Here is a 288358-nt window from a genome sequence, read left to right on the forward strand (position 1 = left end):
TACAGAGATGCCTTTGCAACCTAATAAAAATAGTATAATTTTATTTGATGGTCTTTATAAAAAATGACAAGCTTTTTCCAGCATACTTTAAAAAATATATATTTCAGTAAATTTAGGTGAAACATACTTCTAAGATGCCATGTACTAAGATGCCATGAATATCCCAACATTATGATGTCATATAATTGAGAGAGCCACAATTGGAAATGCCAGTAGGAATTCTGTAGAAGAGGAGCAGTAGCAGAAAGCTGGTCTGCTTTTTTCACTTTCATTTTAGTTCTGTGTTAAACACTGGCAAAGAGCCAGACGGTAATCTTTTCCCATCTCTGTTACTAACCTCAAGGAAGGGAGTAAAAGTGACTTTGTGACTTACCCAAAGCAGTTCCTTGTCACAAACTGATTCATTTTGATTTGCTGAACAATAAAACCAATAAACTTTTAGGGAAAACAACTTGCAACTTACGTTTTAGTTTCGGATGTCATATTGATTCAGTGGACAAATGTTAAAGTCCACTTTTGGGCGCGTTTAGCAGGGTGTTTGTCGGCATTAGCAGCGGCGAGAAACATCCGCAATTCAACGGCAATGTGCCTTTTGTTGGGCCTTGGGGAGTTTCTTTCCACTGAGGGATTTCCTGCTGGTGAGCTGATCTTGTCAGCAGGAATGGTTCCTTGCAGAGCGTCATTAGGCTAATTTAAATACCCAGATCTGGATCTCGCCCAGTGAAGGTGTGATCTAGATCGCGCCGGGTGACCCACGATGGGCGCACCACGGAGCCTGATTTGGGGCTCTTGTGCAATTTACCCGTTGCGCCCAGATCTGCGTCTGGCACAATAAAGTCGCTGAATGGCACTCATTAAGTCAAGGACTCATCTGCTCTCTCAAGTAAAAGATCTCATATCACTATTTAGAAGAGGAATAGGCAGAAGGTACAGAAGTCTGAAGACCCGCACATCCAGATATAAGAACAACTTCTTCCCCACAGCTACTAGACTCCTCAACGACTCTACCTCGGACTGATCTGTTCCCTGTAAGAACACTATTCAGGATGCCCTATGCTGCTCTTGCTCATGTATTTGCTTTGTTTGGCCCTTGTTCCTCACTGTAACCAATCACTATTTGTCAATGTACTCTGTCAATTATTCTTTTTGTCGACTGTGTACATTCCCTCGGCCACAGAAAAATGCTTTTCACTGTACTTCGGTGCATGTGACAATAAATCGATCAATCAATCAACAGGGGAGTTATCAGTGCTGTCCTGGTTGATATTTATCCCTCAGCCCCACAGAAACACTGGTCATTAACACATTGCTGTACGTGGGGGCTTTCTGTGTGCAACAGTGACTGTACTTCAAAAAATAAGTCTATCATTGTCTCTAAAGCACTTTGGGATGTTGTGTGGTTGTGAAAGACAAGTTTTTTTCCCACCCAAACTACTCGTGGTTAAACTAATTGGCACACCAACCCAATGTACCATCAGTCTTATTAACCATACTATGGAAAATAGAGCTGGTGTGATATGAATGCAGTCTTTCTTTTTTAAAGGCACCCTGCATGGTCCTGAACATCTTCCCGTGGTGTGTCTACCTATATCCCATCTAATTTCCCAGTGCTCAAGTTTCTGAGCTTATAAAGAGGCTGAATATACTTAAACAATTTGTGTTCTTGTCTAGTGCATTTGAATATTTTCTCTAAAGTCAATCACAGTTGCTCCCCAGTAGATGGAGGTATTTAACTTAACATCTGTGCATGGAGGCTCTTGTTCCAGTTTGAGTTGCCGTCAATTTACTGTCTATGTTTAATCTCTGTTAAGTGCTTTCAGCAATCTTTGCACACAGCATGATGTAGCTGCGGCAGATCTTTCTGGCATCAAAAAAAGGGGCGTATTGCAAATACCGAAATGGCAGGATATAAGGAAGTTGCAGTTTGATCCGTAGGCATGGGCAGAGACAAATAATCGATGGGCATACTTTGAGATGAAGCTGATTACACTAAGCCACTGCTGGTTGGTTTAATGACAAATTAAATACCGGAAAAGACAAAATGCAAACACACTCTATGAACAGAAGATTCTAGAAGACACATATTTCATGCAGCAGCCATAAAATAAAGGGTGTTCTGACATTGTATTTGTGCTGTGATTTGCTGGAACCACTTATTTCTGGGTGAACACTCAAAGAAGCCAATGTTGTGAATGGTTATAAAATTAGAAAATGTTGGATCAACTCAGCATTTGTGGAGAGAAGCAGAGCTAATGTTTCGGGACTAAATGACCCTTCTACAGAACGGTGAATGGTTGTCCCATTGCGCAAATAATCGGTCTCTGCAATTTGGGATGTGGTGAAAAGTTTATTTTTCAGGATGGTGAAGACCCAAGTGGGTTCATTGAAAATTGCTAACACTGATATTGTCAATGAAATTAAAGAAATAGCATTCATGCTGAATAATTACCTTGCTGCAGGAGGTACAGTAGAAGAAGAGGTCACCATCCCCAAGGAAACTAACATTGAACAGAGGCAGGGATTGACAAAAATCAACAGTAATGAAGAAAATAATGGGACTGAAGAGTGACACATCCCCAGGATTAGACAGTTTCCATCCAAGGATCTAAGGACTTCAAAGGATGTAGGTGCAGATATCGCAGATGACTGTGATTCACAAACTGTTCCTTTAGATTGGAAAATGGAGCATGTCACTTCACTATTTCAATAAAGGTGACAAAAGGAAAGCTAGAGAATTATAGACCAATGAGCCTAATATCTGTTAAGTCAATAGTTAAGGATAGGATGTCTTAATACTTTGAAAATTCTTGGTTGATCAGAGAGAACCAGCATGGATTTTTAAGGAGCGAGCATGATTGAATTCTTTAAGGCATGACTACAGTAGTAGCCAGGTTATATGAACTTCCAAAAGCATTTGGTAAAATTCCTCGTAAGAGACTGGTAGTTGAAGAGTGGAATTAAATGTAAATGATTGACCTGTTTAGGAAATTAGCTGAAGACAGAGTATAGGATAATGAATTGGCACTAATTGTCAGTACACGATTAATGGTGCCCCATAAGGATCTGTATTAGCAGAGTAGTGGGGCCTTAACTATTTATTAAAGACTTTGATGATGGAACTGAAAGCTGAACATCCAAACTTGCTGATGATATATTAATGTGTGGCAGGCATTCTCAACAATGTATTTATATATTTAAAAAAATGTTTTAAGGGGCAATTTAGCGTTGCCAATCCACCTACCCTGCTCATCTTTGGGTTGTGGGGTTGAGACCCACGCAGACACGGGGAGAATGTGAAAACGCCACACGGACAGTGACCAGGGGCCGGGATCAAAACCGGGTCCTCGGCGCTGAGAGGCAGCAGTGCCAACCACTACGCCACCGTGCTGCCCAATTCTCAGCAATGTAGTTAGAGATGTAAAATTACAAGGAATTGCTGATTGTTTATGCAAATGGGCAAAACAGTGGCAAATAGATTTCAGTGTAAGCAAATATGAGCTCATTCACTTTGAACCTAAAAAAGGACCAGTTCAGAGTTCTTTCAAAATGGGTTCAGCTAGAAACAATGCAAGTCTAAAGAGACTTTGGGTTCCAGGTACATAAATCTATAAAGTGAACATGTGCAGAATATAATCAAAAATGGAATAATCATAGAATTTACAGTGCTGAAGGAGGCCATTCGGCCCATCAAGTCTGCACCGGCTCTTGGAAAGAGCACCCTACCCAAGCCCACACCCCCACCCTATCCCCATAACCCAGTAGCCCCACCCAACACTAAGGGCAATTTTGGACACTAAGGGCAATTTATCATGGCCAATCCACCTAACCTGCACATCTTTGGACTGTGGGAGGAAACCGGAGCACCCGGAGGAAACCCACGCACACACGGGGAGGATGTGCAGACTCCGCACAGACAGTGACCCAAGCCGGAATCGAACCTGGGACCCTGGAGCTGTGAAGCCATTGTGCTATCCACAATGCTACCGTGCTGCCCTGTCTTTATATCTAGAGATTCAAGAACAAGGGAGTAAAATAAATGTTTCAGCCATACAAGCCCTGGTTAAACTTGCAATACTGTGAGCAGTTCTGGGCGCCACACCTTAGGAAGGATTCCTTGGCCAAGGGGAGAGTATAGAGTAGGTTTATAATAATGACACCTGGACTCCCAAAAAGGTTAAATTATGGAGAAACGATTAACTATGCTAGGATTGTATTTCTTGAAATTTAGGAGGTTAAAGGGTGATCTGATTAAAATTTCAATTGTTAAGGTGAACAGATAAGGTGGGTTGAGAGAAGCCACTATTTATGATGCCCTACGCTGCTCTCCAATCACTATTTGTTGATGTACAATTTGTCAATATACTCTGTCGATTATTCTTTTGTCTACTATGTATGTACTGTGTGCGTTCCCTTGGCAGCAGAAAAATACTTTTCACTGTACTTCGGTACATGTAACAATAAATATCAATTAATCAATCAATCATTTCAGCTAGTTGGTCAGTCTCGGTCCAGCTGACAGTGTCTAAAAATTAGAGTCAGACTTTCCTCGAGTGAAACTAGGAAACACCTCCATGCAAAAGGATCGTAGAAGTTCTGACTCTAGATCAATCGTTAACTGATTTTGTTTTCTTAACCAAAGGTATTAAGGCAATGGGGAAAATACATATGCTGTTGGTTGCAGATCAGACATGTCAAACTGAATTGTGGTTTGAGGAGCTAAGTGGTCTACTCCTTTTGCTGTGTCAGGTAAACTGTTTCTTCAATCCCTCTGCAAATCTACCCCTCCAGATTGAAAGCATCCCTTCCAATGACTCAGGTCTGTGGAGGCTGCAGGTTGCTGCAGAGATGCTTAGGAGTGAAAGTGAACACGTGCAATATAAAAATCTATTTTGATAATTACTCATGTACAGACAAATATTTAAAAACTATAGAGAATATAAAAAGATCCAATGTACTATATTAATAACAATAATAATTGCTCGTCTGTTGCCTCACGGCACCGAGCCCCATGTTCGATCCCGGCTCCAGGTCACTGCCCGTGTGGAGGTTGCACATTCTCCCTGTGTTTGCGTGGGTTTCACCGCCACAACTCAAAAATGTGCACGGTAGCTGGATTGGCCACGCTAAATTGCTCCTTAATTGGAAAAACATGAATGGGTACTCTAAATTTATTTAAACAAAATATGTATTAGTATCACACGTAGGCTTACATTAACACTGCAATGAAGATACTGTGAAAAGCCCCTAGTCTCCACACTCCAGCGCCTGTTCAGGTACACTGAGGGAGAATTCAGAATGTCCAATTTACCGAAATGCACGTTTTTTCAGACGTGTGGGAGGAAACAGAGCAGCCGGAGGAAACCCATGCAGACAAAGGGAGAAAATGCAGACTCCACACAGACAAAGTTAAAATTGTCCATGGCACTGTTAAGCAGCAGTGCTAACCACTGTGCCATGATGCTGCCCAATTACTGCCCAAAGCATCCTTGCTAAATTAGGCAGGTGGCAGTCATTCATTTGCCATATGTTCAGAAACCAAACCTCACGTTTCAGTGGTTCAGCACTGTGTGTACAGAAATCCTATTGCTGTTCCCACTGGGTCAGCACTGTGTGTACAGAAATCCTATTGCTGTTCCCAATGGTTCAGCACTGTGTGTACAGAAATCCTATTGCTGTTCCCAATGGTTCAGCACTGTGTGTACAGAAATCATATTGCTGTTCCCAATGGTTCAGCACTGTGTGTACAGAAATCCTATTGCTGTTCCCACTGGGTCAGCACAGTGTGTACAGAAATCCTATTGCTATTCCCAATGGTTCAGCACTGTGTGTACAGAAATCCTATTGCTGTTCCCAATGGTTCAGCACTGTGTGTACAGAAATCCTATTGCTGTTCCCAATGGTTCAGCACTGTGTGTACAGAAATCATATTGCTGTTCCCAATGGTTCAGCACTGTGTGTACAGAAATCCTATTGCTGTTCCCAATGGTTCAGCGCTGTGTGTACAGAAATCCTATTGCTGTTCCCAATGGTTCAGCACTGTGTGTACAGAAATCCTATTGCTGTTCCCAATGGTTCAGCGCTGTGTGTACAGAAATCCTATTGCTGTTCCCAATGGTTCAGCGCTGTGTGTACAGAAATCCTATTGCTGTTCCCACTGGGTCAGCACTGTGTGTACAGAAATCCTATTGCTGTTCCCAATGGTTCAGCACTGTGTGTACAGAAATCCTATTGCTGTTCCCAATGGTTCAGCACTGTGTGTACAGAAATCATATTGCTGTTCCCAATGGTTCAGCACTGTGTGTACAGAAATCCTATTGCTGTTCCCAATGGGTCAGCACTGTGTGTACAGAAATCCTATTGCTGTTCCCAATGGTTCAGCACTGTGTGTACAGAAATCCTATTGCTGTTCCCAATGGTTCAGCACTGTGTGTACAGAAATCCTATTGCTGTTCCCAATGGTTCAGCAATGTGTGTACAGAAATCCTGTTGCTGTTCCCACTGGGTCAGCGCTGTGTGTACAGAAATCCTGTTGCTGTTCTCAATGGTTCAGCGCTGTGTGTACAGAAATCCTATTGCTGTTCCCAATGGGTCAGCACTGTGTACAGAAATCCTATTGCTGTTCCCAATGGTTCAGCGCTGTGTGTACAGAAATCCTATTGCTGTTCTCAATGGTTCAGCACTGTGTGTACAGAAATCCTATTGCTGTTCCCAATGGGTCAGCACTGTGTGTACAGAAATCCTATTGCTGTTCTCACTGGGTCAGCGCTGTGTGTACAGAAATCCTATTGCTGTTCCCACTGGGTCAGCACTGTGTGTACAGAAATCCTATTGCTGTTCCCAATGGTTCAGCACTGTGTGTACAGAAATCCTATTGCTGTTCCCAATGGTTCAGCACTGTGTGTACAGAAATCCTATTGCTGTTCCCAATGGGTCAGCGCTGTGTGTACAGAAATCCTATTGCTGTTCCCAATGGTTCAGCACTGTGTGTACAGAAATCCTATTGCTGTTCCCACTGGGTCAACGCTGTGTGTACAGAAATCCTATTGCTGTTCCCAATGGTTCAGCACAGTTAGTACAGAAATCCTATTGCTGTTCTCAATGGTTCAGCACTGTGTGTACAGAAATCCTATTGCTGTTCTCAATGGGTCAGCACTGTGTGTACAGAAATCCTATTGCTGTTCCCAATGGTTCAGCACTGTGTGTACAGAAATCCTATTGCTGTTCCCAATGGTTCAGCACTGTGTGTACAGAAATCCTATTGCTGTTCCCAATGGTTCAGCAATGTGTGTACAGAAATCCTGTTGCTGTTCCCACTGGGTCAGCACTGTGTGTACAGAAATCCTATTGCTGTTCCCAATGGTTCAGCAATGTGTGTACAGAAATCCTGTTGCTGTTCCCACTGGGTCAGCACTGTGTGTACAGAAATCCTATTGCTGTTCTCAATGGTTCAGCGCTGTGTGTACAGAAATCCTATTGCTGTTCCCACTGGGTCAGCACTGTGTGTACAGAAATCCTATTGCTGTTCCCAATGGGTCAGCACTGTGTGTACAGAAATCCTATTGCTGTTCCCACTGGGTCAGCACTGTGTGTACAGAAATCCTATTGCTGTTCCCAATGGGTCAGCACTGTGTGTACAGAAATCCTATTGCTGTTCTCACTGGGTCAGCGCTGTGTGTACAGAAATCCTATTGCTGTTCCCACTGGGTCAGCACTGTGTGTACAGAAATCCTATTGCTGTTCCCAATGGTTCAGCACTGTGTGTACAGAAATCCTATTGCTGTTCCCAATGGTTCAGCACTGTGTGTACAGAAATCCTATTGCTGTTCCCAATGGTTCAGCGCTGTGTGTACAGAAATCCTATTGCTGTTCCCAATGGTTCAGCACTGTGTGTACAGAAATCCTATTGCTGTTCCCACTGGGTCAACGCTGTGTGTACAGAAATCCTATTGCTGTTCCCAATGGTTCAGCACAGTTAGTACAGAAATCCTATTGCTGTTCTCAATGGTTCAGCACTGTGTGTACAGAAATCCTATTGCTGTTCTCAATGGGTCAGCACAGTGTGTACAGAAATCCTATTGCTGTTCCCAATGGTTCAGCGCTGTGTGTACAGAAATCCTATTGCTGTTCTCAATGGGTCAGCACTGTGTGTACAGAAATCCTATTGCTGTTCCCAATGGTTCAGCGCTGTGTGTACAGAAATCCTATTGCTGTTCCCAATGGGTCAGCACTGTGTGTACAGAAATCCTATTGCTGTTCCCACTGGGTCAGCACTGTGTGTACAGAAATCCTATTGCTGTTCCCAATGGTTCAGCACTGTGTGTACAGAAATCCTATTGCTGTTCCCAATGGTTCAGCGCTGTGTGTACAGAAATCCTATTGCTGTTCTCAATGGGTCAGCACAGTGTGTACAGAAATCCTATTGCTGTTCCCAATGGTTCAGCACTGTGTGTACAGAAATCCTATTGCTATTCCCAATGGTTCAGCACTGTGTGTACAGAAATCCTATTGCTGTTCCCAATGGGTCAGCACTGTGTGTACAGAAATCCTATTGCTGTTGCCAATGGTTCAGCACTGTGTGTACAGAAATCCTATTGCTGTTCTCAATGGTTCAGCACTGTGTGTACAGAAATCCTATTGCTGTTCTCAATGGGTCAGCACTGTGTGTACAGAAATCCTATTGCTGTTCCCACTGGGTCAGCACTGTGTGTACAGAAATCCTATTGCTGTTCTCAATGGTTCAGCACTGTGTGTACAGAAATCCTATTGCTGTTCCCAATGGTTCAGCACAGTTAGTATAGAAATCCTATTGCTGTTCTTAATGGGTCAGCACTGTGTGTACAGAAATCCTATTGCTGTTCTCAATGGGTCAGCACTGTGTGTACAGAAATCCTATTGCTGTTCCCAATGGTTCAGCACTGTGTGTACAGAAATCCTATTGCTGTTCCCAATGGTTCAGCACTGTGTGTACAGAAATCCTATTGCTGTTCTCAATGGGTCAGCACTGTGTGTACAGAAATCCTATTGCTGTTCCCAATGGTTCAGCACTGTGTGTACAGAAATCCTATTGCTGTTCCCAATGGGTCAGCACTGTGTGTACAGAAATCCTATTGCTGTTCCCAATGGTTCAGCACTGTGTGTACAGAAATCCTATTGCTGTTCCCAATGGTTCAGCACTGTGTGTACAGAAATCCTATTGCTGTTCCCAATGGTTCAGCGCTGTGTGTACAGAAATCCTATTGCTGTTCTCAATGGGTCAGCACAGTGTGTACAGAAATCCTATTGCTGTTCCCAATGGTTCAGCGCTGTGTGTACAGAAATCCTATTGCTGTTCCCAATGGTTCAGCACTGTGTGTACAGAAATCCTATTGCTGTTCCCAATGGTTCAGCACAGTTAGTATAGAAATCCTATTGCTGTTCCCAATGATTCAGCACAGTTAGTATAGAAATCCTATTGCTGTTCCCAATGGTTCAGCATTGTGTGTACAGAAATCCTATTGCTGTTCTCAATGATTCAGCACAGTTAGTATAGAAATCCTATTGCTGTTCCCAATGGTTCAGCAATGTGTGTACAGAAATCCTATTGCTGTTCTCAATGGTTCAGCACTGTGTGTACAGAAATCCTATTGCTGTTCCCAATGGTTCAGCACTGTGTGTACAGAAATCCTATTGCTGTTCCCAATGGTTCAGCGCTGTGTGTACAGAAATCCTATTGCTGTTCTCAATGGTTCAGCACTGTGTGTACAGAAATCCTATTGCTGTTCCCAATGGTTCAGCACTGTGTGTACAGAAATCCTATTGCTGTTCCCAATGGTTCAGCACAGTTAGTACAAAATCCTATTGCTGTTCACAATAGTTCACAGTAGTTCAGCACTGTGTGTACAGAAATCCTATTGCTGTTCTCACTGGGTCAGCACTGTGTGTACAGAAATCCTATTGCTGTTCTCACTGGGTCAGCACTGTGTGTACAGAAATCCTATTGCTGTTCCCAATGGTTCAGCACTGTGTGTACAGAAATCCTATTGCTGTTCCCAATAGTTCAGCACTGTGTGTACAGAAATCCTATTGCTGTTCCCAATGGTTCAGCGCTGTGTGTACAGAAATCCTATTGCTGTTCCCAATGGTTCAGCACAGTTAGTATAGAAATCCTATTGCTGTTCCCAATGGTTCAGCACAGTTAGTACAAAATCCTATTGCTGTTCACAATAGTTCACAGTAGTTCAGCAATGTGTGTACAGAAATCCTATTGCTGTTCCCACTGGGTCAGCGCTGTGTGTACAGAAATCCTATTGCTGTTCTCAATGGTTCAGCACAGTTAGTATAGAAATCCTATTGCTGTTCCCACTGGGTCAGCACTGTGTGTACAGAAATCCTATTGCTGTTCCCAATGGTTCAGCACAGTTAGTATAGAAATCCTATTGCTGTTCCCAATGGTTCAGCACTGTGTGTACAGAAATCCTATTGCTGTTCCCAATGGTTCAGCACTGTGTGTACAGAAATCCTATTGCTGTTCCCAATGGTTCAGCACTGTGTGTACAGAAATCCTATTGCTGTTCCCAATGATTCAGCACTGTGTGTACAGAAATCCTATTGCTGTTCTCAATGGTTCAGCACTGTGTGTACAGGAATCCTATTGCTGTTCCCAATGGTTCAGCGCTGTGTGTACAGAAATCCTATTGCTGTTCCCAATGGGTCAGCACTGTGTGTACAGAAATCCTATTGCTGTTCCCAATGGTTCAGCCCTGTGTGTACAGAAATCCTATTGCTGTTCCCAATGGTTCAGCACAGTTAGTATAGAAATCCTATTGCTGTTCCCAATGGTTCAGCACAGTTAGTATAGAAATCCTATTGCTGTTCCCAATGGTTCAGCACAGTTAGTACAAAATCCTATTGCTGTTCACAATAGTTCACAATAGTTCAGCACTGTGTGTACAGAAATCCTATTGCTGTTCTCAATGGTCTATCACTGTGTGTACAGAAATCCTGTTGCTGTTCTCAATGGTTCAACACTGTTAATACAGAAATCCTATTGCTGTTCTTAATGGTTCAGCACTGTGTGTACAGAAATCCTATTGCTGTTCCCAATGGTTCAGCACAGTTAGTACAGAAATCCTATTGCTGTTCTCAATGGTTCAGCACAGTTAGTACAGAAATCCTATTGCTGTTCTCAATGGCTCAGCACTGTGTGTACAGAAATCCTATTGCTGTTCCCAATGGTTCAGCACAGTTAGTACAGAAATTCTATTGCTGTTCTCAATGGTCTATCACTGTGTGTACAGAAATCCTGTTGCTGTTCTCAATGGTTCAACACTGTTAATACAGAAATCCTATTGCTGTTCACAATGGGTCAGCACTGTGTGTACAGAAATCCTATTGCTGTTCTCAATGGCTCAGCACTGTGTGTACAGAAATCCTGTTGCTGTTCCCAATGGTTCAGCACAGTTAGTACAGAAATCCTGTTGCTGTTCCCAATGGTTCAGCAGTTTTAGTCCTATTGAGCTTTTCAGTATTTAGCACTATTTGTTCAGCAATCTTGCTGCTGTTGTCCGTTTTTCAGTCCTGTTAATATAAAAATACTACCACTGTTCTCAAAAGTTCAGTCCTCAGTACGGAAACCCCACTTCCATTGTTAACTGTTCAGCAATGTATAAAGAAATCTTACTGCAGTTCCAAATGGTTCACTGTGTCCCGGTGATGATACTTGTGCCTGGGTGATATTAATCTGTAATGACACCAGCTAACCAAAACATATACTGAATGATTTAGAAAAAAAGATTTTCCCAAAAACATATACTAAACGGTTTTTAAAAAGTTTTTCAAGACAAGAAAAGACATTGCCCAATGGTGGCTGCCACAAGTCACCTGTCATTTGGTATCGCCAGTGGCCAGTTTCTGCAATGTTCCAATGTGGAATAAATGCAGGCGTGCATCCTTCTTTGGACTTTTGCGACAGAGGGTGTCAAGAACCACATCAAAAAGAATCTCCTGAAATGTCCTTGGTTTTGATTTGATGTTTCTATAAGAACACCTCTACCACTCCAGCAGAGCCAAAACATCCACGTGGATGAAGCTTTTGCAGGTTATACTATAGGTAGTTACTTTCCAGCCAAATTAATGTTTAATGCTGAAAGATAAAGAAATGGAGAGTCATTGTTAATAATCCCTTGGCTGCAGCACTGTGGCTGTGGCAGAGAATTTTTCTAAGTTTCTTTTGAATCCAGGAGTTCAGCTGAATCAAGGGCCGGGATTCTGCCCTACCCGGCGGGTAGGGGTTCCCGGCGTGATGGAGTGACGTGAACCACTCCGGCATCGGGCCGACCCAAAAGTCTCCGCACCTTTAGGGGCCAAGCCCGCGCCGGACTGGTTGGCGCTCCGCCGGCTGGCGTGAACGGCCTTTGGCACCTCGCCAGCCGGGGCCGAAGGGACTTCGCCGGCCAGCGGAAGTCTGTAATTGCGCCGGAACGTCAGTGGCTGCTGACGTCATCCCCGCGCACGCGCAGGGGAGGGGGGTCACTTCCGCCTCCGCCATGGTGAAGACTATGGCGAAGGCGGAAGGAAAAGAGTGCCCCCACGGCATAGGCCCGCCTGCCGATCGGTAGGCCCCGATCGCGGGACAGGCCACCGTTGGGGCACCCCCCGGGGCCAGATCACCCCACTCCCCCCCCCCCCCCAGGACGCCGGAGCACGCCCGCACTGCCTGCTCCCTCCAGTAAGGTAGTTGGCTTGATCCACGCCGGCGGGAGAGGCTTGACAGCACTGGGAGATCGCGGGCCGGAGAATCGCTGGGTGGGGGGCCCGCTGACCCCCGCAGAGCGATTCCCGCCCCCGCCGAATCTCCGGTGCCGGAGAATTCGGGACACGGCGGGGGCGGGATTGACGCCGGCCCCCGGCGATTCTCCGACCCAGCGGGGATCAGAGAATCCCGCCCAAAGATATCTCTACCATTCCAGTAGAGACAAAAAGTTGACGCAGCCAATAGCTATGTGGTGTAGCCACCTAAGATGGACACTGGGCTACAAAATGGAGAACTGCTAAGGCTGCAGGGAAAAACCAGTCTTAGCAAGGACAAGCAGTATGAAGAAGACTAATTAGCATTCTGCACGTACAGAAACCAGTTTGTGGCCAGGTGCAGAGTCCCAGCCAAAGGTGTAAATGGCAACAAGATCTACATAGTAATGAGGTGATCCAGATCCAGACCCCACACAATAGAAACATTTAAGTATGAATGGATACTTTTGAGTAGACGCCCAGACAGAACGGCACCACTGTATCCAACACAAAGAACCATAGGTACCGCCCCACCCATCGAGAAGCGACCCTCAGATTGGGGAGGTTTGGAAGATATCGATTGGGGAAAGGCCCAATCAATACATGGCAGGTCACAGGACCGCCCCGAAGGGGCACGGACTTTGGGGGACCTATAAAAGTAGACCCCGCACATGGTTCGGTCTGTTTTTGGCTCCGGCTCTCTGCTGTTTTCATCGCTTTGCTGATACATCGCATCCTGACTCCAGTTCCATCACCAGCCGTTGAGCCATCAGCCATCGAACTGTAAGTGCCACTACGACGATCGCTACGGGATCCAGACTTTGCTAGACCCTGACAACTTTAAGTACCTGAGAGTTGCAGACCAAGAACGGGACGAAGACCTTGCTCCCTGACCTTGCCTGTTCCTGTCTAGATAAGTATTTTAGTTGTTTAGTATTAGAAGTAAGTTAGTCTCTTTCGCGTATGCATGTGTATTTATTATATTTGTCATAATAAATATCAATCGTTTGGACTTACTAATCGGTGTACAGATTTATTACTTTGAACCTGACCTTGATATACTTGTGAGGTGTCTAAATACGGCACCTGGCGACTCCTGAGCATAATTACATACACAGAGCCATAGCAGTGTTAAGCACACGGCCTTTAAACGGAGGCGTGTTAATACACTCCAGTAAAACGCACAACAGTGGATGCAAATTTTACAAGTTATATGGTTACTATCTTAGCCAAGATGGAACATGAATCCTTCAGAAGTTAATAGCTGGGACACTGTAGGTCATGAAACAATAGCCATAATTGGTTCTGACAGCAGATAAACAAACTCTTTCTGAAATCATTATGGGGAGAGAGAGGTTGATTGACTGAAGTAACCATTTTGCAATCTATTTAACACAAACTGCTTAAGACAGAAGCAGTAGGCTGGAAAAGCTGCCAATGAAGCAGTTGGAGCTCCTTCTCTGCTCTTGAAACTTTAAGACCTTGGGCGGGATTCTCCAATCCTGCGGCAGAGTGTCCACGCCGTTGTAAACGCCATTGTGTTTTACGACTGCGTGAACTGGCCGCTCCCATGTCTAATTCTGACCCCTACAGGAGGCCAGCACGGCGCTGGAGCGGTTCGCTCCCGGTGCGAACTGTGCGCCGTGGGAACCGCGCATGCGCAGTTATGCTGGCACCAACGAAGACATGCGCTGTGGTGCCAGCGCCAATGCACGCATGTGCAGTGGCCTCCTTCAACATGCCGGCCCCGCGCAACATGGCTCAGGCCTAGAGGGGCCGTCGCGTAGGAAAGGAGGCCCCCCAGCCACAGAGGCTGGCCCGCCGATCGGTGGGCCCCGATCGTGGGCCAGGTCACATCAGAGGACCGCCCTGGGGTCAGACCACCCCTCCCTGGTCAACAGGCCACCACCCGACATTTACACACTGAGGTCCTGCCGGCCCAATGCAGGTTAGAACGGCGCCGGCGTGACTCGGCTCTTTTCCTACAGCCGCTCGGCCCATCTGGACCAGAGAATCGGTGGGCCGGCTGCGTAGAGAGGCCTGCGACCGGTGCCGCGCCTACCGTGCCGGTGCCAACGGCGGCAATTCTCCACACTGTGGAGATTCGCGTGCGTCAGGGCAGCGTGGCCCCTTTGCGGGGATTCTCCGGCTCTTAGCTTTTACTGTAACAAAATCCAACACACGGACAGTGAATTTTCCATTGAAAGGAACCGTCTTCATTGACTTCTGGAAGAGAGAATAACAAATTTAAAATAAATTGTCCCCAGCAATTGCAGTTACATGAGCTTCAGCTAAACTCCTGGAATCTGAAGAAACTTGGAAAATATCTGTGCCACAGCCCACCCAGGGACTCCCCATTTCTTTATCTTTCAGCATTGAACATTCATTTGGTATGTCCCCAGGATGCACCAAAAGTAGAGGCAGCCAGCTGCTTACCTCGTCCCATGGCCTTCAATGCCCCTGGCGGGCGCACTTTGGGGGTTCTGGGGCCGGAGGGCCCCGGTGCACTTGTCGGCGGCACATGTACAGCCATGCCGCCATGTCCCATATGCTGACTGTGAGATACGGCCTCACCAGAGGGGTAGCACTCAGGGGAGCTGTTGGCCATCTTTGCCAATCCATGACACGGTCCGGGCTGGCACCCAGCATCCCGTCCTCCCGATCGGTGCCCATAGGACCCCGGGGTTCACCTTAGGACAGAGGGGCAGTTGGTTTGAGCCCTGGCTGCCCCTGCATCATTTGGCCGACACCAACTGCACGATGACTTGGACACCTTGACTAATGGTACCGACGTTGTGCACCGGGCTCTCCACTGCAGTTGCCACCCTAGCAGTGTTGGACTTGATGCCACGCATTGCTGGCGCCATCTCCTGCGCCTGTAGCCTCTGGAACTCCTCCAAGCGGCTATGGACCTGCTGGAGTGTCGCTGACATCTCCCTCTGAATGCCTGACCACTCCCTAACGTCTCCGTCAGCCCTGGGTAACCCTGTTCCAGAGGATCAGCATCTGACTGGGACCCAGCTGGGTCCGAGGATCCAGCAGCCCTCTGACTGCTGTCTTGCCTGGCTTCCTGCCTCCACCAGATGTACATCAGCGGCTGTGTGGTGCTCACCAAATTGTGCCCCAGAAGCCTGACCGCTAGCATTTCACACTGAGATGTGTGCATCTGCGTTGGTGGAGTGTGGGGATGATAGCTGTGACGCCTCGATGGAGCTCTCTCCGAAGTGGCCTCCTGGGAGGCAGGAGAAGGAGTCATCCGGGATGGGACAGTTCCGTCGACTGGAGGACATGCTGGAGAATGGACATGTGGCCAGTGAGAGGGATGGATCAGTCAGCAAGGTAATAACAAGTCACATTTGACAGGTCTTCTGAGTGGGGCCCGGTGATTCCCCACCTTGGTAGCACCTTCAAGGCGACAAGTCAATGAGGCCCGTAGGATAACTTTAGCTAAATAGGGCAGGATTATGGTCCATTGGATCTGTTTAATTTTAATATCTTATCGTATTACACTAATTTTGTAGGCATATAAATACACCAGCTTTAGCCGCAATGTTTTTGCGGTGATTCCTTGTTATTTTCTTTTGATTCAGATATTTATTATCACGTTAAATTGGAGGTTTATATGGACATAACAGCTACAACAATATTCTGAAGTGATAGTCAAAAAGACCGTTTGTGATATGATTAAAGATGTAGTAATTCCTCTTAAATATAGGAAAGAGGATTCACAGAAAGTAGGCTGTCTGAAAAAGGTCAAAAGTGTTTGTATATGGGAATCAGGAGGCCCCTGCGGACTGAGAGAGATACACCCCAGCGTAACGATAGTTTTCCAGTGCTCAGACTACTGGTGGCTTCCCATTGGCCAACAAGCTGTTAGAATAAGACCCCCAACCCCAAATCGCTGGTGTCTGTCTGCCAGGCTCTGGCCAGCTCAACCAAACTTACCTTATCTTCAAGGGTGCCTCGTCAGGGAGGCGCCCTCTCCTTCCTCTTGTGGTCCCAGAAATGAGCACCACCAGTGGTTGCGCTGCTGAGGTTCCTGAGTTGTCCGCCTTTCATTCTGAGTTCACAGTTACAAAGTGAGTGCCATAGAAATCTTTGGAGGGGAAGTCAATTTATTGATCCTAAATGAAGAAATCGTCTGTAATTCTGACTGTCACTTGCAGCTCAATTCATTATTTGATTCTCGGTCTAATTCTAAGCTACAGGGCCCATGGGGGTCGGTGTGTTAACAGTGAGTCACAAATATACTTAGTAATGAAATTTATTATCAAATAAATGTAAGGATGTCAGTATGATTATAACGTGCTTTATTTAGTGTGCACCTAATGGTTCACAAATAGGAAATCTATAATAGATGAATTTGTTTGTCCCCGCAGATAATAAGAGAACAATTTTCAGTAATAGTTCAGTCAATTAATTGTCTGCCCTTAACTGTCACCCTTTTCACACAGAGAGAGAGAGATAATTGGCCTCACCTACTGCCGAAACCATAATTTACAACTGATCAAGAGTGACCTACGTTTGTCTGCACAATAACGGTTGCATGGCGCATTAACCTCCTTTCTTCCTCAGTATACGGATTGACAGATAGCTTCCTAAATGAATGTGCAGGTCTGAGGCACTGTGATTAGGTGGCAATCAACAATCAGAGATGCTAAACTGCACGACGCCACAAGGGGTGAAGGTACAATTGGAGAGGAGATCTATTCAAGGTCTTTCACACAAAATTCAGTTGTGCTGGTTGCCTGCCTGACTGCTTAGCTGGGAAAACGGTGTGCAGTAGGGAGGGAACTTAATCAGGGAAAAATGAAAAGGAAAACTAGCATTAATATTCAGGTGAATAGGTCAGTACAGCCCTGAGGACATTCCATCCATCACAAAGTTATATGATAATGAGGTTGAGAAGTTTAACTCAAAATAGACTGATTTTAGCTGCTCAAATATTCAAGATGGATGAAATCATACAACAGGAAGCACAGAAGGAGGCAATTTGGCCCATTCGAAGAGCAGTCCAGTTAATCCCACTTAATTCCTCATATCCCTGCAATTTTGATTCCTTCAAGTCTCGATCCAGTTACGTTTCCAAGGCTACTATTGAATCCATTACCACCACCTTATAAGTTAACGTGTTCCAAATCATTCTGTGGCATGGTTTGGTACAGAAGGAGATGGGTTTGGAGCTATGTAAGAAGTCTTACAACACCAGGTTAAAGTCCAACAGGTTTGTTTCAAACATGAGCTTTCGGAGCACAGCTTCTTCCTCAGGTGAATGGAGAGGTTGTTCCAGAAACATTTATAGAGACAAAGTCAGAGATATCAGACGCACGCATGCAGTTCCGCACGCATGAGTGCGGCCTCAGCCGGGATCTTGGATTCATGTCGCATTACATTCATCCCCCACTATCTGGCCTGGGCTTTCAAAATCCTACCAACTGTCCTGGCTTGAGACATTTCACACCCTCTTTAACCTGGGGTTACCTCTATCTCTGGGTCTATAATGATTTGATTACCCGCTAATGCTCGCATTCTAAGCATTGTCTGGTATCTCTGACTTTGTCTATATAAATGTTTCTGGAAGCTGGAGGAGCTAGTTAAGGGGATCGGGCAGATGCAGTCAGGGAAGGCACCGGGGCCGGATGGGTTCCCGGTGGAATTTTATAAAAAGTTTGTGGACCTAGTGGGCCCCTTGCTGGTGCGGACACTCAATGAAGCGTGGGAAGGGGGGACTTTGCCCCCGACGATGTCGTGGGCACTGATCTTGTTAATTTTAAAGAGGGACAAGGACCCCCAGCAGTGTGGTTCATATAGGCCCATATCTCTCCTCAACGTGGATGCTAAGGTGCTGGCAAAAATCCTGGCCACCAGGATAGAGGACTGTGTGCCAGGGGTTGTGCACGAGGACCAGACAGGTTTCGTGAAGGGAAGGCAGCTGAACATGAATGTGCGGAGATTGTTGAATATCATTATGATGCCGGCGATTGAGGGGGAGGCAGAGATAGTGGTGGCACTGGATGCGGAGAAGGCCTTCGATAGAGTGGAGTGGGGGTACCTATGGGAGGTGTTGGGGAGGTTTGGATTTGGTGATGGGTTCAAAAGATGGGTAAGGCTGCTATATGAGGCCCCGATGGCGTGCGTGGCCACGGGTAGGAGGTGGTCGGAGTACTTCCGGCTTTACCGAGGGACCAGGCAGGGTTGCCCCCTGTCCCCCTTGTTGCTTGCACTGGCAATCGAGCCGCTGGCGATGGCGTTGAGGGATTCAGAGAGGTAGAGAGGCTTGGTGCGAGGTGGAGAGGAACATAGGGTGTCGTTGTATGCCGATGACCTATTACTGTATGTGGCGGACCCGGTGGGAGGGATGCCGGGAGTGATGGAGTTGCTAGCTGAGTTTGGGACCTTTTCAGGTTATAAATTAAATTTAGGCAAGAGCGAGGTGTTTGTGGTGCACCCTGGAGACCAGGAGGAAGGAATTGGTAGGCTCCCGCTTAGGCGGGCAGGGGAGAGCTTTAGGTACCTGGGGGTGCAGGTGGCCAGGGACGGGGGACTCTTCACAAGCATAACTTCACCAGACTTGTAGATCAGATGGAGGAGGAGTTCAAGAGGTGGGACATGCTGCCATTATCATTGGCGGGGAGGGTGCAGTCCGTCAAAATGACGGTGCTTCCGAGGTTCTTGTTCCTCTTTCAGTGCCTGCCCATCTTTATCCCCAGGGCCTTCTTTAGGAGAGTGACTAGCAGTATTTTGAGCTTTGTGTGGGCGCATGGGATTCCGAGAGTGAAGAGGGTGTTCCTGGAGCAAGGGAGGGATAGAGGCGGGCTGGCGCTGCCCAACCTTCTGGGGTATTATTGGGCAGCCAATGTGTCAATGGTGCATAAATGGGTGATGGAGGGGGGAGGGGCGGCGTGGGAAAGAATAGAGATGGTGTCATGTAGAGGTACGAGCCTGGGTACCATGGTAACGGCACTGTTGCCGCTCTTCCCTAAGAGGTTTACCACGAGCCCGGTGGTGGCGGCGACCCTAAGAATTTGGGGACAGTGGAGACGGCATCGGGGGGAAACAGGGGGCTCGATGGAGGCTCCACTGGGTGGCAACCATCGGTTCATCCCGGGGAACAAGGATGGGGGATTTAGGGGGTGGCAAAGGGCGGGCATCAGCAAATTGAGGGACCTGTTTATTGGCGGGAGGTTTGCGGGCCTGGGGGAACTGGAAGATAAATTTGGCCTTCCCCAAGGGAACATGTTCAGATACCTGCAGGTAAAGGCGTTTGCTAGGCGACAGGTAGAGGGATTCCCTCTGCTGCCGTCGCGGGGGACGATGGACAGAGTGCTTTCGGGGGTGTGGGTCGGAGAGGGGAAGGTGTCTGACATCTATAAGGTAATGCAGGAGGTGGAGGAGTCGTCAGTGGAGGAGCTGAAGACTAAATGGGAGGAGGAACTTGGGGAGCAGATAGAGCAATCGAGTCTAACCGACCTTCTGAAAGAGAACCCTACCGAGGCCCCCTCCCTCACCCTATCACAGTAACCCCATCTAACCTGCACATTTTTGGACACTATGAAGTCTCTGCTGGAGACTGGCTTTGAAGTGTCATCGTTTGTCCTGTTGGGACCTGATTCTTGTCCGCTTCAAATGTTGAGATTGCTTAATGACTGGAGCTTTCCCATTTGGATCTGTCCGGGTTTTTGTTTCCTATGTGTTGGGGTCCAGTTTACAGGTTCTGAGATTGGCATTCAGAAGGTCTTTATTGGACAGCCTGTGGCTACTCAGCTGGCTGCAGAATACTACCTTTGGTACGCAGGGATCCCCCAAGCAAATCACATGGCTGACCCATTAAACCTGAGCATTACTGATCGCTACTAGGTATGTGGCAGCTTGCAAGCAAATCAATGTTGGGGTTTTATCCTGCCACTTTATGTTGCAGATTGAACAGCAAGGGTGGAATACATCGAGTTGATATATGTGATGCCAGGCAGTTGTCCATGCCTTATAGAGCCGTAGAGAAGTGAAGTGAGAACCACTGCCTGGTAGAATTTGATCTTTCTTTTGAGACAAACTTCATGCTCTCTCCAAAGACTGTGGGAAAACCTGCCAAATGCTAAACTTGCTTAAACAGGCGATTTCATCATTGAATGTTATGTCGCTGAAGAGGATACTCGCAGCTCTGCAGACGTCCTGAGGCCAATAGCATGGTGTACCAGGTGGGCGATATTTACCTAGGTTTTCGTAGCTAGGTCAAACATGGACATCTTCCAAATTATCAGGTCGATACCAGCATTACAGTTGTAACAGAATAGTTTATCTCGGAAAGCAATTAGTTTTGGGATGTTGTTAGAATTGGCGAGTGTTACCAGAAGTAGTGGCTTAACCAGAAGCTTGAATGACTTGTGAAACAAACATGAATGAATATTTGAAAAAGAAGCATTTTAAATGGAATCAGAATGGGACTATGCCACTCCCTCTTTCACAGTCAGTTTAGGTGCAATGAGCTGAACAGCCTTTTCGTGTGTTGTGAAATCCTACAAAGCTTTCTGTTCCTACAATTCCACAAACCCTCTCCATGGCTTCTAATATCCTTCTTAAAGTAGGACATCCAAACTGCGGCCTAACAAATGATTTATACAGGCTCAGCATTAACGGTTACTAATTTGAAATTAAATTGGATTCATCTATCTTTTTTTTAAGTGACTGCAGTGAAGAGCTAAGGTTAATCATTCAAAATAACACCAATGCTGATAGAAGTAGGGCAGAAAACAAAACAGAAGCAGTGGTGAGTGTGATTGAATTTTGGCCTTAAAAACCTGGAGATTGTGGGCTGGAGCCTTGAAATTGGGCTCTTCAACTATTAAGGTAAGAACCATTAACACTTTCTCATAAAATTCCCTTGTTTAGTATTTTAACAATAGTTAGCCTGTATAATTTATAAGTGCTGAACCTTATTTAAAGAAAGGAATGTCATATAAACTCATTACAGGGCCTTAAACTAACACTTGAAGAGTCTAATTTCAAAGTGTGAGAGAGCAGGGAGTTCCAGATAGTTGACACCTTGGGGGAAAAAATGAATAAAATAAGTGTTTGAGCAGAGTCATGATTTCAATACATTGGGAGGATATATAGGGCAACAGAAAGGCACACAAGACAGTGTTTTAGGAGATTAGTAAGAAAACATAGGAATGCTAAAGTGAACATCAGCTACAATGGTTTTGATAGTATAATCAACAAAGAACTAATGTGGTGGAAGCTGGAGGCTGGAATTCTCATAGCATTTACAGTGCACAAGGAGGCCATTCGGCCCATCAAGTCTCCGCCGACCCTTGGAAAGAGCACCCCATTTAAGCCCCCACCTACACCCTATCCCCGTAACCCAGTAACCCCACCTCAACCTTTGGACACTAAGGGGTAATTGATCATGGCCAATCCATCTAACCTGCACATCTTTGGACTGTGAGAGGAAGCCTGAGCATATGGAGGAAACCCACGCAGACACGGGGAGAACGTGCAAACTCCACACAGTCACCCGAGGCCGGAACTGAACCCGGGTCCCTGGAGCTGTGAGGTAGTAGTGCTAACCACTATGCTACCCTGCCGCCCGAGAAAATGGTCAAACACCACATGACATGTTATCTCTACCTGTATTCTGTGCAATAGTGTGAGAATGGTGTTTAGAAGTGTGAAAGACCCAAAGCGCACTCCATGTATGAATGATAACAGCCTTTACACAAGTAGAAGAGCATCTGTAACCTGCCAACATTGGCCTTTCCATGAAGATGACTCTACAATTTAAGCAGAACTGATATTCTGCACACGACTGGCTAAACGTCAAAAATGTATTTATTTTTGCGAATTATTTTCTGTTTTCACTGGGATGAATTATTGATCCATGGAGAAATAAGATAAATGACGTTGCCATAGAGAAAGAACAGAAAAGCTCAATCAAGGTCTGCAAGAACACCACTTTTCTTCACTTTCACACTGAAACACTTTGAATGCAGGTGCAGCATGGTCAGATACAGAGTTGTATTTCCTCCATGTTGATATAATGCATTGGACAATATTAAATATTTTTATTGACCATGATAAATGAATTTTTAAAAATAGGATGGATTTCAGTGTATTTAAGAAATCTTCTAGATGCAGTGAAGTGGAATAAATGTTGGGAACTTGTGAAATCGGGATTTCCTGGGGAGTTACTTATGGACTAATTAGAGTAATTGCCTCAATTTATTCTGCCTAAGGGGCACCTGCAGAAACCTGATGCAGTGACCTGCCACAGGGCCTCTGCACTTTGGAGAGTGGGAATCAAGAAGCAGACGCGAAACTTTTTGCAGGCAAAATTTTTTTAACCAACCCTTTCTCACCACCACCGCATCCTCCCCCCCCCCCCCCCACCACCTCCACCCACTCCCATCAATCCCAGTCGGAGCAGCCAGGAGGAACACACTGGCCCCAATGCTCACTTTCCCTATCCCCATTACAATACATTAGAACATAGAACACATAGTGTTCGGCCCATCGAGTCTGTACCGACCCATTTAAGCCCTCACTTCCACCCTATCCCCGTAACCCAATAACCCCTCCTAACCTTTTTTAGACACTAAGGGCAATTTAGCATGGCCAATCCACCTAACCTACACGTCTTTGGACTGTGATTAGATGGCTGGATGTGGATGAAGATGCCAAGTCCACAATCTTTAATAGTCAGGATACTTAAAAACGGAAAATTATGCTTTGCTTGGGCAGAGGAATGATTAGTCAAGCACACATTGTTGCTGATATTTTATTTTAAGGAACAAACACAGAAAAAACTGAAGTTGCATTGGGACAAATAAAAAAGCTTGAGTGACCAACTGTATAACTTGAGTCCGAACCACTTCAATCTCATTCTTGCATACAGCAAATAAAACATTTTTTTCCTGAAGTATCTTCAAACACAGACTTGGGCACCTTCTAACGGGGCTCAATATGTAAGAACATTGAAACTTCAAGCTCCTGCATTTACACCTGTGGCCTCTCACAATGCTGCACTTCCCATCCCAATGTGGAGAATTTTCAAGCAGAGGGCAGATGCTGAGCAAGAGAGGTAGCCAATGAAAAACCTGAGGTTCCCATTCTGGAGCAAACCACCTGCTGTCTTGGCTAAAGTTGGCCCATAGCCTCCAAAAGCTAAGAAACGGGGGTGCGTTAGCGGGGAAGCAGGGGCGGTGGGCGGGCAGGGAGGTAGGACAATTAATTGGTAAAGTATTTAATCTGGTTTCCAAACAATGCAACAAAAAGTGATGCAACGTTTAATGATCATTCATTTTCAACAAAAACTTGCAGAAGAATTTGAACCTTATTTAAGTAAATAATATACTTCAACTTGAAATGAAAATGAAAATCGCTTATTGTCACGAGTAGGCTTCAATGAAGTTACTGTGAAAAGCCCCTAGTCGCCACATTCCGGCGCCTGTCCGGGGAGGCTGGTACGGGAATCAAACCGTGCTGCTGGCCTGCTTGGTCTGCTTTAAAAGCCAGCGATTTAGCCCAGTGAGCTAAACCAGCCCCTTGCAATCTAATGTTAACAATGTTCTCCTAATAGATCACGTATATGTGCAATATCTTAGAATATCATTCCAAAAATAATATTTGTTGTGAGCATTAATTTTTTGGCTATTTAACCTAAGCTTAATTGAAACCAAAATCCTGGCTAATTATTTTAGTTCTAACCGTGCCCGTAGTCAATGTCATTTTTTAAAGTAGAAAGTAGAAGCTTGCACAGCAAAACCATTATATAACTAAAGGCTCTTAAGTATATAGCGCAATGGGAAAGTGATTGCTTTAACAGCAATGGTATTTTAGAGCCAACATGGTGACCACATCAGTGACCTCAGCACAGTGCCTGTGATAGCGCCAGCAAGCATTCCCAGTGCAATTTGTCCTCCGGTGTTGCAACATGGATTCTCATGGACCCATACATGGGTCATCCCCGGCCCTGAGAATGAAGCAAAACGCATTATTAATACAAAGTTATCACATTCATGAGTACCTAATCAGCCATCCTAGAATTTTGTGAGCTGAAAAGCTAGATTTTCCCATGGTGGAAAAATCCACTTTTCTGGTGACATTTGGGTAGGAGGAGGGAGGCTCGAAGGCTGCACTCACTTTGCACACAATCATTTTATAATGGCTTGAAAAGCAGCGTTGGAAGGGCTTGTCTCAAACCAGTGGACATCTCATTTGAATATTGCTTTGGGCGCACCTCTTCTGCCTGTCCGTTCCTGCTGTTCAGCTCTGCTGGATGTCCAACGTAAACCAAGTCCAATTGAAATGGTAGGAAGTGATGGAAAGTGATGTAAACCAAAAGTTTTGCCGTATTGAGGAACATCTGAACCATTTTATTGTGTTTTTTTCCTGCCGGCACTTAAGTTCTCTGAATTTGTGCTGAATGTAATTTTCCCCCAGCACACATTACTGACGCCAATGGCTTTCCCAATGGGAATTCTTTCATCCGACATGTTTAAAAGAGAAGGACTTAAAGAGAGGTACCAGGTAGCCCAGACTGAATGCCAAATACTTTGTGTCCACTTCCAGGTAACAGCACACCTGCATCTGTAAATGGGGGTGAATTTACCTTACTGTTAACAGATGGTTAGGCCAGGTGAAGGCTTCTTGTCTCAAAGGGAGATTTGGCACCACTAAGATATATGAATGACTGACTGACCATAACATTGGTTGCTTCTTGAGAAGTACTTCAATTGCTTTCAATGGCATGCATGAAGAGGTATACCAAGGTATCAGCCTGGACAACCAGACTATACCCTCCACTCTGCCACTAACCATTTCTGCAGCCCTGGCACACCAAACTGGAAATGTCAATGAGAAACTTGTCTTCTCTGGGCCTGGGTGAACAGAGAGGTAGATTGAAAGTTGTGCCATTTGCTGCAAGGGTACTTGCATGAGGTTGACACGCACAATGGCATATTGCTAAGCTATCACTTAAAATATGGCTTCCATGCACTAAGTGGAATATAGCACCAATTAGCATCATGGTAGATAATACCACAAGGTTATGTGTACCTGTTTCAGTGGTTAGCACTGTTGCTTCACGGCACCAGGGACTCGGGTTTGATTCCCGGCTTGGGTCACTGTCTTCATATCATAGAATTTACAGTGCAGAAGGAGGCCATTTGGCCCATCGAGTCTGCACCGGCTCTTGGAAAGAGCACCCTACCCAAGGTCAACACCTCCACCCTATCACCATAACCCAGTAACCCCACCCAACACTAAGGGCAATTTTGGACACTAAGGGCAATTTATCATGGCCAATCCACCTAACCTGCATATCTTTGGACTGTGGGAGGAAACCGGAGCACCCGGAGGAAACCCACGCACACACGGGGAGGAAGTGCAGACTCCGCACAGACAGTGACCCAAGCCGGAATCAAACCTGGGACCCTGGAGCTGTGAAGCAATTGTGCTATCCACAATGCTACCGTGCTGCCCTTGTCTGTGCTGTTTGTGTAGAGTCTTTTTAAAAAATAAATTTAGAGTAGCAATTATTTGCTTTTCCCAATTAAGAGGCAATTTAGTGTGGCCAATCCACCTAACCTACACATCTTTGGGTTGTGGGGGTGAAACCCATGCAGACACAGGGACAATGTGCAAACTCCACAGAGACAGTACCCGGGGCCGGGATCGAACCTGGGTCCTCAGCTCCATGAGGCAGCAGTGTTAACCACTGCTGCCCCGTCTGTGTATATACACGTTCTCCCCATGTCTGCGTGGGTTTCCTCCGGGTGCTCCGGTTCCCTCCCATAAGTCCCGAAAGACATGTTTGTTAGGTGAACTGGACATTCTGAATTCTCCCTCGGTATACGCGAACAGGTGCCAGAGTTTGGCGACTAGGGCATTTTCACAGTAACTTCATTGCAGTGTTAATGTAAGCCTACTTATTAATAAAGATTATTTATTATTTATAAAAAAAATTAGCTGGATGAACATCTTACTATGAAAGATATTGAAATTCAGCAAAGATCTAGATCAGGGGTGGGCAAACTTTTCCGTGCAAGGGCCACATTCAGAAATTCACAATTTTAAAGGGCCGCATAGTATATTAAGTAAAATAATTACTTCACCAGGTTATGATTCTGGGCGCCTCATATAGAACATAGAACAGTACAGCACAGAACAGGCCCTTCGGCCCTCGACGTTGTGCCGAGCAATGATCACCCTACTCAAGTCAACGTATCCACCCCATACCAGTAAGTAACCCAACAGCCCCCCCATTAACCTTAAAAAAAATAATAAAATTTTGACTTGGTGGGCCGCATAAAGACCTTTGGCGGGCCGCATGCGGCCCGCGGGCCGTGGTTTACCCACCCCTGATCTAGATGGTCAAAGAACTAGAACTATAAAAAATGAACTAATTTACTGATGGTCTTGTAACCTAAAGGAATTGTGATACTTTAAATGTCATACCTGAATATGGAAGCCCGCAGTTCCTTGGGGTGACATAGATAGTGTTAAATGCATTTGGGGCAACAGTCTGGTAATGATCATCAGCAGGATCGTACTGTGTTACCTTTAAAACAAACAATAAATGAAACATTAGAGGGCGTTATAATAAGAGGGGAGTCCCATCTGCAACAACCATAGGTTCAAACCAGCACTGACTGACGCCACCTTCAAAAGGTGGAGGCAGGACGGGGGGACACTGACAGTCAGGGACCTATACACGGACGACAGGATCGCAACACTGGACGAACTGACAGAGAATTTTCGGCTAGCTGGGGGGAACGAGCTACGGTACCTGCAGCTCAAAAACTTCCTACGAAAGGAGACAAGGACGTACCCACAACCGCCATGACAGACACTACTGGAAGACCTACTGGACGCAAGTATCCTAGAGAAAGGGAACTGTAGTGACATGTATGACCGACTGGTAGAAAGGGACGACACCGTACTGGACGCAACAAGAAGGAAATGGGAGGACGACTTGGGGATGGAGATAGGGTGGGGACTCTGGAGCGAAGCACTGCATAGGGTCAACTCCACCTCCACGTGCGCAAGGCTCAGCCTGACACAACTAAAAGTGGTACATAGAGCCCACTTAACGAGAAACCGTATGAGTAGGTTCTTCCCGGAGGTGGAGGACAGATGTGAACGGTGCCAAAGAGGCCCGGCCAACCACGCCCACATGTTCTGGTCTTGCCCCAGACTTGTGGAGTACTGGACAGCCTTCTTCGAGGCTATGTCCAAAGTGGTGGGGGTGAAGGTGGAGCCATGTCCGATAGTGGCGGTCTTCGGGGTTTCAGAACAGCCAGATCTATTCCTAGGGAGGAGGGCGGACGCCCTTGCCTTTGCCTCCCTGATCGCCCGCCGTAGAATCCTGTTTGGCTGGCGGTCAGCAGCACCACCCAGAGCTGCAGACTGGTTGTCCGACCTCTCGGATTCTCTCCAAATGGAGAAAATCAAATTCGCCATCCGAGGGTCGGACGACGGCTTCCACAGAACGTGGGAGCCATTCATGCAACTGTTCCGGGACCTGTTTGTGGCCAACGTACAAGAGGAAGAATAGTCGGGGGAAGGTAGCCGGGGGGGGGGGGGGGGGGGGGGGGGGGGGGGGGCTACGGGCTCGTTACAGGGGTTTGATGGCTGGCTAAGGCCCAGAACCAAACTGGGTAAATGCCAATAAACATGTTGGGGAATGTAAAATATGTGTGCCGGCAAAAGGGGGGAGACCACAGTTGTTGCTGCGAAGATGCTCACCTGTAAATATATATGTTAATTTTTGCGTGTTCTTTTTTTTCTCTCTCTCTCTAACAATTTGTAATTTGTTCAATATAAAACATGAAAACTGAATAAAAAACATTTATAAAAAAAAATAATAAGAGGGGAGCAAGAGGAATTTTATCTTCAGTGGCCATATGCAGTTATCTGATTAAGGATCAGGAATGTGTTTCTGTAGATAATTGAGCAGCAGGTCACTGTATTTGTTGACTCACTGAGCTTGAAGCTAACGTTTACAATACTATATAAGTTAGCAGTTTTGAATGTAAGTACCAGAATTGTTGTTGACATCTAATGATGGCACATGATGACCAGCTGCAATGCATTATGGTTTTTTTCTGGCTTTCTTACCAACTTCTATATTTTGCGTTACCCCTATTGTTGAATTTTTAAGATCCGCATGGCCTTCAGAATATCTTCTTTGGCCACAATACTTTGTTACATGTCAGTAATGTACCCAATATAGCAAACAGAGAGCTATTGACAGGATGTTTCACTGGAATAACCACATTTATAACAGCAGGGTAGAATGTGAATATTCTGCATCGAGTTGCTCGCATCCTGGCTGCATCTTGAGCTGCGAGATGGTATATTACTGGGTTCAGTAATATGGATGGTTACGAGTTGCTGTAGTTCCAGAAGGTCTGATAGTGTGATCTTGAAGAAACCACAAGTCTTCAACTTAAAGCAAACTCATTTATTAAGTAATGATCAATTATATTTGAGTTTGACAATCTACAGAACTATCACTAGTAATCAAGTAATTAAATATTAATGTATTAACTGATTCAAAACTACATGTGCTAACTATCCTGTGATCTATCATTCGTACACTACTGCTGCCAAGTCACTCCTGGGTTGAAAGAGACCAAGATCCTCTGGGAGCTGATACTTATAGTGGGATATAGTGGTGCCCTCTAGTGGTAGTGTTACAGCTAGATGTTATAATTAACCCTTTAATTGTATACATATCATTACACAAGGTTCAGATGGAGTGTGAAGGAATACTCACCATTTTTCTGGATGTGTCCAGCTGCAACAATACTTAAGAAGTTCAATATTACCTGGGACAAATGGTCACCCTTGTCACTGAACTAGATATTAACTCCCTCCATACCACTGGCATACTGTGATGCTGCAAGTTTGATCTAAATAATACATCCACTGCAGGGACTCATCAAGACTACTTCAACAATACCTTCTTGGCTTCCAACATTCAATACTGAGAATAATAAAAACAGCAATATCGTGAGCACTTTATTGTCTCCCAGTCACATATCATCTTGCACATGTTTTGCCATTCCTTTATTATTGTGGGTCACAATCCTCAAATGTCCTACTTAAAGTGAGCATCATCAGCGTCACAAGGACAGTAGCGGTTCAGGAAGGCAAAACATCATCTTTTCAAAGAAATCAGGGATGGCCAACAAATGCATGGCATGGCACCTCCCGAGCTTGCTGCCTCACAGTGCCAGGGACCCGGGTTCGATTCCGGCCTTGGGTGACTGTGTGGAGTTTGTACGTTCTCCCCGTGTCTGTGTGGGTTTCCTCTGGGTGCCGCGATTTCCTCCCACAGTCCAAAGATGTGCAGGTTACGTGGATTGGCCATGCTAAATTGCCCCTTAGTGTCTACAGTTTGGGTGCGGTGTTGGTCGTTCTGGGTGAGTGTGCTTAACACTCAATTTGGCTCTGTTTCTTTACTTAGCTCTGGAGTCGCCAGGTATCGTTAAGATACCGCCACAAGTTCAAGGTGAAGTTCAAAGCAATAAGTTCAAACCATACACCAATTAGTAAGTTCAAACAACTGAGTTTATTATAATACAATTATAATAACTACCCATGCTCACGCTAAAAGGATTAAGCTATTCCTACCGCTAAATAAACTAATACTTATCTCAAAGGAACTGTCGGGTCAGGGAACAAGGCCTCTTGCTCTGCTCTGGTCTGCAGACTTCAGGTTGGTATAAGTTAAAAGGGGTCAGGAGTGTCTATCTCTGGTAGCGATCGTTGTGAGACACTTACTTGCTGGCGGCTGCTGTCCGAACCCTCTCCTCTCTCTCGTTCAAGGTCTTCTTGGCAAAAGCTGGTCGAGGTGCTGGTCCACAGGGGAGGGCTGGTCAAGGAGAGAGGAGGGCTGGACAAGGAGACTGAACCATGTGTGGGACCTGGCTTTTATAGGTCCCAGGGATCCGCGCCCCTTTGGGCGGACTCCCTTACCTGCTTGGAATCGATTGGGTCTCTTCCCAATCGATATGTTTGAATCCCCCCAATACTGAGGCTGTTCCTTAGCTACTGGGCGGGCTCTCAGGCTCTTTGTTTTCAAACCCTGTTGGTGCCTGAGTGTCTGGTATCCTTTACAATGTTGCAGTTGCTTCCCCATTTGTGTCCATTGTATCTGGAATTGTTCATTAACATGTTAATTATCCCGGTGATTGCCTCATTAGTATGCGGAATGTTCGTTTCGGTGCTGTCTGCTTTCTTAGCAGACAGAATCCACACCTGCTAGGTGCAGCCTGCTGGGGCTGCAACATTGTCCATTTTATCCTATATGCTTTGCGTTCCTCCATTTTGTATTCAGGGAAATGGCCAACTTCGGTGGCTACAGCGGTCACAGGGATGGGGCAGGAGAGTAGGACTGGGTAGGGTGTTTTTCTAGAGCGTTGGTGCAACTTGATGGGCCGAATGGCCTCCTTCTGCACTGCAGGTATTCTATTCTATACAAAAAACAGAAAATCTTTCTTTGAAGACTGATTAGCTTTCACATCTTTGCAATTCCTCACAGCTTTGCAAACATACAGAGCACCATGATGTTGTTTTACATTTTTAACTATTGGTAAATTAAGGTCAAGCAAATACACAGCAACAACCTAATTGTCATGGTTGAGGAATTCTGATTGTACTGGTGTGAGGAGGTCTTTACGTAAGATATGTTAAAAATGCAATTACTAAAGTTGGCACGATGGCACAGTGGTTAGCACTGCTGCCTCACAGCGCTGAGGACCCGGGTTCGATCCTGGCCCCGGGTCACTGTCCGTGTGGAGTTTGCACATTCTCCCTGTGTTTGCGTGGGTTTCACCCCCACAACCCAAAGATGTGCAGGGTAGATGAATTGGCCACGCTAAATTTCCCTTTAATTGGGAAAAAAAAACAATTGGGCGTTCTAAATTTATTTTTAAAAATGCAATTACTAGTTAAATTCAAAGGACAGAAGGTGTTGGAGATTTGGATTATAATTGACGTGGAATGTCGGAACAGTGTGGCGGAGGCAATGAAGGATAGTTAAATACTCCATAATTGCTTTAATTTCTGCTAAGCCACCTTTTATTCATTTGAACTCAACAGAGCTCATTGCCTGTTGATTATTTTGCTGGGCAAAGGGTAGTCATTTTGACTAAAAGCTCACACTGTAAAGAGGCTGATGGAAGCAAAAGAAATAACTTGCATTTTAATAGCGCACTTCATGGAAAACTTAAGGCACCTTCCAGTTAATGAAGAAAAGGCAATAGAGAGAGAATGTCTTGTACTGAGCTGGAAATCAAAATATATTTAATGTCTCACATTCTGTGTAACTGTTGGCTCCAAGATCATTTTGAAAGAAAGAAGCAGGACAGCCCATCAGGAGAGATTAAATTGTGAGTTAATTATTTTCTCTGCATAATGGAATAAAGTGAAGCTGGGTGGAATAAATCAGTTTAGATTGCAGCCGACGCTCAGTAAATTCACTCGCCTTGTGGAAAATAAAGCAACTAAATCATTCAAACCTCGGCCGGAATTCTCTGTTTGGGAGACTAGGGGCTGGATTCTCCGTTGGGAGGACCCTCCGATTCGCCGGCAGCGCACTCACGGCCGCAGATTTCCCGAAGGCATGGGGTGCCCAGAATTGGAAACCCTATTAGCCAGCTGCCAGGAGGGAGAATCCCGCTACTAGCGGGGGCATATCACACCCGCAGGACGAAGAATCCCGCTGCTTGCAGGGGCATATCACACCCGCAGGACGAGGAATCCCGCTGCTTGCAGGGGGTGCACAACACCCGCAGGGTAGAGAATGCCGCCCAAATTGTTACTGCCGGGGCTGAATTGCATGCACTTCGTGTATCCGTTGGGGGTGCTCTTCAGGAAGCGAGTCATGACATGCAAATGGGCCAACACTCTACCCACGAGAATCTAGAGCATTTCCCTATCCCGCTGCCGTCTGATCCGCTGGGGCCGGTATTGACGCTGGAGTGCCTGACAAGCTGGAGCTGATTATTAGAACTCCACTCCCCACACACTGTCATTCCAGCCAGGAAGATGGCCGTGAGAAGGCTCGCGCCATGATTCACAGAGTCAGAGCTCGATCAAATATTGGACGCGGTGGAGGAGAGGAGGGACACCCTCTTCCCTGGGTCACCAGGAGACTCAAGCCCTCCATAGTCAACAGGGCCTAGGAGGAGGTGACAGAGGCGGTGAGTGCTGCCAGCCTGACCAGGAGGACTGGAACCCAGTGTCGCAAAAAGATGAACAACCTCCTTAGGGCAGGTCAGGTGAGTCACCTCCTCCATGCCCCTGGCATCACTCCTGTCCCTCACTCCTCACATCACCGCTCACTCCTCTAGAAGCCTAACAAAACCCACCTGCCTGCATCCCCCTTGCATCCCACACTCGACCAAACCCCAACACCTGTATTGTCATCTTTGGCCAGGTGCCTTGTACACACATGCCTCCATGCATATCACCAGGTCCTTTATGTGTCCCCATAGGACAAGGGGGCCCATTATTGAAGAGAGGGCAGAAAACCAGCAGGGGTATTCCAGACTTGTGAGTGCAGACCCCCCCGCAGAGCAGAGGGCGATGAAGCCGATGAGGTAGAAGAGGGGCAGCCGCGGAAGCAGAGGTTGGCATGCAACAATCAAGTGAGCTCCCAATGCAAAATGATGTGCCTGTAGCAAGTGAATCACCCCTCTCCCACAGACCACTCCCTCCCAAGACCTCACCATATCTCTTGTCTTGTAGGGCCGTCTGGGGTTGCTGCCCCTCAGCCACAACCCCAGCACACCTGGAGCACCAGCCCAGGGAAGACACCAACTTCTTGTCACTGCTGTCGTCTGCGGCCTCCACCATCGCAGAGACTATCACCTCGGTGGGACATTTTAGTGAAGAGGCTCATGGGTCACCTTCCGGTATGCTCATCACACATGCTGCAACACATCAAGTAGAGGTAGGGTCTCCTGAGGGAATGGGTGGTCGCTCAGAGGGATGTCTGATCCCAGGAAACAGCTGTAGTCCGGACAGATATAGTGCATCTGGAAAGTATGATCCCACCACCAGTAGCGATGCAGACACGGTGACTTTCCAGTTCCTGCAGGTGCAGCTGGAGGCGTCCAACTGCCATCAAGCGCTGGAGATTTGGCCAACGATGCGTGGTACCCAGACCACAGTGTCCACAGTGGAAGCCTTGGGGAAGAAGTCAGAGCCATGGGCCAAGACGTCTGAGGCCTAGAGAAATCTGTGTGATTGGCTGAGGTGCAGGACCGTGGTGCCCAGTCACCGGGCCCACATGGATATTGCTGCGGCGCTCCACAGCTTGGCTAAGGCACAAATAGTCATGTCTGAGGGCATCGAGAGAATTGGCCGGGTGCTGAGTGACAGAGACCCGGCAAAGCCTCAGAGGGACATGACCGAGGCAGTGAGGAAAATGTCTCACCCACTGAGGGACGTCTCCCAGTCCCAGACCATGGCTCAGGCGAGAGCGGACCTCCAGGACTGGCAGAACCAGGTGACATTGGAGCTTCCGGAGCTCACTCCAGCCTCACCTCTATCCCATGGAGTAGCCTGGAGGCCATTGGGCACCCCGAGGGAGGAGGGAGAAAGGGGCCCATGCTGGTTCCTCCCACAGGGTTAGATATAGGGCATTGTGGAATGATCCTTGTAAAATTAAAACATATTGAATGCCTATGGTAGTGAAGGGTACCACTGAACTCAAGAAGGTACCTGGGGCTGATGGGAATTTCTAACAATAATGGCCTGGATTCTCTCAGGACAGAGAAACTAATATTCCCAAAATTGCACAGTATTGGATTAGGCGCGAAAAGCACAATGAAAGCTTCTGGCTTCACAGATACATTTTCTGCTGTGATTTAACGGCACTCTGCGCAATTTCAAAGTGATGATGAGGATCACACAGCCAGCTGGAGGGGCGGGGCCTGTACACACATGCAAACTCAAAATTAAATTTATCCATGCAGACTGGGAACACCCCCACGAAGATCGGGACCCCCAGCAGACAAGGGCAACACCCCCCAAACCCCACACACAGAAGGGGAACACCTTCCCACCATGCAAACATCAGGTCACACCCCCACCACGCAAACACCAGGTCACACCCCCCACCACGCAAACACCAGGTCACACCCCCCACCACGCAAACACCAGGTCACACCCCCCACCACGCAAACACCAGGTCACACCCCCCCACCACGCAAACATTGGGTCAACCACCTCAAACACAAACATCAGGTCACACCCCCCACCACGCAAACACCAGGTCACACCCCCCACCACGCAAACACCAGGTCACACCCCCCCACCACGCAAACATTGGCTCAACCACCTCAAACACGATCATCGGGTCACACCCCCACCAAGCAAACATCGGGTCACACATCCACCACACAAACATCGGGTCACCCCTCCCACCACACAAACATCGGGTCACCCCCCCACCACACAAACATCGGGTCACCCCCCCCACCACATAAACATCGGTCCCTCCCACCACACAAACATCGAGTCACCCCCCCACCACACAAACATCGAGTCACCCCCCCCCACCACATAAACATCGGGTCACCCCCCCACCACACAAACATCAGGTCACCCCCCCCCCACCACATAAACATCGGGTCACCCCCCCACCACACAAACATCAGGTCACACCCCCACCACACAAACATCGAGTCACCCCCCCCACCACATAAACATCGGGTCACCCCCCCACCACACAAACATCAGGTCACACCCCCACCACACAAACATCGAGTCACCCCCCCCACCACATAAACATCAGGTCACACCCCCACCACACAAACATCGAGTCACCCCCCCCCCCACCACATAAACATCGGTCCCTCCCACCACACAAACATCGGGTCACCCCCCCCCCACCACACAAACATCGAGTCACCCCCCCCCACCACATAAACATCGGTCCCTCCCACCACACAAACATCGAGTCACCCCCCCACCACACAAACATCGAGTCACCCCCCCCCCACCACACAAACATCGAGTCACCCCCCACCACACAAACATCGGTCCCCCCCACCATGCAAACATCCAGTCACACCCCCACCACACAAACATCGGGTCACCCCCCCACCACACAAACATCGGGTCACCCCCCCCCCCACCACACAAACATCGGGTCACACCCCCACCACACAAACATCGAGTCACCCCCCCACCACATAAACATCGGTCCCCCCCACCATGCAAACATCCAGTCACCCCCCCCCACCACATAAACATCGGGTCACCCCCCCACCACACAAACATCGGGTCACCCCCCCACCCACAAACATCGGGTCACCCCCCCACCACACAAACATCGGGCCACACCCCCACCACACAAACATCGGGCCACACCCCCACCACACAAACATCGAGTCACCCCCCCACCACACAAACATCGGGCCACACCCCCACTCCGCAAACATCGGGTCACCCCCCCACCACACAAACATTGGGTCAGCCCCCCCCCACCACACAAACATCGAGTCACCCCCCCCACCACACAAACATCGAGTCACACCCCCCACCACACAACAATCGGGTCACACCCCCACCACACAAACATCGGGTCACACCCCCACTCCGCAAACATCGGGTCACACACCCCCACCACACAAACATCGAGTCACCCCCCCACCACACAAACATCGGGTCACCCCCCCACCCACAAACATCGGGTCACCCCCCCACCACACAAACATCGGGCCACACCCCCACTCCGCAAACATCGGGTCACCCCCCCACCACACAAACATCGAGTCACCCCCCCACCACACAAACATCGAGTCACACCCCCCACCACACAAACATCGGGTCACACCCCCACCACACAAACATCGAGTCAGCCCCCCACTCCGCAAACATCGGGTCACACCCCCACCACACAAACATCGGGTCAGCCCCCCCCCCCACCACACAAACATCGAGTCACCCCCCCACCACACAAACATCGAGTCACCCCCCCACCACACAAACATCGGGTCACCCCCCACCACACAAACATCGAGTCACACCCCCCACCACACAAACATCGGGTCACACCCCCACCACACAAACATCGGGTCAGCCCCCCCCCCCCCCACCACACAAACATCGAGTCACCCCCCCACCACACAAACATCGGGTCACCCCCCCCACCACACAAACATTGGGTCACACCCCCACCATGCAAAAATCAGGTCACACCCCCACCACACAAACATCGGGTCACCCCCCCCCCACCGCAGAAACATCGGGTCACACCCCCACCACACAAACATCGAGTCACCCCCCCACCACATAAACATCGGTCCCCCCCACCATGCAAACATCCAGTCACACCCCCACCACACAAACATCCAGTCACACCCCCACTCCGCAAACATTGGGTCAACCACCTAAAACTCAAACATCGGGTCACATCACCCCCCAACCACACAAACATCGGGTCACCCCCCCACAACACAAACATCGGGTCACCCCCCCACCACACAAACATCGGGTCACCCCCCCACCACACAAACATCGGGTCACATCACCCCCCCACCACACAAACATCGAGTCACCCCCCCACCACACAAACATCGGGTCACCCCCCCACCACACAAACATCGGGCCACACCCCCACTCCGCAAACATCGGGTCACCCCCCCACCACACAAACATCGAGTCACCCCCCCACCACACAAACATCGAGTCACACCCCCCACCACACAAACATCGGGTCACACCCCCACCACACAAACATCGAGTCAGCCCCCCACTCCGCAAACATCGGGTCACACCCCCACCACACAAACATCGGGTCAGCCCCCCCCCCCACCACACAAACATCGAGTCACCCCCCCACCACACAAACATCGAGTCACCCCCCCACCACACAAACATCGGGTCACCCCCCACCACACAAACATCGAGTCACACCCCCCACCACACAAACATCGGGTCACACCCCCACCACACAAACATCGGGTCAGCCCCCCCCCCCCCACCACACAAACATCGAGTCACCCCCCCACCACACAAACATCGGGTCACCCCCCCACCACACAAACATTGGGTCACACCCCCACCATGCAAAAATCAGGTCACACCCCCACCACACAAACATCGGGTCACCCCCCCCCACCGCAGAAACATCGGGTCACACCCCCACCACACAAACATCGAGTCACCCCCCCACCACATAAACATCGGTCCCCCCCACCATGCAAACATCCAGTCACACCCCCACCACACAAACATCCAGTCACACCCCCACTCCGCAAACATTGGGTCAACCACCTAAAACTCAAACATCGGGTCACATCACCCCCCAACCACACAAACATCGGGTCACCCCCCCACAACACAAACATCGGGTCACCCCCCCACCACACAAACATCGGGTCACCCCCCCACCACACAAACATCGGGTCACATCACCCCCCCACCACACAAACATCGAGTCACCCCCCCACCACACAAACATCGAGTCACACCCCCCACCACACAAACATCGGGTCACACCCCCACCACACAAACATCGAGTCAGCCCCCCACTCCGCAAACATCGGGTCACACCCCCACCACACAAACATCGGGTCACCCCCCCCCCCCACCACACAAACATCGAGTCACCCCCCCACCACACAAACATCGAGTCACCCCCCCACCACACAAACATCGGGTCACCCCCCACCACACAAACATCGAGTCACACCCCCCACCACACAAACATCGGGTCACACCCCCACCACACAAACATCGGGTCAGCCCCCCCCCCCCCACCACACAAACATCGAGTCACCCCCCCACCACACAAACATCGGGTCACCCCCCCACCACACAAACATTGGGTCACACCCCCACCATGCAAAAATCAGGTCACACCCCCACCACACAAACATCGGGTCACCCCCCCCCCACCGCAGAAACATCGGGTCACACCCCCACAACACAAACATCGAGTCACCCCCCCACCACATAAACATCGGTCCCCCCCACCATGCAAACATCCAGTCACACCCCCACCACACAAACATCCAGTCACACCCCCACTCCGCAAACATTGGGTCAACCACCTAAAACTCAAACATCGGGTCACATCACCCCCCAACCACACAAACATCGGGTCACCCCCCCACAACACAAACATCGGGTCACCCCCCCACCACACAAACATCGGGTCACCCCCCCACCACACAAACATCGGGTCACATCACCCCCCCACCACACAAACATCGGGTCACCCCCCCACAACACAAACATCGGGTCACCCCCCCACCACACAAACATTGGGTCACACCCCCCACCACACAAACATCGGGTCACCCCCCCGCCACACAAACATCGGGTCACCCCCCCACAACACAAACATCGGGTCACCCCCCCACTCCGCAAACATTGAGCCACACCCCCACTCCGCAAACATCGGGTCACCCCCCTCCCCGACCACACAAACATCGGGTCACCCCCCCGCCATGCAAACATCGGGTCACCCCCCCCCCCCCCACCACACAAACATCGGGTCACCCCCCCGCCATGCAAACATCGGGTCACCCCCCCCCCCCCACCACACAAATATCGGGTCACCCCCCCCCCGCCATGCAAACATCGGGTCACCCCCCCCCCCCACCACACAAACATCGGGTCACACCCCCCACCACACAAACATCGGGTCACCCCCCCGCCCCGCAAACATCGGGTCACCCCCCCCCCCACTATGCAAACATCGGGTCACACCCCCACCACACAAACATCGGGTCACACCCCCACCACACAAACATCGGGTCAGCCCCCACCACACAAACATCGGGTCACACCCCCCCCCCCCACCACACAAACATTGGGCCACACCCCCCACCATGCAAACATCGGGTCACCCCCCCACCATGCAAACATCGGGTCACCCCCCCCCCCCACCACACAAACATCGGGTCAGCCCCCCACCATGCAAACATTGGGCCACACCTCCCACTACACAAACATTGAGTCACCCCCGCACCACACAAACATCTGGTCACACCCCCACCACACAAACATTGGGCCACACCCCCCACCACACAAACATCGGGTCACACCCCCACCACACAAACATTGGGCCACACCCCCCACCACACAAACATCGGGTCAGCCCCCCACCACACAAAGATCGGGTCACACCCCCCACTCCGCAAACATTGGGTCACACACCCCACCATGCAAACATCGGGTCACACCCCCCCACTCCGCAAATATTGGGCCACCCTCCCCACCACACAAACATCGGGTCACACCCCCCACTCCGCAAATATTGGGCCACCCTCCCCACCACACAAACATCGGGTCACACCCCCTACTCTGCAAGGCTGCTAGGTTACAGCATATATTTAATCTTCCATCTTAATCCCATGCACATGTCCAATATTCGTTTTTCTTTTTGTAAAATTATTTTAAAAAAACTAAATGATAAAAGCTGCTTGTTACTCCCTGGTTTGCTGACCATGAGAACCCTTCAATATGATTGACTGCTTAGCCTGTTTGATGATATAATTGTTGTTGGATGCCAGAGATCCCCTGTGGTTTGTGCCAGAATGAAATCAACATTTGAAAGGATGAGTTTGGAAAAGTTTTGTGTGTTTGAGGTCAGCAGCGAACATTATTATCTCACCACTAACCGCAAAACTCAGGTCAATTATATTTATTAACTGTAAATTCTTGCATGGAAAAACATACTCCAAATATTGATACTCAACCATTAGTAATGTTAGCCTTTATATAACTAGTTACTCTCTTCTTCATGGAGTCTTGTCGACAGCAGAAGCAAATTTGTCTGATCTGTATCTGATTGATTGATTTGACCAGACTTCCATACTTAAATGCAGCTCATTCAATCAAATCAATTTGAAAGCAATTGCTGGTTATACCCATAACTGCATTTTTGCTTCATTATAGATTGGTTACTTGGTTCCTGTTATCTGGTCTGAGATCAAACCACAGTGCAATGCAATATTTGGACAAGACGTTCCTGTGGGCTTCAAGGCCCTGGCATTCGGACTAAATGGAGGTCCAGAGCCAGCACTTGACAGGAGCCAGATTCAGGTTAGGTATCTGCCAGAGGAGGCCCCCTCACTGGCTGCTTCTGAGATCATCGTACAAATAAATTGATGGGCGGGCTTCAGATGGCTGCTGGCCCAAGCACAACAGAGGCCAGACAGACTCACAAAGACAGACGGGATGCGGCTGAGGCAGCTAGTAGGATGTGACAGTGTCTCAAAATGGGAGTGCATTACATTTTTAAAAGGGTCAAGTAGGCAGGCCCTCTCTTTAGGGGGTGGCGCCTCTAGTTCCGATGGCCCACTAGACTACCGCAGGTTGGCTGCCTTCACCAAGCAGGCGGGGCCGCTACAAGTGAGAGTCCTAAAAGTCCCCTAATTAGTGTCTTCTATATCATCGGATTGGATGTCTGCTCCCTAGCAGCAGGCAGCCAATCCTCATGCTGGCCTACCCCCAGGAAGCTTCCCTGCGTAGCAGCAATGCACCGAGTGTTACCCAACACGGCCCTCTGCTACTTTGCCAGGCCCCTCCAACTCCACTCCTGCAATCGCACACCAGGAGAATTCTGCCCATTTTATCAGGTTAGGCTGAGGACATGATTCTTCTGTTTCTTTTGCGGCTGTTTCTTTCAAACTCCCTAGTTGTGTGATTAAAGCCAGGTAAAGATGCTTCAATTTTGTCACCTGTGCCACCTGATACATGAGCATGAAGCAGCGGTATGATCAATACTGTGTAAAGTCTGGGCTCGACCAGATAAAGCAGATTGTCTGTGTGCAAAACCACTTGAGGAAAAATGTAAAAATTGCAAGCAGCTGCTTCACACATATGTCTGCAGTTTTCTAACATTTAATTTGTTTTACATGTTTTTGTACTGAATTTCTAGACAAGGAAATTTAAATCAGCGTCGGCATTAATATTGACTAATTCCCTCTGGGATGGATTGTACTTTTGTTGATGAGATTCACATCTTTACATAATCAGACACAACCAATAGCTAGTTCATATGGCTCCAAATAAAGATGCACCACCCACAGTAGAAAACAATTACCACAAAGTTTATCTTGCAATCAGAGCTAGTATGAATTTACATACAGATGAATTAGGAGTAGATCCTTAGGCCCCTCGAGCCATTCAATAAGATAGTGGCAGATTCGCTATCTGGTAGCTTAAATCAGCACAGACTGGACCTGGACCATTTTGAGGTAGCCTTCAAAACCCCTTGTTCCAAGGAAACCCATCCCCCATGACCAGGACTTCCAGAATATTCTGTGCTTTCAATAATTTCACTTTGAAAAGATATTTCAGCAGGCAACTCAACAGCAGAGTAGCAGAATGCAAATGTCAATGAGGAATGAACAAGAATACAGAGATAAGGTTTGCCACTTGCATTGATTTCCAAGTTCTTTACAGGCCATGTCACATTGGCCAAGGAGCTCTGCTTTGTCCCATACTCACTCAATTGTCAAATACCAAACCATTGTCTTATACTGGGATCTTAAATAGGAATCAATGACAATTGAATATTCAACACAATATTCAAGTTGACTGCCAGACATTAATTTCCTTGATTCCTTTGTTTGTGAGTTTTGGTAGCTTCCATTGGCCAAGTGCTCCACTTTCTAAGCACCAGTATGGTACAGCTCATCCCATACCTTTTCCTGAATGATTGAGGGGTAGAATGTTTGAATGTTTCCTGATACCCCTCTGGAAATTTCAGTGGAAAATCAGCAGAAATCCTGCAGCCTTGGTGTAAAGAGCAGTCACCTTTTTGAAAAATGGCTGATTGATATTTCCTATATTGCAAATACCGTCTCCCATTCCAGGCAGAGCAGATGTTTTGGGAGGTGGGGGATGGCCATAGCTCCCTTATGTTGTGTGTGTTCTATCTCTGAGAAAGTCTTCAAATCAGGTAGAGATAGCCCCTCAAAAAAGTTGTCATGTAATCCACGGTTAACCATTAATTAGTCAATAAACAGGAACTTCTCTGCTTACAGGAGGCCCTTCCTGAAAAAAACTGAGATGTGAGGCACATAGCAATTACATGGGGGTAGAATGAGATACCAAGGATACAAATGATGAGGTTGGAGTTGGAGGGAAGCTGAGAACTGATCAATGCAAAAGGAGATGAAATGAAGAGCAAATGAAGATGAAAAGTGAAGAACAGAATGAAAGATGCGATGTTAATGTGAAGAAGCCAGTGGCCAATTTAGAGCCATTGAATTAAGAGCAAACATTTCAGAAACGTACAGCAGGGCTAATCTTGCAATGTTTATTGTGACTTTGGGTGATCTCGTGTCTAAAAAGACAGATGACAGCCTGTACTTCCTGGTCAGGGGAGATAAAGATCTGCTCCATAAGAAAGGAAAACTGAAACTTCTGCAGATCAACCTAATTCTGCAGTAAGACTACAGTCTTGCTATACTGTGTTTAACTTTGGGCGAAAATCGAAAAAAACATGGGGCTGGATTCTCCGTCGGCGGGATCCTCCATTTCGCCAGCAGCGCGCTCATGCCCACGGATTTCCCGACGGCGTCGGGGGGCCCACAATGGGAAACCCCCTTGGCCGGCTGCCGGGACGGAGAATCCTGCTGCTGGTGGGGGTGCGCCGGCTGCCGGGACGGAGAATCCTGCTGCTGGTGGGGGTGTGCCGCACCCGAAAACGGGTGCAGCGGGACGGAGAATCCCGCCCCATGAATGAAAAATGAAATGAAAATCGCTTATTGTCACAAATAGGCTTCAAATGAAGTTACTGTGAAAAGCCCCTAGTCGCCACATTCCAGCACCTGTTCGGGGAGGCTGATACGGGCATTTGTTCAAACATTAACATATAGAAGGATAGTGTTTGTGTTACAGGACAAATAATCTAAATAATTTAATAATAGATTTAATAGCAGAGTTCTGCGCACCAGTCTGGTACTGCTCATCCCATATCAGTCTGGTAAAAACCTAGATCAACACAACAATGTGTACCATCTCGGGCACCCTCTAGTCAACTCAACTACCCTGGCTCCAAGTCCTGAGCAACATCCCGCCGCCTGACAAAAGGAGAGAGATTGCAACTCACGGCAGAGGCAGCATGGCAGCGGGAATGGAAACAACACCCGACCATTAAAAATCACTTCTTCATCACAGATCTCACAGCCCGCACACCCGGCTTCAACCTACCATGCCAACACTGGCATTTCTTAGTGGTCAAGGCCTACGTACAGCAAATTGGCACACATGAGCCTTGCAGGGAACCAGTAGTGTAGCTGCATTGCAGCCTAACCAATGAAGAATATCACTGCAGACTGCCCTCTGACAGAATTCAGCAGAGAACTCAGAGACTGCGGAAGCTGTTGTCTGGCTTGGTGATTACTGCACTTGATAGAAAAAATAGAGCCAACCATTTTCAGCTGCTTCATCAATAATCTTCCCTCCATTAAAAGGTCAAAAGTGGGAATGTTCACTGACGATTACTCAATGTTCAGATCCATTCACGACCTCAGATACTGAAGAAGTTTGTGTCCGTATAAAGCAAGACCTGGACAATACCCAGGTTTGGGCTGATGAATGGCAAGTAATATTCATGCCACATAAGTGCCAGGCAGTGGCACTAATCAGAGAAAACCAAACCATCTCCTCATGGGCAGCACGGTGGCCTAGTGGTTAGCACAACCGCCTCACGGCGCTGAGGTCTCAGGTTCGATCCCGGCTCTGGGTTACTGTCCGTGTGGAGTTTGCACATTCTCCCCGTGTCTGCGTGGGTTTCGCCCCCACAACCCAAAAATGTGCAGAGTAGGTGGATTGGCCATGCTAAATTGCCCCTTAATTGGAAAAAATAATTGGGTAATCTAAATTTATAAAAAAAAACCATCTCCTCATGACATTCAATTTCATTGCCGTTTTTGAATACCCCAATATAAACATCTTGGGGGTTACCATTGACTAGAATGCATCTAGGCTAGTCCTATAAATGTTGTGGCTACAAAAGTAGGTCAGAGACTGGGAAATCTGCGGCAAGTAACTCATCTACTCCACAAAGCCTGTCCACCATTTGCAAGGTTCAAGTCAGGAGTGTGATGGAATACTATCCACTTGCATGGATGAGTGAAGCTCCACCAACACACAAGCATGACACCATGCAGGGCGGAGCAGCCTACTTGAATGGCACCTCATCCACTACCTTAAACATTCATCACCTCCACCACTGAAGCACAGTGGCAGAAGTGTGTAACATCTACACAATGCATTGCAGCAACTCATGAAGGCTCCTTTAACATCTTCCAAACCTACATCCTTTACCATCTAGAAGGTCAAGGGCAGCAGATGTGTGGGAACACCACCACTTGCAAGTTCCCCAACAAGTCAAATCCCATCCTCACTTGGCTACATCACCATTCTTTCACTGCCACTGAGTCAAAAACCCTGAATTCCCACCCTAACAGCACTGTAGATGTACACCACAGGACTGCAGCAATTCAAGGAGGTAGCTTATCACCACCTTGTAAAGAGAAAGTAGGGATGAGCTTCTGGACTAACTAGTGAAGCTCACATCCCATGAAAGTATAAATTTAAAAAAATTATATAATGTGACCCCAAAAGCATGCCATTGTGGCCTATAATGTGTTTCCAATCCCACCAGCATCACATGGTTGACTCCAATTACTGAAGTATAGGGGAGAGCTGGCTATGGATAATCGGGTAAATAGATTCAAAGTTGCGGTAGTAAGTAAACAATAAGAAACAATTGAATGCAATAATTCAAAATGTTCATATCTTCCATTGAAAAACAAAAACTCAACAGGAAAGAGTCTTGGCTGAGAGCCCGGGCACCAATTAGGAAAACATTGCTTGATTGGCTGCTTTCTCTCTTTGATACATTTCTCAATTACTCATTGTTTATTTACACAAGATAAAGACGTGCCAAGTGCTTACAGTTTCTGCTATCGATATTTTTTCTGACGTTCAGAAGAACGAGAGGTGATGTCATTGTAAACATAAGATTCTGAGGGCGTTTGTTAGGGTAATTCTGAGAGATTGATTCTGCTGGTCAGGGAATCTAAAACGTGGAGAAACAGTCTCAGGAGAAGGGGCTGATCATTTGAGACTAATATGAGGGGAAATTATTCACTCAAAGGGTTGCGATTATTTGGAATTCTCTGTCCCATAGGTTTGTGGATGCACCATCGTAAAATACATTTAAGGCTGGGATAGATAGATTTTGATCTCTCAAGGAATCAAGTGATATGGGGAGCAGGTAGGGAAATTGAGCTTTAAAAAAATGTTTTTCCAATTAAGGGGCAATTTAGCATGGCCAATCCACCTACCCTGAACATCACGGGTTGTGGGGGGTGAGACCCACGCAGACACGGGGAGGATATGCAAACTCCACATGGACAGTGATCCGGGGCCGGGGTCGAACCCGGGTCCTCGGCGCTGTTAGGAAGCAGTGCTAACCACTGCGCCACCGTGCCGCCTAGTGGGAAATGTAGCTGAAGCCCAAGATCAGCCATGATTGTATTGAATAACACAACAGACTCGATGGGCCATATGATCCACTGCTGCTCCTATTTCCAGTGTCCTTGTGATTCTTTACATCTCCCCAACACTGTGAAAACCCAGCATAAAAACAGATTGTGAGAGCTTTTACAAATACATGAAAAGGAAGAGAGTAGCTAAAGTAAACATTTGTCCCTTTGAAGCAGAGATGGAGAAACTATCTTTGGGAATAAAGAAATGACAGAGACATTTGTTTCTGTCTTCACAGTGGAAGGCACAAGTTGGATGCTAGAATTACAGGGTCATTTATGAGCTAAAAGACTGAGGAAATTAAGGTAATTAATATCAGCAGAGAAAAGGAATTGGAGAAACCTGAGGGACTAAAATCCTACAAATGACTAGAACCTGATGGCCTACCTCCTAGGATGCTAAAAGAGATGTCTGCAGAGATAGTGAATGCTTCTGGTTATGATTTTCAAAAGAGCCTTTGATTCTAGAATGGTCTCAGCAAATTGGAAGTTCTCAAATGTAACCGCACTGTTCAAGAAAGGAGGGAGACACAAAACAGGAAACTATAGGCCGGTAGTTTGACATTAGTTGTTCGGAAAGGGTCGGAATCTATTATTAAGGAAGTCTTAACAAGGCACTTTGTATGATCGAAGTCAATGCGATTTTATAAAGGGGAAATCATGTCTGACACATTTATTGGATTTTTTTGAGGATGTAACGAGTGGGGTAGATAAAGGAGAACCAGTAGATGTATAACACTTGGATTTTCAAAAGGCATTCGATAAGGTGCCACACAAAAAGATAACACATACTGTATTCAAGGAGCTGAGGATAACTTGTTAAAATTATTAGAGGATTGGTTAATGGACAGGAGGCAAAGAGTAGGGACAAATGAGACATTTTAAAATTGGTGGACTGTGACTAGTGGAATGCTGCAAGGATCAGTGCTGGGCTGTTAAATACTTTGATGAATTAATGTATCCAGGTTTGCTGATGATAGGAATGTAACCTGTGAGGGGCACAAAGAGGCTGTTTAGAGATAAAGATAGGTTAAGTGAGTAGGCAGCAAGGTGGCAGATGGAGAATAATGTGGGAAATGTGAAATTTTTCAATCTGTTCATAAGAATGGAAAATGCAGGATTTTTTTAAACAGGAGGGTGATCATGGCTCGGCACAACATTGAGGGCCGAAGGGCCTGTTCTGTGCTGTACTGTTCTATGTTCTATGTTCCTAGGTGTAAAACTTGCAAATGTTGATATACAGATGAACTTGGGTGCACTTACACAAGGAGCACAAAACGTTAGCTTGCAGATACAGCAAGCAACTAGGGAGGCAAATGGTACGTTGAAAGAAGTTTTGCTGCACTTGCACAGAGCTTTGGTGAGACCACACCTGGAATACTTTGTGCTGTTTTGTTCTCCACATTTAAAGAAGGATATATTTGCATTAAAAGCAGTGTAGCAAAGGAATGAGAGGTTTCTCTTAGGTTGTCAGGCAAAGTAAATTGAGTCTGTAGAATGAGAGGTGGTGTCATTGAAGCATACAAGATTCTGAAGGGGGTTGACAGGGTAGTTTCTGTGAGGTTGTTTGCTGGGGAATATAAACCACGGAGCCACGTGCTGTCTCAGAACTAAAATGAGGAGAATTTCTTCATTCAAAGGGCTGTGAAATTTTGGAACTCTCCACGCAACAAGGTCATGGATGCTCTCTCATTAAATATATTTAAAGCCGAGACAGACATTTCTTTGGTCTCTCAGGGAATCAAGGGACATGGAAAGTGGGCAGGGAATTTGGAGCCGAAGTTCGGCCATGATTGTATTGAATGGCGGAGCAGGTTCGACAGGCCAGTTGTTCGACTCCTGCTCCAGTTCCAACCCTCATATGCTCTTAGCTTCTCAATGAAGTGGGTTAGCAGGCCACTCACTTCAAGGGCACCATCATTCCAGGACAATGAGGGATTGACAATAAATGTTGCTCTTGCCGGTGACAGGAACAGCCCGGGAAAGAATTTTTGAAGGAAAATTATTTAAAATCAAACTGATTTATTCCAATTTAATTTGTAATTTCAATGCAAATGTACTCTAAAGGAGCTTAGTGTTTCAGGCCGGGCTGCAACTGCAAACATATAGCAAAGCGCGCACGCAGTAAGAACAGAATAGAGAGCAGGCCTGCCAAAGGCCTCTTGTCACCATAGCAATAGCTGCCTGCTGTTTTTGGGCAAGCTGCCAGTATAATGCACAGTGAGATTGCTGCTAAAATGAATTTTACAAGCAGTACTGATATTATTCCAAATTGGGAATTTTCAGGGATAAACAATTGATCCCTACGCAGGATATAAAACCCTGGCATGCTTCATTCAGGTGTTAAGCAGCAGTGACAAGATTTGTGACAAGAGACACCCACACATAGTTGCTATTTAAAAAGCTGAACCTTCGTGGAAAGCCTCTTTGAAAAGCTTTGTTTTCCGCATGCTCAGTTACAATGAAGGTGTTTGCACCAAAACACCTCACTGGGTCTCAATAACGCAATTGCACTGCTTATGCATGAACCCACTACTCTCCCTGCTCAATGTTCCTTTAAAGGAGACTTCACAAAGTGCTGCAGAATGAACCTATAAGTAAATGCCATTTTGAAATTGTGGACCTTTATTTCAAACACAATTTTAATTTAAAGGCATGCACTTTTTTCTTAATTCACTATAAGAAAATTTGATTTATTTTTACTCAGTAAAGCCTCTCTTGTTCTTGGGCAGCCCGCAGGATCGAGGATGAGTTGTTTCCATGCCTGTTCTGACATGGCTGATAAGTCCAACGCGCTATGTGTAGGCTCTGCCACATGGGTGGGGGGGTGATGGGGTGGTGCTTGAAGAGTCGGGTGAATTAGTTGTTTGGAGGTTTGTGTGCTCTCTCTGACACCTCAACTTCACCTCTGCATGTTCCCAACCAAGTCTCGCAATGTGTTTGATACCTTCCCGAGTAAACCTTCTTCATTCTGGTCGGTCACAGGCCAGGGAGTCCCATGTGTCGGTGGGTATGTTTGACCTCTTAAGAGATGCTTTTCAGGATGACCCTAAAGCAGTCTTCCAAGTCTTTCTTGGAATCTCCTGCTCTGACCAAGTTCTGATTTGGAGCAGTTACTTTTGAAGTTTTGTGTCTGACATATGACCAACTCGGACCACCTTTCTGGCCACCAAGGATTTGGAGGATCTTGCAACGGCATCGCTGTTTGTGCGTCTCCAATGTTGTTTGGTGGCTGCAGGCTGTCCAAGTCTCTGAGAAGCACACTAGCTTCCACTGCTGGCAGGGGTGCGGGGTATGTAAAATACCTCACCCCTGACCCAATCTCCAGAATATTTGGTGAGGTGGGGGGGGTCGTAGTTTTGAATAAGGCGCCCACTAGCCATCTGCCCTTGCGCCTATTGAGGCACTTAGGTTGCCAATTGTTGCCCACTTAAGGCCTTCAACCCGCCTTCATTGCCATAATAAACTGGGCAGTGGAAAGCTGTCTTTTCCATTGGTGAAAAAGCGTGAAGGAGGGATACATCCTTTGGGAGCTGCCCTGAGCACGTTGGAGCCACACCCTCTGTAAGACCATACACCTCCTTTGTGCCTCCCAACCCGGCCCACAAGCCTCCCCCCACCTCCCTCACCCTCCACCCCCAAGCCCTCCCTGCCCTAATTCCCTGGGACGCACCTGGGTCTATGACCACCGTCAACCTTAGGTGATCTCAAATGGCATTGTACGCAGGAAGAATGTGGGCTTTTGTCAAAGAAATAGAGGCCAAGGCATATTTGGACTAGTACATGCAGACTTAATTCAAAGTCATTTATTCAGATCCTCGTCCCCAGGGGTGGGCACTTTGAGGAAAACCTCTGTTCAATCCACAAGCATTGCTCAAAACTTCTGACATTTAAATTCTCTGCTCACTTCCACTCCGACCTCAGCTCCCTACAGTGATCCAACGATGTTCAATGTAAACTTGAGGAACAACAGCTCGGGCGCGATTCTCCGCTCCCCACGCCGGGTGGGAGAATCGCGGCAGGGCCGGGCGACTCACGACACGCCCCCCCCTGGCACCCCCGCGATTCTCCCACCCCCCGCTCAGAAGAATCGGCGCTCACCGTTTTTCACGGCGACCGGCAATTCTCCGACCCGGATGGGCCGAGCAGCCTGCCGTTTGCGACGGCGGCAACCACACCTGGTTGCTGCCGTCATGAACATGGCGCCAGGTTTGAAGCTTGTGGGGGGCGGAGAGGGGAGTGAGCACCACGGCAGTGCTCGGGAGGGGACTGGCCCGCGATCGGTGCCCACCGATCGCCGGGCCGGCGTCTCAAAGGGACGCACTCTTTCCCCTTCGCCGCCCCGCAAGATCAAGCCACCACGTGTTGCGAGGCAGCGGAGGGGAAGACGGCAACCGCGCATGCGCGGGTTTGAGGCGTCAGCCATCGTGACGTCAGCCGCGCATGCGCGGGTTGGAGCTGGCCAACCTGCGCATGCACGGCCGACGTCACTTAGGCGCGCCAGCCGCGTCATTCTCGGCGGTCGAGGGTTACGGTGGGTCACTCCTATCCCCCCGGGTGGGGTTGAATAAGGTGAGAGGAGCGGCCTCCGAGGCTGTCGTGAAACTTGGCCGAGTTCACGACGGCCTTCCCGATTTTTCGCGGGAGCGGAGAATTCCTCCCGGTTTTGATTCGGCTCTTTACAGCGTTCCAGACTCAACACTGAGTTCAATATTTCAGATCATAACCACTTTTCGATTTTTACTGTGTTTTTTTGTTGTTTTTGGACAGCAGCTGGAGATAATTAAGTTTTCCCCATTTTCCCTCATCGACACCCATCTTTTTATTTCTTTAGCTGCCCCATTACTATCTGCCTTGCACCCTCAAGACTTAAGTCATTTAGTCTTTCCTGTCTTCCTCCCAATCTCCTATTACTCCCCCGTTCCTCATTATCCACCTCTATGCTTGCTTAAAACCTGTTTAACAAAATTATAGATAGTAATTTCCACCCAGCAATACATTTATTTTAATTGCTGTTACAGCTAAATCTGTTCAAAACAATTTTGTGTTTCATGTTCTTATTCACTCGAGTTTTTACACATTATCATTAGATAATTATTTATATGAATCACAAGCTCTAGAGCAATCAGCATTAGGCTGTGATCATTTCTGTTTGTGAATGATAATGGAAGCAGGTTTACTGCTCCGGCAGTGCTTATTACTCTGGGTTTAATGAGATTGGCTACTGAAATACTTATACAATTATTACATGAACTGTCAGCTTTCAGGTATTTGAATGGCAAGTTCATGTCAGATAATCTTTGAATTATGTACAACATGGGAAAAAAATCAATAAAATAATCATCAATATTGAAGCTGCGAGAAATGAACAATTCATATCATTTTTTTATTACCTTCAGGATTCATAGTACAGCAAAAGCACAGACTTATAAATTATTCATTGCAATGTTTTAATTAGAGGCCTTGCCAGAGTCAAAAAGGATGGGTAAGTTACAACGTAACATGCTTCTTGTACAGAACGTGACTTGTTACACTTAGAACCATATCTAATTGAATTAACTCAGGGGTGGGCAAACTTTTCCGTGCAAGGGCCACATTCAGAAATTCACAATTTTAAAAGGCCGCATAGTATATTAAGTAAAATAATTAATATTTTAAATAGCCAAAATAAAAGGTTTTTAAAGAAAAAAAAAGCAATTAATTTTTATTAATTAATATTTTAAAGTAGAAACTTCACATGAAACACATGTTGTGCCGAGCAATGATCACCCTACTCAAGTCAACGTATCCACCCTATACCAGTAACCCAACAGCCCCCCCCCCCCAATAACCTTAAAATTTAAAAAAAAAATAAAAATTTTGTTTTGAAACAAATTTTTTTTTTTTTTAATGACTTGATCTCGGTGGGCCGCATAAAGACCTTTGGCGGGCCGCATACGGCCCGCGTGCCGTAGTTTGCCCACCCCTGAATTAACTCTTTAGTCCGAAATAATTTTTTTTAAGGCTTACCAGGAGCACAAGTTACTGAAAATAAGCACTCTTCGTTATATCCAGTCAATGTTGAATGGCTGTTAGATTTAGATTTTATCTAAAATCCCAGTGCTTTGGTGACATTTAGGTCCATTTGTATTTTTACAAATGCCAACTGAAGTCCGATGTCCACAGTAGTTCTATTAAAATCTAAAATTATTTAATCTCAAACTCAAGAATATTTGAGAACTTCAGTTCAAGCAGGTCCTGTCTTTTTTAGAAATAAAAACAGAAAATGCTGGAAACACTAAACAGCAGGTCAGGTGGCATCTTCAGAGAGAGAGAGAAACAAAGAATGCCATTCAGCGAGTGCGTTACGCCCGGCACGGATTGGGGTGTGCCAGGTGAATAGTGGGAGAGGCTCAAACGGAGATCTGCGCCGGACGTGAACCATTTTTCAATTCACCGAGCCCGCTCCCGATGGAGAGTTCCGGATCCCGCCCAAAAATGGCGAGAATATCATTAATCCTCATCAGCATTCATTAACGAGATTGAAGTTGAATTCAGCGGCCTTCCGGGAATTACCTGACACCCCAGCTGGAAGTCACATGGGCGTCGTTTAGTATCCCTTTTCAAAAATGTGAAGCTGGTGCTTTGGCTACTGAGGGTAGTCAGGAAGTGAGTAGCCACTTCCGTTTTCTGGCATGTCATTCCAGGGCATCGGATCTGCTGCCCAAGGGGGGGGGGTAGGGTGGGTTAGTTCAGGAGGCTTAAGCATTCCAGGTTAGGGGTCACCTTAGGGCTGGGGTGGGGGGAGGGGCTTTGTGTCTGTGAGGCCTTCAAGCCTTCTTTAAATATTGTGGAGACCCATAACCGGGGTAACCACAGCTACAGCCTGTCTGTCCAACCAAACTCTCCCAGGACAGAGCCCTGCAGCAGCTTCTCTCCTGAAAGTCAATTCACCCCCTTTGATAGTGGGCAGCCTCTAGCTTCACAGCTGAAGGATATTACAAATGAGGAATTAGTCACTCGGCGGGGGGGGGGGGGGGGGGTAAGCTGCATTCCCTTTGGGCAGGGTGGTGTCCTGGCATTGCTGGTGCCACCTGGGTGCCCTGGAAGTGTCAACCTGGCACCCATGCCAGCTGGCAGTGCCACTTGGGCACCTTGACTGTGCCAGGCTGGCACCAAGGTGGCCATTCCAAAGTGCCACACTGGTGTTGCCAAGCTGGCATTTTGTGCGTGCCTGTGACAGGGCTGGGGGTGCCCTGTGTGGGTGTTGGGGCGGCAGTGGGCTGGGGACCCTGCCATAGTGCGTTCTGGCTGGAGGGGTGGTGGTCCTTGGAGATTTGGATGCCACAATCTCTCGCGACACTGGGGAGTTCCAGCGAGCGCTGCTCCCCCGTGTACAAAACGGGGCTGTGTGCGACTTCAGCTGCGCGTTCCCGACTGAGGCCCCTAATACAACGCGAGTCACGTTATATGGCCATGTGTTTCTGGCCGCTGCGAGTGCGGAGAAACACGCTCGCTATGGGGCATTGTTCCCAATTAGTTGAATCACGCCCTTGATCCTTTCTTGGGAGACTTCCATTCATTTATTGGGAGAATTCCACCCTATGTCAAGCACTCCATCCTCCCAAGCACTTGTAACTCTGAACAATGGAAAATGAAGGTAGTTCTCGGGAGGCAGCATTCAGTACACAAGGGAGAAGGAACACACAGATTTGGTCAAAGAGGAGCAGGGAAGATCAGACAAAGATATTCTCAAACATACATCTATTGGGACTGATGCTAAATCAAATATGCCTTCAGAAGCAGTAGGCCTTTCTTGTATGAATTAAATCTACTACAAACAGCCTACTGCAACAGATAGAAAATTCACAGCAGTGTATCTTGTCATTCCCAGCAGTCATGTGTGAAGAGATTTCAGACGTGCAGAATACCATGGAAAGAGTATCATCCTTCTACAGGGGTTCCAAAAGCAATAAGTGAATGGGAGTTTCCTTAAATGTTGACAATTGCTACTGCATTAAAAGGTACAGCTAACAAAGCTGGTAGTATGGGGACGCCTTTGGCACCTTTATGAGTTATTTTGCTCTTAGCAACAAAAAGCTCACATCCTTTTTAAAAATAAATGGTTCATGCTATGTGGACATCACTGACAATGCCAGCATTTATTGTCCATCCTTGAGAAGGTGGTAGTGAGCCCAATTCTTGAACTGCAGCAGCCTGGTGTCGGCACACCACAGTGCTGCTAGCGAGGAGGTTTGCTGGAGGAAATGTTCCCATGCACATGTGCTCATTTGATTCTCTCTCCCTGGACTGGCATGAACGTTACCTCCTACTTATCTGCCCAAGCCTGAATGTTAGCCAGGTCTTACTGGATATGGGCATGGATAATTTCATTATGTTACTGATGCACCATCAATTGGACACGAGACGAAGATGTGATCCAAACAAAAGGCTTTAATGCACAAGATGCGTACCCGGCAGCAGATGTACAGAAGAATGGCCTACTGCCGGGGAACACGGGTTCTTATATCCCGCCTTGTAGGTGGAGCTACCTACCTCTCAGCCAATCGGCTGAGAGGCACATGACTTACCCGGGCCAATGGGCAGCGAGTCCTCTGCACCAACAGCAGCTCTCAACTAAGGTACCGTAATACCCCTAGTCATACTACCACAGTTACTAAACCAGTAGATGTTGAGCTCTCATGAATAGGTCCACTCCGGTTCAAACACACGACTGCCAATTAATGTACATTATCTTTCCAATTGGTCCAGTAATCTTTTATTACCTCAGTGAAGATGTGGATCCAGCCTCTAATACAACGGTTTGAGATCTACCATAGCTTATTTGCATTTTTAAATTCAACACTGATTCAAAAATAATAGGTGTCATGTCTTTAACTGAAAAAAAATGAATCCATCTGTACTTGTTCACAAATAATGAGGTCCAGCTCTTCAAGTTTGAACTAAGCTTGTAACAAATGTTTAAGTTCAGCTCCGAGAATTATTTTTATTCCACCTGGCTTTTGAATGGATCGCGGAAAAAAAAAGCCATAAAGAACAAAAAAACATTTTTAAAAAATTAATTTTACAGGATTTGAGTATCTTTGGCTAGGCCAGCATTTATTGCCAATACCTAGTTGCCCTTCAGAAGGTGGTGATGAGTTGCTTTCTTGAACCACGGCAATCCCTGAAGTATGGGTACATTGTAAGAAGTCTTACAGCACCAGGTTAAAGTCCAACAGGTTTGACTTGTACTAACAAACCTGTTGGACTTTAACCTGATGTTGTAAGACTTCTTACTGTGCCCACCCCAATCCAACACCGGCATCTCCACATTATAGGTATATCTACAGTGCTGTTAGGGAGGGAATTCCAGGACTTTGACCCAGCAACAGTGAAGGAACGTGATATATTTCCAAGTCAGGATGGTGAGTGACTTGGAGGGAAGTCTCCAGGTGGTCGGGCTCCCAGGTATCTGCTGCCCTTCTCCTTCTAGATGGTAGTGGTAGTGGATTTGGAAGGTGCTGCCAAAGGAACCTTGTACATCTTGTCAATGATACACATGGCTGCTATTGTGTATCCGTGGTGGAGAGATTGAATATTTGTGGAAGGGCTAGCACTCAAGCGAGCTGCTTTTCCCTAGATGGTGTCGAGCTTCTTGAGTGTAGTTGGAGCTGCACTCATCAAGGCAAGTGGAAGTTATTCTATTGCACTCCTGACTTGTGCCTTGTAGATGGTAGAAAGGTTTGGGGAGTCAGGACGTGAGTTACAGGCCGCATATTTCCTAGCCTTTGACCTGCTCTGGTAACCACAGTATTTATATGGATAGTCCAGTTCAATTTCTGGTGTGGCCAACTAAAATGGCCGCCTGCAAAGGGTAATTGGAATTGTGGTCAAGTTGGGACACAGACAGTACACAGCTCTGTGTATTGGGCAAAGGAAAACCAGACCTAACTGAAACTTACACCTGTTAAAGGTCAATCACCAATTTCCCCAGGACAATAGACTCAAATTAAGGAATAGCAACGGTAGCAGACTCACCGATGCCACGTCCCCTTATTTGGAAAGGCATACGTACTTGGGACAATGGTAACTAGGGCCTGCCCAGCCATCGAGGTACCCACTCCTAATTGGCCAGAATCGATTAGGGTGATCGAGACCCTATCGATCCATTGGATCCTGAGTTAGCACTGCTCAAAAGGGCGTGAAAGAGGAGAAGGATAAGAGGCCCTGCACACTTGGGATCGGTCTCACCAACTGCAGCATAACGACCAGCCAAGTTCAACACCTGCGATCGCGACCTGAGAGAGACGGACCGCAGCCGAGACGAACCTGACGATTTACTGCCAACACACGTGGGGATTCAGATAAGGCCTTATCCACCCGCACAGAGCCGGTGACCCAGAAGTTAAGGAAAGGTCATCTTAGTTGATAGGTGTAGTTGAATGCATAGCCGCGTATATCAATGCTCATCGAGATAAGTCTTGCATTTAATAATAAACTGTCTTTTGAACTAACATACTGATTGTGTGGTTATTTGGTCAATACAAGAAACACATTCGCAGCTTGTCGTTTGTCAATAGAAGTAGCAACACTGGTCAATGATAACTCCCAGAATGTTGATAGTGGGGGATTCAATGCTGATAAAGCCATTGAGTGTCCAGGGCAATAGTTAGATCCTCTCTTGGAGGAGATGGTCATTGCCTAGCACTTGTGTGGCACAAATATTACTTGCCACTTGCCAGCGCAAGTCTGGATATTGTCAGGTCTTTCTGCATTTGGGCATGAACTGCTTCAGTATCTGAGGAATCATGAATGGTGCTGAACACTGTACCGTCATCTGTGTACTTCCCCACTTCTGAGGTAATTGATGAAGAGGCTGAGGATGGTTGGGCCTAAGACACTACCCTGCTGAACTCCGGCTGTGATATCTGGAGTTGAAATTTTTTTTTTAAATTTAAAGGACCCAATTAATTTTTTCCAAATAAGGGGTAATTTAGCGTGGCCAATCCACTGAGCCTGCACATCTTTGGGTTGAGGGGGTGAAACCCACTCAAACACGGGGAGAATGTGCAAATACCACACGGACAGTGACCCAGAGCCGGGATCGAACTTGGGACCTCGGTGCCGTGAGGCAGCAGTGCTAGTCACAGCATCACCGTGTTGCCCTATCCTGGAGCTGAGATGATTGACCTCCAACCAGCACAACCATCTTCCTGTGTGACAGATATGACTCCAACCAGTGTAGAATTTTCTTTATTACAGCAGCTTTGTCTTCAAGCTAGGGGTGGGGGCACATGTGCATTCTTGACAATGTGAACCGTTACAGAGAGAAGAGTTCATGTGGAGATGACAACCTCATTTGCACAGCAACTACAATGAGAGATCGAGTAGGGTAAGCGAAGGAAACATTTTTTGGAAGTTGTATGTCTGCAGGTCACATCTTAATTTAATTTCTTGTAGGCAGGTTTATATTAATTTTGAGAGGATCATCACCATTTATTCCAGCCTGTCCTAATTTTCTGAGAAACATGGTTAGTGCACTGAGCTGCCACATTATCCTTGATAAATTCAAGTGCCCTGAACTTTCAGCTAATGCTCCTCTGCTATTGGAAGGACAACAGAATAGATCCTGCCTGCTCTCACAAAGGAGCCCAGAGCTCAACCCAAATTATGATAGGATCATTTGTATGCTCGGGTCTGGCAATCTACAGCTATCAGAATGCCTAGATCAGCAATAGCGTCTTTGCCTCTATATAAGAGATTGTGGGTTCAGAGACTTGAACACACATATCAGAACACACTGAGCCAGAATCACTGGGGTCAAAACCCACTCCAGGACTTGATGGCCAAGGAAGGTGCATTCATAATGCAGCCAAACAGATTGAGCATTAACATGTAAACCCTTGCAACATACGCCAACGGCAGGCAGTAAAAGTGAGTAAGATTCCTGGTCAGCCCTGTGGTGGAATTAAATTGGAGCCTCTACCGTCACTATCCGTAGGTCCAGGCTACAAAATGTACGCAAAGGTTTATGTTGCCACAGTAAGTCAGATTCATTTGGCGGGGGCGGGTGAAGGGGACATTGTGGGTCAGACCTACCATCAGCAGTGAACTCGTGAAGAAGAATCTAGGTTGGCATTCTAGTGCAGTAATGAGTGAGTGCTGCATTGTCTGAAGTTCTAGTGCATGAGTTGTTAAACTCATGCCCTGTTCACCCTTTCAGGCGGAGTAAACAATCCCATGGCACTGCTTGTAGATGAATAAGGGAGCCCGAGGTCATAGGTCAATATTTATCTCCCAACCAACATCACCACAACGGATTTTCTAGTCACTCATTTGGTTTGGTAACCTTGGTTTACTGCAGCAACAATCACCCACCCTGAACAAAAGGACCTTGTGGGTTGCAAAGGGGATGTCCTGAGTGAAGGAAGGAGTAATTAAATGTAAATCTTTCCATTAGTGGAATTCAGCCAGACAAGCCCACAGTAAATTTGAAACAGTGTCGTGCTGTTCCAATAACAGGAATTCGGATCGCTAATTTCAACTACTTTTCCCTTTCCCCAGTTTGAGGTATTTTAATGCCCTCAGTTAGATCCACACCAGCTCTCAGAGGTAAACAGCTTGAACTTTTGGGATTGCATGTGGATTGCTTCAGATATGCCCCTTGACATAGAGCGAGCAGCTGGAAGTATCAGTCAGGTGGCTAGGATTTCCCAATTTGAAACAATGTAGCTGTATTAATCAAGCTTCACCAACTTACCACTCTGGTCAACCTGCCATCTCCTACTTTCCATAAACCTCAGGTCGTCCAAAACTCTGCTATCTGCGTCCCAACCTGAGGTCATCCAAAACTCTGCTATCTGCGCCCCAACCTGAGGTCATCCAAAACTCTGCTATCTGCGTCCCAACCTGAGGTCATCCAAAACTCTGCTATCTGCGTCCCAACCTGAGGTCATCCAAAACTCTGCTATCTGCGTCCCAACCTGAGGTCATCCAAAACTCTGCTATCTGCGTCCCAACCTGAGGTCATCCAAAACTCTGCTATCTGCGTCCCAACCCACGCCAAATCCCGTTCACCCATCACCGCCCCTGTACTCTCTGACATACACTGATTTCTGATTACATAAATAAATTCTCAATTAAAATATTCCCATCCCATGGCCGCATCCGCCTTTACCTCTGTAACTTGTAGCTCAACAATTCAGATATCTGTGCTCCTGATCTGCGTCTTGAACATTCCTAATTTTAACCACTCACCACTGGGTAACTGTGACTTCAGATGCCTGGGCCCTAGGCTCTGGAATTAGCTCTCTAAATTTCTTTGCCTCTTTATTTCTCTCTCCTCCTTTAAGACTCTGTGACGTCTACCTTTTCATACCAAGCTTTTGGTCATCTGCCATCATATGTCTCGATGAGACTTTATGCCAAATCTTGTTTGATAACGGTATTGTGAAATGCCTTCAAACGTTTCACTATGTTGAAGGCACCAGGTTGTTAGTCAATATATCATGAAATTTTTTTTAAGCAAAATATATTTTAAATCTTAAAACATTCCCTTATTGTGTTGGTTCATCACAGACATTGGGTGCGATTTAACAAAAAAGTCCCGTTTTGGGTGTTTCTCAGAGCCTGCAGTGCCACGAATGACCCTGCTATTAAATGGGACTTTTGGGTTTTTTGTTGGCCTCGAATCGAAACGCCCCAGAAGGCCGTGCTTAACTCACTTCCTGTGCTGACGAGTTCAGCTCGTAAGTGCAGGAAGAGATTGGGGCACCCCCCCAATCTTTGAACCCCCTCAGCTATGCCACCGCAGCCGCCGGACCCCACCACCTCTTACTAGGTCTCGAGCACCCCTCACCCAACCTCTTAAGAGCAGGCCACCCCCCAGGTTCGATCTCTGGCATGGGCAACCTGGCACCTGGGCACTGCCAGCCTAGCACCGTAGCAGTGCCCCTGTCAGCCTGGCAGTGTCATCTGGGCACCCTGGTAGTGCCAGGCCAGGGTGGCACAGTCAGAGTGGCACTGCCAAGATGTCAGTCTGGCAGTGCCAAATGCCCGGGCAGCAACGGGAGTGTCAGCGTGCAACCCTGCCCAGAGCCTGACCACCTGGGGGCCTCCGATGGCTTGGGAGAACCCCCCAGGTTCCGTTACGCTTTGTCCATGTTTGTGTGTACCAGTGGTCAACGACACCTGGTCGAGGCCTCCCTGGGTAGGCCGTTAGTTCCTGGACGCTTGATATTTAAATGAGCCATTGTGTTCATTTAAATATGTTAATCTGGATCTCGCCTCGGGTGAGATCCAGATCGAGAAGTCTAACGAGATCGCGTTAGATCTCGTGAGGCATTCCGAGAGTCGTAAATCTCACTTTAACAGCCTCGTCTCCGAGTCGGACACGACGAGGCTGTTCGATCGCGCCCCTTGTGTTTCATGATACACAAATTAACTTGAGGGGAAACCCGGGGAAAAAATATTTTACAAATTGGGTAAAATTTGCACTGGATCTTCTCACTGCACTCAACGGGAACGACTAACCCATCAAATTCAAATTCTTTGATCCATAAATCTGTCACACCTTATCCTACCATTTAATTCCCTCTGTAAGCCCTGTCTCCAGTTCCCTGCAAATCCTTCTTATCTTTTGAACATGATTAAAATCATTCCCCCAAATCCTGTTTTCCTTCCGCAGCTCAGCTTCTATTTCCTTATTTGTGATGTGCCTTTGAATGGTATTAACATTACTGGTGACCTATAAACATATGTTGTGTAATGTGGTTTCTCAAAACGGAAGGCAGGGAACTGGTGTATTTTGTAATCGAGATACTGGGCTGGATTCTCCGGGCCCCCCAGCCGTTTGTTTCTCAGGGACGAGGCCGCTCGCTGGCAGCGGGATTCTCTATTCCCACCGCTTGTCAGTGGGATTTCCATTAGGTGAAGGAACAAAGCCCAGAGTGAAAAAAAAAGGTTATGAAAAGGATAGAAGGTTTGAGGTAAGGAAGGAGGACGTAATTCAGCAATGCCAAGCTAAAATTTTAAAATGCAGTGTATCCGTAAGCATAGAATATAGATCAAAGACCATTGAAAAATAAATATGCTTACTCACAGCCGTACATCTTATTTTTTAATTGGAAAACCCCAAGAAGCTGCTCACTTAAACCCCTTTTTATGAGAACAGAACACCAGAAGGCACATTAAATATTCCTAAAAGCAGCTCTTATCCAATATATAGCAGCTCCTTTTCAGACATGTCAGCCATTCCTTGCTTCACGTATCCTGATGGACGGGCACATTACAATTATTGTTCATTTCGTCATTATTCCTGTTTTAATTTGATTCCCTTCTGATAAACTAGAAAGCATGTCCATAAAAAACAGTGAAAATGTGCAATAGCTTCTGGTTATCACATTCTGTTATTTATTAGCTGTGATTTAGGACATTATCGCTTCTAATTTATCACTGTCATTAAAGTTTAGCCGTGCATATATTTCAGTTGACTGAAGATGGGAGTCTAGCTTTATTACAAAATACAGGAAGCAGATAAGACCCTTGAAAGACGTTTACAATGTGATTTATATGAGGTGTTAATTAATTACAAGCCTCTTCAAATTATGGAAACAGTTTTAATATGTTATGTGTGACAACTAATTTATAGCTCTAGTTAGATTACAAACCTTAGATCGTAATCTGCTAAATTATTTTCGAAAACTAAATGCACTCATCAATATCATAAAAGCACAGTTCCTGTTCATTTCCACTGTTAGGTGATATGAAAGTGTTGAACAAGGTCTTTATGGAAGGCTGTTTCAACAACATGCATTTTACATCAGAACCGTAAGGATTTAGCATTTTCACATTTATGGAATGGAATTCTCCATTGGCCGACGTTGAAATCGGGAACGGTAACCGGGCGGTGAATAGCTCCCGGCACCAAAACCATGGCAGATGCCAGTTTGACGCCGAAAGCCAATGCTCCGCCCCCTCCAACACGCATACCGTCCATGGTTGAAACCCCGTTCGCATCTCATTAGTGGGGCTACCCACGATGCTCCGCCTCCGATGGGCCGCGTTTCCGATGGCGCGATCCATGTGCGGTCTCAACAGTCGTGAACCTGGTGTGGTGGCTGCGGAGAGAGAGGGCATGCGAACAGTGTCCAGCACCGCCATACTTCACCGACAGCCGTACCGCTGGCCAGGGGTCTTCTAAACAGGGCTGGTGTTAGTGGGGGGGTAGCCAGGAGATGGGTTGTGGAGTCGGAGTGGACAGGTCATGCCAAACCATTACCGCAGCCGGCAGGGCAGCCATGCGGCTGCGCATGCCCCTGACAGCCCACTAGAAACCAGTGCCCTGGGTCATATAGGTGACCCCCCGGGGAGCCCCTGGTGCCCACTGGCAACAGCCGACCCATCAGCTGTATGGGCTGTCCAGCACATCCATTGCCAGCCTTTCGGCCACGATCAGTGTGTGTGTGTGTGTGTGTGTGTGTGTGTGTGTGTGGGGGGGGGGGGGGGGGGGGGGTGTACAGTCTGAGTGCAGCTTGTCTGCCCTGCAGCTGTCCATCACAGAACCAGCGATTCCCGCACCATTTTTCGTGTGTTCTGCTGGTGTTTCACACGGCACCAGTGCTAGCCCCTCACCGGTGGCAGAATCGGTGCCGGTGTGGCGCCAATTGTTCTGACGGGGAACTCCACAGATCCTCCTGGCAGGTTTCTTGGCAGGAATGAAGAATCCAGCCCACGAAATGCATGACTGTGACTGACATTCCCACCATGTTACTATATCCTCCAGCACGTGAAGCACTTCACATGTTACAGAGCCACAGCTTGGGATGTACAGTTGGTCGTATTAGTAAATAAATGCTTAAATCTGACATTCCGCTGTTCAGTATTTTAACAGCAGCGTGCTACCTTTTAAAGTTTTAACATTTAAACAAGTAGCTCTCCCATGGCATCACTCACAGAGTGAAAAGTTTATATTATTCCAAAATGGGAGGGTGGCACATGTGAAGATCAAGCAGTCCTAAAAGAATGTTTCAAAATCTGGTTACAGCAACTATAAAGATTTGTAACATATTTAGATCAATTTTATTAGTTCCCTATTTTTCTCTTATTGGTAGATGTTTTTAGTTGATTGTGCTTTGGCGGTACGGTAGCACAGTGGTTAGCACCAGGGACCTGGGTTTGCTTCCCGGCTTGGGTCACTGTCTGTGCAGAATCTGCACGTTCTCCCTGTGTCTGTGTGGGTTTCCTCCCGCAAGTCCTGAAAGACATGCTTGTCAGGTGAATTGGACATTATGGGCGGAATTCCCCGTTGCCCTCTGGCAAAATCGGGCGGAGAATGGGCTCCGTACCGAAATCAGGGCCAGCGGGGTTTTACGCCGGTCAGCCATGCTCCGACCCCCCTGGAATGGTGTCATTGTGATGCATGCTGCGCGCTATTACAATGCCGCTGGCGCCTCGTCGGCCGGCCAAATCATGATGCTCCATCCCCAATGGGCCGAGTTTGCGACAGCGCGGACCATGTGGGGGTCACACAAATCATGAACCTGCCCTGGTGGCTGCAAACTGTGTCCAGTGCCGCTACACTCAGCCGGGGTCTGCGCCGTTGGCCGGGGGCTTCTGCGAGGCCAAGGGGGACTAATGGGGGTATCCAGGGGGAGGTTACGGATGGTGGGTTGGGTCCACACATGGCTGGCACCATGTTGTATGGTGTGACTGCTACAGGTTGTCAGCCGTGTGCGTTGCGCGGCCCACGACCTGCCCGTTTTCGGCAGAGGAGGCGGGAGTTTCAGTCGCCGCCGGTACTAGCCCCTCACCGGTACCAGAATCGTTGAGGGGTGCACGCCGATTTTTTTTGCATGTAAACCTCCCACAGATTCTCCGTTCGAGCCTTCACTTAGCCACAGAAACGGAGAATCCAACCCTCTGAATTCTCCCTCTGTGTACCCGAACAGGCGCTGGAATATGGCGATTAGGGGATTTTCACAATAACTTCATCGCACTGTTAATGTAAGCCTACTTGTGACAATAATAAAGATTATTATTATACTTGACTTGTTGCTTTCATTTCTGCCCAGTAGTTCCTTAGTGGCATGTTTCTAACCACTTTCTTCCCTTTTGTTTTTTTACAGTTCTTACTTCCTCAGTTGTCGTTTATCGTGGTTTGTAAATCCAAAACTTGAGTAAATCAGTTGGAAGAATGCACGACGTATAACATCAAAAATGTAAGATAGGAAGTATGATAGAGCAAAGCCCACACTGGAAACAAGACGACAAATAAAACACTTGCGCACAACCAAGATTTCTTCTGAATGACTCATGCACTTCCATCATACTGGGTGGAAATCTCCCAAAATATGACTAAGTGTCATTTTGGGTGGGTTTTGCGCGGTGATTCCCGCCCTGCCCAGTCCGTGACCACCTGGGGGCTCAAATGCCCCCCCGCCCGGGCTGGTCATCATACCTGGTCTCCGTTTTTAGAGACCAGTACTAATTCGCTCCAGCATGAGGCCTGGCCGGTAAATACCGGGAAATAGGAAACTGCGACATCAAACCTGCTGCAAATATTAAAATGAGCCGAATTGATTCATTTAAATATGATTATCCAGCGAGAGTGTGATCCAGATCAAGTCGCTCATAATGGGATGTGTGCATCGCACGTGGCTTGCCACAAAGTGTGTTTTTGGCATCTCCTGCTATGCACCCGATGTCACGGGATCACCTCCGGATGCAACACATTGGGAAAATTATACCCACTGTGTTCTCCATGTAAATGTACCAACACCCCATTTATTGTATTTACCCACCATTGAGTGCTCCCACCTATGTCTACAAGACATGAGGATCTACAAAGCAACTCACCTGTTTTAGTCTGTTTTACTCACCCAATTTTAAGACCCGCTAATCCCCACATTCCTGGGGAAGAGTGGCAGGCAGGGGCACTGTAAAATTGGGTGTGTGCCAGTCTGCCTGCCCGCCCCGAATCCTGTTGAAATTTTACCAGCGGCAGGGGAGGTGGCGGGAGGTGTCTTGGTTGCAGAGAGCAGAGTTACAATAGATGAATACCAAGTTGTGGAAAGGGGCCAGGTATAGTAGGCTAGAAAATGAAATGAAATAAAATAAAATGAAAATCGCCTATTGTCACAAGTAGGCGTCAAATGAAGTTACTATGAAAAGCCCCGCGTCGCCACATTCCGGCGCCTGTTCAGGGAGGCTGGTACGGGAATTGAACTGTGCTGCTGGCCTGCTTTGGTCTGCTTTAAAAGCCAGCTCTTTAGCCCTGTGCTAAACCAGCAGAGTGTAAGGGTTGGAGGCGATTACAGAAGTAGGATGAGACAAGACGTCAAAGGGATTTGTAAATGATGAAAGTCTTTGTGGTCAATGTATTGGGGAGGCAGTCAAGGACAGCAGCAGTAGATTACTAGTTGGTGCAGTTTTGGATAAGTTGGGGTTTACAAATGTGGAAAGAGGAAGCTTTTTGTTATTCTTTCATGGGATGTGGACATTAGTGGCATTGTTGCCATCCCTATGTAATTGAGAAGAACCTCTGAGCTACTGCAATCCACCTGGTATCTGTAGCAGTTTGGTACAACTGAGCGGTTTATACACCATCTCGGGGGCAACCACGTTATAGTGGGTCTGGAGTCACATGGAAACCAGACTGAGTGGAGGTAGCTTTATTTCCCTGCGAGGAACCAGTTGGGTGCTTACAACAATAGATGATAGTCTCATGTTCAGTTACTGAGCCTAGCTTTCAATTTCACATTTATCCAGCGGCCATGATGGTATTTGAGCTGTTTCTCCATTGCAGTCGCCTGGGCCTCTAGATTACTGGTGTGGTGATGATACCAAGATTACACCATCCCCCCAGCCACCCCACCACAGGGCTCAGTGAAGCTGGACTTCCACTATGTGACATTAGTGACTAAACTGTACCACCAGGCCACCCAAGGCACAGGCATTTACACAGTTCTTTCTTTGAATGTTTTAGCCTTGCATGCAATCTAGTCTAAACCTTTCCTTACACCCTGACAAAGAGAAGTTACCTCCTGGGCGGGATTCTCCGGTCGTCGACGCCAAAATCACGTTCGCCGATCGGCTGGGGAATACCCATTTCCGATGAAATCGGGGGAGGCGCCGCATTCGTGATGCTCCGCCCCCTCCAATGCGTGTACTCTAGGAGTACGGCGCACGCCATCGACGGCCTCAGGGCGTTCCCTGAGGCATAACCCCCGATGCTCCGTCCCCGACGGCGTCGGTCGCGTGTGGTCTCATTCGCCGGGAACTCGGCGTGGCTTCTGCAGACTCAGTCCAGTGCTGCCTCAGTCAGGGCAGGCCCAATCCGCGGGCAGGGGGGACTTTGGCAGGGGCTGGGGCACTGTTGAGGGGGGGGGGGCGGTCTGGGGCTTGCAAGTCGGCCAAAGGGGGGCCACTATTTTCCAGGCCGTGTCCGCACACGCCAGCGCCATGTTGCGGCGACAGACCCGGCAATTCTCCGGGCCGTATCGGCACCTAGAGCCGGGTACTCTACGTTGCTCGGCAACTGGCCCCCAGCAAAATGGAGGATCGGTGGCCGTTTTGCGCTGAATTCTCAGTCGTAAAACACCACCGTTCCCACGCCAACGTCAGGACATAGCCTCAAAACCGGAGAATCCAGCCCCCTGTATGTATGATCATATCTATATCACTTTGGAGTTTAATGCAATTGTCTATTTCCAGAAGCCATAAATGCCCTAGAACATGAAAATTCATCTTCAAGATCGTTTGCAAATAGATTTCTATTCATTGATTCAGTCCATTGCTGGTTATTTTCTGATTCAAACATTTTTGTTTTTTTTTAAATTTAAATGCACGTATTTCCCCTGCAGTCTGATTCCAACTGATCCTTTGATCCAAATTAAGGATATAAAATCAGAACATTTAATTCAGCCTAATACAATCATGTATGCATGCAGAAACTCCAATGTGTTACAGGTGCTTTAATTGCGGCCGTTATGCAAGTTTAATCTGAAAATTGGCCCAGTTAAAGAAATTTACGGCAACATTTAAAAGTCATTATGAAAGTATTAATCATTTGATATGAAAATAGAGCTGCAGAATGGAAAAAATTATTTATAAATACGACTGACATTTGTATCAGGCCTTTCCTGAAGATCTTCTAAACCAATGAAGGATTTTGAAATTGTAGCCCTGGTGTAGTATAGGAAACAGTTGCCATTCGCAAACTGCAAGGTTCCACAAATGGCAATTTAATCATTTTAGCAATCTTGGTTGAGATGTAAATATTAGTCAGAACATTGGGGAAAAATGTCCTGGCTCTTCTTCAAATGGTGACATGGGAATATTTAAATCCACTTGAAACATCTCATCCAAAAGGTGGCATCTTCGACAGTGCCACACACCTTCAATATTGCACTGCGTGTGAGCCAGAATTATGGTGCTCAAGTTTACGGATGTAGGTGTAACATTCAACTCGCACTATTTTCCGAACCTGCTGAGAAAATAAATCACATTTTGATACTGACCACATACGACTATTTGGAACAATCATTTGTAAGATAGTTCAGGCAGAATGTCAGAAATTTTATCATCCAATTACTGACATGCATGAGGGAGTACTTTGTGTGATTTAATGCCACTCCACAGAATTAGTTAAATGTTTAACACGGCAGGAAATGATTAAAAGAAAACTAAAAGACTAATTTAGGTGCATATTCAAGGCCAAACTCAATTAGTTTAAGTAGTTCTTCACATTCAGGTCTTTTAACAGATCTACGACAATGGCACTAAGTTTCAAATGCTCTGGATTTTAATAACACTGATAAAATAAAGGTAGTGTTACACGGTGCTACAATGCCACTTGAAATTCTCAGCAGTCTCTCCGCTGTTTCAGGGCACAGGAGGATAGCAGCAAAGAGAAGGCTATTGGCCACAACCCACAGGCCTAGTTTGATCACACGATAAGTGCATTTGGAGATTAATGGCCACCAGGGAGATAATTCCTGCGAGATGTGAAAATCGAGGCCGCAGATCTGGGGATATCTTCAGTAAGCTACATTGCTCTGTCAGTGGTTCTATGGGTATCAAAATACATCATTCTTATTTTAGCTACTAGATCTTTTAACACACTATGAGGAAGACAACAGCAATACTGGTTCGAGGAACTATATCATTCACCTTGCAGTAACTTATTGATCCATTCATTCAGATAGCTTCCGTATTCCAATAAATTATAAAGAAACATCTGGTCAAAACTGTATCCCAATACTGACTTCCTGGGCTGCATTTCCCACTATCAGCTGATTTGCCAAAAGGTTCCCAACCTCTGGATTGTTTTGGAGCATGTTGGTTGTTGGAGGGCGGGGGGCCGAGGAAGAGGGAGGGCGAGAGGCAACCCACGTGCAAGTGGCGGGTAACCACCTATTAAGGCCACATTGCTCATGTTGACTGTAATTTTCCAATTCCCACTGAGGCAGCCGTGGCCTGTTTTAATTTAACCTTTTAAAAAAATCTTCACAAAAGACATTACAATTTTGAAATCTCTCTCTCTCTCTTTCTCCTCACATCGCAGCTCCCATCTCTGATTATGGGGCTGCCAATCTCTCAAGGCTGGACGGTCTCCTATAGGTCCTCCAGCCTCAGGAGCCCATCCGCTGTCCTTAATGGACGGCAAGCATCCTCCCTGGCCACTAATTGTCCAGTTTATTAAAAATTATGTCGGACTTGAGTTGTGGGGGTGGGGAGAAAGAGGAGTAGAGTGCTGACAGTGATCAGAGGCCTTTCTTTGTCACACCTTATGGGTGAAGTTGGCAGCCATCTTGGGTGGGCCTTGGCGGAGCTTAGAGTAAAGACGGGATAATTAATTAACAAGGGGGTCCGTTTTCTAGCGGGAAGGCTTGTGGCAGATCAGGGAGGTAGGTATGTGATAGTCACTGGGATTTTGGAAGGTACGTTAGTGGTGCTGGTGAATGTATAAGCCCTGAGTTGGGATGATGTAACATTTATGATGAAATTGTTGGCTGCAATACCAGATTGGACACACATCAGTTGATTCTGGGAGAAGATTTAAATTGTGTTTTGAACCCGAAACTTGACCGATCTAGGCCAAAATCATTGGCCCCCCAGGGGGTGCCAAAGGTGTGTTGCCATTAATGGAGGAGACAAGGTGGGGACACTGGGGGTAAGGAATTTTTATTTTCTTCCCAATACATAATGTATATTCTAGGATATTTCTTTTTCCTGATGGGTAGGTCACGTCTTCCTGGGGTGAGGAGAGATGGGTATTCCGCTACAGTCATCTCAGACCATGCTCCACATTCAGTGGATTTGGTATTCGAGGTAGGTTTAGCTCAGTGCCCAGCATGGAGGCTGAATGTGGGTTATTTGCAGACATTGGGTTCTGTGGATGGATATCGAGGGCTACAGGCGAGTACATCTAGTTTAATGGGAACAAGTTGGTCTCGCCTTCCATTCTATGGGAGGCCCTGGAAGTAGTAATTAGAGGGGAGACCATGTTGCAGAAAGCACATATGGATAGGGAGGCTAAAGAGGAACTCCAAAAGTTGGTGAATGACATTTTGGAAGTGGACCGCAGATATTCGAATGACCCAACCCAGTGCCACATGCCAGTGAGGCTAGAAATAGGAGGATAGTGCAGCTAAACACGTGGCTAAACTGGTAGTGTAGGAGGGAGGGTTTCAGAAGCCTGGACCATTGGGATCTCTTACAGGCTGATCAGACCTGTACAAGAAGGACGGGTTGCATCTAAACTGGAGGGGCACCAGTATCCTGGCTGGGAGAGTCACTCGGGAGGATTTAAATAGCATGGCAGGGGTGGGAACCAGAGCATTAGCTTAGAAAATGTAATAACTGAAAGGGAAATAGAGAACAAAAATAAGAGAAAAACATCACCCTCAGGCAGAGCAATAAAAGGTGACAAGTGTGAAAAGGAAGGTGGTCAATGCAGGACTGAGGACATTGTCCTAAATGCGCGCAGTATACGGAACATTTGCGCACATTGAAATTGGCCAGTCGATATTGTGTGGGATCACAGAGATGTGGCTGCAAGGGATCAGGGCTGGGATCTAAATACAAGGATGTGTGTCCTATCGAAAGGACAGGCAGATGGGCAAAGGGAGCAGGGTTGCATTGTTAGTAAGGAATGAAGTTAAATCGATACCAAGAAGGCATAGAATCTCTGTGGGTAGAGTTGAGGAATCGCAAAGGTAAAAAGACCCTGTGGGAGTTATGTACAGGCCCCCCTAGCAGTAATCAGGATTGGGGCAGAAAATAAATCAGGAGATAGAAAAGGCATGTAAAAAAGGCAATATTACAATAATCTTGGGGTTTTCATTATGCAGGTGGACTGGAAAAAATCAGCTTGGTAGTGGAAGCCAAGAAAAAGAATTTGTGGAATGTCTTAGAGAGGTTTTTTTTGGAGCAGGCTTGTGACAGAGCCTACGAGGGAACAGGCAATCTGGATTTGATTGATGTGTATGAGGACAGACTTGAATAGGGAACTTAAGGTGAAGGAACTCTTAGGGATAGAATTTTACCCTGCAGTTTCAGAGGGAGAAGCTGGAATCAGATCTAACGATATTACAATTAAATAAGGATACCTACAAAGACATGAGGGAGGAGCTGGCCAGAGTTGATTGGACCAAGGAGCCTAGCAGGGAAGACAGTAGAGCAGCAAATGGCAGGAGTTTTGGGGGATTATTCGGAAGGCACAGCAGAAAATCATCCCAAGAGGTATACATGCTAAGGGGAGGACAAGGCACCCATGGCTGACGTGGGAAGTCAAGGACAGGATGCAGTAGTCCCCCGTTATACCGCGCTCCGCAATAACGCGGTTCGCGATATACCGCGGGGGGGCTTATGGACCCCAACTGTACAGTTGTGTCAATTCAGCGGCCGGCTGATTATTTCAGTGAGAGCAGCTTCCCTCTGGATCAAAGTGAGCCGGCCGCTGAAATTGACACTGCCGGCTGCTCTCTCCCTCCAATCAGAAACATTAAAACTTAAAAGTTGGATTGGAGGGAGGAGAGCAGCCGGCAGTGTCAATTTCAGCGGCCGGCTCACTTTGATCCGGAGAGGGAAGCTGCTCTCTCACTGAAACAATCAGCCGGCCGCTGAAATTGACACTGCCGAGGGGGGGGCGGGTGTGGGGGGGTGAAGGGGGGGGCGGGTGTTGGGGGGGAGAAGAGGGGGGGGCGGGTGTTGGGGGGGAGAAGAGGGGGGGCGGGTGTTGGGGGGGGGAGAAGGGGGGGGAGAAGAGGGGGGCGGGGGGGTGTGGGGGGGAGAAGAGGGGGGGGGGTGTTGGGGGGAGAAGAGGGGGGCGGGTGTTGGGGGGGGAGAGAGAGGGGGGGGGGTGTTGGGGGGAAGAAGAGGGGGGGGGGTGTTGGGGGGGGAAGAGGGGGGGGTGTTGGGGGGGGGAGAAGAGGGGGGGCGGTTGTTGGGGGGGAGAAGAGGGGGGCGGGGTGTTGGGGGGGAGAAGAGGGGGCGGGTGTTGGGGGGGAGAGGAGGGGGGCGGGTGTTGGGGGGGAGAGGAGGGGGGCGGGTGTTGGGGGGGAGAGGAGGGGGGGGGGTGTGGGGGAGACCCCCTGTGGGTGTGGGGGAGACCCCTTGGGGGTGGGGGGAGAGAGGGTGGACTGCGGGTGTTGGGGGAGAGAGAGGGGCCCTGCGGGTGTTGGGGGAGAGAGGGGGCCCTGGGGTGGGGGGAGAGAGGGGGGGCCTGCGGGTGTTGGGGGGGGAGAGGGGGGGGCGGGGTTGGGGGGGTGGGGAGAGGAGGGGGGGCGGGTATTGGGGGGGGAGAGGAGGGGGGGGTGTGGGGGAGACCCCCTGGGGTGTGGGGGAGAGAGGGGGCCTGGGGTGTTGGGGAGAGAGGGGGGCCCTGCGGGTGTGCGGGGGAGAGGAGGGGGGGGTGTGGGGGGGGAGAGGAGGGGGCGGGTGTTGGGGGGGAGGAGGAGGGGGCCGGTTGTTGTTGGGGGGGAAGGAGGGGGGCGGGTGTTGGGGGGGAAGCGGAGGGGGGCGGTGTGGGGGAGGACCCCCCTGTGGGTGTGGGGGAGACCCCCCTGGGGTGTGGGGGGAGAGAGGGGGGCCTGCGGGTGTTGCGGGAAGAGAGGGGGGCCCCTGCGGGTGTTGGGGGGGGAGAGAGGTGGGGGGCGGGGTGTTGGGGGGGTGTGTGCGGGGTGTGGGGGAGACCCCCCTGTGGGTGTGGGGGAGACCCCCCTGGAGGTGTGGGGGTAGAGAGGGTGGACCTGCGGGTGTTGGGGGACGAGAGGGGGGGCCCTGCGGGTGTTGGGGGAAGGGGGAGGAGAGGGGGCGAGCCAGAGGGTGTGGGGAGGGGGCGAGCCGGAGGGTGTGGGGGGACAGGGGGCGAGCTGGACGCTTGTGGGGAGAGCAGGAGGGTGTTTGGGGAGAGGGGGAGAGGGAGCGAGCCGGAAGGTGTGGGGGGAGAGGGGCGAGCTAGACGCTGTGGGGGAGAGCAGGAGGGTGTTGGGGGTGGTTGAGGGGGGCGAGTCGGAGGGTGTGGGGGGAGAGGGGTCTAGTTGGAGGATGTGGGGGGAGAGGGGGCGAGCAGAGGGTGTGGGGGGGAGAGGAGGCGAGTCGGAGGGTGTGGGGGGGAGAGGGGGTCTAGTTGGAGGATGTGGGGGAGAGGGGGCAAGCCAGAGGAAAAAAAAAGAAATTGACACTGCCGGCTGCTCTCTCCCTCCAATCAGAAACATTAAAACTTAAAAGTTGAATTGGAGGGAGAGAGCAGCCGGCAGTGTCAATTCCAGCGGCCGGCTGATTGTTTCACTGAGAGCAGCTTCCCTCTCCGGATCAAAGTGAGCCGGCCGCTGAAATTTTAATTGGATCCACGATGGGGGTTTTAAATTTATTTAAAAATCTATGCTAGCGCTTCCCATTGGAGTCTACGGGGGTCTGACCTCTCCCCCCCGCCCCCCCCCCCCCCCCCCCCCCCCCCGTAGACTCTCAATGGGAAGCGCTAGCATAGATTTTTAAATAATTTAAAACCCCCATCATGGATATCCGCGGCTCGGATACAACGCGGGTAGCTGTCTTGGACCCCAACACCCGCGTTATAAAGGGGTTATAAGCAAAAGAAAAGCATACAAAGTGGCGAGGATTATTGGGGAAGCCAGTGGATTGGGAAGCCTTAAAAGTGAGCAGAGGCCAACTAAAAAATCAATAAGGGGGGAGAAGATGAAATATGAGTACAAGCTAGCTAGTAATATAAAAGAAGATAGGAAGAGGTTTTTTCAATATATAAAAGGTAAGAGAGAGGCAAAAATAGACATTGGACAACTGGAAAATGAGGCAGGAGAAGTAATAATAGGAAACATAGAAATAGCACACGAACTGAATAGTTACTTTGCATCAGTCTTCATGGTGGAAGACACCAGTGGGATGCTAGAGCTCCAGGAGAACCAGGGGGCAGAGGTGAGTGTAGTGGCCATCAAAGTTTTGGGGAAACTGATGGACTACACTCCAGGGATCTAAAAGGGGTAGCTGAGGAGATTGTGGAGGCATTGGTGGTGATCTTTCAGGAATCACTGGAGGCACAGACGGTCCCAGAGGACTGGAAAGTAGCTAATGTAACACCGCTGTTTAAGAAGGGAGGCAGGCAGAAGATGGGAAATTATAGGCCGGCTAGTCTGACTTCAGTCATTGGTAAGATTTTAGAATCCATTATTAAAGATGAGCTTGTGGAGCACTTGGAAGTGATGGTAAAATAGGACTGAGTCAGCACGGCTTTATCAAGGGGAGGTCATGTCTGACAAATCTGTTACAGTGCTTTGATAAGGTAACAAGGAAGTTAGACAAAGGAGAACCAGTGGATGGGATTTCCAGAAGGCCTTTGACAAAGTGCCGCATAGGAGACTGTTAAATACGTTAAGAGTCCATGATGCTAAGGATAAGATCCTGGCACGGATAGAGGATTGGCTGACTGGCAGAAGGCAGAGAGTGGAGATAAAGGGGTGGCAGCTGGTGACTAGTGGTGTGCCTCAAGGGCCTGTGCTGGGACCACAACATTTCACAATATACATTAATGATTTGGAAGAAAGAACTGAAGGCACTGTTGCTGTTTGCAGATGATACAGAGAATCTGTAGAGGGACAGCTAGCATTGAGGAAGCAGGCGGGCTGCAGAAGGACTTGGACAGGCTAGGAGAGTGGGCAAAGAAGTGGCAGATGGAATACAATGTGGAAAAGTGTGAGGTCATGCACTTTGGAAGGAGGAATGCAGGCAGAGACTGATTTCTAAATGGGGAAATGCTTAGGAAATCAGAAGCACAAAGGAATTTGGGAGTCCGTGTTCAAGATTCTCTTAATGTTAACGTGCAGGTTCAGTTGGCAGTTAGGAAGGCAAATTCTGGGTCTGTACTCGTTGGAATTTAGGAGGATGAGGATAAGATTCAGGACAAGTTACAGGATTCTGCGAGGCCTGGATAAAGTGGATGTGGAGAGGATGTTTCCACTTATAGGAAGAACTAGAATCAGAGGACACAATCTCAGACTAAAGGGACGATCCTTTAAAACAGAGATGAGGAGGAATTTCTTCAGCCAGAGGGTGGTGAATCTGTGGAACGCTTTGCCGCAGAATGCTGTGGAGGCCAAATCACTGAGTGTCTTTAAGACAGAGATAGATAGGTTCTTGATTATAAGAGGATCAGGGCTTTTGGGGAGAAGGCAGGAGAATGGGGATGAGAAAAATATCAGCCATGATTGAATGGCGGAGCAGACTTGATGGGCCGAGTGGCTTAATTCTGCTCCTATGTCTTATGGTCTAACCGCAGAGCCCTTGGTGAGCAGGAAAAAGGTACAAATGCAGTTTGATCTGTTACCTGCAGACTAAGTGGTGCGTCAAAGTGTTACTTATGAATATGGGGAGAAGGTCAGTTGTCTCTTGGCATGCCAGCTAAGGTGGCAGGAGGCCTCCCAGAAGATTATCCAGGTAAGAGACACAAGTGTCCTGCTCTGGACAATCCAGGTAACAGAACTGCTCTGGACAAAGTTAATGGAGCGCTTGAAACTTTTTCTAACAACTTTTATAGTTCGGAGCCGCGGAGTTGGGTGGGTGGAAGGTCAGGTATGTCGGAGTTTTTGGAGGGCTTAGAGTGTCTCAGACGTTGGGTTGTAGTGATCTGAGGGACTGAAGTAAAGTGCTATTTCCTGCAGACAGGAGGAAGAGTCCAGCCCCTCAAACCAAACAGACAGAGATGGAAGTGGACTGAAGAGGTGAGCAGCAGGACGTAAGGCCCCTCGAATGTGGGGACAGTACCCAAGAGGTTCAGTGATTTCATGAATACAGAAAAGGTGACATTTTCGGGTGTCAAACCCCACATGACTTCCCGGGATTCTCCTGTACTGCACATCCTCGCTAGCTCCACTCTTTCCTCTCTCTCCAGGCAGCTCTTCACAACCCCATAATCACACTCACCTCACCTTATTAATATTTCACAACCCAGCCCTCAGTCTGGTTCACAAACCGGTGTCATTCCCTCCTCTTCACACAATCTGTTTTACATAGAATTTACAGTGCAGAAGGAGGCCATTCGGCTCATCGAGTCTGCACCGGCTCTTGGAAAGAGCATCCTACCCAAGGTCAACACCTCCACCCTATCCCATAACCCAGTAACCCCACCCAACACTAAGGGCAATTTTGGACACTAAGGGCAATTTTAGCATGGCCAATCCACCTAACCTGCACATTTTTGGACTGTGGGAGGAAACCGGAGTACCTGGAGGAAACCCACGCACACACCGGGAGGATGTGCAGACTCCGCACAGACAGTGACCCAAGCCGGAATCGAACCTGGGACCCTGGAGCTGTGAAGCGATTGTGCTATCCACAATGCTACCGTGCTGCCCTTGTTTCTCATGCTCCTAACTCTCTACCCTCTCTTCTTGCTGAAGAGTAGGCCCAATAACCAGGAGAATAGAGAATTGGGGCTGGCCCTTCAGTAAGAACTGTCTTGTTGGCCTTTGGCAATGCATGCCCACCTGCTCCACTGGGAAGGAGGTCTTCTTGCAGGAAGCTACAGATGTCAGCAGTATCACCGTAAAAGCCCCAAATGTGTCTGAGCACTGGTGCCTCACGTGGCTCACATGGAGAGTTGGGGGGGATGCTCACGTGGGGATGAAATGGTCTCAGGGAGGGTGGGGGGGGGGGGGGGGGGGGGTCAATTCACCTGTGCTGCCTGGTGTAGATTATTGACCTTTTGCGACACTGAAAGCCAGTTCTCCAAGTCACATTGCCCGAGCTGACGGGCGCTGCCACTTCGTCCCAGGCGGTACTGGCTGCCTTGCGGCTCACCTTCCGGGACCCTCTGGGGAACAGGATCTCTCTCCTGGCCCCGACTGCACCTACCTTTCCAGTGAGATTTTAAAATCAAACCTCATCCGCTTCACCAGGTAGATTATAATTGATCCTACCTAACTATTTGAAGAAAAGCATGGGCTTTCTCCTGTTCCTCAGGCCCAAATTCATCCTCAACCATTAACAAAAATAGTAATTTATCTCTTATGTGACTTGCCTGTTTGCAATTGGCTGCTATTTATGCTTAAATTTAATATTTTTAATATTGAAATACTTTGCAACATAAAGGCAAGGTTTTCTATCAACACTTCCTAAATAAATCCATCATGAGGTTATTTGGAGATTAAGGGAACTTTCTCTGTCAAAACACTTCACAAGACCCATGAGACTTAATGAGACTTAAAGGTAATTCTTCATTCTTTTACTTCTCAAAGGGATGTGGGAGGGCTTTGCTGGCTGTGCCAGCATTCATACCCCATCCCTAAATTGACCTAATAATGCTCTCGATTAGCAGCTGCTCGTAAATCCTTGGCACCTCCGTTTAGAAAGAGGCCATTTTACCGAGGTTAGTAGAAACTTACAGGAAAGGACTGACTTGCACTTTTATAAAAAATACTTTATTTCAAGATTGTAATGTATTGCTGCTTTGTAAGTTTCAGAATTAAACCAATCAGGTTCAAATGCTGCATGCATATAGTTTGCATGTATGACACTTTCAAATGTGTCCAGAATAACACTGAGTTGTAATTGATATGGCAGATGTGAGGCAGATGGCCAAAAGTCAGATTTACAAGGCAGCAGATGGATCAAGATGCAGAGGAGACCACTGCCTCAAGCATGTTCATATTCGCAAATGGCATGAATCCTTAACCTATAAAGCAGGAAAAGTGTGGACTTGCAAAATATTATTTACTGTGTCCCTAAATCCAAATTTTAACCCACACATCTCAATATGTGGGTAATATTTTTGGTTGCTGTAACAAGTCATGAACTGATGTGGTAGGGTTTGCGCCTCTGAAACCATCATCTGATTTCATAAACCAATCTCCGTTATGTGATTCAATAGGTAGAAGTTGAACTTTTGGACATCGGGATGGATGTGTGCAGTGGTGGTTCAGGTGTGGGAGGGGGGGTTTCAGCTCTGAAAAATTGCAATGAGTACGGTAACCCAATTTCATCCGACTTACTTCTGGACCGTCGACGTATGTTGTTAATGCCATTCAGAATGACACATCGCTTCCATGATCATGTGTCCATTCTCCGCAGGTTTCTCCAGCTGACAGAGACGGCCCACTGGGGTGGCCCCCTTCACTGTCTCCCACGAGACCATCTCGGAGGAGAGCTCTGAGTGATGGTCACAGCTGTCACCCTCACCCTCCCCCAGTCACAGAGACACACACCTCAGTGGGTATCACTAGTGGTCAGGCTTCTGGCTCACATTCTGGGTGAGCACCACACAGGTTGTCTGATGCAACATCAGGTGGAGGCATTAACACCCAGCTGAGACAGCAGTCGGAGGTCTGCAGGATCCAGGACCCACTGGGTCCAGCCTGATGCTGAGCCTATGGACCAGGCTATCCCGGAGCTGATGGAGACGTTAGGGGAGCAGCCGGGACATTCAGAAGGAGATGTCAGCGACACTATAGCCGATTAGAGGAGTCCCAGAGGTATGGGCGCAGGAGATGTCAACGGCAATGCGTGACACCAAGGCCAACACTGCTAGGGTGGCGACCGCAATGGAGAGCTTGGTGCCAGATGTTGGCACCTTTCATGAAAGGTGTCCCAGGTGTGACTTTGTCGGTGACGGCCATGGCTGAGGGCCTCGGCGGAATGTTCGGCTCGCTGGGGTATGTTACCCAGTACCAGGCTGACCTTGATGAAGTTCTGAGGGACATGCCCCGCTCTCAGATTGGAATGGCTGAGGTGCTGCGGAGCTTGTCCCAGTTGCAGGTGGGCATTGGCGAGGTGCTGCAGAGCATGGACCAATCACTGAGGAGCATCGCCGAGGGCATCGACACGACGGTCAGACATTGGGGAGCCACCAGGGTTGGCACTGCTGAATGACGAAGGAGCAGCCGGGGCTCAAACCAGCTGCCCATCCATCCCGAGGTGGAGGGGCAGGAGAGGGCACTGGTTACAAAGCCTGACCCGTCCCATTGTGGCCACCTGCTCCCCCGGGTTCCACCCCTCTGATGAGGCCTCGTCTTGCAGTCAGCACACAGACAGGGCGGCATGGCTGCACCGGGGCCCTCCAGCTCCAGAGGATGCCACAGGTCATGGTAAGCAGCTGGCTGCCTCTGCCTCTGGTGCGCATCCTGGGGACACACCTAGACATAGCGGTAGAGCAAAGAAGGCCAAGCACATCGAGGTTCACTGAGTGCACTGGGGGACCAGACCATGTCCTATGTGAAATGGGCCAGTATGAGGGCCTCCCTGGCCATCCGGGCCTGCTGGATTTTCGCTGCTGTCGCCCTGTCCTGCGGCCTCTGACTGGTCCCCCGTTTCCATCTCATCTTCCTCCTCCTCGGAGTTGGCCACATGTTCCTCATCCCCCACCTCCAGAACATCACCCTGCTGCGTGCCAGGTTGTGGAGGACGCAGCAGACCACCACAAAGCAGGTGACACTCCGGGGAGTGTATTGCAGGGCATCACCGAAGTGGTCGAGGAATTGGAGCCACATTTTCAGCACTCCGATGCACCGCTCAATGACAGACCGGGTGGCCACATGGGCCTCGCTGTACCGGGTCTCCACTTCAGTCTCCGGCCTCCGTACTGGCGTCATTAGCCAGGTCCTCAGCAGGTACCCCTTATCCCCCAAGATACAGCCGGACATCCTGGGTCGGTCCCCAAAGAGGATGTGGATGTCCGAGTGCCCAAGGATGTAGCTGTCGTGCATACTCCCTGGGAAGCGTGAACACACGTGCCTGATATTCATGTGGTGGTCACACACTGTATGTTCACGGAGTGGAACCCCTTCCTGTTAATCCCCGCTGGCCAGGTGCGTGCGAGGTGTTATGGGAGAGGTGTTTTCAGAACCCCAAAATGTATCATGGAGTTCAACCAACCCCCACCTTTAATAGATTGTTGCTTTTGAAGCACACGGCTTGTTCCCCAGGTGTAGTATTACAATTATTGGACATGCGGTTTTTAAAACATAACAATGTTTATTCCATGAACTCAAATTAACCTTTTAAATAAACATTAACACCCCTTACTTCAAAGATAGCATGGTGGTTAGCATCAATGCTTCACAGCTCCAGGGTCCCAGGTTCGATTCCCGGCTGGGTCACTGTCTGTGTGGAGTCTGCACATCCTCCCCGTGTGTGCGTGGGTTTCCTCCGGGTGCTCCGGTTCCTCCCACAGTCCAAGATGTGCGGGTTAGGTGGATTGGCCATGCTAAATTGCCCGTAGTGTAAGGTTAATGGGGGGATTGTTGGTATACGGGTTACGTGGGTTTAAGTAGGGTGATCATTGCTCGGCACAACATCGAGGGCCAAAGGGCCTGTTCTGTGCTGTACTGTTCTATCTATCTATCTATCTATCTATCTATCTAACACTACCCAATCCTGCAAACTGTTCCTTTACACATCCAAAAGACTTAACAAATGCTTCAAACAGAAACACATTAGATTTATATTCAATACTGAGACCTTTTTACAATTCCGATTTCACCAAAGGATTAAGAGATAGCCCTTCATGGTAGAGATCACCAGCAATGCAGCTCACAGACACACCCAAGCTTTCTTCAAACTGAAACTAAAACTCACAAAAAGCAGAAGTGAGCTCAGCTCCCCCCTGTGACATCACGTCAGTAATATGATCAGCTCCATTTCTTAAAGGTACATTTCTTAAATATCCAATTCTTAAAGGCACTCTCACATGACACCTCCCCCCAAGAAAAAAATTAAACCATCACTTCAAGACGGTTTTCATTTTTCACTTTTGCACCATCCACTAAGAAATGCACACAGTAAATACATTTCCGTTTAAAAAAACAACACACGCAAACAGGCACAATAATATAGTCCATTTTCTCCCCGTTTTTCTTCCTCCAACCGAAAACCTTCTCAATTGACAGTCTCTTTGAACAAGAAAGTCTCTACACGATCCATCCATTCCTCTACTTCTCGGCATTTCTCTTTAGAATCAGATACTTTAGTTCAATCTGACCACAGAGCCCCTTGCAATTCTCCAATACAGGAGCATTGGTGATCACAGCTTTCAGGCAGTCAAATGCCTGTTGAAAGTCCCCTGTCAATTGAAATTTTTTATGTTTCTTCAGCAATTCCATCAGTGGAGCAACCACACTACAAATCTTTTGCACAAAGGTTCGATCAAATTGATTCATGCTAAGAGATCGCATTATTTCCCTTCGTCTTGAGAGTATCGGAAACTCCTCAAGGAAAGTGATTTGGGCTTCTCCAAATTCACTTTCGGCTAGGTTAATCACCAACATGCCGCCTGAAGTCGATCGAAGAACTCCATACGATGTTTAAAATGTTCTTTCCACGTCTGGAAGTTGGAAATAAAAGCAGATTGTCCCACTTTCTCAATGCAATCCTTCAAATGTGGGATAGGGTAAGAGTCCGTTCTTGTAACTGCATTCACCTTTCGATAGTCCATACACAACCGTTGGGTACCGTCTGGTTTAGGTACCATCACTATGGGTGAGCTCCATTGGCTGGAACCCACTTCAATTGTGCTATTTTTAAGTATACTCTCAATCTCTCTGTTAACCTGTGCCAATTTTAAACGATTAAGTCTATATGGATGTTGTTTAATCGGAACAGCATTTCCAACATCTACATCATGTATAGCCATTTTAGTACTTCCCAATTTATCGCTACAAACTTGCCCATGTGATATCAATAACTCTTTCAGGTCAGTTTGTTTTTCCTCTGAAAGGTAACTTAACAATTCATCCCAATTTTGAAGAACATCCTCATTTTCCAATTTAATTTGAGGTATGTCAAATTCACAGTCATCTGGATTTGGTTCGTCACTTTGAGTTAGAATCATGAAAACCTCCTTTTTCTCTCCTTCCCTTTCAAAGTACCTTTTAAGCATATTCACATGACACACTCGGTGAGTCTTCCTTCTATCTGGTGTTTTTACCACATAATTCACCTCACTTAATTTCCTTTCAATCTGATATGGTCCACAAAACCTTGCTTTTAAAGGCTCCCTTACCACTGGTAACCACACTAAAACTTTATCTCCACTTGCAAAACTACGAACTGTGGATTTCTTGTCCGCGACCCGTTTCATCACATTTTGTGCAACATTCAAATGTTGTCTAGCCAATTCACCTGCTCTATTTAATCATTCCCTAAAATTTGACATGTAATCCAATAGTGTAATTTCCGATTTCTCACCCACCAATTTTTCTTTGATCAATTAAAGTGGTCCTCTTACCTCATGACCAAAAATTAGTTCGAAAGGACTAAATTCGGTTGACTCATTAGGTGCATCCCGAATTGCAAACAGGACGAATGGAATTCCTTTATCCCAATCCTCTGGATAATCTTGACAATAAGCCCTCAACATTGTCTTTAATGTCTGATGCTACCTTTCTAACGCTCCCTGCGATTCTGGATGGTACGCAGTTGATTTAAATTGTTTTATTCCTAAGCTATCCTTAACTTCTTTGAATAACTTTGAGGTAAAATTTGATCCTTGATCTGATTGAATTTCTGTGGGTAGTCCATATCTAGTAAAGAATTTAAGTAACTCCTCCACAACCTTTTTAGCTGTAATATTACGTACTGGAATGGCCTCTGGAAACCTAGTAGATACATCCATGATAGTCAAAAGATATTGATTCCCACTTTTGGTTTTAGGAAGCGGTCCTACACAATCAATTAGGACCTTCATAAAAGGTTCCGCAAATGCTGGAATGGGTATTAAGGGCACTGGTTTTATCACCGCTTGAAGTTTCCCTATCACTTGACATGTGTGACATGATTGACAAAATTTAACTACATCTTTATGTAGTCCAGGCCAATAAAAATGTTTCTGGATTTTAGATTGAGTTTTCCTTATTCCCAAATGACCTCCCACTGGTACTTCATGTGCAACTTGCAACACCTCCTTTCTATACCCTACCGGCAATACTACTTGATGAACTTCTGCCCACTTTTCATCCGTCTGCATATGTACAGGTCTCCATTTTCTCATCAAGACATCACTTTTACGGTAATAACACTCTGGTATACTCTCATATTCCTCTTCCATATATGCTTTCTGATACATCCGTTTTATTTCTATATCTTTCGGTTGTAACTCCGCCAATTTTACTGAACTAATATTATCCGCCTCATCCTCCACCTGTTCTTGTTCTTTTTCAACCATAGAACATAGAACATAGAACAGTACAGCACAGAACAGGCCCTTCGGCCCTCAATGTTGTGCCGAGCCATGATCACCCTACTCAAACCCACGTATCCACCCTATACCCGTAACCCAACAACCCCCCCTTAACCTTATTTAGCATGGCCAATCCACCTAACCCGCACATCTTTGGACTGTGGGAGGAAACCGGAGCACCCGGAGGAAACCCACGCACACAGGGGGAGGACGTGCAGACTCCACACAGACAGTGACCCAGCCGGGAATCGAACCTGGGACCCTGGAGCTGTGAAGCATTTATGCTAACCACCATGCTACCCTGCTGCCATCTGATCAAAAATCGTTTCTGATAATTGCCCTTCAACTTCATCTTCACTCGTTGATTTCTCCTCTTGTCTTAACCTGTGACTTTGAGACCTTGTTATTATAAATCCAGAAAAATCCCAGGATATTTGTCCTTCTACACTTCAGTTGTCTGATTTTCCACTGGCTTATCAACCACAGTAGGCATCACTCCCACCTGCGATCCAGCTATATCATTACCCAAGATAAACTGTATTCCTGGACAATATAGTTTATCTATTCCTCCTACTACCACTTCACCACTCTTCACTGGACTGTCCAACCTTACCTTATATAATGGAACGCCACATATCACCACCTTTTCTGGCAACATTCTTCCCAAACGACATAATTTCTCATCTCTTACCATTAAAGATTGACTAGCCCCTGTATCTCTTAAAATTGTGACTTCTTTACCTGCTCCTCTTGATACACATGAGTAAATTCTTTAAAGACATCTGGCACCTTCTTAACAATTACCTCTTGAACAGGCTGTACAATCTTTTGCACCTCCTTTGCTTCCCTTGGGCTTTCCTGTGCCACTCTAACAAATCCCACTGTCACATCCTGTTTTACCACATCAGCCTTTCCAGTGCTTTTCTTCAACCGCCAACACTGTGACTTTATATGGCCTAGTTTATTACAGTGAAAACATTTGAAACTTTTAATTTCTTTTCCACCCTCCTGGATTTCTTTTTTAATCTGAGGTACACTCTCTTTATTGTCTCCCATCAGATCACCTTTATCTTTACCACTTGAGTATTTCTCATGTCCCCAGTTTCTATCCCTCACCAGCTGAAACTGATGTTGGAGACCGATCTTTGATTTATGAATGAATTCATAATCATCTGCCATTTCTGCTGCTAATCCCGCAGTTTTAACCCTCTGTTCTTCCAAATGAGTTCTCACTACATCAGGAATTGAATTTTTTAACTCTTCCAAAATTATAATTTCTCTGAGAGCTTCATACGTTTGGTCTATTTTCAAAGCCCTTATCCACCTATCAAAATTACTCTGTTTGAGCCTTTCAAACTCCATGTATGTTTGACCAAATTATTTCCTTAAATTTCTAAACCTTTGTCTGTAAGCTTCAGGCACTAGCTCATATACACTTAAGATGGATTTCTTCACCTCCTCATACGTTCCAGATACCTCCTCCGGTAGTGATGCAAACACTTCACAAGCTCTACCTACCAGCTTTGTTTGAATCAGTAACACCCAGATGTCCTGTGGCCATTTCATTTGTTTCGCTACCTTCTCAAATGAAATGAAAAAGGCTTCCACTTCCTTCTCGTCAAACCTTGGCAAAGCTTGGCCATATTTAAATAGATCCCCGCCACGCCTTCGACTTTGACGCACTTTCACACTATCCTCATCACTATCATCCAACTGTACGTTTCCTTTTACATCTGCCAATTTTAACCGACTGTCTTGTTTCATGGCCATTTTCTGAAGTTCAAACTCTCTCTCTTTATCTTTTTCCCTGATCTGTATCTCCCTTTCTCTTTCTCTTTGTCCCTCTATGGCTATTCTTTCTTTTCTCCTTTCTTCTCTCTCCTTTTCTTTTTCCTCTCTCTCTCTTTCGTATTCAAGCCGTTTTAATTCTTTCTCATGTTCCATTTGTTTAATTTGCAACTGAATTTTTGCCATTTCCAATGAGTCAAACTGTATCTCAGGCAACTTTAAATGCTTAGCCACCGCCATAATTACCTCATCTTTTCGCATTTTGTCAGGTAATGTTAACTGCAATGTTTTTGCCAAATCTAACAGTCTGCTTTTAGTCTCTGTCCATAAGGTACTGCGTGTGACTGTCTCCACCCACAAAAACTTCAGAGCCTCTGAAAGAGCCATTGTCCACAACCCCCATAAACTAAAATACCACACCGGAAAAGCAACAATCCTTCACTGTCTTTAAGTTCACAAAAGCCAATCCTATAGATAGACTTCTATCCTGGACGAGCCCCCAATTGTTATGGGAGAGGTGTTTTCAGAACCCCAAAATGTATCATGGAGTTCAACCAACCCCCACCTTTAATGGATTGTTGCTTTCGAAGCACACGGCTTGTTCGCCAGGTGTAGTATTACAATTATGGACACGTGGTTTTTAAAATAAAACAATGTTTATTCCATGAACTCAAATTAACCTTTTAAATAAACATTGGATCTCTTAACACCCCTTACTTCAAAGATAACCCCGAAAATAATACAACACTACCCAATCCTGCAAACTGTTCCGTTACACATCCAAAAGACTTAACAAATCCTTCAAACAGAAGCATATTAGCTTTATATTCAATACTTAGACCTTTTTACAATTCCGATTTCACCAAAAGATTAAGAGATAGCCCTTCATGGCAGAGATCACCAGCAATGCAGCTCACAGACACACCCAAGCTTTCTTCAAACTGAAACTAAAACTCACAAAAAGCAGAAGTGAGCTCAGCTCCACCCTGTGACATCACTTCAGTAATATGATCAGCTCCATTTCTTAAAGGTACATTTCTTAAACATCCAATTCTTAAAGGTACTCTCATATGACAGAGGCGACATGCATGCAGTCTATCAGCCCCTGGACCTGGGGCATCCTGGCAATGGTGGTGGATCATGCTGCTTGGGCATCTTGTTGGGCTTGATCCATGTCAAAGTTAATGTCGTTTTCCGCTCGAACAAACGGATGCACCTATGGACTGTGGCCTGCGAAATGTCACACAGGTCCCCGCTCGAGTCCTGGAATGATCCCGAGGCGTAAAGGTTCAGGGCTGCTGTGACTTTTACGACCACAGAGAGAGGGTCTCCTCCTTCTCCAAGTGGTGCCAAGTCCGCGAGGAGACGGCACAGGTGCCGCACCGTCACCTTGTTGAGGCAGAGCATCCTGCGGCAAATGCTGTCCATCATCTGCTCAAATGACCAGCGACTCCTGTACATCCTAGGTTGCCGTGGGCCTTCCCGTCTGGGTCTCGCCCTGGCCTGATAGGCGGCCGAGTCCTCGGAGTGTGGGGCAGGGTCCACACAAGGGCTGACACCTCAAGCCTCTGCAGATGCTGCCATCGTCTCCGGCGTCTGGCTGCTCAGCCTACCAGCAGCTCCACGAGCACCTGTTCCCGGGGTCCAAAATACCTTTCATACATTCAATCTCTGTAAGGAATTGGGAGGGAGTCAGACTGGCAAACAACGGTGGCCCCCACCCCGGGCCCCTCCATTTCCTCCATTGATCTCTCCCCCATCCTTCCCCTCCCCCACACCTGGAACGCCCTGCCCACGCATTCCCGGCCGCAGCAGGCCCCCCACCTCAACAGACCCAGACCCTGTACCCCTGACACCCGCACATAACGTTACCTGGACCGGGTGTTGGTCCCCTCCCCGTTGAACTCACGCACCCTCTGAACGTGGACATGCCCCCGGAGCTGTGTCCCATCCCCTGGGTGTTCGGATCCCGGCTGCTGCATCCGTGGTGTGGCCTCCAGCAGTGTACCCGGAATGGGTACACACAATCCAGGAGTTGGCATGGTGGAGCCGTGAGTGATTGCCACCCCCACCCCCACCCCCACAGTGGGCCCCACCCCTCCCATTGAGGGCCACTCCAGGTGAGGGTGACCCCCACCGAGGGTGCCCCCACAACCCGTGCTGAGCACTAAGACCAGTGCCCCCGGGTTCTTTGCCTGTGAGCAAAGATGGCTACTAAACTCCTCGGTGCCCGCAGAAGCCCTTCCCCCAGGTTCACGTTTTTAAAAGGGAGTGCTAATCGGCGCCAGCGTGACCACTTGCTGGGGAGGCCACTGAATGACGAGAGGTCGTCGGATATGGGGTGGCTCCTGTTAATTGCATTGGAATAAGGCTTAATTGGTGATTATTGGCTTCTCGCCACACTATGGCGAGATCCCGATTTCGCATACGGGGGCGGGCAGGTTACATCGCGGCTCTTATGTTTGGCTTCTCCCGCTATTCACTGGCCTCGTTCCGCCCTTGCACGAGCACAACGAGGCCAGAGATCGCACCAAAATGTCATTTTGGGTGGGTTTGACGGGGGGTTTCTTGCTGGCTTTTTGGTAAGATCCACACCACTATTCAACCACACTTCAGTCATTTTTCTGGGTCTTGGGGAGTTTCTCCCTGGTAAAAAAAATTTTCAACACTGGGGAGCTGAACCCGCCACCGAAACCGACTCCTCAGAGATCGGGCAGCAATTTTGGAAGGGTGCCTTGACCTCTCTAAGTGAGCTTGAGGTTCCCCCATCCATGGACTATGCCACCCCCTCCCTCCCCCTCACCCTCCCCCCCCCCCCCCCCCACACCCCCCCAAGTGAGGACACCCTGTTATGAGGTCACTGAGAGCCCCTCCTTTTCAGACTTTCCCATTCTCCTTGCGGCCAACCCCCCTTTTCAGGACCTCCGCTTTAACTACCCCAACTTTTATGAGGCCCCTTCATAGCCATCCTTCACCCCTCCCATCCTTCATACCCCCCCTTCATCACCCCTTTCATCGGCATGCCCCCTTCAGGCCCAGACCCTTGGCAGTGCCACTTTGGTACTTGGGCACCCTGGCACTGCCACCTGCGCACCCTGGAAGTCTCCCTACCAAAGTACCAGGCTGGCAGTGCCAAAGTGCCCAGGTGCCAGAGTGAGAGCTAGGGCCCACCCTGCCCTGTCCCCAATCGCCCAGGGGTCTCCAATGGCCTGCGAAACCCCCAGGTGCAGTTAGGCCTGGTCCATGTTTGTGTGGACCAATACTAAATGGTGCCCGGCTGAGGCCTTGCTGGGGAGGCCGTTAGTTCTGGGGTGCTGAGAGGATCCAGCTCAGACATATTTAAATATGTATATCTGGATCTTACCCAGTGCGGGCAAGATCTCGATCACGATGTGTTACAAGATTTGGTTTCTGCCAGTATAACTACCAAGTGGTGTTCACACCGGTGGGACTCTCCGTTTCGCCACTGGTCAATGGGGATTCCCATTGTGGGGCAGTCCCACACCGTCGGGAAACCCCCAGGATGCCGGCTAAACGGAGAATTCCAACGGCGGAGAATTCAGCCCATGGTTCTTGATAAAATCAGAAAAAAAAAACAGCGGGTATTTCTCTTGTGATAAAAAATTCAACAAGCCTGACCTTTTTCATTCAAAAAACCATACTGACAAAGGTAGTGCGAGTCTTTCGTTACTCGGTTACTGCGCACCATGTCTAGTTGAAAAAGCTGCATGCCTTTAAACTGGGAATGGTGCACAACACAGGGGAATCCAAGGAGAGTGAAATAAACACAGTGGGAAGAATGATGAGGTAATTTTTCCATCAGCATGGGAATGAAAGACAGGCATTTTTGGGAACAAGTGATTTTTTTTATAAAGTTGATTCTGAGTGGTCAAATGGAAAATCTATGGGAACACAATACATTTATTTTCCAGCCACTAATGACAGAAAATGCCAGTGGTAAATAACGAGGAGGAAAAGCCTTAGATTACAGGACCATACAGATGGGCTGGTCAAATGGGCAGAACAATGGCAAATGGAGTTAAACCCTGAAAAATCCGAGGTGACACGTTTTGGGAGGACTGACAAGGCAAGGGAATGCGCAATGAATGGGAGGACACTCAGAAGTACAGAGGACCAGGGGGGACCTTGGGATTATGTCCATAGCTCCCTGAAGGTAGCAGGAGAGGTATTTAAAATAGTTAAGAAGCCATATGGGATACTTGCCTTTATTGGCCGAGGCATAAAATATAAGAGTAGATAGGTTATGATGGAGTTGTGTAAACATTCGTTCAGCCGGTGTTCTTCAAACTTTTTTCCTGGCGACCCATTTTTACAAAATGGCCGCCACTTGCGACCCCACGCCACGTTCACAATAGATTCCCCATAGTTGCTTCTTCAAACATCACATTCATTGTTCTGTATTATCACTTCTGTATTATTAAATGTAAAATAATGTAAATACAAATATATTTTCTATTTTTTGTTCTTATTTGAAGATTTAAATAACTTGTAATAAAAATCTCTACACAGGTCAGTGTGCGAGTCTTTTGATCGCAGAATCCTGAGGTGTTTGAAGGGGAAATGAGGAAATTCTTGGAAACGCCTGGATTTTGGACTGATGGGGAAGGAAGGAGACTCACCATTGATCGCGAAGTCAGTCTCACTGAGAGAGCGACTGATCTCAGAAAGTGAGCGGAAAGTGCTCCCCATTTAATCAAACCGCTTGTGCACACACAACACAACTTTAAACATAGATATGATTGACAAGGTTAGGAGTAACTGAAACTCAACAGACATCACCAAGATTAATTGTCACACAACAGACCAATTGAAAGGTGGGGAGATCCCCACAGGCCACACAAGAATTATCTGTGAAATCCTGTTTATGGCAGTGCTCCAGCTACTGACTGGGGTACTTGTGAAAACATATTCCAGTCAGCAGTCAGTTGGTTTTGGGCGGGAGATGCAGGCCTGGAAAAAAGAGCGTGAAGCACTGCGGAAACTAACTCTGTGCAGGAGGAGTATTTGCAGGAAATAAATTTAAAGATAATTTTTTTTTCTTTTAAACTCTTCGGTTGTAGGTGCAGGTGCTGACTAACCTGATGACCATCTGCTGCAGAAACAGGAGTGGCTGCTGGAGGCTGTGTCGGTGGCGGTAAATATATTGGTGACCCAGGGAGGCAGAAAGTCCAAGGCACCAGCCTCTACATCAGCCTCATGTGGCCACACACTGTACTGCAGCCAGGATTCACCCAGGGGGAAAATGGGAGACAAGGGCCGGGATTCACCAATCCTGCGGCCAAGCTCTGACGCCGGCGTGAAAAGTGGCGCAAGCCACTCCGGCAGCAACGGGCTTCACCTGGCAGCTATCCACACTTCCTAGGGGGCTAGTACGGTACCGGAGTGGTCTCCTCAGCTCCGGCGCCCGAAAGCTGGCGTGCCACGGCCGGCGTGAGTCTGCGCATGCGCGCCATGGCCAGCGTGAGTTTGCACATGCGCAGCACGGCCAGGGCGAGTTCGCACAGGCACGCTACAGCCAGCGCAGGTTTGCGCTTGCACGTGGGTTCCCGTCTCCCCACCGGCCCCCGGACAATGTGGTGGAGCTCTATAAGGGCCTGGCGCGGAGGAGCATAGGCCCCCACGGAACTAGCCCACCTGCCGATTGGTAGGCCCCAATCGCAGGCTAGGCCACCATGGAGGCAGACCCCCGGGATCGGACAGCCCCCCCCCTCCAGCAGAGCGGCCCCTGCAGACAGAACTCCGAGGTCCCGCCGGGTGGGACCATACATAACCACGGGCCACGGGGGCCTGAAAATCGGCGCCGGAGAATCGGCGCGCTGGCGTCGGGGTCGGAGAATCCCAGTCTAGGTCAGACGATCCCCGGGATCATTTTTGCAGACCTTTTGGTGACCCATTTCACATCATCCTGTGACCCACCCATGGGTCGCGACCCCCACTTTGAAAACACTGCGTTCGGCCACAACTAGAATATTGTGTGCAGTTCTGGGCGCCACACTATAGGAAGGAGGTGATTGCACTGGAGAGGGTGCAGAGCAGAATCACCAGGATGTTGCCTTGGCTGGGGCTTTTCAGTTATCAAGAGAGGCTGGTTAGGCTGGGGTTGTTTTCCTTAGAGCAGAGACCAGATCGAGGTGTACCAAATTATGAGAGATGTAGATCAGTAGGAACTTTTCCCCTTAGTACAGGGGTCAATAACCAAGCGGTGTAGATTTATGGTAGGGGCAGGAGATATAGAGGGGACTTGAGGAGAAACCTTTTCACCCTGAGGGTGGTGAGAACCTGGAACTCACTGCCTGAAAGGCTGGTAGAGGGCAGAACCCTCACGACCTTTAAGAAGCATTAAAATGAGCACTTGAAGTGCCATAGCATACAAGGCTACGGACCAAGTGCTTGACATTGGGATTAGAATAGATAGGTGCTTGATGGCTGGAGGGGACACATTGGGCCGAATGGCCTCTTTTTGTGCTATAAAGCACTATCACTATCTCTAAAATGGGGCAGAAACTAGAGACTTCCTAAAGATTCTCCAAATAGTCGCAAGGCCTTGCACCCAGGATCCCTTTATATTGCATGATCTGAGGTGCCCAGGCAGCAAGACAAGAGAGACTGAAAGGTGAAGTGCTGCCTTTCCATTGTACCATCCAAACAGTTCTTTGGTCTTAGAGAACAGCAGTCAGAAGGCCCCAAAGGCCAGTCCGGCAACTAACCTCGCAAGTCCACAGCTAGGCTATTTCTGGTTGGCACTGCGTTAGGCCGCAAGATCCTGCCAGTCCATGAAAATTCAGATTCTCTGAAGAATGGACAGTGTGACCCAAACTCAGCTATGCTTTGTCTTTCTGATTCTTTTGACATAGGGCAGAGGGCCTGAAAATTCTAATTACATTCAGAGAGGTGGGTGTTTATAATATAGTGTTAATTTTCCAGACAAAGGAAATTTATTCTGCTATGTCCAGACTTCCCAGTTAACGTAATGCAATTAAATCATTTACTGCCCAATCTATTAACATTTTCATAGAATCCTTACAGTGCAGAAGGAGGCCTTATGTCCCATTGAGTTTGCACCGAGATTTCAAAAACGCACTCTGCCTAGGCACCCCCCCCCCCTCCCCCCCACCACTACCACCACCACCACCACCACCCTATCCCTGTAATTCCGCATATTGATCATGACCAATTCACCTAACCTGCACATCTTTGGACACTAAAGGGCAATTTAGCATGGCCAATCTACCTGCCATAATCTCACTGTGGACCATGGGGAAACCATTGTCGATCTCCCTGTGGGACGCGTGGAGTACAAGGCCCCCAGGTAGGGGTGGAGGCCACCCAGCTGGAGCTCATTAAAGACCTGAACAAAACAGCCGGCCCAAGCAGGACCCTGAGTTGTTGGTTGACCCAAGGACTGGATTGGCAGAGAATTATTGCCATGGGCAGAGTATTGTACATAGTTCAAAAATCCTTGTTCCACTACCCCTGGCATCCTCAAGTTACTAAACTACCTAACCTGTACATCTTAATAATAATCATCTTTATTGTCACAAGTAGGCTCACATTGCAATGAAGTTACTGTGAAAATCCTCTAGTCGCCACATTCCGGCGCCTGTTTGGATAAACTGAGGGAGAATTCAGAATGTCCAAATTACCTAACAGCATGTCTTTCGGGACTACTGGGAGGAAACCGGTGCACCCGGAGGAAACCCACGCACACACGGGGAGAAGTACAGATTCTGCAGGCAGTGACCCAGCCAGGAATCAAACCTGGGACCCTGGTGCTGTGAAGCCACTGTGCTACCGTGCTGCCCACAAATCTTTGGACTCTGGGACAAAACCGAAGCACTCCGGAGGAAGCCCACGCAGACACAGGAAGAACGTGCAAACTCAACACAGTCACCCAAGGTCAGAATTGAACCTGGGTCACTGGAACTGTGAGGCAGCAGTGCTAACCACTGTGCCACCGTGCCAGACACCCCAAGTAATCTTACAGCGAGAAAGCATCTAAAATTGATGTGCTGGTGACTGATAGTATAACAACATATTTAAACATAGACCAAACTCATAATTAATTCTTCGTACAGCAGGTGTCCAAACATGTTTTTGTGTCCTGGGTACACTAGAGGGGAAAAGATGCACTAGTGTTCTCTGACATAATTTAGACTCTGATCTTCACAATCCTAAAAACTAGAATTAGTCATGGGGCTGGATTCTCCCAAAATGGGACTCTGTCCCCACGCTGGTGTTTTACTCTGAAGATTCCTGGGAAAATGTGGAGTTGATTCAATGCCCTGCAGGGGGCTAGCACGGACCCAGAGTGAATCTCGCAGCTTTAGCTGTGGATACGTCCCCCGTGCTTCCGGTTTTGAGTCCACGCATGCGCACGGCAGCGGCTACCAGCAGACTCAGACAGGGTAGGCAGACAAAGAAATTGGAGCCCCCCGATCGGCTGCATGCCCGAAGATCTGACGCTGGCGATCTGTCCCCCGGCCGCCTTTAAGGCCCCCCCCCCCCGGTGTCCGATTCCCCCACTCCCCATCAGGCTGGCCGCGGAGTGAGTCCACAGCTGCCACACTAGCATCCCAACTGGCGATAGCAGGTTAGTTCTACGCCTTCGGGAACTCGGCCAGTCGGGAGCGGAGGATCGCTGGGCTGGCCTCTGGCAATGGTCCCCCAGCCACGCGGAGTATTCCGCGATCACGCCGATTCTCCGCTCCAGCACCGGCCTGATATCGGCGTGAAATTGGATTCTCCGCGTTCGGCGCGTGGCTGCGGAGAATCCAGCCCATGGCTTTTCAAATTTCTGGGGCTGGATTCTCCGTCGGCAGGATTCTCTGTTACGCCGGCAGCGCATCCACACCCGGGGATTTCCTGATTGCGTAGGAGTGCCCACAAAGGGAAGCCCCATTGGCCGACTGGCGGGACGGAGGATCCCGATGCCGGCAGGAGGGCTCCGCACCAGAAAATGGGTGAATCCCGCCGAATTTTCAGTCTAGAAAGTGCTGAAGCCGCATCCTTTCTTATCCTTAATTCATTACCTGAATAATAATTTTTATTATTGTCACAAGTAGGCTTACACTAACACTGCAATTAAGTTACTGTGAAAAGTCCCTAGTCGCCACTTTCCGGCCCCCGTCCAGGTACACTGAAGGAGAATTCAGAATGCCCAATTCACCTAACAGCACGTCTTTCGGAACCTGTGGGTGGAAACCGGAGCAACAGGAGGAAACCCACACAGACACGGGGAAACGTGCAGACTCCATACAGACAGTGACCCAAGTTGGGAATCAAATCTGAGATCCTGGCACTGTCAAGCAACAGTGCTAACCACTGTGCTATGAATAGCTTTATCTGGGCAAGCTTTTATAGCTCCTATTGCTGTTAAACAATAGTTAGATATGGAAAAAAAAACAGTGCAACACCCCGGATTCCAAGGTGGGAAATGTTATATTCTAAGCTATTGTATCATGGAGAAGCATTGAGTAAATAGGAAAAATCAGGAGGCCAGGTGACTGCTCTGCTCTTGTGAAAATCGGGGCATCCAGTTTTAGTTTAATAGTGGCATATCTCTTACCAGAGATGTTACAAGGTGCCAAAGGGGAACAATAGGGAAAAAAGCAATTCTATTAATGATAATTCCAGCATTAAAATGTTATCACCTAGGCTACTTCTTATAGTAATTCCAAAGCTGTTAAGCTTCATGCAGTTTTTCATTAAAGGTGCTGTGTAAATCTTCGGTTTTCAGGTTTACATTAATTAATATTAAATTCCTCATTCCATGTTTGCATTGAGGAAATCAAACATAGAGTCACTGATTGTTTGGTGCAGGCTTTCTCACTTTTATTGCAAGGTGATTTTTATTTAATGGGACTTCCTCACTAAGATAAAGTTATTAGTGATGGGCGGCACAGTGGTACAGTGGTTAGCACTGCTGCCTCACAGCTTCAGGGACCCGGGTTCAATTTCGATCTTGGGTGACTGTCTATGTGGAGTTTGCACGTTCTCCCTGTATATGCATGGGTTTCCTCCCGGTGCTCCGGTTTCCTCCCACAGTCCAAAGACGTGCAGGTTAGGTGGATTGGCCATTGTAAATTGCCCTCAGTGTCCAGGGATAGGGCAGGGAAGTGTATCTGGGTAAAGGGCTCTTTCAGAGGGTCGGTGCAGACTTGATGAGCCCAATGGACTCCTTCTGCACTGGAGGGATTTTATGACTCTTCTAGAGTAAAAGTTTAAAAAAAAATCTTTTTCTTGGTATTTTCAAAAATTCTATACATACATTGCTGTTCGTGTTCATTTACTGTACAATACAGAAAGGTTTCTCCTTTTCTTTACTTGAATTTTTCTATATACAGTCTGCCGCCATCTGACTCAGCGTGCAGTCCTCCCCGCCCCCCCCCCCCCCCGCCCCCCCCCCCCACCCCCAGCCCCCTCCTGTCCATCTCCTCTTGTGCCCTCCCTGATCAGTCCCTTCTTCTCCCCTCCCCACCCATTCTTTATTCCCTCCATCGGCTTCGGCCCTGTGTCTCCTGTGGCTTGGGGGATGTATGTATGTATTCAATTGCTCAGCCGTTTCATTGTCCCTTATTATAAATTCCCCTGTTTCTGTCCGTCGGGGGCCTATATTTGTCTTTATCAATCTCTTTCTCTTCACGTACTATAGAAACTCTTAGTGTCAGTCTTGATTTCCCTGCAAACTTCCTTTCGTACTGTATTGTCCCCTTCTTAATCAATACCTTGCTCCTTCTTTGCTGAATTCTAAACTGCTCCCAATCTTCAGGCTTATTATTTTTCTTAGCCAATCTGTATGCTTCTTTCGTGGATTGGATACCATTTCTAATTTCCTTTGCAAGCCATGGATTGACCCTCTTACCCATTTTGCTTTTGTGCCAGACAGGATTGAACAGTTGCTGCAGTTCCCCCATGCGTTCCTTGAATGTTTGCCATTGCCTATCCACTGTCATCCCTTTAAATAACTCTCCCCAATCTATCAAGGCCAACTCACGGCTCATATCTTCATCATTTCCTTTATTGAGATTCAGCATCCGAGTCTCCAAATCAACTACTTCACTCTCCACTCCATCATGATAAAAAATTCTATCATGTTATGGTCGCTCATCTCCAAGGGGTCTCTCACAGCCAGTTTGGCAATGATTCCCTTCTCATTACACAGTACCCAATCTAGGATTGCCTGCTCTCTGGTTGGTTTCTCCACATATTGGTCAAGAAAACCGTCACGTATACGCTGGAATTCAAATTAAAATCTCCCATGATCCCCGATATTCCCTTATTACATGCATCTCTAATTTCTTGTTGAATGTCATTCCCAACATCAGCATTACAGTTTGGGGGTCTATATATGACACCCACTAATGTTTATTGCCCCTTGGTATTTCTCAACTCTACCACTGGGCTGATGTGATGTATATTTTGTATATTGTGTATGTATATTTTGCCGAGGGGGATGGGAGTGCTACTGTGGCCAAGGCCCGGGGGGTTGTACCCTTGCAGGAGGCCTTCTCCATCCACACCCACTCTGAGTTGGGTTCATGTACGCATCCCCTCAGTCTCTCCGCCGTTGCTGCCCAATGGTAGTACTGCAGGTTTGGTAATGCCAAGTCACCTTTGATTGTCCTCCTTTGCAGCATTGGTTTGGGAACTCGCGGATTCTTACACCCCACCCCCCACCCAAGCGCCATGATTAAGCTGTCTGCAATTTGGAAGAAGGCCTTGGGGTTGAAGATCGGTATGGATCTATACAGGAAGAGGAACCTTGGCAGCATGTTCATTTTGATCGTCTGCACTCTCCCTGTCAGGGAGAGTGGGAGTGCGCCCCATCTCTGTAGGTCCTTTTTCACTTCCTTCACCAGACCTGTCAGGTTCCACTTGTGGATCTCTGTCCAGTCTTTGGTATTTGGATCCCCAGGTATCGGAATCTATTTTGAGCTATTTTAAACGGAAGTCCCTCCAGCTCTGTCCCCCCCCCCCCCCCCCCCCCCCCCATTTGGGTTCACTGGGAATGCCTCGCTTTTGTCCAGGTTGAGTTTATAACCCGAGAAGGTTCCGAACTCTTTCAGGAACTGCATGATTGCCTTCAGTCCTTCCTGTGGCTTCGAGGTCTACCGCATAGAGTGAGACTCTGCTCGCTGTCTCCTCTCTGGATGCCCCTCCAGATTTTCACGTTCCACAGGGCTATCGGCAGGGGTTCAATTGCTCGCGCGAACAAGAGGGGGGACAACGGACATCCTTGCCCTGTGCTTCTTTGTAGCTTGAAGTATTCAAAGTTGGTGGCGTTGGTTCGAACGCTCGCCTTGGGAGCGTTGTACAGGAGCCTCACCCAGGCGGTGAATCCCGCTCCTAGCCCAATCCCGCTCCTAGCCCAAACCGTTCCAGTACCTCGAGGAGGTACTTCCACTCGACTCTGTCGAAGGCCTTTTCTGCATCCAGGGAGACGATCACCTCTGGTGTTCTCTCCACGGGGGAGGAGGGGAAGGGTCATTATTACATTCAGAAGCTGCGTGATATTCGCAGTGAGTTGCCTATCCTTGGCAAAACCTGTTTGGTCCTCTGGTACGCAACTTTCCAGCCTTCTGGCTAAGCCCTTTGCGAGTATTTCCGTGTCCACATTTAGTCGCGAAATGGGTCTATATGATCCACATTCCGTTGTGTCTTTGTCTATTTTGGGTATCAATGAAAATGCCCCTTGCCAACGAGTCCGCGAACATGCCCCTTAGGTGTGGGGCCAGAGTTGGTGCGGATTGTTTGCAGAGGTCCTTCGGGAACCAGTCGGGTCCCGGCGCCTTCCTTGCCTGCATGGAGTTGATGCGCTCCATGATTTATCCCAGGTCTATTGGTGCTTCCAGATCCCCCTGTCTGTCTTCCCCCACAACTGGTAGCTCCAGTCCTTCGAGGAATTGTTTAATCCCCGCGTCCCCATCGGGGGACGGACGGACACTAGGAGGTGTACAGCCCTTGATAGAAGGTCTTGAATTCGGGAGGGGGGGGGGGGGGGGGGGGGGGCTAGGAGGTGTACAGCCCTTGATAGAAGGTCTTGAATTCGGTTGACCTCTTTTGGTTCTGCTGACTCTTCAGCCAAACTCAAAGCTGCCTTTGCCCTGTGCCCCCACAAGTGCACATTGAACCTGGCTCCCTTAGTGATTCCAAGCAGGCCTCTTGTCTAATATTAAAACAGGAAATGCCAGAAAAACACAGCAGGACTGGCAGCATCTGTGGGGAGCGAAACGACGTTAATGTTTTGAGTCCATGTGACTCTTCTTCAGAGCACCTTGTCTGTTTTACCCTCTTTAACAGAGAGGCTATGCAGCCAATTATAATGCCCATGATTTCCCTAGCAGCGATCAACAATCTCACTCAGCATTTTATCAGCTAAGAGAGGCGGGGGGGGGGGGGTGGGGGGGGGGGGGGGATTTTGATTTGGTGCGATGTAAAATGACTGACAGCAGAAGGACAGCTTGTTCCACACCCCTCCTGATTTTATTTATCCTTCACTTCAATGGAAACAAGTCAGGAGACAATGTAACGGGAAGTCGAAAGACAAAATTATGCTGAGACGTTGGAGCCTGAGAATAACTCAGAGCCTGGAAGAGAACAGTGGGGATGGGTTCTGGACCGGCAACCTGGAAGAAAGGGTTCCCTGCAGATTCTGCCGAATTTAAATGGCAGCACCTGATTTGAATGACCTTTACCAGCTGCCAGCTAGACTGACAGGCTGCTTTGGGCTGGGAGCAGATGGCAGCTACGTCTGAGAGTGCAGGGGGGGGTTTGGCGGGAAAATACAGAATCAAATTGGAAATGTAGGGGAGTGGAAAGGATAAATCAATCACAGTGTGTTTAGAATTTAATCAGTGAGCTGGGTGGAGGGGAGGCATGTTTTAGGGAAGAATCATAGAATTTACAGTGCAGAAGGAGGCCATTCGGCCCATCGAGTCAGCACCGGGCCTTGGAAAGAGCACCCTACCTAAGCCCACATCTCCACCCTATCCCCGTAACCCAGTAACCCCACACAAACTTTTGTTTGGACACTAAGGACAATTTATCATGGCCAATCCACCTAACGTGCACATCTGTGGACTGTGGGAGGAAACCGGAGCACCCGGAGGAAACCCACGCAGACACGGGGAGACGTGCAGACTCCACACAGACAGTGACCCAAGCCAGGAATCAAACCTGGGACCCCGGAGCTGTGAAACAACAGTGCTAACCACTGTGCTACCACTGAAATGCATGGTTTCTTCAGCTCAGATACTTGGATCATAAATCCAGAATTTGGAGTGGAGGGGGGGAAGTTGCTGCGGTGTTGGTTTAGAATTTCCCCCTTTATCTCTGAGTCCAATGTTTCTTCCCCCTACCAGTGTAACCATGGGTGGGATTCTCCGACACCCCGCGGGTGGGAGAATTGGCGGGGGTCGGCGTGAATCCCGCCCCTGCCGTCCTCCCAATTCTCTCGCCCCAAAAGCCGGCCCGGCGTGAGTCGCACCGCCCGCCTCGGAGAATGGCGGGGTCCGGCGCGACTCAATGGGCGCCGGGGCCGCCCGAATTACCCGGCCTGCGATGGGCCGAAGTCCCGCCCGCCTGTAGCCGGTCCCGGAGTAAATCAGAGTAGGTCCCTTACCGGCGGGACCTGGTGGCGCGAGCGAGCTGCGGTGTTCCTGGGGGGTCACGGGGAGGATCTTGCCCCGGGAGGTGCCCCCATGGTGGCCTTGCCTGCGGTTGGGGCCCATCGATCCGCGGGCGGGCCTGTGCCGTGGGGGCGCTCTATTCCTTCCGCATCGGCCGTTGTGGTCCTGCGATGGTCGATGCGGAAGCGAATCCCTGTGCGCATGCGTGGGGATGACGCCAGCACACGCTGGCACTCCCGAGCATGCGCCGACTCGCGCCAGTCGGCGGAGGCCCTTCGGCCCCTATCCCGCCGGCCGGCCGGGCGCTAACCACTCCAGGGTGCGCCAAGGCCCTGAAGGTGCGGAGGATTCTACACCTTTGGGGTGGCCCGACGCCAGAGTGGTTCACAGCACTCCGTCCCACCGTGTACGGGAGAATCCCACCCATCTTAAATTGTTTCTTATTTGCTGATAGGTAAAGAAGCAATCATGTGACCTTTGATGTTATACACTTATGGGGTCATATTTTCACGGGCTCGGGAAGGCTCTGTAAACCTGTAAAAATGGTGGGTGTGACTTGGATGTGCAAGTCACATCCAAGGGCCTCACGGTAGCATGGTGGTTAGCATCAATGCTTCACAGCTCCAGGGTCCCAGGTTCGATTCCCGGCTGGGTCACTGTCTGTGTGGAGTCTGCACGTCCTCCCCGTGTGTGCGTGGGTTTCCTCCGGGTGCTCCGGTTTCCTCCCACAGTCCAAAGATGTGCGGGTTAGGTGGATTGACCATGCTAAATTGCCCGTAGTGTAAGGTTAATGGGGGGATTGTTGGGTTACGGGTATACGGGTTACGTGATTTTAAGTGGGGTGATCATTGTTCGGCACAACATCGAGGGCCGAAGGGCCTGTTCTGTGCTGTACTGTTCTATGTTCTATGTCCCGTCCCCATTTCTGACAGATCCAATTTCTTCCAGTGCTGAATTTAAACAGATCACATTCCCGCACTATGGGAATCACAAATTGATGGAGTAGATGGAAATGCTCTTGAAAAGCATTGAAGTATTTTATAATTGTCGTGATCTGAACATTTTCAAATCCTCTGCTCCTTAAACTTTAAATAAACAGGGTCACTGAGAGTTAAAAGCTGGACTACTTTGAATAACAGATGTGGGTTAGGAAAAAAGAAACATCAAGTCATGCAGTTTTAATAGGGCTCTTTGTTGACATTACCCAGTGGTATCAGAATGTCATTATGAATGTTTGGCTCAGTTTCAAAAGATACAATTATCTCAGCAAGCGGTTCTGGGTTTACAGCTTGATTGACAGCTTAGAAAAGCTATTCAAAGATTAGCTGAAGAGATTTAAAAGCTTTGAACGGGCTCTATGAATGGGAGACTTCCCACTATCAAGTGTGTAGCAGTGAGAGCAGTATTAGATTATCACAGGCTTATTTTTTTCATCTCCACATAGCACCTGAGGTCTGCCCATGGTGGATATGGAGTTGACGTGAAGGGTGTGAGGAGCCATGGGGGGAAAAGTGGAGTGCATAAATTGGCATGATGGGTATGAAGGATCACTGGGGGGGAGTGGGTGGCGGCATGAGTTGGCATTGAGCTGGCATGAGGATGTTGAAGAGTCATGGAGGTTAGTGGGTGGGTGAGAGAGTGTGAGGGGTAAGGGTTAGAGTATTTAACAACTTTTAAAACAACTGGGACAAAGTCCTAGAGAAGTGAGGCAGGCCTTCTAACCAGCCCGCCTCAGCATTCGCCTGCCCCCGAGGCCGCCTATACTCTGTTTCCGGGGTCAATGGGCCCTTTCCTCTGCGTGACCAACGGCAGAATGAAAATTGCACACTTCGGGGTACTTTTCACCGAGACACATCAGGTGGATCAGGAAATTTCCTGACTTGAGCTACCAGTCTTGGTAGCCAAAAACCGGCCGTTATTGTGTCAATGGCCAAAAATAAGACCAAATAGTTACAAAAACTGTCCTTGCTGTAGTAAACATTCCATTTGCTGCAACGTAAATCCTCTCTGAGCTGTTCCTGGCTGTGTCCAGTATTGAGCTTGACTGAAAGCTCACAACGAGGAGCTAAGCTCCCTCTATGATTCTGTAGCAATGCACTGTCTTCGGGCAGAAAATGGTTCCCTGTATCTGGTAGTTGAGACCCAATGTACCAGCAACCTAATTTTATTAATTGGCTGAACGTCACACAGGTGCAGTGTAAACAAGTGAGACAATGGCCTGGTTTCTCTGTTCCAGAGTCTAAGTGCTCCCGCCTGTGCAAAACAGCGTTACCGTGGTGAGATTCTCAATGCTTGACATATGCATACAATCGGACATGCTGGTTTCTCTGCAGTTACTGAGGTCAGGCTGCCATTTTGAACGGGCGGCCTGATCCCAGCGTCCAGGGCCAGGCAGGTCCTCCTCCACAACCAAAACACAAATGCTCATGACCGCCGCCCCCCCCCCCCCCCCCTCCGCTGACAAAGGGAGCAGCCCCAACCCCCAAAGCAGCTAAGTGGTTTCACTTCCTCTTTTCTAACTGCAAAATACACTTAGCATTGTTGAAGTGTTCAACAGCTGATTTGGGCTTCCAGCAATTAACTGCATTCAAATCAATGCAAATCAGCTGTTTACGTGTTTCGGCTGCCACGTGCCGTAAAGGCTGCTACAGCCGGCAGGGTGGGAGTGGAGACTGGGGACGGGTCTTCCCCGCAGTGCTGTTTCCGCATTTGCCTTGACATGAGATTCTCCATCCAATCAGGATTCACGGGGCAGGGTTCTCCGATTTGAAGACTAAGTGCTGCCGCCGGTGTGTGAACAGTGGCGTTTTACACCCGAAAAAATGGCGCAAATGCTGCATCGATCCTGTGGATACGGCTGCAGAATTGCCAAGTCCATGGCCACGCAGGCGCACGGTGGCGGCCACGCCGTGCAACATGGCGCCGGCCACTCGTGGACCCGGCCTGCCAAAAACTGCCCCCCTTTAACCAGGCTCTCCACCCCCCAGACCACTCCCGACCACTGCCCCCAGCCCCTGTCAAAGCCCCCCACCACCCGCAGAATGGCTCCCCCGCCCCCCCCTCGTGGCAGCGCTGGACTCAGCCTGTCGCCACCACGCCGGGTTCACAAAAAAAAGGACAAGGTTTCCAATGCCATCGGGATGTCGGCCCATCGGGGGCGGAGCATCGGCGGAGGGCCTCAGGTGATGTCCTGAGGCTGTCCCGACTGCCTGAGGTGTACTCTGCGAGCATGCCATTTTCCAGGGGGCGGCGCATCGCAAAAGAGCTGCCGCCCCCGATTTTGCCGCAAACAGGGATTCTCTGGCCAATCGCCGAACGCGATTTCGGCATCGCCGATCGGAGAATCCCGCTCCTGATCTCAGCAGCGGGGAACAGAGAATCCTGCCCAATGGGCTGAATCTTTTGCATGAGGAGAGTAATGATTGATGACAGCTCGAGCAATTTTTATCGGTCAATGAAAAAACTGAGCACCCTACATACCAAACAGATGAAATCATCATCAGCTGCTTCTAATTAAGGTCACTAGTTTATGCTGACTGATAAGCAAAATGCCGTTTTTAATGCTGTGCGATCTTGGTGAATAAGGCCAGTTAGCCCAGATGGTAAGAGAGCTCAATGTTGTGCAATTTCCTAACAGGCTGAGGTACTTCTTGGGACTTGCCTCTTCTACTTGCCCCACTGAGCCATGATTAGCAAACATAGAACAAGTGAAAAAAAACTACATGGAGAGACAGAGCGATTGATGCATTTTTCAGTGACTGCGTTTTACTATTACATCAATTTTTCCATGCAAACTGCAAAACAGTAGATGTGGCCATTATCTGTCACAATCTGGAGAAACATTAATATGAAACAGGAGGTAACACGCGGCGGTGGGGGGGGGGGGGGGGAGGGGGAGGTGGTCGGGAGCAATCCAATCTGTATGACTGTTCAGAAGATAATGTAAAACATTGAACGCATTGCAACATAGAATGCTTGCAAGAAGCAGGCAATTCAGGATAACAACAATGTATTCTTAATCTTACGAAAAAGCTGACACTTCCAGCTGCAGTCTACAAATATGAAAAATTAGCCAGTGGTGAGCAAAGCTAAGTGCACATATTGAAGCAGCACACAAAGAGGTCCTTTATTTATAACTTCAGTTCAATCCACAGGGATGGGAAATCAGCAGTAGTGTTCGGGACTGGTGGTCATGCATCAAACTCCACAGAAACCATTAACTGCAGCCACAGTCCCAATATCATGTGGGGCTTATATCTATCAAAAAAGGATTGCATGTGGTTGGAGTATAAGCCCTTAACAACCACCCCAGTCACATACAAAGTGAGCCATATTTGAGATTTGATCTCCCTGCTCCGGGCGTCCAAATTCGAATTAATTCATAGGAGTACATTTTCATTTACCTCTACTTGACGTTGAAGTAAAACTCAGGGCAACCTGAAATAAAAACTAATCTTGACGTAAATTAGCTATTTTTTTTTAAAACAAAAATTCTTACCAGGTTGTATTTAGTTTCCAGAAACGCCAGCTTCCATGCCCTGTCACACACAAGAACCAATACATTTTCAAACGTGAGCACCTCTAGAATTTTTCCACACTTTAACAATAAAATACACATATTTTACCTGAACATAGAACATAGAACATAGAACAGTACAGCACAGAACAGGCCCTTCGGCCCTCGATGTTGTGCCGAGCAATGCTCACCCTACTTAACCCACGTAACCCGTAACCCGTAACCCAACAATCCCCCCATTAACCTTACACTACGGGCAATTTAGCATGGCCAATCCACCTAACCCGCACATCTTTGGACTGTGGGAGGAAACCGGAGCACCCGGAGGAAACCCACGCACACACGGGGAGGACGTGCAGACTCCACACAGACAGTGACCCAGCCGGGAATCGAACCTGGGACCCTGGAGCTGTGAAGCATTGATGCTAACCACCATGCTACCGTGAGGCCCTAAACGATCTGTTCATTATTACCGGCAGAGACAAAATGTGTTTTTGAACTGTGGGTCAGTTTAGGTTGTTACTTGACAGTGAACAAATGCCAAAAGTAGAGGCATCAAAGGCACAAAATTCCTACCTCATTTCTTGTTGGAACAGCTGCACACTCTGGTTTGGGAGTGGATTTTATTTGGGATCAGTTCCTGACTCACCCAATGAAAACAGGGCCTCCCTCCATGCTGGACAACCGTAGGAGAATCTGCAGGGAGGCATGGCTGAATCATGAGGCCATTCGTTCCCTGCACTGAGCGATGGGTTCACTGTTAATGGGGAACAGCGGATGATTGGGATCCAGAGGTCAGTAGGGGGTGGCAACAACTCCAGGGATCTAAGTGTGGCAGGTGGGGAGAGGTGGCAGCAGTTCAAGGTCAAAATCTGTGTCTCAGACAGGCAGACTAATACAGCTGGGTTGCAAGAAGTTGATGACTCTCTGGTTGCCATTTAAATATGATGAACAGACCTTTGACCCCCATGAGATTGCATTTGGCCTAGAATGGAATCAAGGAGAAAAACTGGAGCGAATGGGAAGCAGGAGGGAAACTCTCTGCTGGTTGGAGTCATCCCTACACAAAGGAAGTTGATTGTGGTTGTTGAAGGTCAATCATCTCAGTTTCAGGACATCATTGCAGGAGTTCTCAGGGTAGAGTCCGAGGCCAAACCATCTTCAGCTGCTTCATCAATGACTTTCTCTCCATCATAAGGTCATAAATGGGATGTTCGCTGATGATTGCACAACAATGTTCAGCACCATTTGCAACTCCTTCGATACTGAAGCAGCCCATTTCCAAATGCATCAAAGTTTGGACAATATCCAGGCTTGGGCTGACAAGTGCCAAGTAACATTCGTGCCACACAAGTGCCAGATAATGCCCACCTCCAACAAGAGAGAATCTAAACATCGTCCCTTGAATTTCAATGGCATTACCATCACTGAATCCCCCACTATCAACATCCTGGAGGTTGCCATTGATCAGAAACTGAACTGGACTAGCCATATAAATACTGTGGCTACAAGAGCAGGGCAGAGACTAATTCACTTCCTGACTCCTTAAGGTGTGTCCACAATCTACAAAGCATAAGTCAAGAGTGTGATGGAATATTCTTAACTTGCCTCAATGAGTGCAGCTCCAACAACACTCAAGAAGCTCGACACCATCCAGGACAAAGCAGCCCGCTTGCTTGGCACCCCATCCACAAACATTCATTCCCTCCATTACTTGAAGGGCAAGGGCAGCAGACACGTGGGAACACAACCAGCTGTAGGTTCCCGTCTAAGCCACTCTCCATCCTGACTTGGAAATATATTGTCATTCTTAGGGCAGCACGGTGGCACAGTGGGTAGCAGTGCTGCCTCACGACGCCGAGGTCCCAGGTTCGATCCCGGCTCTGCATCACTGTCCGTGTTAAGTTTGCACATTCTCCCCGTGTTTGCGTGGGTTTCGTCCCCACAATCCAAAGATGTGCAAGGTAGGTGGATTGGCCACGCTAAATTGCCCCTTAATTGGGGAAAATAAATTGGGTACTCTAAATTTATTTTAAAATATTGTCATTCTTTCACTGTCGCTGGATCAAAATCCTGGAACTCCCTAACAGCATTGCAGGTGTATCTACACCAAATGGACTGCAGTGGCTCAAGTAGGAAGGTCACCACCACCTTCTCAAAGGCAGCTAGGGATAGTCAATAAATGCTGGTCTTGCTGGCAAAGCCACATCCCTTGAATGAATAAAAACAATGAATAAAAGCAGGCTTGGGAACAACTGGCCGGGGCCCCTCACTGCCTGATTGCGTGAGGCAGCGGCCTCCAAGTGAAAGTCCTGCTAACCTCTGATCCCAGTGTTGGGGCATTTGCCACTGCAGCAACATTCTGCTCAGGGTATTCTGAAATGACTAACCTTACAGCTCTCTGAGTATCTGTGATAATATTTCAATACGGTTTCTCAACGGATGGTACTGACTGAAAATCGACACTACTTACCTTGCAAATTTGGATGATTATAAGCATTTTAGGGGAAATTTTCCAGAGACCATAGAGTTGGTAACGGACTTGGACAATGACATTTATCAAGCACTCCAGTGATGAATATTGGACTGTAAAGTTATTTTAAACATTGGGATGGCAAAGTGTGAAAAGTACTCAATAATATTGGGTGGAATTATGAGCCCGCGTTAGTCATCAGCACAAACAGGGGCCCAAAACTGCATGAGTCGGGAAACAAGATTCTTGCCGGTGAGATCTTATTTCCTGATTTTCTCCGCCCCTGACTGGTAATCTGGTAATCAGGTTCTCAGCCACCTCATTACAATACACTTTAATACATTTAGATAGCGATGTAGGGCTTGTGACCCAGCCTCACTGAACATAGTTAGTCACGCTGCGAGGTTTACAACAGGTACATAAAAATGGCAATCAGGCGAGGATAACCTGTTGGCGGTACCAAGGTAAGTGTAGCCTGCGCAGGGGGGGGGGGGGGCAAACATGCCCTGGCAGTGCCAACCTGTGCCTGGGGCCGTGCTAGGGTGACAATGCCAGAGTTGCAGAGCTAGAGGCTGGCCCCTCTGGAGAGCCCCATTGGGAGGGTTCCCCTCATGTGTGGTGAGGGGTGGGGGCAATGCTTATGTGGGTGGGGTAGTCACCCTGATGTGTCTGTGTGGTGGGGGAAGTGTCTGAATCCCAATGCTTGTGGGGGCGTGAGAATCTCCTTGATGCCTGTGTTTTGGGGGGGGTGGGGGGCAATGCTTTTTTAGGGCTGCCCCATGTCTGTGTGGTGGGAAAGGGGGAGAGGAGTCCCAATTCCTTTGATACTGGGGTCATGGGGGAAGGGTTTACCTCGATGCTTATGTGCGGATCTCCCATGTCCATGGGGGAGTAGGGAGGGGTTTATATTTAATCACAGATTGGGGTACCCTTTAAAGATGACACCCCAAACTCTGTGGAGCTGTAGTTGCCGGCTCGATCAGTCCCCCCCCCCCCCCCCCCCCCCCACCACCACCAGAGTGGTGGTGAAAACAATGCTGCCAGATTATTTTTGCACAGGCAACACTATAATCTGTAGAGAAAACTTGAGCCATACACTGGTTTCCTCGCCTCTGTTAGCACTCAGTTCACAGAGGGGAATATTCCACCCAATGGGCTGGACTCTCTGTTCCTGCGGTGTAGTGCTGACTTCAACGGAGGATCTGTGGAGTTCCACGGCAGAACAATCGGCACCACACCTGCACCGATTCTGCTACCAGTGAGGGGCTAGCACTGGCGCTGTGTGGAACACCAGCAGAACACGCAAAAAAAGGTGGTGGAATCGCCAGGTCCGTGATGGGCACGTGCAGGGCTGACAAGCTGCAACCGCGCCTACACTATACTCCCCCCACACTCGCAACAATCTCGGCCACAAATATGGTGCCGGTTGTGCTGGATCGTGTCCCCATCCACCCCGACCCCACAGCCCACGTCCTGGCCATCTCCCCACTACTCCCCATAGCCCTGGCAGAAGTCCCCACCAGCGGCACGACTGTCAGCAAAGTATGGCGGTGCTGGACACTATCCGTACACCCTCTCTCTCCATAGTCACCACATCAGGTTCATGACTGTTGAGATCACACGTGGACCGCGCCGTCGGGAACTCGGCCATCGAAGACGCAGCATCGTGGGTAGACCCGATAATGAGATGCAAACGCTGGTTGCAACTGCGCGCGTCGCAATGACACCGATATGGAGGGGCCGGAGCATCAGTGCGATTTCGGTGTCGGGACCTATTCTCCGCCCAATCGCCGTTCCCGATTTCAGCATCTGGCAATGGAAAATCCCGCCCAATGTCTTAGTTTAATTTCGACCTCTACACACGAATTAGGAACAGGAATAGGCCACTCGGCCTTCTGAGCCTGTTCTGCCATTTCATAAGATTATGCCTGATCTGATTGTAACCTATTTCCTACCAAATCCCCATAACCATCCACCCACTAGTTTATTAAAAATCTTTTTTTTTTTAAATAATTTTTATTGAAAAATGGTGTATTTATATAACAACAACAAACAGCAATAAAATACCAACAATAACATAACAATAACAGTCATAAACATTCGCCCAACCTCAATGAACAACAAAACATATTAACAACAACTAAATTAACACAATATTAAGTTAAATAACCATAGAAAAAATAAAGAACACCCCCCCCCCCCCCCCGGGGGGTTGCTGCTGCTATTGAGTCAGAAAGTCCAGAAAAGGCTGCCACCGTTTATAGAACCCTTGTGCTGATCCTCTCAGGGCAAATTTGACCCTTTCCAATTTTATAAATCCCGCCATGTCACTGATCCAGGTCTCCACGCTTGGGGGCCTCGCATCCTTCCACTGCAGCAAGATCCGCCGCCGGGTTACTAGGGACGCAAAGGCCAGGACACCGGCCTCTTTCGCCTCCTGCACTCCCGGCTCCACCGCAACTCCAAAAATCGCGAGTCCCCAACCTGGTTTGACCCTGGATCCAACCACCCTTGACACCGTCCTCGCCACCCCCTTCCAGAATTCTTCCAGTGCCGGGCATGCCCAGAATATATGGGCATGATTCGCTGGACTCCCCGAACACCTGGTGCACCTTTCCTCACCCCCAAAGAACCTACTCATCTGAGTCACAGACATATGGGCCCGATGCAGCACCTTAAATTGGATGAGACTAAGCCTCGCACATGAAGAGGAAGAGTTAACCCTCTCCAAGGCATCCGCCCAAGACCCCTCCTCTATCTGCTCCCCTAGTTCCCCCTCCCATTTAGCCTTCAGCTCCTCCACTGACGACTCCTCCACCTCCTGCATTACCTTATTGATGTCAGACACCTTCCCCTCTCCGACCCACACCCCCGAAAGCACTCTGTCTATCGCCCCCCGCGAGGGCAGCAAAGGAAATTCCTCCACCTGTCGTCTAGCAAACGCCTTTACCTGCAAGTATCTGAACATGTTCCCTTGGGGGAGCCCAAATTTATCTTCCAATTCCCCCAGGCCCGCAAACCTCCCGTCAATAAACAGGTCCCTCAATTTACTGATCCCACCCTATACCACCCCCTAAATCCCCCACCAGTGTTCCCCGGGATGAACCGATGATTGCCACCCAGTTGAGCCTCCATCGAGCCCCCTGTTTCCCCCCTATGCCGCCTCCACTGTCCCCAGATTCTTAGGGTCGCCTCCACCACCGGGCTCGTGGTATACCTCTTAGGAGAGCGCGGCAACGGCGCCGTTACCAAGGCACCCAGGCTCGTACCTCTACAAGACGTATCTCCATTCTTTTCCACGCCGCCCCTCCCCCCTCCATCACCCATTTATGCACCATTGACACATTGGCCGCCCAATAGTACCCCAAAAGGTTGGGCAGTGCCAGCCCGCCTCTATCCCTCCCTCGCTCCAGGAAAACCCTCTTCACTCTCGGAGTCCCATGCGCCCACACAAAGCTCAAAATACTGCTAGTCACCCTCCTAAAGAAGGCCCTGGGGAAGAAGATGGGCAGGCATTGAAAGAGGAACAAGAACCTCGGAAGCACCGTCATTTTGATGGACTGCACCCTCCCCGCTAACGACAATGGCAACATGTCCCACCTCTTGAACTCCTCCTCCATCTGATCCACAAGCCTGGTGAAATTACGCTTGTGAAGAGTCCCCCAGTCCCTGGCCACCTGCACCCCCAGGTACCTAAAGCTCTCCCCTGCCCTCTTAAGCGGGAGCCTACCAATTCCATCCTCCTGGTCCCCAGGGTGCACCACAAACACCTCACTCTTGCCTAGATTTAGTTTATAGCCTGAAAAGGTCCCAAACTCAACTAGCAGCTCCATTACCCCCGGCATCCCTCCCACTGGGTCTACATACAGTAGCAGGTCATCGGCATACACCGACACCCTATGTTTATCAAAAATCTATCCGCTCTGCGTTAAAAATATTCAATGACTCAATATGCACCAGCTTTTGAGCAAGGGAGTTTCAAAGATTCATGATCCTCTGAGAGAAAGAAATTCCCCTCATCCCTGTCTTAAACGGAAGACCCTTTAATGAAATTAAAATAGCTTATTGTCACAAGTAGGCTTCAAATGAAGTTACTGTGAAACGCCCCTAGTCGCCACATTCCGGTGCCTGTCTGGGGAGGCTGGTCTGGGAATTGAACCTGCGCTGCTGGTCTTATTCTGCTTTACAAGTCAGCTGTTTAGCCCACTGTGCTAAACCAGCCCCTTTTATGTTTATAAGAAGTGACCCCTATTTCTAGATTCTCCCACAAGATGAAACATCCACTCTACTTCCATCCTGTCAATGCCCCTCAGGATCTTAAAAGTTTCTATCAAGCTGCCTCTCACTCCTCTAAACCTCAAAGGATGCAAACTTAGCCTGTCCAACCTTTCCCCATAAGACAACCTGCCGAGGGCAGCACGGTGGTGCAGTGGGTTAGCCTTGTTGCCTCACGGCGCCGAGGTCCCAGGTTCGATCCCGGCTCTGGGTCACTGTCCGTGTGGAGTTTGCACATTCTCCCCATGTTTGCGTGGGTTTCGCCCCCGCAACACAAAGATGTGCAGGGTAGGTGGATTGGCCATGCTAAATTGCCCCTTAATTGGAAAAAATGAAATGGGTACACAAAATTTATTTAAAAAAGGACAACCTACCCATTCCTAGCATTGGTCCATGTGGTGAATGTATTCACCATAATGCGTGCATGATACCGTAACCTGTGACCTGGAAGTGGTGATATGAACTGCTTCCAGGTACTGTACTGTAACCCCGGTATGGCTCCGCCTCTGGCTCCGCCCACACTGTGGCCATATATAGGCTGGCCACCTGTGGGCGGCATTCATCTGTACTACTGTCTCTGGCTAGGCAAGTTCATGGCTAATAAAGCCTACTGTTCACTCGCTCTCTCTGCCTCACTGTGAATTGAAGGTATATCAGTCCAGTAAACCTCTGAACTGCTTCCAATGAATTTACATCCTTCCATAAACAAAGAGACTAATACTGTACACAATACCCCTGATGTGGTGCCACCAGTGCTCTGTACAACTGAAGTATAACCTCTCTACAGTTATATTGAATTCCCCTTGCAACAAACAATAATATTCTGTTAGTTTTCCTAATTATTTGCTGCACCTACATACTAGCCTTTTTTGATTCATGCACTCGGGCACCCAGATCCCCCTGAATCTGAACTCTGCAATCTCTCACCATTTAGATAAGAGGCTTCTTTTTTATTCTTCCTGCCAAAATGGACAGTTTCACATTTCTCCACATTATATTCCATTTGCCAGATCTTTGCCCCCTCACATAACCCATGGCCCTTTGTAGCATCTTCATGTCGTCTTCAGAACTTATTTTCCTACCCATCTTTGGGCCACCAGCAAATGTAGCAACCATACCTTCAGTCTTTTGATCCAAATCATTTATATACATTGGGAAACATTGAGGTCCCAGTACTAATCCTTGTGGAATACCACTCATTACATGCTGCCAACAGAAAAAAGATCCATTTATACCTACCCTCAGTTTCTTGTTAGCCAACCAATCTTCTATCCATACCAATATATTACTCCCTATACCTTGAGCTTTTATTTTCCACATTATCCTTTGGTGTGGCACCTTATCAAATGGCTTCTGAATGGCTAAGTACAATACACCCACCGGTTCCACTTTACCCACAGCACACGGACAGCTTGCCTGTTTCTCCTTGCACCAAACCATATTGACTCTTTGTGATGGCTTCTAGCTATCAGAAATTCCTGATGGGCTTGCAAATTTATAGCAGAAATGTATAATCAATGAGTGTTTTAATGAAGTGCTGTATCTCGTATGCTGGCAATCATTTGGCGGCTAATGGGATGGCAACTGGAACTCATTATGACCCAATATTGGGTGAGGCCATTTTCCAGATGACCTGGGCAGCAAGGTGAAGGAGCCTTCTATACATAAATTAGGGGCCTGTTTTAGGTTCCGTATTTGCCAGCAATGAGCAGTGTAGGAGCTGAATCAGCTTCACTTACAATTAGAATGTCATAAAAGGTCATAGAACATGTACAGTGCAGAAGGTGGCCCATCGAGTCCACATTAACCCTCTGAATGAGCACCCCACAAAGGTCCACTCCCCCACCCCATCCCCACAACCCCATAACCTCACCTAACCTTTTTGGACACTGCGGGCAATGTAGCATGGCCAATCCACCTAACCTGCACATCTTTGAACTGTGGGATGAACCGGAGCACTCTGAAGAAACCCACGCAGACACGGGGAGAAAGTGCAAATTCCACACAGAATTTCCCTGAGGTGGAATTGAACCAGCGGCCCTGGCGCTGTGAGGCAGCAGTGCTAACCACTGCGCAATTGTGCCACCCCTTTCTTTGACAGACACTATGGGCCGAATCCAATGGCCATGCCATTCCCAAAAAGCAACTCACCGCGGCGTAGCGTGGCCCATAAAAGCCGGGAGACTCTGCTCCTGGGCGGGATCATTTTTTGGCAAATCTGCATATTAGGCGAGACAGCCAGTCTCACTCTAATGTGCAGATTCTCGAGATACCCGAGACTTTGGGACACCGTCCCACAGTGCGTTCTGTCTGGAGGTCGCTTTAGGGGCCCCAGGAGCTCCCACAGATTGGGGCTATATGTGGCCTCAGCTGCACGTTCCCCACTGAGGCCCCTGATACAACGCAAGTCGCATTATACAGCCATTTGCTTCTCAGCACTGTGAGTGCCGGGAAATATGTGGCTAAACGCGCTCGCTATGGGACTTTGCTCCCAATTAGTTGAATCACGCCCTAAGTATTCTTTTAAAACCTCTTGAAAATTGCTTGTGGAGGTACAAGGAGCAGCAGTACTACTCAATGGTCTTCCCCCTTGTTGCCAGCCCTCTTCCCTTCCAGGCCATACCTTTGGCCAATGCCAGCGAGGCAAGTGGAGCTATATTTGTCTCCTTGAAATGGGACAGCTGCCTGCAGAGGTACATCAGGCTCTGGCAGCTTGCCTGAACAATCATGAGGCCCATGACCTACATTCAACCAGTTTTGGATGCAAGCTCTGTGTCATTTTAGCCTCGCAGATATGCTTACAGGAATTCATAAAATCACAGAATGGTTACAGCACAGGAGGCCATTCAGTCCGTCATATCCATGTCAGCTCTCTGCAGTAAAAACTCATCTAGTCCTACTTTCCTTACTTTTCCTCATAGCCCTTCAAATGTTTCCTCAGATAATTATTCCATTCTACTTTGAAGGTCTCGGTTGAATCTGCTTCCACCACTCTCTCAAGGAGTACATCCCAGATCCTAACCATTCGCAGCGACAACAAAAGAACAAAGAACAAAGAAAACTTACAGCACAGGACAGGAACAGGCCCTTCGGCCCTCCAAGCCTGCGCTGATCCAGATCCTCTATCTAAAACTGTCGCCTATTTTCTAAGGATCTGTATCCCTCTGCACCCTGCCCATTCATGTATCTGTCTAGATGCATCTTAAATGCCGCTATCGTGCCTGCCTCTACCACCTCCGCCGGCAATGTTTTTCCTGATTTTGTTGTTGCTTCATTTGCCACTTCTTATGATAAAATGAAATTACCGCTAAAATATTTGTAATTACAAGTTAGGTCCTTTATTTCCCTTTGTGGTTGAATTTTTGCAAATAGCTGATGTGTAATTTGGGATCCAACAGTAAAAGCATTATTCATTTTTCTGTACAACTACTGATGGGGCGATTTTCCAGCCACGTAATACTGGCGCACGTCCCGCTATGTTGGGAGAATAGCGAGAGAGCCTAAAACGGTGTTTCCACCAGGCGCTGATCAGTTTGTGGTGCTCCCAGCCCTCTGCAGCAGATGGGATCTGGGCATAAACCAGTTTAGCATATTTAAATCGGCATTGAGCCAGTTTTGGGAAAGATTCTCCCGGCTCCCAGTATCCCCCTCCACCGCCCTGCCTGTGGAGCGTGAGGCTGGCGAGAATCACTTCTGGGCCACGATTGTCCGGGGTTTTCAAACTAAATGCTGGCGGCGACACCACTGTGCGATTCTATGGCACTTGGAAAATCCGTGCCATGGCTGGAGTCCGCATCCGCTTTGCAACTGAGACAGGCACAACCTAATCTCTCTGACAGGTCCCGTCCCTCTGAGAGCCCCCTCTCCAGATCACAGGCAGAGCATCCCCCCTATCCTAATCACTGGCAGTGCCAACCAGGCACCTTGCAGTCCAAAGGGTGCGAAGTTGGTAAGTACCCTCCCAACAAAAGCTGCCAAGGTGGGAGTGGGGGTGGGGTGGGGGTAGGGGGTCTGGTGCTGAGTCGGAGGGACTCAGGCTGGGGATCTTCCCTGGGATGGGATTCCTTTAGCTGCCCACCCCGTCTGCAGACTTTAAATCCATTAAACAGTCACTCAGTATAGAAAGAATAAAATTTTGTCCATAATTCACTGAAATATCCCTATTCCATTTAAACAATCAGTCAGTGTGTAAAAGTTAAGGTTTTCCCACAATAAAGTGAAAGTATTCACATATGTACCCCCATACCGTATAAACAGTCATTCATTATCTCAGAAACAAACATCCCTCATAATAAAGTGAAAATGTTCTTATCTGCGCACCTAGACCCTTCAAACAGTAAGTCAGTATGTAAGAAATGAACTTCTATCATAATAAAGTGAATGTGATCCCATCTATGATGAAAGTTATGCCTTTAAAGTGCTGTAAACCTTTGAAGGGGGTTTCACACAGTTGATTTCATTGCTTTTTCAAGTATTGTGTATGGCTAGGAGGCTGAATGCTTTGAACTGGATTATTAGCACTGTTGCTTCACAGCGCCAGGGACCCGGGTTCGAATCCCAGCTTGGGTCACTGTCTGTGCGGAGTCTGCACATTCTCCCCATGTCTGTGCGGGTTTCCTCCGGGTGCTCCGGTTTCCTAGAAAGTGAGGGACAAGCCCACAGCTGTTCTTTCCACAGGTGGTTGGGGACATGACAGTGTAGTCCTGCCACCCTAACAGTGCCAACCTGGCCGGTTGTCACTGCCATGGGGCTGGGCGTCGCTCACCTGGGGGTTGGCTTGACATCGTGTTTACACCCTGCCCCTCTCAGCACCAGAGCAAATCACCCACCCTCCAAAAAAATGACTGTATGTGGGCAGATCGCAAAGCACATCGTGCCAAAACAGCTGGCGCGATTCATATCAATCTCCTAGTCCAAACTGGCACTTCTGGGCTTCCCCATCGGTAGGTTTTTAGGTGGGGGGGGGGGGGGGGGGGGGGGGAGAGAAACATGAAATTGAAGGGACGGGATTCCCTCCGGGATCTTGACCACCCAGACAACACAGCAATTTTTCCTGGGAAATAGGGGCGGGGGTGTTCCCTGATGCATCAGGGGTGTGGGGGCAGTTCTATCTGGGTTTGCCGTTAGGTTTGCGGGGGGGGGAGGGGGGGGGATTCCACTGGGGCAACAGAATGTGGTGGGAGTTCTATGGAGGCAAGATTTTTAAAATAAATTTAAGAGTACCCATTTATTTTATTCCCAATTAAGGGGCAATTTAGCGTGGCCAATCCACCTAATCTGCACATCTTTGGGTAGTGGGGGTGAAACCCAGGTTATCCAGAAGTTGGAAGATGTTCTTTTTCTGGGTAGCTATTTGCGTAACACAGCCAGAACAACCTAAAGTTTGCGATTTAAATTGTACTTTCGGATGGTTCCCAACGCTGGGCAATTGCCCAGGGGAAGTTTGCACTTCTGGGAAATTGCCAAGAGGGATTCCCCAGCACAAGATGTCCTTCAAATCCGACACTGGGAAATACGGAGCATGGCCCTTTACTATGACGTTACTAATTAACATGCCTTGTTGAACAATAATACATCTAAAATAGCTTCATCCCTAGTTGGCTCCACAACGTCTTGCAGAAAGCATTCATGAAAGCATTTGACAAACTCATGTTCCAGACTGCCTTTGTCAATTTGGTTTTATGTCAAATACAGATTGAAGTCCCCCATAACTATTACATTGTCTTTGTTATGAGCCCCAATAATCTACTGTTTAATGCTCTGTCCAAAGCTATTAACGACTCCCACCAGTATTGATAATTGGCAAAAGATGTAAAAGTGATGCGAAGAAAGCTTTTTTCGCCAGGAGGGTGTTTGGAGCCTGGAATGAAATTCCTGAGGGGGTGGGGGAAGGCAGGTTCAATTGGGGTATTCAAAAGGGAATTGGATTTCTATCTGCAAAGAAAGAACGTGCAAGGCAATGGGAATAAGGCAGGGGAATGGGACTAGGTAGAATGCTCTTTCAGAGAGCCAGTGCAGAATCAATGGGCCAAAGGTCCTCCTACTACTGTAAAAATTCTGTGCGTTTTTTAAATACTACTACTGTATTCCCTCTCAGATCCACTAATTACCATTAAATTCACTGCCCCTTTCCTGTGCCACTCAGCTTGTTTTTACCCACATCGATATATTTTCCTATTGCTGAGCTTTCATTTTCAGATTTCTAAATCTCCCTGCAGCTGAACCCTCCTCGTCCCTCTGTAAATTTAGTCATTTTTCCTCATTCTGACAATATTTGCCGGTGTACTCTTCTGTTTGTATATTCTGTCTCCTCCTTTCACACCCTGATTACCAATACCTGTATCGTTGCTCCGCACTGCTACTTGGTCCTTTTTCTTCAATGTTCCAAATCTTTTTAAAAAATAAATTTAGAGTACCTAATTTTTTTTTTCCAATTAAGGGGCAATTTAGTGTGACCAATCTACCTGCCCTGCACATCTTTGGGTTGTGGGGGTGAGATCCACACACATACACGGGGAGAATGTGCAAACTCCACACGGACAGTGACCCGGGGCCACGATTGAACCTGGGTCCTCAGCGCCGTGCTAGCCACTGCGCTACCATGCCACAGCTAACAAAATCTCCTTTCACATGAAGCCTCTGTTTAGTTTAAACCCCCTCTACTGCCTTAACTGTACCACTCGCCTGGATACTGGTCTTAGCTCCCTCTTTCCCCAGTACATGTGTCCCATGAATCTATATAGAAAATGATCTTTCAATTAAATAAAACCCTCCTATTTAACGTCATGTGTAGCAAATTAAAATCAATGCACTTTTCTAAAAGGAGGCACACTTTAGTCAGCAAAATCTCCACACCAGGAGTGTGGTGCTAGAAATTAGAAATGTGCTGAGAATATTTATAATAAACAGCCTGAATTAGATAAAGGAATAGGTTATAAGATGCCACACAGACCTCAGTTAAATTAACCTCTGTTGATTTTTTAGTAACACAATGACATTTAAATGCTGCAAATACATGCCGGAGCCCAAACCTGTTTTAATCTTTCGCTTCTTGGGTTTGGAATTTTGGAAAACCAATACTGAATGATTAAATGATGAAGGAGGTATTGTTACACTAAATACAGATTTGCACTCCTGGCACAGACCATTCTATGCTGGGGGTGCATGTAAGGAAACTGTGGAAATCAGAATCACCCCAGCAGATTTTATAGCATTTGTTTGTTTATGGAATGTGGGTGACGTCGGTAACACTGCAGATATTATCCACCTAGCTGGTTTCCTGCCATGTGGGTCAGGAATCATATTATCCGGCACCAGCCATCATCCAAAGACTGGTCGCTGCGCTTGAAGTTGAAACATTTTTGAAAAGAGAAAAATGGCTCAGACTGGAACAGCCCATTCACTGTTCAGCTTCTGGCAACCAAGCAAGAGAATGTGTCACAATAAAGCATGTCGCCTCTTCAACGGGAGACTCATCCAGTGCAGAAAGAAAAGAAAATTATTTTTACAGCGCTCCCTTGATGCATTTGTTTGATACAAAGCATTGAGTGATTAAGGCAATTTTCAGATGATCCAGCTGCAATAATCTAGAGCCCCTTTAACCTGAACAGAATGTGTAACCTCGATAAGCCTTGAACAGTCAGTGCACAGGATCCACACGCTTAAAGCATTTTCACACTATGGGGCTGTGTGTCTATCAGGCACTGAATAACCCTCAGCATGTGACTGCCAGACTAAAATGACCAAAATGCTGCAGTGTTTCTGTCAGAAATTATCCCATTATGCTTCCCGTCTTGTCCACCTCAGCATCATTTCCCACAAACTGGCTTAAGAAGTGATAGTTCGCCTAATTAAGCAAGTAAGTAGCAGAGTCAGACAGGCCATGAAGGTGCTAGGGTTGATGAGTTAGCTGATCTTAGTAGGGATTTTAGAATTGGTATCAATGTCTCTCGGACAAGGAGGAGTGAATTGACATCGTCATTCTCCTCCTATCTTAGCACTAACTCCTGTTGGAAACAATCCCAGTTGATGTTATAATTGAACGGGAAGATCCCAGAATGACCCTGGCTCAAAACTTTTACCTTCTTAAAAGAAAACGTGGAGGAACAGAGTCACAGGACGGCTAATTAGTTTGAACAAGAAAAAAAATTAAACATGAAAAAATTGGATAATGATACAATGGCCGTGATCCTCTGGCCCCGTTACACTCTCGCTCAAGCAAAACGAGGCCGGTCAATAGCGGGAGAGTCCAAAATCGAGAACCGGGCCAGGCGCCAATCAGTTGGCGATGCAATTGGCCCGCTCCCATAGGCGAAGTCGGGATTTCACCGCAGCGAGGCGAGAAACCAATTATCACCACTTAAGCCCAGTTTCCATACAATTAACGAGAGCCACCCCATGTCCAACGGCTCTTGTCATTCGCTGGTCTCCCCAACAAGTGGTCGCGCTGGCGCCGATTAGTACTCCTTTTGAAAAACGTGATGGACCAAGTGTGGTGAATCACAATCCTAGTAATTCACACTGTGCTATATTGTATGTGTTGTGGCTCTGTAAGCTCAGTATATGAGCAGTTGCGTGGCTCTGCCCATAGGGGGAGATCAGGAGTTTGTACTGGGCTCCACCCTTGGCTCCGCCCATAGTTCCGCCCATTGCTCCTCCCACTAACTGGAAGTATAAATATCTGCAGTTGTGAGCCTGCTGCCAGTTCATCGCGTCGCAGGCAGGCTCAGTTATAAGACTATTAAAACCCTGTTCACTTCCAACCACGTGTCTTGTGAATTGATGGTCACATCAATTTAATAGTCTTAGGAAACTTGAAGAAAACGACTATGGAATCAGCCCTCAAACCTGATCGACTAGAACTCGACCCGCAGGCTGCAGAGGTGAAATAAATCTTTCAACACTGGCTCAGATGTTTCAAGGACTACCTGGCTGAATCAAGCACATCAGAAACAACAGAAGAGCAGAAACTCAGTCTACGGTGGGTGAGCCACCGTATCTCTACTCAACTTAACAGTATTACCTCGTATACGGAGGCCCTAGCCATGCTAGATCGAATGTACGTGAGGCCCATCAACGAGGTCTACGCGCACCACATTTTTACGACCCGCCGCCAGCGCCCCACGGAGTCGTTGGATGAATTCCTGTGGCATTTAAAAGCTTTATCTCGGGACTGTAATTACCAAGCTGTATCAGCCGAACAGCATATGGAGCTCGCTGTCAGAGATGTGTACATGGCAGGGCCAGCGGTTGCTTGAAAAAGGGGCCCAGAACTTGGAGGCCACTGTAGAATTGGCTACTACCATGGAGGTCTCGTTCCGCAGCCTCACCTCGTTCCCCGCGGACCAAGCGACCTCATCCTGGGCCCCCGACCAGCGACTGCCCCAGGCCTGTGCCGCGCGGCCACCCACCCACTACGCAGCCCCAGTGTGCCATTTTTGTGGACAGCCCCAGCACCCACGGCTGCACTGCCCGGCCCGCAACGCGACCTGCAGCAGCTGTGGTCACAAAGGACACTATGCCCGGCTATGCCTAGCGAAGAAATCCCCCTCTCCAAACTCTCCCGCAGCCCAGAGCACTTGTTTCCAAAACTCACAGGCCTGCAGGCCCCGAAATGCTGCAGCCTGTACTCCGACTCCGACCCCACCTGACATGTGCGACTCATGGAGGCCACTATCTTAGCAACACCCCTCCATGCGGCCGGCCACATGCGACTCATGGGGGCCGCCATCTTGGGCGCCATCTTCCTCGCTGCCCGCCACGTGAGATCCACGGGGGCGGCCATCTTGGGATCCATCCTCTTCAAACGCTGAAACTCACCTGGAAGACGACGAACTCAGAGGGCAGTCATCACGGGGTCACTCCAGCACAGCTGATCAAGCCGCCGACTACCCGCAACTCAGCGCGGTCACGTTGGACCAGTCACGTCCGAAACACCTCCGCAACTCAATGATGACCGTTAATATCAATGGGTACAGGACACCGTGCCTCTGAATCCGGGAGCACCGAGAGCTTCGTACACCCAGATCTGGTAAGACGCTGTTCGCTCCCTATCTTCCCTGCACGGTAAACTATCTCCCTCGCTTCGGGCTCTCACTCTGTTCACCTCCAAGGACGCACCGTCACGACCCTAACGATCCAGGGCACTAGCTACTCGAACTTCCAGCTATACGTACTCCCCGAACTCTGTGCCACACTTACTGGGACTCGACTTCCAGTGCAACCTCAAAAGCCTCACACTCAGCTTCGGCGGGCCCTTGTCCCCACTCACTATCTGCAGCCTCGCTACGCTAAAAATTGACCCCACTCCACTTTTTGCCAATCTCACGCCGGACTGCAAACTCGTAGCCACTCGCAGTAGACGATACAGCTTGCAGGACAGGGTGTTTATCAGAACCTAGGTCCATAGGCTTCTACGTGAGGGGATCATAGAGGCCAGTAATAGCCCCTGGAGAGCTCAGGTGGTGGTCGTCAAGACCGGGGAAAAATTCCGAATGGGAGTGGACTATAGCCAAACCATTAATCGGTTCACACTCCTCGATGCGTACCCCCTCCCCAGGATTGCAGACATAGTGAATCAGATCGCCCATTATAAAGTCTTCTCCACGGTGGATCTGAAGTCTGCATACTACCAGCTCCCAATCCGCCCGGAGGACCGCCACTACACGGCGTTCGAGGCCGATGGCCGCCTCTTCCACTTCCTCCGGGTTCCCTTTGGCGTCACGAATGGGGTCTCAGTGTTCCAACAAGCAATGGACCGAATGGTGGACCAGTACGGGCTGCGGGCCACGTTTCCGTACTTGGACAACATCACCATCTGCAGCCATGATCAGCAGGACCACAAAGCTATTCCTCCATCGATTTCTCCAAACTGCCCAGAAACTCAACCTCACGTATAACATGGAGAAATGCGTTTTCCGCACGACCAGGCTAGCCATCCTCGGCTATGTCGTGGAAAACGGAGTCCTGGGCCCTGACCCGGACCGTATGCAACTCCCTCGCCCTCATTGTCCCAGGGCCCTCAAAAGGTGCCTGGGGTTTTTCTCATATTATGCCCAGTGGGTCCCTCAGTATGCGGACAAAGCCCGCCCACTATTTAAGGCCACACTCTTTCCTCTATCAGATGAGGCTCGCCAGGCCTTCACCTGCACCAAGGAGGACATCGCCAAAGCGGCCATGTGGGCAGTGGATGAATCCGTCCCTTTCCAGGTTGAGAGCGATGCCTCAGAGGTAGCTCTCGCAGCCACACTAAATCAGGCAGGGAGACCAGTCGCCTTTTTCTCCCAAACCCTCTCCGCTTCGGAACTTCGGCACTCCTCGAACGAAAAGGAAGCACAAGCCATTGTGGAAGCTATACGTCACTGGAAGCACTACCTCGCAGGTAGGAGGTTCACCCTCATCACCAACCAAACATCGGTTGCCTTTATGTTTGACAACAAAGGGGCAAAATAAAAAACGATAAGATCCTACGGTGGAGGATCATGTACCGACCGGGGGAGTTCAACGAGCCGCCAGATGCCCTATCCCGCGGCACGTGCGCCAGCGCGCAAGACGACCGCCTGAAAGCTATCCACAATGGCCTCTGACACCCGGGGGTCACCCGGCTCGCCCACTACGTCAAAGTCCGAAATCTGCCTTTCTCCACCGAGGAGGTAAAAGCCATCACCAGGGATTGCCCGATCTGTGCGGAGTGCAAACCGCACTTCTATAGACCAGACAGGGCCCACCTGGTAAAGGCCTCCCGGCCCTTTGAACGCCTGAGCATCGATTTCAAAGGGCCACTCCCCTCGGCCAATCGTAATGTGTACTTCCTAAACGTAATAGACGAGTTCTCCCACTTCCCCTTTGCTATCCCGTGCCCCGACATGACCTCCCACACAGTCATTAGGGCCCTGCACAGCATCTTCACCCTGTTTGGTTTCCCCAGCTATGTACACAGCGACAGGGGTTCGTCCTTTATGAGCGACGAGCTGCGTCAGTACCTGCTCGACAAGGGTATTGCCTCGAGCAGGACTACCAGCTATAACCCCAGGGTAACGGGCAGGTGGAGAGGGAGAACGCAACGGTCTGGAAGACCGTCCTACTGACCCTCCGGTCCAGGAAGCTCCCGCCCTCCCATTGGCAGGAGGCCCTCCCCGACGCGCTCCATGCTATTAGGTCCCTCCTATGTACTGCCACCAATCAGACCCCTCACGAGCGGCTATTTGTTTTTCCCAGGGGCACTACCACGGGGGTTTCGCCCCCAGCATAGTTGAAGACACCGGGCCCGGTTCTCCTCCGGAAGCACGTTCGGACCCATAAAACTGACCCACTCGTGGAGAGAGTGCTCCTACTCCACTCGAACTCCCAATATGCGTTCATCGAATACCCTGACGGCCGTCAGGACACTGTTTCCATCCGGGACCTGGCGCCTGCAGGATCCAACTCCGACACCACTACCGCTGAGGCGCCCTTCACACTACACCCCGCCCAACCCCCCGCTCCCGGTGCCCCCACGCCTGCAGGTTCACTGCCCGTGCTCTGCGCCCCCGCGCCTATGGGTTTCTGGCGCTCCCCGTCACCAGTCGAACCAGTCGGGTATGAAGTTCAGACCGAATCACCCCCGGAGTCCGCCATGGTACCCTCGCCGACCGCCACCACCCAGCCACCAGAAGAGGCTGCAACCCCGGCGCTTCGTCGATCTCAGAGGATGACTCGACAGCCGGACCGACTCAATTTGTAGACCCATCACCCCTGCTGGACTTGATTTTTTTTACAGGGGGTGAATGTGGTGAATCACAATCCTAGTAATCCACACTGTGTTATATTGTATGTGTTGTGTCACTGTAAGCTCGGTATACGAGCAGTTGCGCGGCTCTGCCCAGAGGGGGAGATCAGAGTTTGTGCTAGGCTCCATCCTTCTCTCCGCCCATGGTTCCGCCCATGGCTCCTCCCACTAACTGGAAGCATAAAGATCTGCAGTTGTGAGCCTGCTGCCAGTTCATCTCGTTGCAGGCATTCTCAGTTGTAAGACTATTAAAACCACTGTTCACTTCCAACCACATGTCTTGTGAATTGATGGTCACATCACCAAGGGTTCGGAGGTCAGCCCACATTGTGGAAGAAAGTGACAGAGGCTTCATAATGGTTGTGCACAGGTGACAGGTTGTGTTTAATGTGTTTTACAATCAACCACTCTCCTGATGGTGCCACCCCGCCCCAACCCTCTAACGCCCACCCCCACAGCGCCTACCTACCCCTCCACCTCCCTCCCCCAGTGCTCTCAGTGATCCACAAAGTGATTAGTCCTCCTAGCTCTACCACTACGTCTAGGTGTCTCCCAGGATGCACATCTGGGTTGGAGGCAGCCAGCTGCTTACTTCATCCCATGGCCTTCAATGCTCCGGCGGGCGTTCTCTGGGGGCTCTGAGGCCAGAGTGCCCCGACTCATAGTCGGCGTCACATGCACAGCCGTGCCGGCCTGTTCCGTCCGGGTGCTGACTGTGAGACTCAGCCTCATCAGAGGGCTGGAACCGGGGGGGGGAGCTGTTGGCCACCGGCGCCTCCCGATGTGACAGGTCCGGGTTGACACCCAGCCCCCCTGCCCCCCCCCCCCCCCCCCCCCCCCCCCATAGGGCCCTGGTGTTCACCTTTGGACAGAGATGCAGCTGGTTTGAGCCCCGGCTGCCCCTGCATTATCTGGCTCTGCCAGCCCTGGCGGCTCCCCAATGTCAGCACCATCATGTCAATGCCCTCGGCAATGCTGCACAGTGACTGGGACATGCTCTGCAGCACCTCGGTAATACCCACCTACAACTGGGACAGGCTTCGCAGCACCTCGCTCATACCCATCTGAGAGCAGGCCATGTCCCGCAGAACCTCATCAAGGTCGGAGTGGTACTGGGTGACATCCCCCAGCGACTCAGACATTCTGCCGTGGCCATATTCATTACCGACTCTGCAACGTCTTAGACACTTTCACCCATGGTGCCGACATCGTGCACCAGGCTTTCCACTGCAGTCGCCACCCTAGCAGTATTGGCCTCGGTGCCACTCATTCTCAGCGCCATCTCCTGCGTCATAGCCTCTGGGATTCCTAGAAAGCGGCTATGGATCTGCTGGAATGATGCTGACATCTCCTTCTGAATGTCCCTGCTGCTCCCTATCATGCCAATCAGCTCCGAGTACCTCTGTACCACAGACTCAGCATCAGAACATAAGAACATAAGAACTAGGAGCAGGAGTAGGCCATCTGGCCCCTCGAGCCTGCTCCGCCATTCAATGAGATCATGGCTGATCTTTTGTGGACTCAGCTCCACTTTCCCGACTGAACACCATAACCCTTAATCCCTTTATTCTTCAAAAAACGATCTATCTTTACCTTAAAAACATTTAATGAAGGAGCCTCAACTGCTTCACTGGGCAAGGAATTCCATAGATTCACAACCTTTGGGTGAAGAAGTTCCTCCTAAACTCAGTCCTAAATCTACTTCCCCTTATTTTGAGGCTATGCCCCCTAGTTCTGCTGTCACCCGCCAGTGGAAACAACCTGCCCTAATCTCTCCTATCTATTCCCTTCAGAATTTTATATGTTTCTATCAGATCCCCCCCTCATCCTTCTAAATTCCAATGAGTACAGTCCCAGTCTACTCAACCTCTCTTCGTAATCCAACCCCTTCAGCTCTGGAATTAACCTAGTGAATCTCCTCTGCACACTCTCCAGCGCCAGTACGTCCTTTCTCAGGTAAGGAGACCAAAACTGAACACAATACTCCAGGTGTGGCCTCACTAACACCGTATACAATTGCAGCATAAAATGAACCTCCCTAGTCTTAAACTCCATCCCTCTAGCAATGAAGGACAAAATTCCATTCGCATTCTTAATCACCTGTTGCACCTGTAAACCAACTTTTTGCGACTCATGCACTTACACACCCAGGTCTCTCTGCACAGCAGCATGTTTTAATATTTTATCATTTAAATAATAATCCCTTTTGCTGTTATTCCTATCAAAATGGATAACCTCACATTTGTCAACATTGTATTCCATCTGCCAGACCCTAGCCCATTCACTTAACCTATCCAAATCCCTCTTAAGACTTCCGGTATCCTCTGCACTTTTTGCTTTACCACTCATCTTAGTGTCGTCTGCAAACCTGGACACATTGCCCTTGGTCCCCAACTCCAAATCATCTATGTAAATTGAGAAACGCCCATTAATCCCCACTCTTTGCTTTCTATTAATTAACCAATCCTCTATCCATGCTACTACTTTACCCTTAATGCCATGCATCTTTATCTTATGCAGCAACCTTTTGTGTGGTACCTTGTCCAAAGCTTTCTGGAAATCCAGATATACCACATCCATTGGCTCCCCGTTACCTACCGCACTGGTAATGTCCTCAAAAAATTCCACTAAATTAGTTAGGCATGACCTGCCCTTTATGAACTCATGCTGCATCTGCCCAATGGGACAATTTCCATCCAGATGCCTCGCTATTTCTTCCTTGATGATAGATTCCAGCATCTTCCCTACTACCGAAGTTAAGCTCACTGGCCTATAATTACCCGCTTTCTGCTTACCTCCTTTTTTAAACAGCGGCGTCACGTTTGCTCATTTCCAATCCGCCGGGACCACCCCAGAGTCTAGTGAATTTTGGTAAATTATCACTAGTGCATTTGCAATTTCCCTAGCCATCTCTTTTAGCACTCTGGGATGCATTCCATCAGGCTGGGACCCAGCTGGGACCTGGGATCCAGCAGACCTCCGGCTGCTGTCTCAACTGAGGGTTTGTGCCTCCACCTGATGTGCATCATCAGTGGTGTTCACCAGATTGTGCCCCAGAAACGTGACCACTAACATTTCCCACCAAGGTGTGTGTATCTGCGCTGGTGGAGGGTGGGGATGACAGCTGTGCTGCAACTATCACAGTTGCATCCTCGGAGCTCTCCTCTGAGGTGTTCTCCTCCGAGTCAGGAGAGGGGGCCGCCCGGGATGGGCCAGCGCAGTCAGCTGGAGGACCTGCCGGATGAACGGACATCTGGTCAGTGGGAGGGATGGGTCCGTTCGGAAGGCAATAACAACTCACGTTTGACAGGTCCCCAGGGTGGAGCCTGGTGGTTCCTCACCTCTGCGACGTCCGCCAGCCTCCGCGTGGATGACCGATGTGTCCTCAGCCACACCAGTCAAGGCACGCTCCTTGAAGGAGGTGAGGATTCTTAAGTTCGGCATCGCCCCACCAGTCTGGGTCTTCTCCCAACGATTATGGGAGTGCTTTTCCTGAGGAGACACAGAAAGGGCATTGTTAGCCACACGGTTCACAGTGGTGGGAGGGTGGGGTGCGAAGGGAGGGTTGAAGAGGGAGGGGGTGGAGGGAAGGTTGAGGTCGCATGGGACGATGGGGGTGTGGATGCTCCTTTGGAGGGTTTGGGGGGCGTTGGTCTACTCACTCGTGCTGCCCGGTGTAGGTCATTGACCTGCTTACGGCACTGAAGGTCAGTCCTCCTGGTCACACTCCCCAAGCTCACAGCTGTCACTTCATCCCAGGCAGCACTGGCTGCCTTGTGGCCGACTCTCCTGTACCCTCAGGGAACAGGACTTCCTGCCTGGCCTCCATGGCGTCAATCAGCCTCCCCAGAACTGCAACCTCGAATCTTGGGGCTGGTCTCCTCAGCGCCATTGTTGCGTGCTGGCTTGGGTTGGCTAAGCAAGTGCAGTTTAAGTGCTGCTGGACCTTATTAGCAGGGGCCTGGCGAGCGCAGTCCCGGCAAATCAGCTGGCGAGCCTTCATTTGTGGCGAGAAGCCCGTGAGGCCTTATTAATGCTGGAGGGAGCGTTAAGGGAGGGGTGCTGTAAGGGGACTTATGGGGCCTGAAGAGGGGGGACCCCCAGGGATCCCATAGCGGGTGTGGCTTCACCTGGGGTGTGTGGGCTAGTGACCACGTATGTGGGGGTGACATGCCCATGGGTGGGGGTGTGAGGGACCCACAAGCTCACTTCAAGATCGGGGCACCCTTTCAAAATGGCGGCCCGATCTCTGAGTTCACTGAGTTTAGTGCCTAAAAAAATTCTAAGGGTGGGATTCTCCAGCTGCACCCGCCCGGCGACCGGAAATTCCCACCCAAGGTCAATGGACCTTTACATGGTCCGCGTCCCGCCCGTGGCGATTTTGCGGTGGGTGGGGGGGGTGGGGGGGGGGGGGGGGGGGAGAAGAATCTGACCCTAATTGTGGGCTAAACTGCTGAGAAACTCCCCGGGGCCCGGAAAAAATGACTAAGTGTCATTGTATGGCGGTGTGGAACCACCATTTCTTTGAAGGCGAAGGGTTTACCTGCCGCTTGCCATTTTTGACAGGCTCACATTGCAGTGGAGGTTGTTGACAATGTTAGAAATGCAGGTCCTTTTAAAAGTAAACCAGGTCTTGTTTCAGAGTGAATTGAGAGCAGGTGAGCACATCGAAGCTTGTACTTAAGAGCTGGGTTTTTCCCCTGGTGGAGGGATGTTACTGGACAGGGAGAAGATCCAGAAGGCAAGAGTGGAAACCAGTTTTTATTTTGAACTATAGCATCGCCATAAAACAGTTAAGAATCATCACAATGTCTTCTGCCTAAGTCGGTAAGTGCATATTCACAGCCCTGAAAAGTTTGATACATTATCTGCTTGGATTGACTGGTTGTAGACCTCTCCATTTCAATGCTATGTTATTGGGTCACAAAAGGGATGAATCTTGGCCTTTTCCGGTCTTTAAAGCTGATTCTGTAGTCACAATTCTTCCAATTAACTTTTCATTTCCTTTCAGGCACTGACTTGGGAATCTGTTTTTCTGACGGCAATTTATTACCACTGAACCATTGAAAAGTTTCTCATGACCTGCTTTATCCTGGAATTAAATTTTTTTAGCTCTCCCCTGTGAGATCTGCTAACTCTGTACTTTGGGAGTTGAAGTTGGACTCTCAATAGATCCTATAGAGTCTTTTGCTGCAGTAAGGAATTTTAAATTTCTGCCTTCAGCTTCCAAGCCTTTCTTTTGAATTTGTCCCTAGCAATTTTCCTGTGAGCGTCTACTTCAAGTTTTTCCTCAGGTTAGAGTGCTTCTTTGAATTTTTCTTTAGCCTTGTAATATTTTTGTTTTCTCTGTATTTTTTATGAGACTTTGGGCTTTTCCATTGCTGCCACCATGTTGTAGTGTGTTGGATGCCATTTGGTGGGTCTTAATGAACTCTCAGTGATCTTCAAGAACTATGTACATGTATATAGTCAAGAGTTAAAATTGGGAGCTGTCTCCATGCTTGATTGTGCACATGGTTCTGTCCAACACTAAAGTGATGTCAGTTGTGAGCCATGTGTTCTCTGCCATCACTGTATATGGGTGCCACTGTACTCAGTCCCACATTAACCCAAATGTACCAGACCTTTATAGTACACCCGACATTATAGATCGCTCCATGTGATATTATAAACAGCTGAAGTTACTGGATACTGAAAACACTGTGTGTCCTGCCAACATTCTAAGAATACTATTGACGAGTTGTGCTCCAGAATTAACTAGCCAAGCTATTCCAGTACAGCTACACACTGGCATGTCCCCAACCATGTGGAAATTGCTCAGGTATACCCTCTCCACAAAAAGCAGGATAAATCCAACCCAGCCAATTAGCCCCAATGGTCTACACTGGATCAGCAGATAAAAAGGGTTGTCAACAGTGCTATCAAGCCATTACCGCTGGCACGGTACTCCACCAGTCCAGTGGTGGTGGTGGCCCTGAGAGTTTGGGGCCATTGGAGCAGGCATGTGGGAGCAGTGGGAGCATCCGTCTGGGCCCCAATCTGTGATAATCACCGGTTTGCCCCGGGGAGTATGGACAGGGGGTTCCGGTTATGGTGGAGAGCGGGGATTGAGAGGATGGGGGATATGTTCATAGAGGGGAGCTTTTCAAGTATGAGGACATTGGAGGAAAAGTTTGGATTGGCGAGAGGAAACAAATTCAGGTATCTACAGGTGTGGGACTTCGTTCGTAAACAGGTGTCAACCTTCCTGCTCCTACAGCTAATGGGGATTCAGGACAGGGTAGTTTCCAGAGGGTGGGTAGGAGAAGGAAGCGTCTCGGACATTTATAAGGACCTTAAGGGATCGGAGGAGATGTAGGGCGAGGAGCTGAAGTGCAAGTAGGAGGAGGAGCTGGGAGGTGAGATAGAGAACGGTCTATGGGCAGACGCGTTGAGTAGAGTTAACACGTCCGCAACATGTGCCAGGCTCAGCCTGATACAATTTAAGGTTGTTCACCAGGCTCACATGACAGTGGCCCAGATGAGCAGATTTTTTGGGGTGGAGGACAGGTGCGCAAAACATGTGGGAGGACCAGCGAACCATGTCCACATGTTCTGGGCATGCCCGAAGCTTAGGGGATATTGGCAGGGGTTTGCAGATGTCATGTCCACGGTGTTAAAAACAAGGGTGGCGCTGAGTACAGGGGTGGCGATTTTCGGGGTGTCAGAAGAGCTGGGAATGCAGGAGGAGAAAGAGGCAGACATTCTGGCCGTTGCTTCCCTGGTAGCCCGGAGACGGATACTATTAGCTTGGAGGGACTCAAAGCCCACAAAGTCGATGACCCGGCTATCAGACATGGCTAGCTTCCTCTGTTTGGAGAAAATCAAGTTCACCTTGAGAGGGTCCCTGTTAGGGTTCGCCTGGAGGTGACAATCGTTCGTCGATTTCTTCGCGGAAAATTAATCGTCAGCAGACGGGTGGGGGGCGGGGGGGGTGGGGTGGAGCGGGAGTAGTTTAGATTAGAGTAGGGGGTCAATAAGGGTGGGACCTGTACGGCATTTGCACTATGATTATGGTTTCATGTATATTGTTTATTTTGTTGTTGCTACAATACCAAAAATACCTCCATAAAATGTTTATTAAAAAAAACAGTGCGATCAAGCAGCACTTACTCAGCAATAATCTGCTCACTGATACTCAGTGTGGATTCTGCTAGATCCTCTCAGCTCCTGACCTCATCACAGCCTTGATCCAAACATTGACAAGAGGTGAAGTGAGAATCTGCCCTTGATATCAAGACAGTGTTTGACTGAATGTGCCATCAAAGAGCCTTAGCAAAACTGAAGTCAATGGGAATCGGGGGTGGGGATTCTCCACTGGTTGGAGGCAAACCTGGCACAAAGGAAGGTGGCTGTAGTTGTTGGAAGTCAAACATCTCCGTTCTAGGACATCACTGCAGGAAATCTTCAGGGTGGCGTTCTCAGCCCAACCACTTTCAGCTACTTCATCAATGACCTCCCATCCATCATAAGGGCAGAAGTGGGAATGTTTGCTGATGATGACATAATTGTCATCACCATTTGTAACTCCTCAGATACTAAAGTTCTTTGTGTCTATATGCAGCAAGACATGGACAAGATTTGGGCTTTGGCAACAAACATTTTCACCTCACAAGTGCCATGATCATCTTCAACAAGAGGGAACCTAACCAACCTTGACATTCAATGGCATTATCATAGCTGAATCCACCACTATTAACATCCTGGGGTTTACCATTGACCAACAACTGAACTGGACTAGTCTTATAAATACTGTAAGAAGTCTTACAACACCAGGTTAAAGTCCAACAGGTTTGTTTCGAATCACTAGCTTTTGGAGCGCAGCTCCTTCTTCAAGTGAATGAAGAGGTAGGTTCCAAAAACATATACACAGACAAAGTCAAAGCTGCAATACGATACTTTGAATGCGAGTCTTTGCAGGTAATTAAGTCTTTACAGGTCCAAACGGAGCAACTGAAGAGAGGGGTAATCACAGGTTAAAGAGGTGTGAATTGTCTCAAGCCAGGACAGTTGGTAGGATTTTGCAAGCCCAGGCCAGATGGCGGGGGTGAATGAAATGCGACATGAATCCAAGGTCCCGGTTGAGGCCGCACTCATGTGTGCGGAACTTGGCTATAAGGTTCTGCTCGCCGATTCTGCGTTGCCTCGCATCCTGAAGGCTGCCTTGGAGAACACTTACCCGAAGATCAGAGGCTGAATGCCCTTGACTGTTGAAGTGTTCCCCGACTGGAAGGGAACCTTCCTGCCTGGCAATTGTCGCACGATGTCCGTTCATCCGTTGTCGCAGCGTCTGCATGGTCTCGCCAATGTACCACGCAGCGTATGAGATAAACAACGTTGGCCGAGTCGCACGAGTATGTACCACGTACCTGATGGGCGGTACCCATGTCGATGAACTGGCATGTCTTGCAGAGATTGCCATGACAGTGTTGTGTGGTGTCGTGGTCGCTGTTCTGAAGGCTGGGTAGTTTACTACAAACAATAGTTTTTTGAGGTTGAGTGGTTGTTTGAAGGAAAGTAGTGGGGATGACCTTGGCAAGATGTTCGTCTTCATCGATAATATGTGGAAGGCTGCGAAGAAGTTTTGTAGTTTCTCCGCTCCAGGGAAGTACTGGACGACGAAGGGTACTCTGTCAGTTGTGTCCCATGTTTGTCTTCTGAGGAGGTCGGTGCGGTGTTTTGCTGTGGCGCGTTGGAACTGTCGATCGATGAGTCGAGTGTCATATCCTGTTCGTACGAGGGCATCTTTCAGCATCTGTAGATGTCTGTTACACTCCTCCTCGTCTGAGCAGATCCTGCGTATACAGAGGGCTTGTCCATAGGGGATGGCTTCTTTAATGTGTTTCAGGTGGAAGCTGGAGAAGTGGAGCATCGTGAGGTTATCCGTGTGCTTGCGGTAAAGCAAAGTGCTGAGGTGACCGTCCTTGATGGAGGTGAGTGTGAGCACACTAAGAAGTCTTACAACAACAGGTTAAAGTCCAACAGGTTGATATGTTGTGTCATTAAAATCTCTCTCTCCAGTTGCTCTGATTGGACCTGTAAAGACTTAATTACCTGCAAAGATTTGCATTCAATGTATCGTATTGCATCTTTGATTTTGTCTATGTATATGTTTCTGGAACATACCTCTTCATTCATCTGAGGAAGCAGCAGTGCTCCAAAAGCTAGTGATTTGAAACAAACCTGTTGGACTTTAACCTGATGTTGTAAGACTTCTTACTGTGCTCACCCCTGTCCAACACCGGTATGTCCACATCATGGCTTATAGATACTGTGGCTGTAAGAACAGTCAGAGACTAGTAATTATGTGGTGATTATCTCACCTCCTGACTTCCCAAAGCCTGTCCAACATCTACAAAGTACAAGTCAGGAGTGTGATGGAGTACTCTGAACTTGCCCGGATGAGTGCAGCTCCAATCACACTCGAGAAGCTCAACATTATCCAGGATAAAGCAGCTTGCTTTATTGGCACTGGTTCCACCACCTTATATAATTCACCCCCCCCCCCCCCCCCCCCCCCCCCCCGCCCCCCCCCCCCCCCCACCCCTCATTACCGACACTTTGTGACACAGTAAGTTTGTACCGACACAGCATAGACTGCCATGGTTCAAGAAGGTGGTTCACCACAATATCTCAAGGTCAATTGTAGAAGGACAATAAATGCTGCCTACATCTCATGAGCAAATTAAAAAAAAAACAAAGATGTATGAATTCTGTGGATGGCTGTGAATATCCATATTTAATTAGTTATTTGCCCAGTACTTGATACTAACTGTAGCTCAATTGCCAAAGGTCACATTATTTGCAGCAGCCATTTTAATAACATTTGCATTTATTTTTTACAAAGCATTGGCTGAAAACTCATAATTATACTGGGCATGACAATTAGAAATGCAAGACCAGTTGGCAAGACAGTTAGTAAGTGGTTCAGCCTGATGCCAAAAGTATAGGCTTAGATTCCCCCTTCCACAGCTTTTTTGCCCTGCCCTGTAGAAAAATCATAGCACAAGCTGTGGTTTTGCCACCCTTGAGTAATCAAGCATGTTTCACAGAATAGAATTTACAGTGCAGAAAGAGGCCATTCGGCCCATCGAGTCTGCACCGGCCCTTGCAAAGAGCACCTTACTTAAGCCCACACCTCCACCCCATCTCAGCAACCCCACCTAGTCTTTTTTGGACACGAAGGACAATTTAGCATGGCCAATCCACCTAACCTGCACATCTTTGGACCGTGGAAGGAAACCGGAGCACCCAGTGGAAACCCACGCAGACACTGGGAGAACGTGCAGACTCTGCACAGACAGTAACCCAAGCCAGGAATTGAATATGGGACCCTGGAGCTGTGGAGCAACAGTGCTAACCACTGTACCACTGTGCCGCCCGGAGAAGAAGAAGAAGGTGGAAAAAAAGACCAAGGTCCTGCTAGTTTGCTTCCTACCATCCGGGTAGTTTCATGAAAGAACAATAATGTGAGTTGCTGATTAATCATATAGAGATTGACCTCCGTCAATTGAGTTGCAACAAACCAAGAAGTGAGGCAAGGAAATCTCTGATGGTGGAAAGCTTTGGGAACCATAGATACACAATCATCAGCTCCTACGAAATATACTGAACTTACAGTTTCAAATACTTTATCCCAAATATTGTGATCTAAAATAAATCTAACCTGCATTTGAATAAATCAATGGTAAATGATTCCTGTTTCTCTGGGGAATGTGCTTGATAGATTTACGACATGTTGACAATATGCTTGACAACACTCAGTGGGCAAGTTATTTTACTAGGTTGGATACATCAATTTCCTGTATGTAGAAAGGGAATAGGAGTGATATACTTACAATGCATCATCAGCGCTGTCTGCACTAAGTGCCAATTTTGAACCATCTCTTAGGTAAATCATCATCATACATTCCCGACTGCTCTGCTCAGGTGGCAGTCCATCTGTGGAAGGAAAACAGTAAAAATAATAAACAGATAAAAGACAGAACTGTGTGCTCTGATGGTCTTTAGTTGTTTCCATGGATGTCAGTTTGCAAAATCAGCTTTTTCTAAATGGTTTTCGGGACTGGCATTGTTTAGATATTTTGAAGAACAAAGATCCATCAGTTTACACCATGTTTGCTCAGGTAAGTTCTATAAATGATGGGTTTAGCCCCCAGACAATATCATCTGCCCTAATTTGCCATCTCCATTCTAGGATTTGCCCACCAGACCTACGCTGCTATAAAACAAGGGTAACTTCTGGGAAACAATTTTTTTTCATGAGTTTCTTTGGATTTGTGCCCATTGTGATATCTGAAAGAACTCTGAAAATTAAGTTTTGGCAAGTAGCCACTACAGCACAAATTACAGGAATATAGAATGTGGGAAATGGGAAGAACACACATTTGATTGGAAACTCAGATACAGTGGCAGGAGCCTCACTATGCAATAACTACCTAACAAACTTTATTGGATGCCAGAGTGCAATATACTATTTATATAATGGACCAGAAGTTGCTCTTGGTGAATGGATGGCACCAACCTTACATTATACCTACCCTTGCTCATAGACTTGCTATGCAAGGCACTAATTAGAACACGCCTGGAATACTGTGAATAGTTTTGGTCCCCTTATCTAAGGAAAGATATACTGGCATTGGATGCAATCCAGAGAAGGTTCACTGGATTGATCCCAAGTATGATCAAAGAACAATACAGCACAGGAACAGGTCCTTCGGCCCTCCAAGCCTGCACCAACCATGGTACCTGCCTAAACTAAAACCGTCTTCCCTTACAGAGTCTGTATCCTGCCATTCCCACCCCATTCATATACTTGTCCAGATGCTCCTTAAATGCCGCTATCGTATCCACTCCCACCACCTCCCCAGGCAGCGGGTTCCAATTATTTACCACTCCCTGTGTTAAAACAAAAACTTGCCTCGCACATCTGTTCTAAACTTTTCCCCAAGCATGGAGGGATTTTGTTATGAGAGATTGAGTAGGTTGGGTCTGTACCCATTGGAGTTTAGAAGAATGAGCGGAAACCTTGTTAAGACATGGCTGGGATTCTCCAATCCCGCGGCCAGGTTCTGACGCCGGCGTGAAAAGCGGTGCCAACCATTCCGGCATCAACGGTCCCCGATGATGGGAATGCTCCCCTCCCTAGGGGGCTAGGTCGGCGCCGGAGTGGTCTCCACAGCTCCAGCCAGCGCGGAATGGCCGGCGCGAGTTGGCGCATGCGCACTATGGCCTGCGTGATTCCGCGCATGGGTTCCCATCTCCGCACCGTCTCCTGAGCAATATTGCAGAGCCCAACAGCAGCCCGGTGCGGAGGAACATAGGCCTCCACGGAACCAGCCCGCCCGCCGATCGGTAGGACCCGATCGCGGGCCAGACCATCGAGGAGGCCCCTCCCGGGGTTGGATCCTCCCGCGCCCTCCCGCGCCCCCCCCCCCCCCCCCCCCCATCCAGGACGGTCCCTGCAGACACACCTTCCAGGTCCCGTCGTGTGGGACCTGAGTAACCCACGCCAGCGGGACTCGGCTGAACTCGGTAGCCACTCGGCCCATCGGGGCACGGAGGATCACCAAGGGAGTGGTGGGGGGCAACTTTCAACAGCCCACAATCAGCACGGCGGCGGTCCCGCGGGCGCCCGAGAATAGGCACCGGAAAATCGGTAAGCTGGCGTTGGGGCAGTGGGTGCGATTCACGCGTCTGCCCGGGGATTCTCCGACCTGGCGCGGGGTCGGAGAATCCTGGCTGTAAGATTCTCGGGGACTTGACAGGATAGATGCTGGGAGGTTGCTTAGCCATGAGAAAGAGTCTCGAACCAGAGGGCATGATCTCAAAATAACTGGCTGCCATTGAAGACAGAGATGGGGAAGACTATCCTTGCTCAGAGAGATGTGAATCTGTGAATTTCTGTGAATTAGGGGCTGGTTTAGCTCACTGGGCTAAATCGCTGGCTTTTAAAGCAGGCCAGCAGCACGGTTCAATTCCCATACCAGCCTCCCCGGACAGGCGCCGGAATGTGGCGACTAGGGGCTTTTCATAGTAACTTCATTGAAGCCTACCCGTGACAATAAGCGATTTTCTTTCATTTCATTCTGTACCAGACAGGGCTGTAGAGGCTTGATTGGTAAGTATGTTCAAGTCTAAGATAGGCAGGTTTTAACCAATAAGGGAATCGAAGTTTATGAGGAAAAGGTGGCAAAGTGGAGTTGAGGCTTATCATATCAGATCAGTCTCTTTGAATGGTGGAGCAGACTCGGGGCTGAATGGCCTATACCTGTTCGACATCTTATGGTCTTATTAGAAAGCCATTTTGGCATAGCACTCTGTAAAGAGGATCTGTGTGAATAAGGCAGGCAACTGGAAATCTCTCCTTAACCAATCTGATTCAAGAATCATTAATGAACAGCCAGAATCTGAACCAGGTACTACCAATTAGAATATTTAACACACTTTCAAATCAGATATAGAAAGCAAAATAAAGTGAGGTAAAGAGGGGGTGAGAAAAGGGACAGAAAAGTAAGCAAACATTTAATTTTTTAAACGTCTAAATTTAAGATCTAAAGAAATGAGACGTCGCCGTTGCAAAAGTTAATTTTCGGTGCGAGGGAGGTTACTTTGTAGTAACTTAAGACTTATGAAACTGTTAAGATTACACCGCAATTGCCAAACATTTATATTTTCTGCTGCGTTTATTGTGTATCCATCAGACAAGCACAGCCACATCAAGCCATTCCATCCATTTTAGGGCAAAGTCTCTCAGCAAGATGTAATAATAACAAAACCTGTGGAGAACAGGGAACCTTGGACAAAAATATCAAGATTTCTGCACTTAACTGCACAGGTACGGACACCAGAAGTGGCTGTACAATTTAATAACAGCAAGCGCCATTAGTCTCTCGGGTCTATTAGGTTTACTAAAACTTTGGGGGGGGGGAGTGAACTAAATGATGATGTTCATTTGGAGCCTCTATTTGTTGCTTGTTTGTTTATCACAGGAGTTGGGATCAAATCACAAATCACAATAATATAGCCACACAAGTGATTCTGTCTGCAATATTGACAGCAATGAAAAAAATGCAGGTGCAGAAGAAACGCAGAGACGGGAAAGTTAAAGAGTGATAATGGAGGAAGAAAGATCAAGTGTAAAGAGAATCAAGATAGTGGGGCCGATTTTAAGTGCCTCTCTCCTTGAAGGCAGCAGCTTGAAAATGGCACCTGTCACTTGCTACCTATTTATGCTTGCATTCTGCTGTCATCATGGGTAGCGTTCCGAGAAGAAAACTTTTGCCTCCTTGCTTCCAATGGGAAGTGTGGCATACAAAGAACCCCAATTGCTATTTTGAGGTACAATTAGGCAGAACATAAATGGTTCACAAGCAACCCGTTTTGTACCAGAGTTCAGCAACCTCAACAGTGGCACTTAGAAAGGCCACAGGAGGTGTAAAATTGGAACAATACAAGATAACGGCAATTGTATGATGCTTGGTCACATATCTGGCCTCAAGATTTTGACAATAATTGACACTGCACTGCGTCCTAGGCTACAAGCTCAATATTCACACTTGTTGGGTAAGTGTGAGATGAAGTAAAGAAAAAGGTAAAATGACAAAACTCTACATCAGTCATTAATGTCAATGCTGTAATGCTTCGTGGAGAGCTTCAGAATATCTTTGAAGACATTCCCCTGGAACGATGGCTATTTGAGAATTGAGAAATCAGGGTTTGGAGAGGGAGACACTTTTCGACCATCTGAATGCGGTGTCCAGTCCAACAAAGTTGATTTTTGCAGAAGTTAGCTAGTGGTGTCCCTCAGGGATCCGTGTTGGGCCCACAATTGTTCACAACTTACATAGATGATTTGGAGTTAGGGACTAAGGGCAATGTGTCCAAGTTTGCAGATGACACTAAGATGAGTGGTAAAGCGAAAAGTGCAGAGGATACTGGAAGCCTGCAGAGGGATTTGGATAGGTTAAGTGAATGGGCTAGGGTCTGGCAGATGGAATACAATGTTGACAAATGTGACGTTATCCATTTTGGTAGCAATAACAGCAAACGGGATTATTCTTTAAACGATAAAATATTAAAGCATGCCGCTGTGCAGAGAGACCTGGGTGTGCTAGTGCATGAGTCACAGAAAGTTGGTTTACAGGTGCAACAGGTGATTAAGAAGGCAAATGGAATTTTGTCCTTCATTGCTAGAGGGATGGAGTTTAAGACTAGGGAGGTTGTGTTGCAATTGTATAAGGTGTTAGTGAGGCCACACCTGGAGTATTGTTCAGTTTTGGTCTCCTTACTTGAGAAAGGACATACTGGCACTGGAGGGTGTGCAGAGGAGATTCACTAGGTTAATCCCAGAGCTGAAGGGGTTGGATTATGAGGAGAGGTTGAGTAGACTGGGACTGTACTCATTGGAATTTAGAAGGATGAGGGGGGATCTTATAGAAACATTTAAAATTATGAAAGGAATAGATAGGATAGATGCGGGCAGGTTGTTTCCACTGGCGGGTGAAAGCAGAACTAGGGGACATAGCCTCAAAATAAGGGGAAGTAGATTTAGGACTGAGTTTAGGAGGAACTTCTTCACCCAAAGGGTTGTGAATCTATGGAATTCCCTGCCCAGTGAAGCAGTTGAGGCTCCTTCATTAAATGTTTTTAAGGTAAAGATAGATAGTTTTTTGAAGAATAAAGGGATTAAGGGTTATGGTGTTCGTGCCGGAAAGTGGAGCTGAGTCCACAAAAGATCAGCCATGATCTCATTGAATGGCGGAGCAGGCTCGAGGGGCCAGATGGCCTACTCCTGCTCCTAGTTCTTATGTTCTTATGTTTGTGGAACTGGCTTCAACAAAGTTTTGATGGACCTCCCACTGAATCCGAAGCATTGCTGATGGAATTCCTCTAGTGCTCTGAAGTGCCGCTGATACACAGTCCAGGTCTCACTGTCCCACTGTAATACAGGAGAGTGCTGATGACAACTGATGGGTCTAGAGAGCTGCTACTAATCAGATTGGTTGGCAGCTCTTTGAGACGAGACTTGCTCCTAACTAAGGGGGCAGAATTCCCGTCTCAAGCATTAAATAGCTGTGGAGCAGCCAGCATCATTGGCAGTGCGTTCCCCTCCAACTCTTCGGGCGGTGGGGTGGGAAACCCCGTCATCCTAAACGTTCTGGCTGATAGGTCTTTTGTGGATTTTATGGAGGTCTCTTATCAAATACTCACTGCCATAGTTTGTAGGAGGCTGAACCGGCGCAGCTGACCCTATGTTAAATTTATTCGCCATGGTGACCTTTTGAGAAAGGTGGATGCCACAGTGTCAAATCTGCTCAACATTTTCCAGTATCTCTCCTTTAACATATATAGGAGGTGGGGGGGGGTTGATATTTGAGTTTTATTTCTGGCAACTGTCAAGTCAGGCTGAGTCTCTAGTATGCAAAATTGAAGAGATCGAGAGGAGGTTTGCAAATCTGGTGCAAAGTGGGCAATGACACTGCAGTCATCTGAAATTTGAAGGTCATGTTTGCCAATGATGGTCAGTTTAGTTTTGGCATGGAGGCAACTGAGGTTAAAGAATTTTCCATCTGGAAGTATTGAAACACATGTAACATCAACAAAATACACAGTCTATTAAATCACAAAGCTCAAAGCCCTCCTCTAACCCCCTCCAAACTCAAACTTAATCTTCACCAACTGGAGAAAGTCGTACAAATCCCCCAGCCAAGCTGCCAACCCCGTCAGTATGTCTGACCTCCAAATTAACAGGATGCTTCACCAGGTAATTAGAGAGGCAAAGGCCACAACAACAGCACGCTTCCCCCTCCAGAAGTTCCGCCATCTCCGAGACCCCAAAAATGATCACCATAGGGTCTGGCTTGACCACCACTACCTTGGATAGCATCTCACATACTGCCTCCCAATAACCCCCCCAGCTTCTCAAAGCCCCAAAACATATGTGCATGATTCACCGGCCCCCCGCTACACTTCTCGCGCCCAACGGTCACCCCCTGGAAAAACCCACTCATCCTCGCCCGGGTCATGTGTACCCTATTCACCGCCTTGAACTGAATCAAGCTCATCCTCGCCCAACCTATTTCCCTCCCTAACTCCTCCTCGCATTTACTCTTGATCCTCACCACCTGCACCCCACCCTGCTCCCCCAGCCACCCGTATATATCCCCAATCCTGCCCTCCCCCAAGTTGTCCAGAAGAAGCAGATGCTCCAACAGTGTGTTCTCCGGTAGCTTGGGAAACACCTTCCACACCTTTCGTGCAAAGTTCCACATCTGCATACCTAAATCACTGCCCCTTAGTAACTCAAACCTCTTCTGCAGCTCGTCCAGTCCCCCAAACTTCCCCGCCAAGAACATGTCCTTAATCCACTTCAGCTCCACCTCCCTCCGCTTCCCATCCATCTCCCTTAGCTTGAACTTGTGCTTCCCACACCATGGCATCAGCACCGACATTCTTTCCGACCCCCCCCCCCCCCCCCAACATCGCCTCACCTTCTCCACATTTGCCACCCAGTAATAATGCAGCAGGTTTGGGAGTGCCAAGCCCCTTTTCTGTCTCTGCCTCTGCAACAGACCCCTCTTCACCCTCTACCTTCCCTGCCCATATAAACTCTGAGATCAGTGCCTCCCACCCTCCGGAATGAGGCCTTAGGGAGAAGGATTGGGGGGGGGGGGGTCTGAAAAATAAACAGGAACCTTGGCAGCACATTCATCTTTGCCACCTGCATCCTCTCTGCCAACGTCAAGTGCAATATGTCCCACCTCTTAAAATCCCCCTTAACCTCTATTAACGCTGTCAAATTCTACCTGTGCATAGTGCCCCACTCTCGTGTCATCTGAATCCCAAATACCCAAACCTCTCTCTGGCTATCTTAAAAGGTAGTGCCCCTAAATTGGCCTCCCATCCAGCCGCATTCACCAGAAGCACTTTGCTCTTCCCAACATTCAGCTTATACCAGGAGAAGGCCCCAAACCTCCAGGCCCATGATCTGCCCATACTCTCCAGAAGGTCTGACACAAACAACAGCAGGTCGTTTGCGCTCAGATGACCCCCAAAGGGCCAATGCCAAGGGTTCAATTGCCAAAGTGAATAACAATGGTGACAGCGGGAACCCCTGCCTCATTCCGCTGTGTAACCCAAAGCCCAGTGAACTCATCTCGTTCAAAAGCTCATTTGCCACCACAGATGCATATAAAAAAACTACAAACTTCGGCTCAAAATTGCAATTCCAAACAAGTAATTCCACTCCACCTGGTCAAGGGCCTTCTCAGAATCCATAGAAACAATAATCTCCGGCACCTGCCTCCCTGACGGAGTCATAACTACATTTTAATAGCCTCCTGATGTTACTGGAGAACTGCCCACCCTTCACAAAACCCGTTTGATCCTCAGAGACCAGCCCTGGGACACATCCCTCCATCCTACCCGCAGCGCCGGCTCTAGGGTTGCTGGCGCCCCGGGCAAGCTGAACTTCGGCGCCCTTGGGGGGGGGGGGGGGGGGGGGCCGGGGGGGGGGGCCGGGGGGGGGCCGGGGGCGGGGCCGAGGGGGGGCTGGGCCGGGGCCAAGGGGGGGCGGGGCCAAGGAGGGGCGGACCTGAGGGGGGGGGCCGAGGAGGGGCGGACCCGAGAGGGGGGCGGACACGCGGGGGGGGGGCGGACACGCGGGGGGGCGGGCGGACCCGAGGGCGGGGCGGGGGGGCGGACCTGAGGGCGGGGCGGGGGGGCGGAACCGAGGGCGGGGGGGGGGGGGCAGACCCGAGGGGGGCGGACCCGAGGGGGGCGGGGGGGGCGGACCCGAGGGGGGGGCCGCCCTGGGGGCGGGCGGCCACTGCGCATGCGCTGGTTGGCACCGGCCCAACTGCGCATGCGCGGGACCCGAGTCTCTGGCGCCCCCAACCACATGGCGCCCCGGGCAACAGCCCGAGTTGCCGGTGCCTTGAGCCGGCCCTGCCTACCCGCCAATATCTTTGCCAATACTTTCCCGTCTGTATTCAACAATGAGATGTGCCTGTACGACCCACCCTCCAACAGATCCTTCCCCTTCTTTGGGATCAATGTAATTGACGCCTGTGTCAGCGTCTCTGGCAACTCCCGCCTCTCCATCGCCTCCCCAAACATCCCTAGCAGGTGAGGGGCCAACTCTGTCGCAAACAGCTTATAAAACTCCACCAGAAAGCCATCCGGCCCCAGGGCCTTCCCCAACTGCATTCCCATGAATCTATCACCTCCCTCATCCCAAACGGGGCTCCAACGCCTGCCTCATCTCTTCCTCCAATTCTGGGAACTCCAACTTATCCAAGAATCTTCCCATATTCCCCTCCTCTCCGCCCGGCTCGGCCTTATACAACTCATTATACCCGTGAACACCTCATTTATCCTTCCCGGCTCTGACACCACCTCCTCATTCTCCACCTGCACCCTTCAAATTTCCCTCAACGCTGCCTGCTTCTGCAACTGGTGGGCCAATGTACGGCTCACCTTCTCCCCATATTGGTACTGCCCCCAACTCGCCCTCCGCAGCTGCCCCACCGTTTTGCCCATTATCAAACTGCCCCTGCATCCACTTCCCCTCCCCACACAGCTCCTTCATGGAGACCCTCGAGTATCGCCGCTCCATCTCAACATCTCGTCCAGCAACCTGTGCTCCTCCCTCCTCCTTCTATCCCTGTGATCCTTGAACAAGGTGATCTGCCCTCGAACCACCACCTTCAACGCCTCCCAAAACATGGCCACCGACACCTCCCCGTTCTGATTAAGCTCCACATAATTCTCAGTCTCACCTTTCACATATCGCCAAGAGACCCGAATCTAACCTCCACCCCGGCCTCTGCACCTGCTCCGAGCCAAGCCTACTCTCCAGCCAATGTGGCACGTGGTCCGAAATCACAATTCCCGCATACTCTGCCCCACCACCCCCATCAGCACCGCCCAACTCAAAGAAATCGATTGCAGAATACAGCTTATACACGTGCAAGAAGAAGGAGTACTCCCTCCTTCCCGGGTTCCTAAAACTCCATAGATCCACCATCTCCATATGCTCCATAAACTCTCCCAGCTCCTTCGCCATCCTTGACCTTATCATCGACCTGGGGCTTGACCTGTCCACCTTCGGCTCCATTATACAGTTAAAATCTCCGCCCATAATCAGTTGGTGCATATCCAAATCCAGGATCATTCCTGGTAACCAATTTATAAACCCCGCATGATCCCAATTCGGCGCATAAATGTTGACTAGCAGCACCTGTGAAGAAATTTCTCCTCACCTCAGTCCCAAAAGGTTTAACCCTTATCCTCAAACTGTAAGCCCTAGTTCTGGACCCCCCCCCCCCCCCCCCACCATCAGGAAAATTCTTTCTGAATCTACCTTGTCTAATCCTGTTAAAATTTTGTATGTTTCTATGAGATTCCCTCACTCTTCTAAACTCCAATGAATATAATCCTAACCGATTTAGTCTCTTCTCATATGACAGTCCCACCATCCCAGGAATCAGCCTGGTAAACCTTCGCTGTACTTCCTCCATAGCTGAACATCCTTCCTCAGATAAGGACACCAAAACTGCACACAATGCTCCAGGTGTGGCCGCACCACTGCCCTATATAATTGCAGTAAAACATCTCTTCCTATACTCAAATCCTCTCGCTGTGAATCCTCCCCGTTTGTGCGTGGGTTTCCTCCGGGTGCTCCAGTTTCCTCCCACAGTCCAAAGATGTGCAGGTTAGGTGGATTAGCCATGATAAATTGCCCTTAGTGTCCAAAATTGCCCTTAGTGTTGGGTGGGGTTACTGGGTTATGAGGATAGGGTGGAGGTGTTAACCTTGGGTAGGGTGCTCTTTCCAAGAGCCGGTGCAGACTCGATGGGCCGAATGGCCTCCTTCTGCACTGTAAATTCTATGAAAAAAAATTTGCCTTCTTTACTGCCTGCGTACCTGCGCGATTATTATTATTATAATATTATTATTATTACATTCAGTGACTGATGCACAGGTACACCAAGGTATCTCTCAATTTGCACCCATTGAAATAATAATCTGCCTTCCTATTTTTGCTACTGAAGCAGATAACCTCATATTTATCCACGTTATACTGCATCTGCCATGCATGTGAGCACTCACTCAGCCTGTCCAAATCCCGCTGAAGCATCTCTGCATCGTCCTCACAGCTCACCCTCCCACTGCAAATTTGGAGATAATACATTTAGTTTCCTCGTCCAAATCAATAATATATAATTTGAATAGTTGGGGGTCGTAGCACAGGTCCCTGCAGTGCCATACCAGTCACTGCCTGTCAATCAGAAAAAGCCCATTTATTCCAACTTTTTGCTTCCTGTCTGCTAACCAGCTCTCAAATCACTACCGTAATCCCATGCACTTTAATTTTACATATTAATCTGTTATGTGAGATCTTGTTGAAAGCCTTCTAAAAGTCTAAATAAACAACATCCACTGGTTCTCCTTAGTCAACTCCACTAATTACTTAGCACTGCTGCCTCACGGTGCTGAGGACCCAGATTTGATCCTGGCCCTGGGTCACTGTCCATGTGGAGTTTGCACATTCTCCCCATGTCTGCTTGGGTCTCACCCCCACAACCTAAAGATGGGCAGGGTAGATGGATTGGCCACGCTAAATTGCCCCTTAATTGAAAAAAAAAGAATTAGGTACTCTGAATTTATTTTTTTTAAACTCTACTGTTTACATCTTTAAAGAATTCTAGTAGATTTTCCCTTCGTAAATCCATGCTGACTTTGTCTGACTGCACAACTGCTTTCCAAATGCTGTGTAATTAAATTCTTGTTGAGGTACTCCAGTAACTTCCCTACTGCCGACGTTAGGCTCACTGGTCTGTAGTTTCCTGATTTTTCTCTACCTCCCTTTTTGAATAGCGGGGTTATGTTCGCTACCCTCCAATCTGTCAGAACCATTCCAGAGTCCAAAGCATTTTTGAAAACGACCACCAATGGATCTACTATTTCTAGGGCCACTTCCTTATGTACTCTGGGATGAAGATTATTAGGCCCTGGAGATTTATCCGCCTTCAGTCCCATTTATTTCCCGAAACCTATTTTTAAAAAATAATACTAATTTCTTACAGCTCCTCACTGAAACCTCTGTTTCTCAGAACTTCCGGTACATTATTCATATGTTCCTTTGTGAAGACAGAAGCAAAGTACGAATTTAGCTCCTCAGACATTTCTTTGTTCCCTGCCATGAATTTCTGACTGTAAGGGGCCTTCATTAGATTTTAATAAATCTTTTTCTCTTTACATACCGATAAAAATATTTACAGTCAGTTTTTATGTTCCCCGCTTTATTTACTTTCAAATTGTATTTTCCCCATCTTAATCAATACCTTGATCCACCTTTGCTGAATTTTAAACTGTTCCCAATCCTCAGCTCTATTGCTTTTTCTTGATAATTTGTATACCTCTTCTTTGAATCTAATACTATTTCTAATTTCCCTTGTAAGCCATGGTTTGGCCACAGTTACCTTTCGACTCTTGCACCAAATAGGAATAAACAACTTTTGGAGTTCACCTGTATGTTCCTGGAATGCCTGCCATTGCTGGTCCGCTGTCCTTCCTTTCAGTAATGTTTCCCAGTCTGTCATTGCCAGCTCATGCCTCATAACATCATAGCTACCTTTAGTGAGGTTCAGGATCATAATCAACTACCTCACTATTCATCTTGATAAAGAACTCTACCATAATATGGTCACTCATCACCAAGGGTTCTCTCACAACTAGATTGGCAACTAATCTTTTCTCAATGCACAACACCCTGTCCAAGATGGTCTCTTCCCTTGTTGGTTCCTCAACATACTGGTCCAGAAAACCATCCCCTATATACGCCACAAATTCCTCTACTGTACTGTGATTAATTAGAGTCACCCAATCCAAATGCAGATTAAAGTTACCCATAATTACAGTTGGCCCATTGCTGACTTTTGAAACATGACATTGCAAAATATACCACATGACTGATAACACTCACCTATGCATTCATACCCTGCCTTTATATTTATGCAGTTTATTTTTAGATGGATACTGTCTTCCAACTGACGGCGATTTTCATCTTCATAATACACAAGGATACCGTCCAGCCACAAATCAAACCAGTTCTTCTTCCATCGTCGAAGTATTGAACCTGCACACCAAAAAAAGTTGCATATTTTCTTAACACATTTCATTTGCCCTTTATGTATTTCCCGTATTAATGGGGCAAATTAAGGAAATTATTCCACATACCGCTCCTACATTCTATGGCTAATTATAATTAATTTCAAATAAATTAAATCCTCTTTCCCTAAGTAAGTTGTGGAAAGAGTGGGGACATTGTTTCTCAATTTTAAAAAAAACCTTGATTATAAATTTAACTTTAACTATTGATTGATTTAAGTACTTCAGTTAAACACTTATTCTAGAATTCCATTTGATGCGAAATTTAAATTTGAATGCAGAATTGCACATTTGGAACCCTTTCGGAATCCCCTCTTCAAACACTCACTTTGTCTCCACAACCAGCCGCTCTTCGCCAGGGCCATTTTCACACAAGGGTCTTTGATCCGGAAAAGGGAGTTCAGTCAGCGGATCCCACACCTTTTACCCAGTTTAGAATTGAATCTACCTTCGGTCGCACATTTATGGAACAAACACTCAGCGCTTTATTACCCTGGAAAACTGGGCCTCTCCTTTAGATACTAATCCGTCTGATCGGATTAGGGATTACTGTCACTGGTTGATCCCTCAATAGAAAAGTCTCGAAGGTTGCAGAAAACAGGTCGAAGTCGCTTTTCAGTACAGCACCTCACATTTAGACATAGACATAGACATAGAACAGTACAGCACAGAACAAGCCCTTCGGCCCTCGATGTTGTGGCGAGCCATGATCACCCTAGTCAAACCCACGTATGCACCCTATACCCGTAACCCAACAACCCCCCCCCCCCTTAACCTTACTTTTTAGGACACTACGGGCAATTTAGCATGGCCAATCCACCTAATCCGCACATCTTTGGATTGTGGGAGGAAACCGGAGCACCCGGAGGAAACCCACGCACACACGGGGAGGACGTGCAGACTCCGCTCAAACAGTGACCCAGCCGGGAATCGAACCTGGGACCCTGGAGCTGTGAAGCCCTGGTGCTGCCCAACGGTTTAGCTCAACGGTTTTCAACCAAGACCTCCTCATGTTAAAAATAAAGTTTTATAAATTGTATTTAATCTTGCAACTCCATTCCGTCAACGTTTCCGAATTCCTTAACTGAGTAATGTTTAAAGTGTCTATCATTTAGATATGTAACTTTGCATTTAAATGAGATCAACTCAATCTAAACACACTCCTTTTGCATTTTTTTAAAGTCTCCAATACTGAAAACAATATTTTAAACCGCACAATGCAAAGTGCACCAATGTTGAAGTCATTTGCTTATTTTTTAAATAAAGGCGTCTATGGCAGTACAGTTTAATTATGATCTCAAAACATGGAATTGGAACGGATCAAGCTAAGTACATTTCTCAAAGATAAACGAGGTGATGATTTGCTACAGTGACTCTCAAGAAGTTTCCAAACACTGTGCTCTTCCAAAAACTCTTCCTGTAAATGAATACTTTATGTCAGCAATGGAGCGTATTTTCCCAAAATGTACTTGGGTGTTGTAGTCTTTTTGCACTGGTTGGAAATGCTGCCCCTCATGCTCAGAACTACATTTCCCAGTATGCCTGTAAACCAAGGCCTGGTATCAGCATACGCTCTGTTACAGCTAATGGGAGTAGAAGCTGCCATGCTGTGCTCTATGTTAACTCATACGATTTTACCAACTTTATATTTTACATATATTCTCAGTGAAAAGTTGCCGTGCCAAATGAAAATTGTACGCCTGGGATTTCTCCACTGTAGATGCCCACACATCATGTGTTAATGAAATAAAATATATTTAACACACAGCGCATATTATATGGCAACTCTCCAGGATTGGCCTGGAGTCTCCAGGAATTGAAGATCAATCCCTGGGGCATTGTTGCGTGCAATACCGGAGAATAAAAAATCATCAGGACATTTAAAAGTTTGTTCTTTGTTATTTTCTTTGAGCTTTTAACGCTTTGCCAGATATAAAAGTATTGAAAATGTGAGGGAAAGGCTGACAGTCAAGCATCATCCAATTGGGTAATTAATCTTTTTGCTTTCCAGTTGGCACAGAAAGACAGTACGTCACGACCTTGGATGTTTTGGCTGACTAAAGGCTGCAGTATGATGGGCAAGGCACGAGTCCTGAAAAAGAATAGCCAGGAGCCAGATGACAGGTAAATTAGGGTGAAGAGTACTTGGCAGGGCCAATTAGACGCTGGGAGTGGGGTAGAATGGGGAGAGCGTAGTGTTGAGGAGTGGAGAGAATTTTGGGGGGAGAGGGGAGAAACTTTGAGGGGGCGTCCGATCAGAAAAGGTGGCTTGCAAAGGAGGCACCCGCCCTTTCCCACCCAAACTCCATGCAGCATTACCTGCCAGACTCGCCACCCATCCCCCCACCTCCAAAAATTGCGACTGGGTGGGAAGTGGCTAGTGCAAAGTGGGAAGGCAGTGGTGTAGTGGCATCATCACTAGACTAGTAATCCAGAGACCCAAGCAATGCTCTGGGGACCTGGGTTCAAATCCCTTCATGGCAGATGGTGAAATTTGAATGAGAAAAAAATCTGGAATTGAAAGTCTAACAATGACCATGAAACCACTGTCTATCGTCGTAAAAACCCACCTGGTTCACTAATTTCCTTTAGGGGAGGAAGTCTGCTGTCATTACCTGGTCTGGCCTACGTGTGACTCCAGACCCACAGCAATGTAGTTGATTCTTAGCTACCCTCTCAAAGGCAATTAGGGATGGACAATAAATGCTGACCCAGCCAGTGATGCCCACACCCCATGAATGAATAAAAAACATTGACCGCTTAAGTGCCTTGATTAGCGAAAGCCTTGTCCTGCCCCCATTAAATTGTTGCCTGGTTGGGACAGAGGGTAGGCAGTGGGAAAGACATCCACATACAGGTCCTTTATTTTTGCTGTTATCATTTTGATCCATTGATGCTTAATGGACATGTATCTTAATGGACATGTATCTTTAAGTCAGGCAGCAAAGAGAATGAGGAGTTCAAAAAGTTGAAATCTAGTGTATGGCACTGGTTTTTCAAACAGGAGAACTCAGACTTCTCAGCACCCAAGAGATGTGGCGAGACTCAGTTTGATTGGCTGGCTGGTGGCCAGTGTATTTGGCTAAAAAGCCGTATTCTGCCCGGTAACATTTCGTGCCTGAGTGGGATGATTTCCAATGACGAGGGTGGGAGGGCACATGGGGGCACAGTGGTTAGCACTGCCTCACAGCACGAAGGACCCGGGTTTGATTCCGACGTCAGGTGATTGTGTGGAGTTTGCACATTCTCACTGTGTCTGCGTGGGTTTCCTCCGGGTGCTCTGGTTTCCACCCATAGTCCAAAGATGTGCAGGTTAGGTAGATTGGCCATGATAAATTGCCCCTAGGGTTAAGGGGATAGGATGGGGACTAGGTAGGGTGCTCTTTCAGAGGGTCGGTGCACACACGATGGACCGAATGGTCGCGTTGCACTGTAGAGATTCTATGAAAGCAGAGTTGAGACCTGGCCACTCAGATAAAAGGACCTGCTCTCTCTCTCTCTCTCTCTCTGTCTCTCTCTCTCTCTTGTATTTTCTCCAGAAATTCTGTGAGGTGTTGTATTTCTGAAACCGCAGAAACCTGAATGAAACCACAATGAAAACCATTGCAGATTGGAAAGTAGGAATCTCAACCCGAAAGCTTGGTTTAACGGACTAGGTGCTAAAAATGACCATCTGAAGCAAAGACTCTTTTTTTCCTTTTACTTATTATCATTCACCCTTCTCTTCTCTTCTGTTTGTTATCTTCGGCGGGATTCTCCCCAACCCGGCGGGGTGGGGGGTCCCGGCGTAGCGGAGTGGCACCAACCACTCCGGCGTCGGGCCTCTCCAAAGGTGCGGAGTTCGCGCATCCGCCAGTGCGTCAGCTGCCACTGACGTCACCACCGGCGCATGCGCACTGGGGGATTCTCTTCTGCCTCTGCCATGGCGGAGGCCGTGCGGCGGCGGAAGAAAAAGAGTGCCCCCACGGCACTGGCCCGCTGGCCGATCGATGGGCCCCGATCGCGGGCCTGGCCACCGTGGGGGCACCCCCGGGGTCCGTCGCCCCGCGGCCCCCCCCGTCCCCCCCCAGGACCCCGGGGGCCCGCTCGCGGTGCCGATTCCGCCACCACCAGAGGTGGTTCAAACCACGGTGACGGGATTGGCCTCTCAGCGGCGGGACTTCGGCCCATTGCGGGCCGGAGAATCGCCGCAGGGGGCTCGCCGATTGGCGGGGCATGATTCCCGCCCCCGCCAATTCCTGGGTGGCGGAGAATTTCTGCCCCGGCGGGGGCGGGATTTTCGCCTGCGGGGGGTCGGAGAATTTCGCCCCTTGTGTGCGTGTGTGTGTGTGTATATAGAGGATGGGGGTAAATTAAAGTGGGATTAGGAATTAGATAATGGTCACCAGTTGTATTTGTTGCAAATGTTATATAGTACTTGTTATAAATAAAAAAGTAATTGTGTTTAAATTTACAAACCCGGTGACTATATTTATTGGGCAGCCAAGGGCCAAAGACAACATTGGCTGTATTCTCCGTTTCAGGGACTATGTCCCACCAGCGTCGTGTAGACTGTGGTCTTTTACACCAGAACAACTGGCGTCAAAAGGCCACAGATACACAGCCTTGCAGGGGGCTAGCAGGCAGCTGTCGTGGAGCTCACAGCTCCAGCTGCCAATACGGCCCCCCGCACTTCCAGGTCAGAGGCCACGCATGCGCACGGCGACGGCCTCCAGTGGCCACGCTGTGCTCCATGGCGGACTCAGAAATAATGCCCCCCATCGGCCTGGCCTGGCCTACATGTGACTCCAGACCCACAGCAATGTGCTTGACTCTTACCTGCCCTCTGAAATGGCCTAGCAAGCCACTCAGTTCAGGGGCAATTAGGAATGGGCAATAAACGCTGGCCCAGCCAGCGACGAGCCACATCCCATGAATGAATTTAAAAAAAAGATAAGTAGCCTTCCGATGCAGAGGCAGTGGAGATGTTCAGAGGTAGTGGTGGTGGTAAATTCAATATACTTGTGGAACTTGACATTATCCTTTGAAATTATATCATTGAAGGCCCACCCACAGATGAGAAATGGCATTGGTGGGGACGGGGATTCATCTGAGGAAGGAGCAGTGCTCTGAAAGCTAGTGTTTGAAACAAACCTGTTGGACTTTAACCTGGTGTTGTAAGACTTCTTACTGTGCTCACCCCAGTCCAACGCCGGCATCTCCACACAATGTGGGGATAGCAAGACAATATTTTCTGGTTATAACTGGAGGGACAAGAGTCGAGCCAAGCAAGGTAAGCTGACCAATGGAAGATAGGCTTGGATAATAATGGTGTGGTCAGGTATGTCAAAGAGTGCTGGGATATTGAGAGGAAGGATAATGCATCATGGCCACAGTCACTTGCCATTTGGGACATCAATGATTATTCTGGAAGGTATGGATGGGGAATGAATGAATCTTAGAGAAGACCAACAGGTGAGGAAGACTTCTTACTAGATGCAATATGAGAAAGATGGAGCTTATTTAGAGGGTGAAGCTTGGGAGGCCAGCAAGAAGGGGGCAAACATGCACATCAAGCTGTACCACTCAGTCAATCCTCAACTGATCAGTAAGACTCTGCTCTATCCCCTTAACATCAACTCACTTAATGTTGTTAATAAAGTAGTGACAATACATCCATTTAACATTGTGCAATTCTTTGTAATGTTATTTGCAACAGATGTCCTGTTTTGTTGCCTGCATGTGTACATGACCATCTTCCCAGTGCTCCCACTCCTGCCCTCAGTGTTGAAGTTGCTATCTCCAACCATCCTCTCCTACCTCCCCGCCAGCACTTGGTTCCCATTCCCACCCTCTATTCTTACTTTTAAAGTCTCAACCACCACCAGGGACATCTTTGGCTGCTCCTCTTCCCCGCCCGTTCCTGAGCTTGCACCTTCTATCCTGGGACTTCAGATGCTACCTGCAGAACCAACTTCTGCCACTAGATTGACCTTGGTCAGTCCGAAACAAGGTTGGACTAATTTATGTTAATTTATATTTTCAATATACTGTATTTTTTAATTTATCGTTATTTTAAATAATTTTCATTAATGAATAGAGGCATTTCGGAACGTACAGGATTTCAACTTATAATGTTTTGGGAAACATCAGGTAACAATGTGGGGATAGCAAGACAAGCTATTGCAGGAGGTTTCCTGGCTATAACTGGAGAGACTAGAGTAAAACCAAGCATGGTAATCCCACTCAACAGAATAATGGTGTGGTCAGGTATCTCAAAGAGTGCTGGTGAAGATACAGCCATCGACACAAACATTCTTGACAGCATCCTGTAACATGCTACCCGTCACCGTCTCAGCCCAACCCCAGCTCACCGGGAGGTCAAAAAAGCCATCCAACAGCTGAAGAACAACAAGGCCTCTGGCACAGATGAAATCCCCGGAGAAGTACAGAAATGCAGTGGAGACAAGAATCCACAAACTCATCAACCTTGTCTGGAAGGAAGATAGCATGCCAGACGATCTCAGACGCCTTAATTGTGACCATCTTCAAGAAAGGAGACAGGTCCGAGTGCGGAAATTACAGAGGGATTTCCGTACTCTCAGCCACGGGAAAGGTCATCACAAGAATACTCCTCAATCGCATCCTCCTAGTGGCTGAAGAGCTCCTCCCTGAGTCTCAGTGCAGCTTCCGCCCATCAAGAAGCTCAATGGACATGATATTAAGCACATGAGAAATCCAGGAAAAGTGCAGGGAGCAGCATCAACCTTTGCACATGGCCTTCTTTGATCTCGCAAAGACTTTCAAAACTGTCAACTGAGGGATTATGGAGCATCCTCCTCAAATTCAGCTGCCCATAGAAATTTGTCACCATTCTCTGCCTGATCCACAATGACATGCACACTGTGATCCTCACCAACGGAACCACTACAGGCCCAATACGTGTGAAAACTGGGGTCAAAAAGGGCTGCATCATTGCATCAAAGCTCTTCTCCATCTTCCTCACAGCAACAATCCACCCCATCACCCTGAAGCTCTCCCTCGGGAGTGGAGCTAACTTACCGGGCAAATGGGAAACTGTTCAACCTCCGACACCTTCAGGTCAGAACAAAGACCACCCCAACCTCTGTCATCGAGCTGCAGACAACACCTGTGTGTGCACACATTCAGAGGCCGAGCTACAAACCATCGTCGACTCATTCACCGAGGCACATGAGAGATTGAGTCTCAGACTAAACATCTGGAAAACAAAGGTGCTCCAACAGTCCATCCCTGCCACACAAAACTGCCCCCCCCCCCCCAGCCATCAAGATCCACCGTGAGCCCTTGGATAATACGGTTCATTTCCCATACCTCGGGAGCCTCCTCTTGGTGTGAACAGATATTGATGAAAAATCCAACATCGACTCCAATGTGCCAGTGCAGTCCTCGAACATCCGAGGAACAGAGTATTCGAAAACTGAGACCTGAAGCCCAGCACCAAGCTCATGGTCTACAGAGCAGACGTGGTTCTCGCCCTCCTGTATGCATCAGAAACATGGACAATGTACAGCAGACACCTCAAATCCCTGGAGAGGTATCACCAACTCTGCCTCCGCAAAATCCTGCAAATCCACTGGCAGGATAGGCATACTAACGTGAGCGTCCTCTCCCAGGCCAATATCCCCAGTATTGAGGCACTGGTCACGCTTGACCAACTTTGATGGGCATTGCCTGCGTGCCTGACACCAGACACGTGAAACAAGTGCCAATCACCTCGACCGTCGTAGGGTGGAGCACAGAGAGGCCAAGTGGAAACAGCGGACAGAGAGCACAGAATTCAGAGAGTCCCACCCACCCACCTCACCGAGCACCACTTGCCAATCCTGTGGCAGAGTCTGTGGATCCAGGACTGAACTATTCAGCCACTGCAAAACCCACCTCCCCGGAGTGGAAGTGAGTCATCCTCGGTGCTGAGGGACTGCCCAATAAGAAGAATTTTACATATTTTTCGAGTGAATATAGGCATTTAGGAATGTACAGGATTTCAACTTATAGTATTTTAATATTTTTTTCACTTGAGAGGTCTTAAAGTAGACACCTTTTACAATGAGTACTTTTGCTTATTTTGAAGTTATTGCATCTAGGAATGCACACTATTGCACACGTATGAAGCAGCATTAAAACCTGTACTTGTTATTTCTGGGGGAGAAATGACCAATGGAACCTAACTCTAATTTTAACATTAATTGCTATGGGAACATATGAATCACTTAAGGCAGTTTCATTTAAAGTCGTGATTTCCAGGAACACAACTTTCGGTGAGGACTTGCTGCGTTATTAATTTATTCATATTCAAATCTTAAGTAACTCACGGTTGTCCATCAGGATGAGACACCGCTCCTTCAATATGATCAGATAGTATAGCAACTGGGCCTGAGCCTGCGCAGAGACTGACATTGGCTGACAGTTGGCAGTACGGTAGCACAAGTGGCTAGCACTGTGGCTTCACAGCACCAGGGTCTCAGGTTCGATTCTCCGCTGGGTCACTGTCAGTGAGGAGTCTGCACGTTCTCCCCGTGTCTGCGTGGGTTTCCTCCGGGTGCTCCGGTTTCCTTCCACAGTCCAAAGACATGCAGTTTAGGTGGATTGGCCATGACAAATTGCCCTTAGTGTCCAAAACGGTTAGGAGGGGTTATTGGGGATAGGGTGGAAGTGAGGGCTTAAGTGTGTCGGTGCAGACTCGATGGACCGAATGGCCCCCTTCTGCACTGTATGTTCTATGTTCTATAAACTGAATGGGTGAAATGGTGAAGTGTAAAATCTGAAAGGAAAAATAAAAATATGTGTTATAGTGGCCACAAGGGACAGGGGGAGTCGTCAATAGACCTCCTCGTGGGCTTCGCGGGATATGAATTCCCCTATTAAGTGGGCAGGAGCCCGCCCAATGGGGAGTGAACAGTGGGTGATTGAAACCAGCTGCTTCAACCGGACTGCCATGCTGTAGCTGCCAGGGTTCTGACTTTAGTACTTTAAGCCATGGTAGCAGCCTTTTTTGCTGCTTAAAAAAGGGGTTTGGTGCTGGAAGACTGGCCTTGGCGAAGTTATCACAGTACGTAAGAAATAGGAGCAGGAGTAGGCCGAAATACCCTCCAGGCCTGCTCCGCCAGTCAATATGACCATGATGGATCTGCCTCATCTGCACCTATCCTCACTATCTCCATATCCATTAATTCCCCTTGTAACCAAAAATCTATCGATCTCTGCCTTGATTATATTCAATGATTGGACAACGACTAACAACCAGGGACTGGTTTAGCACAGGGCTAAATCGCTGGCTTTTAAAGCAGACCAAGGCAGGCCAGCAGCACGGTTCAATTCCCGTACCAGCCTCCCCGAACAGGCGCCAGAATGTGGTGACTAGGGGCTTTTCACAGTAACTTAATTTGAAGCCGACTTGTGACAATAAGCGATTTTCATTTCATTTCATCGAGGGTATCAAATTCCAAAGATCTACAGTCCTTTGAGTGAACAAATTTCTCCTCATCTCAGTACTAAATTGTCAACTCCTTATTCTGAGTCTGTAACCACTGGTTCTTAATTCTCCAAACACAGAAAATCACTTCCCAGCATATACCCTTAAGAATTTTGCATCTTTTAAATATGCAGACCTGCTGGGCCCCCTGTTGGTTAGGACCTTCAACGAGGCATGGGAGGGGGGTGTTCTGCCCCCGACGATGTCTCAGGCACTAATCTCCCTGATCCTGAAGCGTGATAAGGACCCCTTGCAGTGCGGATCATACAGGCCGATTTCACTGCTGAATGTAGACGCAAAGTTGCTGGCAAAGATCTTGGCCACTAGAATAGAGGACTGGGTGCCGGGGGTGGTACATGAATGTCAGACGGGTTTTGTGAAGGGGAGGCAGCTGAACACTAACGTGCGAAGGCTGCTAAATGTGATAATGATGCCGGCAGCAGAAGGAGAGGCGGAGATTGTGGTGGCATTGGATGCGGAGAAGGCCTTTGACAGGGTTGAGTGGGGGTACTTGTGAGAGGTGTTGGAGAGGTTCGGGTTTTCGAGGTTGCTGTACGAGGCCCCGATGGCGAGTGTAGCGACAAATGGGAGGAGGTCTGAGTACTTCAGGCTCCACCGTGGGACGAGGCCCCCTGTCCTCCTTGCTTTTTGCGCTGCCAATTGAGCCTCTTGCCATGGCTCTCAGGGAGTCGAGGAGGTGGAGGGTTTGGTGCGAGGTGGGGAGGGGCACCGAGTGTCGCTGTATGTGGACGACTTGCTGTTGTATGTAGCAGACCCGGTGGGGGGAATGCCGGAGGTGATGGAGATTCTTGCTGAGTTCGGGAGTTTCTCGGGATATAAATTGAACCTGGGCAAGAGTGAGCTGTTTGTCGTACACCCAGGAGATCAGGAGGAGGGGATTGGTAGGCTCCCGCTAAAGAGGGCAGTGAGGAGTTTTAGGTACCTGGAGGTTCAGGTGGCTAGGAGTTGGGGAACTCTGCACAAGCTCAATTTTACTAGGTTAGTGGAGCAGATGGAGGAGGAATTTAAAAGGTGGGACATGCTGCCGTTGTCGTTGGCGGGTAGAATACAGTCCGTTAAAATGACGGTGCTCCTGAGGTTTTTGTTTTTGTTTCAGTGCCTCCCCATTTTCATTCCGAGGGCCTTTTTTAGTAGAGTGAACAGCAGCATTCTGGGATTTGTTTGGGCGCACGGGACTCCGAGGGTGAGGAGGGTCTTTTTGGAGCGGGGCAGGGATAGAGGGGGGCTGGCGCTGCCCAACCTCTCTGGGTACTATTGGGCAGCTAACGTCTCGATGGTACGTAAGTGGGTAATGGATGGGGAGGGGGCAGCATGGAAACGGATGGAGATGGCGTCCTGTTGGGGCACGAGCCTGAAGGCACTGATAACGGCGCCGCTGCCGCTCCCTCCAACGAGGTACACTACGAGCCCGGAGGTGGCGGCTACCCTCAAAATGTGGGGGCAGTGGAGGCGACACAGGGGGGAAGTGGGGGGCTCGGTGGAGGCCCCGCTGCGGAGGAACCACCGGTTTGTCCCAGGGAACATGGATGGCGGGTTCCTGGGGTGGCACAGGGCGGGAATTAGGAAGTTGGGAGACCTGTTTATCAACGGGAGGTTCGCGAGCCTTGGTGAACTGGAGAAGTTTAAGCTCCCCCCCGGGGAATATGTTCAGGTACCTTCAGGTCAAGGCGTTTGCTAGGCGATAGGTGGAGGGGTTCCCTTTGCTGCCCCCGTGGGGGGTAAGGGATAGGGTGCTTTCGGGTGTGTGGGTCGGGAATGGGAAGGTGTCTGACATCTACCAGGTAATGCAGGAGGTGGGGGAGGCGTCGGTAGAGGAGCTCAAGGCTAAGTGGAAGGTGGAGCTGGGGGAGCAGATTGAGGAGAGGACATGGGCGGACGACCTGGAGAGGGTGAACTCCTCCTCTTCATGTGCGAGGCTTAGTCTCATCCAGTTCAAGGTGCTGCACCGGGCCCATATGTCCGGATCAAGGCTGAGTAGGTTTTTTGGGGGCGAAGATAGGTGCGTCAGGTGTTCGGGGAGTCCAGCGAACCATGCCCATATGTTCAGTGCATGCCCGGCACTGGAGGAGTTCTGGAAGGGGGTGGCGAGGACGGTGTCGAGGGTGGTGGGATCCAGGGTCAAGCCAGGCTGGGGACTCGCGATATTTGGGGTTGGGTGGAGCCGGGAGTGCAGGAGGCGAAAGAAGCCGATGTCTTGGCCTTTGCGTCCCTAGTAGCCCGGTGGAGGATCTTGCTGCAGTGGAAAGATGCAAGACCTCCGAGCGTGGAGACCTGGATTAATGACATGGCGGGATTCATTCAGCTGGAGAGGGTCAAATTCACCCTGAGGGGGTCGGTACAAGGGTTCTTTAGGAGGTGGCAGCCTTTCCTCGACTTTCAGGCTCAACGGTAAGGTACTAGGTCAGCAGCAGCAGCAACCCGGGGGGGGAGGGGGTGGAAAGGGGGGGGTTTAGGGGGATAGTGTTTAAGTTAATTTGCTTATTGTTAATTTATTTTGTTGTTTATTGGGGTTGGGGGGTGGGGGGGTTTGTTATATGTGTTGTTATGGGTGCCGGGGGGGGGGGGGGGTGTTTATTACTATTATTGTTATTGTTATTATTGTTTTGTTGATATATATTTTTCAAAAAATTCCAATAAAAATTATTTAAAAAAAAAAGAATTTTGCATCTTTTAATTAGATCAACACTCATTCTTCTAACATCTACAGAATATCGTGCTCATTGACTTAATCTTTCCTGATAGGGCATTCCCATCATCCCCGGAAACAGATTAGTAAATGTTTGCTGCACTCCAAGTTTATCCTTCTTGAGGAATGGGACCAAAACTGTATACATTTCTCCAGGTTGATTTCACCAAAGTTTTACACTGTCACAGTAAGACTTCTTCATTTTTATTACTCCAATTCCTTTGGAATGAAGTACCCAACTATCCCAATTTTTACTTATGGATCAGATAAGTAAATCGTCTAAAAATTGTTCATTAGTGCTGTTGGCCTTGAAACTACACTGCGAATATTCTTCAATTTTAAATGGTTAGCATAAATGCTTCACAGCTCCAGGGTCCCAGGTTCGATTCCCGGCTGGGTCACTGTCTGTGTGGAGTCTGCACGTCCTCCCCCTGTGTGCGTGGGTTTCCTCCGGGTGCTCCGGTTTCCTCCCACAGTCCAAAGATGTGCGGGTTAGGTGGATTGGCCATGCTAAATTGCCCGTAGTGTCCTAATAAAAGTAAGGTTAAGGGGGGGGGGGGGGGGGGTTGTTGGGTTACGGGTATAGGGTGGATACATGGGTTTGAGTAGGGTGATCATGGCTCGGCGCAACATTGAGGGCCGAAGGGCCTGTTCTGTGCTGTACTGTTCTATGTTCTATGTTCTAAGTGTTCATGAACTAATTTCAAGGACATTATTTCCACAGTCCCACATTGAAACTAAATCAAAATCAGTTAGAATCTCGCCACTGTGTGCTACCTGAATGACCCCAATTATATATGTTTTATCTCTCACAATCATGGTTTAAAAATAATTTTGATAGCATTCCTCAATGTTGTCCTCCTGAACCTGTGTCAGGCAGTTGGACTGGAATAATATGCTTTTCCACAAAGATCGCTTTTCTAATCAGAGATTGCTAACACCCAGTTATTGTACAGCTCCTTCTCCAAAGGTATGTTTTACCGCATGTCGTTTTTGGCTGCAAACTCCATTGTCATTTTACAATGGCTGCTGGTATAGTGGTGCTTCATGAAAATCTCTTTTCCCAGTGGTTTAGCCGTATAGCCTCAGTCCAGTGCTGCTCAAGGTGACATTACCAGCAGTACTGATACAGGTATTACTGAAACAATTAAAATTACATTAACATTGTTACCTATGTCGCGTGAATCCAAACCCTCTCCTTATAGTACAATTTTAATAGGGTGCAGATTAAAATATGGTGCAATTGTAGTCTACTTTTAAATAGTGTTAGCAGCATGATAAAGTACTGATTGCAATAAGACTTATGCCTCCAGTATCTTAGCAACATAGGCATTCAATGCACAAGTTCCACTTTGTAAAATTCCAGGGGAAAAGGCAGCACAATTGTCAATGTTTTGATTGATTACGCATGTTCCAAATTTCCCAATGGCTTAGAGGACTCAGTCTCCTTGAAGCTTTAAAGCATAGATTCAAATAAATGATTTTTCTACTGCAACAATTTAGATATAACCCAACAATATATCACTGTTAGAGCTGCTTTCTGAGGTTCTAAAAAAAATAAAATTTCTGAATTGTGTTTGCATCTTCAAATGCTAACACGTAAATCGATGTTTAATGAAAGCTGGTGTCTGGATTGATTAGTGGGCACTAATTCCCCTGTTGATACACATTTATTATTAGAAAGTGGTTTCAATTTTAATATCGCACTGTACACATTTTGAAACTATTAATGTGGATAAATGTGTCACAATATTGAATAGGTCTTATACTGCAATAAAGTGATTAGGGACAATGCTAAGAGTAAGATGGGAAGGGGCATAGTAACAAATGCAAAATATGACAACACACTCTGATGTTAAAATATTCTTACAGTACTATAACATCAGTGGGGCAGTCAAGGAAGATATTAAGACCCTTATGGGGTTGAAAACTACAATGAACAGTAGACATGCTAAATGACTACTTCTTTTAAGCAGGAGGACACAAACTATACACCATTCAACAACAAGCAGATGTTGTGAGGGCTTTGGGACTTTGACATTTGCAAAGCATAAGTTCTGGATAGGCTCAAGGGGCTAAAAACTAATAAATTCCCTCAGACAAATGACCTGTGTCCTAAGGCACTTATAATACAAAGGTGGAGATTTGAGAAGCGCTGAAGGTCATTATGAGGCAGTCAATTTCCATTGGGAAATTTCCGGCAGACCAGAAGCAGACAAGTGTAGATCTCATGTATATGAAGTGACACAGAAACATGCCTGGTAAATACAGTTAGCGTGATTTAAATAATTGCAAATTTAGTAGAATTCACTTTATAGTACCTCATAATGATAATTTTTATTAGTGTCAGAAGTCGGCTTACATTAACACTGCAATAAAGTAACTGTGAAAATCCCCTAGTTGACACACTCCGGCGCCTGTTCGGGTACACAGAGGGAGAATTCAGAATGTCCAATTCACCTAACAAGCACATCTTTTGGGACTTGTGGGAGGAAACTGGAGCATCCGGAGGGAACCCCGCAGACACGGGGAGAACGTGCCGACTCTGCACAGATAGTGACCCAAGCCGGGAATCAAACCCAGGTCCCTGGCACTGTGAAGCAACAGTGCTAACCACTGTGCTACCGTGCCATCTCTGCCTTCTTGAGTGAAGCCTAGCTCCTTAGCCCATTGTCCACAATACATTCAGTGCTGCACTTCCCAGGGGCTACCCCTTGATCTGCAAGAAAGCAGACTGTAGCGTTTCACCAAAGCGTGTTAATTCACTGTTACAGCCTTAGTGCCAGGTTCACTGTAGCCGAGTGTTTCAATGTTATCAGTCACAGTGTAAGAATAGAGGCTGGTATATAATGCGAGATGAACATAGGAATAGGACTGTAGTCCATTCAGTCCATCGAGCCTGCTCCGTCATTCAGTATGATCATGGCTGATCAGACACTTCAATTCTTTTTACCCCAGACTATCTCGATAACCCTTTTCGTTATTGTGAATCAGAAATCTATCAATCCCTGTTTTAAACATTCACAATGACTGAGTTTCCACAGCCCTCTAGGGTAGAGAAATCCAGATTCTCATTGCCTTCTGTGTAAAGAAATTCCCTCTCATCTTGGCCTTAAGTGGCTTCTCCCTTATTTTTAAATTGAGCCATCTGGTTCTAGACGCTCCAAACAAGGGCACCTTGGCTGCATCCACCCTGTCTATTTAAGCATTTTGTAGGTTTTTGATGAGATCACGTCTCATTCTTCAAGACTCCAGAGAATACAGGCCGAGCTTGCCCAATTTCTCTTCATAAGACAGTCCCACCATCCCCTGAACAAGTCTGGTAAACCTTTATTTCACCACCGCTCTGTCAATAATATCCTTTCTGAAGTAGGGGGCCAAAACTGCATTCAATACCCCAGTTGTGGTCGAACTAAGCTTCAAACAATCGAAGCAAGTGTCGGGAATGTTGCTCGTTATGCTTTCCCTTAATTTGCTCTGTTTTAATTACCTTCTGCTTAAGAGCCGCCAGGTATCTTTCTGATACCACCACAGGGTTTAAAGCCGAATGCTGATCAATGACTCGATACACCAGTTAGTAAGTTTGAAATCAATACACATTTATTTACACAGTCAATTATTACTCATGCATAAACTCTACTCGCTAAACTACAACTACTACTAAAAGCCTATACTTAGCTTCGAGTGGCCCACTCAGTCAGAGGAACAATGGCCGTTGTCCGGTTCTGATACTGCTGGCTTCGAACCTGTACCGAATAGTAGCTAGGAGCTCCTATCTCGTAGCGTGCATTGACCTTAGACTTACTTGGTTGGTGCTTGGCGGCCTCTCATCGCTGAGAGCCAAATGCCAAGGTGAAGATGGAGAGGAGTCAGTGTAAGAGAAGAGTAAGAGTAAGAGAGTGACCTTGGGGACTCTGTTTTATAGCCCCCAGGGGTTTCACGCCCTTCTGGGTGGTCCCATGACTTGGTCCCAATTAATTGGACCATGTCCCAATCGTTCGTATTGATTTTCTCCAATACCGGAGTTGTTCCCTGATCGCTGGGCGAGCTCTAATTAACCATTTGCCTGCCTTTGTTTTAGCTCCCACTGGCGCCGGGGAGTCTGTCCTGGTCTCAATTGTTTCAATGTTTCTTTTTGTCTCCGGAGATAGCTCATTAATATGCTAATGGCTATTGGTTTCAGTTCTGTCTGGGTTCTGCAAATCTTAATACACAGGAAACCTTGTACCTGCTTGTTTTCTCTAGTGTTGTCCGTTTTTCCCTGCACTCTTTGCCAGTGTCCATTTTGGAATCGGGACGTGGCCACCCCAGGTGGCTACAGGAAACAGAGATGTGTTTAAGTAATATCTGTTTTGTGAAACCGTGATGTGGAGATGCCGGCGTTGAACGGTGTGAGCACAGTAAGAAGTCTTACAACACCAGGTTAAAGTCTAACAGGTTTGTTTCAAACATAAGAGGGTTTAATTTAGTGCTTTTGTGTAACAAGGAAACAACTATAGTTAGATTAATGTTAAACCAAGGTGTTTGCATGTGTGGGGGTTTTGGTTTCAGTTCAAACTATGTTTCCATTGTGCTAAGTGAGAGTTTATGATGAGATAAGTAAACACAAGCTTGGGGAAAGAATGAAATGTTGCTGAGCAACCAGGGGCCACTTTTCGGGAAATTACTTTTTTTGAATTTAGGGCGGAATTCTCCGCCTTGCAATTCCGCAAATGTGAATGGGCGGAGAATCGGGGGTTGAGCCAAGATCAAGGTTCGCGCCCAGCGCCAATTTGGGGCCATGCCTGGTTTCGTGTTGGTGGCGATAATGAAGTTTGAGCCCTGCGCCAGCAAGCAAAACCGGCATTTGCATGCATTTAAATGTGATTAGCGAGTTGGACACAGTATGCTCTGCCCTTCCACAATGCTCCCCTCTTCTCAGGTGGAAGTCTCATGGGTGTGAATTACTATCAATATTTACAAAGGTAGACTAGGTGCCAAGCCTGCAGGGAGGGAGCGAGAGGCTAAAGAAACACTGAAAGTTGTTGGAAACTTTTGGGCTAGCTGGGGGATGGCTGTCCAGACTGGGGGCAGTGGCAGGTCGTAAATTGGTGCCAAGTCCGTGGATTTGGGGTGTCTCCCTCGGCATCGAGGTGGCTTGTCTTAGACTGCCTTTGCTGCAGTTTGTCCTTTAAATGCACTGGGAGAATGTCCTTTGGTGCTGCTTACAGACTCCTGGCTGCTCACACTGCTGAGTGCTGCCTGTGTCCTTTAAATGCTCACAAGGCCTCTGGTCATCAGGGAGCCCAACCAGGCATCACGCGTGGACACCCTCATACTCCAGCTGTATCATCTAGAGCCAACTACATCAGGAGCCCACCAGGTGTTGACTGTCCTCACAAATGCTGCCCCATTGCAGAGGAAGAAGAGGATTAACAGAGCTCACCCAACCTGAGGACACCTGCAGCCTATGGAACCCTTCCTGGTTCTCTGCCCCTCTCAGGGCAGAGGACTCACCAGTGACTCCCACCCCTCTGGATCACTAACTGTCTCCTCTTGGTGAGATTGGCAGCACTGACTGCTTCTGCCACCAGCTCCCAGACAGTGTTCAGGAGGGCAGGCTTGAGTCAGCAACTCACGCTGGGTAAGGGAGTGTCCCTCTGGTTTCCATTGGCATGGAGCTTTGGGTCTACCTTAAACTCTCAACCTCGGGGAAGGTCTTTTCTGAGACATCTTCATAGAATCATAGAATCCCTACAATACCGAAAGAGGCCATGCGGCCCATCGAGTCTGCATCGATCCTCTGAAAGACCACCCTACCTAGTCTTCCTGCATTAATTCCATAACCCCACCTGACCTACACATCGTTAGACACTAAGAGGCAATTTAGCTTGGCTAATCCATCTAACCTGCACATCTTTGAACTGTGCGAGGAAACCGGAGCACCCGGAGGAAATCCATGCAGACACTGGGAGAATGCGTAAACTCCACACTGACAATCACCCAAAGCTGGAAATGAACCCGGGTTCCTGATGCTGTGAAACAGTAGTGCTAACCACTGTGCCGCCGTATCTTGGTGGCTGCAATGAGTGTGTGCTAAGTGGAGCGCTTAAAATCAGCTCTAGCTGCCAGGCTCTTTGCCGCTAATCCAGCCCCAGCTATCAGAACATTTGCTTGGTTAGCACTGCTGCCTCATGTTGCTGAGGACCCGGGTTCATTCCCGGTCTCGGGTAACTGTCCATATGGAGTTTGCACATTCTCCCCGTGTCTGCGTGGGTTTCACACCAACCCAAAGGTGGATTGGCCACGCTAAATTGCACCTGCATTGGAAAGATTTTTTTTTAATTTTAAAGAAAAGAACACCCGCTTGGCCGGGAATTGCTCGGACTTTGCGCCAGCAGAGTGCTGGCTCATTAGCATGTCCTGAATTACTCCAGAAATAGTGCCCCCAACGGGAAAACAATCCACATGCGATTCAGTCCCGGCGTCAACACTCTCCCAAATGGAGAATTTCGCCCTTAGTCTTTTTAACTGGCAGCCAAAGTAGAGGAATTATTTAGCAATAAGAGAGGGAACATCTCTCATAGCTGTGTGAGGAAAAAAAAACATACAATGGAGTAAGGAGCAAGGATGTAAGTGCAAGAAATCTAAATAACTTTAATAAAGGTGAGGAGAGTCCGACGAGTAAACAAAAGAAGGTGTTTATTTCTAAGAATATCTATTTACATGAGGCCTACGAAAGGATCGATTGATTTCCCCACGGGGCTTGAAGAGTATGAGCTCCCCCGCTAACTATGGGGTTAACAACCATGTTGTATAAAAGATCGGCCAGTCAGCAAATGACTGACACAAAGAGAGGACACGGTTATACCTCACCGGGTCCTCTCTCTGTATCGGTCGGTTGCTGACTGGCTGACCTTTTATACAACATGGTTCTCAGCCCGACAGTAAGCTGGGAAGCTCATACGCTACAAACCACATGTGGAAAACAATTGATCCTTTCCATGTGTCTTGTGTGGGTTATTACAAGGACAACTAGTTAAGGAAGCCAGAGAAATGAGGAGGAGTTTCCAGGAAAACTGAAGCTAAAGTAACAGAGCAAACTGGAACAGGGTACTGTTTATTGAAGACACAGATAGAGCAAAGAAGGATTTGGATAGTGAGAAGCCAGAAAGATATCTGAAGTGCTTCTCAGGTTTTTGATACCTTACTACAGCCTGTGAAGTGACAGCTGAAGTGGATCAATCGGTGGCTGGATCTCCGAGTTTGTACAAAGGCATTCAAGACAAAGGAATACAGAAAAGTGAGTTGGAAAAAGTGGATCCTTGCTAAATCAGTAGTGAAAAAGCCTTGATTGGAGGAGAGTTGGAAAACCCGGAGATGGATCCTTGATGACAACAGCTGATGGAAAGCATTGGTTGAAAGAAGATTTTAAAGCGTGTCTTTTTGAGAGTGGAATTTGGAAACACTTGTGTGGTAATCATCTGTGGGGAATTTGAGGAGAAATCCACAGCATCTGCCATTTGGTTTCAGAGTGGAATGTTGTCTGAACACGGTTGGCCTGTTGGGTTACAGGTGCTGTATGTTCATTGAGAACATTATAGCATAAGATATATCATGTGGCCTGTGTTATCCTTAAACTCCATGTAGATTTGTGAAGATAAGGGAGAGTGAAGGAGTATTGAATTGTTAAACATTATGTTTAATAAATGTTTTTTCATTGTTGTTAAAAGTTTTTTTTAATAAACATTTCATTGAGGTATTTTTTGGTATTATAACAACAACACAATAAACAAAGTACATGAAACTAAAAACATAGTGCAAAAGCCGTCCCCTCCCTTACAGGTCCCACCTACTATTAACCCCCTACTCTAAGCTAAACTAACGCCGCCCCCCTCTTCTGCTGACGATTAATTTTCAATGAAGAAGTCAACGAACGGTTGCCACCTCTGGGTGAACCCTAGCAGTGACTCTCTCAAGGCAAACTTGTTTTTCTCCAAACAGAGAAAGCTAGCCATGTCCGATAGCCAGGTCTCCGACTTCGGGGGCTTTGAGTCCCTCCAAGCTAATGGTATCCGTCTCCGGGCTACCAGGGAAGCAAAGGCCAGAACGTCTGCCTCTTTCTCCTCTTGGATTCCCGGGTCTTCCGACACCCCAAAAAGCGCCACCCTTGTCTTTAACACCTTGGACATGACATCTGAAAACCCCTGCCAAAATCCCCAGAACATGTGGACATGGTTCGCTGGTCCACCCGTACATTTTGCACACCTGTCTTCCAGCCCAAAGAATCTGCTCATCTGAGCCACTGTCATATGAGCCCGGTGAACAACCTTAAATTGTATCAGGCTGAGCCTGGCACATGTTGCGGACGCGTTGACTAGACCATCCTGTATCGCTCCTCCTCCCACTTGCGCTTCAGCTCCTCGGTCTGCGTCCCCTCTGACCCCATAAGTTCCTTGTAAGTGACCGAGACACTCCCTTCTCCTACCCATCCTCTGGAGATTACCCTGTCCTGAATCCCTCTTAGCGGGAAGGTTGACACCTGTTTACGTAGGAAGTCCTGCACCTGCAGATACCTGAATTTGTTTCCCCTCGCCAACCCAAACATCTCCAGCGCCCTCGTACTCGAAAGCTCCCCTCTATAAACACATCCCCCATCCTCTCAATCCCTGCTCTCCGCCATATCCGGAACCCCCCATCCATACTTCCTGGGGCAAACCGGTGATTATTACAGATTGGGGACCAGACCGATGCTCCTTCTGCTCCCACATCGCCTCCATTGCCTCCAGACTCTCAGGGCCGCCACCACCACAGAGTTGGTGGAGTACTGTGCTGGCAGAAACGGCAGAGGCGCAGTTACCAATGCCCCAAACTGGTGCCCTTGCATGAAGCCACCTCCATACGCTCCCATGCCGACCCCTTCCCCACCACACACTTCCTGATCATGGCTATATTCGCCGCCCAGTAATAGTTTCTAAAATTTGGCAGCGCCAGCCCACCCTCTCCCCGACTCTGCTCAAGCATTACCTTCCTTACCCGCGGGGTCTTTCCCGCCCAAACAAAGCCAGAGATAATTTTGTTGACCCATTTAAAAAAGGTCCTATTCATCCGTACACTTGCCACAGGAGCCTGATACTGAAACCTGGCCCAGTCAATAAAACCACGCCCAAATCCGAACCGTCCCAGTACCTCCCACAGATAATCCCATTCTACCCGATCAAAAGTCTTTTCTGCATCCATTGCGATCACTACCTCCATGTCCCCACCTTCCGGGAGCATCATGAACACATTTAACAATCTCCTCACATTGACCACCAACTGCCTACCCTTAACAAACCCCGTCTGGTCCTCCCCAATAACATCCGGAACACAATCCTCAATCCTAGAGGACAACATTTTGGCCGGCAGTTTGGTGTCCACATTCAACAGGGATATCGGCCTGTAGGACCCACACAGCTCCGGGTTCTTGTCCCGCTTCGGAATCACCGAAATTGTTGCCTGTGACATAGTCGGGGACAGCACCCCTCTTTCCCTTGCCTCATTGAACATCCTCATCAATACTGGCCCCAATATCCCAGAGAACATTTAATAAAACTCCACTGGGAACCCGTCCGGTCCCGGGGCTTTACCCGTCTGCATGGCCTTCAGGCCGTCCACTATCTCTTCCAACCCGATCGGGGCCCCCAGCCCTTCTACCAGCTCCCCGTCCTCCTCTGGGAAATTCAGCGCCCCTAAGAAGTGCCTCATCCCCTCCGGCCCTGTAGGGGGTTCCGACCTATACAGCCTACTGTAGAAATCCCTAAACATCTTATTCACCCCTGTTGAATCTCCAACCAGGTTCCCATCTCCAACCAGGTTCCCATCTCCGTCATTTACTTTCCCCATCTCCCTGGCTGCCTCCCTTTCTAAGCTACTGTGCAAGCATTCTGCTGGCCTTCTCTCCATACTCATAGATCGCCCCCTCGCCTTTCTCAGCTGCTCCACCGCCCTCCCTGTGGTCAGCAAGCTAAACTCAACCTGTAGCCTCCGCCATTCCCTTAAAAGCCCTGCCTCTGGGGTCTCCGCATACCTCCCATCGATCTGTAGTATCTCCTTAACCTGTCGGTCGGTCTCTGCCCTGTCAACCTTCTCCCTCTGGGCCCGTATCCAGATCAGCTCCCCTCTGACCATCGCCTTCAGTGCTTCCCAGACCATCGCTGCTGAAATTTCCCCCGTGTCGTTGACCTGCAGGTAGTTCTGAATACATTTCCTCAGTCGCTCACACACCCCTTCGTCAGCCAAAAGTCCCACATCTAACCTCCAGTGCGTGCGCTGGTTACTGTCCTCACTAACCTGCAGGTCAACCCAGTGGACAGCATGGTCTGAGAAAGTAATCGCCAAGTACCCCATGTCCACCACCCCTGCCAGTAAGGCCCTGCTCAAAATGAAGAAATTGATCCCCCCCCCCCCCCCCCCCCCCCCCCCCCGCCCCCCTCATCTGCTCCATGAACCCTTTTGCCATTGCTGGCACCCTGCCCATTTTTGAGCTTGACCGGTCCAAGCCAGGGTCAATAACTGGGTTGAAGTCCCCTCCCATGACCAACTTGCGCGAGTCCAGGTCCGGTATCTTCCCCAGCATCCTCTTTATAAACTCCACATCATCCTAATTTGGCTCATACACATTTACTAATACCATCTGCACCCCCTCCAGTTTCCCACTGACCATAATGTACCAACTTCGCACATCCAAAACTATTCTACCCGCCTCAAACACCACCCGCTTATTGTGTTGCTAAAGGTTAATTGGCATGCCTGTAACTATATTCCGCCACCTTTTCCAAACAAACTATGTTATGATTTTTTGAGCCAGGTTTCCATTCTAGGATCTTCCCCTTCAGTTATAACATCAACTAGGATTGTCACACAAGACTTCCCTACTCCTCTTGCGACAAAGGCTAACATTTCATTAGCCTTCCAAATAGCTTGCTGTACTTGCACGTTAACCCTCAGTGACCTCTGGAGATGTAATGCGTTCTCCTGATAGTCTAGGCTGGGAGGTTGACCTTATTTTTTGTTGCATTGGCCCCTAGCCAAAGGGGGTTTAAAATTAGTCCTTGGGAAAAGGGCTAGGCAGTTCCCCATGCACCATTAGATATCTGGTATGTGTTCTAGCATGAGGTGGTGAGGTACCCCGATGCGTCTGCAAATAAAATGCCTTCCCACTGACCCCACAAACTCCCAATGGGCCAGCCTTGGGGAAAAAAAGGATGGGTCTAATGCTTCATCCAAATAAGACCATAAGACATAGGAGCAGAATTAGGCCACTCTGCTCATCGAGCCTGCTCCGCCATTCAATCATGGCTGATATTTTTCTCATCCCCATTATCCTGCTTTCTCCCCATGTCCCCTGATCCCCTTATTAATCAAGAACCTATCTATCGCTGTCTTAAAGACACTCAGTGATTTGGTCTCCACGGCCTTCTGCGGCAAAGAGTTCCACAGATTCACCAGCCTGTGGCTGAAGAAATTCCTCTCTTTTAAAGGATCATCCCTTTAGTCTGAGATTGTGTCCTCTGGTTCTAGTTTTTCCTACAAGTGGAAACATCCTCTTCACGTCCACTCTATCCAGGCCTCACAGTGTCTTGTAAGTTTCAATAAGATCCCTCTCATCCTTCGAAGCTCCAAGTACAGAGCCAGAGTCCTCAACCGTTCCTCATACGACAAGCTCTTCATTCCAGGGGTCATTCTTGGGTACCTCCTCTGGACCATTTCCAAGGCCAACACACCATTCCTTAGATCATTCCAAATCTCCAAATGGGGTCTGACCAGAACCTTATACAGCTTCAGAAGTACATCCCTGCTCTTGTATTCTAAACCTCTCGACATGAATGCTAACATTGCATTTGCCTTCCTAACTGCCGACTGAACCTGCACGTTAACCTTAAGAGAATCTTGAACACAGACTCTCAAGTCCCTTTGTGCTTCTGATTTCCTCAGCATTTCCCCATTTAGAAAATAAGCAATTCCTCATTTAGAAAATATGGTGGCACATCGAATATTAAAGCACTCCATTAACAGCACATAGATTGTCAACCCAGATTGTATATTATTATTCTGGCATGGGACTCATCTGAGATGAGGGGCAAGAGGAAAGAATATTATCAGATGAGCAAGCTACCCCATTTGAAAGTCTGAAAATACAGGTTGCAAACTGCAGTATTCATGACTCGTCATAACTATGTGTCAAAATTTAGGTAACGTTTGACAATCTAATACAGATGCAGCCTAATAGACTAGTCAGAGGTCTGACTAGTCAGAGAGTCAGCCAGAAACTCTGGGTTTGAGTCCCACCCCAGGACTTGATGGTCAAGGAAGGTGCATTCAGAACAGGATGAGTATCAACCTGCAAAATCTTACCAACATATGCCAATGGCAGGCGGTAAGATCGGGAGAGGCTCCTGGTCAGTCATGCTTGATGCAGAATTGCGCCACTCTTGCTGTAAGCCTCTGGTGATAGGATAATGACCTCATCCAGGAAACAAATCTAGCTGTGGAAACAGGAGAGTCTGCCTTGTGCAGCACTAAGTGCAGGAAGAGAACAACAACAGCAACATACCATTTTAATTTGTTTTATGATTGATCCACAATAGAGTCAATACCGGGGAACATATTGGCCAACAAACTGATACCTTCCATATTTACAGTGGTTGTAAATCAGAGTATAAAAGATTATGAGAGCTTTACATTTGAGGGCGAAGTACCTCTATTTCTGTCTAATAAGTTAGTTGTTAAAGTGTATGGAATGTTATAAATTGTTACATTTTGGGTAATGTTATGAAAACCTCACAATAGTGATGACTTTTCAATCTCTAGGGGAAAGGTGTTACAGTTATGAGGTTATTAAGATTGTTATGTTTTGAACATTGGCCAGGATTTTCTTGTTTTTGACGGGCGGGGGTGGTGATGGGAGCAGAGAATCGAGGAGGAGTTCCAAATGGCTTTCATGCCAATGGGATTTCCCCACTCGATTGTCACCGCCAGTGATGTTATGGGGTTCCTGTAATTGTTTTAAATTTCTGTTCGATCAGAGCTCCCTTTAAAAAGGGTGCCCCAAACTCTTGGAGACTGACGTTGCTGGTGGGACAGGCTCTACCCCCAGCACTTTTCCAACTAAGTTTTGAAAAAAATGGCGGGAAAAGCTGACAGTGGAGCCGGTGGGCTACTCACTACCCAAAACAAGACTTAGTTTGAAAAACGGAAAATTCCACCTTTAAATTTGGGTAAAGTGAAGGGGGTCATGTGATCGGTTCTGAAGTCAGCTTGACAGTCAACCTGCGTAGTTTGATTGTTTTACTGGGAAGAAGGTGCAAGGTATTTATGATTGGAGTCAATGGCAGCTGCCTCTTTGTTAACACATGGAACACTGAATTGGGTTGTAAATAGTTTGGGGTTCTCAAGGATAGCTAATTAGCATTTCTACCTAAATACAAGGATGTGATTCATGTTGTCACAAGGAAGGATACAGAAGAAGCTGTTGTAAAGATCAGATTATAGGCTTTCACTGAATATGATTGGAAGGGTTTTGAGTCTGCCTAGATCCAGGAGAGAGGGAGCAACTAGAGGCCAAAAAGGTCTCTATGATTCTTGGTGAAGGTGGAAATTTGCACTCGGACTGAAAAGGTCAAGTACATAGGGACAAAAATAAGGCTGGAAGAGATGCCTATCTTGGGACAGGGGAAGAGAAATTAAAAATTCACTGTGAAAGAGAGTTGGAAGATTGCAAGTTGCTAGGCTGAGAAAAAGGGTCAGCGATAAACCTTTGGGAGCCAAGAATCACTTTGAATTTATTCTGCAAAACTGTAATTTAAAAATCAAAATGACATTAAATAAAGTACAGTGTAAAGAATACCCGTGAAGTGTGTTTTTTTGGGGAAAAATAATAAAGGGATATTCCGCTTAAAATAAATTGCCGACAAATATAGTGTTTAGTAAAAAGTGTTTTTAGTCAATTGTTACAGTAAACATTTTAAAATGTGATATGCTGACACTCTTTCGGCTATTAACTGGATGTTTTAATTTGTTGGTCTCTACAGAGATCGTAACACCAGGAAGAACAAAATGTTCCTCCCAACTCCACAGCCATCCTAAATAGCATTGCTGGCACCCGCTGCATTCCCTCCCTGTTGCCTCTCCAACCTTTAGCGATTATTTTCTCTTCTAAGAATCACTTTTCCCCTTGATCTCCATCCTTCCCTGATTACCTACCTCTGCTTAATTACCACCTCCTTCTCAATCGCCTCTCTCTCTTTTGTTCATCTTTCCTCGGTCAGCCAAGTCCTCCTATCCCAGAGATTTACTTGAGGGTCAAAGAAATGCACAGGGGACATCTATAGTTTGTTGGTTTCATTTAAATGCGGGTTGTGGCAGTTTCTCTCAGGCCTTGTAACGTCATGTTCCCTGTGCCCAGCTTGTGTGAACAGAACAGTGCTATGTAATTCCACACCTATAAATACACTCTTTGACACGGTACTACACATTCACCTGTTCTATGTTAAACAAACCATCTGTTGGTGTATAGTGTAAGTCTTAGCCTGGCAGGTACGTACTAATCCTGTGTGCTGCGGACCAGGAGAAGCCTGTCGTAGCATGTGATACATTCCAGTAAGCAGATGTACAGAGGCAACATTCCTTTTTAATTCTTGGGTCTCGTTATGATTTACTTATTACTTGGTCAAGTAAAGACATATTTTGTGTCACAGGGGATATGAGGGTGCTTACAGGAATGACTGAAACTGAGTAGATTATCATACGTAAAACTCAAAAGGTAACCTATCTTTTAAGTCAGAATGAATCATAGAATCATAGAATTTACAGTGCAGAAGGAGGCCATTCGGCCCATCGAGTCTGCACCAGCTCTTGGAAAGAGAACCCTACCCAAGCCCACACCTCCACTCCATCCCCATAACCCAGTAACCCCACCCAACACTTAGGGCTATTTTGGACACTGAGGGCAATTTAGCTTGGCCAATCCACCTAACCTGCACATCTTTGGACTGTGGGAGGAAACCGGAGCACCCGGAGGAAACCCACGCACACACTGGGAGAACGTGCAGACTCTGCACAGGCAGTGACCCAAGCCGGGAATCGAACCTGGGACCCTAGAGCTGTGAAGCAATTGTGCTAACCACTATGCTACCGTGCTGCCCTAATGGCTTGAAACTGAGCAGCTATGCAGGTAAATATATCAGCATTCTGTGATAATGGTATGAATAGTTAATGTAAATTGACTTATCCCAGAAATCTATTGGCACAGAACTAGATCTGGAGCAGATAGGATGGCGCAATAAGTAGAGGTGGCAGAAATGTCATGCAAGAATGTGTCTGTCTTGGAAATACCATGACTCATTTAGTTTGATCTTACCATAGTGAGAATTGAGAGGTGGTTAACTGCAAGTTAAAGCATAATATTAAAAAAAATTATTGGGATGTTATCACTGGCTGGCATCACCCCTAACGTAATTGAGAATCTAAATTTTTTAATGTTATGTCTTTTGTCAATGGCATAGATCACAGCTTGTTGTCATCACTCATGACATTAATTTCAAAAACTTGACCTCAAATAAAGTCCAGTACCATGCAGGCAGTCAGAGAGTTCATGTTTAGCTTTTCAAAAATGAGATCCAAATATCTGGATTCCATGTGGGCACATCATAATACAGCTTTAAATGTCTGCAATTTTTATCTCGTTGTTGGATTCTGCTTCAGGCAATGCTGTACATTAAAATCAAGTTGGCAGAGGGCAATAATCACCAACAGATGGTGGAAATAGATGAATTCGGAAGTGCTCAGGAACATAATTACAGTTGCCAGAGATGTGCACCAAGTTACTTTGTGTAATTTGCAAGTCGTATTTAGGGCAAATGGGTGGGCGACAGACTAGAGAACCTTGGAATGTTGCAACTTAAATAGGCCATTCAGCGTATCTTAGCTGGGGCTAAGGTAAGGAGAGCTGATTGCATGGCGGTATTGTCACTGGACTAGTAATCCAAAGACCCAGGGTAATGGCCTGAGACCTGGATTCGAATCCCATGAGGGAAGATGGTGATATTTGAATTTAATAAAAAAAATCTGGAATTAAAAGTCTAATGATGACCATGAAACCATTGCTGATTATCGCAAAAAAACAGCTGGTTCATTAATGTCCTTTGGGAAGGAAATCTGCCATCTTTAGCTGGTCTGGCCTGCAAGTGACTCCAGATTCAGAGCAATCCTGAAATGGCTTGGCAGTCCCAAGAAGTGCAGGTTAGGTGGAGTGGACATGATAAATTGCTCCTTAGTGTCCAAAGTGCAGGTTAGGTGGAGTTACGGGGATAGAATGGGGGAGTGGACCTAGGTAGGGTGCTCTTACAGAGAGTCGGTGCAGACTAGATGGGCCAAATGGCCTCCTTCTGCACTTTAGGGATTCTATGATTCTAAACCACTCATCCCATGGGCAATAAATGCTGGCCCATTCGCTAATAAATGAAAAAAGCTCTGGAAACAAATTGTCTGTCTGTTCTCCAAGGTTAATAATTTTGAATTACCGATCAAATCGGGGCTGGTTTAGCTCACTGGGTTAAATCGCTGGCTTTTAAAACAGACCAAGCAGGCCAGCAGCACGGTTCGATTCCCGTACCAGCCTCCCCGGACAGGCGCTGGAATGCTGGAATATGGCGACTAGGGGCTTTTCACAGTAACTTCATTGAAGCCTACTCGTGACAATAAGCGTTTTTCATTTCATTTCATTTTCAATAAAGCAGAGGTAACCTGATGTGCTCATCAATAGTTCTCTTGAAAAGTTTATGGTGACCATGTGTAGGTGGATTTCACATCCCCCTTTGATCTTCAGCATCTCTCAATACCTAGCTAAACAATTGCATAAAGAGTTTATCATTGAATAGAATCATAGAATCCTGACAGTGCAGAAAGAGGCCATTCGGCCCATCGAGTCTGCAATGACCCTTCGAAAGACCACCCCACATAGGCCCAATCCCCTGCCCTATCCCCGTAACCCCACCCAACCGTTGGACATTAAGGGGCAATTTAGCATGGCCAATCCACCTAACCTGCACATCTTTGGATTGCTGAAGGAAACCGGAGCACCCGGAGGAAACCCATGCAGACACGGGGAGAATATGCAAACTCCACACAGTCACCTGAGGTCGGAATCGAACCTGGTCCCTGGCACTGTGAGGCAACAGTTCTAACCACAGTGCCACCCTTGTTAAAACAATAGATCCCCTGTTGTGGGTACTGGATAATTATGATCTCAAAAATGTCACCACTTATGATTTGGAAGGTGGACTTAAATTTCAGCAAACCAATTGTAAATCAACAAACTGGTTCTCATAGAATAGAATTTACAGTGCAGAAGGAGGCCATTCGGCCCATCGAGTCTACACTGGCTCTTTGAAAGAGCACCCTACCCAAGCCCACACCTCCACCCTCTCCCCATAACCCAGTAACCCTACCCAACACTTAGGGCAATTTTGGACACTGAGGGCAATTTAGCAATGCCAATCCACCTAATTTGCACATCTTTGACTGTGGGAGGAAACCGGAGCACCCGGAGGAAACCCACGCACACACGGGGAGAACGTGCAGACGCCACACAGACAGTGACCCAAGCCAGGGATCGAACCTGGGACCCTGGAGCTCTGAAGCATTTGTGCTAACCATTATGCTACCATGCATTTTACATAAAATATATGAAAGAACAGGATAATCCTTCCAACAAGTTAGATTTATTTCCTATCATTTTCCATTACATTAAATAATAAATCAGGGATCTCCACAGGTTTTCCAGATGGAAACTAACTTGCCACTTAATTATTCTTAGCAAACTGGTACTAACTTGCAATCGCATGCGGTATGCATTGTCCTACTTGGGCTTGTATGTGTAATTCTGATTGAGTAACTCTCACTACCTAAAAAGCAAGGGGTTGGATTCTCCAAAAATGGGGCTATGTCCCCACGCTGGCGTAAAAACACTAGCATTTCATTCTTGACTTTTCTTTAAAAAGTCAAGAGCGATTCTCCTACCTGCAGGAGGCTGGCAGGACCCCGGAGTGCTTCTTGCAGTTCTGGTTGTGGCAGAACGGAGCCCCCGCAGATCCGGTCAGGATTCCACCGTGCGCCATGGTGGACTCGGACCAACATGGACAATGTAGGCACCCCCGAAATGGCACACGCGCACGGATCCGAGCCGCCCGATCGCTGCCCCAGCTGCCCAAGAAGGCCCCTCCGGTGTTCGATTCCCCCCCCCCCCCCCCCCCCCACCCCCCCCACCACAGCGGCCATGGACTGAGTCCGCAGCCGCTATCCAAAGTTCCTGACCGGCAATACGTGGTTAGAACCACGCCGTCGGGAACTCGGCCAGTTTTGCCCGGAGAATTGCTGGGGGGGGGGGGGGGGGCCTCTGTCAATAGCCCCTCAGCCACGCCGCATAATCCGCGTGCAAGCGATTCTCCGGTGAGCGGCGCCAGGCACAATTCCCACGTAAACATGGATTCTCCGCCTCCGTGCCAAAGGCGACTTCAGCATGGGGCTGTGGAGAATCCAGCCCAAGAGCTTTCTATGTCTATGATTTGTCTGGAGAATATTGATAAAAACCTTTGACCCACTCTTCATGCTCTGTGTTGATGATTGTTTTGTCGCACTGTCAAGCGCTAACCTTGAATGAGATACCAACTTTCTTGAAGCTTAAGTCATCTGCATTGCCTGTTCAGCTAAGTCTGTTGCCAGTGTATTGAATGAAAATTCATTTCATTATCAGAGTACAACCTGCTATAAGACATACTCAATGATTCGCTATTGTCTCAATCCTGACATGGGCAAATTAAAACATTGATTGCTGTTCCACTGGGGAGGGACCCACCTAATCAACTCTGTTAACACTCCAAATGGCTGGTGGATCTCTGGAAGCAAATCTGGAATCTAACTTCAAAGCAGCAGTATGTCATAAATTAAATCAAAATTCTTTCTGGATCAAATAGGTAAAGGTCCGAGGTGCATCATTGTGGCACAACAGGCACTTCCATTATATAGTCGACTGAATAATTCAGTGAAATGTTTGCATCTTACAAGGGGGCAACAGCTTATGATACTCAGATGGCATTCCATAATTATTACTGGTATCATGCCGGATACGGTTGGGTAGCACCCAGTCATTTAGCTGCTATCTTGCCCAGACTGCTTGCTCTAACGGGTGTTTGGAGCTTAGAGAGTGCTGCTCTCAATAGGTGGGTTGCTAATCTACACACCAGAAAAAACAAACTCAACAAAGGAAGCACCAGTCCATCACACCACAAGCTAGACGCAAGGACCATGTGTCATGGCGTTATGGCCTTCGGCATGTTGATGGCACACACATGACAACTATAATCGACATAGAACTTACAAAGCTTAATGTAGATATTGCTGCACTGCAAGAAACTAGGCTCAAATTTGATAAATGTTTTTTTTAAATATTTTTATTGAAGGTCTTTTTCATATATACAAAAATACAAACCACGGCAACAGGTAACAAAACTCTCAACCCACCCATCCTCCCCCCCCCCCACCCTCTAACCCTCAACCCTCTGTCACCCCAAGCCTGCCTCCTTCTTTTTCCTTTCCCCCCCCGAAACAAAACAAAGCACCCATAACTCTCCTGCCCCCCCCCCCCCCCCACCACCCCCACCCCCACCCACTGATGCCTCACTTTAAAGTAGTCCATCTCAAGGTGAATCCCTCTTCCACTCTATGAATGGCGAACTTAACTTTTTCCAGGTGCAAAATTTCTGCCAGGTCACTCATCCACACCCTCGGCTTTGGTGACTCTGAGCCCCGCCAACTCAACAAAATCCGTCTCCAGGCTATCAGGGAGGCAAAGGCCAAGACTGTGGCCTCTCTCCCCACCTGAATTCTCGGATCTTCCTGCCTCCAAATAGCCCCACCTCCGAACTCGGAGCGACCCCTATGCTCAGAATTTCAGATATTACATCTGAAAACCCCTTCCAGAGCCTCCTCAACCTCGGACACTCCCAAAGCATATGTACGTGATTTGCCAGCCCTCCCCCCACACACCGCTCACACTTATCCTTCACCCCCAAAAACAACCGGCTCATCCTCGAGACCGTCATGTGGGCTCTATGAACAACCTTAAATTGGATGAGGCTTAACCGCGCACACAATGAGGAACCATTCATTCTACACAGCGCTTCCCTCCACACCCTGGCCCCCAACTCTCCCTCCCACTTATGTCTGACATCCTCCACAGGAGTGCCCTCTCTCTCCATCAGCTCTCCATATATATCCGCCACTCTCCCTTCCCCAATGTCATCCTCAGCCAACAACTTGTCTTGTAGCACTGGAGGTGGCAGCTCCGGAAAGGATGGCACCTCTTTTCTAACAAGGTCCCTCACCTGCAGGTACCTAAACCTGTTTCCCTTAGGCAACTGATAGGTCTCATCAAGCTTCTCCAGGCCTGCAAACCTTTCTCCAACAAACGAATCCTTGAAGTACTCTATCCCCACCTGCTGCCACCCCCAGAACCTCACGTCCAGCCCTGCTGACGAAAACCTCTGGTTATCACATCTCGGCGCCCTCAGCGACATGCTTTCCAGTCCAAAGTATTGCCTACACTTTACGTCTAACTTCATACCCTCATACCCTCAATCAGGCTTTTTCTGACAACACCCAACCAGAGTGTGGTGTCAAAGTGGGATCATCTGTGCAACATCATCTATAACTCTCCACTCACTGGGTAAAGGAAAGAGATGATGTGGAGGTGCCGGCGTTGGACTGGGGTGAGCACAGTAAGAAGTTCGACAACACCAGGTTAAAGTCCAACAGGTTTGTTTCGAATCACTAGCTTGCGGAGCACTGCTCCTTCCTCAGGTGAATGTCTTGCCAGTAATAAAGCCCCAAGTAAAAGATGTCATTCCACCTGAAATCATCATAAGTGGAAAGCTGGCATTGCTGCAGCATCACCGTGAACTGGAAGGAAAGATTTGTGCCTCAAGACGTTCATTTTAAAAAATATATATATTTTTATTCTCCTCCTTTTCACAATTTTTCTCCCGAACTTACACCCAACAACAATCAATAACCAAGAACAAATATCTCAAACCCCATAACAGTAACAATGATCCCATCCTCCCACCATGCCCAGACATCAGCCCGCATCTTAACATAAACAAATGACAAAGAAAAAAAAAGGAATCAGGGATTACCCATCTTCAACATACACAGCCCCCCTCCCCCCCGCGCCCCCCCCACCCTCCCCCCCCCAACTAATGTTCGATGTTATCCAGTTCTTGAAAGTGCATAATAAATAGTGCCTGTGACTTGTAGAATCCCTCCATGCTTCCCCTCAGTTTGAACTTAACCCTCTCAAGGGTCAAGTATTCCAACAGGTCCCCTCGCCACGCCAGGGCACAGGGTGGAGAGGTTGCTCTCCATCCCAGCAGGATCCACCTTTGGGCGAGCAACGAGGCGAAGGCTACGATATCTGCCTCCGCACCCGTTTCCAACCCTGGCTGATCCGACACCCCGAATATGGCCTCCCGGGGACCCGGGTCCAGCTTCACATGCACCACCTTGGAGATTACCCTAAACACCTCCTTCCAGCACTCCCCAATCTTTGGACAGGACCAAAACATATGAACGTGATTAGCGGGGCCCCCCACCGCAAAGTTCACACACATCTTCTACCTCTTCAAAGAATCGGCTCATCCTTGCCCTCGTGAGGTGTGCCCTGTATGCCACCTTCAGCTGTATCAGCCCTAACCTCGCACACGAGGTGGAGGCATTCACTCTCCGGAGCACCTCACACCAGACCCCTCCTCTATAACCTCTCCCAACTCTCCCTCCCACTTCGCTTTGATCCCCTCCAGTGGTTCCTTATCCTTTTCCAACATAGCTCCGTATACCGCTGACACTGTCCCCTTCTCCAGTCCACTTGCCGCCAGCACCTCCTCCAGCAATGTGGAGGCCGGTTCCTCCGGGAAGCTCTGTTTCCCCTTCCTGGCAAAGTCCCGAACCTGCATGTATCTAAACATTTCTCCCTGCTCCAGCCCATACTTCGCTTCCAGCTCCCTCAATCCTGCAAATCGACCCCGAGGAAACAAATCTTTTAGAGTCTTAATCCCCTTCTCTTCCCATTTCCGAAAGCTTCCGTCCCACCTCCCTGGCTCAAATCTGTGTTTCTCCCGGATCGGCATTTCCCTTGACCCTGCCCCCAACCTGAAGTGTTGGTGAAACTGCCTCCAGATTTTCAATGAAGCTATTATTACCAGACTCCCTGAGTATTTCCCCGGAGCTATCGGGAGCGGCACTGTTGCTACAGTAGTCCCCCGTTATACCGCGCTCCGCAATACCGCGGTTCGCGATATACCGCGGGGGGGCTTATGGACCCCAACTGTCAGTTGTGTCAATTTCAGCGGCCGGCTCACTTTGATCCGGAGAGGGAAGCTGCTCTCACTGAAGCAATCAGCCGGCCGCTGAAATTGACACTGCCGGCTGCTCTCTCCCTCCAATCCAACTTTTAAGTTTTAATGTTTCTGATTGGAGGGAGAGAGCAGCCGGCAGTGTCAATTTCAGCGGCCGGGTGATTGCTTCAGTGAGAGCAGCTTCCCTCTCCGGATCAAAGTGAGCCGTCCGCTGAAATTGACACTGCCGGCTGCTCTCTCCCTCCAATCAGAAACATTAAAACTTAAAAGTTGGATTGGAGGGAGAGAGCAGCCGGCAGTGTCAATTTCAGCGGCCGGCTGATTGTTTCAGTGAGAGCAGCTTCCCTCTCCGGATCAAAGTGAGCCGGCCGCTGAAATTGACACTGTTTTAATTGGATCCATGATGGGGGTTTTAAATTTATTTAAAAATCTATGCTAGCGCTTCCCATTGTGAGTCTACGGGGGTCTGACCTCTCCCCCCGCCCCCCGTAGACTCACAATGGGAAGCGCTAGCATAGATTTTTAAATAAATTTAAAACCCCCATCATGGATATCCGCGGCTCGGATGCAACGCGGGTGGCTGTCTTGGACCCCAACACCTGCGTTATAAAGGGGGACTACTGTAGTGCTTTCAGTCCTGACCCCCTGCACAGACTCTCCTCCATTCTGACCCACTGGGAATCAACCCCTCTGACCCAGCTCCGCACCTTCTCCACATTTGCCGCCCAGTAGTAGTACATCAGGTTTGGGAGACCCAAACCCCCTGCCTGCCTTCCCCTCTGTAGCAGCACCTTCCTCACTCTGGCCACCTTCCCTCCCCATATAAACGAGGTAATCCTCCCCTCAATCTCCCTGGAAAAAGACTTTGGCAGGAAAATCGGTAGGCATTGAAAAATAAACAGAAATCGCGGCAATTTTAACTGCCTGCACCCGACCCGCCAGTGACAGAGGGAGACCATCCCACCTTGCCAGATCAGCTTTCACTCTCCCCACCAAACCAGTGATGTTGTATCTGCGAAGCCTTGCCCACTCCCGGGCAACCTGCACCCCCAAATACCTAAAGTGAGTCCCTGCCCTACGGAATGGCAGCCCCACCACCCCTGCCCCCACCCCCGGTTGAGACATCCTGAAATACTCACTCTTGTCCAAGTTCAGCTTGTACCCAGAGAAAGACCCAAATACTCGCAGCAACTCTAATATTCCTCCTATCAACGCACTCGGTTCCGACACATACAGCAGCAAGTCGTCGGCATACAAGGACACCCTATGCTCTATCCCCGCCCTCACTATTCCTTTCCATGCTCCCGAACTTCTTAATGCGATGGCCAACGCCTCAATCGCAAGTGCAAACAGCAGGGGGGACATAGGACATCCCTGTCTCGTCCCACGGTGGAGAGAGAAGTATCTCGAGCTGATGTTGTTCGTGCGGACACTCGCCTTCGGCTCCTTATTTAATAACTTTACCCAGTTCACAATTCTTGGTCCAATCCCAAACCGTTCCAGCACTGCCATCAGGTACCCCCATTCCACCCGATCAAACACCTTCTCGGCGTCCAGTGCCACCACCACCTCTCTTTCCTTCCCTTTCACCGGTGCCATAACGACGTTCAAGACCCTCCTAATATTCGAAAACAGCTGTCTCCCTTTCACAAACCCTGTCTGATCCTCACCTATCATCTTCGGGTGGCACTCCTCCAGCCTACCCCCCAGTACCTTTGTCAATACCTTTGCGTCCACATTAAGAAGTGAAAAGGGCCTATACGACTCACGCTCCGTCGGATCCTTATCTTTTTTAAGCAACAGGGAAATCAATGCCTGCCCCAAGGTTTGCGGCAGCACTCCCTTCCCCATCGCCTCTTCAAACATCCCTACCATCAGGGGTGCCAACCTATCCTTACATTTTTTATAATATTCCACCGGAAACCCATTCGGCCCTGCCATCTTCCCCGACTGCATCCTCCCAATCGCGTCTTTTATCTCCTGCTCCAGTATTGCTCCTTCCAATGTAGCCTTGTCTCCCTCCCCTAGCCTCGGGTACTCCAACCCATCCAGAAATTCCAGCATCTCACAGTCTCCCCCGGGTACAACTTCTGATAAAATTCCTCAAAAACCTTGTTGATCAGCTCCGGAGCCACCACCAACTTCCCTGCCCTATCCCTCACCTGAAGAATTTCCCTTGCTGCTGCCTCCCTCCGGAGCTGATCCGCTAACGTACTTGCCCCGCCTTGTCTCCATGTTCATAAACTGCACCCCTCGCTCGCCTCAGTTGGCGCACCGCCTTCCTGGTGGATAGTCGGTCGAAGCGCGCCTGTAGTTCCTTCCTCTTTCCCAGCATCGCTGGGTCCCCATCCTCCGCATAACTCCTATCTACCTCCAACATCTCATCTATTACCCTCTGCCACTTCAACCTCTCCTCTTTGTCCACCCTGGCCTTAAACAAAATTACCTCACCCCTCACTACCGCCTTTAGAGCCTCCTAGACGACTGCCATTGACACCTCACCCGTACAGTTGAATCTTACATATTCCTTAATTACCTTTTCAATTTTATCACAGAACACTTGGTTCCCCAAAAGCCCCACATCCAGTTTCCACCCCGGCCTCTGCACTAGCCCCTTCTCCAGCACCATATCCACCCAATGTGGCGTGTGATCTGACACAGCAATTGCAGAGTATTCCGACCTCTTGACTCCAGCCAGCAAAGCCTTTCCCACCACAAAAAAGTCAATCCGCGAGTATACCCTATGGCAGGGGTGGGCAAACTACGGCCTGCAGGCCGCATGCTGCCCAACAAAGGTTTTTATGCGGCCCGCCAATGAGGTGCCCGGAATCATAACCGGCATTTTTGAAAAGCCGCTGAAGTAAATGCGCTTATTCAAAAATGCCGGTTATGATTCCGGGCACCTCATTGGCGGGCCGCATAAAAACGCGCGAAGTGGGGTGGATGAGTGGGGCTGTCTCATTGGTCGGTTTAGTTGGGTGTGCGACCAATAGGAGTCCAGGTTACAAACAATAAGCCTTATTATTGTTTGTAACCTGGACTCCTATTGGTCGCACTGACCAATAAGGCAGCCCCACTCATCCACCCCACTACGCGTGTTTTTATCGTTGACTCGGCTAGGCTGTGCTTCTGTCAGTGTTAAGGATCAGCACAAGCAACTTGACAGCTGATTTCAACAAAGTGGTAAATGACTGCAGTCAGATGCATCATTCTCATTGACATTGTTCTGTTACTTACTGAGTTACTTTGTTTTTCAAATAAATGTGCTTTTTTTTCTTTAAAGACCTTTTATTTTGGCTATTTAAAATATTAATTATTTTACTTAATATACTATGCGGCCCTTTAAAATTGTGAATTTCTGAATGTGGCCCTTGCACGGAAAAGTTTGCCCACCCCTGCCCTATGGACTGCTGAGGAAAACGAGTACTCCCGTTCCCCTGGGTGAAGCAACCTCCAAGGGTCCACCCCTCCCATTTCCACCATTAGCCCAGCTAGCGACTTTGCCCCCCCTGATGGGACCAGCGAGCGCGGCTGTGATCTGTCCAACCTTGGCTCCTGCACCAGGTTCCAGTCCCTCCCCCCCACAATCAGCTCGTGTGTGTCCAAGTCGGGAATGGCTCCAAACACCTTCCTCACAAATCCCGCATCGTCCCAATTGGGACCGTATACACTTACCAGCGCCACTAATCTCCCCTCCAGTGCCCCGGCCACAATCACATATCTACCCCCCTGATCTGCCACTACCTTCTCCATCTGGAAGCGTATCCTTTTGCTGACCAACACTGCGACCCCTCGAGCCATTCCATCAAATCCAGAGTGAAACACCTGACTAACCCAGCCCTTTTTAAGTCTCACCTGGTCATTCACCCTCAATTGAGTCTCCTGCAGCATTGCCACATCGGTTTTCAGACTTTTAAGATGTGCAAGCACCCTTGACAGGGCTTCCTAGCCCTCTCACGTTCCACGTAACTATCCTTACTGGGGGTCTCTCACCCCCCCCCCCCCCCCCCACCTTTCTTATCCACCATCAACATACCGCTGGGCCCTGCCCCATAAGCCTGACCCGCCCCTGTCCATTGTTAACATCGAACCCCTTCCCCCCCTCCCGAAACCCCCCCGCCACCTTTCCCCCAGAAACAACATCCCCCAGCATCCAACCCCCCCCCCCCCCCCCCCCCCCCCCCCCGTCGCTCACCTCGTAGGCCCATTGACGCCTGCTATCCAGGCTCCAATGTCGCCTCAAGACGTTCATGACGCACCACCTTGTACAAAAACAATGGGGATCACAGTGACTACAACAATTAACAAGGCATTTCTTTATAAATTATGGTGGGTTTGTCTTTGCTTACGTTGCTCTTACCAGATTTCAGACCCTGGCATCAGGCGTCGATCCTGAGTCTCTCTGCAACTTCAGAGCTGGTAGATATCTGCCATCTGGTCAGGGAGGATAACCATCAGTTGATCTTAGCCCAACGTTATTCATGTGTGTCAGCTGCAGGAGGGACTGTCACTCACAAATCAGCTTCTACACCCACATCAGGTAATGGTCAATTCAGAAGTGACCTGGGTGCAGTAAATCACCTCTCCAGAGAGATGGGTGCCATAGAGTAGAGGGTGTTTTCCTGAGGTTGAGGAACATGGTTGGGGCACAGCCTTCTATTCTGCATCAACCACACGATTCATGATTTATGAGTCTTTGATGCTTATATAGGAAAGCAATTCATTCTCAGGCACTTATATCCAACATTCCACCTTGATGTGCACAAACAAACAAAAAGAATTCAGCGAGAGCTCTGTAATTGTGGTCTGCTGTGGATTCCTATCTTTAATTTCTGCATAGTTAGTGTCCATGACTTCCGCTGCTAACATTCCCAACTCTGGAATTCCCTCACTAAACTGTTGCACCTCTCTCCTTTCTCTTCTCCTTTAACATTCTCCTTAAAACCAAACTCATTTGGTCACCTGCCGTAAAATCTCCATTTGTGGCTCAGTGCCAAACTCCTTTGCATCATTTAAATAGCTTGCAATATAACTGCAAGTTGTTGTTGTCCACAAAACTTCCAACTCAGGAAGAACCATCCAGTCCCAATTCGGCGTCTCCACATGACCAGCAGTTAAGTTACCCGAGTAAATGTAGGCATAAACCTACTCTGCCCCATTCCACTGCCCTCCTCATGCAAACTAATCCAGCAATGAGTCACAGGCCTTTAAATTATTAAAACCTGTGACTTAATTTAAATGCAAAAAACTAATACTTGATCTAACCCTTGAGTATGTAAAGAAGTAACAAGTACTGTTCTTACATCTGATATATCAGAGAGGATGAAATTTCTGCAAATGATGATCAATAGTAAGTTTGAAAATCAATTTTAAAAATATATTTCAGGGATGCTATAATCACAGGCAAAGAAGGGAATTACAACATGTAACACATTTCTTGCCATTTTTACTGTAGCAATGCTGGGCTCAAGCAGACTAATGCACAATTTGCATATGTCAAGTATATTATACAAATGCAGGTTCCTTTTGCTGTTACCTAGGTGCCACCAGGAGGTATTTTAATGTTAAAGGGCTGATTTGAGTGCTAGGTGTGTCATAGTTTTATTGAAAGTAGAAGAATGATAAGCTAACAAATTTTGAAACTTTTTTTTTAAACTACTCTGGTGTCCAAGATTTTATACTGTGTCAAGACATCTGAGGCAGGCTTCTTTTCAACACCATAGATGGTGCTGGTACCTATTTGAAATATTTAAATGCCACTGACACCAGGGAATGGGCTGAGTCAGTCACAGGCAAGGAACAGATGGACATTTTGCCTCGTCCAGTATGTGCCCCAGAGGAATTTGATCTATTAGTCTTAATCACTGGGGCTAACCATTTACAATCTCATAGATTTGAAATTGTTTCCAAAGTTCTGAGATACATCAATATTGACGGATTTCATGAACACCCAATCCCAGCAGAGATCTTCACCCATCCATGGTCACATAAGGGTTAACTATAGATAAACAATGAAACATAACAGCTAATGTCTTATAAAAGCAATAATGTAGCTGCATAATGACCTATCTTGATTCTAGAAGGAACTGGACAGCAGTTTCATGGGCTCACCAAATCACATACCATCCAGTTTGGAATTATATTTCCATTCTTTCACTGTCATGTGATCACAATCCTGTGACTTCCCGGCAGCTCTGTGGTTGTACTTACACCACCCTTTAAAAAAACAGCTCATCAACACGTTCTCAAGGGCAATTAGGGATGGGCAACAAATGCCTTGCCAATCATGTCCACATCCCATGAAATAATTTTTTTAAATTCAACATTTTTAAAGTAATTCAAGTTTCAAAAACTTGCTCACAGACAGCAAAATGTTTATTCCTGTATTAGTAATCCTTGGAGGCAGCTGCCATTTCATTTACTACCACATTAGGAAGGCACCCAAAGTGCTTTCGGTGTAAAGCAGGTTTGTATTTCTTGGGCGGTACTGAGGTAACACCTCAGTCTTTGTGCAATGACACCTTTTATTTGGAAATGGAATCTTATCCAATAGCTGCCAAGTTTTATTTCACAGTCAGCACCTGCTATTTTGTTTAATTAATGACACATTTGGGGATAGAACAAATTTAGGAAGCAAACCATACCCTGTTCTGGCCATATACCCGCGAAGTGTATTAGGAGACGGACACTTCACCTCTAAAAGGCAACATGGGATTTGGACACTGTACATTCACAAAATGGACTCTAGACGTCAGGTGACATATTGTACAGTTTCTGTACAGACAGAGATTGATGTCTTTAGGAAGTTACTTCACGAAAGGAATGGCCTTCCCAGATGTTGAGTGACTAACCATCACCATTTCATTGGAAGAGACTTAAAGTGATAATGGCTGCCAGATTGGTTGGCCCATGAATATGAAATTTCATTTAAAGGAACTTTAAGAGGCCAATGGTGGCTGAAATGTTGATGGGATATCGTTCATTCACCATTATGTGTCAATACATCTGCCATCAACCCATTGTGCAGACAGTAGAACACATCGATGCTGTTGTCACATGACTGAAACTGTTCAGAGATATTAATCCACAAGAAAAAATCTGAGAGGTAAGTTTGGGATACAGTGACTAGAGGGAAAGCATCTCTTCTCAGTGAAAGGAAGGCACTACTTCAAAAGTCACCTTAGGCAGAAAATTGGAGCTTATTAATTAAGAGGTGTGAGCACAACTTTGACTGAAAAGCCAAAAACTTACAAATTTCTTTGTCTTCAGTGAGCTAAGAGAAAATCCAACAGGCTTGCAATGTTTTCACCACTATCTTAGCAACTACGTAAAGAAGTGACCTGTTTCCTTTATTTTTATCTTTCAAATAATTTAAGTTCATGCTGTATCTTTTGAAATAATCCTTACTTGTGTGTGTGTGGGTGGGTGAGGCACTCTCAATTACGACGCGAAAGCGAGGTCGATAATCAAAGGCTTTAATATACAGAGAACAGGACAGCATTCGAGAGAAGTGTGCTCGCCACATGGAGCCTTATCCTATATACTGTTTCCTGGGGGCGTAGCCAGAGACGGAGTCCCCCAGGGTTCCAAGCCTCTTAAAGGGGCAAGGTATTAAAGGTAAATACCGATCATCACAGTGGGTATGTGCAGTGAGTGTTGCTGCTTTTATATTTTGGGTGAAGTGAAAAATAAATGTATCCTTTCTTTTAGTTAAAACCTACAAGGAAGTCTGTTTTATGTCTGCTCTTCAAAACCGCAGCACTAAAATAGGGAAAAATATTGCTTCTCAAAATTACATCTTGTGCTGATCAGCTGAGAAGCGAGAAAAAGGGAAAATTATCCCACATCGCCCCTCTTCTGTAATGATATTATGTCATAATGCAGTTAAAAACCTTCCTCCTTCTGTCACATGGGGCTGGATTCTCCCAAAATGGGACTATGTCCCTACGCCGGTGTTGCCTCAAAAAAAAAGATAAGCTAATTAATTCACCTTCCGGGGGCTAGCAGGGATCCGGAGTGAATCTAGCAGCTTTAGCTATGGATACGGGCCCCCGCACTTCCGGTTTCGAGTCTGCGCTTGCGTACGGGGGCCACCTCGAGCACCATGGTGGACTCGGACCGCGGAGGCAGCTGGAAAATGTAGGTCCCCTCCCACCCCCGATTGGCTGCGCGTCTGAAGATCCGACTAGGCCGATCTGTCCCTGGGCCGTCCATAACGCCCCCCCCCCCCGGGCGCCCGAACCCCTCACTGAGTCTGTAGCCGCCACACGAAGTTCCAGAACGGCCATGGGTGGTTAGAACCACATCGTCGGGAACTTGGCGGGCCGGGAGCAGAGAATTGCTGAGCGGGTCTCTGGCAATGGCCCCCCAACCACGCAGAGGACTCCACGAACACAGGTCCCGGTGAATCGCTGGACCAGAGCCTGGCCCGATTTTGGTGTGAAAGTTGATTCTCCGTCCCCACGCCAAAGGCGATTTCGGCGTGGGGCTGTGGAGAATCTAGCCCATGATATTGCAACACCTCAGTAAAATGCATGGTAACAGAAGATCTAGAACTTTGGTGCAAACTATCCAATTCGGAAATCTCTGAAGCAATAAGAGAGCTAACAAAAAACATTGTTGGACAGTTTTGAGAGAGCCACTGAAGATTTAAGGGGGAGCTGCATTAAAGCAAAGATGCTTTTTTAAAAATTTTCCAATTAAGGGGCAATTTAGCATGGCCAATCCATACCCTGCACATCTTTGGGCTGTGGGGGTGAGACTCACGCAGACATGGGGAGAATGTGCAAAATCCACACAGTGACCTGGGGCCGGGATTGAACCCGGATCCTCGGCGCCGTCTCCCAAAGATGTTTAAGGAGCAGACAAAGTCTGGTCTCTGATGAATTTGCAACCAATGGTTGAGGAAATTAGTGATATACAGTGTGGGCGAAGTCAAAAAGGTAGTATGCATAAGCATTGCTAAGAGTGAGGTGAGGGTAGGGGGTTAGTTGTCTCGGAGGTTGAAGTATGCCATCTTTGAGATGATCAGGACATGATTTATCAATTCCAGCTGGAACACGAAGATTGTGCACAGTGATGTACGAGCAACCAGGAGGTTCATACCCAAAACTAACGTTCATGGAATTGGGGTAATGCATTAGCATGAATTTTTAAAAAAAATCTTTTTATTGGTATTTTCAAAAATGATATACATTGCTGCTCGTGTTTATTTACTGTACAATACAGAAAGGTTTGTCCTTCTCCGCACGCTTGGCCCTGTTGGTGCCCAGCACTGTTGGTGCCTCTGGCCCTGGCACCTATCCCTGCTGCAAGGGGTACCGTCAGCTTGCGCTACCCATGCCAGCGGTACACTCCGTGGCCCCTGTTCGGTGCCCCTCTGGGGGTGGGGTATCTTGGAGGTTGCCTTTGGGTGGGCTGTGATGCCCCGCTGGTGGGTGGCGGCCATTTTGGGGGGGTGGCATAGAACATAGAACAGTACAGCACAGAACAGGCCCTTCGGCCCTCAATGTTGTACTGAGCCATGATCACCCTACTCAAACCCACGTATCCACCCTATACCCATAACCCAACAAGCCCCCCTCTTAACCTTACTTTTATTAGGACACTACGGGCAATTTAGCATGGCCAATCCACCTAACCCGCACATCTTTGGACTGTGGGAGGAAACCGGAGCACCCGGAGGAAACCCACGCACACAGGGGGAGGACGTGCAGACTCCACACAGACAGTGACCCAGCCGGGAATCGAACCTGGGACCCTGGAGCTGTGAAGCATTTATGCTAACCACCATGCTACCCTGCTGCCCCGATGCATGGCAGAGGGTGGGTTCAGGGTTGGTGGGGTGGAGGTTGGGAGCTGGGACAGATCTCGGACAGATTGGTTCATTGAGGACTTCAGTCAATCTTGCAATTTCAAAGGTGGAATCCTGCCCTTCATTTTTCCAGTTCAGCTCTCATGTGAATACTTTCCTGTAGAAAAGTTACCTTTGGCACATGCATTCCATTGCACTGATGTGGTCGGCAATCATTTTGTGGCTTACGTCAATATTGCCTTCCTCTCTCTGGTGTCTTTCTCTGGCCTTCTCTGGGGTCTTTTGTTGACCTTTCTGTGTTGGCATATTTAGAGTTACCAGCCCAAATCTCAGACTTGCACCAGCTGAGTTGAGTGGCCACTGGATCTCATTTATGATGACTTCCGCTTGTGACCATGGAGTGATTGGTCACATAAAGGGCTGTTCCTGTTCAAAGTCACAGAAAAGGGCTCTTTTTACCCAGATCCGAGTGGAATTTTGATGAACAGGCATAGTTGAATGTTTGAGCAGTAGTTTACCCCTGGAATGGTATGTCTTCTGATCACCGGACCTGGCAGAAAACAGTGAGAGGTTTGGCTGGAAAGTTGAAACAGTCTTGTGATTCACAGACAGTCTCTTCCAGCATGCAGGCGGGGGAGGGGCAAGCTGTCAGGCCCCAGATACAGGAACTGATGATTTTTATCAAGGAGGAATTCCATAAACAGAGGAAAGAAATGCATGAGGATCATGCAAAGGCCATTGCAGAAGCCGTGGCACCCCTGAAGAGTATTTTGGAGCGGATGGCGAGGTGTTTGGAGGTGCAGGGGTCACAGATTCGGGAGATTGAAGGAGTGATCTCGGACCACAGCGATCGTGTGGAGGCTCTGGAGGCGGAGTTGTGGCTCCTCGGAGACCTTTGTAAAAAGCTGAGAGCAAAAGTTGAGAAGCAGGAGAATGCCTTGAGAAGGCAGAACCTGCGAATAGTGGGCCTGCCTGAAGGAGTGGAAGGTGCGAGTGCCATGAGATACGTCTCGAGGATGCTGGCGGGACTGGTGGCAGAAGGGGTGCTAGATAAGGCTCCTGAAGTGGACCGAGCGCATAGGTCTCTGAGGCAAAAGCCTAGAGCTGGGGAGCCGCTGCGGGTGGTGATCGTGAGACTTCATACATTTGTGGAGAAAGAGAAAATTCTACGGTGGGCCAGGGAGAAGCGGAGCTGCGACTGGGAGGTAAATAACGCCCGGATTTATCAGGACATCGGAGCTGAGTTGTCAAAATGGCGGGCAGGTTTCAACAAAGCCAAGGCGGTGCTATACCAGCGGCAGATCAGGTTTGGGGTGCTCTACCGGGCGAAATTATGGGTGACGTTCGGAGGCCGGGAGTATTATTTCGAGACCCCAGAAGTGGCCGAAGACTTCATTAAGGAGCATAAACTGGGGGAGAACTGAGTGGACAATGCTTGGGAACCGGGGTGCTGGCACTATGTAATGGTCGGGAGCATGTTTGAAGTGGATGGAGGGATTGGGGGATTTTTGCCTTTTTTGTGGCGGGGGGGTTTCTGTTCAATGTTGAGATTGTAAGGAGTTGTAGGGGTGAAACTTTTATGTGGGGATGGATGTTCCCATACCCCCTCCTGCTTTATGGCACTGTTTGTGTTCAACATCTGTTTGTTTGCTTTTGGAGAAGGCTACCTGGAGTTCAGGAGAAGTCCTTGTTTGGGTGGGGGAGGGTAAGGCCAGCAGGAGGCCTTCTTCTTTGGGCTGAGGAGTGGGGGTAGAGGGAGGGGGAGGTCATTAGGATGTGCCTTTGGGTAGGGGCAGCCGCGCTAGCAGGTTATGTTGGTGAACGGAAGTGAGGTGGCGGGGGAGAAGGCCAAGAGTGGTGGCCGGGGGGGAGGGGAGGAAAGGGGAAGTGGGGGGGGGAGAAGGGGAAAGGGAAAAGCGGGGGGGGGGGGGGGGGGGTGGTTTCAGCAATGCGCAGGGGGTGGGACATGACCTGGTCAAGGGCGAAGGAAGGGGCCATCTGGAATGGCCTCGGTTCAGAGTGGAATTAAAGCGGCAGGAGCTAAGTGGGGAAGATGATGGATGGTAGAGGGGATTGGAGGCGCAAGCCTCCAGTAAGGTTGGTAATATGGAACATCTGGGGACTGAATGGGCCGGTTAAAAGGTCACGGGTGTTCGCGCACCTCAAGAGCTTGAAAGTGGGGGTTGTCTTTATGCAGGAGACACACCTCCATGTGAAGGACCAGGTTAGGTTAAGGAAGGATGGGTCGGGTAGGTTTTTCACTTGGGGTTTGATTTGAAATCGAGGGGTGTGGCGATTTTAATGAGCAAAAAAATGGAATTCGTGAGTGCGAAGGAGGTGAGGGATCCAGGTGGGAGATATGTGATTGTGAGTGGGGTATTGGAAGGGGCACCGGTAGTGTTGGTAAATGTGTATGTCCCAAATTGGGATGATGTGGGTTTTATGCAGCAATCTGGGATTTGGCCATGTACCAGTTGATCATGGGAGGATGTGTCCTGGAGCCGAGGGTGGGTAGATTATCTCATTTATGTTTTGTGCGAATAAGGAAAGGAGGGTGGAACATGACTGTCTAGTGAGCGAGATAGTGGAGGTGGACAGGGAATATTCGAGGGTGCCCACCGTGGAAGGATTGGCAAGGAAGAAAAAGTTGCAGGGGCAATTTGACAGGCTGACAATGGGGAGGGTGGTAGGGCAACTGCATAGGGCAAGAGGGGTGCAATACGAGTATGGGGAGAAGGCGAGCCGCATGCTGGTGCACCAGCTGCAGAGGCAGGCTGTGTCCAGGAAAATATTGACGATCCAGACTGGGGCTGGGGATGTGGTGTCAGAGCCAGGGAGGATAAATGAGGCATTTAGAGAATATTACCAGGGTCTTTATGAGGCAGACCCAGGATGAGAGGAGGGAGACATGGGGTGGTTTCTGGATGAATTGGAATTTCCCCAGGTGGAGGAAGCAAAGAGACAGGCATTGGAGGAGCCCTTGGAGCTGAGGGAGGTGCTGGATAGTATCGGGTGTGAAGTTGGAGAAGGCCCCTGGACCGGATGGGTACCCGGCAGAATTTTATAAGGATTTTGCGGCAGACCTGGCGCCACATCAGTTGGGGGCGTTTAATGAAACACTGGAGAAGGGGGAGTTGCCGGAGACGATGAAGCAGGCAGTAATCACACTAATCCCCCAAAAAGTGAAGGATCTGGTGGAATGTGGGTCGTATAGACCCATATCACTATTGAACACGGATGTGAAAGTATTGTCTAAGTTGTTGGTGGGTAGAATGGAGTATTGTGTCCCGGGGGTAGTTGCAGAAGATCAAACAGGCTTCATGAAGGGCAGGCAGCTCGCTAGTGCATGAGTCACAGAAAGTTGCCTTACAGGTGCAACAGGCGCAACAGGCGATTAAGAAAGCGAATGGAATTTTATCCTTCATTGCTAGAGGGATGGAGTTTAAGACAAGGGGGGTTATGCTGCAATTGTATAAGGTGTTAGTGAGGCCACACCTGGAGTATTGTGTTCAGTTTTGGTCTCCTTACTTGAGAAAGGAAGTACTGGCACTGGAGGGTGTGCAGAGGAGATTCACTAGGTTAATCCCAGAGCTGAAGGGGTTGGATTACGAGGAGAGGTTGAGTAGACTGGGACTGTACTCGTTGGAATTTAGAAGGATGAGGAGGGATCTTATCGAAACATTTAAAATTATGAAGGGAATAGATAGGATAGATGCGGGCAGGTTGTTTCCACTGGCGGGTGAAAGCAGAACTAGGGGGCATGGCCTCAAAATAAGGGGAAGTAGATTTAGGACTGAGTTTAGGAGGAACTTCTTCACCCAAAGGGTTGTGAATCTATGGAATTCCTTGCCCAGTGAAGCAGTTGAGGCTCCTTCATTAAATGTTTTTAAGGTAAAGATAGATAGTTTTTTGAAGAATAAAGGGATTAAGGATTATGGTGTTCGGGCCGGAAAGTGGAGCTGAGTCCACAAAAGATCAGCCATGATCTCATTGAATGGGATCGAGGGGCCAGATGGCCTACTCCTGCTCCTAGTTCTTATGTTCTTATGTCCTTATGAGTAATATAAGACGGCTGTAGAATGTGGTGATGAATCCGTCGAAAGCTCTGGTACCGGAGGTGGTGGTGTCCATGGACGCGGAGAAAGCATTTGACCGGGTGGAGTGGCGGTACTAGTTCGACGTTTTGGGAAGGTATGGGTTTGGGCCGAGATTTCTGGCATGGGTGCGGTTGCTGTATGTGGCGCCAAGAGCGAGGGTGAGGACGAATGATATGAGCTCACAAAGCTTTGACTTACACAGGGGTACGAGGCAGGGGTGCCCGCTGTCGCCGCTGCTGTTTGCGCTGGCCATAGAGCCATTGGCGATGGCTCTCAGGGGGTCGGCAGAGTGGCGGGGGATAATGAAGGCACAGAGGGAGCATCAGGTGTTGCTCTATGCCGATGACCTCTTGCTGTATGTTTCGGATCCGTTGGAGAGTATGGGAAGGATTATGGGCCTGTTGGGGAGGTTTGGAGGGTTCTCGGGATACAAGCTGAATGTAGGAAAAAGCGAGGTATTCCCGGTGAATGAGTTGGGACAGCGGGCTAATTTAGGGGGGATGCCATTTAGGGTAGTGAGGGATAGGTTTAGGTACTTGGGGATTCAGGTCGCGAGGAAATGGATGGGGCTCCATAAGTGGAACTTAATGAAGCTGGTGGAGGAGGCCAGGGAGGATCTGAAGAGGTGGGATACACTGCACTTAACATTGGCAAGGAGGGTCCAAGTGGCGAAAATGAATATCCTACCGAGGTTTTTGTTTATCTTTCAGGTTCTCCCAACCTTAATACCAAAGGCCTTTTTTTCAGAAAGTGGACACAATCATCTCTGACTTTGTATGGGCGGAGAAGGTGCTGAGGGTGGGGAGGACCCTGCTACAGAGGCAGAGGCAGCAGGGGGGGGCTTGCGTTGTCAAACTTGCTTCATTATTATTGGGCGGCGAATGTGGACAAGGTGCGGCGGTGGTGGGAAGGAGAAGGGGTAGAGTTGGTTAGGATGGAGAAGGAATCTTGTAAGGGGTCTAGTTTGAGGGTTATGGTGACGGCAGCATTGCCAATGGCTCCGAGTAGGTATTCAGGGAGCACGGTGGTGCAGTCCACGGTGAAGATATGGAATCAGCTGAGGAGGCATCTTAGGGTGGAAGGGATGTCGGTGCTAACGCCGCTGTGCAAGAATCATGGGTTTGAGCTGGGGGGGATGGATAGTGTATGCAGGAGGTGGAGGGAAGTGGGGCTGGTCAAGGTGAGGGATTTGTATTTGGAGGAAGGGTTCGCCAGTCTGGAGGAGCTAAGGGAGGGTAGAGCTGCTGAGGGGTAGTGAGTTCAGGTATTTACAGGTTAGAGACTTTGCACAAAAGGTCTGGAAGGGGTTCCCTAGATTGCTGGGATACACCCTGCTGGAGCGACTGCTGCTTCTGGATGTGGAAGGGGAGGGAAGAATTGGGGATATATATAAGTGGCTGGGGGAACAGGGAGGCGAGCGGGTGGTGAAGATCAAGGGGAAATGGGAAGCGGAGTTGGGAATGGAGGTCAATTGGGGAGTATGGAGTGAGGCACTGCATAGGGTAAACGGGACCTCCTCTTGTGCAAGGATGAGCCTGATACAGTTTAAGGTGGTGCACAGGGTGCATATGAATCAGGCGAGAATGAGTGGATTCTTTCATGGGGTAGCAGATGTGTGTGAGATGTGTGGGCGGGGGTCAGCGAATCATGCGCATATGCTTTGGGGTTGTGAAAGATTGGGAAGATTCTGGGCGGGAGTGTTCGCGGTCTTAGCCAGGATAGTGGAGGAGGGAGTGGACCCAGATCCTTTGGTGCCGATATTTGAGGTTTCAGAGAAGCCGGAGCTCATAGAGAGGAGGAAGGCCGATGTCTTGGCCTTCGCCTCTCTGATTGCACGGCTATGAATTTTGCTGGAGTGGCGGTCGGCATCGCCACCGGGGGTAGCAGCATGGTTGGGTGACCCGTACGACTTCCTGCGGTTAGAGAAGATAAAGTATGAGTTAAGGGGCTCAGCAGGGGAGTTTGAGAAAAGGTGGGGGATGTTTGTGACTGTGTTTGAGGAGCTGTTCGTCACAGGGTGGGGGGTTGGGGGGGGGGGGGGGTGATGGGGAGAGGGGGTGAAAAAGGAGGAAAATCTGTACAAACTGTATAGTTGATTGTTGGGAAGAATGTTTCCCGGGGTGTTTTTTTGCTGTAACCTATTTTGATTCAAGTTTGAATAAAATGTGTTTTAAAAAAATAGGATCTCGGGCGGAATTCTCCGACCCCTCGCAGGGTCAGGGAATCGCCCGGGGCCGGCGTAAATCCCGCCCCCGCCGTGGCTGGAATTCTCCGCCACCCGGGAATCGGCGAGTGCGGGAATCGCGCCCCGCCGATTGGCGTGCCCCCCGCGCCGATCGACGGGCCCCCCGCGGCGATTCTCCGGCCCACGATGGGCCGAAGTCCCGCTGCTGTCAGGCCTCTCCCGCCAATGTGGTTTAAACCACCTCTGTGCCAGCGGGATTGGCGGCGCGTGCGGGCCCCCGGGGTCCTGGGGGGGGCATGGGGTGATCGGACCCCGGGGGGTGCCCCCATGGTGGCCTGGCCCACGATTGGGGCCCACCTGGGTACCCTGGCTGTGCCACCTGGGTGCCAGCCTAGCACTGCAACGTCCACAGGTAGCACTGCCACCTGACATGGGCACTGCCAGATGCGAAGGTGGCATTTTTTATGCGATCGGGCCGGGGATTGCCTAGTTTTGGGTGGGTTGGGGACCCTCCCGTAAAGCGTATGGGCTGGGTGGAGTTCAGGATTTTTAGGGGGGGCCTCGGAGATCAGGACTTCATTTAAAAATGCCTCGGCCGCACGTTCCCCATTCAAGCCTCTTATTCAACTCGAGTCGTGTTGAATAGCCATGTGCTTCTCGGCACTACGGGTGCCAGGAAATATCTGGCTAAACGCACCCACTTGGGGACATTTTTCCTTTTGGGAAGATTGCGCTCCATGTGTCACCAATTGACTTGACTGAACCAACCTGCTGTATTGCAAGTAGCGATCTGCTACTGAAGGTCAGCAGATACATGCAAACACCACCACCTGGAAGCTCTCTCCAAGCCACTCGCCATCCTGACTTGAAACTTTATCGCTGTTCCTTCAGTGTCACTGAGTCAAAATCCTGGAACTCGCTCCCTAACAGCACAGAGGGTGTACCTACACATGTAGGCCAGACCAGCTAAGGACAGCAGACGACCGATCTCCTTCCCTGAAGGACATTAGTGAACCAGATATGGGTTTTTACGACAATGGTCATCATTAGACTTTTAATTCCAGATTTGTTTATTGAATTCAGATTTCACCATCTGCTATGGTGGGAGATAAACCTGGACCCCCACAGCAATTCTCTGGATCTCTGCAATAGTAGTCTATTAGTACGCCACCACCTCGGCAATCAATAATGGTAACGTTTTATTTGTAGTATATAAGGTCTATTAGCAGCAGTAATGGTTATTTAGAGGAGTAGAGTTTATCAATTATATATTAATTAAAGAAAAGTAATTAATTAACTGACACATAATAAAGATAGTAAGAAGTCTTACAACACCAGGTTAAAGTCCAATATGTTTGTTTCAAACACTAGCTTTCGGAGCGCTGCTCCTTCCTCAGGTGACTCCTCCTCACCTGAGGAAGGAGCTGTGCTCCGAAAGCTAGTGTGTAAAACAAACCTGTTGGACTTTAACCTGGTGTTGTAAGACTTCTTACTGTGCTCACCCCAGTCCAACGCCGACATCTCCACATCATAATAAAGATGGAAGAGCAGGTGTTATATTGCGATTGTGAAATGTGAGAGTTCCTGGACACGTGACCCAGTTCTAAGTGTCTGTGGCTTGAGGAACTTCAGCTCAGAGTTATCGTGCTGGAGTGGACACTGTGATGTGTCAGGCAAGGGAAAGTCACCTGGACACTTTATTTCAGAAGGTGCTCATCACCTTTAGCTGAGGCAGAACGTTTGAGTTGGTCAATGGTCAGGGACAGGAGGGTGTGACTGTGGATCAGGTGGATATGAGCACCCGGCATTTGGTGATGGAGGAGCTTCAGTCCCTGGCTTTGTCTAACAGGTATGAGTTTTGTGCTACCTTTGTGGATGAGAAGGACTGGAATGGGGATGAGCGGATTGACAATGGCACCATGCCGAAGGATGCTATCCAAGTGGAGGGGGTGTAAAGGAATGTGGTAGTAATAGTACAGTAAGAAGTCTTACAACACCAGGTTAAAGTCCAACAGGTTTGTTTCAAACACGAGCTTTCGGAGCACGGCTCCTTCTTCATAAACATTCACCTGAAGAAGGAGCCGTGCTCCGAAAGCTCGTGTTTGAAACAAACCTGTTGGACTTTAACCTGGTGTTGTAAGACTTCTTACTGTGCTCACCCCAGTCCAACGCCGGCATCTCCACATCGTAGTAATAGTAGACAGCACAGTCAGGGGATAGATGCTGTTCTTTGCAGCTGTGATAGGAAGCTCAGAAGATGGTGTTGTCTGACTCACGTCAGGGTTAAGGACATCTGCTTGTGGCTAGAGAAGAGCCCGAAGTGGGAGGGGGAGGATCCAGTTACCACTGTCTGTGTGGGAGCCAGAAATGGTGTTATGCTAAGAAAATCTATGAACTCTCTAATGTCCCAGCAGGCTGAATGAGATTATGAATCATGGGCCATTTGGCCCATCGAGTCTGCACCAGCCCTTGGAAAGAGCCCCATACTTAAGCCCACGCATCCACCCTATCCCCGTAAACCCAGTAACCCCACCTAACCTTTTTGGACACTAAGGGGCAGGTTAGTATGGCCAATCCACCTAACCTGCAGTTCTTTGGACTGTGGGAGTAAACCGGAGCACCCGGAGGAAACCCACACAGACACGGGGAGAACGTACAAATTCCACACAGTCACCCGGGTCTGGAATTGAACCCTGGTCCCTGGAGCTGTGAGACAGCAGTGCTAACCACTGTGTCACCGTGCCTCCAAAATGTGAAGAGTTAAAGTCCGAATGAAAATGCAAAACATCAAAGGTAATGATCTTTGGGTTGTAACCTGAGCTACACATCAATTGGCATTGGGTTAAATGAATTAGCGAATTTAAAAAGTGGCTCAAAACATGATGTGGGAGGAAGGGGTTTCAATTCATGAGGGAATATCATCAGTACTCAGGGAAGAGTGAGCGATTCCGTTAGGATTGTGTCAGGAAACAGAGGGTGTGATTTAACCGGAAATAAACAGTGCATTTAGCAGGGTGTTTCATGGCAACTGCAGTGCTGAGAACGATCCCATTATCAAACGGGACACTGTGGGTACAATTCTCCCAACGGGAGACTAAGTGCCGATGCCGGAGTGAAAACCGGAGTGTCTTCGGCCGGTGGCGCTTAAATGATGTCACCCGAGGGCAGCACGGTGGCACAGTGAGTAGCACTTCTGCCTCACGGCGCCGAGGTCCCAGGTTCGATCCCGGCTTTGGGTCACTGTCCGTGTGGAGTTTGCACATTCTCCCCGTGTTTGCGTGGGTTTCGCCCCCACAACCCAAAGATGTGCAGGTTAGGTGGATTGGCCGCGTTAAATTGCCCCTTAATTGGAAAAAATGAATTGGGTACTCTAAATTTTTTAAAAAAATGATGTCACCCACGCATGCGCGGTTGCCGTCCTCCCCGCGGGTGCCCCGCAAGACATGATTGATCTTGCGGGGCGGTGGAGGAAAAGAGTGCGTCCTTTAGCGACGCCGGCCCCTACTAAGCTCCCCCCTGGAGCTCGGTCCTCCCCCCCCCCCCCCCCCCCACAGGCTGCACACGCAGCGTTCGTGCGCTGTTCACGCCGGCAGCGACCAGGTGTGGTTGGGGCCGGCGTGAACCCGCCGGATTGGGCAAGCCGCTCAGCCCATCCGGGCCGGAGAATCGGCGCTCGCCTGTTAGAAATGGTGAGCGGCGATCCTCCGAGCAGCCTGATGTGAAATGCGGCACGCCATTTTTGGGGGGTGGGAGAATCGCGTGCGGGTGCCAGGGCGGTGTGGCGGGAATCGCCCGGCACTCCCGTGATTCTCCCAGCTGGTGTGGGGGTCGGAGAATCGCGCCCTGTTTTATTTGGCCTCGGTGAGGAATGTCCTGCCGAGGCTACATTTACCTAACTCCCTGCACTGGTGAACTCAGCTCGTCAGTGAAGGAAGAGATCGAGGGGCCATTTTTAAATGCCACCCCGTCTCACGACCCCCCCCCCCCCCCCCCCCCAACACTCATACTCCCCACTGTCGCCTCCGGATCCCTGTTATTCTCCGACCTATCTGTTAGGGGGTCCTCGAGCACACTCTCACCCCATCTCATATGGGCAGGGTGAGGGCAGCACGGTGGCGCAGTGGTTAGCACTGCAGTCCCACGGTGCCGAGGTCCCAGGTTCGATCCCGGCTCTGGGTCACTGTCCTTGTGGAGTTTGCACATTCTCCCCGTGTTTGCGTGGGTTTCACCGCCACAACCCAAAGATGTGCAAGGTAGGTGGATTGAACACGCTAAATTGCCCCTTAAATGGAAAAAATGAATTGGGTACTCTAAATTTAAAAATAAAATAAGGGCAGGGTAACCCCAGGTCAGATCCCTAGAATGGGCAACCTGGCACCATGGTAGAGCACCTGCCAGCCTGGCAGTGCCCAGGTGACCAGCTGGCAGTGGGAGTGTCATGATACCACCCTACCTAGAGCCTGATCACCCGGGGACCTCCAATGGCCAGGTGCCGTTACACTTGGTCCGTGTTTGTGTGGATCTGTGCAAAACGGCGCCATAGAAAGGTCTTCCCAGCATTGGTGTTTGTTCCCGGGCCTCTTAAGCATCGGGCGCCGACATATTTAAGTAAGCCTAACTGCTCACGTATGTATGCAAATCTGGATCATGATGTCTCAAGACATCACATTAAATCTCACAAGCCGATCAGAGCGTCGCAAAGCTCATGATCAGCCTCTTGGGAGATTTAATAGCCTCGCTGTGTCACCGAGTGGAGCGCGATGAGGCCATTCAATCGCACCAGAGATAGTTTTAACTATTCTATATTTGTATTTGTGAGCATTGGAAACAAGTTATAGCTTTAAGTACATTTAGTTTTGTGTTTTGTATATAAGAAAGGGTTAAAATGTGAGTTGGCTTCATGTTAAACAAAAGTACCTGCACGTCTATGGGTTTCAGTTTAATTTCAAACTGTTTCAACAATACAGTGTAGCCACCGAAGTTGGCCATTCCCTAAATACAAAATGGAGGAACGCAAAGCTTACAGGTTAAAATGGACAATGTTTGCAGCACCAGCAGGCTTCACCAAGCAGGTGTGGATTCTGTCTGCTAAGAGAGCAGACGGCACCGAAGCGAACATTCCGCATACTAATGAGGCAATCTCCGGGATAGTTAACATAGTAATGGAACGATCCCAGGGACAATGGACACAAATGGGGAAGTAACTGCAACAGTGTATGGGAAACCAGACACCCCGGCACCAGCGGGGTCTGAAAACAAAGCACCTGAAAGCCCGCCCAGTAGCCAAGGAACAGCCTCAGTATTGGGGAGATTCAAACATATCGATTGGGAAGAGACCCAATTGATTCCGAGCAGGTAAAGGGGTCCGCCCAAAGGGGCGCGGATCCCTGGGACCTATAAAAGACAGGTCCCACACTTAGTTCGCTCTCCTTAACCAGCCCTCCTCTCTGGACCAGCATCTCGACCTGCTTTTGCCAAAGAAGACCTTGAACGAGAGAGAGGAGAGGTTTGGGACAGCAGCCGCCGGCAAGTAAGTCTCACAACGATCGCTACCAGAGATAGACACTCCTGACCGCTTTCTAACCCATACCAACCTGAAGTCTGCAGACCAGAGCAGAGCAAGAGGCCTTGTCCCCTGATCCGGCAGTTCCCTTGAGATAAGTATTGGTTTATTTAGCGGTAGGAATAGTTTAATCCTCTTAGCGTGTGCCTGGGTAGTATTATAATTGTATTATAATAAACTCAGTTGTTTGAACTTACTAATTGGTGTATGGTTTTATTGCTTTGAACTTAACCTTGAAACTTGTGGCGGTATCTTAACAATAATTGGCGACTCCAGAGCTAAGTAACGAAACAGAGCCAAATTGAGTGTTAAGCACACTCACCCAGAACGAGCAAGAACACTTAGAAAAGCATAGTTTGATTAGAACAAGGGATACCCTGTTTGACAAATTTATTTTGAGGATGTAACCACACGGATGGAAAAAGGGGAACCAGTGGATGTTGCATACCTGAATCTCCAAATGGCATTTGATAAGGTGCCGCACAAAAGGTTAACAGGTAAAATAAGGGTCCATGGAATTGGGGATAATAGCACGGATACAGATAGAAAACATAATGGGCATAAAGGGTTTTTTTTCAGGATTGAAGGCAGTGAATAGTGGAGTGCCACAAGGATCAGCCATTTGCAATCTATATTCTTGACTTAATTGAGAGACAGAGATTAATGTACTTAGGTTTCCTGATGTTACCAAACCAGGTAGAAACGTAAGTCATTGGGAGGACACAGGGAGGCTGAAAAGAGATATAGACAGGTTAGGAGAGTGGGAAAGAAGATGGCAGGTGGAGTATAATATAGGTTGTAAGAATAAAACAGCAGAATATTTTTTAAAACATGCAAAACTTGTAAGTGTTGACATTCAAAGAGACTTGGGTGTGCTTGTACAAGAAATATGGACAGTTAGCATGCAGGTGCAGCAAGCAATTATGAGCGCAAATGGCATATTGGCCTTTATTGCCAGGCAATTGGCATATAAGAAATAAAATAGGCTTGCTACATTTGTTAGGGTTTTGGTGAGGCCGCATCTGGAATACTGTGTGCAGTTTTGGTTTGCACATTTTTAAAAAGGTGTACTTGCATTGTAGGCAGTACAGCAAAGATTTACTCAATTGGGCCCTGGGATGACGGGTTTGTCCAATGATGAAAGACTGAGCAAATTGGGTTTCTAGTCTCTGGGTTTTAGAAGAATGAGAGGGAATCTCATTGCAACCTACATATTTCGGGGGGGGGGGGGGGGGGGGGGGGGCTTGATAGAGTGGATCATTTAGAACTGAGAGGAGGAGAAATTTCTTCACTCAAAGGGTTGTGAATCTTTGGAATTCTGTACCCAGAGGGTTATGTGTGCTCCATTGCTGAATCCGTTTAAGGCTGAGACTGGCAGATTTTTGGTCACCCAGGAAATTAAGGAACATGGGGAGTGGACAGAAAATGGAGTTACATCCCAAGATTAGTCATGAATGGCAAGGCAGGTTCAGTGGGTTATATGGTTAACTCCTGTTCCTATTTCCTGTGCTCTTATGATTTTATGTACTTTAGTAGTCAAGGAGATGTCCAGAAAGGAGAGCCAAACAATGGTTTATTTCCCAAAGGAAAGTATTTACATGGAACAGTCCCAGTTCATGTCGGGATTACTCTGCAGCTCGGCTCCTACCTGGGCCGGCTTTGATGGCAATGAATTAATGAGCGAATTGATGGATCTCCGCCCCTCAAGGGGGAGCTCGTACTCAACGAGCCTCACGGGAGATCAAACGGGTCATCCCCATGGGTCTATTTGGGGGTTATAACATTTACCTTATCTTGTGCCATTCACTTAACTATTTTCCTCTTTCTTGTATCTTGTTTCACTTCAAGGAAATCTCTTCAGCCTTTAACAATTAGCAAGGTTGATATTTTTATTCCACAGTTGCAAGTATTATACTCCTATAGGAATATGGGAGATGGTATATAATAATGCTCAAAGTACCCTTAATGCCTGAAGTGCAAATTCGCACCTGGCAGTAATTGGGCAGTAAAATTAACGGTATTCCCATATCTGCCCAGATCTCATAAAACATTATAACCTCTTCCTGTTTTCTGATCTTCAAATTTCAATAGGAAATTTTAAGTCTTTTCATTTCGATTGACATATATTTCCTCTTGACCTTTCAAAATACAAAGAAAGCATTGAAAAATTATATGAAATATTGAATATCATTACAGTCTTGAAAAGAAACTGATTAGGAATCTGTGAACAGATTCTTACTGTGCCTCGTGGATTAGGACTGTGCAATATTAGTCTGAAGCTCTTTTGAAGTCCATATCATCACAAAGGCAGCAGAGGCGCAGATGTCTGCCAATCTTCACTTTCTAACTTTCAATTTACATTTGTACTTAATTTCTTCAGCTTTAAAGCATCTGTGTTTCATACGTAACCATTCCTGATCCAGGAAGGCCCAATTGGCAGGTTGCTCCCAGGCTGCTGCTGTTGCCACGTAGTAACTGACCATCAGAGGGGGCAGTGTGGGTATGGCAGTTTCCTTTCATTTCTTTCCCACTCCCCGTTTGGAAGTAGCTTGCCTCCATTCAACATGCGCTGGCACTTTGAGTACTGCATCCGTTTTTTCTCACTGGGAGATAAGGAAGAAATCCAAACCACAAGATGATGATGAGGAGGTATACAGGACTGATTATTTGGCTGCAAACCTAAATCCTTGGTGGCCTATTTGTTGGAGTTATCAGTGCCGTTTTAGCTACAAAATGCTGTCCATGGTGCACGCGCATACTTCCAGCGTGAGATGCATTGGATGCCATTTTGGTGAGGGTGTTATTGCACGTGCAGGGACCATCCACTGGAGATATGCAAAGTAGACAGATAATAACATCAAATTTGATCACAGCACTGTCACATAAACCCTTGCTGGTTTAGCACAGGGCTAAATAGCTGGCTTTTAAAGCAGACCAAGGCAGGCCAGCAGCACGGTTCAATTCCCGCACCAGCCTCCCCGAACAGGCGCCAGAATGTGGCGACTAGGGACTTTTCACAGTAACTTCATTTGAAGCCTACTTGTGACAATAAGCGATTTTCATTTTCATTTTGGAGCTCAATGGCCCATCTAATGCCAGCTCTTAAACACACACAGCTGTATATGTGTTGAGCAGAATGAAGAATCCCCAATGCTAGTTGTGGAGGTTTTGTGGAGCATTCCTGCCTCTGAGCCAGAAGCTCTGGGTTCAAGTCCCACCCCAGAACTTGATGGCCAAGGAAGGTGCAACACTGCCCTGAGGAACTCCTGCAGTAATGTCCTGGGACTGAGAGGTTTGACCTCCAACAACCACAACCACCTTAATTTTTGCTTGATATGACTCCAAGTAATGGAGAGTTTCCCCCCGACACCTATTCACTCCAACGTTTCCCGGGTACCTTGATGTTGCACTTGATCAAATGCTGACTTGATGTCAAACGCAGTCACTCTCACCTCATCTCTGGAGTTCAGCCCTCTTATCTATGTGTGGAGCAAGACTGCAGTGAGATCAGGAGCTGAGTGGCCATGGCACAACCCAAACTGAGCACCAGTGTGCTGGTTATTGCTGCTCTTGTTAGCACTCTCGAAAGTCCCAACCATCACTCTGCTGGTGATTGGGCGGAGACCGAAGGGGCAGTAATTGGGCTAGGTTGGATTTGTCCCTGCATTTTGTGTACAATCTTCTTCATTGCTGGGTAGATGCCAGTGTTGTAGCTGTGCTGGAACAGCATGGTTAGGGGCACAGCTTGTTTTGAAGCACAAGTGTTCAGTAACATTGCCGGAATGTTGTCAGGGCCTAGATCCTTTACAATATTCAGTGCCCTCAGCTGTTTCTTGGTATCACTTGGAATGAATTGAAGACTGGTGTCTGAGAGGAGAATGGATTCTCTACTCAGCACTTCTGGCTGAAAATGATTGCAAATACCTCAGCCTTCTTTTTTGCATTGCTGTGCTGGGCCTCTTCCTCCAGCGAGTTGTTTATTTGTCCACAGCCATTCATGTGGAAGGACTGCAGAGCTTATATCTGATCCATTGGCTGTGAGATCACTTTGCTATGTTTATTATATGCTGCTTCCGCTGTTTGACATGTGTTCTAACCGCCATGGAGACCATGGAGTGCGGACCATTCAGTTCCCCATCCCTTCAATTAAAACAAACTTCAATGAGGGGAGTCCTCACAGTATAAAAGCCCAGACCTGGGTGCAAGGAGGGAGGCCCTTTGGGGAAAGGGGTATTTGTATCAATAAAAGAGTATCATTTGCATCCTACTTGTCGTTTCATGCGTATTCTCTCGGCGTGGATACAATACTGGCGATAAGGGTAAAATGGAGCTGTTGTCGGCACCAAGTGCTGCGTAACTGGACCATCTAATTTAGGCTTCTGGTGGCCTTCAAACCGCCCACAGAGATGCCCTACATTGGGAAGCTGGAACTGTTTGAGGCCGGTTGTATGACTGGGAACAGTATATCGAGCGTATGCATGACTTTTTCCGGATGAATGCGATTGTAGGGACAAAAGGTAGTTTTACTCACAGTTTGTGGTGGACTGACCTACAGCATAATCAAAAGCTTAACCCACCGGAATGTGAAGATACACCTCTTTAGTGTAGCTTGTCGGGAACCATTTCCAACTCAAAACCCCCACTAATTGTTCAGCAGTTCTGTTTCCAAACCACCGCACAGGCCCAGGGTGAATCGAGCAGTGACTTCTTGGCTCATTTAAGGAAACTGGCTGAAACCTGTGTATTTGGGGGCGTGTTAAACAAGACTCTGAGAGATTGGTTTGTCTGCGCTTGTCGCGACCTGGCAACTCAACAAAACCTTTTGGCTGAGACCCACCTGAATCTACAACTAGCAGTGAAGATAGCCATCTCCAGCGAGAGCGCTGAACAGGGCATTCAGAAACTCCAGGACATGGGTGTCCTGAATTTAGGCCGCCCGTCCGACCGCTGTTCGGCTTTTCCGCGACCTGAGGAGACCGACCCCGTGATGGGCAAACCCCACAGAGAAGTCGGCCTCCCATGCAAAGGCCTTGAAAGGCATCACGCATTTTCCCTCGAACATGAGGACCTAGATGTCGGCTATGAACCGACATTAATTGGCTGCCGAGACTGGACTGATCGAAGGCCCGTGTAGGATGCCTCGCTCCCCCCCCCCCACCCCCACTGCTCGGCCCGGCGCGATCACCACCCATATGACAAGGCCTACTACATAGATGCCTCCTTCCAGCAGCTGCACTGCGTGACAGCCCCATGGGTTGCTTCAATCCATGTGACCCTACAGGTGAATGGACACCCCATCCAGATGGAGCTGGATTACGGAACAACGGTCTCCGTGGTCAGCCACTGCACTTTTGACAAGACTCAGTCTGCCTTCCAGACGTCAGCCTTGCGGGATACTGCCGCCTGATTGGCCATGTAAATGGGTAACCTTTACCAACTGACGATACATCCGTCACATTCGGGCGGCAGTTGGCAAGCCTACCAGGGGTGGTGGTGCATGGCAGTGTTTCCTGGACCACGACTGGTTGTGACACCTGCGCTTGGGTTGGCAGCGGGTTTGCCGCATAGACTAGAAGGGTTCTTGCAAGGTTTCTCCACATGTTCCAGGGGGGCCTGGGCACCATACAGGGGGCTGTGGCCAGGATCAGTGGCACAGCTGTGCTATATTTGCACCTGGCCAGTCCCATACGCCCTGAGGCCGAAGGTAGATGCTGAATTGGGTCAGCTGGAGCGTTTGGGCATCATACGCATTGTTCAGTTCTCGGATTAGGCTGCCCAGTCGTCCCTGTGATGAAGCCTGACAGCTCTGTGTGCCTATGTGATTATAAAATCACAGTGAACTGGGTCCCTTGTTGTGTCTGTTATCCAGTCTCTGCATCGAAGGCTTATATGCGAAGCTCAGCGGTGGCCACACGTTCACAAAGCTGGACATAAGCCACATGTACCTCCAGTTAGTCTTGGACCCCGACTCACATTTCATGACGGTCCACATGCACTGTGGCCTGTACTAGTGCACCCGTTTGCCTTTCGGGGTTTCCTCGGCATGTGCCATTTTTCAACGGGTTATGGAAAAAACCTGCGCAGTTTACCCGGGTCGCAGTTTACCAGGACGATGGCCTGATCACGGGCTCCTCTAAACTGGAACATTAACAGAACTTGGGCGATTCCAGAAAGCCGGCAGGAGAAATGCGTCTTCAACCTGGCCGAGGACACGTACCTTGGCTACCGCCTGCACCTGGTTGAGGGCAAGGTAGAGCCATTTGACAGGTACCCATACCAGGTGGGCCGACAGAACTCAGCTTCTTTCTGTGCCTGGTCAACTACTACGGAAGTTCATCCCGAACCTGGCCACCCTGTTGGCCCCCTCCACCAGCTGCTGAAAAAGAGCCAACCTTTTTTCAACCTGGGCATGGGCCCAACCCCAGAAAGCAGCTTTTTTCAAAGTGCGGCGATAGCTATCATCCCCCCAGCTGTTAACCCATTTCAACTCCTCCAATTCGCTCATCTTGACCCGCAAAGCGTCGCCGTACGTGGTCACGGATGTCCTCGCCCACCGATGGGTCAGAACACCCTATCGCTTGGCTTTTTGAAAATTGCAGGAATGGTGCAGTGTGCCATCAACCGAATGCATGGTACTTTGCGAGTACTGCATATCAGCTCAGATGTTGAAAGGGATTCTGGTCCCTAAATGCTCAGCTGGTGTGCGACCGTATGCAGTGTATCTCATAGATCAATGCTCGGTACCCTGGAAGCAGCCATGATGCCTTCATTCTGCAGCGATCCACTGTGTTATTTGCATTTGATCGATACAGAAAAACAGAGGGTGGTTACTAGGTGACAAGGGGCAACCTCTGACATCTAAGGTCAGACCTTTTAATCAGATTTCCCGGTTGGCATGATCCTATTTGTTAAGACTCTAGGTTCGAACTTGCGTATTTTACCTTCTAACTCAATGTGAAATTACTCATATTAGGATCACTTTTCTTGAGGGGATCCCTAGATATGAAATTAAGAATTAATCTTGTCTCCTAACAGAATTCAGGATCAATGTTTTCTAGTTGGTTCCAAGGTGTATAGTTCTAGGAAACTGTCGCAAATACATTCCATGAACTCTTCCTCCAAACTTCTCTTACCAATTTAATTTGTTCAGTCTGTACAACAGTTAAAGTTCCCTTGTTATTACTGCATTACTTTTGTTACAAGCTTCTCTTACTTCTAGAATAAACTCTGCCCTGTTCCACCCAGCTTAGCTTTATTGAAATTTCAACAGTGTCGTGTCCTTGACTAGTTTCTTTTTATAAAAGACCTGCTTTTCACAACTACTGAACATCTCAAAGCACTTTACAGGAAAAGAAGTACATTTGAAGTGTAAATGCAGTGCAGGAAACACAGTTGCCAATTTGTGCTCAGCAAGCTCTCAGAAACAGCAATGTGATAATGACTAGAAAAGTGTTTTTGGGATTTAAATTGAGGAATAAATAAATGTTGGCCAGGAGACCAGGATATCATCCCTGCACCTTTGTAAAATAATATCATGGGATCTTTTAAATGCACCAGACAGGCTAAACAGAACCTTGGTTTAACGTTTCACCCAAAGACAGAAAATGCAGCACTCCGTTAGTGGTGCACTGTTGTGTCAGCTTTGATTTTTGTTTTCAAGCCCTCGAGTAGAACTTGAATGCAGAACCTTATGGATCCTGTAATGATATGTATATAGGTACACCAGTAAAGGGTTAATTATTATATCTCAGTGTAATTCAAACACTAGAGGGCACCGCCGGTTCCCAGTATAAATATCAGACCTCAGGGAATGCTGGGTAGTTAGCAGAGGAGAAGTATTGACCACAGCACAAGGAGTATTTAGATTAGAGAGAGTTAACATGAGGTCATCATTAGTTAATACTAGATTATAGATTACTGTTAACAGATTCAACCTTACTTTATTAGTAGTTATAGCTAAGTGTATTTGAACTTTATTTAATTAATCATTATTCAATAAATTAGTTTTGCTTCAATCTAAAGATTGGTGGTTTCTTTATCATCAACTCATCAGACCATTCTGGATCAAAAGATAAAGAATAACGACATATTACCGCAAAGTGTAATATAACATGGTACCAGGTATGTCTACTGCAGCTAACTAGATAGTTTAGTGAGGATCTAGTACAGAAAACTAAGAAGCAATTCGAATCTCGAAGCACCAACCTGTGACTGCAGAACTTCGACGAATCCAGGACTGATGGACTAAGCTCAAGCTCCATGACAACTCCGGATCACCGGTAAACTTGATGTTAACTAGTGAGTGTTCGAGCAGCAGTTCCAAATTTATTTAGAGGCTTCAGATTTAAATAATGCAACTGATGCACGTAAAAAAGCTCTTCTACTAACTATGGCTGGTCCACAAGCCATCAAAATCTATAACTCTTTTCAATTTACGGTGGATCAAGATAAAACCAAACTTGATGTAATCATTGCAAAGTTTGATCATCAATGCAAAATTCAAACAAATGACATTTTTGAGCGTTTTATTTTCAAGAAAAGAATGAAAAACAAAGGTGAATCAATTGATTACTTTATAACTGATCTTAGACTGCTAGCTCAATCTTGTAACTTCTCAGAATTGAATGATTCAATGATCAGGGATCAAATAGTCTTTGGTATAATTGATTAAATGCTCAAGGAATGCTTGCTGAGACAGAAGGATCTCACGCATGAAAACGCGATTGAAATGTGCCGTTTTCATCAGTTATCAAAAAGTCAGTATAATGATTTTTTTTCTCTGAGAAAAGGGCGCGAAAATGAACCTTGAGGTAGAATGTATTAAGACAGTGTCACAGATGAAGAAAATGTGCATTTCGGATGGCAGCCGTCTTGCACACATGCATTCTCAACCTACACATGCGCACTTCGCTAAAAGATGCGAGACGGACAAAGACCGATCTGCGCATGCGTGAAGTGTGGTGCGTAATGACATATACGTAATGACGTGTGGAAGGTGTGGAACCGCCCACCCTCAAAGAAAATGTCCTGCTCGAGGAAAAATTTACTCACAATGTGCAAACAAAACCACTTTGCTGCTCAGTGCAGATCCACTCACACATTTAAATCTGCAAAGTCAAAGTCAAAACAGATGTATGTTAGAAGTGTGGATACAAAGGAAGAAGGCTTTGAAAAATGTTTTTCCAATAATTTAAATGCTTATTCTTTTGAAGAATTGTTCTTTGTTGGCATCATTGAGAAGTATGATAGAACCACAGAAGTCTCATCACCTCTCAAGATAGTTCACTCCATCAACATTCTTACGGAATGGGACACAGTATTACAAGTTAATAATTCTCCAATCAATTTTATGCTTGATACTGGCGCTTCTGCCAATTTGCTCAATAGGCTTGACTTCCCACCAATCTTTGTGTACTTGGTACTCCTCTTCTAGACTCATTTCTGGTTCACTTGAATCATCATTGATTTCTAGGTGCTCCTCTTTTGGAGTAATTTCAGGGTCACTTGAATTATCATTGATTTTTTGGTGCTCCTCTTTTTGTAGTCATTTCAGGTTCATTTGAATCATCTGTGATCTCTTTGTGCTCCTTTTCTGGAGTCAAAATCTTCATGATTTCATTTTGTTGTGGGTTGTGGTGCTCCTTTTCTGGAGTCAAAATCTTCAAGATTTCTATTAACGTGGTCTCTCTGGACTCTTTGTGCTCCTCTTCTGGAGTCAAAATCTTCAAGATTTTAATTGACGTGGTCTCTCTGACTTATGGGTGGCCATCCTCTGATTATTGAGTGCTTCTGTGCAGATGAGCTGAGATGCGTCAGTCTCACTGTGATCCTGCACATCCTGTATGGGAATTGTGATTTCTTCGTCACTTGTCTCACATACAGTGGGTAGACATTCAGTGTCTTCTTCTGATGGCTCAAAGAAGCTTGATAGATCTTCATGGTCTTGTACACGCATGGCGTTTGCTATGGAGTGTTTGCTTGCTTCCGTTTCTGAGTGTCACCGAGCTGTCTGTGGAGGCTTGAGTCACTCTCTTTGTGGAGGCTTGTGACGCACTCTTTGTGGAGTCCTTCATCACTCTCCCTGTGGAGTCCTTCATCGCTCTCTGTGGAGTCTGTCAACGCTCTCTCTGTGGAGTCTGTCATCGCTCTATTTGTGGAGTCGTGCAGTGTTCTCAATGTAGAGTCGATCTGTGCTCTCTCAACGGAGTTGTTCTGTGATCTCTGTGTGGCGTTGTCTTCGTCTTGGGTATTGCTGTCATCCAATGTATCACCGATCTGCCATGGCACCATGGTATTGGATTCATCTACCATGAGAAGAGTCGTATTGAGCTTTTCAACCGTGTTGCTGATGCTGTGATCAGGATCTCCGAATAACTCAGCCATGTCTGAGTAGTATTGTGTGTATTGCTTATTAGACAAATCATTGCTTTTTGTTTTGGAGTTGTGATCGTTCTCTTCATGTTTAGTGAACAAATCATCTTCTTGTGTTGAGGCTGGGACCATTCGTGGTACGTGGACCACTCTCTGTTTCTTGGCGTCAGGCCGCAGCATAATCCTGCACTCATGAGTCGGGATGTCATATATGCTGGGCTGAAGATTCCCCATTCTGAAGAACTCATCGTCGGGGTCTTCACGGTACAACACCTCTAGTTGCGGTTCGGATTTGGTGCTGGGGTAGCCATCTCCCAAGATGAAATCTTCATCTGAGTCGTAGTCTACAAGGACCATATCATCTTCTAAGGCGGTCCTAACTGCTTGTTCCAGGGTGTCATGAAAGTTATTTTCAACTGCTGGTGTAAGTTCAGGCATTGTTCTGTCTTTTGAGGCAAGAAAATTGGGTTTTGCAGCTTTAAATTTATTTTTGTTCATTTTCGTGCATTTCCCTTTTAAATGGGCGTGGTCCTGGTCCTCTGATGTCATGACGCTCATGACATCATGCGTAGGACTCGATTTCCCATGTGCACACCAAGTTTCCTGTACTGTGCCCTCTTTTCGCAACTGAGCATGTGCGGCTCCTTTCTCAAGATGGCTGCCGCTCAGAACCTGCGTCTTTCTCCGATTCAACCTTGCCTCTGCCTCGTGATGAGTGTTTGCGCCATTTTTACAGATTTTATTTTCTAAATGATGATTTTGTGTTTCTAGAGACTCAAAGTATTGACTTTGTTTTTGTTCATAAGCAAGGCATTTTTGTATAGTGATGTCTAGAGTTAGATACTTACTTGGTGAAAGTTTTTCCCTCAGATTTTTATCAGATAGTCCAGAAATTAATTGCTGCATTATCACAGTGTCTCTGAAATTAGCATAATCACAGCATTGTGGTATTAACTTGAGGTTTGTCAGAGGTGTGTCCTCCGTTTCTCTGACAAGAGTTAAATCTTTCCAGCATCTCACCAGATTGACTGTCACAGCGTTCAGCAAATTTTTGAGTATAACGTCTACTTTGGTGCTGTCCTCACCTTCTAAGTGATTAAAGCAATTATAGATTTCTCTAGCTTCATGCCCTCCTGTTGAGAGTAGTAGGGCTATTTTCGTTGCGTCAGAGGCAGTGCTTAAATCATTAGCTGTGATAAATATTTGGAACAGCTGTTCAAACATTTTCCAGTTATAACTTAAATTACCAGTTCTTTCCAGCTGCCATGGAGTTCCAACAAGTTCCATCGAATCAGTTAGTCGTCGAGGATCCATTTGCTGCAAAGTCTTCCACAGTTGAATATCCGGTTTAAGTTTTTCTTCTCTTGCTGGTGTCTAGCTAGCTTTCTGAAATCACTCCTGGTATCATATGTTATTCTCTAATTCTGAATAAGATTGTAGACTTCCAGTTAACACAAGTACTTTATTCAGTAGGTTTATTCTGTTTCCAGAGCTTAACTAGATATCATACAGTCAAGAGGTATGACCAGTGAAATTAAGGTAAGCTGCCTATGCTGAGCTGTCTCTGTCTGCTGCTGCTCACCAACCCTGTGCTTCTGAAAGAGGTGTGGTGAATGTACATCATGTAATTCACACTGTATAGTATTGCGTTCATACTGTATAGCATTGTGTCCTTGTGGGCTCTGTCTGTGAGCCGTTGCGCGGCTCTGCCCACAGGGGGAGATGAGGAGCTTGTACAGGGCTCCACCCTCGGCTCTGCCCATGGCTCCGCCCATGGCCCCTCCCACTACCGGGAGTATAAAGTGCTGCAGCCTTGCGAGTCTGCCCTCAGTTCTTCTGGTCATAGGCAGGCTCAGTTGTAAGTCTATTAAAACCACAGTTTACTTCCTATCATGTCTCGAGTAGATTGATGGTCACATCAAGAGGCAGATCCTATCTTGGGCTGGACCCTTTATACCCGTCTCTGATGCCCTCTAGTTATGCTGTGGCTGTTACATGTGTCTGCAGTCCCTGGTGTGTGTGCAGATGTATGTACAGATGTACAGATCACTACATGCTGAGACTCTTCCTGCTTCAGATGTTAAACTGAACCTCATCCGTGAAGAAACCAAGAAGGATTCAATGCTTCAGAGTCATAGACCATCTCAACAATGGTTGACCAAAAGGTCATTGTTTCAAGTACAGGAATATTCAAGCAGATTTAACAGCCGTGGTTACTTCGACTTGATCAGATAGTTATACCATTGTCTCTCCGACACATGATTCTTAACCAGATACATGAAGGTCACCATGGCATTGAAAATTTCAATAGAAGAGCGAGAGCTGTGTATTGGCCGGGTATCAATCGAGACATCACTGAACTGATACTTGGATGAGAAACATGTCTGAAATTTGAACCTGCACAATGCAAGGAATAACTACCACAACATGCATTGGAGACATCTCCATGGTCGAAAGTAGGAATTGATTTGTTTCACTGCAATGTTCGTGATTATGTGCTAATCATCAACTACTATTCGAATTATCTGGAAGTCATCAAGTTAACAGATCTCACATCCCGAACGGTTATTAAAGCGACAAAGGAAACTTTTGCCAGACATGATATTCCAACCACTGTCATGTCTGACAATGGGCCATGCTTCGATAGTCATGAATGGGCTGAATTCTCTCGAGAATACAACTTCGCTCACATCACTTCGAGTCAGCACTACCCTCAATCAAATGGTAAAGTGGAGAAAGGAGTTCATATCATCAAACAACTTTGTTACAAAGATTTGGATTCTCATGCAGACATTAATCTAGCATTGCTTACATCTAGAGCAACTCCGCTTTCCACGGGTCTCTGTAACCTGCACAGATGTTGATGAACAGCAAACGACTCTACCATCTATGTCTCTACCCAATCCAGATCATCTGCCTGTGATACAAAAGATGAAACATCAGAGAGAACGGCAGAGAATGTATTATGATCAACATGCAAATACTCTGGACTCACTGCTTCCAAATGATACCGTCAGGATCACAGTCCCTGATGGAGGTTGGCCAACCCCTGCAAAAGTTATCAGAGAAGCAGCACCGCGTTCTTACATCGTTCAGACAGCTGAAGGAACATAGTTCGAAGCAATTGCCAAGCACTACTAAAACTCAAACGCAGTAACATCTTTCCAGATCTACAATTCCATGAAAGTATTTTCAATGCTGCTATGGCAAATTCTCAAGTTCCTGAAGATTCACAGAGGACTGTAAAAATTTCTGAGTCTCCTCTTCGTGGTTTAAGAAGGTCAATCAGGAAAAGAAGGAAACAGACTCGTTTTGTGAATCATTCCTATTCAACTTCTTCCTTATTGATTTTTTCACTACGTTTCAAAATTATATGCACATCATGTATTGTAATAATATTATACATTTTTTCCTTTGTTGTACATAGAAAAGAAATGTAAAAAAAAAGGGGATGTAATGATACGTACATAGTGAAGGGTTAATTATCACATCTCAGTGTAATACAAACACTAGAGGGCACCACCAGTTCCCAGTCAGGGAATGCTGGGTAGTTAGCAGAGGAGAAGTATTGATCACAGCACGAGGAGTAGTTTAGATTCGAGAGAGAGTTAACACAAGGTCATCATTAGTTAATACTAGATTCTCGATTACTGTTAACAGATTCAACCTTACTTTATTAGTAGTTATAGCTTAGTGTGTTTGAACTTTATTGAATTAATCGTTATTGAATAAATTAGTTTTGCTTCAATCTAAAAATTGGTGGTTTCTTTATCATCAACTCAATGGACCATTCTGGATCAAAAGGCAAAGAATAATGACATATTACCAGAAAGTGTAATATAACAGATCCCAACACAAAGGAACCATTCCTTCCTTTCCCAATACTGGTGCCAGTGCCCATAACTGTAAATCCCTGTTGTCCGCTTTACGTTTTGAGCTGGGCATCAAATCTTGGATCTGTATGACCTCATGTTAATTTGCATGTGGCTCAGGGAGTATGCCAGCAATTATTAACTTTGAGATTCTGCTAATTAATTTGGACCCTAGTTGTTCAAATTCCCTCAGCAGACCTCATTCCTAATTCTACCCATACAGTTGGCTAGTATGTGCCATGACAACTGGACCCTCTTCCTTATGCTCCATGTTCTTTTCCAATTGTGAGTGGATATACTTTAATTGAGCACTGGGCAGGCCAAACAGCCGTTGTGACTCCTGGTAGTACAGAGCATTATCTAACCTGCTGACTACACTGTACCCTGCCACTAAACCACTATTTATTACTCTGACCTGAATGATCTACTGACCCACAGTACCATGGTCGAATTGCTCATCCTCCTGCAATCATTGCTTTCACCCGTTTAGGGAGCAAGTACCTTGTATTGTTGGACAAGGTCAAAGGCTGAGGTCCCTCCATCACTGCATCCTAGCTCCCCAAACATGCTTGACGTGTAGTCAAATCCTCCCATTCCTGACCACTGACTAAATCCTAAGAAGAGAAACCGCCTCCTGGATCAATGAGGTAACTCTTCCTCCCCTAATGCATCATGCTATCTGCTGCTCATACTCCAGCTCAACAACTCTGAATCCAAATTGTCGAGCTTCAGTTATTCGGTATAGTTGTGGCTACTCAGAATATCACTGGTCTCCAACACCTGTAATACACTGCAGTTACAACACCGGGGGCTGGATTCACCAAAAATGGGGCTATGTCCCCAAGCTGGCTTAAAAACTCTGGCGTTTCACTCCAGACTTTCCTGAAAAAAAAAGAGCTATTCACTCACCTGCAGGGGGCTAGCAGTGACCCGGAGTAATTCTCGCAGCTTCAGCTGCGGATACGGACCCCTGCACTTCCTGTTCCGAGTCCGCGATGCCGGACTCAGCCGGTGGACCTAGACCAACAAACAAGGTCCCATCGATCTGCCCCGCGCCACTCCATCTGACCCGCCCAATCCCCCCCCCCCCCCCCCCCCCCCCCCCCCCCCCCCCCGGCCGCCCATAAGCCCCCCCAGGTGCTTGATCCCCCAGCCCCCCACCAGGGCGGTTGCAGACTGAGTCCGCAGCTGCTGCACGTGAGTCCCGACCGGCCAGACGTGGTTAGAACCACGCCGTTAGGAATTCGGCCGGTCGGGACCGGAGTATCGCTGGGAGGGCCTTTGGCAATGGCCGCCCAGCCGCGTAACTCGCACGGGAGGGATTCTCCGGGACCGGAGAATCGCGGGAGCAGCACTGGGCCCGATTCGGGCCTAAACATTGACTCTCTACCCCTTGGCCAAATGCAATTTTGGGGCGGGGCTGTGGGGAATCCAGTCCCTGACCTGCTATCTAACCTGGTTTTATATAATTAGTTAAGATTAATTCAGGTTTTTATTTCACTCAATATTTTTTAGTTTTATTAATTAATTACGTTCACTGGTTTGCATTATTGAGTTAATCAAGTATTAGCTATAGATTCCCAGTCCTTAGTTTAAACCAGTGGCCTAGCTTAAAGAGCAAAAAATGGTCATGCTCACCAACTCGCTATCACCTACTTGCTGTCCTCTGAGGACATCTGGTGCAGGATTCTCCATCCAGCGAGGTCGGAATCGCAAAGCACGATCGGGTGGAAAATAGTGTGTCAGCCGAAATGGAGGCTGGCGCAGGGCACTGCAGGGAATGCCATGCTCCGTGCCTCGACAGGGGCGTGAATGCATTCTACGCCACACGTACAGTAAATACCTTTGGCATATCATTAATGGACCCGTCCTGGTATTCTCTGGGATTCTTGGTGAGCTTCACTTGTTGTATTTAGGGCAGAGTGCTCGGAGGAATGGCCAGGGGATGGTTCAGGTGCCTGGATCGCACCAGGAGAGTCTCCCATATTGTGGTGGTCTGATGCATCCTCCACAACATTACGCGGCAGAGGGGCGACATACTGGAGTCGGGGATAAATGCCAGGCCACGTCTGACGAGGAGGGTGCATAGGGGGCCAGGATTGGCAATACATAAAGCCTGGGGAGCCACAGGAGGCTGCACAACATGTGCACCAGGGCTGCCGCAGACGGGGCACTCTAATTGCCTCCAGGTTCGCCAACTAAGGGGGCTGGTTGACAGCGGCACGATCATCCTGTCACATGTACCCCCTCACCCACCACCCATCCCTCCGGCAGACCACCCCCTTCTTGCACCAACCCCCCTCCCATACCTGCAACCTCCTCCGTGATTCCTACTTGCCTCACTACTGAGTGCATGCCCTGGGTTGAAAGTATCAGCGGGTCTGGTGCATGGGATGGATACTGATGACGAACCACGCTGCAATGAGCTCTAGTGCTCCGCGTCTGACTCCTGCCCACAGTACCAATTTCCACCGTCCACCGAGGTGATCCCTGCAGGTGAGCTTGCCATTCCATCACACGGTCCCACCAAACCCTTGGGGTGGCAGAGGTAGAGATGGGATCCTCGGTGAGGCGGTCGGGGTTGGAGAGGGAGGGGGCGGAGCCAGGGTTGGGTACCAGGACAGTGTACAGTGGGTGGCCTGGGGGTCCTTGCCTGTGCTCACCTTTAACAGCCTCCAATCACCTCCCCACCTCCTATTAGCGCCTGCTCAGCAGCCAACCAAGCCCAGCCCATCCTTCACACACTGACAGAGCACCGAGGCAGGTTGGAATGTTTGTGAACAGGTGTTTATTGTGAAGAGATGAACATGTTTCTGTAGGTATGTGCCCCTAATGGCAACTTAACTGGTATCTACCCTTCTGGCTTACGCGCCCTAACCCTCCAGCTAGGTGGTTCGCCAGGTAGTATATCAGGAGTTGAGGTGGCCTGTTGCGATTCCTGCTCTGTGACTTGGGTCTCCTTTGACGGCTGTCCTCTCGGGCAACCGGGCCTGGAGGGACCTGACAGTCTACCAGGTATTCCAGGTGGCTTGGTGGCACCCTGTTCTGCCCGCTGTCCATCGGATCTGCCTGGAACAGGAGGGAGAGGGTTTGAGGCACCACAGTGATCCGGCACCTGTTGTTGAAAACTCACCACTATTCTTAGAAGCTCCCCTATACCAAAAAGGGCCGACATCCTAAATGGTGAACAGGGATTCTCACTCCCTGACTCCTGTGCAGGCTTCGGTGGGTACTATTCAGGTCAAACTATATTTTCAAGTTATCCCCCGGTATAACCCATACCTTCACAGAAGATTTCATCTACTTACCACTTTGTAGCATCGATCCTGGGTCCCACATTGCTAAGTAAGTAAAGTAGACTTAGGAGTAACCATGGGCGGCATTCTCCCCTACCCGGCGGGGCGGGGGGTCCCGGCGTAGCGGAGTGGCGCCAACCACTCCGGCGTCGGGCCTCCCCAAAGGTGCGGAATTCTCCGCACCTTTGGGGGCTAGGCCCGCGCCGGAGCGGTTGGCACCACGTCGACTGGCGTGAAAACCGGCACCAGCTGCCTTTCAGGCCCGCCGCCCGGTGCCGGGGCTGGCCGAAAGGCCTTCGCCGGTTCGCGCATGCGCCGGTGGTGACATCAGCGGCAGCTGCCGCTGATGTCACCACCGCCACATGCGCGCTGGGGGATTCTCTTCTGCCTCCGCCATGGCGGAGGCCGTGGCGGCGGCGGAAGAGAAAGAGTACCCCCACAGCACTGGCCCGCCCACCGATCGGTGGGCCCCGATCGCGGGCCTGGCCACCGTGGGGGCACCTCCGGGGTCCGATCGCCCCGCGCCCCCCCCCCAGGACTATGGGGGCCCACTCGCGCCGCCGATCCCGCCGCCATCAGAGGTGGTTCAAACCTTGGCGGCGGGAGAGGCCTCCCAGCGGCGGGACTTCGGCCCATCGCGGGCCGGAGAATGGCCGCAGGGGGCTTGTCGTTCGACGTGGCACGATTCCTGCCCCCGCCAATTGCCAGAGAATTTCTGCCACGGCGGGGGCGGGATTTTCGCTGGTCCCGGGCGATTCTCCGACCCTGCGTGGAGTCGGAGAATTTCGCCCCAGGTTTCAGGTTAAACTTTTAAGTTATTTTCTTAGTATATTTTTTCTTTTAAAAGCTGCAATCACTTTCTTTACAGAAAGGTAAAAAAATCTTGCTTCTAGACCCTCCTGATTGGTTGAAGGGACCTTCAGGCCCAACTTGACAATCAATCTTCTTTTTAAAATCCGGTCTTCTTTAGATGTATTTACTGTTCTGCTCGGCTGCTATATCCTATCTTTCCCGTGTACCGAGCTATGAGAGCTGACTCTGCTGGCTATCTCTGAGCTGACTCTGAGCTGACTCTGCCTCCTCTTTAAATTCTGTTCTTCCTTCGATGTATTAGCTGTTTTAGCTCGGCTACTTGGCTCTGTCCCTTTCCCATGACCGAGCTGTCTGTAAACTGACTCTGAGCTGCTTGTTCCTTTTCTGCTTCTCTCCTTCTCTCCTGGACTTCCTAATCTCCTGTCCCCTTTCTCGGGGTTTATCTATCTTTCTAACAGTTATTAAGTTTTTATGACCTTATTGTAAAGAAACTTTTATTTCACTTGGATTGTAAAAGGTACCTTTAATCTAAATTTTTCTAACACGACTAAGTATTCATTTTGACATGACCTCACCTCTCAGGGGCGAAATTCTCCAACACCCCGCAGGGCCGGAGAATCGACCGGGGCCGGCGTAAATCCCGACCCCGCCGTGGCCGGAATTCCCCGCCACCCGGGAATTGGCGGGAGCGGGAGTCACGCCGCGCCGATCGGCTTGCCCCCCGCGCCGATTCTCCGGCCCGCGATGGGCTGAAGTCCCGCCGCTGAGAGGCCAATCCCGCCGACGTGGTTTCAACCACCTCTGGTGGCGGCGTGAGTGGCGGCGCGAGTGGGCCCCCGAGGTCCTGGGGGGGGGGCGCGGGGCGGTCAGATCCCGGGGGGTGCCCCCACGGTGGCCTGGCCCACGATCGGGGCCCACCGATTGGCGGGCGGGCCAGTGTCGTGGGGGCACTCTTTTTCTTCCGCCGCCGCCATGGCCTCCACCATGGCGGAGGCGGAAGAGAACCCCCCTACCGTGCATGCGCAGATGGTGACGTCAGCGGCTGCTGACGCACCGGCGCATGCGCGAACCGGCGAAGGCCTTTCGGCCATCCCCGACGCCGGGCCGCGGGCGTCAAAGGCCGTTGGCGGTGGTTTTGGCGCCAGTCGGCGTGGCGCCAACCACTTCGGCGCGGGCCTAGCCCCCAAAGGTGCGGAGAATTCCGCACCATTGGGGAGGCCCGATGCCGGAGTGGTTGGCGCCACTCCGCTACGCCGGGACCCCCCGCCCCGCCGGGTAGGGGAGAACCCCAGCCCAGGTCTCTGATTACATTGTTTTCTTTATGATGTTCAAAGTTCCTTTGTGTTATTCAAAAATGCTTTGGTTTCAATAGGGGTGTGAATTTTGATTCCTGTCATTTCTATAGTTTTATTTTTCAACTGTGTTCCCAGCTCATAATTTTGACTTTGATTTTGGCTTTAAATTATGTTTCTCGTAGACTGATAGTCTCCAATTTTCTTTTAATTTACCTGATGTCAGCAGAGTTTCACACCTATATATTTGCCCCCCAGTCATTCTTTTCTATCTGCTGATTTTATTTCAAATTCCCTTGGTTATAACTTGAAAGGTTTACATTTATCACCTAGCTCAGCTGAAACCCTCATCCATGCTTTTCCAGATGCTTACTAAGATAATTACTTTCAATGAAGGTGTGAACCATTGTTTTTAGCTTCATACAAAAATCCTGTGTGTTTGCTAAGCCTGTTTGGGAGAAAGAATCTGAATTTTATAATCCTGCTCTTTGCAGCTGCTGTTAACCCTTCGTGGGATCTTTCCCTACATTCTCTCATGTTTCTCTCAGACCAGATATTGCCAGACTTCCATGTTTCAAATGACAGATCTTTCCATATTATCAATTACACACCTCCCCTGCAGGGATCACCGGCACGTGCCCCATCACCCCACCCTCGCTCGGGGTGCCTGATGGCGCCTGGGCTACTCCTTGGGATGGGGGTGGAGGTAGAGCGAGCTCTAGGGGCTCCACAGGCAGCTGCCACTGACAGTCCTGGAGGCCCGCTGTTGTCTTGACCAGGATCTCAATGCTTGCGGCCATGGAGCACAGGGACTGGGTCACCTCCCTCTGTGACCACCTCCTGGCCCTGCAGGTGGTTGGACCCATCCAACTGCACCTGCAGGCACCAGAGAGTGCTGACATCCCGTCATGTAGTCCAGTGTTTTTCACACTTTTTTTCCGTGGACCCATTTTGACCAACCGGCCAACCTTCGGGACCCACGCCGGTCAACCTTCGCGACCAACACCGGTCGACCTTCGCGACTCACGCTGGCCGACCTTCGCGACCCACATCGGCTGACATTTGCGAGCCACCATTTTCTCTTACCTTTAATGCGAGAGGTGAGCCTGCGTGGTCCTCATTTACTTGCTTGCTGCTGACAAAATGGAGGAATTGTAATCACCCCAAAGCACATGACGTCGACGTTCAGGGGGTGCAACCTGCTCTCTGCCTCCCTTCAGGCAGGAAGATTACATTGAATTTTATAAAACAATCTTCTCCTGCATCTCCGATTGCGCAAATTAGCACGCAACAGCTGCTTCACTATAATGCCCAACCAAGGTGACTGTCTCTGGGGTGGTGGAAGGTGCTGGAAACAGCTGTGATGGGAGGTTTATGTCATCCCTGGGGTATTACAGGCTGGCGTTTGGGGGCTCGCTTCACTGTCCAGTCCCGCCTCATTGTTCGACGTGTCCTGGGGTTATGACCGGGCGCGGGGGAGACACCATTTTTCTCTCCACAGATGCCATCTGCCCTGCTGAGTGTTTTCTTTTTAGCATTTCCTGTTTTATTTCAGATTTATTTCTTCTGCAGTATTTCCCTTTAGGCAGCAGTTTAAACTGGTTAGAATATCTTCATCAAGTTTCAACAGCTTAATTTAGAATTTCACATCATCCTACTACGATGTTCATACATAGTTCCAGGAGCAATCTTAGTTGCAAAATCTTAAAACGCATCACCCATAATTTCCATAGTACACAATCCATTTAATCGCACAACTCCAGTTGCCGTTCAAAATGTTCCTTTAACTTTACATTATGAAAATTTTGAGATGAATTAGATGTTAGCATATTCTACTGCCTCCAGCAGTCCTGCCTCGTTTTAATTGCAGCTGTATTATTCTTTCCAGTGACTCAGATTACCTGTAAGAAAAATTGGCAGAAATTTTTCTCTATTTCAGTTTTTGCAAGTATGAACAAGTACAAAAATACATTAGCAACCGCACTTTCTCTCATACCCAGGATTAGGAACTTCAGCTGAATGTATTCCTTGAGGTTTTATTGCCTGAGCTCTTGCTTCCAACTGCCCTGCCTGGCCAAACAACATGGCCTGAATTTTACATTTGGGGCGCACTCCAAGTTGGCACCGGATGGAAAACCTGCTCCTGCCCGAGGTCGCATTAACACTCGCCCTGGGATTGTGGCCCATGTTTTTCCATCGCGAATATTTTACAACCAATAAACAAAAGTGTGCAACGAAACTTTGAAAAAACATATTTCTTTCACGCCTCAATGATATTTCTCCTGAGTTGCTCACAGTTTTATCCAAATTATTTCCTGGAGATTCCAGGACAACCCTGTATAGTTGGCACACCTGGTTGCAACGGGTGTCAACATAAATCATCTGCACAAGACAGAACAATTTCTATTGAGCCCAAGATTGTAAACAGGATATTGTGTTACTTTAGAGGAACTAGTTATCTACATTATGGGATACAGTAAATGAAAGAAAACTGTTTTGACTCGTAAGTGCATCAGTAACCAGAGCACACAGATTTAAGGGGCGCGACTCTCCGCTCCCCACGCGGCGTGGGAGAATCGTGGGAGGGCCCCCCCGACAAAATGCCCCCCGGGCGCCCCCCGCGATTCTCACCCCCCCCCCCCCCCCCCCCCCCCCCCCCCCCGGGGTCTCGGAAGAATCGCTGCTCGCCGTTTTTCACAGCAAACGCCGATTCTCCGACCCGGATGGGCCGAGCGGCCTGCCATTCACGACCGTTTCACAACGGCGGCAACCACACCTGGTCGCTGCCATCGTGAAACGAGTGAGAAATGCCCATTTGGGGCTTTTGGGGGGAGTACAGGGGAAAGAGCACCACGACTGTGCTCGGGAGGGGACAGGCCCGCGATCGGTGCCCACCGATCGTCGGGCCGGCGTCTCAATCGGACGCACTATTTCCCCTCCGCCACCCGCAAGATCAAGCCGCCACGTCTTGCGGGGCAGCTGAGGGGAAAGACGGCCACCGCGCATGCGCGGGTTCGAGCCATCAGCGTCGTGACGTCAGCCGCGCATGCACGGGTTGGAGCCGGCCAACCTGCGCATGAGCGGCTGACATCATTAGGCACGCCAGCCGCGTCATTCTTGGCGCGACGTCCCCGCGGCCGAGATTTATGGAGCGCCGCTCCTAGCCCTGCCGGGAGGGGAGAATAGGAGTCGAGGAGCGGCCTCCGAGGCCGTCGTGAAACTCGGCCGAGTTCCCGATTTTTCCTGGGAGCGGAGAATTCCGCCCTGGGGGGGAAAGTGCCAGAGAGGAAATGTTTCGGATTTCTTGCACACTGCAAGTTATTATGATTTAGAATATGCATTCTTGTCATCGTTGACATCAATTCCTCAAAATGAGGATGATATCTGCCAGGCTTCATGATTTGTGCATCCTCAGGCGACTCAGCAAACTAATCCTGGAATGACAGGACTTTGTCCTGAGGAAGGAAGGGTTCTCGAGCCAGGGATCTGCTCTCTCTGCTTCAACTTCTGCTGTTTCTCTGCACACAAAGTTATGTGGTCAGTTTTCAACTGTGTTGCAGCTTATCAGATGAGATGCCACCACATGCCATGGATTGTGGCAAGTTCCTCCCACACACAAATATCAATTTGTCTGCTTTTGAAGGGGGCTTTCAAAGTGTCCTTGACGTATTTTCACTGTCCTCCTTGAGATTGGGTGCCATCCTGTGAAAAGAGGATCTGCTTTGGAGCTGTCTATTTGGCATGCTGATTTTGCACGGTCATGATTGCACTACTGGAGGAATTGATTTCAGTGAGGATGCTGGAGTTTCTTCACCTATCTTCCCAACTGACTTTGAGTATCTTGCTGGTGGAATTTCTCCAGCACCCAGAGGTGCTTTTAGTCGATGACCCAAGTTTCATTGCCATGTACAAGGGTGATGACTGCAGCATTGTAGAATAATGCCTTTGTCATGTTATGGAGATCTCTGTTGTAGAAGATCTGGTTGTGAACTCTTTGAAAGGTTGCGCAAAATACAGGTGACACAGTGCTGGTTCTGCTCTTCAATTCTGAACTTTTAATAAAGGTAACTGCTGATATATGTGAAGTGTTTAATAACTTCTGAAGCCTCCCCATCAATGAAAATCCTGCACCAGCGGATGGCTGGTGCAGGATTTTGGTCTTGCTGATATCGAATGAGAATCAAACCTTTTTGTATGTGGATTAAAGAGGTTGAAGGTAGTCTGAATGTGACTTGCAGCGTGGGTCACAACTGCACTGTTGTCAGCATAAATTAAGCCGTGGATATGTTCAGCTTGTTCAGGTTGAAAAGCTTCCTATCAAGTCAAAATGTAATCATGACTCCTTGTGGAAGTTAGTCTCAAATAATTTCCGTGACCATGCTGAGGTAAATGGTGAATAAGTGGTGAGGTAGATCTGTTAATTAAGGGTGACATAGTACAGTAGTGAGTGATGGCCTAAGCACAAAATAATCTGTAGAATCAGTTTGGTTAGGAATTCAAAATAAGGAAGGTAAAATATCACTTGTGGGACACCCTAACAGTGGCCACATTGTAAGACAAAGTATACAGGAAGAAATAAATATGCCATGTAAGAAAGGTATTCCAATAATCATTGGTGACTTTAACCATCATGCAAATTGGGTACGTCAGATTGTCAAAGGTAACTTGTAAATTAGTTCATCTAGTGTATTTGGAACAATTGCTTTGTCATGATCATGGAGAAAACCTTGAATTATGAATGGATGCACTGAACTCTTAAATAAGACCTGTGATTTTAAAAATGGACATACAAGCTAAAGATGGCTGAGGATGTAAATTCAATTGCTGACTGAATTGCAGGTGGGTGATACTAAGAGAGAGAGACAATGGGATCACACCCTGTTTCCAAACAACGATACATGGAAGCATGATAGCTAGACAGAAACTAATTGCCATCACCTGTGGAGATAATAGGAGCTGATTATCATCTCAGCAGGAATTATATCATGCGAGCAATGTCCTAGACTGGTTTGTGGATTTTGTCTTTCAGGGATATACAAATTCTGGGATAAAAACCAGCTTCAAAACTTGGTCAGTGTTGACTAGTGGTGGGTGTGTGACACAGGAGGAAAAACAGCAGCAACCTACAGATTTGACAGGTAACTCTCTCTCTCTCTCTCTGATTGCTGAAGCAAGCAAAGTCAGCAAAGCCGTAGCTGAAAAGGAAACAGGGCAGCTTTTCAGCCAAACTGCAGAACACTGTCTGCATGGGTTTCCTCCTGAGGAAATGAACAGAAAGGCATAATGGCTAGTTAGGCCAAGTTAGGAGTAAAATTTTACTGCAGTAGAATAAGGAGTTAGGTTAGTGGACTTTTAAACATCAACTGGGATTCAAGGTAGGAAGAGTGGGATGGGCAGCCACTAGGACCATTTCTTTGTTGCAAGGGATACTGGGAAAAGGGGCCTCAGGCCAGGTTAAGGAATGTGGGGAAAGCCTATGAGAGCTTTGCATTTGCACCGTTGCCTTATTTGGTCGTATGTATATGAAACTTGACGCAACTTGAATGTATATGAAATGAGATGCTTTGTCCCTTTGTCTGCACTCTGGCTGTGGAAGATCCAGGAGACATGGTTGTGTCCTGCTCTCCCAATAGAGTGAGTCACCCAGCTAGCTGGTTAAAATAAACAATAATTGATACCTGCAAATCCGTCTCAAATTTTATTGAGACCAGACTGACGGCAAAAGAATCAGGATTGTCACTCCCAGTGCTCCGGTTTTCTCCCACAGTGCAAAAATAACCAGGTGGATTAGCCATCCTAAATTGCCCCTTAGTGTCCAGAGATGTGCAGGTTAAATGGGGTTAAGGGATAGGATGGGGGCATGCTCTTTCAGAGTGTTGTGGCAGACTTGATGGGCCAAATGGCTTCCTCTGCATTGAAGGGGTTCCATGATTCTATGAACACTGGAATTGCAAAGTCAATTATTCATCTGCTGAAGTCAGCACTGCTGGAATCACAAATCACAACGGCCACAGTGCTCCACCATCTACTCTTCACAGGCAAGTCAAAGACTGATTTGTATTTTATTACTTAGATTTGGACTCAATTCTCATTTCTAATCTGTGTGAATATATACGCGTGTGCTTTATCATTTTCCTCACATTCAGTAGTGACTAAACTCACTCTATTTTTAACTCAAGAAATCCTGGTTAAATTGTCTCCTTTTAAATCATAAATCTTGGGCAGGAAAAGGGATCCGCAAGGTAAAGGATTCTTTTTAAATTTATCTTGTTGCGACAAACCGAGCCAGTTAAATAAAGAAAGGGGACGAGTTAATTCCTCTTCATTCAGTATAACAGATTAGGGGAACTTCACCTGGGAAATGGAGGTAACATTTTAGAGCAGTGCAATGCAGTGCCAACCAAGGAACAGGCTATTCTAGACTTGGTAATGTGCAACCAGATAGGACTTCATAGTAAAGGAGCCTTTAGGTAACAGTGATCATAACATGATGGAATTTTTCATTCAGTTTGAAGGTGAGAGGCATGGGTCAAAAAATAGTTTTTTTTTAAACCTGAAGAAAGACAATTATAAGGATACGAAAGAAGAATTGGCTAATGTGAACTGGAAGACTAGATAAAACTGTAGGACAGTAGACTTTTAATAAGAGTATTAATAACTCTCAGCAAAGATTTATCCCAGTGACAATGAAAGGCTGTTTGAGAAGGATACATCATCCATAGCAAAATAAGAAAGTTAAGAATAGTATCAAATTGAAAGAAACACTACAATTCTGTGAAAGAAGATAGAAAGTTTGTAAGGACCAGCAAAGAAACACTAAATAAATAATGAAGAGGAAAATTAGAGTATGAGAGGAAGCTAGATATAAATATAAAAAAAGACTGTAAGAGTATTTCAAAAGGAATAGAGTAATTCAAGTCAGAGTGTTGGTGCTCTAAAGTGTAAGTCTGGGGAATTGACAATGGAAAACAAAGAAATGTTGGAAGCATTATACAAGTATTGTGTGTGTGGCTTCACTGCAGAAGATTTAGAAAACACCCCCCAAATACTTGAAAATCAATAGGTGAAAGGAACCTAAAACAATCACCATGGGAAAAGTACTGTGAGAACTATTAAACCTAAAGTCTACACATTCCGCAGGAGCTGATTGTCCACATCCCTGTGTCCTAAATGAAGTGCCTGCGAAGATATTAGAGGCATTTTCCAAAATTCCTTAGATTCTGGAATGGTCCCAATAGATTGGAAAATAGCCCGTGTAACAAATTTATTCAAGAAATGACGGATACAGGAAGCAGGAATTTGTAGGGCAGTTAGCATAATATCTGCCCTGTGAAAATTGTTAGAATCCATTATTAAGGAAGTGAAAGCAGGACACTTAGAAAATCAGAATGGGATCAGACAGAGTCAACATTGTTTTGCAAACGGGAAATAATGTTTAACTAAATTATTAGAGTTCTTTGAGGAAGTAACAAGCAACGTGGATAAAGGGGAATTTGTGGTGTACTTCGATTTCCAAAAATAATTTGATACGGTCCCACATCAGTGGTTGTTACACAAAATTATGTAGGAGGTAACATCTTAATATGGATAGAGGTTCAGTTAGCTAACAGGATGCAGAGAGTATCAACCAAGGGTGGTTTCCTCCACTATTTTGTTAGGGACTTAGTAAAAAAAATGAAGGGGTGGGTTCCACAATGTCACACTGGTGGGATGGGCTCAATCAGTTTATAAAAAATCAGGGTGCAGGGCAGCACGGTGGCGCAGTGGTTAGCATTACTGCCTCAAAGCGTCGAGGTCCCAGGTTCGATCCCGGCTCTGGGTCACTGTCCATGTCGAGTTTGCACATTCTCCCCGTGTTTGCATTGGTTTCTCCCCACAACCAAAGATGTGCAGGATAGGTGGATTGGCTACGCTAAATTGCCTCTTAATTGGAAAAAATGAATCGGGTACTCTAAATTTATTTTAAAACAAAGATCGGGGTGTCGTTTAAAAGGGTGTGCCGATTTTAAACAAAGTTTAAAATAGAGCCTTCCCACGGAACACCCACCATCCATGGTCACACAACAACCGCCCTCAAACCCCCATCTTCCGCCACTGCCCTCTGGATTTTGGGACTCCCAAAATGGAAGCCCAAAATTCCTGCACACCCAGTTTGGCAGGAAGAATAAAAAAAGTGCTATTATGCTTAACTGGAGCGAGATTTTAAAACTTGGTGCTGCTAGAGTCACGTGTAAGCCAGACCAGGTAAGGACAGCAGATTTCCTTTCCTAAAGGATATTAGTGAACCGGATGGGATTTTACAACAATGGTTTTACGGTCATTGTTAAGAGCTTTAATTCCAGATTTTTATTGATTTCAAATTTCACGATCTGGCATGAGTACGATTCAATCCAGATGCTCAGAGCATTACCCTGGGTCTCTGGGTTGCTAGTCCAGTGACAATACCACTCTGCCACTGCCTCCCAGCACAATTGAAAATGGATATAAATGCATTTGAAGCAATTCAGAGAAGGTTCACTCAACTCATTCCTGTGATAAAGGGTTTATCTTACGAAGAAAGTTTGACCAGGATAGGCCCCCACATATTGGAGTTTAGAACAATGAAAGGTGATCTTACTGAAATATTTAAGATCATGAGGAGACTTGATAGTGTGGATACTGGGAGGATGTTTCCCTTTGTGGGGGAGACTAGAACTAGGGGCCACTGTTTAAAAATAAGAGGACTCTTTTTTTAAGACGGAGATGAGGAGAATATTTTTTCTTGCAGAGGGTCATTAGTATGTGGATTTCTCTTCACAAGAAAGGAGTGGAGGTTGGACCATTGAATTTGTTCAAAGCTGCTTAGGATGGATTGTTAATAGATAAGGGAATCAAGGGCTAGTGAGGTCAGACAGGAGTGTGGAGTTGAGACCACAAACGAGTCAGCCTAGATCTTATCGAGTGGCAGGGCCGGCTCGAAGGGTCAAATGGCTTACTATTGCTCTTAAGTCCTATGTTTCATCCAATAAAATCATTATCTTTAAACAAATCAATGGTTTATGGTCACACTGTAAGCCTCTTGTGACCATTGACCTTAAGGACTGATAAAGGTACTATAATGTGGTATAAACTTCACCAAATAATTCAATAATGCAATGCACAATTTTAATAGTTGACATTCTTTTAGGTGTAGCAGCTTGTGTTTTCATGTTTCAGCTCATCAAAGGAAGCTATGATAGTAACCCAATTATTCCACTTTATTCTGTTTTCTGAAATCTCACACTGTTATTTGTAAGGGCCACAACATTCTTTCAAGCATTTTCAGTTATTGGAAAGTCATCAAGGTTATACCTTGCTCTATCTATAATCCCATAGGAATTCAACAGTTATCCTTTTAACTATAATGGGGCACTGGCCACTCTACAAAGGAGTCAGTGGTAATGGTACATTCCCTTCTGTCTGTTAATAATTAGATGTCATTTGGCACTGTCGTCTAAAATAATCCATTGCTAAGCCTGTTAAAGAGTATGCTATGGGCTTTATTTTCTTCTCTTTTCTAATTTCCTTGCAATTTTGCTGCAAACAAATTCATGCAATATGATCTGTTAATAAAAATGAAAAAAAAAGCTGCCGGTCACACCAGTAATGATATTTCTTTTACATGTTTCAAGCAGCTAAATTGCTACAACCTGTGCAAATAACAGATTTTATTCATTCAGCTTACAACGCCATTCAAAAATGATACAACAAAATCTGAGTAAGTTATATGTTTCACTGAAAGGGACAATGAAGGCCTAATAGCAACGTTTTCGAAGAACACAATTAAAGTTTGGGCCCAATGGCAGACCCACAACTTGCACTGGAGTATCACTGTCACGAAAATAGTGGTGACTTGAAAATATCAAGGAATCCAAGAAATTGAAATGTTTTCTGCTGGTTATATATTTAAAAAGTTGGAAAATGTAAATTGCTTAAGGTAAGGATGGCTTGGTTATGTCAATGGAACTAATATCTTTGATATGTTAATAAGCCTTGTAACAATGCAAACAGATATTTACTCAACGCAAGTAGATAACAATGGTGGATAGGATTTGAAGGGATTTTAATAAGTATTAAAGGTGCAAAGGATGGGACAAAGGGTGAAGGTGGGGGGAATGTCATAAAGTGAGTGTACTTTACATTTATGCTCTGAAAGCTAGACTCAAGAAATAAAGGTAATTATGTTTGGCTTCTGAAGAAATTAACTCAGACGAGGGAAGATCAAAGGAGGGAAACTGTGTTTAAGGAGATAATCAAACCAATGCAAGGAAGCTGTTATTTAGAACTCAGCCAACAGTAGGAATAGCTGTTCTAACTCCCATCAAGTAGTGCCTGTGAAGAAAGCGTGATTCAAAAAGACAGCTGTTTGTTCTACCTTAGAAGCAACTCTAAAGAGATATAAATGCCTGGTGTGGTAACTGTTATTGGATTGTTTTTTTAAAATGAAAAGATGTTGAAGAATGCTTAGGGAGAATTAGCTCTGAGGGTAGTGATGCAAAGATTGTTTGGAACTGCATAAAATTAGTGAAATTGTGTACAGTCATCGTCTTAATTAAGTGTACTCCTTGTTTACTTTATTGTTATTTTATTCCTTGATTAACATTTTTTTATTAAATCATCACAAAACATCTGGGGCATAATTCTCTGGATTTCAAGCCTTTTGCCACATTATACCAAATGAGAAAATAAATTATTGAGGGCAGTTGTTTCTATTTTCCCTTCTGGGATTTGGAATAACTCAATGTTTATCATCAGCCATGTCATTAATAAAAGTGGGGGCTCTGGATGGGATAGTAAAATAATAATTCCTTGATGGACTTGGAATTAGTGAAGTTAAAGGTGATGAGAATGAAGAGAGTATTGAACCAGGAATAGCATTCTGGGCAACGTCCGAGCGAAAAAGGGGATGGATCAAGGAATCAGAAGCCGAGTGGGTGTGCGCGGAAGAGGCCCCCTGTAAGGGGACCTCCCACCGGGCCCTCGCCCCAGCCAGATCTATTTCTGGGGAGGAGGGCAGACGCCCTTGCCTTTGCCTCCCTGATCGCCCGCTGTAGAATCCTTTTCAGCTGGCTGTCAGCAGCATCACCTAAAGCTGCAGACTGGCTGTCTGACCTCTCGAAATCTCTCCAAATGGAGAAAATTAAATTCGCCATCTGAGGGTCAGACGACGGCTTCCACAGAACTTGGGAGCCATTCACGCAATTGCTCCGGGACTACTTTGTGGCCAACAAACAATCAGAAGATTAGCCAAGTAGCCAGGAACCAGGGGAAAGTCGCCAAAGCATGAGAGGGTGAGATAGACCGGGGGGGACAACTCAATTCAAGAGGAAGGAAAGGTGAACCACGGGGGTGGGTGGGGGGGTGGAAGAGATAGGGAACAATGGAGGAGAGCCAGGGAGGTAGGTGGGGAGGGGGGGGGAGGCAAGGAAACGTTAACCACCTTGACATCAACAGGAACAGAGAAAAAGGAGAATACAGGCGGAAGATGCGAGGGCCGGTTGAAGCGGCAGCGTGCACGAGAAAACAACGGTGGCGAAATCCGGCCAGGAGAAGCGAGAGGCAACACCGGCACCAGACCCATTCGAGGATTGTCCTCCGGAATTGCCTCACCGGCACAAACAGATGCCTACATATATATACATATATATATATATATATGTATATATATCATATCCTATGTACATTACAGCAAAATATACTTTGTTCAAAAATCCAATAAAAAACATTTATGAAAAAAAAGGAATGGCATTGTGAGATTTCAATATGGGGGGCTGCAACAGGATTTTGACAATAGCTAAGATTTGTCTGGGAATAGAAATTATAACCCTGGAGGGTTTACAAAAGATAACTAATGCAAAATTAATGGAATTGGAAGATAAGTTGCAATTACCTGCAGGGGAAAGGAATGGATAGTATGGCACTTGGAATTAGAAAGAATGCCTGAGAGACTGAGTTATACAAGGGATGGATCATTGGAATGGGCTTAAATCCAATTGCAAATGAAAAAAACTTGAACTAGAATCAAAAGAACAATAAAGGGAACAAGAGGGAAAGGAAAGAAAATGAGTGTTTCAAACAGGCAGAAAGGAAAGAGAGAGAAAGAAGGCATGAAGGAACTTAGAAATTGCAAAGTTGGAAAAGGAGGAATGAGAACAGGAAAGAGGCCAGGAATTTCAGCTTCGAAAGCTGACAAAGGAAACGCACCCAGGGATGAGAGGGAACAGTCATTTCTAGAATGGAACCTAGTGGGGAGATGTTTAAATTCATATGGGCTCTTCTAAAGTTTGAAGAAAAAGGTGTGGAAGCATTTTTTAAGTCATTCTAGTAAATAGCTAAACAGATGGACTGGCAGATGGTATTTGGACATTACTTTTACAGAGTAGATTAGTAGATAGGGTGAATGAGATATATGCATCTCTGTCAGAAAATACCTAGAGACTATGACACAATGAAGAAAGCTGTCCTGATGTTTATGAGTTGGTACTGGAGGCATACAGACAAAAGTTTTGAAAAACAAGAAATCAGTCTGGACAAACTTATATTGAATTTGACAGAGTTAAACAAAGTTATTTTGAAAAGCGGGTGAGAGCATTAAGATATCGGCCCTCAGAGGTGAATATTATAGAAGAATTTAAGGATTGACAGCCTTCAGCAGCTCGTCCCATCCTACTTGGTGTTGGGATGAGGGCATTGAATGTCTCAAGAGGCCTTGAAACATCTTGCGAGATTCAACCGAATCTCGTGAAGCGTCACGATCTGGATCTCGCTGGGCAAGATCCTGCTGTGCATATTTACTGGCTCATTTAAATATGTGATCGTGGATTCACCCAGCGCCCGTGATTCACTGGTCATGCCTCAGAGAACTCACCAGGTAACCATTTGTACTGATCTACACAAACATAATAATAATAATTGCTTATTGTCACAAGTAGGCTTCAATGAAGTTACTGTGAAAAGCCCCTAGTCACCACATTCCGGCACCTGTTCAGGGAGGCTGGTACGGGAATTAAACCCGTGCTGCTGGCCTTGTTCTGCATTACAAGGCAGCTGTTTAGCCCACTGTGCTAAACCAGCCCCTAACATGGACTAGTTGTAACAGCACTTGGGGGGTTTCCCAGGTTTGAAAGATACTGGAGCAGCTCAATCATTAATGTTGTGGTATAATGTTGTCCAGAGGGGATTATGCAAGAAGAAAATTTAATAAGCAGATTCATTGTTTAAAGTAAACTTGAAAAGTAGTTTAAAGACAGGAGAAGAGATTGTAGAGTAGTAGATAAATTGCCTATTGTAGAGGTACAATTTATCTTAGGGGATGATATAGCTGGGTTACATATTTTAGTGATGCCTACTGTAGTTGAGCAGCAGAACTGTTGCAGGTGCAAAATCCTGGTTTATTTCCTGATTGTGTGATAATAAGATCACAGGTGCATAAACTGAAACAGGAGGAGGAGTCTAGGAGACAGGACAAGGAGAATGAAGTCCAATAGCTGATACTATCTTTGCTAAGATTGTTCAAGAGAAAAGATGGGAAGATAATGAAGTGTTTAGCTCCAAGAAGTTAATAAAGCCACAGCAAAGAGATCCAAAGATAAAGCAGACATATCAAACAGATTACTCAGAATTAGAAGCACAGTGCATTCCAGAATGTTATTATTTGAAGGTTAACATAATGAAATAGTGGAGACCTTCTCATGTTCAAGCAGATGAGAAATGGACAGACGCGCATCAATTCATAATATCTCCTAGGTATTGGTAGGAAATTCATGAGTAGCTCATGAGATTCCACCAGGGGGCATTTAGGGATAAGAAATACTCAGGCTAAGGCAGTAACATTTTACTGGCCTGGACTAAATAAAGATGTAGCTATATTCTGTGGAAAAATGTTGCACATGTCAAGTGATAGGAAAATCGCAAGCTGTAATAAAAACTGTACCTTTAATTTCCCTTACAACATTTGAGAAACCTAATAGATTGTGTGGGGCTCCTTCATAAGACAAAGGGTGGAAGACAGTACTTATTGACCATCATAGATGTGTCTGCCAGATTCCCAGCCATACCATTAAGAAATGTTACAACAAAAAGGGTTGTAGAGGAATTAACCAAATATTTTTCTTGTCATGGTTTGCCAAGAAAAATACAATCGGATCAAGGGTCAAATTTCATGTCAAGGTTATTTAGGGAAGACATGAATATCCTAGAGATAAAGCAGTTTAATTCATCAGAGTATCATCCAGTGTCACTAGGGGCATTAGGGAGATGATATCAGACCCTGAAGACTATGATGAGGGCATATAGTCGGGATTGCCACAAGATTGGGATAGAGGAATTCCATTCTTATTATTTGCCATTAGGAATGCACCAAATGACTCCACAAAATGTTGTCCTTTTGAATTGGTACATGGTACATGAGGTGAGAGGACCACTCAAATTAATTCAGGAGAAGTTAGTGAGTAAGAATTCAGAAACCACACTCTTGGACGATGTTTCAAAGTTCAGGGAAAGATTAAATAAAACATGTGAATTGACAAGAGAGCATTTTTCGTACAAAATATGGCAGCAGGCAATGAAGACAAAAGCAGATAGCAAAGCAAAAACTTACAATTTTGTAGCTGGGAGAAACTATTAGTTTTGTTGCTGGTATCAGGTGAACTGTTAAAAGCAAGGTTTAGCAGGCCATACCAAACTGAGATGAAACTCCATGAAGTAAAAGATCTGGTAAGGACTCCAGATAGGAGAAAAACCTAGAGAGTATCTCACATAAAAATGTTGAAGTATTTTGATTAGGAGGATAACCAAACACAAGAAGTAATAGTATTGATGAATCAGGAAAGGGAAGAAAAGTAAAAAATTCTGAAAGTGGCTTTCCTTGAATTCAATTGGGAAGCTCTTAAAATTTTTAAAGAACTTCTAAGTTACCTTCCAGATAAGAATTGAAATGAGTTGAGAGATCTATTGCAGACCCAGAAATTTGTGTGGGGATCAATCTGGAAAAACAAATGTAGCCATGCATAATGTAGATGTGGAAAATACTGTTCCAATAAAGCAACATCATTATAGGTTGAATGCAGTAAGGTCATCAGAGGTAGAAAAATAAATTGAATTTATACTCAAAAATGACATTATTGAATTGAGTTCTAGTGATTGGAGTTCGCTTATTGTGATGGTACCAAAGCCGGATGAAACCCAAAGTCTGTGTGCGAACTACAGGAAAGTAAATACAGTAAGAGACTTATTCCCTATTCCATGGTTGGAGGACTATCAAAAAAGTGGGACAGTCAAAAAATATTGGCAAGTACCTTTAGCAAAGAGGGCGATAGAGATTTTAGCCTTTATAGCACCAAATGGACTTTATCAGTTCAAAGCCATGCAATTTGGGGTGAAAACTGTACCCGCAACACTTCAAAGTCTAACGAATAGGATTATTAAGAGACTGAGTCATTGTGCTGTACCCATTGATGATTTGGTGGTAGTCAGTCAGGGCTAATTTGATAGTGTACTTGGCAAAATGTGAATTCGCTGAAGCACAAGTTACATATTCAGGACATTCTGTGGGACATGGTCAGATAGCCCTACAGGACACAAAATAAAAGCCATTATGGAGCTCCTAGAGCTTACAACAAAGAGGAATGTTCTACAATTTCTGGGCGTGAGTGTTTTTTACAGGACATTTGTACCGATCTTTAGAAGCATGTTTGCACCATTAACGTAACTATTAAAAAACAGTAAGTTTAACTGGACAGCGGAGTGCCAAAATGCAGTCAGAAATCTAAAATATGTATTGACAACAGCGCCAGTTTTAGCAACACTGATGCCAAACAGTTTAAACTGGTCGTTGATGCAAGTAATGTTGGCATCGGTGCTGCGTTATTTCAAGAAAACGACACAGGTATTGTAAAGCTTGAGCCATATTTTTGGAGAAATTTAAATATCCATTAACAGAAATATTCTACTGTCGAAAAGGAAATGTTGAGTTTAGCGTTGACAGTGCACCATTTTGAATTTTGTGTTGCTAATAAAGCATCAGAGACATTTATTCGGGCTCCAATCCACTGTGATTTTTGGAAAGGTTTTGAGATCAGACTATCAGACCCTTTCAATGGAGTCTAGTATAATTACAACCATTTAACTTAAAACTTAACCATGTAGCTAGAAAAGAAAACATAATTGCAGATGCATTATCAAGGATACAAATTGTGAAGATAAATTGGACATCTGAATCTGGTGGAAAAGGACTAACATGGACTTTATTTGTAACAAAGCTTTGGGGTATATCTTCATGTTAATGCATGTATTTTGTAATGTAATTGTATGTAAGTTAGAAATAAGTAGGAAATGATAGAAAATGGTTGAAAAAGGAAACTATGAGTGGGATTCTCTGGCCGCGTTCGCCCAGCATCAGGAGAATTCCACCCGAGGTCAATGGAGTTTTCCATTGCTGGCATCTCATCTGTGACATTCTGTGCGGAGCAGAAGAATCCAGCCCTATCTTTTTTAATTATGGTGATTCTGCTGGTTATATATTCTAAAAACTATTGTTTACTTTATTGCTTAATGAACATTTGTTTTATTAAAATCATCACAAAACATCTGGGACATTATTCTTTGGATTTCAAACCTTTCCTCACATTATATCAAATTGCAAAAAATACAGTTGGATGCAATTGTTTCAAGTTTACCTTCTGGGATTTCACTTCAGTGTTTAGCACAGCCGTGTCCTTAACATCAGTGACCTTCTCAACCCAGACTCTGTCACAACAATCTTTATGAATTGATAAACAGCACCAAGGTGAAGCAAAAAACTGACCTTAGCCTCGGTTTTAACTCAAAGCATGAATTGAGCAGGAAAGCTGGAAGCTCAGCGAACAGGTGAAGAGCCATGACATCACGAGTGTTACACCCAAGCCTCATTAATTCCCAGAATTTATTTCAATATTAATGATGGATGCCCCACCCAATCACATTGACAATCAGATAGCCCATCACAGTGGGCTTCCAGAGGCCTATTTAAAGCTGAGTTGTATCTCTTAAAGCAAAGCTGCATTTCCTGTCAACAAATGTTGTTCTTGCACTGCTGTGAATGAGGGAGATTCAGAAATTAGGTAAATGGTTATTTCCAGGTTTTCTGGTACCTCGCTGGAGATTGTAGTGGGTGAAGTGAAAGCGCGAAGAATGGGGCCACTGTTTCCTAACAGCCACAGTATTATCCCCAAGGCAATAATAAAGTAAGTTTGGATAGAGATTATTAACAGTCAATGTGGCGAGCTTGACTCCCATGGCCTGCACTCAATAGAGAAAGAGGTCCAGTAACCTCACAAGAGTAGAAAATATGAGTGTAGCTCTTTACCTCTCCAGCTATCTCAACAGTACCTGATAATGCTCTTTTCACCCTCTTCCTCACCACTCTCAACATTCCCTCCCTCTTCCCATAAGGGTACGCTTCAAAACATATTTTTCGTCCCAACCACAATCACATCTTCCTTTGGTTTCTTTGTGTCTGCTGTGACTCATTCAGTAGTTTAGCGGGCTCTGAGGCATAAGATTTCATGTTCAAGTCCACTCCAGAACACGAGTGCAAAAATCATGGCTGACATTCCAGTGCAGTACTGAAGGAGAATTGTACTGTTGGAGGTGATTTCTTTCGGGTGAATCCTTAATCCAAGGGGGTCCTTCATGGGAGTTGGGAGTCAGAGGAGCTTTTGCCGGGCTGGAGGGGCTCAGGTCGGAGTCTTTCCTGGGATGGAGGTTGTTTGGCTGCTCTTCCCGTCTGCAGCCTTTAAACCCTTTAAACAGTCTGTCAGTGTCTCAAAAAGAGAGTTCTGTGATAATAAAGTGAACGTGTTCCTATATATACCGCTAAATCAGTTTGGCAGTATGACAAGTTCAAAGATCTGTGAGATGACAGTAAAAGTATTCCCTTTAATGTGGTGGAAATCTTTGAAGTGGTTTTTAACAGTCAATTTCATTGTATGCCCAACCTTTGAACTGCTTTGTTTGCATTGAATCTCATGGACTATTTATTGCCTTTACAAGCTTTCTAATTGACAGGTCCAAGCAGTTTCAAAGGTAGGATAAAGGTTGCTTATTTATATAGCTTTGCAGGGGATCTATTAACTCAGAGGAGCACATGCATTTCTAACCATAGTTTTTTTTTAAATAGGCTGCCTCTTTGTACTCAATAGCTTCCTAAAAAGAGCAGATGCACTGTCTGAGTGCTGCCTCCACATCTGCTCTTTCTAGTAAGAGGGGGCTGGCGCAACTCAGCAGCAATGGGCAATAGAAGCCCACTACTGGAGAAGCAGTTGCCGGCAGCTATATCTTACACCTACCATTACTGCTGCACGAGCGGCCTATGTGAGGAGCCATGCCTAAGCCATAGCCTCCACTCAGAAGACCCAAGGAATAATAGGTGACCTTAGAAAGCACAAAAATTAGGTTCTCTTTGGAGCAAATGACACCACACATACTTTGGTAGGATGTATGCCAGATACCACAGACACCTAAACTCCCATCAAGCATAATGAACATCTCATGCATTGTTGGTTTTTAAAAGCTTTCCTATAGCAAGGGAAGAGGAAGGGAAATAGTTATTGATCATGCTGATTATACAGAATGGTCTGTATTCTCTTCCCACTGGTAACATTATGGTATGGTGGAATCACCTTCACCTTTGACACCACTGAATCCCTGTCCCAGTTTTCTCAACCAAGTGCCCCGGTAGGATTCCACTTCTCAAGCTCATTAGTGACTGACTTCAACATTCTGATGGTGGTGCAGTGGAGCTGTTGTGACGGTACTGCAGTAGGCAGCCAGGCATTTAAAAAGGTAGAAGAGCCTATTAGGAATCCACATGCCACATTTGCTTGTTCATCCTTTAGGGTGAAAATGGCCCTGTCCATCATCTGGTGTGTTTAGTAGGGTTCTGGTGGGTATGCAGGAGGCTCAGACCAATCTGTGTCCAGGAGGTTCTGCTGGAAATAGGGCAGGATGTGACAGACCCTTGCACTTTCTGGCTGGCTCTGATATGCCCTTGAAGGAGACCACACTGCTTTTTAATTAGTTAAGCCAGGTGCAGTGATCCTGGGCAAGTTTCACCCAGGATTCAAAGTTGATATCAAAACTCCTAAGTGAAACCTTCAAAGTACCCTTGTAGCGCTTCCTATGACCACCATGAGTGAACCCCGCTCAAGCTCCCCATAAAACATTTGTTTTTGTAAGTAAGCATCAGGCATATTGGCTTCATGACCATCCCAACTCAGTTGTGACCATATTAATATAGTGTGTTTTCCTGGCACATTATTTTAGGTGAGCATCTCAGTCTTTAATATTTGTCCTGCCATCTGGTCTTCAGAAACTTCTCAAGGCAGCTCAAGTGAAAGTGTTTGGTATGACACCAGTACACAGTCCAAGTCTCACTTGCATAGGGCACAGTGGACGAGGTTATTGCTCTGCAAATGTTCATTCTGGCAGGCAGACTTACTTCTCTTTATTCATAGACTGATGCGCGAAGTCTGCCGAAAGCTACACTTGCTTTGGAAATTCTTGCATGTGTCTCGCTGTCAATACAGACAGCTGGAGAGAGTATGCTGTTGATAAAGATTACTTTATCAAGGTAGAGCTTTCCTGGACCAGGTTAGTGCATGACACTTTCCTTTGTGCTGATCGTAAGGCCGAAGTTGTTGCATGCATTAGAGAACAAGTTTGCACGACGCTGCATATCTAGCTCTGAACCAGCAACTAGTGCACATCCACTGGCAAACAGGAAATTGCAACGTGTGTCCTTGGAGACCTTGGTCTTTGCCTGCACTTGTCTCAGATTGAACAGCTCCCTGTCCATGAGATATATGATTTCTAAGGCAGGGCCACCATCACAGAAGGCATCAGAGAGCATGATGGAGAAAAACATGCTGAAGAAGGTTGGCGCTACTGCACAGTCTATTTAACTCCATTAAAAACTGGGAATGGGTCAGAACACACGCCATCATCCAAGACATGCACAAGTGTATCGTCATGGAATGGACGAACCATTGTGATGAATTTCTGAGGGCAGCCAAATTTCTCCTCTGAAGGCCCTCGTGGCTGACTGTCAAAAGGCCTTGGTCAGGTCAACAAATGTGGTTTTCTGTTCTTAACATTTGTCCTGGAGCTTTGTAACTGCAAACACCATCAGTGCTTCCTTGACATTTCTGAAACCTGACTCTCTGGCAGCATATAAGTTCTTAGAGACATATGACTTAGGAGCAGCAGTAGCCTTTCTGCTCTATGAGAGTATTCCACATTCAATAAGGTCACAGTTGATCTGGTTGTGGTCCCAGCTCCACTTTCCTTTCTAACAATTACTTGACTCCGTTGTCGAACAAAAGTCTATCTCACTCGGTCTTGAATAAATTTAAAGGCTCGGCAGCCACAACTGTCTGTGGAAGAGAATTCCACACTCTAATGACCCTCTGAGAGAAAACATTCCTCCTCATCTCTGTTTTCTTAAATAAAGCGCCCAATTTCTTATTTCCCGCACAGAGAAAACGTGCTCCCGGTATCCTCCCTATTATTCCCAGGGTTTAAAAGTCAATTACCAGGGGACATAGGTTTAAGGTACGAGGGGCACAGTTTAGAGGAGATGTGTGAGGCAAGTTTTTTACACAGAGGATGGTGAGTGTCTGGAACTTGCTGTCGGGGGAGGTGGTGGAAGCAGGTACGATAGCGACGTTTAAGAGGCATCTTGACAAATCTGTGAATAGGATGGGAATAGAGGGATATGGACCCTGCAAGTGCAGAAGGTTTTAGTTTCGCCGGGCAGCATGACCAGCGCAGGCTTGGAGGGCCAAAGGGTCTGTTCCTGTACTGTATTGTTCTTTATTATTGTTCTCTCCAGACCCCTCAAGATCTTATGGGCTGTATTCTCCGCCACGCTACATTTCTGCCTCACCCCGCTGGCGGGATGCTCCGTTACGCCGGCTGTTCAATGGGATTTCCCATTGTGGGACAGCCCCACGCTGTCGGGAAACCCCTGGGCTGCCGGCAAAGCGGAGCATCCCGCTGGCGGAGAATCTAACAAATTAACCTTTTGTGAGGTACCTTGCCCAACACCATCCGGAGGTCCTATACAACTTGGGTGGGATTCTGCGCCGTCGGGATGCTCCATTTTGCAGGCGGCCATGGATTTCCCGACGGCATGGGGCTGCCTCACAATGGGAAACCCCATTGACCGGCCGGTGTAACGGAGCATCCCGCCGGCGTGGTGAGGCAGAAATATGGCGCGGTGGGGCGGAGCATCCCGCCCCATATCTTTTTTAAAAATGTATTGTATCCCAAACTTATATAAAAGGTTACAAAACGTAAACAATTCGGGAAGCAAACTCCCCAACACACAACTATACAGCTTGTTCAAAGTTTTCCCTTTTTCATCCCCTTGACCCTCCCCCCCACCCCCTGCGATGAACAGCTCCTCAAACACGACCACGAACATCTCCCACCTTGCCTCGAAGCCTTTCCGATGAACCCCTTAATTTGTACTTGATCTTTCCCAGCCGAAGAAAGTCCTATAAGACCCCCAGCCTGATCGCCACCCCGGGGGCGTTGCTGACTACCACTCCAACAGGATTCTTCGCCGGGCAATCAGAGACACGAAGGACACAAAGTCAGCCTTCCTGCCGTCTACCAGCTCCAAACTCTCCGATATCCCAAATATCGCCATCTCAGGGTCTGGCTCCATCTCTTCCCCCACTATCTTTGTGAGCAGCGCAAACACACCCGCCCAGAATCTCTACAAATTTTCGCAGCCCCAGAACACATGTGTGATTCGCTGGTCCCCGCCCTCACTTCTCACACTCATCTGGCATCCCCTGAAAGAACCCACTCATTCTTGCCTGAGTCATACGTACCCTGTGTATGACCTATAACTGTGTCAGGCTCATCCGTGCGCACAAGGAGGTCGCATTTACCTTTCGTAGCGCCTCACTCCATACTTTCCAGCTCCCGCCCCCCCCACCCCACATAATTATCTGGTGCGTGGCCAAGTCCGGGATGGTAGAGACAACTGACAGCCGTCCCCTTACAAACTTTTAATCCTTGCTGCCCTTTGTCAGCCCAACAGAAAAAGGAAGAAAACCTCTTCACATTGGAGGAAAAGAAAAGAAAAACTCCCTCCAACCCCCACTCTACCCGTATTCTCCGTTACTCCAGAGTGCCAGGACCTCCGTCTCCCAAAATTATTCAGTTCTCCCCCAATTTGTGCTCCTTTATGAAGACATTGGCCACTTCTGGGGTCTCAAAATAATATTCCCGGCCTTCATAAGTAACCCATAGTTTCACCAGGTAGAGCATCGCAAACCTGATCTGCCTTTCCCTGTAGAACCCCACACGCCGTTTCGCCAGTTGAGCTCCATGGGCGGCACAGTAGCACAGTGGTTAGCACTGTCGCTTCACAGCGCCAGGGTCCCAGATTCGATTCCCGGCTTGGGTTGCTGTCTGTGCGGAGTCTGCATGTTCTCCCCGTGACTGCGTGGGTTTCCTCCGGGTGCTCTGGTTTCCTCCTTAAGTCCCGAAAGACGTGCTATTAGGTAATTTGGACATTCTCCTCGGTGTACCCAAATAAGCACCAAAATGTGGCGACTAGGGGCTTTTCACAGTAATTTCATTGCAGTGTTAATGTAAGCCTACTTGTGACAATAAAGATTATTGTTATTATTATGTCCTGGTATATTCGGACATTGTTCCCCTCCCATTCGCACTTCTGCTTCTCCCTGGCCCACTGCAAGATCTTCTTTCTCCACAAATGCAAGGAATCTCATGATCACTGCCCACAACGGCTCCCCAATTCATGGCTTCTGCTTCAGGGACCTATGCGCTCTGTCTATCTCAGGGGCCTTGTCCAGCACCCCCTCCGCCACCAGCCCCGCCAACATCCTCGAAATGTACCTCGTGACACTCACACTTTCCACTCCTTCGGGGAGGCCCACTATCCGCAGATTCTGCTCTTCCACCTTTGCTCTCAACGTCTTGCAACGGTCTCGCAAGAGCCCCACCCCCTCCAGTGCCACCATTCTGAGATCACCTTCTTGATCTCTCGGATCTGCGACTCCTGAGCCTCCAGACATTTTTCCACCTTCTCCATTGAGCCCTTCAGGGGGCCACAACCCCTTTGATGGCCTTCGTTCGATTCTCCTGCATCTCCTTCCACTGCTGGCAGAACTCTTCCATGATGAAGGCTCCATCTGGGGCTTTCCAACTTGCCCTGACCCACCCCCTCCGCTATCTTTCCACTAGCTGCTTCGCCACAGGTCCCTTCCAACTCCTTGATCAGACCCTTCACCTTCTGCTGAGTTTGGTAACCAGCAGACACGTCACTCCCAGGGGCAACATCTCCTCCGACCTTCAGCGACACTTTTCCCTGGACGTTACACCTGATTTGGGGTAAAAAGAGCTCTTTTCTACTCCTGCAAGCAGGAGCTGCCCTGTGTGCGACCACTCACACCATGGCCGCCACCGGAAGTCCCAATGTTGAGACACGGTTTCTCTTTCATGAAGCCATGAAGCTCTGCTTGATTAGATTGTGATTTTCCAAATATGCTGCTGTTATTTCCTAAATAATTGATCCCAACATTTTTCCAATAATAGATGTTAGTTTAATCGGTCTATAGTTATCCGCTTTTTGCCTCCCTCCCTTTTTAAATAGGGGTGCGCATTGGCAGTTTTCCAATCCTCCGGTACATCTCCAGAATCCAAGGGATTTTGGCAAATTACAACCAATGCATCCACTATCTCTGTAGCTACTTCTTTTAGGATCCGAGGATGCAAACCATCAGGGCCAGGGCACCTCTCTGAGAATCCAGCCCAAAACCAAACTTGCCTTTTTGCCATTTTTAATCATCCTAACTTGTCTTTGTACTGTGGCCTTATTTGCCTCTTGCCCTTGATTACCATGTCTACTATTTTTGCATTTTACTGTTCTTTCTCTTATTACTGTCCTTGTTTCTCTTTCCCTTGTCACCCTGCTTAGGTTCCCATCCCCCTGCCATTCTAATTTAAACCCTCTCGAACCACACCAGCAAACACACACCCTAGAACATCAAGCCCTGTCCGTCCAGATGTAACCCATCCAGCATGCACTGGTCCCATCAGCCGCAGAACTGGTTCCAGTATCCCAGGAATCTGAAACCCTCCTCTTTTGCACCATCTTTCCAGCCACATATTCATCCACTATATCCTGCTATTTCTACTCTGATTGGCATGTGGCACTGCTAGTAATCCTGAGATCACTATGTTTGATGTCCTACTTTTCAACTCACTTCTCATGCTTTAGGTGACCACACCGATAAGATTAGTCAGCGACTTGGTCTGTAGTCCAAGGCTCACAGAATGCTGTAAAACTGTACTTCTGATTTAAGAGCAGCAACCCATTTTAATAGTCTAGCTTGAGAAAGTGGAAAAACAAAATATTTTGTCTAAGCACCAGTTGGCCAGAATAGAAAACAAATAAAGTCTAAGAAAACAGGTCACTACTGATTATCATTGATTAGTTAATCAAAGCATAAACATAACTGGGACACAATCAATGTCTACAAAGTAAGAATATACAAAATGTATTCACTATAGGTTTAAAATCGAACAGAGCAGAAATATAATGCAAAATGTAAAAATTAGTGGCTACAGGCCTCAGGCCTCACTTCCTATTGCAACAAATGCTAACATTCTACTTACCTTCCTAATCACTTGCTGTACCTTCAAGCTAATTTTATCTGATTTAAGGAAAATCCCAAGGCTTTTTACACGTACATAAAAAGCGAGAGGGTAGCCAGGGAATGGGTTGGCCCACTGAAGGATAGGCAAGGGAATCTATGTGTGGAGCCAGAGGAAATGGGCGAGGTACTAAATGAATACTTTGCATCAGTATTCACCAAAGGGAAGGAATTGGTGAATGTTGAGTCTAGACAAGGGTGTGTAGATAGCCTGGGTCACATTGAGATCCAAAAAGACGAGGTGTTGGGAGTCTTGAAAAATATTAAGGTAGATAAGTCCCCAGGGCCGGATGGGATCTACCCCAGAATACTGAAGGAGGCTAGAGAGGAAATTGCTGAGGCCTTGACAAAAATCTTTGGATCCTCACTGTCTTCAGGTGATGTCCCGGAGGACTGGAGAATAGCCAATGTTATTCCTTTGTTTAAGAAGGGTAGCAAGGATAATCTAGGGAACTGCAGGCCAGTGAGCCTTACGTCAGTGGTAGGGAAATTACTTGAGAGAATTCTTCGACACAGGATCTACTCCCATTTGGAAGCAAATGGACGTGTTAGTGAGAGGCAGCATGATTTTGTGAAGGGCAGGTAGTGGCTCACTAACTTGATAAAGAGGTTTTCGAAGAGGTCACAAAGATGATTGATGCAGGTAGGGCAGTGGATGTTGTCTATAAGGACTTCAGTAAGGCCTTTGACAAGGTCCCTCATGGTAGACTGGTACAAAAGGTGAAGTCACATGGGATCAGGGGTGAGCTGCAAGGTGAATACAGAACTGGCTAGGTCATAGAAGGCAGAAAGTAGCAATGGAAGGGTGCTTTTCTAATTGAAGGGCTGTGACTAGTGGTGTTCCGCAGGGATCAGTGCTGATACCTTTGCTGTTCGTAGTATATATAAATGATTTGGAGGAAAATGTAACTGGTCTGATTAGTAAGTTTGCAGACGACACAAAGGTTGGTGGAATTGCAGATAGCGATGAGGACTGTCAAAGGATACAACAAGATTTAGATCATTTGGAGACTTGGGCGGAGAGATGGCAGATGGAGTTTAATCTGGACAGATGTGAGGTAATGCATTTTGGAAGGTCTAATGCAGGTAGGGAATATACAGTGAATGGTAGAACTCTAAATAGTATTGAAAGTCAGAGAGATCTAGGCGTACAGGTCCACAGGTCACTGAAAGGGGCAACACAGGTGGAGAAGGTAGTCAAGAAGGCATACGGCATGCTTGCCTTCATTGGCCGGGGCACTGAGTATAAGAATTGGCAAGTCACGTTGCAGCTATATAGAACCTTAGTTAGACCACACTTGGGAGGAAAGTGTTAAATTCTGGTCGCCACACTACCAGAAGGATGTGGAGGATTTAGAGAGTGTGCAGAAGAGATTTACCAGGACGTTGCCTGGTATGGAGGGCATTAGCTATGATGAGCGGTTGAATAAACTCGGTTTGTTCTCACTGGAACGACGGAGGTTGAGGGGCAACCTGATAGAGGTCTACAAAATTATGAGGGGCATAGACAGAGTGGATCGTCAGAGGCTTTTGCCCAGGGTAGAGGGGTCAATTACTAGGGGGCATAGGTTTAATGTACGAGGGGCAAGGTTTAGAGTAGATGTAGGAGGCATGTTTTTTAACACAGAGGGTAGTGGGTGCCTGGAACTCGCTGCCGGAGGAGGTGGTGGAAGCAGGGACGATGGTGACATTTAAGGGGCATCTTGATAAATACATGAATAGGATGGGAATAGAGGGATACGGACCCAGGAAGTGTAGAAGATTGTAGTTTAGTCGGGCAGCATGGTCAGTACGGGCTTGGAGGGCCGAAGGGCCTGTTCCTGTGCTGTACTTTTCTTTGTTCTTTGTTCTTTATACCAGGACACCCAGATCCCTCTGTACCACCGAGGTCGGCAATCTCTCTCCATTTAAATAGTACGCTACTTTTCTATTCTTCCTGACAAAATGGACAAGTTCACATTTACCCACGTTATACTGCATCCACCAACTTTTTGTTCACTCACTTAACCTATCTAAATCCCTTTGCACACTCTCTACATTCTCTTGACAGCTTACGTCCTACCTACCTTGGCGTCATCTGCAAATTTAGCTGCCATACATTTGGCCCCTTCATCCTAGTCATTGATATAGATTGTAAATAGTTCAGGACACAGCACTGATCTCTGTAGCATTCACTAATTATAGCTTGTTAATCTGAAAAAAGACCCATTTTCCCATATTCTCCACTTCCTATTAGCTAAACAATCCTTTATCTATGCTAATATGTTACCTCCTACACCATGTGCTCTTATCTTGTGTAGTAATCCTTGGTGTGGCACCTTATCAAATGCTTCTTGGAAATCTACATACACCATATCTACTGGTTCCCCTTTATCCACCTTGAATGTTACGTCATAATAAACTCAAATAGATTAGTTAAACACAATTTACTTTTCACAAAGCCATGTTGGCTCTGTCTGATCACATCCTGACTTTTTAAGTGTCCTGCTATAACCTCCTTAATAATTAATTCATGCACTTTCCCTAAGACAGATGTTAGGCTAACTGGCCTATGGTTTCCTGCTTCCTGCCTCCCTCCTTTGTTGAATAAAGGTGTTACATTAGCTATTTTCCAATTTAGCTTGGGCCCTTCCAGAATCTAGGAAATTTTGGAAGATAACCAATGCATCGACTATCTGTGTTGCCACTTCTTTTAAGACTCAAAGATGCGGGTCATCTGGTCCTGGGGACTTGTCAGTCTTCAAGTCTAATAGTTTTCTTGCTGATGACTTCCAATTATCTTTGGGAAGTTGTCTAAGTCTTCTACCATGAAGATAAGTGCAAGATACCTGTTCAAGGCCTCTGCCGTTTCTTTGCTTTCCACTATCAATTCCCCAGAATGACTCGCCAGAGCTTTAGTTACCTTTTTCCTACTCAAATACTTGTAGAAACTCTTACTATCTGTTTTATATTATTAGCTAGCTTTCTCACATACTCTAATCTGCTAATCACGATGTTTTGGTCCTGTCCAAAGCTAGAGGAGTACTGGAAGGAGGTTTTTAGGGTTATTTCCAAGGTGGTGCACGTGAAACTGGACCCGGGTCCCTGGGAGGCCATAATCGGGGTGTCGCACCAGCCAGGGTTGGAAACGGGTGCGGAGGCAGATATCGTAGCCTTCGCCTCGTTGATCGCCCGAAGGCGGATCCTGCTGGGTTGGAGAGCAGCCTCTCCACCCTGCGCCCTGGCGTGGCGAGGGGACCTGTTGGAATACTTGACCCTTGAGAAGGTTAAGTTTGAACTGAGGGGAAGGACGGAGGGGTTCTACAAGTCATGGGCATTATTCATTATGCACTTTCAAGAACTGGATAGCATCGAACATTAGTTGGAGGGGATGGGTGGGAGGGTTGGGGGGAGGGGGGGCTGTGTGTGTTAAGGATGGCTATGGGTGATTCCTGATTCCTTTTTGTCATTTGTTTATGTAAACATGCGGGCTGATGTTTGGGGTTTGGTGGGAGGATGGGATCGTTGTTATTGTTATGGGGAGTGACATATTTGTTGCTGATTGTTGTTTATTGTTAGTGGGTGTGAATTCGGGAGAAAATGTGAAAAAGGATAAGAAGAAAAATATTTTTAAAAAAACAAAAGATACAGGAAAAAACTGAAAAAGCACCCATCCCCTCACCCCTCCTCCACAGTTTAATGTCCTCCTTCACCTGCCAGTTCATTGTCTCTTAAAAACTCCATCACCTCCTCTGGTGTTCCAAAAATAATCTTCTCGGCTGTTAAAAGTCACACAAACTTCACCCCCTTTTTAAAGAGGGCAGCCTTTACCCGATTAAACCTGGCTCTTCTCTTCGCCAGGTCCATGCCCAGGTCGTGGTACACCCGAAGTTCGCTCCCCTTCCAGGTGCATCTCCCCGTCTGCCTCGCCCATCTCAATATCTTTCTCCTTGTCCAGGAACCACTGAAGGATCACCACCATCGTCCTCAGCGGCTCATTCACCTGTGGCTTCCTCATCAGCAGCCTGTGCACTTCGTCGACCACCAGGGGGCGGCCAAAGGCCCCCTTCCTCATCAACTTCAACAACAGCTTGGCTACAAACCAGCCAGCGTCCACTCCCTTAATGCCTTCAGGCATCCCAACGATTCTTAAGTTCTGCCTTCGGGGGTGATTCTCCAGGTCCTCCACCTCCTTTAACCGCTTCTGAGTCTCCTGCATCACACCTATTTCGGCCGCCAATGAGGCAAGCTGCTCCTTGTGCTCCCCCACCGCCTCCTCCACTTTCCAAATAGCCTGGCCCTGGGACTCCAGCCTCTGCTCCACACAGTCAATTCCCTCTGTCGGCCACACTTTTCATTTAAAAAGTCCACCAATTGCTCTGTCTGCACTGGGTAGGCAGGGCAGACCCTTTATCCTCCGCCATCTTGACCTGTGTCAGAGTCAAAAGTTCTCCTGTTCCAACTGCTCCCTTCTTCTTGGACCACTTCTGGTCCGTGGATCCATCCACCAGCCCCACCAGTGGAGTCAAACTTTTCTTCAATCACCCCTACAACTTTTTTCCGCAAAACATGCACCCTACAAACAGAGAAAAGGTTAAAACAAACAGCCTCGAGCGGGAGCTGCCAAATGTGCGACCACTCACACCATGGCCGCCGCCGGAAGTCCCCACTGATGATAGTTGCTTGACAGTTGCCATGCAGGGGGAGTTTATGCACCATCATATGATCATTAATACCCGAGATAAGACAAGTCAAATGACTGATGAGATGGTTCATGACAGTAAAGAGGAACATTGATTCTCTGAAGTTTAATTCAAAACCAAAACAAAACCGATTGGTTTCTAATTTTCTACCTTGTTTTTTCTATCTTTCTTGAATAATTTGTTATCCTTGTCCTCCCATTTTCCAAGATTTAGGATAAAGTATATTTACTGTCTGTTCCAATGCTTAGCACTGTCGATCTCTCCTTTTGTTTCTTTCCTCATAATTTTCAGTTGCCATTTGCATTAGTTTCCCTTTATTTCTCAAATGTCTATTTTATAAAATATAATTTTGGTCTCACCCATTTATTTATCTATAGAATCTCAATCTTTGATGTACTCCCTTTACCCTGAGAGTACTTAACTTGTGCCTCATCCATTTCATACTTCCACGTGGTCTGTTGTTTGATATCCTGATTTTTTTTTCAAACCAATTAATTTGTGATAGCTCCCCTTTCATGTTACTGAAATTAGTTAATTTCCATTCAAACACCTTAATCTTCGTCTCCTCTTTTCTATTTTCAATGTGAACCTAATTAGACTGTTTCCCAAGAGTTCTAATATCTTCAGGTCACATATTTGTTCTGCTTCATTAAGCAGAACTAGCTGCATCTCTGTGTCATTCATTGTTGGACAGGCTACATTTTTATTAAGGAAATAGTCCCGCATGTATTCTAAGAAGCCTCTCATAGTTTGACCACAAATACTTGTCTTATCCTATCCATATTGGGATACACGCACCCCCATAATTAACACTTGCCCCATAATTAAAACTCTTACCATTGCAAACCTTTCTAAATTACCCATCTATACTATCCTCAATTTCATTCTCACCATTTATAAGGTAGTCCCACAGCCAATTATAGATCCCTTATTATTTATTAACTGCACTCAGACTGACTGGGCTGGATTTCAATTGCCTATCCCTCAGGAAATCGGATAGTGATAGAAAAAGGAAGAAAATCAGATGCTGAGGTCTTACTGCCATCTCCCCATTCCAGCCCCAGTTACCCTCCCCCTGCCTTATGGGGAGTGCCACTGACTACTCCACCTCCCTCCAACATGTAAGTGGTAGTTGCAATGTGAAGCTCACGTCCCAGTACATATGCCTGGCATTCATCATGTTACATCTCCAATCTGGCCTCTACTGATGTAGCTCTGTATTTTTGATCACTTCTGGTGTGTAGGGGAGGGATAGCACCTCTCACGGCCGGGTTCACTGCATTCTTTGGAGTGGCTCATCGTGTCTTGGGCCTAAACTTCACCCAATTCTCACTTATGGCTGCAAATAGTTGTTAGCATGTGATAGCGAACATAGATGAGAATTGGGTAAACCACTTTGAAAGGCGGATCAAACTAGGTGAGGGTAGCTGTCAAACCTCCTACCCTCAGCGACTTTGGGATATGTGTACTCTGGCATGCAGAGGCTGATTATGGTGGACTGGTCAGATGAGACCAATCTGCGGTCCAATGGTCCTGAAGGTGGATCAACGCTGTGTTGTGGAACATGTAGAGCTTGACAAGACATAGAAGACGTCCTGATCATCCAGTGTATCTGGATCTATCTCCAGAAGTCTAGACTCTTCTTGTCTCTGGACCAAGATAGGTCAGGATGAGAGAGTGAGACAGATGACAAGCAACTGTCACTCACTATAATCCAATTCACACGCAAGACATCTTCCTCTTTCTATCAACTGCCATCCACCATCAATCAGTCACAAGTCCTGTGGCAACAGGGGAGTGACATAGCAGCTGATATGGATTGACCTGGTGTTGTAGCTGCAAATCTGCACACAGGTGGCTGAGGCCATCGGACCATTTTTCACTGACCCTCCGATTCTTCCCTAAACCGATGGTGATTGCCACTCCTCAGAAGATTCAGCCCATTGTTTCACTTTGTGAAATGGCAACATGTGGCCATCGGCACAACAGAAACTCAGGCACCTTCCCTGCTATATCCATTAAACATGGGAACTGGGCCTATGGAGTTATGTACATGCATTCTACTCACATTAATGTAACTGCTCCTCAATTACACTGAAATGTTCCAAACTCTGTTATTGAAAAATCCAGCAGGATTCATTCAATTTGCTAGGAATATTGATCTCAAGAATTCATTTCTAGCTTCCACTAATTGTGTAACAGGAACAGGATTGGGAAATTTATTTTATGCAACATAAGTAGAACAATTTAGAAAAGAACAACATTGTAGCTATGATCTGGCATCCCACAATTGAAGCCATTGGTGGATGAACAGGCAATTTATTCCTTGTTTTCTTGAAGCCACTTGAACATAGAACATACAGTGCAGAAGGAGGCCATTCGGCCCATCGAGTCTGCACCGACCCACTTAAACCCTCACTTCCTCCTTGTCCCCGTAACCCAATGACTGCTAACCTTTTTTGGTCACTAAGGGCAATTTATCATGGCCAATCCACTCTGATCAGAGTGACCAGATCGCCGCCCAATAGACAGAGATAGCGAGGTTGATGGCGACACAAGGAAATCTAAAAGGGAAAATAGAGGACCAGGAGAACTGGCCACGATACCAGAACCAGCCACGGTACCGAAGGCAGGGACCCCAAGGACTATGTGGCCCAGATGTTGGGAAACCTGGTGGGAAGGGGCAGCTTCCCAAACCCACCAGAAGTAGACAGAGCCTACAAGTCGCTCCGGCCGAAACCCAAGATCTTGGCCAGGTGATGGAACGCTGCATGCCAGAGGTGGTCGCAGAGGATCAGGTGGGTTTTGTTAAGGGTAGACAGCTAACATCGAACATCAGGTACCTGCTGAGCATGATAATGACCCGACCCAGGGACAGAACACCAGAGGTGTTCATCTGTTTGGACCGAGTCGAATGGAAGTACATCATAGAGGTACTGGAGCAGTTTGGGCTCAGAGTGAAACTGCTGTACAGTGCTCCCATGGCAAGCTCCCATGGCAAGCTCCCATGGCAAGTGTGCGCACCAACATCAGCAGCTTGAAATACTTCCAGCTGCATAGAAGCACAGGCAGGGATGCCCGCTGTCCTAGTTCCTATTCTCCCTGGTGATCGAACCATTGCCGATCGTCCTCAGAGCGGCAAAAAATTGGAAAGGGATCCAGAGAGGGGGCAGAGAGCAGAGTCTCACTCCATACGGATAACCTGCTCCTTTAAATCCCGGTCCCCCAAAGCAGCAAGGAGGGTTCATGACACTCTGAAAGGGTTTGGAGCCTTCTCGGGCTACAAACTCAACTTGAGTAAAAGTGAAATCTTCCCAGTGAAACCGCAAGGGAGAGGGGCAGAGCTTGAAGGACTGCTGTTTAAACAATTCCAAACCAAATTCCGCTACCTGGGGACCCAAATTACCCGTGACTCGATATGGATCCGCAAATGGAACCTGACTCATCTGGTGGAGGAGGTAAAGAAGGACCTGGAGAGGTGGGACAAACTTCCACTCTGACTGGCAGGGAGGGTGTATAAATAATATCCACTCATGTATATCATGAGATTGACTTCCGGTGGCGGTGATGCGCAGTTGAGCCGCACATTCGGCGGCTCCCGCGAATAACGGACTTTGGGCCTCTTTTCAGGGCCCCCAATGAAGCTGAGGCGGCGAATCCCAACGGGGGAAGAGCCCAGGAGTCGACCCCAACGGTCCCATGGTCCGGACCAGGCGTGGAGCAGCGAGAAAACCGTCGAAAACACCTAGGAAAAATCAGGGGCAGAAAAACAAAATGGCGGCCGGCGAAGGCCTCGAGGAGCTGAGGAAGTGGGTCCAGGAGCAGCAGACGATTCTGCTGCGCTGCTTCCAGGAGCTGAAGTTGGAGCTGCTGGAGTCCATCAAGGTAACCAACAGGGAACTGAGACCCAGACAGCCCAGGGGGCTGCGATCCGGGAGCTGCAGGAGCAGGCCTCCGAAAGGAAGGACGAGGTCGTGGCCGTGGCGGGGAAGGTGGAGATGCACAAGGCGCTCCATAAAAGATGGCAGGAGCGGTTCGAGGAGCTGGACAACCGGTCGAGGAGGAAGAATTTGCGGATCCTGGGCCTCACGGAGGGGCTGGAGGGGTCGGACCTAGCGGCCTATGTGGTGATGATGCTAAACTCGCTGATGGGGGCTGGGTCCTTCCAGGGGTCCCTGGAGTTGGAGGGGGCCCACAGAATTGTGGCTAGGAGGCCCAAGCCGAACGAGCCGCCGCGGGCGGTGTTGGTGAGGTTCCACCGGTTCGTGGATCGTGAGTGTGTGCTCCGGTGGGCCAAGAAGGAGCGGAGCAGAAAATGGGAGAACACGGAGGTGCGGATCTTCCAGGACTGGAGTGCGGAGGTGGCGAGGCGGAGGGCCGGGTTTAACCGGACGAAGGCGGTGCTCTACAGACGGAAGGTGAAGTTTGGAATGTTGCAGCCGGCGCGCCTGTGGGTCACCTATAAGGATCGGCACCACTATTTTGAGTCCCAGGAGGAGGCATGGGCCTTTGTGCAAGCCGAGAAACTGGACACAAACTGAGGGTCCCCCGGATGGGGGATGCTGTGGAATACTGTATTTGTATTTGCTGGGTTTAGTGTAAGATGTGGGGTGGCTTTAGGGTGGGTGGGGTGATGTCGTACGGTTTTTTCTATATGGGTTTTTAAGCAGGGGTCAGGTGGACGGGTTCGGGCAGAGGGGTAAACGGGGAGTTCGGGGAGCTGGTGGGGGGGACTGACAATGGGAGTGGCCCTGGAGGAGGCGGGGCCCTGCAGGGCGAAAGCGCGGGCTTTCTGCAGGGTTCCCGCGCTGTGAGAGGGTGGGGGCGTGTTTTCTTTTCCCGCGCAGGAGCGGGGGGAGGGTGGACTCGTTGATGGGCACAATGGAGGTGGGGCAGGCCCACGTGGGGAGGAGCCGAAAGTAGGGCGGGAGTCGCCGGGGTCTGCTGAAGTTAGCTGGCTCACGGGAGTGCTGTAGCGGGGGGGGCGCGGCTAGGAGGGGTCCTAGCCTGGGGGGGGAGGGGAGGGGGGGGGGCTACCGGGTTGCTGCTGAAACGGTCAGGAAGGAGCTGGAGGACGCAGGGGATGCTGGAGGGGGGGGGAGTTGCCGCCGTGGGAAACGGGCAGAGTGTGGGACACTCGCCGGGGGTGGGCAAGGGATGGGGTATGGCTAATCGGCAGAGAAAGGGGGCAGGGAGCCCTCGGATCCGGCTGATAACTTGGAATGTGAGGGGGCTGAATGGGCCGGTCAAACGGGCCCGAGTAGTTGCGCACCTGAAGGGACTGAAGGCGGATGTGGCCATGCTCCAGGAGACACACCTGAGAGTGGTGGACCAGGTCCGGCTGAGGAAGGGGTGGGTGGGCCAAGTGTTCCACTCAGGGCTGGATGTGAAGAGTAAGGGGATGGCGATCCTGGTGGGGAAGAAGGTGTCGTTTGAGGCGTTGAAGGTGGTGGCTGACAGTGGCGGGAGGTACGTGATGGTGAGTGGCAAGCTGCAGGGGGAGCGAGTGGTGTTGGTGAATGTCTATGCCCCAAATTGGGATGATGCGGGGTTTATGTGGTGAATGTTGGGCCACATTCCGGACCTGGAGGCGGGGGGGCCTGATCATGGGGGGGGACTTTAACACAGTACTGGATCCCCCATTGGATCGATCCAAGTCCCGGACGGGTAGGAGGTCGGCGGCGGCTAAGGTGCTGAGGGGATTCATGGACCAGATGGGGGGGGTGGACCCCTGGAGGTTTGCGTGGCCAAGGGCCAGGGAATACTCGTTTTTCTCCCATGTACATAAGGCCTACTTGAGGATTGATTTTTTTTTGTCCTGAGCAGGGGGCTGGTGTCGAGGGTGGAGTATGTGGAATACTCCACAATTGCCATTTCGGATCATGCCCCGCACTGGATGGACCTCGGGCTGGGGGAAGAGAGGGACCAACGTCCGCTCTGGCGCATGGAGGTGCGGCTGTTGGCAGATGAGGAGGTGGCCGGGAGGGTTCGGGGGTTTATCGAGAGGTACCTCGAGGCCAATTATAACGAGGAGGTTCGAGTGGGGACGGTCTGGGAGGCATTGAAGGCGGTGATGAGGGGGGAATTGATCTCCATCTGAACCCATAGGGAGAGGGGGGAGCAGAGGGAGAGGGAGAGACTGATAGGGGAGATGGTGCAGGTGGATAGGAGATATGCGGAGGCCCCAGAGGAGGGATTGCTGGGGGAGAGGCGTAGCCTTCAGGCCAGATTTGACCTACTGACGACCAGAAAGGCGGAAGCTCAGTGGAGGAAAGCACAGGGGGCGGTGTATGAATACGGGGAGAAGGCGAGCAGGATGCTGGCGCACCAGCTCCGGAAGCGAAACACGGCCAAGGAGATTGGGGGAGTGATGGATAGAGCTGGGAAGGTGGTGCGGAGGGGGGTAGATGTCAATGGGGTCTTCATGGACTTCTATGGGGAACTGTACCGGTCTGAACCCCCGGCGGAGGGGGGTGGAATGGGGCGCTTCTTGGACAAGCTGCGATCCCCGAGGGTGGAAGAGGAGCAGGTGGAGGGACTAGGGGCGCCGATCGAGCTGAAGGAGGTGGTCAAAGGGATAGGGAGCATGCAGTCGGGGAAGGCGCGGGTTTCCGGCGGAATTCTATAAAAAGTATTTGGACCTGTTGGGCCCCCTGTTGGTCCGGACCTTTAACGAGGCAAGGGAGGGGGGGGGGCTCGGCCCCCAACTATGTCACGGGCGCTGATTTCCTTGATCCTGAAGCGGGACAAGGACCCTCTGCAGTGTGGATCATATAGGCCGATTTCGCTGTTGAACGCCGATGCAAAGCTGCTGGCAAAGATCCTGGCCACTAGAATAGAGGATTGTGTGCCGGGGGTCATTCATGAGGACTAGACGGGGTTTGTGAAGGGAAGGCAGCTGAACACAAACGTACGAAGGCTCCTCAACGTCATTATGATGCCGGTTGTGGAAGGGGAGGCGGAGATAGTGGTGGCATTAGATGCGGAGAAGGCCTTCGATAGGGTTGAGTGGGAGTATTTGTGGGAGGTGTTGGAGAGGTTTGGGTTTGGGGAGGGCTTTATCCGGTGCGTGAGGCTGCTCTACGAGGCCCCGATGGCGAGTGTAGCCACAAATAGGAGGAGGTCGGAGTACTTTCGGCTGTACCGGGGGACGAGACAGGGGTGCCGCCTGTCCCCTTGCTCTTCGCGTTGGCGATTGAGCCCCTGGCCATGGCATTGAGGGAGTCAGGGAACTGGAGGGGCCTGGTGCGGGGTGGGGAGGAGCATCGAGTGTCGCTGTACGTGGACGACCCTAACCCTAACCCCGAGGTGGGATATGTTACCGCTGTCACTGGTGGGGAGGGTGCAGTCCGTTAAGATGACGGTGCTCCCGAGGTTTTTGTTCCTGTTCCAGTGCCTCCCCATCCTTATCCCGAAGGCCTTTTTTAGGAGGGTCAACAGGAGGGTGCTATGTCTTTTCGTCCGACGTCACTTTGTCCAACGACACTTCGTCCACGTCTTTTGGTCCAACCTCTTTTTGTCCGCCCGTCTTTTGGTCCAACGTCTTTTTGTCCGCCCGTCTTTTGGTCCAACGTCTTTTTGTCCGATGATTTTTTTCGTCAAAGACTTTTTGTGACTTGTTACGTTTTTTTGTCGGATGATTTTTTTTTGTAAAAGACTTTTTGTAACTTGACGTTTTGTAACTTGCTTAGTAGCACTCCACTCCACTCCCCACAATAACTTTTTGTAAATAGAAATCTTCTCTAATGCACATAGCAAGGTATAATATGCAATAAAGGATTTTTATTTTTAAAGGTCTCTTTCCTTTAACGAGCCTCGTTATAGGATAGTTATTATCGTTCTCTTTCCTTTAACGAGCCTCGTTAAAGGATAGATATTACCATTCTCTTTCTTAATTCGCCCATCCCGAAATGGCAAAGTTCATTGTGTCAACGAAGAGTAAACGGAAGGTAGCTGATGGAAATAACTATAACTATATCTACGATTTTCATTCGAGCAGTGCAAGCCTAGGAAAAGAATACTGGAGATGTGAGAAAAGAAGGCTATGTTCAGTGCGGATTCACACGGTATACGGAGTTAATTTGTAATTGGATAATTGGACGAAGTGACGTTGGACCAAAAGACGGGCGTACAAAAAGACGTTGGACCAAAAGACGTGGACGAAGTGTCGTTGGACGAAGTGACGTCGGACGAAAAGACGCGACACGCAACAGGAGTATCACGGGACTTGTGTGGGCACATGGGACTCCGAGGGTTCGAAGAGTGTTCCTGGAACGAGGCAGGGATTGGGGTGGGCTGGCGTTGCCCAACCTCTGTGGGTACTATTGGGCTGCCAACATAGCGATGGTGCGTAAGTGGGTAATGGACGAGGAAGGGGCAGCATGGAAGAGGATGGAGGCGGCGTCTTCTGTGGGCACGAGCTTGGAGGCGCTAGTAACGGCGCCTCCAATGATTGTATACCACAAGCCCGGTGGTGGCGGCTACCCTCAAAATTTGGGGGCAATGGAGACGGCACAGGGGAGAAATGGGGGGCTCGATGGAGGCCCCGATACGGGGGAACCATCGGTTTGTCCCAGGGAGCATTGATGGTGGATTTCTGGGCTGGCACAGGGCAGGGGTTAGGAGTTTGAGGGACCTGTTTGCGGAGGGGAGGCTCACGAGTTTGGGGGAGTTAGAGGGGAAGTTTGGGCTCCCCCCCGGGGAACATGTTTCGGTACATGCAGGTTAGGGCATTTGCCAGGCCGCAGATGGAGGGGTTCCCCTTGTTGCCCCCACGGGCGGTATGGGACAGGGTGCTCTCGGGGGTGTGGGTCGGAGGAGGGAGGACTTCGGACATATACCGGAGGATAATGCAGGAGGTAGATGAGGCCTCGGTGGAGGAACTGAAGGGTAAATGGGAAGAGGAGCTGGGTGAGGAGATTGAGGAGGGGACGTTGGCGGATGCCCTGGAGAGAGTGAATTCCTCCTCTTCCTGTGCGAGGCTTAGCCTCATACAGTTCAAGGTGCTGCATAGGGCCCACATGACTGGGTCGAGGATGAGCAGGTTTTTCGGGGGAGAGGACAGGTGTGCTAGGTGCTCGGGGAGCCCAGCGAACCACACCCATATGTTTTGGGCGTGCCCAGCGTTGGGGGAGTTTTGGAAGGGGGTAGCAAGGACGGCGTCGAGGGTGGTGAGATCCAGGGTCGAACCAGGCTGGGGACTCGCAATGTTTGGGGTTGCAGTGGAGCAGGGAGTGCAGGAGGCGATAGAGGCCGGTGTTCTGGCCTTCGCGTCCCTAGTAGCCCGGCGGAGGATCTTGCTCCAATGGAAGGATGCGAGGCCCCCAAGCGTGGAGGCCTGGATGTCTGATATGGCGGGGTTCATTAGATTGGAGAGGGTGAAATTTGCCCTGAGGGGATCAGTACAGGGGTTTTTCAGGCGGTGGCAGCATTTTCTGGACTTCCTGGCGGAACGGTAGGGAAATAGGCCGACAGCAGCAGCAACCTGGGAGGGGGGGGGGGTAAGGATTGGGGGAGGGAGAACTGTGCACATGGGTTTGTGGAGGGTGTTATCTCTTTCCCTTTCGTTGTCTGGGTGCTCTTTTGTTTTTTTTTGTTTTTTTTTTTTGTTTTTGTTCTTTCCTTTTGTTTGAAGTTGCTCTTGAAGCTGGGGGTGGTTTTGTTTGAAGTTGCTCTTGAAGCTGGGGGGGTATTGTTCATGGGGTGTTACCACGGTTGTTTGTTAATAGAGTTAAGATGTTTATATTTTGTATTTTGTAAAAATTTCAATAAAAATTATTTTTTTTTAAAAAATGTATATCATGAGATGCAGACAGGCAGTGATTGACACACAGGGTAACCAATGAATACACATGACACATAACAACCAATCACCAGACAGGACACCACCACTATAAAGCACACAGGGCATTAAGGCTCTCCCTCTCTCACAGGACACGGCTAGGGAGATAGTGACAGTGCACAGGCCAATGAACATCATCACCATGTGATAGAGAGCTAGTCTGGTCAAGCCAGTAGGAGGTTATCAGTTAGGTTAATAGAGTGTCAACCAACAGCAGATTATGTACAGCAATCAGCAGGTTCAATAAAACAGTGTTGGACCATCTCCTGTGTCGGAAGCCTGTTTCTCGTTTTACTGCATCCAGTTGCAGTTGATGTTCCACCAACACAGATAACACAAGATGGTACCAGGGAGGTATTAACTCTAATGAACCTACCTCGAGTGAATCTGCAATGACCAGCACGGAGCCATCCAGCGGCATGGAAAAGATCCAACCTCCTTCGCAACTACGGATCTCCGGCGACCTCGGCGCCAACTTTAAAGTCTTCAAACAGAAGTTCCTCCTATATATTGAGGCCTCCGACCTCGAGGCAGCATTGGATGCCCGAAAGATGTTCCTGTCGACTGAGGGGGATCACGCCATCCAAACATCTAAATAATTAGTACAAACATTATTGCCCATTTTCATCCCTTTAGGGTGATTACTAATGAGGCATATTGATCCTTTTTGTTTAATATAAGTTGGGAGGTTAATATATTGAGGATTTTTGTTAGAGTAATATTTAAGTTGGTGCTATCCTGAAAAGGTGTTTAGTGGATAGTCTGCAGATTTCCATAAGTTAATAAATTTATTTAAATGAATCTTGTACCTTCCTTTTTCACATGAATATGCTCCAGCACGGACCACTACAGAATGAGGGACGCTTTGATAGATGTACCATTGTGCTCTTTCTGAAGCATTAGAAGGGATAGTTAAGAAGGGAATACCTTCTCCTGAGTTAGTAGGGGTTGCAATGCATACCTAACAATTGAAAATGTTGACATTTTTAGCATATATCTTAGATGTGTAAAGGAATGACTTCTTATTCAGTTCTGGTGCAACATTTACAAAGCTAATCAAATAACTGAGAATGAATATTCTGGTAAATATTTTACAGATCTTAATATTTATACACGCGCTTCACATGTGATGCATGGATCCAACTTTTCTTTCCTTAGTATTGCTTAAAACATTGATATACTGATGTTAAAAAATTGATATCATGATTATATAATTCAGTAATAACCAATTAATAATAATAATTTCATGCATACAAACACAATGATTACACAGTAACATAACTGAAGTTTAGTATATGATTTAGTAATAAATTATTAATAATAATTCACTAATAAATGAGTAATAATGCAGTAAATAATAGTTCGACAGAAAATTTCCATTTTGATGTTATTGGCTAGTGGCGCATATGAATAAATATGAACCATGTGGATTGGTGGGGCACTATGGGTAGGCATGCATTAGCCAAAGTATCTGATTAGCAACATTAGTATGTAAATGATAAATCCAAATATGCAAAATAGGAAAAGTCCCTCAATTATGTTAATTTCTGTGCCACCCAACCAATTGGAAAGTCAACCCCAAAGAGTGTAATCATAGGGTTGGTCAAGTTTTTTTTTTTACTTTGTATTGGATGTGAATTGCCAAGTCTTTGACATCTTCTGGATTATAACAAAAGCCTGTTGAAAGGATTAATTTTCCAGCAGAAACAAAAAGGGGCGTAGATCTTGGAATGCTGCCATTCGCATATTTCTCAAACTTTAAAAAAAATATGTCACTCAGAAGGACTGGGAGTAAAAGTTGGATTGCTGCCAAATTCCCGTTATCAATTGTCTTAGAACAATGTGTTCTCTTTGAACATAGATTTGCTTTAAATAACAATTGTGTGTTTCTTTTTAAGAAAACAGATTCCACATTGTCTGAAGTTTTAATTTTCAAGCTAATTTTAAACATTTATTTTATAATATCAAACACAATAACTTATTGAATATATGACTGAACCAATCATGCGCTGAATGAACTTGGTTTTCTGCAGATAAATTTGTCGACACTGTTAAAGGAAGCATAGCTAACAGGATATGTTAATTTCTTAAAATTAATAAAGCAACATTCAAAATCATGACAGTTTTCTCAAGTTAACAGTTCTTGGCAACTTTTTAGCGATACGTGACTTGGGGCGTATCCCTGTAGTCAGGAGGCGGGCCTTCATCATAGGAGACCAGTTTGTAATCATGAAATCTGAAACTCGCAAAATGGCCATCTTCAACACGAGAACGGAATTTCATATCTCTTCTGGACAGATTTGTCGGTAACGGAGGAGGAGAGGCAGCGATTGACGTCCTTTTTTAGCAGTTGCAGTTCCGGACTGAAGTCTGGGTAGGATGAAGTTTAAAGCTGCAGACCGTTCTGGTTTTAAACCAATGACAAAATGGGTTTTTGATAGATCTTTTGAATGGTTTAAAACCCATGCTGTTGTCTTTATCACTTTATCTCCAAGCTGTTTGATGCTTAATGAGTTAAGTTGCATTACACTTTGTTTGCCACGAGGCTCGTTGCTCAACTGAATAGGCTTTTCTTGTTTCAAAATCTCACAGTCTATTAAAGCTGCAATGAGAGGCTTTTGGATCGGGGCCAGCAGCATTTTGTGGTCAGTCTCAGAGTAAGATAACGGTTTGTTCTGGGATAAAAGTGTCCTTGACAGATAATTCATTTGGCCAGACTCCCCCTGTGGAAATTCGATCAGTGTATTCATTCCTTTCATGTCAGTAGCAGCTTGCAATAATGTAGGATTTGGTTTAGATATCACTGGTACATCTTGGGCTTTAGTTAAAATAATTTTCAACTCTTCCCGTTGGTGGAGCTGTTTGCTTTGGAGAGTTCAGCTGATTTTTTAAAGACAGATTTGAAGGCTTTTGAGTTGTTAATTTGTCTGTCAGTAATTTGTTATCACATTTAATGGTGTCCATGTCACTTTCCAAAATACATTCTTCCTCAGGTAACTGGCAATTTTGACTTTTAAGACCATCATTTTCTGATATTAACTGTTGAAGTTTGGATTCTGAGTCAGTATTTTTATGTTGTAATTCACTAACTTGAAATGATTGTTGTTGAACTTTAAAGGTTTCATTTTCCAATAATGTTTTAATCTGATCACATTGTTCAAGTTTAGATTTTGCATCTCGTAATTCTTCAATAACTGCTGCTAGTTGGTCTTTAGTGGACTTAAGGTCATGATCGAATTTAGTTTTTGCGATTGTCTCTTGATGTTTTTGGAGCTGTGTCATTACTGCAAAAGACCATTTCATACGTTTTCCTCTATTTAAGCATGTGGTTGTTCCCCATGCCTTCTTGATATTATCAAGGGACCATTGTCCTTTGGGGATATTATATTTTGATTCAATTTTTCTTGCTACTTCAGACAGTCCAAATTGTCTACAAATCAAAGATCTAAGTTCACCCAATATATCGTCAATAGAGATATGTGGTACAGCGCGACCTCCCTTGGATCTGGGGCTGTTTAGCACAGGGCTAAATCACTAGTTTTGAAAGCAGACCAAGGCAGGCCAGCAGCACGGTTCAATTCCCGTACCAGCCTCCCCGAGCAGGTGCCAGAATGTGGCGACTAGGGGCTTTTCACAGTAACTTCATTTAAGGCTACTTGTGACAATAAGCGATTTTCATTTCGATTTCATGTTGTGGGAAGTAGTTCTCTCCCATTTGAAGGCCCTGAATCTATTTTAGGAGTCATGTCTGCCATAAACACAGCCTTACACCCATTTTTTGGTCGTCAACTATGTGTAATACCACGACTATTCTTTCAGTTCCGTTTTATTTTAGTTTCAACGACTGCCATCCGATTGAATCAGGCAGTCTGTCTGGTTGCACCGTATTTCGTAGTTGAACCGGTGATTCCCTGTTGGTAGAGAACCCGCGTACCCCCCGTCCGACACACGCAGCACCGACAGGTGACTCCGAGCGGTGTGTCCAGTGGGTCTTGGCAGCTTCGCCTGAGGAAGGAGCAGTGCTCCAAAACCTAGTGATTTGAAACAAACCTGTTGGACTTTAACCTGGTGTTGTAAGACTTCTTACTGTGCTCACCCCAGTCCAACGCCGGCATCTCTACATCGTTGCTGCACCATGACCTCTTATTTTGTGTAACAACCTTTGATGTGGCATCTTATCAAATGTCTTTTGGAAATCCAAGCCCACATCATATCTACAGGTTCTTCTTTATCTGTTTTGCTTATTATTTCCTCAAAGAACTCTAATAATTTAGTTAAACATGATTTCTTTTTCACAAAGCCATGTTGACTCTGCCTGATTGCAATAAGGTTTTCCAAATGCCCTGCTATCACCTACTTGGTAATACATTTTAGCATTTTCCCTATGACCGTAGGCTAACTGGTCTGTAGTTTCCTTCTTTCTGTCTCCTTTCTTTTTTGAATATTGTAGATGAGTTAAATTCAGCATTTTGCAATCTGATGGGGCTTTTCCAGAATCTAGGGAATGTTGTAAAATCAAAACCAATACATCTAATATCTCAACGGTCACTTCTTTTACGATCTTAGGATCCAGGCCATCAGGTCCTGAGCCCTTGTCAGCATTTAGTTCTAACAGTTTTCTCAGTACCCTTTCCCTGGTAATTGTAATTGTTTTAAGTTCCTTCTCATCCTTTCACCGCTTATTTTATAAGTATTTCTGGGATGTTGTTTGTGTCTACTGCAGTGAAGAGAGACACAAAATATCTGTTCAATGTGTCTGCCATTTCCTTGTTTTTCATTGTTAATTCTCCAGACTCACTGTAGATATTCTTTTCCTTTGTAAATTCAAAAAGTAACTCTATTTTTTATAAGTCTAAATAGCTTTCTCTCATTCTCTAATTTCTCCCTTTTTTTTTTATCATTCTCTGCTGTTTTTCAAATTCTGTGTAGTCTTCTGAACGACCAAGGATCTTTCCAGAATTGTACACTTTTTCTTTCAATTCCACCTTTAACCTCCTTTTTTAGCCACCTGTGGTTCATCCTTATCTTAGAGTTTTTCTTTATCACTGGAAAGTATCTTTGCTGAGTGTTGTGAAATACTTACTGAAATGTCTGCCACTGAATCCCTACTGACCAACACTTTAATCTATTTTCCAGTTCACTTTAGCCAGCCCCGCCTTCATACCATTGTAATTGCCTTTATTTAAATTTAAATTATGCGTCTTAGTCCCACGTTTCTCACACTCAAACTGAATGCAAACGTCAGTCATGTTATGATCACTGCTACCTTTGCAATGAGGTCATTAATTAACCCTGTCACATCACACGTTACCAAGTTTAGAATAACCTGCTCTCTGGTTAATTGTCGAACATGTTGTTCTAAGAAATTATCCCAAAAACAGAGCCCAGGAGATGGGTGTGTACACAGTGCTAATCATCAGGGCGCATGCCTTTGGGGGGGGGGGGGTTCCCAGGCTCAAGCAGCACCGCTCTCTCTCTCAAATGGCATCCTCACGCTCCAATGAGCTCATACACAAGCATGTGGTGGGCACTATGCTCTGGGACATAGTTCTGTAGCGGTCATTAGAACGAGAACCTGCGCCCATGTGGCTATTTGTTTTGCCAGCCATTGTGCATTCTGGGTAAAACCGTCCACCCCTGGCTACACGCGTGTCCTCCAGCACATGCACTGAAGGGCTTCAGGAGTCAAGCTGGGGAGTCCAGGAGGTGCGACAGTTGCAGCGAGGCCCAGGGCAGTTGGAGTGTTAGATGAGGATGAGGAGAATCATTTCTTACCACTTTCACAGTTGTCCCAAACTCCTCCTAAGCAATAATAATCTTCAAACCTCCTGGGCCTAAGGTGCTGGTTGTGAAAGACCGTGGCGGGACAAAGACTAGTCAGATTTAGAAAGAGTCAGAGATTGGAGCTGATACAGTTCAACATAGAAAAATCACAGAATCCCCGCCGCAGAAGTAGACCACTTGGCCCATCGTGTCTGCACCAGCTTTCCAAATGAGCATCATATTTTAGTGCCATTCCCTGCTGACTTTTCCTTGTACCTCTACATTTGCTATTTTCAAATAATTATTTAATTACCTCTTGAATGTCTCAAATGAACCTGCCTTCATCACACTTCCATGCAATGCATCCCAGACCCGAACTTGTGAAAAAGTTTTTTCTCACATCACATTTGGTTTTTCTGCAAATCACTTGAAATCAATGCCCTCTCGTTCTTGATCCTTTTACAGCTGGAACAGTTTTCCCCTATATACTCTGTCTAGCCCCCTCATGATTTTGAACATCTCTATTAAATCTCTTTTCAGTCTTCTTCTCTCCAAGGAGGATAATCCCAACCTCTCCAATCTATCCTCATATTGAAATTCCTCATCCCTGGAACCAGGGGTGAATTTACAATGAAACACACCGTGCCGAGTCACAGGGCCCTGAAATAACAGGTGGCCCCAAATTGATGAGCGAGTTTCTCACAGCCAACCAGGGACAGAACTGCTTTGAAATCCCTTCAGAACTTACACATCAGTCACTCTACTGAGCCAATCACCGAGAAAAGGGCAGCTCTTTTCTGTCACAATCATCGGTCGGAACCACATGACCCATGTGACATGTGATGCTGTGCCGCTGCGCAGTGAGGAACGGCAGAATGGAATCAGGGAAGATCCAGCCCATGGTGGCTGATGGGAGTTGTAGTTCTTTTGTGCACAGCAGCAGTTGGCGGCCAATGTTCCGGAGTTTGAATTTGAGAAGGAGCGAGCCCCAACAGTTGTTATGTGGACGAGGCTGGAATTGCAGGTGTGCACCTGTAAATCCGAACCCCGGTCAGTGAGAATCAGGATTGTAACTGTTTAGTCCCCTCATCCCCTCTCCCTCAACCCTTCTCCTCTCTCCCTCACCCCACTCCCCCTCCAACACACCAACCTGATCCCCCTCTCTGACACCGCTCCTGCTCCCTCACTCCTTCTCTAACTCACTAAACCCCCCTCCCTCACCCCCACCCCGCCTGCCTCACCCCATCCCTCATTCACCCACCCTCTCTCACCTCCCCATCCCCATCTCCCTCACCCCCAACCACCCCCATGCCTCTCCCCACTCCTGCCCCTCCTCCTTGATTCCCTATTCTCCCTATTCCGCCCTCCTTCACCCGGACTCTTTAGGCTTCCCAACCTAAAGTGAGGCCACATCCTAAGTGAGACATAAGGCAGGATCCTCCGTCAGCTGACGCAGGAATTGGGAAATGCGATTGGGTGGAAAATCGCGTATCAGCTGAAAATCGAGGTCGGTGCCAGGCGACCGACGGAATGCCATGCTCCGGTGCCTCGACAGCAGCATGAATGCATTCTACGCTGCATGTAGAGTGAACGCTGTTGGCACATCATTAACGTGCCTATATCGGTATTCTATGAGGCTTCCGCAATGCTCCGCCTCCGCCTTGAGGAATTATCGATAGCGAGATTTATTTGTGGTTTTAAATATCGGAAAAGAGGAGCAGTGGCTGCTGAAGGAGTGAACGGAGGCGGGTCATGTTCCCAAAGGTGTGACTATGGGTTGCGGGTCCTGCCTTTGGCATGGCTGGCTGGGGGGGGGGGGGGGGGGAGGGTGGGGCGTCTGCCAGGGGGGGGAGTAGTGAGGGGTGACCAGGGGATCGGCTGTGGCATCAGGGTGATCGCCAGGACTGGGGTGTCCAGCCATGGACTGCCAATGCCGCTGCCTGCGAAGTAGCCACCTTGCTGCACACCCCACTGACCCCCAACTGGGTGCCCAGGGCGTCATGAGGCTCACCCAAGAGCAACGTCCACGGTAGTCCCTATAGGAGGCCGCAAGATGGGGCTGCAGAGCATACCACTGGCATAGATAGCGGCAGCTACCAGTACCCTTGCCGGCAGGGACGGGTGCCGGGACTAGAGGCCCCCATGGTGCCGGGCACCGACGGGGCCAGGGGTGCGGTATGGAGGGAAGAGTGCCAGGGGGATTGGCTGGGGGAGGATATGGGGATGGAGAGGAGGGAAGGGGAGAATGGGACATGCAGGGGTAGGGACTGCAGTGCAGGCCGGGGCCACGGTGTAGTCCACTGGACCTGGTTGGGGATGGGGTGTACGTACCATGCTAACATGTCTGCCTTTAACCTCCTGCAGACAATGGATTTCGGAAACCAACCAGGAATGGTTGCCATCATCATAGCTGCTGCAGCCCTGGGAGGTGCACTGAGGCTGTATGAGCAGGAGGTGCTTGGGAAAGACCCTGCAGCAGCGGAGCCTGCTCCAGAGGAACAGGAGCGAGCTGATGAGGATGGAGAGTTGGGTGCCCAAAAGGCGAGGAGGAGGTGGGAAGGAAGCACCGCATTAGGCCTTGTGTGCACTGGCAATTCGAGGACCTGTTAGACCAGGCATGTCGTCGAACACTCCGGCTGAGCAGAATGCTTTAGATATTGACTCTTTGAATGTAAGTGCATAAATTACTTTTGCTTGGTTTGAGGAACTGAAGAATCATCAGTTTGCTGGATCTCATAACATTTAACCTTTAATGCCGCAGAAAATCAGAGCGGTACTATGCGAGTCATTAATTTAGCTGACTACAAGATCTTTGAGATCTGGACTAGTTCAAGAGGATGACAAAGGGAGTACTTCAAAGTCACCCTGAATGCTTACCTCAAGAAATGCTATGGTGTGGAGATGCCAGCGTTGGACTGGGGTGAGCACAGTAAGGAGTCTTACAACACCACGTTAAAGTCCAACAGGTCTGTTTTGAATCACTAGCTTTCGGAGCACAGCTCCTTCCTCAGGTGAATGATTTACCTGATGAAGGAGCTGCACTCCGAAAGCTAGTGATTCAAAAAAAAAACCTGTTGGACTTTAACCTGGTGTTGTAAGATTCTTATTGTGCTCAAGAAATGCACCATTGACATCAAAGCCTGGGAGACTGTAATTTTCTTCGAGCTCTTGCACGGCAATATTTTGCACTACATCACTGGTGTTTGTGGTTGGGGTAGGGGGACGCGTAGGGAGAGCTAGTGTGAAATGAGGGGGGTGGGAATAGAGAGTGTGTGTGAGGGGTGGGGTGAAGAGAGAGTGTTTGCAAGAAGTGGCAAGGATGCAGAGTGTGTGCGAGGGGTTGGGGGAAAGAGAGTGTATGAGAGGGATAGACTTCAGCCTTCCAATCCCAGGGTAGGGGGCGGCGGAAAATGAAGCTGAGCACATGGCCCGTGAACTATAAATCTGCCTTTGCCTGGGACCATTCTTATAAACCTCTTCCGCGCTGTCTCCAATGTGATCACATCCTTCCTGTGGTGCCTAGAACTATACACAATATTCCAGCTGAGGTCTAACTAGTATCTTGCATAATGATTTCCCTCTGTTCCCATTTCTTTGGTTTTATAATTTTTGGTCCGTGGACTCATAATCGGAATGCGCCCTTAAGCAGTGGACTTAAGCTGAGACATCCTCTGCCTCCTCCTCCATTTCCAAAATCCTATCCATACACTGGGCCAGGCAAGGAGGGAAAACCCAGGCTGAAAGGCAATTAGCTTCCACTCCCGTTTTCATATGAATTCCGCTGAGGTCAGCTCAGAGTGTGCGTTGCCAGAGGTGAACGCAAAGTTGGTGTTAGTTAAAACCAACTTCTTAACTCAGCTCTGGTCTCCTCCTTCTTCTCTGGCGACCAGGATTTTGGGCTTTGAATGTCTCTCTTAGGTCTACTTCTTACATGAAAAGGCAAAAAAGGTTTTATTAGTTTGCACTTTTTCGTGGTAATTTTGATTAATTACTCATTTTTTCAATGATCAATTTATTATTTTAGCATTGTTTATTTTGCTCAGCAAGTTGTTTATGTCTTCTTCATAATTTGATTTTTTATTTTTAAAACTAAATTTAGAGCACCCAATTATTTTTTTTTCCAATTAAGGGGCAATTTAGCATGGCCAATCCACCTAACCTGTACATCTTTGGGTTGTGGTGGTGACACCCATGCAAACACAGAGAGAATGGGCAAACTCCACATGGACAGTGACCCAGAGCCAGGATTTGAACCCAGGTCCTCAGCGCCGTAGTCCCAGTGCTAACCATTGCGCCAAGTGCTGCCCCCAATTTGGCTTTTTTAAAACAAATTCATATTTGATGTTGTGCCAAACTAGATCTCAGGTGGTTGTTCAATTTCTTTTTTTTAAATATATTTTATTCCAAACATTATCAAATTCTTCCACACAAAGACTTAACTATATCATACGGTTTGTTGTTTTTATGTGAACAAAGTAACAGCAACAACCCTAAATCCCTTATCCCCCCTCAGCCCCACTATCCCCTTCTCTTATACCCTCCCCTCCTAACCTTCCTGCCCCACTACCCTAACTTCTGGCCACAAGCAGGTCCTTAAAGAAAGTGATAAATGGTATCCATCTGGAATAGAACCTTTCCTCCGACCCTCTCAGAGTATATTTAATCTTTTCCAATCGCAGGAATTCTGCCAGGTCACTCAACCATAGAGTTATCATATAATTTACAGTGCAGAAGGAGGCCATTGGGCCCATCGAGTCTGCTCCGGCCCTTGGGAAGAGTATCCTACTTAAGCCCAGGCGTCCACCCTATTCCCGTAACCCAGTAACCTGACCTAACCTTTTGGACACTAAGGGCAATTTAGCATGGCCAGTACACCTAACCTGCACATCTTTAGACTGTGGGAGAAAACCGGAGCACCCAGAGGAAACCCACACAAATACGGAGAGAAAGTCGAAGCACGGTAGCACAAGTAGATAGCACTGTGGCTTCACAGCGCCTGGGTCCCAGGTTTGATTCCTTGCTGGGTCACTGTCTGTGCAGTGTCTGCACGTCCTCCCCGTGTATGCGTGGGTTTGCTCCAGTTTCCTCCCACAGTCCAAAGATGTGCAGGTTAGGTGGACTGGCCCTGATAAATTGCCCTTAGTGACCAAAAAGGTTGGGAGCGGTTATTGGGTTATAGGGATAGGGTGGAAGTGTGAGCTTAAGTGGGTCGGTGCAGACTCAATGTGCCGACTGGCATCCTTCTGCACTGTATGTTCTATGTCCACATAATAGACAGTCACCTGAGGCCGGAATTGAACCTGGGACCCTGGAGCTGTGAGGCAGCTGTGCTAACCACTGTGCCACCATGCTGAGGCCCTGGGTGGCACTACCAACCTCTATCCAAGCAGGATTCACCGAGCCACCAAGGAGGCAAAGTCCAAGACGTCAGCCTTCCCTCCCCCCAAGGAGCTCCAGGGAGGCCGATACCCCAAAGATCGTCACCAGTCGACATGGTTCTAGTTTGACCCCAACAATCTCCGACATGATCTCAAAATATGAGACCCAGAACCCAACTAACTTGGGGCAGGACCAGAACATATGGAGTGATTCGCAGGCCCCGCTAAACAATGTTCATACCTGTCCTCCACCTCGGGGGGAAAACCTATCCATTTGCATCTTAGTTAAGTGCACTTTAGGTACTACCTTAAATTGTATCAGGCACAACTAGAGCAGGAGGAGATAAAGATCGTTCTATGCAGGATCTCACTCCACACCCCTCCCTCTAGCCCTTGGCCCAGCTCTAATTCCTACTTCCCCATCACCTCTTCTGCTGATGGTTTCCCCGTCTCCATATCTTCCCTTGTCCCATCGCATCCTGTGATAGCATCCTATCAGTGTGGGTCTCAGCAACTGGGGAAATGAGAACAACTCTTTATGAATAAAGTTCCCACCTGTAAATGCACTTGCTCTCCCGAGTTGAAATTTCTCCCCCATCTCCTCTAGGTTCGCAAATCTACCTTGCACAAATAAATTCCTGAACCTCTTCTTCTCCATATCCTGTACATTGCGTCCAGCCTTGACGGTGTAAACCTATGATTATCACAGATTGGTGACAGTAAAGACATGTCCCCCAGTCCAAAATGTTGTCTAAACTGGTTTAAAATACTTAAAGACGCCGCTACCACCGGGCTCATCGATAGTTTGGCTAGGGAGAATGGAAGAGGGGCCGTAATCAGTACCCTTAGACACGACCCTACGCAAGAGTGCTCCTCCATCCAACCCCACCCCGCACCAGGCTCCTCAAACTATCTTCGCACTTTTCCAATGCTCGCCGCCCAGTTATAGAGCATCAGGTTTGGTAGCGCCAACCCACATGACTGTTGCCCTCTCTGCAGGAAAGCTCTTCTAATCAAAGGAGTCTTTCCCACCCCAATAAAGGCAGAGATTAGACTATCAACCCTAGAGAAAAACGATTTAGGAAAGAAGATCGAAGACTCTGGATCACGAATAAAAACCTCGGTAAAATGTTCATTTTGACCGTGTGTCCTCTACCAGTCAAGGCAAGTGGGAACGCATCCCACCTCCTCAGGTCCCCCTTCACCTCTTCCACCAAACTGTTTAAGTTCAGCTTATGCAACAGATTCCAATAATGAGCCACCTCAATCCCTAAATATCTAAACAGCTTGAAAGGCAGCCTCCCCAGATCTGTTCTCTTCCCCAGGGAATTTATTGGGAACATCTCGTCCTTGTTCATATTCATTCTACATCCTGAAAAGGATCCAAATTTTTTCAACAGTTCCACAATTTCTCCCATACCTGTGAAAGGATCAAAACATACAATCATCCGCATAAAGGGATACTCGATGTTCCTCACTCTCCCCTCAATACCTTTCCATTTCCCGATGATCTAAGCGCAAGGCCAATGGTTAAATCGCTAGCGCTAGCAAATAATAGTGGAGACAGAGGGCATCCATGTCTCATGCCCCTGTTTAGTTGGAAATATCCTGAGCTCACAACATTGGTCCAGACACTAGCCGTGGGGTATTGTATAGCAGTTCCACTCAGGAAATAAAAGTAGGACCAAACCCAAATCGCCCCAAGACCTCGAGGAGGTAGCTGCACTCCACATCTATGGAGATGATTACCTACGGCACCTGCTCCACAGAGGGTGACATGGCCACATTCAAAAGCCTCCTGTTGTTGGACGACAACTGTCGGCCCCTGACAAATCCTGGGTCTGGTCCCCAGAGATCACTTCTGGTAAGCACCCCTCCAAATGTTTCGCCAGAACCTTAGCTAGTATTTTTGCGTCAGTGTTTGCCGGTACATGAATTGAACCCGCGCTGCTGGCATTGTTCTGCATTACAAGCCAGCGGTTTAGCCCACTGTGCTAAACCAGCCTCTATAACAGCCCGTGTAATAATTCTGGTGAAGTTCCAGTGTATGAGGAGATGCAGGTCCAAGGAAATTAGTATTTCATTAAAATGAAAGAAGTGGATCTTGCCTGCACATGTTGGCATTAACAGGTAATCTAAACAGACCAATCAGAAAATCAATTTTCCTCTCTTGCCAAATGAGCAGTGCACGGTGATGTGACCATTAATTTACTCGAGACACGATAGGAAGTAAACTGTGGTTTCAATAGACTTACAACTGAGCCTGCCTGCGACCAGAAGAACTGAGGGCAGACTCACAAGGCTGCAGCAGTTTGTACTTCTGGTTGTGGGAGGGGCTATGGGCGGAGCCGAGGGTGGAGCCCTGTACAAGCTCCTCATCTCCCCCTGTGGGCAGAGCCGCGCAATGGCTCACAGACAGAGCCCACAAGGACACAATGCTATACAGTGTGAACGCAATATTATAGTGTGAATTACATGATGTACATTCACCACATTCACCCCCTGTAAAAAAATCAAGTCCGGCGGGGGTGACGGGTCTACAGGTTAAGCCGGTCCGGTGGCCGAGTCGTCCATTGCAATTGACGGAGCACCGGGGTTGTAGCCTCTTCAGGTAGCTGGGTGGTGACGGACGGTGTGGATCTCAGTGTGGACTCCGGGAGTGGTTCGGTCCGAGCTTCGTTCCTGACCGGTGCGACGGGCAAAGGGGGGCATAGGGAACCTATACGCGTGGGGGCACTGGGCGTGGGGGGGCGGGTGGGGTGTAGTGTGAGGGATACCTCAGCGGTGGTGGTGGTAGTGGTGGATCCTGCAGGTGCCAGGTCCCGGAGGGAAACGGTGTCCTGACGGCCGTCGGGATGTTCAATAAAGGCGTAGTGTGGGTTTGAGTGTAGCAGTAGTACCCTTTCTACTAGTCGATCCGTTTTATGTGTCCGGATGTGCTTCCGGAGGAGAACTGGGCCCGGTGTCCTCAACCAAGATGGGAGCGAAGCCCCGTGGTAGTGCCCCTAGGGAAAACAAATAATCGCTCGTGAGGGGTCTGGTTAGTGGCAGTGCACAGGAGGGACCTAATTGCATGGAGCACATAGGGGAGGACCTCCTGCCAGTGGGAGGTCGGGAGATTCCTGGACCGTAGGGTCAGTAGGACGGTCTTCCAGACCGTCGCGTTCTCCCTCTCCACCTGCCCATTCCCCCTGGGGTTGTAGCTGGTAGTCCTGCTCGAGGCGATGCCCTTGTCGAGCAGGTACTGACGCAGCTCGTCGCTCATGAAGGACGAACCCCTGTCGCTGTGTACGTAGCTGGGAAAGCCGAACAGGGTGAAGACACCGTGCAGGGCTCTGATGACTGTGTGGGAGGTCATATCGGGACACGGGATAGCAAAGGTGAAGCGAGAGAATTCGTCTATGACGTTGAGGAAGTACACATTTCGATTGGTCGAGGGGCGTGGCCGTTTGAAATTGATGCTCAGGCGTTCAAAGGGCCGGGAAGCTTTTACCAGATGGGCCTTGTCTGGTCTATAGAAGTGCGTTTTGCACTCCGCACAGATCGGGCAATCCCTGGTGATGGCTTTTACATCCTCGATGGAGAAAGGCAGATTTCGGGCTTTGACGTAGTGGATAGCCTTTAAGTGGTCGTCTTGCGTGCTGGCGCATGTGCTACGGGACAGGGCATCTGGGGGCTCGTTGAGCTTCCCCGGTCTATATATGATGTCATAATTATAGGTGGAGAGTTCGATCCTCCACCTCAAGATTTTATCGTTTTTAATTTTTCCCCATTTGCGAGTTGTCGAACCTGAAGGCAACCGATCTCTGGTCGGTGATGAGGGTAAACCTCCTACCTGCGAGGTAGTGCCTCCCGTGCCGTACGGCTTCCACAATGGCTTGAGCTTCTTTTTCGACTGAGGAGTGTCGAAGTTCCTAAGCGGAGAGGGTTCGGGAGAAGAAAGCTACTGGTCTCCCTGCCTGATTCAGAGTGGCGGTGAGAGCAAACCATCTTCTAAACATAACTTTATTTATGTGTTTACTAATTCGTTTCCAAGTTTCCGGCTGGGCCTTAAACTTTGCAATAATGCCCCGAACAAAACCACATGCTACCCCCTTTATCCCTTCAGTGACTTGACACAATTCATTGGCCTTTATTTAGATCGCAAGTACATAACTTAGTTCTACTTTTACTTCCAGTGATATTGAATTCTGAACACTATGGCATCGCAAAGCGCTGAAAAAGTTTGCAGGCAGGGGCTATACAAGTGACCAGTTTCAATAATGTAATTGCAGAAATGTTCTTGGAACAAGTGCTGTTGAGGTAGGAAGCATGTATTTGAATACAAGGAAATCCAGTTCACAGTCAATCTGCATATAATCTATAGTAGGAGACAGAATTGAATATGAATGTACAATGCATCCATCGTTCACCAGGCCTGCATTGTTCACCTCCAATCTTATAGTACATTACAAGTTTTGCATATAACAGATACTTTATGCATGCACTACCTCAATTTTCTGCAACTTATTAACCATCACACTTGTGAATTTTTAGAATGTCCTCAGTTTCAATGTGAGCAACACCTCAAGAGGGCGGTTAGCAAATATCAGAAGCCTTACTTCCAGTGCAAATTTCCCATTTGACACACTTAATTCTAATGACATTACACTTTTTGCATCACAATTTTACTTTCATGTCTTTATTGTAACACACGGGTGATTAGCTTAAAGTAAGTTAGTAGCAAATTAGAACTGAAGAGGAATGGGCAGAACAATAGGGAGAAAAGTTGTTTGACAATTAACAATGGGAAATTGCAACCATACATCAACATCCTGAACCTGATTTGTGTATTACATGATTTATCACTCCAATTGTTATAACCTTACAAATTCTACAATTTCCACTAAGTAAAATTTGTACCAGAAGCAAGACTTTTAATATGTTGCCAACAATTTTCGATGACAGCAATACGTCTTGAATACAGTGCATTTTATGCAAATGTTTCTTAAACGTACCCTATCATACTTTATTGATCATATCATTATTATAAAATAAAGTACCTTCCAACTCAAAAATGGAGATCAGTTCATAATTTCTGTTAAGTTAGTATTCCTTATAAATTATATATGGCATAATCCATTACTGGATATATTGGTTTACCTGGATGTGGAAGGAGCTTGGACTTATGAGGACCCACAGTGTTCGTGTAATCAGATAGAAATTGGACAAAAATTAGAAAGAAAAATAAGATTGTGCCATTGAGGGTTCTGGCCATTATCTAAGAACATAAGAAATAGAAGCGACAGTAGGCTCTATTTGAATGCACATAGCATACATAACAATATGGATGAATTGTCAACTCAAATAGAAATAAATAGGTATGACCCAATAGCTACGACAGAAAAATGGTTGCAAGGTGACCAACAATGACGCCTGGATATTCAAGGGTTTTGACATTTTTTAAGAATAGGAAGCTAGGAAAAGGTAGAGGGATAGCTCTGTTAATTAAAGTTTATATTAGTGAAAGAGGATCTTAGTTCTGAAGATCAAGGTATAGAATCAGTTTGGGTAGAGGTAAGAAACTACAATGAAAGTAAGACTGATGGGACTTCACATGCATAAGATTTTTCCACCTTGTTTGAAAATGGGATCATGTAAGTCTGTTCCAAATCTAGTTGTGCCTCCTCAGTGTTCATTGACTCACTGCTAATTATTGTCAGTGCTTTGCTTATCTCTCTCAACACTGTAGGCCAGGATTTTCTGTGAAATTTAGCGACCCAGCAAAACATCCATTGATTTTTGGCAGGAATTTCCGGTCCGGATAATGGCAGCCTACATTGCTGTTTTAAGCCCTTTCTGCTTGATGAAGACTTCCTTCTTATTAATATTAATGTCTTGATTTATGCATGGTAGGTGTCATGTGAGAGTACCTTTAAAAAATGGATGTTTATAAATGGGTGTGTATATAAATATCTGTAGTGAGAGTACCTTTAAGAAATGGGTGAATATTACTGCAGTGATGTCAAAGAGTGGGTGGAGCTGAGCTGTCTGTCAGCTTTTCACTTTCATTTTCGGCTGTTTGCTGCAGGGTGTATTTTAGTTTTGTTTTCAGTGTTGGAGCTGAATCCAGACAAAGCAGGTGTACTGTTGATCTCTCTGCCATGAAAAGACTATCTCTTGATCATTTGGTGAATTCAGAATTATAAATGTTTTCAGTAGTGAATGTAACCCTAATGTGCTTCTGTTAAAAGGTGTTTCTTTTGTCTTCTGGATGTTGTTTGGGAAGATATTAAGGATCACTTAGTGTTGTTTTCTTTGGGGGTTGTATTTGAATTAATGGTTGTTAAGATGTTCACTGTATGTTTTAAAAAGGTTAACTTGAGTTCATAGAATAAACATTGTTTTTCTTAAAAAAATACTTTTAAATTTCTGCTGTACCACACCTGTAGAGTGGGCCGTGTGCTCCCCATACCACAATCTATTAAAAGTTGTGGGTCAGGTGAACGCCATGATACACTTTGGGGTTCTCTAAATCCTGGCCCATGACATAGGTAACAACTCTGAACCCAGGTTCCACTCAAATCCGGTTGAAAGCACACTGCAGTTTATCTAATGCTGCAAAACTAAGATATGACCCTCACTAAAGCTGTTGCAATCATGAATGTGGAAGTGAAAATGTTCACATATAAATTTATATACATTATTAAATGCTATTGATGTGATTAATCCAGATTATTATCTCAAAATGTACAAAAATGTACAAAGAATTAGGACAAGAGGACAGAACTAGAGTTCGGTGACAAGTAAATTCAGAACAACTATTAGGAAAATAATGTCCTCTCAAAGGTTAGCTTTTAAAAAAAATAATTTTTATTGAAATTTTTACAAAATACAAAATATAAACATCTTAACTCTATTAACATACAACCGCGGTAACACCCCATGAGCAATACCCCCCAGCTTCAAGAGCAACTTCAAACAAAAGGAAAGAACAAAAACAAAGAAAAAGAAAAAAACAAAAGAGAGAGAGATAGCACCCTCCACGAACCCATGTGCACAGTTCTCCCCCCCCCCCCCCCCCCCCCCCCTCCGGGTTGCTGCTGCTATCGGCCTATTTCCCTACCTTTCCGCCAGGAAGTCCAGAAAAGGCTGCCACCGCCTGAAAAACCCTTGTACTGATCCCCTCAGGGCAAATTTCACCCTCTCCAATTTAATGAACCCCGCCATATCAGAGATCCAGGCCTCCATGCTTGGGGGCCTTGCATCCTTCCATTGGAGCAAGATCCTCCGCCGGGCTACTAGGGACGCAAAGGCCAGAACACCGGCCTCTATCGCCTCCTGCACTCCCGGCTCCACTGCAACCGCAAAAATTGCGAGTCCCCAGCCTGGCTCGACCCTGGATCCCACCACCCTCGACACCGTCCTTGCTACCCCCTTCCAAAACTCCCCCAATGCTGGGCACGCCCAAAACATATGGGCGTGGTTTGCTGGGCTCTCCGAGCACCTAGCACACCTGTCCTCTCCCCCGAAAAATCTGCTCATCCTCGACCCAGTCATGTGGGCCCTATGCAGCACCTTGAACTGTATGAGGCTAAGCCTCGCACAGGAAGAGGAGGAATTCACTCTCTCCAGGGCATCCGCCCACGTCCCCTCCTCAATCCCCTCACCCAGCTCCTCTTCCCATTTACCCTTCAGTGCCTCCACCGAGGCCTCGTCTACCTCCTGCATTACCCGGTATATGTCCGAAATCCTCCCTCCTCCGACCCACACCCCCGAGAGCACCCTGTCCCGTACCCCACGTGGGGGCAACAAGGGGAACCCCTCCATCTGCTGCCTGGCAAACGCCCTAAACTGCATGTACCGAAACATGTTCCCCGGGGGGAGCCCAAACCTCCCCTCTAACTCCCCCAAGCTCGCGAACCTCCCCTCCAGAAACAGGTCCCTCAACCTCCTAACCCCTGCCCTGTGCCAGCCCAGAAATCCACCATCAATGCTCCCTGGGACGAACCGATGGTTCCCCCGTATCGGAGCCTCCATCGAGCCCCCCATTTCTCCCCTGTGCCGTCTCCATTGCCCCCATATTTTGAGGGTAGCCGCCCCCACCGGGCTCGTGGTATACCTCGTTGGAGGGAGCGGCAACGGCGCCGTTACTAGCGCCTCCAGGCTCGTGCCCACACAAGACGCCGCCTCCATCCTCTTCCACGCTGCCCCTTCCTCGTCCATTACCCACTTACGCACCATCGCTGCGTTGGCCGCCCAGTAGTACCGACAGAGGTTGGGCAACGCCAGCCCCCCCATCCCTGCCTCGTTCCAGGAACACTCTTCGAACCCTGGAGTCCCATGCGCCCACACAAATCCAGTGATACTACTGTTGACCCTCCTAAAAAAGGCCTTCGGGATAAGGATGGGGAGGCACTGGAACAGGAACAAAAACCTCGGGAGCACCGCCATCTTGACGGACTGCACCCTCCCCGCCAGTGACAGCGGTAACATATCCCATCTCTTAAACTCCTACTCCATCTGCTCCACCAATCTTGTGAGGTTGAGCTTGTGCAGAGCCCCCCAGCTCCCCGCCATCTGGACCCCTAGGTACCTGAAGCTCTTCCCTGCCTGCTTCAATGGGAGCCTACCAATCCCCTCCTCTTGATCCCCTGGATGCACCACAAACACCTCACTCTTGCCCAGGTTCAACTTATACCCCGAGAGACCCCCGAATTCCATAAGAATCCTCATCACCTCCGGCATCCCCCCCACCGGGTCCGCCACATACAGCAACAGGTTGTCTGCGTACAGCGACACTCGATGCTCCTCCCCACCCCGCACCAGGCCCCTCCAGTTCCCTGGCTCCCTCAGTGCCATGACCAGGGGCTCAATCGCCAACGCGAAGAGCAAGGGGGACAGGGGGCACCCCTGTCTCATCCCCCGATACAGCCGAAAGTACTCCGACCTCCTCCTATTTGTGGCTACACTTGCCATCGGGACCTCGTAGAGCAGCCTCACCCACCGGATAAACCCCTCCCCGAACCCAAACCTCTCCAACACCTCCCACAAGTATTCCCACTCAACCCTATCGAAGGCCTTCTCCGCGTCTAATGCCACCACTATCTCCGCCTTCCACAGCCGGCATCATAATGACGTTGAGGAGCCTTCGTACGTTTGTGTTCAGCTGCCTTCCCTTCACAAACCCCGTCTGGCCCTCATGTATGACCCCAGGCACACAATCCTCTATTCTAGTGGCCAGGATCTTTGCCAGCAGCTTAGCGTTGGCGTTCAGCAGCGAAATCGGCCTATATGATCCACACTGCAGAGGGTCCTTGTCCTGCTTCAGGATCAAGGAAATCAGCGCCCGTGACATAGTTGGGGGCAGAGCCCCCCCCTCCCTTGCCTCGTTAAAGGTCCGGACCAACAGGGGACCCAACAGGTCCAAATACTTTTTATAGAATTCAGCCGGAAACCCGTCCGGCCCCGGTGCCTTCCCCGACTGCATGCTCCCTATCCCTTTGACCACCTCCTCCAGCTCGATCGGCGCCCCGAGTCCTTCCACCTGCTCCTCTTCCACCCTTGGGAATCGCAACTTGTCCAAGAAGCGCCCCATTCCACCCCCCTCCACCGGGGGTTCAGACCGGTACAATTCCCCATAGAAGTCCCTGAAGACCCCATTGACATCTACCCCCCCCCTCCGCACCACCTTCCCAGCTCTATCCATCACTCCCCCAATCTCCCTGGCCGCGTCTCGCTTCCGGAGCTTGTGCGCCAGCATCCTGCTCGCCTTCTCCCCGTATTCATACACCGCCCCCTGTGCTTTCCTCCACTGAGCTTCCGCCTTTCTGGTCGTCAGTAGGTCAAATCTGGCCTGAAGGCTACGCCTCTCCCCCAGCAATCCCTCCTCTGGGGCCTCCGCATATCTCCTATCCACCTGCACCATCTCCCCTATCAGTCTTTCCCTTTCCCTCTGCTCCCCCCTCTCCCTACGGGTTTGGATGGAGATCAATTCCCCCCTCATCACCGCCTTCAATGCCTCCCAGACTGTCCCCACCCGAACCTCCCCGTTATCATTGGCCTCGAGGTATCTCTCGATAAACCCCCGGACCCTTCCGGCCACCTCCTCATCTGCCAACAGCCCCACCTCCATGCGCCAGAGCGGACGTTGGTCCCTCTCTTCCCCCAGCCCGAGGTCCGTCCAGTGCGGGGCATGATCCGAAATGGCAATGGCGGAGTATTTCACTTCCTCCACCCTCGACACCAGCCCCCTGCTCAGGACAAAAAAAATCAATCCTCGAGTAGGCCTTATGTACATGGGAGAAAAACGAGTATTCCCTGGCCCTTGGCCTCGCAAACCTCCAAGGGTCCACCCCCCCCCAATCTGGTCCATGAATCCCCTCAGCACCTTAGCCGCCGCCGACCTCCTACCCGTCTGGGACTTGGATCGATCCAATGGGGGATCCAGTACTGTGTTAAAGTCCCCCCCCCCCCCCATGATCAGGCTCCCCGCCTCCAGTCCGGAATACGGCCCAACATACGCCGCATAAACCCCGCATCGTCCCAATTTGGGGCATAAACATTCACCAACACTACCCGCTCCCCCTGCAGCTTGCCACTCACCATCACGTACCTCCCACCACTGTCAGCCACCACCTTCAACGCCTCAAACGTCACCTTCTTCCCCACCAGGATCGCCAACCCCTTACTCTTCTCATCCAGCCCTGAGTGGAATACTTGGCCCACCCACCCCTTCCTCAGCCGGACCTGGTCCACCACTCTCAGGTGTGTCTCCTGGAGCATGGCCACATCCGCCTTCAGTCCCTTCAGGTGCGCAAATACTCGGGCCCTTTTGACCGGGCCATTCAGCCCCCTTACATTCCAGGTTATGAGCCGGATCCGAGGGCTCCCTGCCCCTTCCCCTGCCGATTAGCCATACCCCATCCCTTGCCCACCCCCGGCCAGCGTCCCACGCTCTGCCAGTTTCCCACGGCGGCAACTCCCCCCCTCCAGCACCCCCTGCGTCCTCCAGCTCCTTCCTGACCATTTCAGCAGCAACCCGGTACCCCCCCCCTCCCCCCCAGGCTAGGACCTCTCCTAGCCGCGCCCCCCCTCTACAGCACTCCCGTGAGCCAGCTAACTTCTGCTGACCCCGGCGGCTCCCGCCCTACTTTCAGCTCCTCCCAACGTGGGACTGACCCTCCTCCATTGTGCCCGTCAACGAATCCACCCTCCCCCCACTCCTGCGCGGGAAAAGAAAACACGCCCCCTCCCTCTCACAGCGCGGGAACCCCGCAGAAAGCCCGTGCTTTCGCCCTGCTGGGCCCCGCCTCCTCCAGGGTCACTCCCATTGTCAGTCCCCCCCACCAGCTCCCCGAACACCCCGTTTACCCCTCTGCCCGAACCCGTCCACCCAACCCCTGCTTGAAAACCCATAAAGAAAAAACCCGTACGACATCACCCCACCCACCCTAAAGCCACCCCACATCTTACCCTAAACCCAGCAAATACAAATACAGTATAAATAAATACAGTATTATACAGCATCCCCCATCAGGGGGACCCTCAGTTTGAGTCCAGTTTCTCGGCTTGCACGAAGGCCCACGCCTCCTCCTGGGACTCAAAATAGTGGTGTCGATCCTTATAGGTGACCCACAAACGCGCCGGCTGCAACATTCCAAACTTCACCTTCCGTCTGTGGAGCACCGCCTTCGTCCGGTTAAACCCGGCCCTCCGCCTCGCCACTTCCGCACTCCAGTCCTGGAAGATCCGCACCTCCGTGTTCTCCCATTTGCTGCTCTGCTCCTTCTTGGCCCACCGGAGCACACACTCACGATCCACGAACCGGTGGAACCTCACCAACACCGCCCGCGGCGGCTCGTTCGGCTTGGGCCTCCTAGCCAGAATTCTGTGGGCCCCCTCCAACTCCAGGGGCCCCTGGAAGGACCTAGCCCCCATCAGCGAGTTTAGCATCATCACCACATAGGCCACTAGGTCCAACCCCTCCAGCCCCTCCGTGAGGCCCAGGATCCATAAATTCTTCCTCCTCGACCAGTTGTCCAGCTCCTCGAACCGCTCCTGCCATCTTTTATGGAGCGCCTCGTGCATCTCCACCTTCCCCACCACGGCTACGACCTCGTCCTCCCTTTCGGCGGCCTGCTGCTGCAGCTCCCGGATCGCAGCCGCCTGGGCTGTCTGGGTCTCCATCAGTTCCCTGTTGGTTACCTTGATGGACTCCAGCAGCTCCAACTTCAGCTCCTGGAAGCAGTGCAGCAGAATCGTCTGCTGCTCCTGGACCCACTTCCTCAGCTCCTCAAAGCTTTCGCCGGCGCCATTTTGTTTTCCTGCCCCCGATTTTTCCTGGGTGTTTTCGTCGATCTTCTCTCTGCCCCACTCCTGGTCCAGACCATGGGACCGCTGAGGCGACTCCTGGCCTCTTCCCCCGTCGGGATTTGCCTCCTCAGCTCCATTGGGGGCCCTGAAAAAAGCCCCGAAGTCCGTTAATCGCGGGAGCCGCCGAATGTGCGGCTCAACTGCGCATTGCCGCCACCGGAAGTGAAAAGGTTAGCTTTTAAAGGTGCTGGACCTATATAAATCTCCTGCCATATGCATTTTGTTCTTGCTGTATCACTTAGTCTCCTTCCCAAGATAAAAACATTGAATTTTGAGTAGAATTTCAGTTAAAGGTCTTTTTTGCAGACACCACATCAATTTTCCATCAATTGGCTTGAGGTGCTCCAGTGTTGTTACATCCATAATTAAACAGTTGCTTTACAGCATTTTGACATCACATTGTGACACCTACCTGGCTTGTGTCTTAATATACAATAATGGAAAGCATCTCAAGGTATATACATGCATACATTAATTATTACTTCAGTTACATAGATCAATTGGAGAAGCTGGGGGTGCTCTCCTTGGAGAAGAGAAGGTTGACAAGATTTGATATTGGTATTCAAAATTCTGAGGGGTCTGGACAGACTAGATATGGAGAAACCATTCCCACTGATGGAAGGACCGAGAATCAGAAAACACCAATTTTAGATGATTGGCAAAAGAAGCATTGGCAACGTGAGGAAAGACTTTTTTTTACGGTGCGAGTGGTTAGGATTTAGAGTGTGATGGACGCAGATTGAATTGTGGCTTTCAAGAGTGTTGAATTATCATCTGAGAAAACATAGAAAATAGGAGCAGGAATAGGCCATTTCTGCCTGTTTCTACACTCAATATGATCGTGGTTGTTCTGATTATTGGCTTAACTGCAGTATCCTTCATGCTCCCCATAACTCTTGATCACTGTAGAACAAAGATTTATCTAACTTAGTCTTGAATAAATCCAATGCCCAGGTGGCACTGCCAGCTGATAGGGGTACTGGCAGGGTGCCAGGCTGGCATTTTTCCCGTGCTATGAATCGAGCAGTATGGTGCAAGGGCTCCGGGGTGGGAGGGGGGGGGGGGGGGCTGAGGATCCTTTTATCAGTGAGTTGGGGCTTGGGGAGTGTTTGAGGGTCACATCGGGAGGTTGAGAGATCAGGACACCATTTTCTCTTCCTGCACTGAGGAGTTCCGGCGAGTGGTATTCCTCAGTGCAGAAAACGGGACTAAGTGTGGCCAAGGCCACATGTTCCCCGCTACAGTCCCCAATCTACCCAAATGACGGTTCAATAGTATGGTGTTTCTTGACCCTCTGAGCACCGGGAAATACCCGGCTGATTGCGCATGCTGTGGGTCTGTTTCCATTTGGGTAGAGCACGCCCTATATCTACAGGTTCCTTTTTATCCATCCTGCTTGTTACAGCATCAAATAACTCGAATATATTTTTCAAAAACAATTTCCCTTTTATAAAACCACATTGACTCTGTAATATTGCATTTGCCAAGTATTTGCCCACTCAGCCAACCTCTCCATGTCATCCTGCAGCCTCTTTGCATCCTCCTCACAGCACACACTGCCATCCAGCTTAGTGTCATCTGTAAATTTGGAGATATTACATGCAATTCCTTTGGCCAAATCATTAATGTATATTGTGAACAGCTGGGATCCCAGTGCATAACCCTGTGGTACCCTAATTATGTGCTGGCTTCTATTCCAGATCTGGATTCACATCCGCTAATTATGGGGAGAGACTTCAGTTGCGTTATGGATCTTGGGATCGATAGGTTGAGTCCCAAATCCCTGAGTCCATAAAGGGTAGCAAAGGAGTTATTGGTTTTCATGGAACAGATGGGGGAGGGGGGGGGGGGGGGGGGGGCTGGCGAAGGAGCTGGGCCTCGCTCAGTGACCCCTGTGGAGATTGGACATGCATTGCTCACAGATAAGAGATTCTGTGAGCGTAAATCCTTCGCCATTGGGAGAATGTTGAGTTTTACAGGAATGAGGAAGTCTTGCCTTCCATGGTCTGCGAAGCCCTGAAGGCAGTCTTTAGGGTGGAGATAATCTCTTACAAGGTACATAGGGATAAACCTGGAATTGTGGAGAGGCAGTAGCTGGTGGATTCCATTCTCGAGGTCAACTGCCAGTACTCGATTGGCATGACACCGGAGTTGTTGGCAAGGAGAAAGAAATTGCAGACGTAATTTGAGTTGTTGTCAGTAGGCAAGGAGGTGATCCAGCTGTGACGTTCGAGGGGGGCCTTTTATGAGTATGGGGAGGAGGCCAGTTTTCTGTTAGCGCATCAGCTGAGATGGCAGGCTGCCACCCAAGAGATAGTGCAGTTCAGGGACTCAGGTGACGGGTTGGTTTCCGCCCCAGAGAAAGTTAATGAGGCGTTTGAGATCCTCCACCGAGAGCTGTACAAATCAGAGCCCTCGAGGAGAAATTATCAGTGATGCAGTTTTCAGGAGGTTGACCTCCGGACGTGGAGCAGGAGAAAAGTCAAGAGTTGAAGGTGTTGATGGGACCGAAGGAAGTCATGGATTGATCCAGCAGAGGGCAGCAGAGCAGAGCTACTGATCAGCTGTTCTGGGGAAATTTGCAGACGTGCAGTGCGGTCAGCCTAAGTTGAAGGTGGTTTGTTGAGAGGCTGTTGGCAAGTGACAGTTAAACCCGAAACACTTTGTGAGTGTTTCCCACCCTACCTCCTCCTCTAACCAACCCCCCCACCCCACCGTGGTTGGGAAGCAGGAGCAGGGGCCTGTCGTGAAGGTGAGTGAGTGCCTTTAAATTTGCTTACCTTTCAGCGGGAGCAGGGTTTGAGGTAATATCAGGTAAGCTCTTCCTTTCTTTTTCTTTTTCTTGTTTTTTTTAAAATCTAGAGGTGATGTCAGGGAAGGCAGTACAATGCTCCTCCTGCAGAATGTTTGAGGTGAGGGACGCCGTCAGTGTCCCTGCTGATTTCATCTGTGGGAAGTGCACCCAACTCCAGCTCCTCAAAAACCGTGTTAGGGACCTGGAGCTTGA

General features: G+C 47.8%; 1 protein-coding gene across 1 annotated transcript; it reads right to left on the minus strand.

Annotated features, from left to right (window-relative positions):
• Positions 1-24303: 24303 nt before the first annotated feature.
• Positions 24304-147181, minus strand: plekhb1 (pleckstrin homology domain containing B1). The gene is made up of 6 exons (XM_038818328.1): positions 146977-147181; positions 146464-146616; positions 134312-134414; positions 103903-103942; positions 27217-27319; positions 24304-24730 (listed from the first exon to the last, which is right to left on the minus strand). The coding sequence occupies exons 1-6, from the start codon at positions 147011-147013 to the stop codon at positions 24594-24596; spliced, it is 573 nt and encodes a 190-aa protein (XP_038674256.1). The 5' UTR covers positions 147014-147181; the 3' UTR covers positions 24304-24593.
• Positions 147182-288358: the final 141177 nt, after the last annotated feature.

Source organism: Scyliorhinus canicula, chromosome 14 (genome assembly GCF_902713615.1).
Source record: "Scyliorhinus canicula chromosome 14, sScyCan1.1, whole genome shotgun sequence".
NCBI classification, from domain to species: Eukaryota; Metazoa; Chordata; class Chondrichthyes; order Carcharhiniformes; family Scyliorhinidae; genus Scyliorhinus; species Scyliorhinus canicula.

Excerpts from the sequence above, each read along its gene's own strand:
- plekhb1 (XM_038818328.1), bottom strand. The coding sequence starts at position 147,013 with ATGGCCCTGGCGAAGAGCGGCTGGTTGTGGAGACAAA. Across the intron at positions 146,617-146,976 it reads CGGCTGGTTGTGGAGACAAA|GTTCAATACTTCGACGATGG; the intron begins GTGAGTGTTTGA and ends TTTGGTGTGCAG. Across the intron at positions 27,320-103,902 it reads TGGAAACTAAATACAACCTG|GTAACACAGTACGATCCTGC; the intron begins GTAAGAATTTTT and ends TTTGTTTTAAAG.